This window comes from Trachypithecus francoisi, unplaced genomic scaffold, assembly GCF_009764315.1.
Source record: "Trachypithecus francoisi isolate TF-2019V2 unplaced genomic scaffold, Tfra_2.0 Contig01585, whole genome shotgun sequence".
In the NCBI taxonomy this organism is placed as follows: domain Eukaryota; kingdom Metazoa; phylum Chordata; class Mammalia; order Primates; family Cercopithecidae; genus Trachypithecus; species Trachypithecus francoisi.
In genome coordinates this window covers 8,906,006-9,192,149 of record NW_022681444.1, presented here as the reverse complement: position 1 = coordinate 9,192,149, position 286,144 = coordinate 8,906,006, and the positions used below count along the sequence as shown (strand labels likewise).

Here is a 286,144-nt window from a genome sequence, read left to right as displayed (position 1 = left end):
ACCCCATCTCTACTAAAAATACAAAATAAGCCAGGTATGGTGGCACACGCCTGTAATCCCAGCTACTAGGAAGAGTGAGGCAGGAGAATCGCTTGAACCTGGGAGGTGGAGGTTGCGCTGAGCTGAGATCGTGCCATTGCACTCCAGCCTGGGCAACAAGAGCCAAACTCCATCTCAAAAATAAAAAATAAAAAATAAAAAAAATAACTGTGGCCCACGCCTGTAGTTCCAGCTACTACTTAGGGAGCTGAGGAAGGAAGATCACTTGAGCCCAGTTCAAGGTTACAGTGAGCTATAATTGTGCCACTGCACTCCAGTCTGGGCAACAAAGAGACGTTGTCTCAAGAAAGAAAAAAGTCAGATAAAAAATACACATTGCATGATTTGATTTATAGAAAATGCTAGAAAATACAAACCAGCCAGGCACGGTGGCTCACGCCTGTAATCCCAGCACTTTGGGAGGCCGAGGCGGGCAGATCACGAGGTCAGGAGATGGAGACCATTCTGGTTGGCACGGTGAAACCCTATCTCTACTAAAAATACAAAAAATTAGCCAGGCGTGGTGGTGGGTGCCTGTAGTCCCAGCTACTCGGGAGGCTGAGACAGGAGAATGGCGTGAACCCAGGAGGCGGAGTTTGCAATGAGCTGAGATCATGCCACTGCACTCCAGCCAGGGGGACAGAGCGAGACTCCGTCTCAAAAAAAAGAAAATACTAACCAAAAGTGACAAATCAGTGATTTTCTGGGGTTGGGGGTAGGAGGAAGAAAAGATAGATTACAAAAGAGCGGGAAGAGGCCGGGCATGGTGGCTCACGCCTGTAATTCCAACACTTTGGGAGGCGGAGGCGGGTGGATCACCTGAGGTCAGAAGTTTGAGACCAGCCTGGCCAACATGGTGAAACCCCATCTCTACTAAAAATATGAAAATCAGCTGGGTGTGGTGGCAGGCGCCTGTAATCTCGGCTGCTGGGGAGGCTGAGGCAGTAGAATCACTTGAATGGGGGAGGCATAGGTTGCGGTGAGTCACGATCTTGCCACTACACTGCAGCCTGGGCAACAGAGTGAGACTCTGCCTCAAAAAAAAAAAAAAAAAAAAAAAAAAAAATCAGGAAGAACCAGTGAGGGTGAAAGAAATATCATCTTGGTCGTGTTAATCATTTCACATGTATAGACATATGTCAAAACACAAAGACACATCAGATTTTACACTTCATATATGTGCAGTTTATTGCACATTAATTATACCTCAGTAAAGCTGTAAAAGAATAATAAAGCCATCTTGAAAAAAGAAATGAATGAATGAGGGTAGTATTAGGCCAGGAGCCGTGGCTCATTCCTGTAATCTCAATACCTTAGGGGGCCAAGGCAGGGGGATCACTTGACCCCAGGAGTTCAAAATCAGCCTTGGCAACAAGATGAAACCCCATCTCTACAAAAAAACAAATACAAAAATTAGCCAGGCATGGTGGAACATGCCTGTAGTCCCAGCTACTTGGGACGCTGAAGAGGGAGCATCACCTGAGCTGGGGAGGTGTTGGTTGCAGTAAGCCGAGGTCTTGCCACTGCACTCAGTCTGATTGACAGAATGAGACCATGTCTGAAGAAAAAAACAAAACAGGCCCGGCGCGGTGGCTCAAGCCTGTAATCCCAGCACTTTGGGAGGCCGAGACGGGCGGATCACGAGGTCAGGAGATCGAGACCATCCTGGCTAACATGGTGAAACCCCGTCTCTACTAAAAATACAAAAAATTAGCCAGGTGTGGTGGCGGGTGCCTGTAGTCCCAGCTACTAGGGAGGCTGAGGCAGGAGAAAGGTGTAAACCCGGGAGGCGGAGCTTGTAGTGAGCTGATATGGCACCACTGCACTACAGCCTGGGCAACAGAGCGAAACTCCGTCTCAAAAAAAAAGAAAAAAAAAAAATTCTGCAGTAAAAACTGTAACAGAAATAAAAATAAATTCTGGCAAGGAACTGAAACATATTTCTTCATCAATCACATGTATCATTGGAAAGCCAGCAGAAAGCAAGGCTGAATTTCAACAAAGTATTCAGGGTCAGAGGGAGTTACAGATGTTACAGATGTTTTTAGCCTGTCTCTACTTATGGCAGAAAGACCATACTTCTTATTTCTTTAATTATTTTTGAGAGGGAGTCTTGCTCTGTTACCAGGCTGGAGTGCAGTGGCACGCTCCAGTGTTGGGATTACAGGCATGAGTCACTGCACCCAGCCCAATTTTTGTATTTTTTGTAGAGTTGTAGAGATGGGGCTTTGCCATGTCACCCAGGCTAGTCTCAAACTCTTGGGCTCAAGCAATTCTCCCACCTCAGTCTCCCAAGGATTCCAGGCATGAACCACCGTGCCTGCCCTACTTTTTTTTTTTTTTTTTTTTTTTTTTTTTTTTTTTTGAGACGGAGTCTCGCTCTGCCGCCCAGGCTGGAGTGCTGTGGCCGGATCTCAGCTCACTGCAAGCTCCGCCTCCCGGGTTCACGCCATTCTCCTGCCTCAGCCTCCCGAGTAGCTGGGACTACAGGCGCCCGCCACCTCGCCCGCTAATTTTTTGTATTTTTTAGTAGAGACGGGGTTTCACGTGTTAGCCAGGATGGTCTCGATCTGCTGACCTCGTGATCCGCCCGTCTCGGCCTCCCAAAGTGCTGGGATTACAGGCTTGAGCCACCGCGCCCAGCCTCTACTTTTTAAATTTATTTTTATTTTTAGTTTTTTAAGGGACGGGGTCTTGTTACAGTAGGTAGCTAGTCAGGCATGAGCACAGCAGGAGAGGGCCCCCCCACACCAGGAATGTCCGCAACCATCATGTAATGGTCAAGTGGTTGTTAACTGTCTCTGTAACATAATAATTGGTCAAAAAATAATGTGGGAGCCAGGCACTGTGACTCGGCACAGGCAGCAGGGAAAGCAGTCTCCCAATAAACAGGAACACCTGAGACTGGGGATCAGCGGCTTCCTGATAAGATCTCAGGAGCTGGGCAAGTATGCTCGAGCATGTGCATTGAGAGGCAAAATGGTCGCGTTTAACTGGGGTATGAACTTCTAGAGTCATTTGACTGGTAAGGGAAGAACGCATCAAGTGAGCACGTGCACAGCTCCAGGAAACACACTGAGCATGCTCCCCTCCCAAGTGCTGGCAGCCACTGCACATGCGGACAACCCACCCCAAGGGACGAATCAGGGGAGAAGGGACGCAAGACCCCGGAAGCATGCCAACATGTAAAACCCCAAGTCAAAAGGCCAGACTGCTTACTTGATCTCTCAAGTCACCCTCTTGGCCCTCTTCCAAGTGTACTTTACTTCTTTTAATTCCTACTCTAAAGCTTTTTTTTTTTTTTTGAGATGGAGTTTTGCTTTTGTCACTCAGACTGGAGTACAATGGCGCTATCTCGGCTCACTGCAGCCTCCACCTCCCAGGTTCAAGCGATTCTCATGCCTCAGCCTCCCAAGTAGCTGGGATTACAGATGCCCACCACCACGCCTGGCTAATTTTTGTATTTTTAGTAGAAACAGGATTTCACCATGTTGGCCAGGTTGGTCTGGAACTCCTGACCTTAGGTAATCCACCCACCTTGGCCTCCCAAAGTGCTGAGATTACAGCGCTCAGCCACCGTGCCAGGCCTCTTTTAGGGTTTTATATAAGATTATAAAATTATTTGTTTCAAGACCAGCCTGGCCAACATGACAAAACCCCATCTCTACTAAAAATACAAAAAATTAGCCGGGCGTGGTGTTGCATACCTGTAATCGTAGCTACTTGGGAGGCTAAGGCAGGGGAATCGCTTGAACCCAGGAGGCAGAGGTTGCAGTGAGCCGAGATAGTGCCACTGCACTCCATCCAGCCTGGGTGCCAGAGTGAGACTCTGTCTCAAAAAATAAACATTAAAAAATCAAACATTAAAAATAAATAAGTAAATAAAATAATAAAATTATTTGTGATGAAATGATGCAATGTTTGGAGTTTGTTTTAAAATAATGTGGGAGCCAGGCACTGTGACTCATGCCAGAAATCCCAACTGCTTGGGGCCAGGATTTTGAGGACAGTCTAGGCAACATAGTGAGACTCCTGTCTTTAAAACTATATATAAATAAATAAAATAATGTGGAAGTCAGGCAATAGATGAGGCAGCTTGGCTGAGGATTGATGGGGTTGGGTGTTGGATTACATGGAGGTTCATTATACTACTCTGTCTACTTTTGAATATGTTCAAAAGTGACATGATGCAGAGTTAGTAGGAAGAAAGTTAAGAAGCCAAATGTAACCAAGTAACCAAGAACTTTTGTGTAATTGGTAGATGGGATTGAAAAAATATGCTATCATGATTTGCTGGGCACAGCAAAGGAATTTTTTTTTTTTTTTTTTTTTTGAGACGGAGTTTTTGCTCTTTCACTCAGGCTAGAGTGAAGTGGCATGATCTCAGCTCATTGCAACCTCTGCCCCACCAGGTTCAAGCGATTCTCTTGCCTCAGCCTCTTGAGTAGCTGAGATTACAGGCGTGTGCCACCACGCTCAGCTAATTTTTGTATTTTTAGTAGAGATGGCGTTTCACCATGTCAACCAGGCTGGTCCTGAACTCTTGATCTCATGTAATCCACCCTCCTCGGCCTTCCAAAGTGCTAGGATTACAGGCGTGAGCCACCACACCTGGCCAGGATGCTCTTCTTTCTTTCTTTCTCTCTCTCTCTCTCTTTCTTTTTTTTTTTTTTTGACAGAGTTTCACTTTTGTTGCCCAGGCTGGAGTGCAATGGCGTGATCTTGGCTCACTGCAACCTCTGCGTCCCAGGTTCAAGCGATTCTCCTGCCTCAGCCTCCTGAGTAGCTGGGATTACAGGCATGCACTACCAAACCCGGCTAATTTGGTATTTTTAGTAGAGACAGAGTTTTGCCATGTTGGTCAGGCTGGTCTTCAACTCCTGACCTCAGGTGATCCATCCGTCTTGGCCTCCCAAAGTGCTGAGATTACAGGTGTGAGCCACCGTACCTGGCTGCTCTTCTTTCTTTTCTTTTCTTTTGAGAGGGAGTCTCGCTCTGTCGCCCAGGCTGGAGTGCAGTGGCGCGATCCCGGCTCACTGCAAGCTCCACCTCCCGGGTTCACACCATTCTCCTGCCTCAGCCTCCCGAGTAGCTCGGACTACAGGCGCCCGCCACCGCGGCTGGCTAATTTTTTGTATTTTTAGTAGAGACGGGGTTTCACTGTGGTCTCAATCTCCTGACCCTGTGATCCGCCTGCCTCGGCCTCCCAAAGTGCTGGGATTACAGGCGTGAGCCGCCGCGCCTGGCCTCTTCTTTCTTTTCTTTTCTTTTTTTTTTTGAGACAGAGCCTTGCTCTGTCATCCAGGCTGTAGTGCAGTGGTGCGATCTTGGTTCACTGTAACCTCTGCCTCCCAGGTTCAGGCGATTCTCCTGCTTCAGCCTCCCAAGTAGCTGGGATTACAGCCACCTGCCACTGTGCCCAGCTAATTTTTGTATTTTTGGTAGAGACAAGGTTTCACTATCTTGGCCAGGCTGGTCTTGAACTCCTGACCTCGTGATCCACCCGCCTCGGCCTCCCAAAGTGCTGGGATTACAGGCATGAGCCACCACGCCCAGCCTCTTCTTTCTTTTATAAAGCATTCTTTCCAGCTGTCACAGACATGGGGCCAAGCGAATAGCTCTTGGGAGTATTAAATCAAGGTGTATATCTGGGGTTTTTTTGTTTGTTTGTTTTTGAGATGGAGTTTCACTCTTGTTGCCCAGGCTGGAGTGCCATGGTGTGATCTCGGCTCACCACAACCTCCGCCTCCAGAGTCAAGCGATTCTCCTGCCTCAGTTTCTCAAGTAGCTGGGATTACAGGGCCACTATGCTCAGCTAATTTTTTTTTTTTTTTTTTGAGACGGAATTTCACTCTTGTTGCCTAGGCTGGAGTACAATGGCATGATCTCGGCTCACCGCAATCTCCGCCTCCCGGGTTCAAGTGATTCTTCTTCCTCACCCTCCTGAGTAGCTGGGATTATAGGCATGAGCCACCACGCCTCACTAATTTTGTATTTTTGGTAGAGATGGGGTTTCTCCATGTTGGTCAGGCTGGTCTCGAATTCCTGACCTCAGGTGATCCACCCGCCTCGGCCTCCCAAAGTGCTGGGATTACAGGCTTGAGACACCGTGCCCTGCCACAATTTTTGTATTTTTAGTAGAGATGGGGTTTCACCATGTTGGCCAGGCTGGTCTGGAACTCCTGACCTCAGGTGATCCACCCACCTCGGCCTCCCAAAGTGCTGCTATTAGGTGTGAGCCACCACTCCTGGCCCGTTTTGTTTTTTGAGACGGACTCACTCTGTTGCCCAGGCTGGAGCGCAGTGCTGTGATCATGGCTCACTGCAGCCTCGACCTCCCGGTTTCAAGTGATCCTCCCACCTCAAGTAGCTGAGACTACAGGTGTGCACCACCATGCCTGGCTAACTTTAAATTTTTTGTAGAGACAGGGTCTCTCCATGCTGCCCAGGCTGGTCTCAAACTCCTGGGCTCAAATGATCCTCCCACTTTGACGTCTGAAAGTGCTGGGATTGGCTGGGCGCGGTGGCTCAAGCCTGTAATCCCAGCACTTTGGGAGGCCGAGACGGGCGGATCACGAGTTCAGGAGATCGAGATAATCCTGGCTAACACTGTGAAACCCCGTCTCTACTAAAAAATACAAAAAAAACTAGCCGGGCGAGGTGGCAGGCGCCTGTAGTCCCAGCTACTGCGGAGGCTGAGGCAGGAGAATGGCGTGAACCCGGGAGGCGGAGCTTGCAGTGAGCTGAGATCCGGCCACTGCACTCCAGCCCCAGCGACAGAATGAGACTCCGTCTCAAAAAAAAAAAAAAAAAAAAAAAGAAAGTGCTGGGATTATAGGTGTGAGCCACAGTGCTCGGCTATATCAATTTATTTTATCCCACCCTTTCAAGTGTATTTTCTTGTGGGTTGTACAATATACGATACTAACATGGCCAAAGGTTTCCTCCAAGACCTGCCTCAGAAAGGGCAGGGTGGACTGTTAGAGGCAGAACCACTGCTTGGAAATGGCTCCCTGGGCTGGTCAGGTTGCCTGATCTTTCCCCATCGGTGGCTCAAGCTTCTTAAGTGTGAAGGCTTTGGGGCACCTGTACAAAGATAAACGTCTGTCTATAGCTGGGGCCAGTGCTGCCTGTCACGCCTCAATTTGGACCATTAAGCTGTAACTGAGTCCAGAGCTTGTACAGATTGCCACATGATGGCCAGTAAGTCAGGAGACAAGGTGTTGGGGTAAGGAAAGTGACTTGATTTGGAGAGCCAGCAAACCAAGAGGATGGCAGACTGGTGTTCTAAAGAACCAGCTTACGTTAACATCAATTTCTAGGCTCTTTTTCTGTTAGCAGAAGGGAGACAAGAGAAGAGAGAAGAGGCTGAGGTCACAAGGTAACCCATGACCACAGACATCTCATTGGCAATGAAAGGCTAGCAGGGTGTCGTGAAACTTCTTGTCCTTTGGTCGGGTCACAGTATGCATATGTTTTTTTTTTTTTTTTTTTTTTGAGACAAGGTCTCACTGTGTTGCCCAGGCTGGAGTGCAATGGCGTGGCACGATCTCGGCTCAGCCTCAGCCTCCCCTATAGCTGGGACCACAGGTGCATGCCACCACACTCAGCTAATTATTTTATTTTATTTATTTATTTTTGTTTTATTTATTTTTTTGAAACGGAGTCTTGCTCTGTCGCCAGGTCGGAGTGCAGCGGCACAATCTCGGCTCACTGCAACCTCCGCCTCCTGGGTTCAAGTGATTCTCCTGCCTCAGCCTCCCGAGTAGCTGGGACTACAGGTGCCCACTACCATGCCCCGCTAATTTTTGTATTTTAGTAGAGACGGGGTTTCACCATGTTGGCCAGGATGGTCTCGATCTCCTGACTTTGTGATCCACCCACCTCAGCCTCCCGAATTGCTGGGATTACAGGCGTGAGCCACTGCGCCTGGCAATTTTTTTTATGTTTTGTAGAGACAGAGTCTCCCTGTGTTGCCAAGGGTGGTCTCCAACCCCTGGGCTCAAGCAATCCTCCCGCTGACATAGGAGTTAAAAAGAAATTATTTAGGCAGTTAGTGAGGGCACAGGAGTCCTCAGTAAGGTTTTTATTATAATAATAAAGCAGCCCCCAATTCATTTCTTTTCTAACAAAAAGCAGCCTGAAAAATCAAGCTGCAAGCATAGATGAGCAAGCTGGAAACCTGCGTAGGTGAATGCCGGCAGCCGTGCCAATAGAAAAGGGATACCTGGGAGCCAGGGAGAGTCAACATGGAGTCTTTCTCTTCCCTCTTCTTTGTTGCCACTTGTGCAGGTGTCATGGCACCAGCCAGGTGGAGACTCCATCTGCATGATAAAAGATTAGGGTGGGATAGTGGGATGGTCAGCCTCTTCAAGTGCCAGGTAAACAACACACTTTGTCTAATGAATCCTCTGGACCCTATGTAAATCAGACACCACCTCTTCAAGCCCCTCTGTAAAACCAACCGCATCCCCGCCACAAACGGAACTCCCTCCCTCTGCCTGGGGGGTTTTTCTCTTGCTTCTTTTACCTATTAAACTTTCCACCTTTTTTTTTTTTTTTTTTTTTGAGACAGAGTCTCTGTTGCCCAGGCTGGAGCGCAATGGCACGACCTCGGCTCACTGCAACCTCCACCTCCCGGGTTCAAGCTATTCTCCTGCCTCAGCCTCCCGAGTAGCTGGGATTACAGGCACACGCCACCATGCCTGGCTAACTTTTTGTATTTTTAGTAGAAACGGGGTTTCGCCATGTTAGCCAGGCTGGTCTCAAACTCCTGACCTCAGGTGATCTGCCTGCCTCGGCCTCTCCCAAAGTGCTGGGATTACTGGCATGAGCCACGGCGCCCGGCCCAAACTTTCTGACTCCTTGTGCCTCTGCATCTTCATTTTCCTTAGGTCAAGACAACAATTCTTGGGTATTTCCCCAAACGATGCCACTTCACTGCCTCCGACTGCCAAAGTGCTAGGATTATAGACATACATGAGTCACTCATGCCAGTTTATGTAAATTTGCAACATAACATTGTTATTTGTGTGTACAACCTTCTCATCTTCTGTGGGGGAAGGGAGGGAGGATTAGTTTTAGGGAGGGACTATTAGCATCCTTGCTTCAGAGTTAAACTATAAACTAAATTTCTCCCATAATAAGTTTGGCCTACGTGCAGAGACAGGCAAAAGCAGTTAACCTAAAAGATATCACCCCCACAGCTGGTGGGGTGTGGGGGAAGGGGAGGGAAGTTATGAGCAAAATGGAGAAGGGAGTCATGCCAGGGCACCTTCTTACGGCTACAGGTGTGGACATAAGCAACCACCTGGGGGGGCTGCACCAAAGCCCATGTGGTCGCTAACTGGCTGGCTTTCCCCGTTTCCACCCGTGCCTTTGGCGTAGACACACAAACCGTAACCTCCAGCCCCAAAACCAAGAATCAGGACGACTCAGCAAAAAAAATCCATCATGCGGTTAAAAGTTCAGCCTCTGCAGAAACAACACAAGGATGGGTGCTTTGGCCACTTCTATCAACAGTGCACTGGAAGTTCTCACCAGAACAATTAGGCAAGAAATGGAAGTAAAAGGCATCCACACTGGGAAGGAAGTAAAACTGTCTCTATTTGCGGATGACACGATCTCGCTTTTTTTTTCTTCTTTTTTTTTTTTGAGACGGAGTTTCACTTTTATTGCCCAGGCTGGAGTGTAATGGCACGATCTTTGCTCACTGCAACTTCCACCTCCCGGGTTCAAGCGATTTTCCTGCCTCAGCCTCCCAAGTAGCTGGGATTACAGGCATGTGCCACCACACCCAGCTAATTTTGTACTTTTGATAGAGATGGGGTTTCACTATGTTGGTCAGGTTGGTCTCGAACTCTTGACCTCAGGTGATCCACCCACCTCGGCCTCCCAAAGTGCTGGGATTACAGGCGTAAGTCACTGCACCCGGACTTTTTTTTGAGATGGAGTCTCGCTCTGTCACCCAGGGTGGAGTGCAGTGGCGCGATCTTGGCTCGCTGCAGCCTCCGCCTCCCAAATTTAAGCAATTCTTCCTCAGCCTCCCAAGTAGCTTGGATTACAGGCGCCCACCACCACGCCTGGCTAATTCTTGTATTTTTAGTAGAGATGGGGTTTCACCATGTTGGCCAGGCTGATCTTGAACTCCTGACCTCATGATCCACCCGCCTCAGCCTCCCAAAGTTCTGGGATTACAGGCGTGAGTCACAACCCCCAGCCTGGTTTTGTTTGTTTTTGAGACAGAGTCTCACTCTGTTGCCCAGGCTGGAGTGCAATGGCACGAGCTTGGCTCACTGCAACCTCCGCCTCCCAGGTTCAAGTGATTTTCCTGCCTCAGTCTCCCAGGTAGCTGGGACTACAGGTAATTTTTGTATTTTGAGTTGAGATGGGGTTTCACCATGTTGGCCAGGCTAGTCTCAAACTCCTGGCCTCAAGTGATCCACCCACCTCAGCCTCCCAAAGTGTTAGGATTACAGGTATGAGCCACTGTGCCCGACCAACTTTCTTCTTACTAACTCTCCATTACGTCGATTTTGTACATATCAAAAAGTAGAGCCAACCTGGTCAGGCTCAGTGGCTCATGCCTGTAATCCCAGCACTTTGAGAGGCTGAGGCGGGCAGATCGCTAAATCTATCCTAAATTCATATGGAATTTAAAGGAAACTAGAGAGCCAAAAATGATCCTGAAGAATAATGATAAAGTTGGATGATTTAGACTTCCAGATTTCAAAATGTACTACAAAGCTACAATAATCAAAGCAGGTGATAGTGACATAAGGCTAGACACATAGACAATGGAATAAAAATGAGAACCCAGAAATAAGCCCGTACCTCTATGGTCAAGTGCTTTTCCACAAAGGTGCCAAGACCATTTAATGGGAGAAAGAAGCCTCTTCAATAAGTGGTGTTAGGCAAAGAGCATATCCACAGGCGGAAGAATGAAGTTGGATCCTTATCTTACACCATATACGAACATTTACTCAAAATGGATTGAACAACAAAACTTGAGGCAAAACTATAAAATTCTTAGAAGAAAATACATGGGAGGCTGGGCAAGGTGGCTCACGCCTCTAATCCCAGGACTTTGGGAGGCCTAGGTGAGTGGATCACTTGAGGTCAGGAGTTCGAGACCAGCCTGACCAACATAGTGAAACCCCTTCTCTACTAAAAATACGAAATTACCTGGGCATGGTGGTGTGCACCTGTAATCCCAGTTACTCAGGAGGCTGAGGCAGGAGAATCACTTGAACTGGGGAAGTGGAGGTTGCAGTGAGCCGAGATCCCGCCACTGCACTCCAGCCTGGGCAACAGAGCGAGACTCCGTCTCAAAAAAAAAAAAAAAAAGTATATATACACACACACACACACACACACACAACACGTATATATATATATACATGTATATACGCACATATATATACGTGTGTATATATATGTGTATATACGTGTGTATATATGTATATATATACGCTTGTATATGTGTATATATACGTGTGTGTATATATATATGGGAAAATTTGCATGCAGTCGGCTTTTTTTTTTTTTTGACAGAACCTCTCTCTGTTGCCCAGGCTGGAGTGCAGTGGCACTATCTCAGCTCACTGCAAGCTCCGCCTCCCGGGTTCACATCATTCTCCTGCCTCAGCCTCCCTAGTAGCTGGGACTACATGTGCCCGCACTACGCCCTGCTAATTTTTTTGTATTTTTTTTTAGTAGAGACGTGGTTTCACCGTGTTAGCCAGGATGATCTTGATCTCCTGACCTCATGATCTGCCCGCCTCAGCCTCCCAAAGTGCTGAGATTACAGGCATGAGCCACAGTGCCTGGCCATTTGACATTGGTTTTTTTTTTTTTTTTGAGACGGAGACTTGCTCTGTCACCAGGTTGGAGTGCAGTGGCGCCACAAGCTCTGCCTCCCGGGTTCACGCCATTCTCCTGCCTCAGCCTCCCGAATAGCTGGGACTACAGGCGCCTGCCACCACGCCCAGGTAATTTTTGGTATTTTTAGTAGAGACGGGGTTTCACTGTGTTAGCCAGGATGGTCTCGATCTCCTGACCTTGTGATCAGCCTGCCTCGGCCTCCCAAAGTCCTGGGATTACAGGCGTTGAGCCACTGTGCCCGGCCTGGCATTGGTTTTTGAAACAACACCAAAAGCACAGTCAACAAAAGAAAAAATGGATAAATCATACTTCATTAAAGACTTCTATACATCAAAGGACACTATCAAGTGTGAAAAAATCCACAGAATAGAAGAAAACATTTGCAAATCACATATTTGATGGGGGTTTAATTTCCAGATTATATAAATAACCCCTATAATTCAATTTTTTTTTTTTTTGAGATGGCGTCTCACTCTGTTGCCAGGCTGGAGTGCAGTGGTGTGATCTTAGCTCACTGCAACCTCTGCAGCCTCCAGGGTTGAAGCGATTCGATTCTCCTGCCTCAGTCTCCCAAGTAGCTGGGACTACAGGCGTGCACCACCACACCTGGCTAATTTTTTGTATTTTAGTAGAGACGGGGTTTCACCATGTTGGCCAGGATGGTCTTGATCTCCAGACCTCATGATCCGCCTGCCTTGTTCTCCTAAAGTGCTGGGATTAGAGGTGTGAGCCACCTCGCCTGGCCTTTTATTTTTCGAGACGGAGTCTCGCTCTGTCGCCCAGGCTGGAATGCAGTGGTGCGATCTTGGCTCACTGCAACTTAGACTTCCCGGGTTCAAGTGATTCTCCTTCCTTAACCTCCTGAGTAGCTGGGATTACAGGTGCATGCCACCACATCCGGCTAATTTTTGTATTTTTATTAGAGACGGAGTTTCACCATGTTGGCCAGGCTGGTCTGAAACTCCTGGCCTCATGTGATCTGCCTGCCTTGGCCTCCCAAAGTGCAGGGATTACAGGTGACAATTAAATTTTAAAATGAGGCCGGGCGCGGTGGCTCAAGCCTGTAATCCCAGCACTTTGGGAGGCCAAGGCGGGTGGATCACGAGGTCAGGAGATCGAGACCCTCCTGGCTAACACGGTGAAACCCCATCTCTACTAAAAATACGAAAAACTAGCCGGGCGTGGTGGCGGGCGCCTGTAGTCCCAGCTACTCGGAAGCTGAGGCAGGAGAATGGCGGGAACCCGGGAGGCGGAGCTTGCAGTGAGCCGAGATTGCACCACTGCACTCCAGCCTGGGTGACAGAGCAAGACTCTGTCTCAAAAAAAAAAAAAAAATTTTTTTTAAATGAGTAAAGGGGGCTGAGACAGGAAGATCGCTTGAGCCCAGGAGGTTGAGGCTGCAGTGAGCTGAGATCGCGCCACTGCATTCCAGCCTGGGTGACAGAATGAGACCTTTCCCAAACAAAGCAAAACCACTATGAAATACAACTTCATACCCACTGATTTTTTTTAGAGCTGGCTCTAATGAAAAAATGGAAAGTAACAAGTGTTGGCAAGAACGTGGAGAAACGGCTGCTGGGAATGTAAAATGGTGTCTCTACTTTGGAAATCGGTTTGGCTGTTCCTCAGAAAGTTCAACACAGAGTTACCATATGACGCAGCAATTCCATTCCCAGGTCTATACGCACAGGATCGAAAGCAGGGACTCAAACAGGAACTTGTTCACAAACATTCATAGCGAGGTTATTCACAACAGCCAAAAGGTGGGAGCAACCAAAATGTCTGTCAACGGAGGCGTGGACAAACACGACGTGGTACAGTCCCACACTACAATGTTTTGGTTAATGATGGGACATACGTATGTCTGTGGTCCCATGCAATTTTAATGGAGCGGAAAAATTCCTATTGCCTGGTCTATCGTAGCTGCCACAGTGTCTACGACAATGTGCTACTCATATGTTTGTGGTGATGCTGGTGTAAAAGAACAGCGGGTGCATGTGGTTATCTACAGAACCTAGTTTTTTTTTTTTTTTTTTTTGAGACGGAGTCTAGCTCTATTGCCCAGGCTGGAATGCAGTGGCATGATCTCGGCTCACTGCAACCTCTGCCTCCCGGGTTCAAGCAATTCTCTTGCCTCAGCCTCTCAAGTAACCTGGGATTACAGGCATACGCCACCATGCCCAGCTAATTTTTGTTTTAGTAGAGATGGGATTTCTCCATGTTGTCCAGGCTGGTCTTGAAGTCCTGACCTCAGGTATCCACCTGCCTCGGCTTCCCACAGTGCTGGAATTATAGGCGAGAGCCACCACACCCAGCCTTGTTTTGTTTTTTGGGACGGAGTCTTGCTCTGTCACCCAGGAGTGCAGTGGTGCGATCTCAGCTCACCGCAATCTCCGCCTTCTGGTCTCAGGTGATCCTCCCACCTCAGCCTCCCAAGTAGCTGAGACTACAGGTGCAAGCCACCACACCCGCCTAAGTTTTTGTATTTTTAGGTAGAGACGGGGTCTTGCCATGTTGCCCAGGCTGGTGTTGAACTCCTGGGCTCAAGTGATCTGCCCACCTTGGCCTCCCAAAGTGCTGGGATTATAGGCATGAGCCACCAAGCCCACTGGCATTGTTATCACATATCTCAACTTCATGCATGTTATTACCCCTAAAAACCTTCTAGGTGGTCAAGATGTGGAGGTGGACTGATGATTCTATCCCCGTGTAGGCCTAGGCTCAAGTGTGTGCTAATGTCTTTGTGTTGTTTTGTTTAAATAAGAGACAGGGTCTCACTATGTTGCCCAGACTGGGTTCAGGTCATCCTTTTGCCTCAGCCTCCCGTAGGTGGGACTGCAGGCATGTCTTCCCTCCTCACCTGGCTTGTGTTTCAGTTTTTTAAAAAAAAATTTTAAAAGTAAAAAAAATAGGCCAGGCGCGGTGGCTCACGCCTGTAATCCCAGCACTTTGGGAGGCTGAGGTGGTTGGATCACAAGGTCAGGAGATGGAGACCATCCTGGCCAACATGGTGAAACCCTGTCTCTAATAAAAATACAAAAATTAGCTTGGCATGGTGGTGCGTGCCTGTAATCCCAGCTACATAGGAGGCTGAGGCAGGAGAATCACTTGAACATGGGAGCTGGAGGTTGCAGTGAGCCGAGATCACACCATTGCACTCCAGCCTGGCGACAGAGCGAGACTCCATCTCAAAAATAAATAAATAAATAAATAAATAAATAAAATTAAAAAATAAAGTAAAAAAATAAAAAATAAGAAATTTTTAAAATAGAAAATGGGTTATAGAATAAGGATATAAAGAAAATATTTTTGTACAGCTATGCAACGTGTTTGTATTGTAAGATAAGCGTTATAAGAGTGAAAAAGTTAAAAAAGTTTATAAAGTAAAAATTTTAAAAGTTACATTAAGGGTTAATTTATTATTGAAGAAAGACCTTTTTTTTTTTTTTTTGCGACGGAGTCTCGCTCTGTCGCCCGGGCTGGAGTGCAGTGGCCAGATCTCAGCTCACTGCAAGCTCCACCTCCCGGGTTCACGCCATTCTCCTGCCTCAGCCTCCCGAGTAGCTGGGACTACAGGCGCCTGCCACCTCGCCCGGCTAGTTTTTTGTATTTTTTTTTTTTTAGTAGAGATGGGGTTTCACCGTGTTAGCCAGGATGGTCTCGATCTCCTGACCTCGTGATCCGCCCGTCTCGGCCTCCCAAAGTGCTGGGATTACAGGCTTGAGCCACCGCGCCCGGCCAGACCTTTTTTTTTTAATTTAAAAAATTTTTCACATAGAGACAAGGTCTTACTATGTCGTCCAGGCTGGTCTCAAAGCAATCCTCCCATCTTAGCCTCCCAAAGTCCTGGGATTACAGGCATGAGCCACCATGCCCGGCCAAGAAAGGGTTTTTTTGTTGTGTTTTTTTTTAAGACAGGATCTTGCCGGGCGCGGTGGCTCAAGCCTGTAATCCCAGCACTTTGGGAGGCCGAGATGGGCGGATCACGAGGTCAGGAGATCGAGACCATCCTGGCTAACATGGTGAAACCCCGTCTCTACTAAAATACAAAAAATTAGCCGGGCGAGGTGGCGGGCGCCTGTAGTCCCAGCTACTCGGGAGGCTGAGGCAGGAGAATGGCGTGAACCTGGGAGGCGGAGCTTGCAGTGAGCTGAGATCTGGCCACTGCACTCCAGCCTGGGCGACAGAGCGAGACTCCGTCTCAAAAAAAAAAAAAGACAGGATCTTGCTCTGTGGACCAGGCTGGAGTGCAGTGGCACAATCATGGCTCACTGCAGCCTCGACCTCCTGGGGTCAAGCAGTTCTCCCTCCTCCTGGGCCTCCTAAAGTGCTAGGATTACAGGCCTGAGCCACCAGGCCCGGCCAGCCACTGTTTATTATCAGCGGCAGTACACAGCTCTTCTCTCCTAAGGCTGGTGTGTCTAAGAACAGGCTTCCCTCATAGCCAAGCTTCAGGGCCACCCCAGCGCCAGGATAACCACATTCTGCAGGGGAGAAATCGGGACGTCCCCAGCCACAGTGGTGCCAGCCTCTGCCCACGCTCTTTGAGGCTGGGGGTGAAGCAGTCCATGAGGGCCAGCCCTGTCCCTGGCCGGAGTCATAGCGTGTTTCCTGGGCCTTTCCATGAAAGGCTCCACCATGACCCAAGCTTTCTCCACGCTGTGTTCAGGGATGGGGGATGCTGTCTTAGGCCTCCAAGGCTGCTCTCGGGGTGGCTCTGGGCCTCATGGCTACATGGGGAAGAGGGGTTGAGGTGCAGAGAGATTAGGAGCTGGGAAATGGAGCCCACAAGGAAAGACTGAGCCCACGGACTGGGGAGCGCCGGGTAGAATCGGAACATGTCCCCCCGGGCGGAAGGAGAGCAGGAACACCCCAAACGGAACAGCCAATAGTCCTCAGACTTCTTGCATCTCCCTGCAGGCGCCCCGGCCTTCCTGCTTCTCAGCCTTGCACTCGCAGCTCCCCCTGCCGGCCACACTCTTCCTCCCTCCTTTACGGCCGAGTCCCGCTCACGTCTGGGGGACTCTGTTTCACTGTCACCTCCCCAGGGAAGCCCTTCTTGGTGACCGCCGCTCCACATGCTGTCATAGCGCCCTGGGCTTCTCCTTCTGAGCCCTGACTACCATGGCTATGACTTGGCGAAGTGGCCACTTATGTGTTTCAACATGAGTCTCCTCTGCCAGACCGTGAGCTTGTCGGGGCGGGGAAGAGGTCTGTCCTGTCCATGGCTGATTTCCAGCTGGGTGCTCAGCGCGCAGTTCCTGTTCTCTGAGTGCAGGAAGGACCTCAGCCCTTTCCCCAGGGACCCGGGCACCCATGAACTGCGGTCCTGGTTTGGGGCGATTGCCACTTGTCCCCTCTCCATCCCATCCCTTCTGGGGAGGGGTTGCCTGTGCCATCAGGGGCTTTTGCATCTTTTCCTGGGGAGGGGAAGGTGCCACCCCTAACAGCCTGGCACCTCCAGGCTGGAAGAGCAGAAAGCCTCAGACACTAGGAGGAGTAGGTGGCGCCAGAAAGGCCGCACTGCCTCGCGGATGTAGACCGTGACCCAACCCTGGAGCCTGGACTTGGCTCAGGGCTCAGGCTTCTTATGTGAATGCAGTACACCCCACCCATGGGGTTGTCTCACCAAGAAAGTAAACCTGAGTCTGATCAACCCTCTAGAACTGCACTGTCCCATCCAGAAGCTGCTAGCTAATTAATTCTAATTAATAACAACTAAAATTGGGGACTCACTTCCTCTGTCACACTAGCCACCTTTTTGTTGTATGTGAGACAGGGTCTTGCTCTGTTGCCCAGGCTGGAGTGCAGTGGTGCGATTTTGGCTCACTGCAGCCTCAAACTCCCAGGCCTCAAGTTATCCTCCCACCTCAGCCCCCTGAGTAGCTGGGGCTACAGGTGTGCACCACCATGCCCGGCTCATTTAAAAATTTTTTGTAGAGATGGGATGGGGCTGAGGTCTCCCTATGTTGCCCAGGCTGGTCTCCATCTCCTGGGCTCAAACACTCCTCCCTCCTTGGCCTCCCAAAGCTCTGGGATGACAGACAAGAACCAGTGTGCCTGCCCCCCTCCCATTTTTCAGGGAGTCTGCTGCTGCCCAGGCTCCCTGGAGCTTGCTGTGCTGTTCGGGAGCAGGTGAAGAGGCAAAGAGGGTTGGGGGATGAGGGAGGCAGAGGGGCAAGTGCGAAGGGTTAGGGAGGGTTGAGAGAGGGGAAGGGAGAGCAAGGGCTGTGGGGAAGAGGACACCGAGTATGGCTGTTTGACCCGCAGTGCCCCCCGCCCCATCCCTCTGTAAGTCTCCAGCAAACACGTCCTTTCTTTCCACAGCCCTGGGAGTTGATGTGTCTGGAAGGCTCCATCTGAGGTTGGCCAGAAGGTGGTGGCCACAGGGTCTGGCTTTGTTCCAGTTTCACAAATCTGGGGCCTTCACGCCACCCCAAGGTCCTGGAGGGTTGGCTGCCTGGGTTCACTTGACATTCCTAGCCCCACAGGCAGAGCCAGCACAGATGGGAGCTCAGCAAATATTTGTTGAGTGAATTGATAAGATCCACGTGGGCCTGGTGTTGGGGGTTCCAGACAGCCTGGAAAGGTCGGGGGCAGACAGTGAAGGCAGGAGGGGAATGGCAGAAGCTGGGCTTTCTAGAGCCTGGAGTCTACTCTTCCTTTTGCTTCTGGAACAGGCATGTCTGAATTTCTTTCTTTCTTTTCTTTTTGATGGAGTTTCACCCTGTCATCCAGTCTGCAGTACAATGGCACCATCTCAGCTCACTGCAACCTCCACCTCCCGGGTTCAAGCAATTCTCCTGCCTGAGCCTCTGGAGTAGCTAGGATTACAGGTGCGCCCTACCACGCCTGGCTGATTTTTTGTATTTTTTTTTTTTTTTGAGATGGAGTCCTGCTCTGTTGCCCAGGCTGGAATGCAGTGGCATGATCTTGGCTCACTGCAACCTCTGCCTCCTGGGTTCAAGTGATTCTCCTGCCTCAGCCTCCTCAGTAGCTGGGATTACAGGCATGTGCCCCCAGGCCTGGCTAATTTTTGTATTTTCATTAGAGATGGGGTTTCGCCATGTTCACCAGGCTGCTGTCAAACTCCTGGCCTCAAGTGATCCGCCCGCCTCGGCCTCCCAAAGTGCTGGGATTACAGGCGTGAGCCACCGTGCCTGGTTCCGTCCATCCATTTTATAAATATTTATTGAATGCCAGGTATATCCCAGGTACTGTTCTGGGCACTGGGGACACAGCAGAGAAGAAATGGACAGCAACCACTGCCTGCACCGAGCTGACATTCTGGAAGGGGAAACGGTAAACAGAGACCTAAACAGAGATACCATGTTGGGCAATGTTGGGAATGTGATGAGCACAGTGGTCAGGGTAATAACGGGTGCTCAGGCCTCCTGCAGGGGTGACATTTGAGATGAGACTTGAGTCAAGGCAGCTTTGAGCTTTGTACAAATACGGGGGAAGAATAAATATAAAAGTCCTTAGATTGATTGGGATTTTGCTTTTTTTTTTTTTTTTTTTTTTTTGAGATGGAGTTTCGCTCTCGTGGCCCAGACTGAAGTGCAGTGGCACGATCTTGGCTCACTACAACCTCCCTCTCTCCCAGATTCAAGGGATTCTCCTGCCTCAGCCTCCCGAGTAGCTGGGATTACAGGCATACACCACCATGCCTGGCTAATTTTGTATTTTTAGTAGAGACGGGGTTTCTCCATGTTGGTCAGGCTGGTGTTGCACTCCTGACCTCAGGTGATCCACCTGCCTTGGCCTCCCAAAGTGCTGGGATTCTAAGTGTGAGCCACCACACCCAGCCCTGAGATTTTGCTTCTTTAAAGTTAATTTTGAGGTCAGGCACAGTGGCTCATGCCTATAATCCCAGCACTTTGCGAGGCCAAGGAGGGAAGATTGCTTGAGCTCAGGAGTTGACCAGCCCTGGCAACAAAGCAAGATCCTATCTCTACAACAAATTAAAATACTAGCTGGCCAGGGTGGGGTGCACCTGTGGTCTCAGCTAGTTGGGAGGCTGAGGCAGGAGGATCACCTGAGCCCAGGAGGTCAAGGTGGCAGTGAGCCAAGATTGCACCACTACACTCCAGCCTGGGTGACTGAATGAGACCTTGTCTCTAAGAAAACCCAAAATTAATCTTGAAACTATTTAATGTGTAGTGTAGGACAATGGAAATAAATATGTAGGAGAAAAGGGATGCAAATACAGAGGAAACAACTGTGAGTTTTGAATTTGAATTAGAAATATCAACATAGTCAGGTGCAGTGGCTCACGCCTGTTATCCCAGTACTTTGGGAGGCTGAGACAGGTGGATCATGAGGTCAGGAGATTGAGACCATCCTGGCCAACATGGTGAAATCCCTTCTCTAATAAAAATACAAAAATTAGCCAGATATGGTGGTGGGCGCCTGTAGTCTCAGCTACTCGGGAGGCTAAGGAAGGAGAATTACTTGAACCAGGGAGTCGGAGGTTTCAGTGAGCCAAGATCGTACCATTGCACTCTACTCTGGTGACAGAGTGAGACTCTGTCTCAAAAGAAAAAAAAAAAAGGATCGTTCCAAGATGACCAAATAGGAATGGCTCCAGTCTACAGCTCCCAGCATGATCGATGCAGAAGATGGGTGATTTCTGCATTTCCAACTGAGGTACCTGGTTCATCTCATTGGGACTGGTTGGATAGTGGGTGCAGTCCATGGAGTGTGAGCTGAAGCAGGGCAGGGCATCGCCTCACCTGGGAAGTGCAAGGGGTCGGGGGATTTCCCTTACCTAGCCAAGGGAAGCCGTGACAGACAGTACCTAGAAAATCGGAACACTCCTGCCCTAATACTGCACTTTTCCAACAGTCTTAGCAAATGGCACACCAGAAGATTATATCCCATGCCTGGCTTGGCAGGTCCCATGCCCACGGAGCCTTGCTCACTGCTAGCGCAGCAGTCGGAGCTCGAACTGTGAGGCAGAAGCCAGGCTGGGGGAGGGGTGTCCAACATTGCTGAGGCTTGACTAGGTAAACAAAGCGGCTGGGAAGCTGGAACTGGGTGGAGCCCACCACAGCTCAACAGAGGCCTATCTGCCTCTGGGAGGCCTGTCCCACCTCTGGGAGCAGGGCATAGCTGAACAAAAGGCAGCAGAAACTTCTGCAGACTTAAACATTCCTGCTGACAGTTTTGAAGAGAGCAGTGGTTCTCCCAGCATGGAGTTTGAGCTCTGAGAATGGACAGACTGCCTCTTCAAGTGGGTCCCTGACCCCTGAGTAGCCTAACTGGGAGACACCTCCCAGTAGGGGCCGACTGACACCTCATACAGCTGGGTGCCCCTCTGAGACGAAGTTTTCAGAGGAAGGATCAGGCAGCAACATTTGCTGTTCTGCAATATTTGCTGTTCTGCAGCCTCCGCTGATGATACCCAGGCAAACAGGGTCTGGAGTGGACCTCCAGCAAACTCCAGCAGACCTGCAGTTGAGGGTACTCACTGTTAGAAGGAAAACTATCAAACAGAAAAGAATAGCATCAACATCAACAAAAAGGACATCCACACCAAAACCTCATCTGTAGGTCACCATCATCAAAGACCAAAGGTAGATAAAACCACAAAGATGGGGAGAAACCAGAGCAGAAGAGCTGAAAATTCTAAAAACCAGAGTGCCTTTTCTCCTCCAAAGGATCGCAGCTCCTCGCCAGCAATGGAACAAAGCTGGATGGAGAATGACTTTGACGAGTTGACAGAAGTAGGCTTCAGAAGGTCAGTAATAGTAAACTTCTCCAAGATAAAGGAGGATGTTCGAACCCATTGCAAGGAAGCTAAAAACCTTGAAAAAAGATTAGATGAATGACTAACTAGAATAAACAGCATAGAGAAGACCTTAAATGACCTGATGGAGCTGAAAACCATGGCATGAGAACTTCGTGATACATGCACAAGCTTCTGTAACCAATTCGATCAAGTGGAAGAAAGGGTATCAGTGATTGAAGATCAGATGAATGAAATGAAGCAAGAAGAGAAGTTTAGAGAAAAAAGAGTAAAAAGAAATGAACAAAGCCTCCAAGAAATATGGGACTATGTGAAAAGACCAAATCTATGTTTGATTGCTGTACCTGAAAGTGACCGGGAGAATGGAACCAAGTTAGAAAACACTCTTCAGGATATTATCCAGGAGAACTTCCCCAACCTAGCAAGGCAGGCCAACATTCAAATTCAGGAAATACAGAGAACGCCACAAAGATACTCCTCAAGAAGAACAACCCCAAGACACATAATTGTCAGATTCACCAAGGTTGAAATGAAGGCAAAAATGTTAAGGGCAGCCAGAAAGAAAGGTCGGGTTACCCGCAAAGGGAAGCCCATCAGACTAACAGCAGATCTCTCAGCAGAAAGTCTACAAGCTAGAAGAGAGTGGGGGCCAATATTCAACATTCTTAAAGAAAAGAATTTTCAACCCAGAATTTCACATTCTGTCAAACTAAGCTTCATAAGTGAAGGAGAAATAAAATCGTTTACAGACAAGCAAATGCTGAGAGATTTTGTCACCACCAGGCCTGCCTTACAAGAGCTCCTGAAGGAAGCATGAAACATGGAAAGGAACAACCGGTACCAGCCACTGCAAAAACATGCCAAATTGTAAAGACCATCAATGCTAGGAAGAAACTGCATCAACTAATGGGCAAAATAACCAGCTAACATCATAATGACAGGATCAAATTCACACATAACAATATTAACCTTAAATGTAAATGGGCTAAATGCCCCAATTAAAAGACCCAGACTGGCAAATTGGATAAAGAGTCAAGACCTATCAGTGTGCTGTATTCAGGAGGCCCATCTCACATGCAAAGACACACATAGGCTCAAAATAAAGGGATGGAGAAAGATCTACCAAGCAAATGGAAAACAAAACAAAACAAAAAGCAGGGGTTGCAATCCTAGTCTCTGATAAAACAGACTTTAAACCAACAAAAATCAAAAGAGACAAAGAAGGCCATTACATAATGGCAAAGGGATCAATTCAACAAGAAGAGCTAACTATCCTAAATATATATGCACCCAATATAGGAACACCCAGATTCATAAAGCAAGTCCTTAGAGACCTACAAAGAGACTTAGATTCCCACACAATAATAATGGGAGACTTTAACATCCCACTGTCAACATTAGATAGATCAACAAGACAGAAAGTTAACAAGGATATCCAGGACTTGAACTCAGCTCTGTACCAAGCAGACCTAATAGACATCTACAGAACTCTCCACCCCAAATCAACAGAATATACATACTTCTCAGCACCACATCACACTTACTCCAAAATTGACCACATAGTTGGAAGTAAAGCACTCCTCAGCAAATGTAAAAGAACAGAAATTATAACAAACTGTCTGTCAGGCCACAGTGCCATCAAATTAGAACTCAGGATTAAGAAACTTACTCAAGGTCGGGCGCGGTGGCTCAAGCCTGTAATCCCAGCACTTTGGGAGGCCGAGACGGGCGGATCACGAGGTCAGGAGATCGAGACCATCCTGGCTAACACGGTGAAACCCCGTCTCTACTAAAAATACAAAAAAAACTAGCCGGGTGAGGCGGAGGGCGCCTGTAGTCCCAGCTACTCGGGAGGCTGAGGCAGGAGAATGGCGTAAACCCGGGAGGCGGAGCTTGCAGTGAGCTGAGATCCGGCCACTGCACTCCAGTCCGGGCGAAAGAGCGAGACTCTGCCTCAAAAAAAAAAAAAAAAAGAAACTTACTCAAAACCTCACAACTACATGGAAACTGAACAACCTGCTTCTGAATGACTACTGGGTAAATAACGAAATGAAGGCAGAAATAAAGATGTTCTTTGAGGCCGGGCGCGGTGGCTCAAGCCTGTAATCCCAGCACTTTGGGAGGCCGAGACGGGCGGATCACGAGGTCAGGAGATCGAGACCATCCTGGCTAATAAGGTGAAACCCCGTCTCTACTAAAAAAATACAAAAAACTAGCCGGGCGATGAGGCGGGCGCCTGTAGTCCCAGCTACTCGGGAGGCTGAGGCAGGAGAATGGCATGAACCCGGGAGGCGGAGCTTGCAGTGAGCTGAGAGCCGGCCACTGCACTCCAGCCTGGGCGGCAGAGCAAGACTCCGTCTCAAAAAAAAAAAAAAAAAAAAAAAAAAAAGATGTTCTTTGAAACCAATGAGAACAAAGACACAACATACCAGAATCTCTGGGACACATTTAAAGCAGTGTGTAGAGGGAAATTTATAGCACTAAATGCCCACAAAAGAAAGCAGGAAAATCTAAAATCAACACCCTAACATCACAATTAAAAGAACTAGAGAAGCAAGAGCAAACAAATTCAAAAGCTAGCAGAAGGCAAGAAATCACTAAGATCAGAGCAGAACTGAAGGAGATAGAGACACAAAAAAACCCTTCAAAAAATAAATGAATCCAGGAGCTGGTTTTTTGAAAAGGTCAACAAAATTGATAGACCACTATCTAGACTAATAAAGAAGAAAAGAGAGAGGAATCAAATGGACACAATAAAAAATAATAAAGGGGATATCACCATCGATCCCACAGAAATACAAACTACCATCAGAGAATACTATAAACACCTCTATGCAAATAAACTAGAAAATCTAGAAGAAATGGATAAATTCGTGGACACATACACCCCCCAAGACTAAATCAGGAGAAGTTGAATCCCTGAATAGAACAATAGCAGGCTCTGAAATTGAGGCAATAGTTAATAGCCTACCAACCGAAAAAAGTCCAGGCCCAGACAGATTCACAGCTGAATTTCACCAGAGGTACAAAGAGGAGCTGGTTCCATTCCTTCTGAAACTATTCCAATCAACAGAAAAAGAGGGAATCCTCCCTGACTCATTTTATGAGGCCAGCATCATCCTGATACCAAAGCCTGGCAGAGACACAACAGAAAAAGAGAATTTTAGACCAATATCCCTGATGAACATTGATGTGAAAATCCTCAGTAAAATACTAACAAACCAAATCCAGCAGCACATCAAAAAGCTTATCCACCACGAACGATCAAGTTGGCTTCATCCCTGGGATGCAAGGCTGGTTCAACATACACAAATCAATAAACGTAAGCCATCACATAAACAGAACCAAAGACAAAAACCACATGATTATCTCAATAGATGCAGAAAAGGCCTTCAACAAAATCCAACAGCCCTTCATGCTAAAAACTCTCAATAAACCAGGTATTGATGGGATGTATCTCAAAATAATAAGAGATATTTATGACAAATTCACAGCCAATATCGTACTGAATGGGCAAAAACTGGAAGCATTCCCTTTGAAAACTGGCACAAGTCAGGGATGCCCTCTCTCACCACTCCTATTCAACATAGTGTTGGAAGTTCTGGCCAGGGCAATCAGGCAGGAGAAAGAAATAAAGGGTATTCAATTAGGAAAAGAGGAAGTCAATTGTCCCTGTTTGCAGATGATATGATTGTATATTTAGAAAACCCCATCGTCTCAGCCCAAAATCTCCTTAAGCTGATAAGCAACTTCAGCAAAGTCTCAGGATACAAAATCAATGTGCAAAAATCACAAGCATTCTTATACACCAGTAACAGACAAATGGAGAGCCAAATCATGATTGAACTCCCATTCACAACTGCTTCAAAGAGAATAAAATACCTAGGAATCCAACTTACAAGGGATATGAAGGACCTCTTCAAGGAGAAACACAAACCACTGCTCAACGAAATAAAAGAGGACACAAACAAATGGAAGAACATTCTATACTCATGGATAGGAATAATCAATATCATGAAAACAGCCATACTGCCCAAGGTAGTTTATAGATTCAATGCCATCCCCATCAAGCTACCAATTACTTTCTTCACAGAATTGGAAAAAAAAACTACTTTAAAGTTCTTATGGAACCAAAAAAGAGCCTGTATTGCCAAGACAATCCTAAGCAAAAAGAACAAAGCTGGAGGTATCACGCTACTTGACTTCAAACTATACTACAAGGCTACAGTAACCAAAACAGCATGGTATTTGCACTAAAACAGATATAGACCAATGGAACAGAACAGAGCCGTCAGAAATAATACCACACATCTACAACCATCTGATCTTTGACAAACCTGACAAAAACAAGAAATGGGGAAAGGATTTCCTATTTAATAAAGGGTGCTGGGAAAACTGACTAGCCATATGTAGAAAGCTGAAACTGGATCCCTTCCTTACACCTTATACAAAAATTAATTCAAGGATGGATTAAAGACTTAAATGTTAGACCTAAAACCATAAAAATCCTAGAAGAAAACCTAGGCAATACCATTCAGGACATAGGCATGGGCAAGGACTTCATGACTAAAACACCAAAAGCAATGGCAACAAAAGCCAAAATAGACAAATAGGATCTAATTAAACTAAAGAGCTTCTGCACAGCAAAAGAAACTACTATCAGACTGAACAGGCAACCTACAGAATGGGAGAACATTTTTGCAATCTACCCATCTGACAAAGGGCTAATATCCAGAATCTACAAATAATTTAAACAAATTTACAAGAAAAAATAAAAGAACCCCATCAAAAAGTGGGTGAAGGATATTCATACACACTTCTCAAAAGAAGACATTTATGCAGCCAACAGATACATGAAAAATGCTCATCACTGGCCATCAGAGAAATGCAAATCAAAACCACAATGAGATACCATCTCACGCCAGTTAGAATGGTGATCATTAAAAAGTCAGGAAACAACAGGTACTGGAAAGGATGTGGAGAAATAGGAACACTTTTACACTGTTGGTGGAAGTATAAACTAGTTCAACCATTGTGGAAGACAATGTGGCGATTCCTCAAGAATCGAGAACTAGAAATACCATTTGACCCAGTGATCCCATTACTGGGTGTATACCTAAAGGATTGTAAATCATGCTACTATAAAGACACATGCACACGTATGTTTATTGAGGCAATATTCACAATAGCAAAGACGTGGAACCAACCCAAATGTCCATCAATGATAGACTGCATTAAGAAAATGTGGTACATATACACCATGGAATACTATGCAGCCATAAAAAGGATGAGTTAATGTCCTTTGCAGGGACATGGATGAAGCTGGAAACCATCATTCTGAGCAAACTATCGCAAGGACAGAAAACCAAACACCACATGTTCTCACTCATAAGTGGGAACTGAACAATGAGAACACTTGGACACAGGGAGGGGAACATCACATACTGGGGCCTGTCATGGGGTTGGCGGGGGAGGGATCGCATTAGGAGATACCTAATGTAAATGACGAGTTAATGGGCGCAGCAAACCAACATGGCACATGTATACCTATGTAACAAACCTGCACGTTGTGCACATATACCCTAGAACTTAAAGTATGATTAAAAAATAAAAATTAAAATAAATAAAGTGTTAAAAAAAAAAGAAAGAATATCAACATGAACTTATGACTTTTGGGGTATCTTTCCTGTCTTTGGCACACTGGAAGAACTGTGGCGTAATTTCTCAGGGCTGTGGTAACAAAATGTCACAAACTGGCGGCTTAGAACACAGAAATGTTCTGCCTCAAAGTTCTGGAGGCCTGAGGTCCAAAGTGAGGGTGTGGACAGGGCCACGCTGCATCTGATGGCGCTGGGAATCCTTCTGCCCAGGTCTCTCTCCAGCCTCCAGCATCCTCCAGTGTTCCTTGGCGTGTGGCGGAGTCACTCCTGTCCTCCCTCTTCACAGAGCCTATCTTCTCCCTGTGTCTTCTTTCTTTTCTTTTCTTTCCTTCTTTCTTTCCTTCTTCCTTCCTTCCTTCCTTCCTTCCTTCCTTCCTTCCTTCCTCCTCCCTCCCTCCCTCCCTTCCTCTCTTTTGAGACAGAGCTCTGTCACCCAGGCTGGAGTGCAGTGGTACAATCACAGCTCACTGTAACCTCCGCCTCCCAGGTTCAATCAATTCTCCTGCCTCAGCCTCCCAAGTAGCTGGGATTATGGGCATGCACCACCACGCCTGGCTAATTTTTGTATTTAGTAGAGATGGGGTTTCACCATGTTGCCCAGGCTGGTCTCGAACTCCTGGGCTCAGGTGATCCACCCGCCTTAGCCTCCCAAAGTGCTAGGATTACAGGTGTGAGCCACTGCACCTGGCTTTCTCTCTCTGTGTTCACGTTGCTTTTCCTCTTTCCCTCCGCATGTCTTCTGTGTGTGTCCATTTCTCCTTTCTATTTTATTTTATTTATTTATTTATTTTGAGACGGAGTCTTGCTCTGTTGCCCAAGCTGGAGTAAAGTGGCATGATCTCAGCTCACTGCAACCTCTGCCTCCCAGGTTCAAGTGATTCTTCTGCCTCAGCTTCCCAAGTAGCTGGGATTCCATTCCTGGGTAATTTTTATATTTTTAGTAGAGATGAGATTTCACCATGTTGGCCAGGCTGGTCTCGAACTCCTGACCTCAAGTGATCCACTTGCCTTGGCCTCCCAAAGCGCTGGGACGACAGGCATGAGCCAGTATTCCTGCCCCCCTCCTTTTGATTTTAATTTCATATTTTTGAGATAAGGTCTTACTCTGTCGCCCAGGCTGGAGTGCCATGGTGTGATCCTAGCTCACTGCAACCTCAAACTCCTGGGCTCAAGTGATCCTCCTGCCTCAGCCTTTGGAGTGTCTGGGACCATGGCATGTGGTGCCACCACACCTGGCTAATTTTTTGCTGTTATTGAGACAGAGTCTTCCTATGTTGCTCAGGCTGATCTCTAACTCCTGGGCTCCTCCCACTTCAGCCTCCTAAAATATTGGGATTACAGGTGTGAGCCACTGCAGTGGGTTAATCTACCCATCTGACAAAGGGCTAATATCCAGAATCTACAAATAATTTGAACAAATTTACAAGAAAAAATAAAAAATCCCCATCAAAAAGTGGGTAAAGGATATTAATAGACACTTCTCAAAAGAAGACATTTATGCAGCCAACAGACACATGAAAAAATGCTCATCACTGGCCATCAGAGAAATGCAAATCAAAACCACAATGAGATACCATCTCACACCAGTTAGAATGGTGATCATTAAAAAGTCAGGAAACAACAGGTACTGGAAAGGATGTGGAGAAATACAAACCACTCATCTTAACCCAGTTATCTCAGTAAAGACCACATGAGGTCACATTCTGAGGGACTGGAGGTTAGAACATCAACATAGTTTTCTGGGGAGACACAGTTTACCCCTTAACAGCCTATAAGCAAAGACAACTTGGTAGCAGCGAGCACAGCAAGCTTTCAGATCCTGGGGCCTTTGCCACAGGCCTTACTCAGGGCAAAAGATCTGATGCTGCCCCTACTCCACTCATGCACCCAGCTGAGGCCCAGGGGATGCAAAAGTCTGGACTGGAGGGGGTGAGGGCCTTTCATGAATGCCCCCTACCCTGAGCTAGCTGGGGGCCCCTGTGCATGACGCAGTCAGGCTGGAGCCCTGGCCCCAGAGGCAGGTGTCAGATTATAGAAAGAGGGACTGCAGCTAGGCCAGGTCCCTCATGTTGCAGATGAGGAAACTGAGCCCAGGGGATGTGGGCTGATCTTGGACCACAGAGGGCGTTAGTGTTGGAGTCACACTGGGATCAGGTCTTCTGAGCTCTCCCGCCCCTCTGCCATGCTGAAGCTTGGACACCCCTTGCACTGGGAGGCCTCCCTGGCCACCTGGGCTAGGGCCCCTCATTATGCGTCCTACCGCAATGATCGTGACACACAGCCCCTCTCCCCTCATCTCCTCCTGCCCCCATCGCTCCGCGCTGGCCCCACTGACCTCTCGCTCTTCCTTGAACTGGGACAGGCTTTCGCAGGCCTTCGCTGGCCTTCCAGATCTCTGCAAAGATCTCTCCCTCACTGCTTTGGGTATTTCCTCAAAGCTGGGTTCCCTGGCCACCGCATCTCAAACACAAGCCTCCTGCTAACTCTTCCTAGCTCCTCTCCGTAGCTCTTACCACCGGAAGGTTTTGTGATCCTGTCTACAGAGGAGGACTCTGGAACTCAGGGAGGGTGTGGCTTGTGCAGGTCGGAGAGGGAGAGGGCAGGACCAGGACCCAGACTTGACTGCTCTGTTGCCCAAGCTGGAGTGCAGTGGCATGATCTCGGCTCACTGCAACCTCTGCCTCCTGGGTTCAAGTGATTCTTCTGCCTCAGCTTCCTAAGTAGCTGGGATTACAGGCATACACCACCATGCCTGGCTAATTCTTTTTTTTTTTTTTTTTTTTTTTTGAGACGGAGTCTCTCTCTGTTGCCCAGGCTGGAGTGCAGTGGCCGGATCTCGGCTCACTGCAAGCTCCGCCTCCAGGGTTTACACCATTCTCCTGCCTCAGCCTCCCAAGTAGCTGGGAGTACAGGCGCCCACCACGTCACCCGGCTAGTTTTTCCTTTTTTTGGTATTTTTTAGTAGAGACGGGGTTTCACCGTGTTAGGCCTGGCTAATTTTTATATTTTTAGTAGAGACGAGATTTCACCATGTTGGCCAGGCTGGTCAACCAGGCATTGATGTCCAAACCAGGCAGTGCTGTCCTTTGAGCTTCCAAGGGGAAGGGAGTGGGTCTCCTTTCTCTTTATCCTCCTGCACCGTACCATGCTGGTGCATACGTAGTAAGGGTCACGAATTTAACTTGATCAGAAAGGCCACATTTTGGACTCCAATTTGGAACAGGAAAACTTCCTGGTCACCTGGGTTGGATGCCCCTGCAATGACCACCTTTTTCCACGAGAGAGCGCTGTAGGACAGAAACTCAGGTGAGAGTGGCCCTGACAGCCAGGTCCACTGAGACCAGCCTGGACAGCGAGGGCCCCCAAGGCTTGCGCTTCGGGACAACTGCCTCATTGGGTCCTCATAGCAAAACCAGAAGTGAAGTACCATTACTGTCCCCACTTTACACATTAAGAAGTCAAGGACCAGCCTGGCCAACATGGTGAAACCCCATCTCTACTAAAAATAGAGAGAAATCCCATCTTAGGCTGAGGCATAAGAATTGCTTGAATCTGGGAGGCAGACATTGCAGTGAACCGAGATCAAGCCACTACACTCCAGCCTGGGCAACAGAGCAAGACTCTGTCTCAAAAAAGAAAAAGAGAAAGAAAAGAAAAGAAAAGAAAAGAAACCAAGGCTCAGGCCGAGCAGCTTGTGGCTCACGCCTGTAGTCCCAGCACTTTGGGAGGCCAAGGCCAGAGGATAGCTTCAGTGCAGGCGTTGAGGCCAGCCTGGGTGACACAGTGAGACCCCCGTGTCTACAAAAACAAATACAAACATTAGCTGGGTGTGGTGGTACAGGCCTATAGTCGCAGCTACTCAGGAGGCTGATGCGGGAGGATTGCTTGAGCCTGGGAGGTCAAGGCTGCAGTGAGCTGTGATTATGCTACTGTATTCCAGCCTGGTGACAGAGTGAGACCTTGTTCCAAAAAAAGGGAAGGGAAGGGGAGGGGAGGGGAGGGGAGGGGAGGGGAGGGGAGGGGGGGAGGGGAGGGAAAAGAAAAGAAAAAAGAAAAGAAAAGAGAGACTGAGGGAGGGAGGAGAAAAGAGGAAGGAAGGAAGGAAGGAAGGAAGGAAGGAAGGAAGGAGAAAGAAAGAAACCAAACCTTAGTGTTGTTAGATTTGTCCCAAATGAGCACCTTAGAAATGGGAGAGCCAGGGCTGCAACTCAGTCCCAAAGCCCACACTGTTGGCTGCTCAAACCCCTCCCCTCTCCCAGGCTGCTTGGCTGTCGTTCCTCCTGGATCCCTTCTAGGAAGGCTCCCTTCAGCTCAGTGAGATTTGCCCAATACGCTCAGCAAGGGATTGGGGGGCTCCCCCACATTGGATGCTAGGGGGCACCTGGAGAAGGAGTAGGGCTGGGGCTGTGTTGCCATGGGGAGGGCGGATCCGGGTTGCGGGGCTGGGAGTCCTTCTGTTCCAGCCCCTGGCAGAGCCGGCCCCCTGGGAACCGGCCAGGCTTATTAATATCCTGCTGAGTCAGGGGGCTCTTGAGTTTCGGCATCACAAGACCCAGAGGCTGAGCACTGCCCGGATATTCTTAACTCCCCAGGCACCCTCTCCCTCCCACTGGCACTGCCCACCCCTGGCTAGGGCTTTGCAGGCCTGAGTTGCCACGTGGCCTGGGGTAAAGCACTTCCCCCCACTGTGAAATGGAGACAAGAACTGTCCTGCCCTGGCTGTAATTAGACAGTGTTCCTAAACGGTTTGATGTATGCGAAGAAGAAAGAGCTGCCCTTTTGAAAATGCTTTTTTTTTTTTTGAGATGGAATCTCACTCTGTTGCCCAGGCTGGAGTGCAGTGGCATGGTCTTGGCCCACTGTGACCTCCGTCTCCCGAGTTCAAGCAATTCTCCTGCCTCAGCTGGAATTACAGGTGCTCACCACACGCCTGGCTAATTTTTGTATTTTTAGTAAAGACAGGGCTTCACTATTTTGGCCAGGCTGTTCTCAAACTCCTGACCTCAGGTGATCCTCCTGCCTCAGCCTACAATTACAGGCATGAACCACTGTGCCTGGCCTAGGAAATGCTTTTCTTTCTTTCTTTTTTTTTTGAGACGGAGTCTCGCTCTGTCATCCAGGCTGGAGTGCAGTGGCACGATCTGGGCTCACTGCAAGCTCCGCCTCCCGGGTTCACCCCATTCTCCTGCCTCAGCCTCCCGACTAGCTGGGACTACAGGCGCCCGCCACGGTGCCTGGCTAATTTTTTTGTATTTTTAGTAGAGACGGGGTTTCACCGTGGTCTCGATCTCCTGACCTTGTGATCCACCCACCTTGGCCTCCCAAAGTGCTGGGATTACAGGCGTGAGCCACAGCGCCTGGCGGAAATGCGTTTTTGAAGGTCTGCTACACATGGGCCCAGTCCTGGACGCTGGGGTCCTACAGCAAGGGGTGGCCCGGCCCCCTCTCTTACAGAGCTCACTGCCTGCACCCACAGGCCCCCGCCAGCAGCCGCAGCTGAGTGGGCTTGGCCAGGGCTGGACACAAGCAAGGTCTGGGTTTCAGCTCTCCTGGCCATTTGGAGTTGGGTCCAGGAGATGCTGGTCACATGGGGTGGGCCCTGACTATCCAGAAGAGAAACTGGACTTGGGGTGAGGGATCCATGAGGGGCAGCCATGACAGCAGAGGGGACCGGTCTGCAGAGGACGGAATGAGGCACGTGCACAAAAGCCCGGGGACCCAGGAGAGAGGCTCCCCTACTCCCGGCTCTGCCCCTTGCACCTCCTTCCCAGCCCAGGTTCCAGGAAGCTGCCCTGTGTCCCCAGACACTGCCCTCATGGCTGCTCCCAACCCACACATAGCCCTGCAGAGGCAGGTGGAGGGGAGAGCACTTCTTCATCTCTGGGCCCTCGGGATTACAGCAGTCATAGTTTCTGTGTGTTTTTGTTTTTGTTTTTGTTTTTGAGACAGGGTCTTGCTGTGTTGCCCAGTCTTGTCTTGAACTCCTGGGCTCAAGGGATCCTTCCTCATTGGCCTCCCAAAGCACTGGGAGCCAGTGTCATGGTTTAAAAACCATTTACAGGGCTGGGCGCAGTGGCTCACACCTGTAATCCCAGCACTTTGGCAGGCCGAGGACGGTGGATCAAAAGGTCAGGAGATCGAGATCATCCTGGCTAACACGGTGAAACCCCGTCTCTACTAAAAATACAAAAAATTAGTCGGCCGTGGTGGTACGTGTGTGTAGTCCCAGCTACTTGGGAGGCTGAGGCAGGAGAATCACTTGAACCCGAGAGGCAGAGGTTGCAGTGAGCTGAGACTGCACCACTGCACTCCAGCCTGGGCAGAAGAGCGAGACTCTGTCTCAGGAAAAAAAAAAAAAAACATTTACAGGCCGGGCGCAGTGGCTTGTGCCTATAATCCCAGCACTTTGCAAGGCCAAGGTGGGTGGATCACTTGAGATCAGGAGTTCGAGACCAGCCTGGCCAACATGGTGAAACCCCGTCTTCACTAAAAATACAGAAATTAGTTGGGCATGCTGGTGGGGCTCTGTAATCTCAGCTACTTGGGAGGCTAAGGCAGGAGAATCACTTGAACCCAGCAGGCGGAAGTTGCAGTGAGCTGTCACACCACTGCACTCCAGCTTGGGTGACAGAGAAAGACACCATCTAAAAAAAAAACACAAAACATTTACTGAGGGCTTCCCATGCCCCAAGCCCATTTTGCCCAAGCCCATTTTGCATTCAATATGCATGCCATCCCCCCAAATCCTCATGAGGTGCCTCTGAGGTAGTTACTTGTTTCTCCTCTTTTTATTTTTTAGATAGTTTTGCTCTTGTCGCCCAGGCTGGAATTCAGTGGGCCCACTGCAACCTCCGCCTCCTGGGTTCAAGCGATTCTCCTGCCTCAGCCTCCCAAGTAACTGGGATTACAGGCGCCTGCCACCATGCCCGGCTAATTTTTGTAGTTTTAGTAGAGATGGGGTTTCACCATGTTGGCCAGGCTGGTCTCGAACTCCTGACCTCAGGTGATCTGCTCACCTCGGCCTCCCAAAGTGCTGGGATTACAGGCGTGAGTCACCGCGCCTGGCCAGCAGGTTCTTCTCATTTTACAAATGAGGAAATGGAGTCTCACATGGCAGGTCACCTGCCACTAAGGAATGGAGCCATGCCGCAGATCTGGGCCTGGCTGATACCTGAGTCCTGATTCTTTCACCTTCATTCTAGACTCATTCCTTCAGTGTGACATCTGTAGGATTTGTCGGAGCAATTAATGGGTGAGTGAAGTAACTTCAGGCCGGGCGCACTGGCTCATGCCTGTAATCCCAGGACTTTGAGAGGCTGAGGTGGGAGGATCACCTGAGCCCAGGAGTTTGAGACCAGCCTGGGTAGGTGAGACCCCCCTGTCTCTATAAAAAATTAATAAATTAGCCAGGCATGGTGGTGCATGCCTATAGCTCCAGCTACCCTGGAGGCTGAGGCAGGAGGATCGCTCGAGCCCAGGAAGTAGAGGCTGCAGTGAGCCATGATTGTGTCACTGCACTCCTGCCTGGTGACAGAGTGAGATCCTGTCTCAAAAACAAAACAAAAAAAAAAACTTTGTACCTAGCAAATTCCTCTTTTCAAGTCCTTGACCCCAGGGGTCTTTATGCTGTGAGCCCTTGGGGACAGTGACTGGGTCTCCCTCCCCTTACTCCCACCCCTACTCATGCACAGGGTCCGCCCAAGGCTGTGCTCGCTGCACATTTTTTTTTTTTGAGATGGAGTCTCGCTCTGTCACCAGGTTGGAGTGCAGTGGCATGATCTCAGCTCACTGCAACCTCGGCCTCCCGGGTTCAAGCAATTCTCCCACCTCAGCCTCCCGAGTAGCTGGGACTACAGGCGTGCACCACCACCACACCTGGCTAGTTTTTGTATTTTTAGTAGAGATGGGGGTTTCACCATGTTGGTTGGCAAGGCTGGTCTTGAACTCCTGACCTCAGGTGATCCAACCACCTTAGCTTCCCAAAGTGCTGGGATTACAGGCACGAGCCACTGCGCCCGGCCTGCTCCCTGCACATTTGATGGATTCCAGGGGACTCTGAACACTGACCCCTCTTCAAATCCTGCCCACAGCTTGTCAAGCGGGGCCTCAGCGCAGAAGGTCGGCAGGGCCCTTATCAGTCAGTCCCACATGTGTCTGAGAGCCCACAGCAGGCAGCCCATTCTATGCCAAGCCCCTCACGAGCCCCGTTATCAAGGGACACATTCCAGCCCAGGCCTCCCTTGTAAGGAGGGGAAGAGAAAGCCTGCCGCTTTCCGGCCAAGTGAGGAGGGGGCGCAGGGGCAGGAAGAGGATTATAACAGCAGGAAGGACATATGCTGGGCTTGTTTCTTCAGGCAGCTTGAGAAAAACACCACTGGGCTGGCCTGGCTGGCCTCAGGCCTAGAATATGACCCTTCTCAGGAGGGGACCCCCCACCTCCGCTGGGGTTGAGGGTAGGTGGGGACAGGGACAACTGGTTCTTAGGAAGCCAAGAGAGCTCATGTTTGCTGCCAGAAGCCAGGATGTGACTGGTGAAGGGGGCTGGGGGTTAAGCCAGAGGCTAGAGGATTCTTCTAGGGAGGGTCTCAAAGCACCGTCGTCCAGTGTGGCCTGGTCTCCCCAGGCTCAGCCAGCACCTGCCACAGGGGAGGGCTCCAGCTGGTGAAGGAATAAACGAGCCAGAATGCAGGCCTGAAGCCTTGGTTTTCTTTCTTTCTTTCTTCTTTTTTTTTTTTTTTGAGACGGAGTCTTGCTCTGTCGCCCGGGCCGGGTTCACGCCATTCTCCTGCCTCAGCCTCTGGAGTAGCTGGGACTACAGGTGCCCGCCACCTCGCCCAGCTAGATTTTTGTATTTTTTAGTAGAGACGGGGTTTCACTGTGTTAGCCAGGATGGTCTTGATCTCCTGACCTCGTGATCCGCCCGTCTCGGCCTCCCAAAGTGCTGGGATTACAGGCTTGAGCCACCGCACCCGGCCTTCTTTCTTTCTTTTTTTGAGACGGAGTCTTGCTCTGTCACCAGGCTGGAGTGCAGTGGCGCAGTCTCGGCTCACTGCAACCTCCACTTCCCAGGTTCAAGCCATTCTCCTGCCTCAGCCTCCCGAGTAGCTGAGACTACAGGCACACACCAACATGCTTGGCTAATTTTTGTATTTTTAGTAGAGACAGGGTTCCACCATGTTGGCTAGGATGGTCTCGATCTCCTGACCTCGTGATCTACCCTCCTTGGCCTCCCACAGTGCTGAGATTATAGGTGTGAGCTACTGCGCACCCTGCGTTTTCTTATTTTGTAGAAAATCCATTTCCCTCGTGCAATACTTGATGAGTCAGGCTTGGTAGCGGGTGGCTGAGGGTTTGGAGACACAAATCAGGTGGCTGGGTTGGATACTGGAAAAGTCAGTAAGCCTTGCTGAGTCTCAATTTTCTCATCCTTAATGATAGATAATGGAAGCTCTTTCTTCATGTGGCAGTGTGTGTAAAGGGCTTAGTGCAGAGCCTGGCCCTGCTGGGCACAGCTGAAACTCTCTGTGGGCCACATACACGCACACACACACTCACTCACACACACACAGTTAGCACGAATTAAACAGCAGGTGGCCAGGCGTGGTGCCTCACGCCTGTAATCCCAGCACTTTGGGAGGCCGAGGTGGGCGGATTGCTTGAGCTCAGGAGTTTGCGACCTGCCTGGGCAACATGGCAAAAACCCATCTTTACCAAAAATACAACAAATTAGCCGGCATGGTGGCGCATGTCTGTGGTCCCAGCTACTGGGGAGGCTGAGGTTGAAGGATCACTTGAGCTCAGGAAGCGGAGGTTGCAGTGAGCTGAGATTGTGTCACTGCACTCCAGCCTGGGTGACATAGTGAGACCCTATCTCAATATATAAATAAATAAACAAACAGCAGGCATAGCCAGTCTCTTTACATGGATAAGCACACTCAATCCTCATCAGCACTCGGGGAACAAGATACAGTTGTTATTCCCATGGTATAGCTGAAGAAATTGAGGCTTAGATGAATGTAATCGCTTGTCTAGGGTCACACCGGCCTAAGCAGAAGAACAGGGCTGGATCCCAGTTTGTTTGACCTCAACACTTGCATTATTAGGTGCCACATTTTCATGCCTTCAAATGGATTCATGAACCACCCATGGCCAAATCAAGATGCAAAGAGCAGCCTGTGCCTAGCAACATCAAAGCCAGTGGTCCAAGGTCCATGCTCTCCAAGGTCCACTTGATCACGGAGGAGTTTGCCAGGCCCTGTGTGGACTCCACTTCCCTTTGCACAAACCCTGGAGCCTGGGGCCTTACCTTTCCAGCCCTTGGTAAACCAGAAGCAGCGGACGGGGAAGGTGGTGCTGGCTCGGTCCAGTGAGGCACGCAGAGGCCACAGCACCATATACTCCTTAGGGCCTGGCAGCAAGGCTGGTGCAGGGAAGCTTTTGAGGGGGACCAGGAGGACTCTAGATACAAAGCCAGCCACGCCACTCAGCTTAGGGGGAAGCAGATCCCAACCCATCACCAGTCCCTGAGGTGTCACGGCAGAGTCACCCAACGATGAGAAGCCTGGGAAACAGCAGAGGAGCACAGGCTTCCAGTTGCACATGAGTGGTTCAGATTTCAGTGGTTGAGGGGCCTCAGCTTTTGAGTTATGACTGTGGGAGCCCGAAGGGACACGCCTGCTCCCTACACCTGACCCTAGATGAGCATAGTTTTTGAAGCATTGTTGGTCTTATGGAAAGGAGAGTTCATGGAAATGGCCCCCTCCCCGATTCAAACAAGAGATAAATCAAGAAATGTGAGCCACTCCACAGTGGCTGAAGAAGAAAGCGTGGGTGGTCAGGTGCTGAGCACAGAGATGGGATCTGGGCCCAGGGCAGTGGCCAACCAAAGGTCCCGAGAGGAGGAAACTGGTCTGGCCTGGCAGGTATCAGCGGGCTGGGAGGTCAGAGGCCAGGTTCCCACAGCAACAGCACCATAGGCGTGGTGGGCGTGATGGCGTGTGTCTGTGATCCCAGCTACTCAAGAGGCTGAGGTGGGAGAATCACCTGAGCCTGGGAAGTCGAGGCTTCAGTGAGCCAAGATTGTGCCACTGCACTCCAGCCTGGGTGACAGAGCGAGACCCTGTCTCAAAACAAAAACCAGGCTGGGTGCGGTGGCTCAAGCCTGTAATCCCAGCACTTTGGGAGGCCGAGACGGGCAGATCACGAGGTCAGGAGATCGAGACCATCCTGGCTAACACGGTGAAACCCCGTCTCTACTAAAAATACAAAAAAAACTAGCCGGGCGAGGTGGCGGGCGCCTGTAGTCCCAGCTACTCGGGAGGCTGAGACGGGAGAATGGTGTGAACCTGGCAGGCGGAGCTTGCAGTGAGCTGAGATCCGGCCACTGCACTCCAGCCTGGGCTACAGAGCAAGACTCCGTCTCAAAAAAAAAAAACAAAAAAACCCAAAAAACTGGCTGGGTACTGTGGCTGATGCCTATAATCCCAGCACTTTGGGAGGCTGAGGCAGGTTAATTGCTTGAGCTCACGAGTTTGAGACCAGCCTAGGCAACACAGCAAAATGCCATCTCTACAAAAATTGCAAAAATTAGCTGGGTGTGGTGGTGCATGCCTGTAGTCCCAGCTATGTGGGAGGCAAGACGGGAGGACTGCTCGAGCCCAGGAGGCAGAAGTTGCAGTGAAGCTGTGTCATGCCACTACACTCCAGCCTGAGTGACAGAACTAGACCCTGTCTCAAACAAAACAAAACAAAACAAAACAAACAGAAAACCCCAAAATTAGCCAGGCATGGTGGTGCATGCCTGTCGTCCCAGCCACTCAGGGGACTGAAGTGGGAGGTGGAGGCTGCAGTGAGCTGTGATTGCACCATTGCACTCCAGGCTGGGTGGCGGACTGAGACCCTGTCTGTAGATCAATAAATAAAGAGATTCTGAGACTGGATGAGAAAAAAATCCAGATTGATGAAGCTTAAAAGAGATCTGCACACACACAAAAGAGAGCTTACCAAAAATTTAGTGATCCAAAAAACTTAAAAATAATTTTCAGAGACATAGTTTTGCCATGTTGCCCAGGCTGGTCTCCAACTCCTGAGCTTAAGTGATCTGCCCATTTCAACCTCTCAAAGTGCTGGGATTACAGGTGTGTAATCCCACACCTAGTCTATCTGTTCATATATATATAAATCCCACACCTAGTCTATCTGTGTGTAATCCCACACCTAGTCTGTCTGTTCATATATATATATATATGTTTTGATATTAGGCAAAGTTGTCTTATACTTTAAAATCATTATCAATAATAGAAAGGGTGGGGCCAGGCATGGAGGTTCACACCAAGTAATCCCAGCACTTTGGGATGCTGAGGTGGGAGGATTGCTTGAGGCCAGGAGTTTGAGACCAGCCCGGGCAACACAGTGAAATCCCTGTCTCTAAAAAATGAAAAAAAAAAAAATTAGCCTGGAGTGGTGGTGTGCTCCTGTAACCCTAGCTACTTGGGAGGCTGAGGTGGGAGGAACATTTGAGTCAAGGAGTTTGAGGCTGCAGTGAGCTGTGATGGTGCAACTGCAGTACAGCCTGGGCGACAGAGCGAGACTCCGTCTCAAAAAAAAAAAAGAAAAGTCTATCAGTGTTACTTATCGTATTAACTGATGAAAGGAGAAAAAACTACAGGATCATTTTAATAGATGCTGAGGAAGTATTTTTAGAAGTTCAACTAAAATTTGTGATTAAGCGTCTTGGCAAGTCAGAAATGGGAGGACAAACATTAGCAGCATTCCCTCTGAGACTGGAAACAAGAATGTTCTGTTTGCTATTATCACTTCTGTTCAACAGAGAGTACTGGAGCTTCCACTCTAACATTTTTTTTTTTTTTTTGAGACAGAGTCTCACTCTGTTGCCCAGGCTGGAGTGCAGTGGCCGGATCTCAGCTCACTGCAAGCTCCGCCTCCTGGGTTTATGCCATTTTCCTGCCTCAGCCTCCCGAGTAGCTGGGACTACAGGCGCCCACCACCTCGCCCAGCTAGATTTTTGTATTTTTTAGTAGAGACGGGGTTTCACTGTGTTAGCCAGGATGGTCTTGATCTCCTGACCTCGTGATCCACCCGTCTCGGCCTCCCAAAGTGCTGGGATTACAGGCTTGAGCGACCGCGCCCGGCCTTTCACTCTAACATTAAGACTAGAAAAAATAAATTAGAAACATAAGGATTGGGAAAGAGAAAATAAAACACACTATTTTCAGATACCACCAGCTATATGGAACCCCAAAGGGAGAGTTTAGCAAGATACCTAGATATAAGAAAAATATACAAAAACTAATTGCATTTCTATATATACTGGGAAGAAACAACTGGAAAATGTCCTTGGGAAAAAAGGATAATGTTCACAAGAGTATGAAAATTATAATAAGTACTTAAGAATAAGTATAATGAAATATAGGCAAGAATTAGGCAGGCAATTATACCTCCGCCTCCTGGGTTCAATCAATTCTCTGCCTCAACCCCCTGAGTAGCTGGGATTACAGGTGCCTGCCACCATGCCTGGCTAATTTTTTTGTATTTTTAGTAGAGACGGGGTTTCACCATCTTGGTCAGGCTGGTCTTGAACTCCTGACCCCGTGATCCACCCACCTCGGCCTCCCACAGTGCTGGGATTATAGGCATGAGCCACCACGCCCGGCTGAGATAACCCATTCTTAAGAACAGGAAAGCCTGGTATTACAGAGATGTCAGTTCTTCATAAACTGAGCTAGAGACTCAGTGCAGTTCCAATCAAAGCCCCAATAAGAATTTTGTAGAATTTGACCAGCGATTCTAAAAGTTATACGACAGACCAAAGGACCAACATACTCCAGAAGACGACGACCAAAGAGGATCTGTCCCATCTGATATTAGGACTTTTGAAGCTATGGAATTAAAACAGTATGGCACTTGAGCAACAATAAATAGTGAATAGAATAGAACAGAGTCCAGAAACGCATCTTCACATGGCCGGGCGCAGTGGCTCAAGCCTGTAATTCCAGCACTTTGGGAGGCCAACGTAGATGGATCGCTTGAGGGCAGGAGTTCCAGACAAGCCTGGCCAATGTGGTGAAACCCCGTCTCTACTAAAAATACAAAAATTAGCCAGGCATGGTGGCAGGTGCCTGTAATCCTAGCTACTCGGGAGGCTGAGGCAGGAGAATCACTTGAACCCAGGAGGTAGAGCTTGCAGTGAGCCGAGATCACACCACTGCACTCCAGCCTGGGCGACAGAGTGAGACTCCGTCTCAGAAACAAAAACAAAACAACAACAACAACAACACAACAAAAGAACGGGCCGGCGCGGTGGCTCAAGCCTGTAATCCCAGCACTTTGAGGCCGAGACGGGCGGATCACGAGGTCAGAGATCGAGACCATCCTGGCGAACACGGTGAACCCCCGTCTCTACTAAAAAAATACAAAAACTAGCCGGCGAGGTGGCGGCGCCTGTAGTCCCAGCTACTCGGAGGCTGAGGCAGGAGAATGGCGTAAACCCGGAGGCGAGCTTGCAGTGAGCTGAGATCCGGCCACTGCACTCCAGCCCGGCGATAGAGCGAGACTCCGTCTCAAAAAAAAAAAAAAAAAAAAAAAAAAAAAAACAAAAAAAACGAACAGACCCTCACATGTATGACTTTGACATATAACAGAGGTGGCATGGTAGATCCGTAAGGAATATAAGGTGGTTATGTATATAGATGTATTAGCCCATTTTCACACTGCTATGAAGAACTGCCTGAGACTGGGTAATTTATAAAGAAAAAAGGTTTAATTCAGCTGATCTGCCTGCCTTGGCCTCACAAAGGGCTGGGATTACAGCATGAGCCACCTCGCCCAGCCTATCTATATTTTCCATACTAATTTCTTCTTTCATTTCCAAAAGAAACTGGATTTTTATTTCACAAAATACACAAAAGTCAACTCCTGATGGATTAATGACTCAATGTCAAAAGCAAAATGTTAAAAATTAGAAATATCTATGAGTTTCTTTCTGACTTTGGGTAAGAAATTTGTTACACAAGACCAAAAGAAAAAAGCACTAACCATGAAATAAAAATCACACATTTTATTATATTAAAATTAAGATTTTGTTTTAATCAAAAGACAAAATGAAGAAAGTAAAATGGCCTGGTGCAATGGCTCACGCCTATAACCCCAGCATTTGGGGAGGCTGAGGCAGGTGGATCGCTTGAGTCCAAGAGTTCAAGACTAGCCTGGGCAACATGGTGAAACCCCATCTCTACAAAAAATATAAAAATTAGCTGGGCATGGTGCACAGACCTACAGTCCCAGCTAGTAGAGAGGCTGAGGTGGGAGGATCACCTGTGCCTGGGAGGTCAAGGCTGCAGTGAGTCACGGTCATGGCTACAGCCTGGACAAGACAGCAAGATCCTATTTCAAACCAAAACAAACAAGAAAGTAAAATGACAAGCTGCTAAGCTGGAGAAGATATTTTCAATACATATAATTGACAAATAACATATATATATAAAGAACACCTTGAAATCAATAAGAAAAGGACAAAAAAAAAAGATGGGCAAGAGACATGAACAGGCATTTCATAAATGGTCAATGAACATGAAGAGATGCTCAACCTCGTTAATCAGAGAAATGCACATCAAGATCAAATGAGGCCGGGCGCGGTGGCTCAAGCCTGTAATCCCAGCACTTTGGGAGGCCGAGACGGGCGGATCACAAGGCCAGGATCGAGACCATCCTGGCTAACACAGGGAAACCCTGTCTCTACTAAAAAATACAAAAACTAGCCGGGCGAGGTGGCGGCGCCTGTAGTCCAGCTACTCGGGAGGCTGAGGCAGGAGAATGGCGTAAACCCGGAGGCGAGCTTGCAGTGAGCTGAGATCCGCCACTGCACTCCAGCCCGGCGATAGAGCGAGACTCCGTCTCAAAAAAAAAAAAAAAAAAAAAAAAAAAAAAAACAAAAAGAAAACGAACAGACCCTCACATGTATGACTTTGACATATAACAGAGGTGGCATGGTAGATCCGTAAGGAATATAAGGTGGTTATGTATATATAGATGTATTAGCCCATTTTCACACTGCTATGAAGAACTGCCTGAGACTGGGTAATTTATAAAGAAAAAAGGTTTAATTCAGCTGATCTGCCTGCCTTGGCCTCACAAAGGGCTGGGATTACAGCATGAGCCACCTCGCCCAGCCTATCTATATTTTCCATACTAATTTTCTTCATTTCCAAAAGGAAACTGGATTTTTATTTCACAAAATACACAAAAGTCAACTCCTGATGGATTAATGACTCAAATGTCAAAAGCAAAATGTTAAAAATTATAGAAAATATCTATGAGTTTCTTTCTGACTTTGGGTAAGAAAGGATTTGTTACACAAGACCAAAAAGAAAAAAGCACTAACCATGAAATAAAATAATCACACATTTTATTATATTAAAATTAAGATTTTGTTTTAATCAAAAGACAAAATGAAGAAAGTAAAATGGCCTGGGTGCAATGGCTCACGCCTATAACCCCAGCATTTGGGGAGGCTGAGGCAGGTGGATCGCTTGAGTCCAAGAGTTCAAGACTAGCCTGGGCAACATGGTGAAACCCCATCTCTACAAAAAATATAAAAATTAGCTGGGCATGGTGCACAGACCTACAGTCCCAGCTAGTAGAGAGGCTGAGGTGGGAGGATCACCTGTGCCTGGGAGGTCAAGGCTGCAGTGAGTCACGGTCATGGCTACAGCCTGGACAAGACAGCAAGATCCTATTTCAAAAACCAAAACAAAACAAGAAAGTAAAATGACAAGCTGCTAAGCTGGAGAAGATATTTTCAATACATATAATTGACAAATAACATATAATATATAAAGAACCCTTGAAATCAATAAGAAAAGGACAAAAAAAAAGATGGGCAAGAGACATGAACAGGCATTTCATAAATGGTCAATGAACATGAGAGATGCTCAACCTCGTTAATCAGAGAATGCACATCAAGATCAATGAGGCCGGGCGCGGTGGCTCAAGCCTGTAATCCCAGCACTTTGGGAGGCCGAGACGGGCGGATCACAAGGCCAGGAGATCGAGACCATCCTGGCTAACACAGGGAAACCCTGTCTCTACTAAAAAAATGCAAAAAAATTAGCCGGACGTGGCGGCGAGCGCTTGTAGTCCCAGCTGCTTGGGAGGCTGAGGCAGGAGAATGGCGTGAACCCGGGAGGCAGAGCTTTCAGTGAGCCGGGATCACGCCACTGCACTCCAGCCTGGGCGACTGAGCGAGACTCGGTCTCAAAAAAAAAAAAAAAAAAGATCAAATGAGAGGCCAGGTGTGGTGGCTCACCCCTGTAATCCCAGCATTTGGGAGGCCGAGACAGGCGGATCACCTGAGATCAGGAGTTCGAGACCAGCCTGGCCAATGTGGTGAAACCCCATCTCTACTAAAAATACAAAAATTAGCAGGTCGTGGTGGTAGTCACCTGCAATCCCAGATGCTCGGAAGGCTGAGACAGGAGAATTGCTTGAACCCGGGAGGTGGAGGTTGCAGTGAGCCAATATCACGTCATTGCACTGCAGCCTGGGCAGCAAGAGTGAAATTCCGTCTCAAAAAAAAAGTGGGGATACCATTATACCATTCATACCCATTTTATTGTAAAAATGAAGAACTTGGCCAATACTAACTGCTGGAAAGCATATAGATTAACCACATCACTCACAGATTTCTGGTATGATTATTAATTGGCCAATAGTTTTGGACTATGCTTTGGCAATATCTTTTGAAAAGTTTTTTTAATTTTAAAATTTTTATTATTTTCTTTTCTTTAGAGACAGGATGTCACTGTGTTGCCCAAGCTAGTTTTAAACTCTTGGGCTCAAGTGCTCCTCCTGCATCAGCATCCCAAAGTGCTGAGACTACAGGCGTGAACCACTCCACCTAGCCTTGACTTGGCAATATCTTGTAATGTTGATTATTCACATAGCCTTTGGCCCAGCAAGTTCATTTTCAGGTAGCCTCGAACTACATGATCCTGTACAAGAATGTTGGTAGTAGCACTAATTGTGACAGTAAAAAGCTGAATACAACCCGATGCCCACTGAAAAGAGAATGGAAAAATCAACTGTGGTTTATTCACACACTTGAATGTCATGTAGCGGTGAAAGCTAAATAAAATACAGCCACACGCAACCACCTGGATGACTCCTGTCATCAAAACACTGAATGTCATTTTCATAGAATACAAAAGCAATCAAATCTATAAATACATTGTTTAGACATATTTATAAGTAATATATAATTATTACTTATATGTATGTAATATATAAAACTATTATTTGGCCGGGCGCGGTGGCTCAAGCCTGTAATCCCAGCACTTTGGGAGGCCGAGACGGGCGGATCCCGAGGTCAGGAGATCGAGACCATCCTGGCTAACACGGTGAAACCCCGTCTCTACTAAAAAATACAAAAAACTAGCTGTGCGAGGTGGCGGGCGCCTGTAGTCCCAACTACTCAGGAGGCTGAGGCAGGAGAATGAAACCCAGGGGGCGGAGCTTGCAGTGAGCTGAGACCCGGCCACTGCACTCCAGCCTGGGCAACTCCGTCTCAAAAAAAAAAAAAAGAAGCAAAAACCTATTATTTTATTTGTTTTGGAGACAAGGTCTCACTATATTGTCCAGGCTGGTCTCGAACTCCTGGGCTCAAGCGGTCCTCCTCCCTTGGCGTCCCGAAGTGCTGGGATTACAGGTGTAAACCATGGTGCCTGACCTATGATGATTATTATTATTCTGAGACAGAATCTCTCTCTGTTACCCAGACTGGAGTGCAGTGGCAAGATCTCGGCCCACTGCAACCTCTGCCACCTGGTTTCAAGCGATTCTTCTGCCTCAGCCTCCTGAGTAGCTGGGATTATCGGCACACACCACCACGCCTGGCTAATTTTTGTTTTTTTAGTAGAGATGGGGTTTCACCATGTTGGCCAGGCTGGTCTCGAACTCCTGACCTCAGGGTGATCCACCTGCCTTGGCTTCCCAAAGGGCTGGGATTACACATGTGAGCCACCATGCCCAGCTTATTATTATTTTTTAAGCAAGGGAGTAATAAACACAAAATTTAGGAGTTGGGGAGAAACCCCTGAAAACAGGTATTGTCAGCATTCTACTAGATTTTTCTGGTGATTTCATGGGTATCCATTATTTTGTTAAAAATAGTAGGCTGGCAGCACTTTGGGAGGCTGAGGCAGGAGGATTGCTTGAGCCCAGGAGTTCAAGACCAGCCTGGGCAACATAGTGAGACCCCCATCTCTACAAAACTTAAAATAATTAGCTGAGTGTGGTGGTATACACCTGTAGTCCCAGCTCCTCAGGAGGCTGAGGTCAGGGGATTGCTTGAGTCCAGGAGTTTGAGATTGCAGTGAACTAGGATCATGTCACTGCACTCCAGCGGGGGTAACAGAGGGAGACCTCATCTCTTAAAAAAAAAAAAAAAAAAATCTTAAAAGCAAACACGTAAAGCAGCAAGGCTCAATAATGAGAACTGTGATGACCCAAAGATGATGATTAATCCATTTCTGGACCTCTGCGGTCTCTTAGCAAGAATTGCAGCTCAGCCACCTCCTGACTCTGCTTAGCATGTAGAGATCATAATAGCCCACTTGGAGAGTTTGGGGAAGCGTTAACAATGGCCTAGTGGGCTCCTGTCAATGGAAGCTATTCTTACTGTGCTATGTCCAGGGACTTGAAGCCAGAATGCAAGGGGTCACTGGGCTTTGCCCTTTCCTGGGTGTAGAGTGGGGAACAGCCCGGTACTGCAGGAGCCCTCTGAATCCCACCCTGGTTAAAGCTCACAAGCTTCATTTCCACAACCGTTTTCAGAGAGCGTCCCACCTGCACTCAGCTCTGCTGGTTACAAGTAACAGGAGCCCAGCTCCAACTCACTGCAGCCCAAAAGGGAAAGGATTCACCCACTTGAGATGTCCAAGGATTGAGTCCAGAAATTGAGATGCTGGCCTAGTTGGTTCCTCCCATTTCAGAGAGACTGCAAACTGAAGCTCAGAGAGGTCAAGAGAATTGCCCAAAGTCATACAGATGCCAGTGGGAGGCCGGTGTCCCAGCTGGCTCTGCTGAATCCAAAGCCTGCGTTTGGGTTCATCTGCAGGAGGAAACACAGCTGAGTCGAAAGCCCAGTGACTCGGTGGCGGTGCATGTCTTCCAGGAACAGAACACAAGCCCATGTCTGCGGGCGAGCCTTGCCTCGGCCCCCACAGCGGGAGTGATAGAGTTAGGCGCCCCGAGCCCCTGAACACCAGGATGCAGTCCCATGGTCCGTCTCTCCCAAGAAACAGAATCCTAAGTAGACCCCGTGCCTGCCTGCGTGGAGTGGAATGTTGCAGCTGCTGGGGTTTGGAGTGGGAAGGAAGGGGAGATGGAACAAGGTCGAGGGTCTTCTGTTCCTCCCGGAGTGCATGGAGGCTTCCTCCTTCTCCCCTTTGAGATCTCAACACAACGCCCCACGTAGATTTTGAATGTGATCATTGAAGAGTGAGGGGCTGCTGATCCCTCCCGTGAGAGACCTGAACTGACCCCTCTTGGCAAAGCTAGGCAGGAACCAGGCCAGAGGCAGAAGGACCTCTGCCCTACAAACTACCCCATCCTTTCCTGGACTCAGAGCCTTGGGCTGTACCCCGATGGATTCCCTTGGCCTTTCCAGTTGAGGGGCCTGGTTGATTCTTGTTTTTTTTTTTTTTGAGATAGAGTCTTGCTCTGTCACCCAGGCTGGAGTGCAGTGGTGCATTCATGGCTCACTGCAGCCTCAACTTCCTGGGTTCAAGCGATCCTCCTACCTCGGCCTCCCGAGTAGCTGGGACTATAGGTGCATGCCACCATGCCGAACTATTTTTTGATTTTTAGTGGAAATGGGGTCTCACCATGTTGCTCAGGCTGGGGTGCGGTGGCGCCATCATGGCTCACTGCAGCTGCATGATCTGACTATGAGTCTAATTAGGTTTCCCAGGCTGGTCTTGCACTCCTGGACTCAAGGGACCCTCCTGCTTGGCCCCCTAAAGTGCTGGGATCATAGGTGTGAGCTGGCTCACCTGGCCCAGGATCAATTCTTAACTTTGGCTCTACTCAGATCACCTGGGAAGCTTGGTAACCAATCCCCGCAAGGAGCCCACACCCCACACCAATTACACTCACACCTCTGCAGGTGGGACCTGGGCTTCTGTATTTAAAAATAAATAATTAAAGCCTTTGCTGTGTTCTACACATTCTGAGAGAGGCCACTTGCTTCCAGGGACCTTCTGTGCAGCATCAGGGTCCCACTGTCTACATGGCAGCTGCTGACAGGCACAGGTGTGGGGCTCTGCACATCTCAGATCCCTGACAAAGGAAGGGCGGACTGTGGGGCTGGGCATACTCGGGAAACACATCAGATGGTGAACAAGCTGAGAGAAGTGTTTTGTTTCCCAGGGCTGTCATACTACAATCCCACAGACTGCGTGGCTCATACAACAGAAATTTTCTGTTCTCACAGCTCTGGACGTTAGAAGTCCAAGATCAGGCCAGGCACGGTGGCTCAAGCCTGTAATCCCAGCACTTTGGGAGGCCGAGACGGGCGGATCACGAGGTCAGGAGATCGAGACCATCCTGGCTAACACGGTGAAACCCCGTCTCCACAAAAAAATACAAAAAACTAGCCGGGCGAGGTGGCGGGCACCTGTAGTCCCAACTACTTGGGAGGCTGAGGCAGGAGAATGGTGTGAACCCGGGAGGCGGAGCTTGCAGTGAGCTGAGATCCGGCCACTGCACTCCAGCCTGGGCAACAGAGCGAGACTCCGTCTCAAAAAAAAAAGAAGTCCAAGATCAAAGTTCAACAGGTTTGGTTTCTCCTGAGGCCTCTCTCCATGGCTTGCAGATTGCTGCCTGCTCGTCGTGTCCTCACAAGCTCTTTCCTCTGTGCTTGTGCATCCCTGGTATCTCTTTGTGTGTTCAAGTTTCCTCTACTTAGAAGGACACCAGTCAGATTGGATCAGGGCCCACCCCGACAGCCTCATTTTAACGTCATCAACTCTTTGAAGGCCCTGTCTCCAGCTGGGTGTGGTGGGTCACGCCTGTAATTCCAGCACTTTGTGAGGCTGAGGCAGGCGGATCACTGGAGGTCAGGAGTTCGAGACCAGCCTGGCCAACATAGTGAAATCCCCGTCTCTACTAAAAATACAAAAATTAGCCAGTCGTGGTGGCAGGTGCCTGTAAGCCCAGATACTCGGGAGGCTGAGGCAGAAGAATTGCTTGAACCGGGGAGGCGGAGGTTGCAGTGAGCCGAGATCATGCCATTGTACTCCAGCCTGGGTGGCAAGAGTGAAACTCTGTGTCAGAAAAAAAAAAAGAAAAAAAGTTAGCAAGAAGAGTTGGCAAGGATGTGGAGAAACTGGAGCCATTGTACTTTGTTGATGGGAATGGAATATGGTGCAGCTGCTATGGAAAACAGTTCAAGATTCCTCAAAATGTGACACATAGAGTTACCATAGGAACCAGAAATTCCGCTCCCAGGTATATACCAAGAGAACCCAAAACAGGCACTCAACATATGCTCGTACCTCAATGTTCACAGCAACTGTGTTCACAGCAACCAAAAGGTTCAAACCACACTCATGCCCATCAACAGATGACTGGATAAACAAAATATAGCATTATCAATACGGTGGAATATTATCGAGCCATAAAAAGGAATGAAGCACTGATGGATCCGTGTGCTCCCATGGAAGAATCTTGAAACATTACATGAAAGGAAAGAAGCCAGACACAAAAGGCCACATATTGTCTGATTCCATTTACATGAAGTATCTAGAAGAGGCAAATCCATAGAGACAGAAACCAGATTAGTGGTTTCCAGATTAGTGCTTTTCTCCTGATGGGAGGCAGGTTGGGGTTTCCTTTTGAGGCGATGAAAATATTCTGGAACTAAGTAGAGGTGGTAGTTGCACAGCATTGCGAATGTACTAAATACCACTGAATCATACACTCTCAAATAGTTCATTGGGCCAGGTGTGATGGCTCATGCCTGTAATCCCAGCACTTTGGGAGGGCAAGGCAGGCAGGTCACCTGAGGTCAGGAGTTGGAGATCAGCCTGGCCAACATGGTGAAGCCCCGTCTCTACTAAAAATACAAAATTAGCAGGTTTTGATGGTGCACACCTGTAATCCCAGCTACTCAGGAGGCTGAGGAAGAAGAATCACTTGAACTTGGGAGGCAGAGGTTGCAGCGAGCCGAGATCGCACCATTGCACTCTGGTCGGGGCAATAGAGCGAGACTCTGTCTCAAATAAATAAATAAAATTTTAAAAATGTTCATTGTATCATGTTAGTGCAAAAGTATCTGCAGTTTTAGCCATTGAAAGTAATGGCAAAAACTGCAATTACTTTTGCACCAACCTAACCTACTTTTTTTTTTTTTCTCTTGAGACAGTGTTTTACTCTTGTTGCCCAGGCTGGAGTGCAGTGGCATGATCTTGGCTCACTGCAACCTCTGCCTCCCGGGCTCAAGTGATTCTCCTGCCTCAGCTTTCCAAGTAGCTGGGACTACAGGTGCCCACCACCACACCCGGATAATTTTTTTGTATTTTTAGTTGAGATGGGGTTTCACCATGTTGACCAAGCTGGTCTCAAACTCCTGACCTCAGGTGATCCACCTGCCTCAGCCTCCCAAAGTGCTGGGATTACAGGCATCAGCCACTGTGCCTGGCTGCATCAACCTAATATTTTTATGTGAGTTTTACCTCAATTTAAACAAAACAAGGCCGGGCGCGGTGGCTCAAGCCTGTAATCCCAGCACTTTGGGAGGCCGAGACGGGTGGATCGCGAGGTCAGGAGATCGAGACCATCCTGGCTAACACGGCGAAACCCCGTCTCTACTAAAAAATAGAAAAAACTAGCCGGGCGAGTTGGCGGGCGCCTGTAGTCCCAGCTACTCGGGAGGCTGAGGCAGGAGAATGGCGTAAACCCGGGAGGCGGAGCTTGCAGTGAGCTGAGATCCGGCCACTGCACTCCAGCCTGGGCGACTGCGAGACACCGTCTCAAAAAAAACAAAACAAAACAAAACAAAACAAAATGAGGAGCAACATAAAAAAAACACACACACAAAAAAACAATGGCTCTTCCATACCAGGGACCACCGTGAGGCTGTGACAAGTCAAGATATAGGTGTTTTGTTTTTTGAGACAGGGTCTCACTTTGTCACTTAGGCTGGAATGCAGCGAGTGGCATGATCTTGGCTCACTGCAACCTCCACCTCCCAGGTTCAAGCGATCCTCCCACCTCAGCCTCCTGAATAGCTAGGATTATAGGAGCACACCACAACACCCAGATAATTTTTCTATTTTTAGTAGAGACAGGGTTTCGCCACGTTGGCCAGGCTAGTCTTGAACTCCTAGGTTCAAGCTATCTGCCTGCCTCCACCTCCCAAAGTGCTGGGATTACAGGTGTTAGCCACCATGCCTGGTGTTTAATTTTTTTGTTTTGTTTTGTTTTGCTTTTTTTTGAAACAGGGTCTCACTCTGTCACCCAGGCTGGAGTTCAGTGGCTCTATCTCTGCTCACTGCAACCTCTGCCTCCTGGGTTCAAGTGATTCTCCCACCTCAGCCTCCCGAATAGCTGGGATTACAGGCACGCATCACCACGCCCAGCTAATTTTTTGTATTTTTGGGTAGAGATGGAGTTTTGCCACGTTGGTCAGGCTGGTGTCGAGCTCCTGATCTCAAGTGATCTGCCTGCCTGGGCCTCCCAAAGTGCTGGGATTACAGGTGTGAGCCACTGCACCCAGCTGGTGTTTACTTTTTGATGCAGAAACATGTTCACAATATGTTAGTAAGTGAAAAAGAAGCAGGTCACAAAACTAGAGAATATAGTTGCTTTTTTTCCTTCCAAATATGTCTACATTTTTACAAACGTGTAGAAAAACATCTGAAAGGAATAACTAAAATAGCTTTGCTTTTGGTTTCCTTGTATGTTCTAATTTTTTTTTTTTTTTTTGAGACGGAGTCTCGGCTCTGTCACCCAGGCTGGAGTACAGTGGTGCGATCTTGGCTCACTGCAAGCTCTGCCTCCCGGGTTCACATCATTCTCCTGCCTCAGCCTTCCGAGTAGCTGGGAGGCGCCCGCCACCAGACCCGGCTAATGTTTTGTATTTTTTAGTAGAGACGGGATTTCACTGTGTTAGCCAGGATGGTCTCGATCTCCTGACTTCGTGATCTGCCCACCTCGGCCTCCCAAAGTGCTGGGATTACAGGCGTGAGCTACCGCACCCGGCCTCTAATTTTTTAAATAATAAAAAAGCATTCTTGTGTAACCAAAACACATACTAATCAGGGAAACAGATGATTGCTTAAAGAAATTCACCCTGTTCCCTGTGAGGCCCTTAAGAAACTCATCGCGCATCTGCCGGCCCAGGGCTCAGCATCAGAATTCCTCTTTCCTAAGGGAGGTGCGGGAGCGGAGCGGACAGGAGCGTCCGGGTCTCATGGCCGGGGTGCGGCTGTGTCCTGTGTTCTGTGAGTCCCTCTCTCCAAGCCAAGGTCCCCTGAGGACCTTGTTCCTTGCCATTCCCGCTGAAAGATTTGAGGGGAGGAAGCAGCTTTCACGGCATCCTTGTCCTGTCCTGACCTGTCTCCCACCAGCAGAAGCAGCTCCAGATGGAGAAGAGGCCAAGCCAGCCCTTGGGGGCTGAGATTGCATCCCTCACCCGAGCTGGACACCCCTCCTTGAGGCCAGGCCCCAGGCCTCGGCTCTACGGGTGGGGCCCCAGGGTTCCTAGAGCTCCCACTGCTGCCAGATTTCACAGCTGGGCTGCTGGCGAGAAAACTTTTTTTTTTTTTTGAGATGGAGTTTTGCTCCTGTTGCCCAGGCTGGAGTGCAAAGGAGAGATCTTGGCTCACTGCAACCTCGGCCTCCCGGGTTCAAGCGATTCTCTTGCCTCAGCCTCCTGAATAGCTGGGATTACAGGCATTAGCCACCACGCCGGTTAATTTATGTATTTTTAGTAGAGGTGGGGTTTCACCATGTTGGTCAGGCTGGTCTCAAACTCCTGACCTCAGGTGATCTGCCTGCTTCAGCCTCCCAAAGTGCTGGGATTACAGGTGTGAGCCACCATGCCCGGCTGACAGAAACTTTCTTTGGATCCCAGTAAACCCAAGGCTCTCTTGTTGGAAGCTGGCCCCTGCTCTCCAAGGGCTAGGTTATTAAATGCGGCAAATGGGGACCCGGAGCTGCACTGTGGCCAGGAGAGCATCTGTGGATTTAATTATCAGACAAAAAGAAAGGCTTGGACATTCTTCTGGCAAAACGGCACTTCCTGGGCTGGGCCCTGGGGACCCTGATGGCTTCATGAGTTTTCGTGTGTGAGCATGTTATATATCCATGTTAGATTGTTGGATAAAATATAGGACACTCCGTGAAACTCAATTTCAGATAAATGAAATAGTATTTTAGTATACATAGGTCCCAAATAATGCATCCTGCATATTGATTTGCTAAATCTGGCAGAATACATGTAAATTTGTGCATTCAAGAGAACATGCAGGCATATGAGTGTGTATAGCAGTGCAAGAACACACATATGGCTGGGCGCAGTGGTTCACGCCTGTAATCCCAGCACTTTGGGAGGCCGAGGTGGGTGGATCACGAGGTCAGGAGATCGAGACCATCCTGGTTAACACGGTGAAACCCCATCTCTACTAATAATAAAACAAAAAAATTTGCCGGGCATGGTCGTGGGCACCTGTAGTCTCAGCTACTCAGGAGGCTGAGGCAGGAGAATGGCATGAACCCAGGAGGCGGAGCTTGCTGTAAGCCGAGATCACGCCACTGCACTCCAGCCTGGGCGACAGAGTGAGACTGTCTCAAAAGAAAAAAAAAAACAAAAGAACACACATATGTATAAGCATCTGTGCACGGCCAGGCGCAGTGGCTCATGCCTGTAATCCCAGCACTTTGGGAGGCCGAGGCAGGCAGATCACCTGGGGTCAGGAGTTCGAGACCAGCCTGGCCGACATGGTGAAACCCCATCTCTACTAAAAATACAAAAATTAGCTGAGTGTGGTGGTGCACGCCTGTAATCCCAGCTACTTAGGAGGCTGAGGCATGAGAATCACTTGAACCCGAGAGGTGGAGGTTGCAGTGAGCCAACATCTGCACCACTGCACTCCAGCCTGGGCAACAGAGCAAGAACCTGTCTCAGAAAAAAAAAAAAAAGTATTTGTGCATGAATGTAGGTAAAACTAAGCGTGTACATATACACATGGATGTGTATGTACCAGAACACAGTGTGTGGACAGGCTTTTCTGTGTGTGTACCAGGAGGGTCAGGGAAGGGGATGGCAGGAGCTAGAAAAACCCAGAAACTCCCAGACCCATGGCCATCTGTCTCCAGGAAGAAACGGGACATCTGGCCCTGGCTTTTGGACAATGGTGAGAAGTACATTTTATATCTAGGTGCATGTATAAATGTAACTGTGTGCAAATACGGACACGTGTATTTTCATGTTTGCATCTGCAGGTGTGCATGCATGAAGTTTAGATATGGAAATACCTGTAGATAAGTATGGAGGGATTACTGAAGGACTATCGAAGCTGGAGGGACACTTGGAGATCTCACGTACATAATTTTACGTATGAGGAGAACGAGGCCAGTGGCTGAGACCGCATGTGTGAGTGAGTGTGGGCTCAGGCTCCTCTGGGGAGCAGCAGGGCTCTCTGAGCATCATCACATCCCCCGCCGACTGCCCCGTGATGATCACGCTTATTTCACACGTGAGGAAAAGTCAGGTGGGGCGAGGCCAGGGCACCAACCTGCGAGGGGCTGCCTGGGCCACATGGGGTCACATGTGGCTTACATAAACGGCATGGGCCAAAGCTGGTGCCAGATGTTCTGTTTCTTCCTAGAGACAGATGGCGGCGGATGTGGGAGTCGGAGGATTTTTCTAGCTCCTGCCATCCCCTTCCCTGACCCTCCTGGATTTTCCCCAGGCAGGGAAGGGCTGGGGAGTCGAGAGCTTTGTCCTGGTGAGAATTGCCTTGGCCTGGGAAGCTGCTTCCCTTGGACAGGGCCTCAGGAAGCCATGATGGGGTCTGTGCTGACGCATCTCCCCCAGGGTGGACTCCTTGCACAGTGCTCTTCCTACAGGGCCCAGAAGCAGAGTGGCCAGACCAGTGGCATAGTGTAAGTCATGCCCCAGAGCAGTGCTCTGCACTGTGGATCTGTCTCCAGGTTTGGCTGGAGTGCGTTCAATCTTGCCGCTGCCTCCCAGCCTTGCTATTCCTGTGCTTCCAGGGCTGCCATAACGAAGGACCACAGACTGGGGGCCTTAAACAAGACATTTACCTGCTGGAAGTTCTGAGGCTGGAAGTTTGAGATTGCGGTATCAGCAGAGTGACTTTCCCAGGAGGCCTCTCTTCTTGGCTTGCGCATGGCCGCCTTCTACTCAAATCTTCCTGTTGCCTTCCTTCTGTGTCTGTCCTGTCTTAATCTCCTTTCTTCTTCTTCTTCTTTTTTTTGGGCGGGGGGGGGACAGATTTTTTTTCCTTTCTGTTGCCTAGGCTGGAGTGCATGGCACAATCTTTTTTTTTTTTTTTTTGAGACAGAGTCTCTCTCTGTCGCCCAGGCTGGAGTGCAGTGGCCGATCTCAGCTCACTGCAAGCTCCGCCTCCCGGGTTTACGCCATTCTCCTGCCTCAGCCTCCCAAGTAGCTGGGACTACAGGCACCCGCCACCTCGCCTGGCTAGTTTTTTGTATTTTTTAGTAGAGACGGGTTTTCACCGTGTTAGCCAGGATGGTCTTGATCTCCTGACCTCGGGATCCGCCCGTCTCGGCCTCCCAAAGTGCTGGGATTACAGGCTTGAGCCACCGCGCCCGGCCTTGGTTGGGATTTCAATGTACAGACTGTGGGGGCCACAGACCGCAGCGGCCCCCACTCCACAGGCCGGGGCAGAGCATCAACACATCTTACAGATGAGAAAACCGCCCAGAGCCAGTCCTTGCCCCGCTGCCTCCCTGAGCCTTTTCGGATGGGGCGGGTGGGAGCCGCACACAGGATGAGTGGGTGCTAAGCCCTGTGGCCCTCCCACCCAGAGCTGCATCTCTGTCCCTCCGTCCTCCCTTCCCAGAATCCTCCTGACCAAAGCGGCAGAGAGCGGAGCTGTTTGCAGCCTGCCTGTCCCCGCCCTGCCCTCACCCCGCCCTCTTTGACCTTGAGATGGGTTCCTCGAGCCAACGTCTCTTTCCTGGGGCTGGATGGGGACAAACCCGGGGTCCCTCCCTCTCTTAGGAGTTGAACCACAGTGACCAGGAGCCCAGGAGCGCTGAAGCCCTGTGGTTGCTATGGAGATGGGAGCGGGTTTGCAGAGGGAGCTGTGTGATTAGGTGGCATTTGCGTCTGTAGAAGGAGGCAGCGCAACACCCTCGCCACCCCTGAGAGGTGCTTACGCCTTGGATGCTCTTATGAGAGCATCCTAGAAAAGCCAGGCTCATGGCGGCAGGAACGGAGATTCCTCCCCACACCTCCACCCTGTCTCTGCCACCCAAACACCCAGGTACCCAGGCAAACTGTGGCCAGGGGACAGGTGCCATCATGACATGGGTGAGCTGCCTGCCTGGAGGTTCTCCAGGTCCCTCCTGTCGCCCACCTGTCCAAGCCCCAGAGCGTCCCTAAATGCCCAGGGAACACTCAGAGTCCTTTCCAGGGGGCAGTAGCCTAAGCAGCTCCTTCTCCAGCAACCCTCTGCACCAGGCTGGGTGGTCCCATTGCCCTGTCTCCGACCCTCACAACTGTGCAAGCCAAGTATTAGCCCCATTTCACAGGCGGAGAAGCTGAGGCTCAGAAGGGTCAGCAACCTCTCAGGGCCAGAATCTGAACCCAGGTCTGCCCGACTCCCGTGCATATGCTCTTTCCCTCACACTAGCCAGCCCAGCCCAACTCCAGCCTGGCCCCCTCAGCCTACCCTGGGTTTCCAGCCAGTGACCCTCCCAAAGCACAGAGCTGAGGCTCAGAGAGACATGTGGCTGGACATGCAGAGAGTGAAGCTCTGTGGCCCACAGCTGGAGGAGGACCCTGCCTGCCACCTCAAGGGAGCTGTGTGTTCAGGGCTGTGTGCTCAAGGCTCTCCCTTGCTTCTCCCCACTACTCCATGAGCGGGTCTTTCTGCTTAAAAAGAGACCCCCGGCCAGGAGTGGGGCTCACGCCTGTAATCCCAGCACTTTGGGAGGACGAGACAGGCAGATTACTCGAGGTCAGGAGTTCAAGACCAGCCTGGCCCACGTGGTGCAACCTGGTCTCTACTAAAAATACAAAAATTAGCTGGGCGTGATGGCACATACAGGGAGTCCCAGCTACTCGGGAGGCTATGGCAGGAGAATCCCTTGAACCTGGGAGGCAGAGGTTGTAGGGAGCCAAGATCCCACCATTGCACTCTAGCCTGGGTGACAGAACGAGACTCTGTCTCAAAAAAAAAAAAAAAAAAACCCCAAAAACAAAAAGTTGAGGGATAGGCGCAGTGGTTTATGCCTGTAATCTCAGCACTTTGGGAGGCGGAGGCAGGTGATCACATGAGGTCAGGAGTTCGAGACCAGCCTGGCCAACATGGTGAAACCCCATCTCTACTAAAAATACAAAAAATTAGGCCAGGCGTGGTGGCTCACACCTGTAATCCCAGCGCTTTGGGAGGCCAAGGTGGGCGGATCACGAGGTCAGGAGATCGAGACCATCCTGGCTAACATGGTGAAACCCTGCCTCTACTAAAAATACAAAAAAATTAGCCGTGCATGGTAGCAGGCGCCTGTAGTCCCAGCTACTCGGGAGGCTGAGGCAGGAGAATGGCATGAACACGGGAGGCAGAGCTTGTAGTGAGCTGAGATTGCACCACTGCATTCTAGCCTGGGCGACAGAGTGAGACACTGTCCCAAAAAAGGAAAAAAAAAAAAAAAGAGACCCCCCCCCCACTGCACAGACCCTGCCCAACATGCTATGCTGCAGGTGTCCACCCCCCAGACCCAGACTCCTTGGCCAGATCAGAACTGAGGACAAGCCACGAATTTCCCGAGGTTTGCCACGCTCCTTAGACTTTCACGGCTCCTGCTTGGGAGCGAAATGACACATTGAAAACCACCCTTTCCATTTTCCATAGTCATGATTCCTGCAGGCCGTCTCCGGGCTCCCGTTCTGTATTCTGGGAAGTGTTTACATTGGCCATGACAGCTGAGGTGGTGAGGAGGTGATGCTGGGTGGGTGGGGTGGGAAGGAAGAAACTGGGGTGGCTGGAGGTCATGGGGCAAAATCAGGGTTAGCGCCAGGCTCCAGGGATTCCAGCTGGTGCAGAGAAGGCCGAAATCCACAGGGCTGGGTCTGTCTGATGGCAGGAGAGAGTGTGGGTGGGAACAAGCAGGGTGGAGGAGGTGTTACCTTTGTAGAGACCTCTCGGGGTCACGTAAGGACGGAGCAGGCACCGTTCCTGCCACACCCAACTTGCAGCCCAGGGTGAGGCCCACGGAGTCTGGCCAAAGGCCACTGGAGACAGCACAGGCAGCCGCCTGGCGTGGTGGGGTTTGGTTCTGTTTAAAAAATAGAAAAACAAGTCACCCCCACCCCGCCTCCCTGCGCCTGTCACTTCGCCAGCTCAGCCTCATTCCGAGGTTGGCGGGCGCCCTGCGTTTCTGTCTTCTGGAGGGCTTCTCTGCGCTGGGGCCACTCAGGCCCGGTTTCTGATCCCGGCTCCACCACATCCGAGCTGGGCAACCTTACGGAGATGGGTTTCCCTCTCTGAGCCTCAGTTTCCTCATCTGTAAAATAGGGATAAGGTCATCACAATGACGCATATGGAAGACGTAACACAAGCCAGGCCCGGAGGAGGTGTGAGCCCCGCTCTTCACTCCTCCCCTCAAATCACGGCTGAGAACGGAATGTCAACTCTAAGAAGAGGGCGCTTTCCAAGAGGCTAGGAACGAGAGGGAGAGCAGAGATCTGGGATCTGGGGGCTGGAGAAGGAGATGATACCAATTCTACACAGATTCTTTCAGAAGGGTAGAAGAGGCCAGCATGCCTCTGGTAACCAAATCAAGAAACAGACACCAGCATCCCTCATGGACATTGATGCCAGAATCCAAAACACATTCTTTGTCCAATCCAACCCAGCCATATTTAGAAGGGAAATGCCCCAGGGCCACTCGGGGTGTGTCTCAGGTATGCAGAAGTGGCTACCATTCAAAAATCATTTATAGGCCAAGCGCGGTGGCTCAAGCCTGTAATCCCAGCACTTTGGGAAGCCGAGACGGGCAGATGACAAGGTCAGGAGATTAAGACCATCCTGGCTAACACGGTGAAACCCCATCTCTACTAAAAAAAATACAAAGAACTAGCCGGGCGTGGTGGCGGGCACCAGGTAGGAGAATGGCGTAAACCCAGGAGGCGGAGCTTGCAGTGAGCCGAGATCCGGCCACTGCACTCCAGCCTGGGTGACAGAGCGAGACTCTGTCTCAAAAAAAAAAAAAAAATCATTTATAATTCACCATAAAAAACGGAATGGGCATGTCAATCACCAGGCGCGGTGGCTCACGTCTACAGTCCTAGCACTATGGGAGGCCAAGGCAGGAAGATTGCTTGAGGCTAGGAGACCAGCCTGGGCAACATAGTGAGACCCCATCCCTACAAAAATAAAAATAGGCTGGGTGTGGTGGCTCACGCCTGTAATCCCAACACTTTGGGAGGCCGGGGCAGGCAGATTACCTGAAGTCAGGAGTTCCAGACCAGCCTGGTCAACATGGCAAAACCTCATCTCTACTAAAAATACAAAAAAAATTAGCCGGGCCTCATGGTGCGTGCTTGTAGTCGCATCTACTCGGGAGGCTGAGGTATGAGAATGTATTGAACCTGGGTGGCAGAGGTTGCAGTGAGCTGTTGCACCACTGCACTCCAGCCTGGGTGACAGAGTAAGACTCTAGCTCCATTTAAAAAAAAGTAAAAAAAGAAAAACAAAAAGAAAAATATTAGCCGATGTGGTGGTGCACACCTGTAGCTACATGGGAGGCTGAGGCGGGAGGATCGTTTGAGCCCAGGAGTTTGACACTGCAGTGAGGTGTGATCGTGCCCCTGGACTGCAGTCTGCAGAGTGAGACCCCAACTCTTCTTCTTCTTCTTCTCCTTCTCCTTCTCCTTCTCCTTCTTCTTTTTTTTTTTTTTCCCTCAGGTGGCATCTTGCTCTGTCACCCAAGCTGGAGTACAGTGGCTCAATCTCAGCTCACTTCAACCTCCACCCCCTGGTTCAAGCAATTCTCGTGCCTCAGCCTCCCGAGTAGCTGGGACTACAGGCATGCGCCACCATGCCTGGCTAATTTTTGTATTTTTAGTAGAGATGGGGTTTCTCCATGTTGACCAGGCTGGTCTCGAACTCCTGACCTTAGGTAATCCACCCGCCTTGGACTCCCAAAGTGCTGGGATTACAGGCGTGAGGCCCTGTGCCTGGCCAAGAGACCTCAACTCTTGAAAAGAAAAAAAAAAAAAAAAAAAAGGAGCAGTTATTGGCTTTACTCAGCAAAGTGCATTCCCCATGCCGGAGCAGGTACACACCGTCTCTCTTGTTCCATGGTGGGAACCGGAAGCTGTCAACCAATGCATAGCCGCGTGGATCTCCCCACCCAGGCTCTGTCCAGCAACAAGGCAGGGTGGCAAGTCCTGAAGGAGTCACGGCCTGCTCCCTGTTCTCTCAGGCTCTGTTCTTGCAGGTGCCCCCAGAGGGGTCATCTGGGACCTGAGGGTGGCAGCTCTTCCCACGGCCCTTGGGTCTTCATGGAAAGGGGCTGCAGAACGTTGGTTCTAGAGACACGTCGGTGTCTGAGAGTGATGAAGTCCAGGGAAAGTCTTGGAAGAGTCAGAGCCCGGGTCTGCCTTGTGCTAACGGCCATGTCAGCACAGCGTGTCCCAGTTCCTTCCTTGCCACCGGGGCAACAACACCAGGAGCCCTGCGACCAACACTGAGCATGACCGGTGATGTGTCAGGTTCGCAGGTGGAGGGCACCCCGAGTCACACATCAACCCCTGGGGCCCCTGTCATCCCCGTTTGATAGACAACGACACCAACGCTCTGGGACGGGACGTCAACACTGCCAGGAAGTGCTGGCATTGTCCTGAGCCAGCACCGGCTGCCGCTGCCATCACACAGGATATGGTTCCCAGGCAGCACGTCGACTGCCTTCCAGGAGGCTCTCCCCTTCACGGTGTGCCAGGCGCTCTTGGGGCTCCACTGGCCCCTCCAAGCTTCAGAGGATTTGCCCAGAGCCCTCCATCCTTTAGAAACCCCTCCTGATCCTAAGGACTCCAGAGACCACCCAGCCACCACCTGTGGAGCCAGAAACCCTGGGTGTCTATGTCCCTGCTGGGGATACGGGCTCTGGACAGCAGAAGCTGTCCCCAGCCCACACCTGGAGCTGGATCTGTGGTGGATGACAGATTCCAGAGGGCAGGGGCAAAGGGAGAAAGAAGACACCCTTCCCCTTCTGCTCAGCACCTTGGAAAGGCACCGCCATGAGCACCGTGGGAATGGGCAGAAGCTACTTTAACCCGCCAGGGTTCAGGAGTGGATGCTGGGGTTTTTTTGTTGTTGTTTATTTCTTTGTTTTTCCTGAGACAGAGTCTCGCTCTGTCACCCAGGCTGGAGTGCAGGGGTGCAATCTCAGCTCACTGCAATCTCTGCCTCTTGGGTTCAAGTGATTCTCCTGCCTCAGCCTCCCAAGTAGCTGGGACTACAGGCGTGCACCACCATGCCTGGCTAATTATTTGTAATTTTAGTAGAGACGGGGCTTCACCATGTTGGCCAGGCTGGTCTCGAACTCCTGACCTCAAGTGATCTGCCCACCTTGGCCTTCCAAAGTGCTGTGATTACAGGTATGAGCCACTACACCCGGCCAAGATTAGATACTGGAGGTTTGCTTTGTGGTGACCAGGCTGGACCCAGTGCTCCTGAGCTCCCTCAGGGCAAAGACCAGGTGCAGATTCCCTGCACCCACAGTAGGCCTGGATGTGCAGGAGGCTTCAGACAGAAGCAGGGGCCTTGCGAGGACGGGCAGGGTCTTGGATCCTGTCTGCAGGGGCATTGGCCCTGAACAGACCACCACTGTCAAGGATGTGGAATCTCTGCAGCAGGGGGGCAGGGCCTGTAGACCTGCAGGCTGGACCTGGGACACCCAACTGCCTGTTGTCATTGACAGGCCGGCCCCTTTGTGGCAGCCCTACCCTCGGATGGCAGTGCAGCAGCTGTATCCCTGCCCTGTCCCGGTGAGGCCAGCTAGGAAGACATGTTTCTCCCGAAAAATGTCCTGTGGGTTATGTACTGAATTGGTCCTCCCAGAAAGAGATGCTGAAGCTCTAATTCCGAGTGTCTATGGATGTGATCTGCTTTGGAAATAGGGTCTTTGTAGGTGTGGCTAAGATGTGGGGCTGGGCGCAGTGGCTCACTCCTGTAATCCCAGCACTTTAGGAGGCTGAGGTGAGAGGATCACCTGAGGTCAGGAGATCGAGACCAGCCTGGCCAACATGATGAAACCCCATCTCTACTAAAAATACAAAAAAATTAGCTGGGCATGGTGGCGCATGCCTGTAATCCCAGCTACTTGGGAGGCTGAGGCAGGAGAATCCCTTGAATCCAGGAGGTGGAGGTTGTGGTGAACCAAGATCATATCACTGCACTCCAGCCTGGGCAACAAGAGCGAAACTCCATCTCAAAAAAAAAAAAAAAAAAGGTATGGCTTAAGATGAAGTTATACTAGAGTAGGATGGACCATAAGCCAGTAGGACTGTTATTCTTATAGGAAGGGGACCATAGACAGTGACAGGAAGACAGACGCAACACAGGGAGAAGGCCATGTGGGAACAGAGGCAGAGAGTGGCGGGATGCGGCTGAGAGCCAAGGAACACTGAGGCTGGCCGGCCACCGCCAGGCAGACTGGCTCCCACCCCACTGTGCTGCCTCCTGGCTGGGACAACCTTGGACAAGTCTCAGGGCCTCAGTTTTCCCATCTATGGAATAGGCATGTTGATCACCTCACATCAGAGGGCTACTGAGAGCCGCAGACGAGCGCTCACACTCAAAGCGAGGTTAGGGGAGCTCAGGGTGTCCCCAGGCCTCCTGCCGACCTGTAATAGGACCCGAGGGCTCTTGCCTCCTGGCCCTCACCCTTTTCCTCCCTCTGCCTAGAACATTCTTCCTCTCCTTCCTGGCTCCCTCCACCCATTCCCTCCATCTGGGCTCAGACTTCCCCTTCCGGGACCTATGCACTGACACCCCAAGGCTGGGCTCGAGGGCCTTTTCTCCGAGCCCTCACTGCCCTGCACATCCCTCGTGGCAGCTCTTGTAGGCTTTGCTGTGTTTGACTGGTCACTTGTCCACTTCCTGGGGGACGAGGATCAGGTTAGCCAGGTGTCAGGGCGGGGGGCTTTGGGAAGGCCTGAGGCTGAAGTGAGAGAGGGTCTCTGATCCATCAGCATCCCAGTGAGGGCTTCTCAAACAGTCCCTGCCCAGGCCCTAGGTAACAGCCAGCACAGGACCTGGGGACTGAGGGAGCACCAGGCGGCCACCACAGGGTGAAGGGACTGGCCAACCTGGCAAAGTCCAGGAGGAGGCCAGCTGTGCCGAGAGTCCCCGATCCCTGGCATCACGGCACTGTCTAGGGCCGAAGAATTACCCCACCCTTCCGCCCGTTCCATGTTAATAAGGTGAATGCATCCGGAGCAATTGAATTGCACAAGGAAAGAGCCACACGGGAGAGGGCCATTTGCATGTCATCTGTATTGTCACATGAAATGCACATCCGTAACGGGTGACTTGGAAACGACCTATTAGGTCACACGGAGTCCGGCCCCTGGGGGCCAAAGCCTCATCGATGCCCACGGGTGGTGGCCAGCGCTTTCCTCGGGCTGCGGTGGTGCACCCGGCCTCCCCAGCGGAGAGTCAGCTCACACCCCAGGCCCTTTAGCTCTCTGACAGCAGCTCCCAAAATGCGCTTGAGGAACCAGTGGTTCCTTGGGGGTTAATAGCTGTTCCCCAAGAAAAGGGTTCTGTGGTCAAATAAGTTTAGAAAACATGGATTAAAGAAGGTTTAGCAAGAAGCTTTTCTTTCTTTTTTTTGTTTTTTTTTTTTGAGACGGAGTCTCGCTCTGTCGCCCAGGCTGGAGTGCAGTGGCCGGATCTCAGCTCACTGCAAGCTCCGCCTCCCGGGTTTACGCCATTCTCCTGCCTCAGCCTCCCGAGTAGCTGGGACTACAGGCGCCCGCCACCTCACCCAGCTAGTTTTTTTTTTGTATTTTTTTAGTAGAGACGGGGTTTCACCATGTTAGCCAGGATGGTCTCGATCTCTTGACCTTGTGATCCGCCCATCTCGGCCTCCCAAAGTGCTGGGATTATAGGCTTGAGCCACCGTGCCCGGCCAGCAAGAAGTTTTTCTACAGGACTCGTCAGAGCCTTGACGGCAATAACGGCCTTTGTGAATGTCCAACTTGGGGACAGAGGATGCAGCACTTCCCAAAGTTATTGAACCACAAAATCCTTTTCCCCCAAAAGCATCTCACAGGCTGGTGTCCCAGGGGGCACCCGTTGGAAAGTGCTGCCCTAAGCTGTCAATGACTGCTCATGGCAATGGCACCTGCATCAGGCAGTAGGTTGGGGGCATTTTGGCAGGCGTCATGCTGTGGCGTGATGAGCACAGCCAAGAACTCAACAGTCATGACGATGAAAAGACGAGACTCGGCCCCTCCCACCATCCTGGTCTTTGCTGTGCCCAGAGCAGAAGCTAAATAGGGCTGTCCCCACGGGTGGGTCCAGGCCGCCTAGAGAGGAGACTTGGAGTCCAAGCAAAGGGGCAAGAGAGGCCTGGCACTGCCAAACACGCTTGTCACTGGGAGGGGCGGCCTGGGTTCGTTGGCCTCCAACCAGAAGGGGAAGATGGGGGTGGCCGCTCCAACTCCTGGTGGCTCTGTTCAACCCGCGCCTGCCACCTTGCCACCCCCTGCCCCTTCTGTAGGGCCAGCCCTGCCCCCAGAGCCTTGCATGGGCCGGTGGGTGCTTCACCAGGCGGAGATGAGCATCTGGCAGGTGCTGGAGGGCATCCAGACCAGCTCCACCAGGCGGAACTGGAGGTAGCCGATGACGAAGCCGGAGAGGACGTCCGTGACGTGGTGGCGGCCGATCATCACGCGGGACAGGCCCACGCAGAGGGCCCAGAGCACCAGCAGCACGCGCAGGGGCACTGCCAGCACCAGGTGACTGAGGAAGAACTTGGACACCATGGCGGCGCGGCTGGCGTGCCCGGCCGGGAAGGCGTAGACGTCCATGGTGAGGTAGTCCAGGAGGCTGGGGCTCGTCTCGTACGGGCCACGCCGCTTGATGAGCTTCTGCACGCCAGCCACTGTCATGATGTCCAAGAGCAGGGCTGTTCGGGGGAGACAGAGGCCCCCGGGCCATCAGGGCCACCAGCCAGGCCCAGGCCCCAGCCCCCCACATTTCCCCGACCTCATCTCCCCTCCCTGCCCCTCATTCCGGTCACTCAGCCACGCTGACCCCCAGGCACGGTCCCGCCTCAGGCCATTGCCCTTGCTGTCTCCTCTGCCTGGCACGCCCTGCCTTCCCGTAGCCACTCCCTTTAGCAGAGAAGCCTTCCCTGACCACGCTGTTTATAAAAGCCCTGGCCACGCTCTCTCCCCTCACCTTGTTTTTCTCATGCCCTGATTTAATATGCATTTTATTTCTTTGGTTTTTTTCTTTTTTCTTTTCCTTTTTTTTTTTTGAGACAGAGTCTCACTTCATCACTCAGGCTGGAGTGCAGAGGCGTGATCTCGGCTCACTGGAACCTCCGCCTCCCAGACTCAAGCGATTCTCCTGCCTCGGCCTCCTGAGTAGCTGGGATTACAGGCACCCGCCACCACATCCAGCTAATTTTTGTATTTTCAGTAGAGATGGGGTTTTGCCATGTTGGACAGACTAGTCTCAAAACCCCGGACCTCAGGTGATCCACCCTCCTTGGCCTCCCAATGTGCTGAGATTACAGGTATGAGCCAATGCGCCTGGCCTCTTTTTCTTTTTTTTTTGATACAGGGTCTTGCTCTATCGCCCAGGCTGGAGTACAGTGACCCGATCTTGGCTCACTGCAACCTCCACCTCCTGGGTTCAAGCAATTCTCACACTGCAGCCTCCCGAGTAGCTGGGATTACAGGCGCACACTACCATGCTTGGCTAATTTTTTGTATTTTTGGTAGAGATGGGGTTTCTCCATGTTGGCCAGGCTGGTCTCCAACTCCTGGCCTCAGGCAACCCGCCCGCCTCAGCCTCCCGAAGTATTCACCCATTACAGGCGTGACCCACTGTGCCCAGCCCCATTCCCATTTTTCAAAAGTTGAAGCAGAATTTACAGCACGTACAGCGAACCATTTTAGAGTACACGGTTCAGTGGCATTTAACACATCCCAGTGTCGGCAGCCACCTCCTCTCTCTAATTTCAAGACATTTCATCATCCCAAAAGAACGCCCTGTACCCACGAAGCAGCCACTCCCCATCCCCTTCTCTCCAGCCCCTGGAAACCGCCAATCTGCTTTCTGTCTTGGTGGATTTGCCTCCTCTAGACACTCCATGTAAATGGAATTAGACAGTATGTGACCTTTTGTGTCTGCCTGCCTTTCCTTAGCGTAACGTTTCCAGCATCCACCCATGTGGCAGCGTGTGTCAGCACGTCATTCCTTTTCATGGCCAAATAATATTCCATTTATGGATGGACCAGTATTTGTTCCTCTCCTCTTTCTTTTCTCCTTTCTTTTCTTTCTTTCCTTTCCTTCCTTTCTTCCTTCCTTCCTTCCTTTCTTTCTTTTTCTTTCTTTCTTTCCTCCTTCCTTCCCTTCCTCCCTCCCTTTTTTTTCTTTCTTTCTTTTTTCTTTCTTTCTTTCTTTTTCTTTCTTTCCTTCCTTCCTTCCTTCCTTTCCTTCTTTCCTTCTTTCCTTCTCTTTCTTTCTTTCTTTCTTTCTTTCCTTCCTTCCTTCCTTCCTTCCTTCCCTTCTTTCCTTCTTTCCTTTTCTTTCTTTCTTTCTTTCTTTCTTTCTTTCTTTCTCTCTCTCTCTCTCTCCCTCCCTCTCTCTCTTTCTCTCTCTCTCTTTTTCTTTCTTTCTTTCTCTCCCTCCCTCCCTCCCTCTCTCTCTTTCTCTCTCTCTCTCTTTCTTTCTTTCTTTCCATGGAGTCTCGTTCTGTTGCTCAGGCTGGAGTGCAGTGGCGTGAACTCGGCTCACTGCAACCTCTACCTCCTGGGTTCACGCGATTTTCGTGCATCAGCTTCCTGAGTAGCTGGGATTACAGGCGGGCGCTGCCGTGCCTGGCTAATTTTTGTGTTTTTAGTAGAGATGGGGTTTCGCCGTGTTGGCCAGGCTGGTCTCGAACTCGTGACCTCAGGTGATCCGCCTGCCTTGGCCTCCCAAAGTGCTGGGATTACAGGTGTGAGCGACCGTGCCCAGCCAGAGACATCCATCTTTAAAAAAAAAAAAAAGAGGCTGAGCGACCGTGCCCAGCCAGAGACATCCATCTTTAAAAAAAAAAAAGAGGCTGGGCACAGTGGCTCACGCCTGTAATCCCAGCACTTTGGGAGGCTGAGGTGAACATATCACTCGAGCTCAGGAGTCTGAGACTAGCCTGGACAACATGGCAAAACCCTGTCTGTACAAAAAATGCAAAAATTAGACATGTGTGATGGCACACGCCTGTAGTTCCAGCTCCTCAGGAGGCTGAGGTGGGAGGATTGCTTAAGCCCAGAAGTTTGAGACCAGCATGGGCAACATGGCAAAACCCCATCTCTACAAAAAAAAAAATACAAAAATTAGCTGAGTGTGGTGGTGCACGCCTCTCATCCCAGCTACCTGAGAGGCTAAGGTGACCGAGTGAGACCCCATCTTAAAAAAAAGAGAGAGACACTTTGGGAGGCCGAGGTGGGTGGATCACGAGGTCAGGAGATGGAGACCATCCTGGATAACACGGTGAAACCCCGTCTCTACTAAAAATACAAAAAATTAGCCGGGCGTGTGGCGGGCGCCTGTAGTCCCAGCTACTCGGGAGGCTGAGGCAGGAGAATGGCGTGAACCTGGGAGGCGGAGGTTGCAGTGAGCCAAGATCGCGCCACTGCACTCCAGCCTGGGCGACAGAGTGAGACTCTGTCTCAAAAAAAAAAAAAAAAGAGACAGAGAGAGAGAGAGAGCCTCTTTCTGTTGCCCAGGCTGGAGTGTAGTGGTGCAATCATAACTCACTGTAACTTTCAATTCCTGGGCTCAACAGCTCCTCCCTCCTCAGCCTCCTGAGTTACCAAGACTACAACTGTGCCACCATGCCCAGCTAATTAAAAAAAAAATTTTTTTTCTTTAACAGATGGGCATCCCACTTTGCTGCCCAAGATGGTCTCAAATTCCTGGCTTCAAGCTATCTTCCTACCTCAGCCTCCCAAAGGGCTGGGATTCCAGGTGTGAGCCACTGTGTCCGGATACAATTTGTTTATCCATTCATCTGTTGATGGCTATCGAGCTGTTTACGTTTTTTGGCTGCTGTGACTCACGCTGCTATGCAGGTGTGCACAAGTGTTTGCCGAGTGCCTGTTTTCAGTTCTTTCGGTAGATCCCTAGGAGTGGAGTCGCTGGTTGGCAATGACAGTAACTCTGTATGTGACTCTTTGAGGAACCCCACTGTTTTCCCCAGCAACTGCACTGTGGCATCCCCACTTTACAGAGGACAACATGAACCCTTGGAGCTCAGGACACTCATACCTGATGCTCTTGCTTTCTGGAATGTCCCACTGTTTCCCAACCCACCACCTCAGGAACCTGCCCCTGCCTTCCAGATAGCTCAGGCCCTGAAGGGTTCAGTCTCAACGTCTGGCCTGTTTCATGGCTTTCCCCCACCCGCCCCGCAGTCACTGAGGCATCTGTTGGGAGGTGAGGGTTCGCCATCTGTGGCATGAAGTCATCACTCCATGGAGGCAGAGCCCGTGCCTGTTTGTTCAGAGGTTTTTTTTTTTTTTTTTTTTGAGACGGAGTCTGGCTCTGTCGCCCAGGCTGGAGTGCAGTGGCCGGATCTCAGCTCACTGCAAGCTCCGCCTCCCGGGTTTACGCCATTCTCCTGCCTCAGCCTCCCAAGTAGCTGGGACTACAGGCGCCCGCCACCTCGCCCGGCTAGATTTTTTGTATTTTTTTAGTAGAGATGGGGTTTCACCGTGTTAGCCAGGATGGTCTCGATCTCCTGACCTCGTGATCCGCCCGTCTCGGCCTCCCAAAGTGCTGGGATTACAGGCTTGAGCCACCGCGCCCGGCCTGTTCAGAGGGTTTTTTTTCCCCTGGGGCTAGAAACAGAGCCACGGTCTCCAAACTTAGTTGAGTTACCGGCCTGAGGCTCATAACCAGCGAGGTGGGCTCTTTTCTTCCTTTTCTTTTTCTTTATTTTTTGAGGCAGAGTCTCACTCTATCGCCCAGGCTGGAGTGCTACAGCGTGATCTTGGCTCACTGCAACCTCCACCTCCTGGGTTCAAGCGATTCTCCTGCCTCAGCCTCCCGAGTAGCCGGGGACAACAGGTACCTGCCACCACGGCTGGCTAATTTTTATATTTTTAATAGAGATGGGGTTTCGCCATGTTGGCCAGCCTGATCTCGAACTCCTAACCTCAAGGGATCTGCCCACCTCTGCCTCCCAAAAAGTGCTGGGATTACAGGCGTGAGCCTTTCTTTCCCTATTTGGAAACACAGGGGAGACCTGGATCTCCATCATGTCTCTGCCCCCACCCTGCTGCGTGGCCTTGGGAGGTTGCTCTGCCTTTCTGTGCCATGAGAGGAAGGCACCATGCCAGAACTCCAGTTTCACCCAGCTGATCTGAGTGGCACCCACACAACCAATGTGGGGGTTCTGGGTCAACCCTCCCCACCATTAGAAAGGCCCTTGGTGGCCGGGCGCGGTGGCTCAACCCTGTAATCCCAGCACTTTGGGAGGCCGAGACGGGCAGATCACGAGGTCGGGAGATCGAGACCATCCTGGCTAACAGGGTGAAACCCCGTCTCTACTAAAAAATACAAAAAACTAGCTGGGCGAGGTGGTGGGCACCTGGAGTCCCAGCTACTTGGGAGGCTGAGGCAGGAGAATGGAGTAAACTCAGGAGGCGGAGCTTGCAGTGAGCTGAGATGGCCATTGCACTCCAGCCTGGGCGACAGAGCGAGACTCTCAAAAAAAAAAAGAAAAAAAGAAAGGCCCTTGGAACTCACACCCTCTGACCTGGGGGTGGGGGTGGCATCGGCAGGCCAGAGAGCACCCCCAGGGCAGGTGCAGAGTCAGCAGGGAGCCCGTGCCCCTGCCCCCTGTGCTTCCCCACCTCAGGTGAACTTGGGGACCCCAGTGAGTTCACAGCCCCTGCAAGCCCTGCTCCAGGGACAGTGAAGACAACACCCGCAGTGTAGCGTGGTGGCAAAGCTCACAGGCGTCACAGCCAGAGACCCGGAGTTCCAGCCCCGGAGCCTCCCAGCTGCGTGACCTCGGGGAAACCACCTAACTTTCCTCACCTGTGAGACGAAGCTCATGGACACCCACCTCCCAGAGTGGGGCCTGCACTGTGCCTGCAGGCTGACTGCAGGGTGAAAAGGTTTCGCTGGGACAGAGGGGTTTCCTAGGACACAAGACATACGGTGCTAAAGCAGGGAAGTCCCAGCAAACGATTGAGTTGGTCTCCCCAAGCGCCTGGCCCACCAGGAGGGCTGGATAAAGGTGGGGGTCATGACTCGGTGACAGTTCAGTACAGCTGGATGCTGGGAGCTTCCCTAGAAAACTTTTCATTGTTTACCAGAATAGTCAGCTCTTGGCAAAAATGGAAACAAAAACCTAAAAAAAAAAAAAAAAGATGCAGAAGATGCTGTTCACTGAAAAACATTTACAACACAGAAAACAAAAGTTAAAGTTGAAATCACCTGTAATCCTGCCCCTCAGAGGTAGCCATTGTTCCAGACCCTTCCATCCATCTATAGAGCATAGTTTTTTTTTGTTTGTTTGTTTTTTTTAAGACGGAGTTTCACTCTTGTTGCCCAGGCTGGAGTGCAATGGCGTGATCTCTGCTCACTGCAACCTCTGCCTCCCGGGTTCAAGCAATTCTCCTGCCTCAGCCTCCCGAGTAGCTGGGATTACAAGTGTGTGCCACCACTCCCGGCTAGTTTTTCTATTTTTAGTAGAGACAGAGTTTCTCCATGTTGGTCAGGCTGGTCTCGAACTCCCAACCTCAGGTGATCCACCCACCTCGGCCTCCCAAAGTGTTGGGATTACAGGCGCAAGCCACCACACCCGGCCTTTGGAGCATAGATTTAATAAAGCTTGCAACATGGTTTACATATGTTGTTCTGCTGCCTGCTTTTGAAAGTCTTGCCCCATCACATACCCCCGATCCCCATGCTGCAGGGGTGAGGCACTGTGGCGCACCTAACTGTCCGTGCCAGGCAGTTAGACTGTTCCATATCATACAGTTCTCCCTGGAGGACTAGAACTTCGGGGCTTCCCCTTTTCCTACCCACTTCAGGGTTGCTGCTTGTAGTCTGGGCTCTCTGTTTGGGGTTTGAACTGTGGCCTCTCCTGGCCCCTCTCATTAGCCACAGGGCTGGCTGAGAGCCTCACACCCTGGAAGTGCCTGGCCAGCACAGGAGGGGGCTGAGCAGGTGCACAGAGGAGCTGCCTGGCCCGAGGTGGGTAAGGCCTGAAGGCCTGGAGAAAACCTTGCTCTACCCTTGCCTGCCAATTTCACCGCAGCTGTCCCCATGGGCTGGGTCTTCCCAGGAGGTGTGTGGCTGGCCAGCTCGTGTGCTGGCCATGCTGTGGTTTGGTGCCATTTGAAGCCTGTGGGAGGTCACAGTTCCAGCAGGAGAGAGGGACTGGGGACTGCCAGGTCCCTAGGGCAGGTGGGAGCTGGAGGGAGGTGGCTGTGCTGACCTTGGCATGCCTCCGCCCCATGGAGCAGCTGAGGAAGCCAGCTCAGAGGGGCCAGCTGGTCCTCTCCAGCCCAGGGAGCCCTTCTCATCTGCAAGCCCCACTGCTTCCCCAAAAATGGCCTGACGACAGGCTCTCTCCACCTGGGGAGGGAAGGCAGTTCATGGGGAGGGGGTTAAATCTGAAGGTTCTGGAGTCACAGGCGGGGTTCAAGTCTCGCTGACTGGGGCTGTGAGGAGGGGTCCTGGTGCTTCTGGCCTGGGGGTTGACCCTGCTAATTAAGAACAAATTCTGGCCGGGTGCGGTGGCTCACGCCTGTAATCCCAGCACTTGGGGAGGCCAAGGTGGACGGATTGCCTGAGGTCAGGAGTTCGAGACCAGGCTGGCCAACATGGTGAAACCCCGTCTCTACTAAAAATACAAAAAATTCAGCTGGGCATGGTGGCGGGTGCCTGTAGTCCCAGCTACTTGGGAGGCTGAGGCAGGAGAATCACTTGAACCCAGGAGGCAGAGGTTGCAGTGAGCCAAGATTGCGCCACTGCACTCCAGCCTGGACGACAGGGTGAGACTCTGTCTCAAAAAAAAAAGAACAAGTTCCTTCCCCTTCCAGAGCCTTGGTCTACTCACCCGTAGCAAGGGTGGTCCCAGGAGGAAATAAGCCAATGAATTGGGGGAAGTGTGGTGGTTGACAGCATGCTGCTGCCATTACACTGCCTGCAAGTCCTGGCCCCACCTGGCCTGGGAAGCTGTGGGAGGCTCTGGTCCTCGAGGCTGGGACACCATGCAGGAGCATCAGCAAAGGGTTTTTCTCCTAAGGTCCCACCAGGGTCAAAATTGTCTGGCCCAGGTTCCAAGCCTTCCACCACCTCAAGGCAAGTAAGAGAGGCCAGGCCAGACAAGGCCAGGGCCTCCCTGGTGGTGGTGGCTGGTGACTGATGGCTAGCCAGGGTCTGGGTGCCCAAAGAGCTGCCAGAATCTGGGGTAGGAGGGAGGTGGTTAATGTAGACCGGGACTGGGTTCCATGGTAGGCTGAAATATGACACCAACCACTGGAAGGCATGGGCCATCTGTCCTACTGGCGACCAGGTCTTTAGGTTGAAAACCAGGGCTCGGCAGCTGATGGGTTCAAAATCTGCCTTTCGAGGCCAGCACAGTGGCTCACACCTGTAATCCCACCACTTTGGGAGGCCGAGGTGGGTGGATCTCCTGAGGTCAGGAGTTCGAGACCAGGCTGGCCAACATGGGAGAAAACCCATCTCTACTAAAAATACAAAAATTAGCCGGACGTAGTGGCAGGCACCTGTAGTCCCAGCTACTCGGGAGGCTGAGGCAGGACAGTTGCTTGAATCTGGAAGATGGAGGTTGCAGTGAGCTGAGATGGCACCACTGCACTCCAACCTGGGTGACAGAGTGGGACTCTGTCTCAAAATAAATAAATAAAATAAAATAAGATAAAATGAAACGAAACGAAATGAAATGAAATAAAATAAAATAAAATCTGCCTTTTGAGCACAGGGGCCCCCATGGACAGCTGCTGTGGTCAAGGAAAAAGGGAGGAGGAAAGAGTGACTTTACTAAGTCACCTGGGGGGTACACTGGGCCCAGTACCTCACTCCGATGGGGGTGGCCAAAGGCAAGGAGGGCTGGCTGCCTCAACTTCCCCACATGCCCCAGCTCTCTGCATAGGCTGTCAGGATCCATAGGCCAAAAACTAAACTAGACCCAAACCTTCCTTTTTTTTTTTTGAGACAGTGTCTCCCTCTGTTGCCCAGGCTGGAGTGCTATGGTGCAAACATGGTTCACTGCAGCCTTGATGAGGCTCAAATGATCCTCCTGCCTCAGTCTCCCATGTAGCTGGGACCACAGGCACAGGCCACAGCTGGCTAATGTTTTGATTTTTTTTTTGTAGAGACAGTGTCTCAGTTTGTTGCCCAAGCTGGTCTTGAACTCCTGAGCTCCAGTGATCCTCCTGCCTCAGCCTCCTAAAGTGCTGAGATTACAGGTGTGAGCCACTATCCCTGGCTCCTTTCAAATTTCTAGCAGCAAAACATTGTTTTTACCAATGAAAGCATACAGACTCGGTGTATGAAACAGATGTGGCTGAAGCTGGTGTGTTGTGGGGGTCATCTGGAGCTCCCCTGGCTGCCAGGGAGGCCTCTGTGGGTGCCCACGTCTCCTGATCTGGAAACTCCATCTATGGCTTGAACAAGTTCCATGAAGTTCGTGTGTTGGAAACTGAATCCCCAATGCAACAGTTCCGAGAGTTGATCAGGCCGGCTGCGGTGGCTCACTCCTGTAATCCTAGCACTTTGGGAGGCCAAGGCGCGTGGATCACCTGAGGTCAGGAGTTTGAGACCACCAGCCTGGCCAACATGGTGAAACCCTGTCTCCACTAGAAGTACAAAATTAGCCGGGCGTGGTAGCACATGCCGGTAATTCCAGCTACTCAGGAGGCTGAGGCAGGAGAATCGCTTGAACCCAGGAGGTGGAGGTTGTGGTGAGCTGAGACAGTGTCATTACACTCCAGCCTGGGCAACAAGAGTGAAACTCTGTCTCAAAAAATAATAAAATAAAACAAAATAAAATAAAATAAAATAGCGATAGGCCATGGGGACTCTCCCCTCATGAATGGATGAACGCAGGTATTGGGGGTGGTTCCTGATGAAAGGGTGAGTGTGGTCACCTCCTGCCCTCCCAGGCATGCACTCCCTTGCATGAGATGCAGAAGGCACAGGGAGCAAGGAGGCCCTCACCAGATGCGGCCCATCAACCTTGGACTTCCCAGCCTCCAGAACCATGAGCCAAATCCACTTCTATTCTTTATAAATCAGTGCGTGGTGTTCTGTTACAGCAGCATAAAATGGACTAAGACGCCCCACAGCTGGGCCTTTGGGAAGCTGTGGCTATTTTGGGCTGGTTCCCTCTCTTCAGGCCATAATGAGAGGGAGGCTCTGCCCCTTTTCTGCCCTGGGCCCTGCGGGGACCATAGGGGCCAGCCTGGCCGTCCAGCCGGGTTGACCCACCTAGCCTGTGCCTTGTTCACTCACTTTTCCACCTGCTCTTGGGCATCGCCGGTTCTTGGGTATTTCAGGCGTGTGTCAGGCCTGGCACTGTGAACCAGGCTGGCAGGGTCCCCTACGGCCAAGCAGGACGGTGGGCAGTGAGCACATAGTGACACAGAGCGTTACTCTATCACAGGTATGATGGGGTGTGTGGCTTTTCGCCCTCACCATGCTGCAGCCGTCTGGCAAGGAGGGTTGTGAATGGAAGAGGCAGTGGCCTGCCACCCTCAGACCACAGGGCGACTCTCCAACAGAGCCATGGCCTCCCCTGGGCCTCCCACCCCACTCTGCTCTCTCCTGCTGCCCCTGAAGGGCCTCTCTCCCTCCTCCCGTGCGGCCAGGCCTCCGTGTGACTGTGATTCTGACACTGTCAGCGCATCATCTGGTGCCCAGAAATAGAAGCAAATGGCGCCATCACTCAAGGCTGATTCCGTCCACATGGCTCTGTCCAGTCGACTGACCTACATTCCCTTCTTGACTCAAGGAGGGCAAGGGGTCCCCTGTAGGGGGAAAGGTCCGCCCAGCAGGAGGGTCAGGGCAAGAGCTGGGGAACTGGTGGGAGCTGCACTGCCCGGGACCTGCTATGCGAACGTCTCAGGGAGGCCCCTTAGCCTCCACTGGCCTCCACTCACTGAGATCACCCAGGGTGGTGGCTGCGCACTCAGGCTCCAGAACGAGACCAGCTTCAAGGTTGGCCACTTGTGGACAGCATAACCTCGGTGTGTCTGTCCCTCAGAGCTCCCTGCCATGGATATGCTGGGATGACAAGGGGCCTGCTCTGATGCTTGTGTGCAGCAGCCACTCGGTAAATGCACCCCCGGGACCCCGTCAGAGGACACCAGGGCTTGGCCCCACCACCCCTCACACTCTTCCATTCCAACCAGCTCCACTCTCAGCTCTTTTCACAGGGTTGGGGCCTGAGTGTCTGAAGCTCCCATGCAGGAAGCACAGCTGTCCCTGAGGCCCTGCTGTCCTAGAGGCTTCCTGGCCCTCAGAAGACGACAAGAACCCACCTCAAGGCCCGCCCTTCTCCCCTAGCCCAGGTCCCTCAGGGCTGGTGGTGGCCAGGGAACCAGAGAGCCGGAGGCTCCCAGAGGCCAGGCAGGAGCCAGGGCTTGCTTGGAAAAGAGCTGCTGTCATCCTGGAAGATTTGGAATCATCTCCTCCTGAGGCCTCTGAAAATCAGAACGTCACTTGTCTGCTGGCAGCTCTGTGCACGCGGGGAAGAGGGGCAGCTGGGGTGACCTCGTGTGGCCCTTTGTGGCGTTGGGCTGTTTTCCCCCTGAGGACGCATTCTGTGGGACCAGCTTAGAGCAGGGCAGGGTCTCTGGGGAGTTGGGGCTAGTGGGGTAGGGGTGGGAGGTGGAGGCTGTGGGCTCAGCTGTTCTAAAGCAAGGAGCAAAGACAGGGCTTCGGGACACCCTGCAGGCTGTGAAAGGCTGGGTTGGTGGGCAGATGTCTCTCTCTGGCTGGGTTGGGAGGAGGGGTCCCGGTGCTCCTGGGCTGGGAAGTCGATCCTGCTTCTCATCCCCCATTCTGGCTTCTGGAAAGCTGGGAGCCAGCCTCATGCTGCCCAAGGGGTGTGTAAATCGTTCTGAACTTCCTGAAGGGCATTTGGCTTCGGAATCAGAAGTCTCCTCCACGTGTCTCCCTTGGACTCAGCTCTTCCCTTTGCAGGACTATCTCCTTGGGAAATCGTTAGGGATGTGGGCCATGATTCATGGCCCGGGATGTTCACTGCAGCGTTGTTTATAACACCGAAAAACGTGAAACAACCCAGTGCCCTTCAAGAGACAGACGGGACAAACCGTGGCCTAATCTAGACACCAGAGCACGCTGTGGCCGCAGCAGATGATAAGGCCCATGTATATTTATAGACCCACTATATCGGAGAGCCGTGGGGTATGTTAAGTGGAAAAGGCCGCTTATAAAATAGGATTTCCAGTAGGATGCCATCTTCATAAAATAAGATATGTATGTAAACAAATGTGCTTATATGCAGAGGGAAAAATCTAGAAGGTACTGCTCTAAATGCTAACAATGCTTCTTGCTGGGTAGAAGGTTTAGGGGTGATTTTTCCCGTCTTTTTGTAATACTGCACTTTAAAATCTTTCTTGCCACAAGCACGTATTATTTGTGCACATTTTTAAAAAGTTATTTTTACAGGCCAGGCACAGTGGTTCACACCTGTAATCCCAGCACTTTGGGAGGCGGTGGCGGGATGATAGCTTGAGCTCAGGAGTTCGAGACCAGCCTGGCCAATACGGTGAAACCCTGTCTCTACTAAAAATACAAAAATTAGCCAGGAGTGGTGGTGGGCGCCTGTAATCCCAGCTACTCAGGAGGCTGAGGCAGGAGAATCACTTGAGCCTGGGAGGCAGAGGTTGCAGTGAGCTGAGGTTGTGCCACTGCACTCCAGCCTGGGTGACAGAGCGAGACTCTGTCTTAGGAAAAACACTAGCTGTGCTGGTGGGCAATGCTGAGCCAGACCCTGCCTACTGGCACCACAAACCATTGCATTTCTCTTGCACCTGCTGTGTGGATGGCTGCCAGGGCAGTGTATTAAGGGTTGACCTGGCCTGGGGGTGGCCAAAAGCCCCCCTGAGGGACTGTTGTACTGAGCCCACTGAGATGCTGAGAAAGGAGGCTGCGGACGGGACCCCTCTACTTCTGAGGAGGTAGTGTGTGCGGTCTCCCACAGAAGGGTATCTAAGTGAAGATTTGGAATCAGCCTAAATATCCCTCAGTTAGGAACAGGCTAGACAAGCCTCGTGGAGAGGCTGTCACCTCAATTGTCCCTGAGAGCAAGAGCCAGAGGGCAGGGGATGGGAGAGCTGCCAGAACAGATTATCTGGAGCATATGAACCCCTAATGCTTGGCGTGAGGGACATGGGGGGTCCAGACCGGGATTCCAGGTGGGAGGGCCACAGCTGTGAGAGTGAGCCCAAACCAGGCAAAACACAACCTGAGAAACACATTACACATATGTGTTAGCATATGCACAGGGAAAAATCCAGGGACACGTGACCAAGCTGCGGCAGAGGCTCTTCCTGGGAGAGGGTTTAAGGGAGAGGCTCACTTTCTTCTTGATCTAGCCTTGTAATGATTGCATTTTTTTCTTACTATAAGAATGTGTAGGCTGGGCACTGTGGCTCATGCCTGTAATCCCAGCACTTTGGGAGGCGGTGGCGGGATGATAGCTTGAGCTCAGGAGTTCGAGACCAGCCTGGCCAATACGGTGAAACCCTGTCTCTACTAAAAATACAAAAATTAGCCAGGAGTGGTGGTGGGCGCCTGTAATCCCAGCTACTCAGGAGGCTGAGGCAGGAGAATCACTTGAGCCTGGGAGGCAGAGGTTGCAGTGAGCTGAGGTTGTGCCACTGCACTCCAGCCTGGGTGACAGAGCGAGACTCTGTCTTAGGAAAAACACTAGCTGTGCTGGTGGGCAATGCTGAGCCAGACCCTGCCTACTGGCACCACAAACCATTGCATTTCTCTTGCACCTGCTGTGTGGATGGCTGCCAGGGCAGTGTATTAAGGGTTGACCTGGCCTGGGGGTGGCCAAAAGCCCCCCTGAGGGACTGTTGTACTGAGCCCACTGAGATGCTGAGAAAGGAGGCTGCGGACGGGACCCCTCTACTTCTGAGGAGGTAGTGTGTGCGGTCTCCCACAGAAGGGTATCTAAGTGAAGATTTGGAATCAGCCTAAATATCCCTCAGTTAGGAACAGGCTAGACAAGCCTCGTGGAGAGGCTGTCACCTCAATTGTCCCTGAGAGCAAGAGCCAGAGGGCAGGGGATGGGAGAGCTGCCAGAACAGATTATCTGGAGCATATGAACCCCTAATGCTTGGCGTGAGGGACATGGGGGGTCCAGACCGGGATTCCAGGTGGGAGGGCCACAGCTGTGAGAGTGAGCCCAAACCAGGCAAAACACAACCTGAGAAACACATTACACATATGTGTTAGCATATGCACAGGGAAAAATCCAGGGACACGTGACCCAAGCTGCGGCAGAGGCTCTTCCTGGGAGAGGGTTTAAGGGAGAGGCTCACTTTCTTCTTGATCTAGCCTTGTAATGATTGCATTTTTTTCTTACTATAAGAATGTGTAGGCTGGGCACTGTGGCTCATGCCTGTAATCCCAGCACTTTGGGAGGCCAAGGTGGGTGGATCATCTGAGGTCAGGAGTTTGAGACCAGCCTGACCAACAATGGTGAAACCTCATCTCTATTAAAAATACAAAAAATTAGCTAGGCATGGTGGTGCGCACCTGTAATCCCAGCTACACAGGAGGCTGAGGTAGGAGAATCACTTGAACTCAGGAGGCAGAGGTTGCAGTGAGCCGAGATGGTGACGCTGCACTCCAGCCTGGGCAACACAGTAAGACTCCATCTCAAAAAAAAAAAAAAAAGAATGTACAATGAAAAGGCGCCCAACATCACTGATGGTTAGGGAAATGCAAAGCAAACCACAAGAGCCGGGCGCAGTGGCTCACGCCTGTAATCCCAGCACTTTGGGAGGCCAAGGCAGGAGGATCACTTGAGGTCAACAGTTTGAGACCGGCCTGGCCAACATGGTGAAAGCTCATCTCTACAAAAAATTAGCCAGGCATGGTGGCAGGCACCTGTAGTCCCAGCTACTTGGGAGGCAGAGGCAGGAGAATTGCTTGAACCTGGGAGGCGGAGGTTGCAGTGAACCGAGATCGCACCACTGCACTCCAGCCTGGTGACAGAGCGAGACTCTGTCTCAAAAAACAAACAAACAAAAACACCCAAAATAAAACAAAAACCAAAAACAAACAAAAAATACCCAAAACCACAAGAGATACCACTTCACACCCATTAGGATGGCTCTGATTGAAAAACCAGATAATGAGTGTTGGCAAAGATGGGGACATATCGGAGTCCTTGGGCATTGCTGGGGGAATGTAAAATCACGCAGCCGCTATGGGCAACGGGAGGCCAGGTCCTCACACAAGTCGACATAAAATTACCCTGTGATCCAGAGGCCTGCTTCTGAGTATACAACCAAAATAACTGAAAGCAGGGGCTCAAGAAGATGCATATACATCTGTGTGCATGGCAGTGTTACTCAGAGCAGCTAAAAGGTAGAAGCAACTGAAGCATCCATGGGTGGACGAGTGGATACACAAGGTGTGGTCCATCCTGTAACTGAGCACTATTCAGCCTTAGAGAGGAAGCAAATGCCGGCCCCGGCTACAGCATGGATGGACCTCGAGGATATCATGCTAAATGAAATCAGCCAGTCACAAAAGACAAATACGGTACGATTCCACTTACGTGAGGTCCCTAGAACAGTCAAATCCACAGAGACACAGTGTAGAATGGAGGTTGCCAGGGGCTGGGGGAGGGGGAGTGGGGAGTCAGTGCTTAATGGGGACAGAGCTTCTGTTTTTTTTTTTTTTTTTTTTTTGAGACGGAGTCTGGCTGTGTCGCCCAGGCTGGAGTGCAGTGGCCGGATCTCAGCTCACTGCAAGCTCCGCTCCCAGGTTCACGCCGTTCTCCTGCCTCAACCTCCGGAGTAGCTGGGACTACAGGCGCCTGCCACCTCACCCGGCTAGTTTTTTGTTTTTTTTTTTTTTTTTTTTGAGACGGAGTCTCGCTCTGTCGCCCGGGCTGGAGTGCAGTGGCCGGATCTCAGCTCACTGCAAGCTCCGCCTCCCGGGTTTACGCCATTCTCCTGCTTCAGCCTCCGGAGTAGCTGGGACTACAGGCGCCCGCCACCTCGCCCGGCTAGATTTTTGTATTTTTTTAGTAGAGACGGGGTTTCACCGTGTTAGCCAGGATGGTCTCGATCTCCTGACCTCGGGATCCGCCCGTCTCGGCCTCCCAAAGTGCTGGGATTACAGGCTTGAGCCACCGCGCCCGGCTGAGCTTCTGTTTTTTTAAGATGAAAGATGGAAAGAGTTCGGAGATGGATGGTGGTGATGGCTGCAGAACGGTGTGAATGGACTCAGTGCCACTGAACTGTGTACTTAAAATGATTATAATGATCAATTTTATGTGATGGATAGCTTATCACAATAAAAAAAATGACATAAAAATGTAGTTTTCTTAGCCAGGAGTGGTGGATCACTCCTGTAATCCCAGTATTTTGGGAAGCAGATGCAGGCAGATCATGAGGTCAGTAGTTCAAGACCAGCCTGACCAACATGGTGAAACCCCATGTCTACTAGAAATACAAAAATTAGCCAGGTGTTGTGGCGGGCACCTGTAATCCCAGCTACTCGGGAGACTGAGGCAGGAGAATCACTTGAACCAGGGAGGAAGAGGTTGCTGTGAGCCGAGATCACAGCACTGCACTGCAGCCTGGGTGACAGAGTGAGACTTTGTCTCAAAAAGAAAAAAAAAAGTAGTTTTCATATTCAGGAAAATCTCAGTAAAGATACTTTTTCTTTGAGACAGAGTCTCACTCCGTCACCCAGGCTGGAGTGCAGTGGCACGATCTAGGCTCACTGCAAGCTCTGCCTCCCAGGTTCATGCCAGTGAGCCGAGATCGCGCCACTGCACTCCACCCTGGGGACAGAGCGAGACTCCGTCTCAAAGAAAAAAAAAGAAAAAGAAAAAGATACTTTTATAGGCCAGCGCAGTGGCTCAAGCCTGTAATCCCAGCACTTTGGGAGGCCGAGGTGGGTGGATCACCTGAGGTCAGGAGTTTGAGACCAGCCTGGCCAACATGGCGAAACCATGTTGGAGAATGGCTTGAACCAGGAGGTGGAGGTTGCAGTGAGCCAAGATCTTGCCACTGCACTTCAGCCTGGGCAACAGAGAGACAGACTCTGTCTCAAAAACAAACAAAAAGATACTTTCATAAAGGACACAGATCAGGGAACAAGACCATAGGCATTTCCTACTACAGGACAGGCCCATGAGGAAACAAGGATGGGCTGAGTGAACCAGGATGGGCCTGGTCACCTGTCACCTGGCTCCCTTCAGATCATCAAGCTGAGTGCTGCGCGGGAGGGAGAAGGAAGGGGGCAGGGTGGTCTCAAGGCCTCTAGAGCTTAGAAGGTACCTGGCAGGAGGCTAGTCCTGGACTTCTGACAATGATGATGGTGATAATGATGATGATAATCATAGCTACTTAAGCGTTAACCAACATCAGTAAGTGCCAAGCACTTTATGTGAGATTCATCAGGGAGCTTTCCCAACAACCCATTTGACAGATGAAGAAACTGAGGCTCAGAGAGGCAACGTCACTTGCCTGAGTTCCAACAGCAGGGCTGGGATTTGCACCCAGGTCCTGCTGCCTCTGGAGTCCAAGCTTTTGCCTGCTGCTAAGACCCCTTCTGGCTCTGAGCTTTCTGGAGTCTTGACAGTGTGTACTAGGGGAGGGGCAAGGAGGGAGGGCTTGGGACTGCCTGCCATGCAGAAGCATGCAGAGAACTTCCCTGGGCCCAGCAGGACCCTTCCTAGGCCTTGTAGCCGCAGCTCCCATTTCCCAAGCTCCCAAGTCTGCCTCTTCAGAGCCAAGTGGAACCCAGGTCCCAAACACAAGCTCGGAGGTCTTGCTCCCAGCCCAGAGACTGCCCCAGGAGTTGGTTCAGTGCCATGGGGCCAGAGTGTGGGCAGGGTTAGGCAGGGCTCCCTCTGCCTTCAGTACTGCAGTGATGTCAGCCATCGGCGGGACATGTGTGGCATGGCACCCACCGTGCCAAATGTTTTACCAGCTCCCTTCAGATCCCTGCCACAGTCCCCTCAGCCCCCAGATAGGGAAACTGAGGCTCAGAGACCGGAACTGACTTGAGCAGATGCATACAGCAAGTAAGGGTCAGAGCAGAGACCTGGACAAAAGCCAGTCTGACCCAGAGCCTGTGCTCCAGGGTTGAAGAATGCCCTCCAAAGACAAAAGGACAGATGGAACCCGCAGCCTGCGCTCAGCGGGTGGTCTGCTTTCCTGGGACAGGGGACCGTGGGACCGTCCCTCCTGGCAGGTCAGACCAGAGCAGCGGGATTAGAGCGTGCCTCGGCCGTTTGCTGCCGTTTACTCCCACCAAGCCGAGGGCTGAGCTGGCATCCCCACGGAATGACCTTGGGGTCCCCAGACCCATCCGGCCTGCTCTGGGCCTGTGCTGAGTGCCCGCCTTGTGCCAGGCCCTATGTCCCCATGATCTCAATACCTGGATAGAAGTCAGTCATCCTCCTCCCAGACCATTCCCCTCCTCAAAGCACACACGCTCCAGGAGTGCAGTGAACATGGGTGATATGCCCGACCTGCAGCCCCACAGTGAGCAGCAAGGAGTGGGGGGGTTTGCAGTCACGGGGCCTTGGATTTACTTCCTGAACCTACCACTTATAGCTGTGTGGTGGGCAAGTTGCTTGAGCTTTCTGAGCCTCAGTCTACTCATCTGTAAAATGGGCACATTAATGTTTACCTTGAAAGGTCATCAACAGCTTTTTTACATCATAAAATACAGGCCGTTCATGCCATTGTCTTTGGTACATAATAAAGCTCAATAAATGATGTTTTTAAAGTTTTTTTTTTTTTTTGAGATGGAGTCTCGCTCTGTCGCCCAGGCTGGAGTGCAGTGGCGTGATCTCGGATCACTGCAAGCTCTGCCTCCTGGGTTCATGCCATTCTCCTGCCTCAGCCTCCCGAGTACCTGGGACTACAGGCGCCTGCCACCATGCCCGGCTAATTTTTTGTATTTTCAGTAGAGACGGGGTTTCACCGTGTTAGCCAGGATGGTCTCGATCTCCTGACCTCATGATCCGCCCGCCTCGGCCTCCCAAAGTGCTGGGATTACAGGCGTGAGCCACTGCGCCCAGCCTGTTTTTAAAGTTTTAAAAAATGTCTATAACTTCTTTTCAAGGAGGAAGGCATCTCAAATCTTCATCTTTATCCTGTGGGGCATACACCTTTGTGCCCATGGCAGTTGGCTGCTGGAATGAGCCTGAAGCCTTATCTTAACAAGTAAGTTGCAAATTTTTCAATGTTTGGGGCAGGGGAAATGTTCTTAAAAGCAAACATTCCTGTAAAAAAACAAATCAAAGCAGAGCTATTTTACTTGGTGATGAGAGGCAGCTTGCTTGCATACCTCCTGCCTCAGGGAGCTCACCCCTTACTAGAGCATCCGCTGACTGTGGGTAAGTTGAGATGCACCTCCTTTCTTCTCTGATCCCCACCCCCGCCACTGAAAACTTCACACAGTCTGAGCTGGTTCCCTCTCCCTCTCCTCTGAAAATGCAAAGCAAAGCTAGAGTTGCTCCTAGTTCTGCTCTTGGCTCCATCACTGACTAGCTGCCCGATCTTGGAACCATCGTCACTCCATGCCTCAGTTTCCCCCTCTTTAAACGGGAAATAATAACAGCACCAAGCTCCATGCGTTATGGTGAAGAGCCGAAGTAATGATATGGTTTATGCAAAGCCCTGGAAAGCGGTAAGCACTCAACCAATGACAACTTCATCACCTCCCTCGTCAAATGGGGAAGGAAGATGGGAAGGAGGAGATACGATCAAGGGAGCAGGGCTGAGAGACAGACTCGGGCGTATGCCTTCCCACCCCATCTCTGACAGCAGGCAACCTACCTCTCTAACTCCCAACAGTCTTCTTAAGCCACGTGGCCCCATGTGAAACTGTTGATAATGAGAGCAGGTTCTGCCCCTGGAAGCGCCTGGCCTAGTTCCTCGGCCACTTTGCTCTGTCCCTCTCTCCCATGCCTGTGGCATGGCACCTGGTCTGTGTGTCAGCTGGAGCCGGTGCAAATCTCAAGCCTCGAGGCTGGGCCAGGTTGCTTTATTTATAGGAACCTCAGTTTCCTAATATGTAAAATGGGCATGATAATGGCACCAACCTCGTGAGACTGTTTATTCAGGAGTAAATCACAAGTTATTGTAATGTAAACAATTTAGTAATAAACAAGAAAACCGGCCAGGCGCGGTGGCTCATGCCTGTAATCCCAGTACTTTGGGAGGCCAAGGCAGGTGGATCACCTGAGGTCAGGAGTTTGAGACCAGCCTGGTCAACATGGTGAAACCCCATCTCTACTAAGAATACAAAAATTAGCTGGGTGTGGTGGTGGGCACCTGTAATCCCAGCTACTTGGGAGGCTGAGGTAGGAGAATTGCTTGAACCCGGGAGGCGGAGTTGTAGTGAGCCAAAGGTGGTAGTGAGCCGAGATCACGCCACTGCACTTCAACCTTACAGCCTGGGCAACAGCACGAGACTCTGTCTAAAAAAACAAAAGGAACAAGAAAACCTCGAAGGTGGCAGACCCAGCCATCTCCTGCATGAAGTATCCGATGGTTTCTGCCTCCCTGAGTCCCACCCACAGAGCAGGGAGCCTCCAGACTGAGACTAGAGTGAGGAGATACATGTTTTTATTGTGACTTCCTCTGGAACCCGTGTTCTCTGTGGTCCAACCCAACGCCCTTTTGGAACCGAGACCCCTTGTTAACGTTTATCTCTCCCGAGACCTCCACCTCACATGTCCCCCAAATGATGGCCACACTGGGAAAGCCAAGGAAATCGATGTGGGCCTGACACGGAGGATGGAAGTAGAGGTTCCTGGGGCACCTTGGGGACCTGGTGGTGCCTGAAGGGTGGGCCGGACGGGGGCTGGGTGTCACCTCTGGGTGGAGGGAATGGCTTGCCCCCATATGGATCCCACGTGGCACCTGGCACAAGGCGGTGCTAATCTGCAAGATGTTGGTGGCAAAGACTTTGGAAACAAACCAACTGGCCCCCCGACCCTTTCTCCAGTGACTCCTCCTGGGAAGGAGCAGGGAAGAACTCCAGGGGGCTGTAAGTGTGTGGCAGTACCAGCTGGACCCCCTGGATCCCCAGACCCTGCGAGAGAAGCCTGGGCAGCTTGCCGGGTTCCCGAACCGAGGCAGGAGGTGTTCATGGGCAGCTCACGGGCACTGCATAGCTGGGAGCTGTCAAGGAGCGAGGACCCCAGCCACGGGGCAGGAGTCAAACAGTGACACCCCATTCCAGGATGCCCACCAGAGCCCTGACCATCTCCCTTGAGGCCACCACCTCTGGCCCAGCCTCCCCTCAAGCCGCCTCTGGGCAGCGGTGCCTTCTGCTGAGCAGGCCCTCCTCACAGGGCCACACTGGCCTCTGCCTTCATTTGGCATGTGACTGGGGAGCCTCCTCTATGCATCCCTGGCTCTCGCTCCCCACACTGGAGCCTGCCCGTTTCTGGGGCACCCTTCCTGCCTAACCTCATTAGACCATCCCAGCCGGTTTCTGAGGGCTGTGCAGGTCCTGGCCAGGGCAGGGCTGGGCAGGCCGGTCTCCCTCCCGAGGGGCCTGACAGTGAGTGGCGGGTGGCAGGCACACTCACCCAGGAGCAGATTCATGAGCACCTCCTGTCCGGCCAGTGTGCTGCTCTTCACCAGGCAGAGGATGGTGCCTCCAATCCAGGGGATGCCGTGGCCCGTGATGCCGATGAGCTTGACCATGGAGCGAGCACTGGCCCAGGACGCCGCCCGGCCGGCACACACCCCCAGCCGCTTGGACATACAGATATCGATGGCCAGCAGGGAGTTGAAGGCGATGCCCTTGAAGGAGGGGTTCAGCTGCATGCAGTCCTCCTCTGGCAGCTGCTGTGACTGGCGTCGCTCTCGGGCCCCGTCACCAGCAGGTGGGGGCTGTGCCGAGGGGCCTGAGGCCTTTCTGCCGGAGCTGCGGGGCTCCGGGCCCCCTTTGGGTGGCTGGTTCAGGGACAGGAACTCAGCCCGGTTGAGGACATTGTTGCGGTCCCTGGCGCGGGCCCGGCTCTGGGAAGCTGGCATGGTGACCTCGCTCACCCCAAGAAGGCCGATGCCAGCCCGTCTCCAAGGGCCTTCTCCGCGAAGACAAGAGCTGCCCCCAGAGCCGCCACGGTGGCTGCCTCCCTGCCTTCTCCGCCGCAGCTGTTAAATATAGGGTGGAGAATTGCACATGGTTGTTTATCTCCGCTGCCACCCGGCTCCAAGGGGACGTCAGTGCCAGCCGGGCAGCCAATCGAGCCCTCCAATGCGGGGCCTGCACCAGGGGAGCCTCCGGGAGGTGAGGAGTCCACAGCTGCGGCCTGGCTGCCTCGGGCCTGGGCTATTTAAATCAGCCAATGGCTCATCCCTGGGCTTGGGGGACTCTGGGAAATGTAGTCCTCCGGCTGCTCTGGACTCTGCAGTGGCCTTGGCCTCTGACAGGGCAGAGGTGGGACCTGGGCTTACCTTGTTTTTACCAGCTTCCCTCTGAGCCGTCCAGACCCCTGCAAGCCAGGCCTGTCTGCCCCAGCGGCCTGGCAGCTTGGACCTGGTTCTGTAAACTGGATGGTGTTGCTCGGGCCGAGGCCTCTTTGGGCACCAGATAGAGTGAAAGACGTCATTGACAGCATCATCCTGGGTCCCTGGGGTCAGGTCCAGCTCCTCCCTCTGTGACAGCATTCATTAAGCTGGCAGGTCTTTTTTTTAAATCAGTCTTGAATTCAGCTTCAGCGCATCACAGTCCAATCAAATGACAATCCGTGAGCTCTGATTTCCATCAGAGGGAGGGGTAATGAGTCAGCTGGTAACGGATCGCCTCTTGGAGGTTGCCTCCACTACCTGGAACTTTGCAAAGGACAGGAGTGTGACAGCAGCTTCAGGCAACCTGTAAATAGTTACCGAGCGCCTGGCACTGTGTCAGTGCTGGGCACACTGCAAAAAGCTCACAGTTTGGTGGGGATGGAAAGAAGGACACGTGTAAGTGGTCACAAGTGTGCAAATGTGTGGCAGAATCCTAGGAGGAGGGCTCTGGGAGCTCTGGGTCTGGTCTGGGAGTCATGGACGGCTCCCCCCAGGAAGGAAGAAAAAAGGGGGACCCCCATTCAGGGACAGCCCGCCTTGCAGGAGGCCCAGGAGGCCTGTGTGGCTGCATGGGGCCCAAGGGTCGAGAGGCTGCAAACCCAGAACGCAGACCCAGAGGGCCCAGTCGAGGATTCGGGATGTGAGGTAGGTATCCCTGCTCCCACCTGGGCCACCTGGGGGAATCCAAAGTCTTCCCAGCCCTTTTAGGGCTGACTGGGCCTGGGCTCGATGGGGGAAGCTGCCAGTTTAAGCGGACCAGAAGAGTCAGAAGCGAGCTCCTCTGTCTCCCGATTCTGGGTGCCAGGGCCTGTCTGCTCAGCCCAGATGAAGGCAGGAGGCTGCAACTTCTCTTCCAACCATGGAGCCCGCCCATGGTGCCTCAGGCCCACCTAGAGCCTCCCAAGAACCGGAAGCTGCCCCGGGAGGGAGTGGGTGTTCCCTGGCTACGGGGAACAGGCACTCAGGCTCTGAGTCAGACAGATGGGGCTCTGCCCTGCCATCAACCAGCTGGGAGACCTTGAGCAAGTCACTTGGCCTCCCTGGACCTTGGTGTTTCCACCTGTCGCATGGGAATGACAGTGTTCACCTCCTAGGGCTCTTATGAGTCTGGGTGAGACCGTGTTTGGGAAATGCTGAGCTGGGTCCCTGCCGCAGAATGGGTTAGGCATCGATTTCAGCCCTGTGGGTTAGGAATTGATTTCATTTGACAAACGAGGCACAGCCCTCTCTTCCTTTTGAGTGCCCTCTTCAGAAGGGCCCAACCCTGTGGTCTGGCCTCCTCCCCACCCATGGCAGGGAAGAGGCCAGAGTCCAGGAGCCCTCAGTCTGGGGTTCCCTGCAGATGCCCTGGCTGGGTCGGGCTGGGCTGGAGCAGGCTAGACCCGCCTCATTCCCTCCTCTTCCTTTCCAGCGTGCTCCACTCGGACTGTGCGGCCATAGAGGGGATGTCATGGCTGCGAGATGTCCTGCCATCTTGGGTGTAGCAATGATGACATGCGCTGCTTCATCCCGGACTCCAGATGGCTGGAAACAGGCGCACGTGGAAGTGTGCACGCCAGGCACGGATATTGAGCGTGTACAAGCTCTCTGTGTGCTGAGCTCTCTACGTGTTCAGCTTACCGACAATGTCTAATGACAGTCCTGTAATGCAGCTGTGATATCCCCATTTACAGACGTGGAAGCTGAGGCTGAGGGGGTGAAGGCCTCCAGCCAGGAAGCTGAAAAGAGAAGGGGTCTGGCTCCTAAGTGGTCCCTATGGGACGTGGCACGAGGGCCGCTGGACTCAGATCCCTGGACCACAGGGATCTGATCTGCTCATCTCTCCACCAAGCACTCACCCCACTCTCCCTGGGTGGCCTCAGGAGGCGCACAGGAGCCCGGCCCAGACAGGGGCTATTAATAGCCAGAGACTGTGTCAGCATTTCATCTGGCTAGAGCTGCTGGCAGGTTCTGAGAGCCACGTTGGGCCTCGCACTGGCGGGGCCATGGGATCTGATTTGGCTCCTGCCCAGCAGTAGTTAAGACATAAAGTCTGGGGTAGGATGGCCCCAGGTGCAAACCCTGGCTCAGCCACCTCCAGGCAAGTCCTTTCACCATTCCAAGCCCATTTTCCCTTTTGAAGGCTGGCAAGAAGATTATGTGAAGGGCTCTTTCTGTCCGTGATGATTTTGGTGACTTCCTCCAGGACCCTGAGACCTGCTCCTCTCCTTTGTATGGTGGGGTGACTCTGTACACATTCTCAGGTAGCTGAGAATCAACATTGAGCAAGCAAGCTTGGTGGGCTAACCTGAACCACCTACTGTAGCACCCAGACACCAGGAGGCAGGATGGGACCACAGACACTCCTGGTTGCCTCAACCCACAAGTCTTTATTTTTACTTTTTTTTTTAGAGATGAGGTCTCCCTATATTGCCCAAGCAGGTCTCGAACTCCTGGGCTCAAGTGATCCTCCTGCCTCCTCCTCCCAAAGTGTTGGGATTACAGGCATGAGCCACTGTGCCTGCCCCCCACAAACCTGTATAAGCACCCCCCATGAGCTGCACAATCCCATTTCCCAAGAGACTGAGAATTCATTCATCCATTCATTCACTCATTCATTCAGTGCTTTTATTGATCTCGTCCTGTCACTGATCTCGCAGTCTAGTTGGGGATACAGGACACACATCCACAAAATAATTAGCCAATTTATAAAACAGTATAATTTTACCAATAGCCTTATTTTTTCTTACTCTCTCTCTATATTTTTAAAATTTTTCTTTTTCTTTTTATTTTATTTTATTATTATTATACTTTAAGTTCTAGGGTACATGTGCATAACGTGCAGGTTTGTTACATATGTATACTTGTGCCATGTTGGTGTGCTGCACCCATCAACTCGTCAGCACCCATCAACTTGTCATTTACATCAGGTATAACTCCCAATGCAATCCCTCCCCCCTCCCCCCTCCCCGTGATAGGCCCGGGTGTGTGATGTTCCCCTTCCCGAGTCCAAGTGATCTCAATGTTCAGTTTCTACCTATGAGTGAGAACATGCGGTGTTTGGTTTTCTGTTCTTGCGATAGTTTGCTGAGAATGATGGTTTCCAGCTGCATCCATGTCCAAAGGACACGAACTCATCCTTTTTTATGGCTGCATAGTATTCCATGGTGTATATGTGCCACATTTTCTTAATCCAGTCTGTCACTGATGGACATTTGGGTTGATTCCAAGTCTTTGCTATTGTGAATAGTGCCGCAATAAACATACGTGTGCATGTGTCTTTATAGCAGCATGATTTATAATTCTTTGGGTATATACCCAGTAATGGGATGGCTGGGTCATATGGTACTTCTAGTTCTAGATCCTTGAGGAATCGCCATACTGTTTTCTTACTATATATATTAAAGTGTTACATACTTACTGCAATAGATTCAGCAGACGTGGTTGATATAGGTTTCATCCTACCACCCAGTGTTAACATGAGGGTGATCAGGATATAAAGGGCATCTCACTTGTCTGATTTCCAGTTGCTAAAATATTTTGCATCAACCAAGCATTACTTTAATAATTAGAAAATAATATATACTAAATAAGCTATATCTCTATATATCATATATATGCAACGTACACAAAAATATGTATTTTAAAATTATTATTATTTTTTAGACAGGGTCTCACTCTGTTGCCCAGGCTGAAATATAGTGGCATGATCTTGGCTCACTGAAATCTCTGTCTCCTGGGTTCAAGTGATTCTCATGCCTCAGTCTCCCAAGCAGCTGGGACTACAGGTGTGCCACTACGCCCAGCTAATTTTTGTATTTTTGGGTAGAGATGAGGTTTCAACTATGTTGGCCAGGCTGGTCTTCAACTCCTGACTTCAAGTGGTCTGCTGCCACGGTCCTAAAATGCTGGGATTACAGATGCAAGCCGCTGCGCCTGGCACCAAAATATGCATTTTAAACATGTCATGACATTATACATTCTTCTGAAAAGCACCCTACCCTTTTCACTTAACAATATAAATCTTGCCATGTTTCCATGACACCCTATTCTTTTTCAAATGCTGCCTGGCATTTTGTCACATGAATGGGTCAGAATTTATGTAACCAATACCCTGTTATTGGACATTTCATTGTTTCCATTGTGTAACTATTCAAAAACTACTTTAGGGTGGCCGTCCTTCTACATATATCCTTGTGCCCTAAAGCAGGATAGAAACAAGTAGTCAAGGCCGGGCGCAGTGGCTCACGCCTGTAATCCCAGCACTTTGGGAGGCTGAGGCGGATGGATCATCTGAGGTCAGGAGTTCAGGACCAGCCTGGCCAACATGGTGAATCCTGTTCTCTACTAAAAATATAAAATTAGCCGGGCATGGTGGCTAACGCCTGTAATCCCAGCTCCTTGGGAGGCTGAGGCGTGAGAGTCGCTTGAACCCAGGAGGTGGAGGTTGCAGTGAGCCGAGATCATGCCAATGTACTCCAGCCTGGTAGACAAGAGCAAAACTCTGTCTCAAAAAAAAAAAAAAAAAAAAAAGGCCGGGTGCGGTGGCTCAAGCCTGCAATCCCAGCACTTTGGGAGGCCGAGACAGGCGGATCACGAGGTCAGGAGATCGAGACCATCCTGGCTAACAGGGTGAAACCGCGTCTCTACTAAAAAATACAAAAAACTAGCCGGGCGAGGTGGTGGGCGCCTGTAGTCCCAGCTACTCGGGAGGCTGAGGCAGGAGTATGGCGTAAACCCGGGAGGCGGAGCTTGCAGTGACCGAGATCGCGTCATTGCACTGCAGTCTGGGGTGATAAGAGCAAAACTCCGCCTCAAAAAAAAAAAAAAAAAAAAAAAAAAGAAGGGCCGGGTGCGGTGGCTAAAGCCTGTAATCCCAGCACGTTGAGAGGCTGCGGTGGGTGGATCACGAGGTCAGGAGATGGAGATCATCCTGGCTAACACGGTGAAACCCCATCTCTACTAAAAATACAAAAAAAAAATTAGCCGGGCATGGTGGCGGGCACCTGTAGTCCCAGCTACTCGAGAGGCTGAGGCAGGAGAATGGTGTGAACCCGGGAGGCAGAGCTTGCAGTGAGCCGAGATCGCGCCACTGCACTCCAGCCTGGGCAACACAGCAAGACTCCGTCTCAAAAAAAAAAAAAAAAAAAGAAAAGAAAAAGAAAAAAAAGAAAAAAGGAAAAGAAAAAAGAAAGAGGCCGGGCACGGTGGCTCCCCTGGAATTCCAGCACTTTGGGAGGCCAAGGCGGGTGGATCACGAGGTCAGGAGATTGAGACCATCCTGGCTAACCCCGTCTCTACTAAAAAAATACAAAAAACTAGCCGGGCGAGGTGGTGGGCGCCTGTAGTCCCAGCTACTCGGGAGGCTGAGGCAGGAGTATGGCGTAACCCGGGAGGCGGAGCTTGCAGTGAACCGAGATCGCGTCATTGCACTGCAGTCTGGGGTGATAAGAGCAAAACTCCGCCTCAAAAAAAAAAAAAAAAAAAAAAAAAGAAGGGCCGGTGCGGTGGCTAAAGCCTGTAATCCCAGCACGTTGAGAGGCTGCGGTGGGTGGATCACGAGGTCAGGAGATGGAGATCATCCTGGCTAACACGGTGAAACCCCATCTCTACTAAAAATACAAAAAAAAAATTAGCGGGCATGGTGGCGGGCACCTGTAGTCCCAGCTACTCGAGAGGCTGAGGCAGGAGAATGGTGTGAACCCGGGAGGCAGAGCTTGCAGTGAGCCGAGATCGCGCCACTGCACTCCAGCCTGGGCAACACAGCAAGACTCCGTCTCAAAAAAAAAAAAAAAAAAAGAAAAGAAAAAAGAAAAAAAAGAAAAAAGGAAAAGAAAAAAGAAAGAGGCCGGGCACGGTGGCTCCCCTGGAATTCCAGCACTTTGGGAGGCCAAGGCGGGTGGATCACGAGGTCAGGAGATTGAGACCATCCTGGCTAACCCCGTCTCTACTAAAAAAAATACAAAAAATTAGCTGGGCGTGGTGGTGGGCACCTGTAGTCCCAGCTACTTGGGAGGCTGAGGCAGGAGAATGGCTTGAACCCGGGAGACAAAGGTTGCAGTAAGCCAAGATTGCGTCATTGCTCTCCAGTCTGGGTGACAAGAGCAGAACTCCGACTCAAAAAAAAAAAAAAGAAAAGAAAAGAAAAAAGAAAAAAAAAAGGAACAAATAATCAAGGTGGGGTGACTGGGACCATACTGGGAAGGATCCCATGGGATCTGGTGGGCTAACCCAAACACTGTAGCGTCCAGACATGGGGAGGCAGGATGGGGCCACAGACACTCCTGGTTGACAAGGCAAGTCCAACCACCCTCTTCCCATGTTAGAGGAACAAGTGCAGGCCCAAGGTGGTGACATCACTTGTGAGGCCACACAACTGGCCAGGGCCAGAGTTGGGACTTAGGCAGGCCAGTCCCTCTGACTCTGAGCCTTCGAGCTATCCTCCTAGCCACGTGTCCCACGACTTCTCTGTTCCCTGCTTGCTCAGCCTCATCTGTCACTCATTCACTTACTCATTCAGTTTCACTCATTCACTCATCAACACTTTTTTTTTTTTTCTTTTTGAGACAGGGTCTTGCTCTGTTGCCCAGGCTGGAGTGCAGTGGCATGATCTTGGCTCACTGCAACCTCCACCTCCCAGGCTTAAGTGATCCTCCCATCTCAGCCTCCCAAGTAGCTGCAACTATAGATACATACCACCACGCCCGGTTAATTTTTCTATTTTTTGTAGAAATGGAGTTTCACCATGTTGCGCAGGCTGATCTTGCACTCATGAGCTCAAACAATCCGCCCACTTCGGCCTCCCAGAGTGCTGGGATTACAGACGTTGGTCACTGCACCCAGCCTTCACCAATACTTCTTGATGCCGCAGTGTGCCAGGCCCCATGGAAGGACCAATGAGAAGAGCAAAGATGACCTTGGCGGCCCTGTCCCCTTAGACCAGTAGACCTCCCAGGAGCATTGCTCTATCTGGGCCTTGTTCCAAATATTGATTGCTGAAAGCTGGGCTGGGAGTGAGGTGATTTGCCATAGCCCACAGCTAGTACAGGGATTCAGACCCAAAGCTCAACCTAAATCCCTAACCATCTGACAATACTACCTCTCTCTTACTTGACAGCAGGAGTTTTCTGGCAGCTTTTGGTACCTAGAGCAGTTTGGACACTGCAGACACTTGTTTTCTGTCTTTAAGAGTTTAAAATAGTTACCATAAATACAAACATGCATGTTTATCCCTGGCTTATACCTGACCCTTGCTATGCCTGTGCCAGGCTTGGAGTAAAGTGCACGCCCTACATCACCCAGTGTAGCCAGCAAAGAAACTTCACAGACAGGCTTTTCACGCCCTTCACACAAAGGGGAAAACCCGAGGCTCAGAGTTGAGGAGATCTAGCCAGGCCACTGCATGAGCCAGCAGGGATCCCCGAGTCAAATCTCACCCCCACCCCTTGCCTTTTTCCCTCTTCTGCTCTCTGCTTTTTTTTTCCTTTTTGTTTTTTTGAGACAGGGTCTCGTTCTGTCACCCAGGCTAGAGTTAAGTGGCTCGATCTCAGCTCACTGTAACCTCCGCCTCCTGAGTTCAAGCAATTCTCCTGCCTCAGCCTCCCGAATAGCTGAGACTACAGGTGTGCACCACCACGCCTGGCTAATTTTTTGTATTTTCAGTAGAGACGGAGTTTCGTCATGTTGCCCAGCCTGGTCTCAAACTCCTGAGCCCAGGCAATCTGCTCGCTTTGGCCTCCCAAAGTGCTGGGGTCACAGGTGTGAGCCACCACACCCAGCCTTTTAATTTTCTTTTCTTTTCTAAAGCCCATATCCCTTTTGGACTCAGCATAGCCTCACCTCTTTATTCTGTGAGTGTTTGGGGTTCTGTGTCCTGCTAGGAAAAGGCTAGTCCCCCGGGGCAGGGACTGTCCTCTATTTGTTCACTGGTGGGACCCAGGTGCTCAGGCAGTGCCTGGCTCATAGTAGAAACAACTTCCAAGCCGTGCTTGAACCTGCTACACACCTGGTCATCAAAGACGATTGCCAGTGGGACACTACCGGGGGACTGACGGCAGAAAGGAAGGGGAGGCAGTGGGTGAAAAGCTCCACTCTGGGTGGGGCCGGCGGCCTGGCAGCTGCAGGGGAGAGGAGGGAGGGTCCGCCGTGGGGTACACTGCCAGGAGGGCGAGGAAGCCCCGCGGAAAGCATTTTTCACCCCCGCCTCCCGCCCGGATCGCTTTCCCAGTTCGCATTTCTAAGGCCGCTCCTGGGTTATTTTGGTCGGGAAACCCGATCCTTCGCTGGGTTTATTTTAGCACCTTGGAGAACTCCCAGTCCCGCACCCGATCCCAGGCCGCCCCCTCCGTCCTTCCCGGGAGGCGGGGGGCGGGGGACCGCGGGGCTTGTTGGGGGGCGGCTCAGCCCGCGCCTGGCCGGGGTAACCCGCGGCCCCCCACTCGCATCTCCTGCACGTGGGCTTCTGACCTCTCGGACGGAGGCTGCTGGGTGGGACTGGTGGTGAGGGGGTGCAGAGGGGCGGCGTCGGGGTGGGCGGGGCGGTGCTGAGCGCGCTCCAGCTCCGCGGTGCCGGCCTTGGGCTGCCTGAGTCTCCGGGCCTGGGCTGGGAGACTGCGTTCAGACGCGCGCCCCGCGGGGAAGAAGTTACGTGCTCAGGGCGGTGGCTGGAGGCTCCCAGAAACTTCCAGGAGGATGAGGAAGCCGGACCACAGCAGGAGTGGAGGGTGTTGGGGGGCTTCACGGGGCGGAGTGCGAGGTCAGGAACCCTACCTGGGACCCTCGGTGGGCAGCGAGGGACAGTCCCTACCCGCCCCTTCCCGATCTCGATTCAGCCTCAGTGCCTCGGACTCAGCCCCAGACTCACACCCAACACGCCCGCACGTGCAGGCACACTTGCACACTCACACTCATGCACATACACAGACGTGCTCACCACACTCACACCAGTTCACACCCACACCCACGCAGACACACAGACACACATGGACCCACACACACAACCAGAACACACACTTAAACAGATCCTTACACCCCCCCCCTTTCATCCCCTCACACAATACACACGGGGTTATACACAACTTGCACACACTTGCCCATCGACACACACACCACATATGCTCATTCACACCATTACACACCCCAAACACACATGGACATGCACCCACATGGCATGCAGGCACATACACTTACATGATGGACACACTCATACACACCCACACAATCACACACAACTGTCAAATATAGCCTCACACACAGAGATGCACACTCACACCGTCACGCACAGATGCACATTCCCCCACAAACCCTAACCCACTGCACACACACCCCACAGCCTCACACCCCACAGCCCTGGTGCACCCACCCTTCCTCCAGCTCAGCAGCAGATACACTCACGTGGACACAACTGACATACCTCCTGAATTATAGCCATTGATGCCTACTCATAACCATTTTGAGTATCAATGTGTACCTATTTATTATTGATGATAATTAATATCCTCATTCATGGCTCCTGGCATTATCCCCAACATATTTGGCCCGGGGATGCCAGTGCTGTTGTCTGGGCCTGGCTGTGACCCCTCTGCTATATCTTCCCAGTGCCTGGCCCGGCGGATGTGTCCGGTCCACACTGGGGAAGGAATGAACTCGAACAGTGGGCAGGTGGGCTGAGAAGCCCCAAGCCTCACTTGCCCTAGAAGCCATGTGGTTCTGAGCTTCGGCTGGGAAGGCCTCAGCCTCCAGATTTGCAGCCAGCACAAGTGGTGGTCTTAAGCCCTTGCCGCGTGCCCTGCCATCCCCATGTGGCACCATGGCCCTCAGTGGAGTGATGCTCTCACTGAGTGCGGGGCCAGAAGACTTGAGTTCTAGTGAAGGAGGCCTCCCTGGAGGGCTTCACTGGGCCTTTGTTCCCCACCTGAAGGGGAGGCTGCTGGACCAGCTGTCTCTGAGATCTCGTCCCTACTCCCCTGGCCAGGCCCAATCTGCCCCCTGTCCTAGTGAGGCAGGTCAGGGCTGCAGACGTGCCCTGTGCCTCCATCTGCCACCGAGCCTCTCAATGTCCCCCACCTCCAGACACCTGTCTGGCTCTTTGGCCCCACCCACCTCCCCAGTGGACATTCCAAGCTTCGTCATTGGCTTTCGGTCTGATCTCCAACAGTTGAGGAGAGAACGCTGTCTCCCAGGGCAACAGAATTCCAGCACCGAACATTTCCATCTGCAGAACAAAAACTCTTGCCTCCCGTGAGCTGCCTTTTTGGCCTCTGATGACTCCATTCTTGAAGGTGGTGAGCCCTTGGAGGACCCGCTGTAACCCTGAGTGCAGAGTGGTCCATGAGAGAGAAAGAGCCTTAGGACTGTCTCTAGTGGTCACTGAAAACAAGGTCCCCATACTGCAGGGAATGCTGGTGAGAGCACCCACTATATCTGAGTCATCCAGCCTCTGGGTCTTACAGCCAGGCCACCTGGTTCCATCCACCCCTCCCTCTTCACCAGGCTTCAGTGTCCTCATCTGTAGAATGGGATGATGACAGGGTCGGGTCAACCCCTGATCACTGGGTTTCTCTGGATCGGGTCTGGGATCATTGTGGAAAGCCATGAAGATGCTGTGTGCAAAGCCCCAGCTCACGGTGATGCCTGCAAGGAGACACTGCAGCGGGCTCTTTCTGAAGACCTCCCAGGGCCCTGTAGCTGGGCGGGGTCAGTGTTGTTTCTATTTCTGACTTGCTGCGTGGCTTTGGGTTTTCATGACTTCTCTGGGCCAACGTACCAGGAATTGAGGACCTTGTCCTCCCACTGACAACACTTTGAGCTCCCAAGTTGCCATCCCACTGTTCACCATCCCGGGTGGGGGGTGGGGCTGTGTCTCCCCACCCCTCCTCTTTCTCATTTTTCAGAGTCCAGGGAGCCTGAGGCCTGGGGGAGGGGAAAGGGGCCTGGGAGCAATGGGAGTGCCCTGTGCTGTTGGGTAATGACTCAAACAGATGTCCCCTTCCTCTGCTCTCCAGACACCGGCACTTCACACGCGCGTGGATGCGTCATGAGTCTTCCACATATGCTGAGGCTGCCGTGGGTCTGTGCCCAACACCCACGGAGCTCCGGAAAATGACGAGCAGGAGGAAGGGCTGTGTAGGGAAGTGGCAGGGTCGGAGGGGCCGCGAGCAGGGGAAGCCGCCGGAACCCTGGTGGGCGCTTCAGAAGCCAGGGCAGGCAGTGCACACAGGAGCCCAGACCATTCACACCCCCTGCCTGGTAGAGCTGCCCCCTCACTCAAAGCCTGCAAACAGGCCCATGGACCGACGCTGACTGGTCTCTTCTCCTGCAGACTGAGATGACATCCTGGGCAGGGGCGATGTCAAGGGGGAGCAGGTTAAGGGAAAGGGGTCTTCTACTTTGCAAGCCCTCACCATGTGAACGTCCACACACCTCTGCTGGTAGGACTTCCTAGTGGTCAGTCCCATCCTAGTTCTGAGGGGCTGGCCCCGGCTAGCAAGTGGGGTGTGCTTGGTGAAGAAGCTGAATGTGGGCTTTGGAGCTGGTCAGATCTGAGCTGGCATCCAGCCTCTGAGAAGTCACTATCCTCTGATCCCTGGTTTTCTCTGTCTGTGGAGCCCACCGCTCAGGGTCAAAGTCAAGGATAGAAGAGACAGTGCCTGCTCAATGTAATGCCTGACACACAGTGGGTGCTTCACAAACTCAGGCAGAGCCCAAGACTGAGGGGGACACTGTCACTCCCAGCTGGCCTTGAGGGGAGCCCACTCCTGGGAAATCACCTCCAACAGCTTCACTGCTCATGAGGCGGTTCAGGGCTCTGACCCCTGTCCTTTCCACGAGAGGGACGTGCAACTCTGCCCCTGTTCACCTCATTTCCAGGACAGCCTTCCTACCCTCTCAGAGCGCCCCGGCCAGGCTGTCGGGGAGATGCGAGTCAAGAAATGAAACAGACACCTCAAAAGCGAATATCTTCCCTACATATAAACTGAGTAGTGCAGTAATTATCTGATGGCACAAGAGGTGTAGAAGGCCCTGTGAGTGCCAGAGGGACAGAATGTTTTGTGGGGGCCATTAGTTCATAGAAGGGAGAGGCCACTTCACATGGTGAAGAGGCCAGGGAAGACTTCTCCCTGGAAATGGACATTTATGTGGGGCCCTGATGTAATGTGTGCTGTCTGGGGTTCTACTGTGTCCAACAGGCCAAGGGACCTTCTCTGTGGCATTGGCTTGGCTCCCCTGCCTTGGCCTGAGTCAGTGGGACTAGGAATAAGTCACCTACTAGCTGAACTGGAAAGGGACCACCTCCTCACTAGCTGGGGACATGGGCCACAGCAGTGCTGGGGTGAGGGTGTGGCTGGGTGAGAGGCGGAGGCCACCCTAGCCAGCCACTTCCTGCTCCATGGCTGGGTCAGTGCTGCTGGGAGATGGTCTGGCTGTTCACCCTTCAAAGGAGAGACCCAAGAGTGGCCAGCCCCTCGGCCCCTCCAGCCCTGCCCTTATGCACTCAGCGTGCTCTGGCTCTGGGGCTGGCTGGAAGCACCTGCCCTGTGCCGGCTGTGGGCTCCTGTGGAAGTCAGAGTCATGGGAATGGGGTGGGGATGAAGAATGTGGCTTTAATGTAGCTGCCGGATGTCCTTATATCACAAATTGCTTGGGCTTTCCCTAGGGCTGGCTGCAAGGTAGGGGTGGGGTTCATAGCTCTCCCATGGCTGTACAGCCTCACGCTTCTTTTGAGCCCCTGCACTGGGACCACCAGGCTCCCAGTCTCAGCTGGGACACCTGCAGGGAGACGGGGAGAAGGACCTTGGGCAAATCCCCCAGCCTCTCAGCTCTGGGTGCCTGCTCTGTGAAGTGCACATCATCACAGTCTCCCTCCACAGGGAGGCCGATGTGGCTGAAACGATGCTCTGGTACAGCACTCATCACACAGCTGGGGTCCAACAGGCAGCCAGCAGACCTGCTCGAGGGGACCCACCTCTCCCCAAACTTCTCTCTCCTCCCCTCGACCTTCCCAGCCTTGGAGCCTACAAAGCCCCCGCGCTGTCTCCACCAAGCCACTGTCTCCCTGCAATCAGGAACCCCAGGGCAGGGCAGCCCTTCTGCGTGTGCTCGCAGCACCAGAAAACCTCTGGTCCGTAGAGTTCAAAGGGCACGGGGAGCAGCCCACCTGGCCCCGAGACAGCAGCGGAACTACACTACCCAGAATTCCCGGGGCTGGCCAAAAAGGAAATGTCGTTTGTTCAAGGAGAGGCTCAGCTCCCCGAGCAGCTGCAGAGAGAGGGAGCGAGGGGGAGCGAGGGATTACCAGGGGGAGGGCGGGCTGTGTGCAGGGAGCGAGGGTGGAGAGCCGGGCGGGCGGGGAGGAGGAGGCGGCGCCCGCCCGCCGCCGCCTGCGGACCTGCATCCCCGCGGGGCCGGCGAGCGGGCGGCGGTCCCTGCGTGCGCCGGCTGCGCTTGGCCGGCGGCGGAGAGCGGACGCGGGGGCCGGGCCGGCGCAGGGGCCGAGTTTCTGCAAAGTTTGACCCGGTTGCCTTTCCCATGCTGCAGCAGAGCGAGGCAGCGCGGGGCGCGCCAGGCGGCTGCGGCGCGGCGGCGGGGCTGAGCGGCGACAGCGCGCTCACAATGATCATAAAATAAAGGAGGCGCGCGGGGTGGGGGCGAGAGAGCCCCGAGCCTCAGCCCTCCGCCCCCGGCCGCCCCCCGAAGTCCCGAGCCGGGAGGAGGGTGGGGGCCGGGGGCACCCACGCCGGCCCCAGATTCCAGTAGAGCCAAGGGACAGTGCCCGGGGAAGGGGGTGGGGGCGCCCCAAGAACGTGCCCGCGGCTGGGTCAGGGGCGTTCGGAGGGCGGCGACCTGGGCCAGCGGAGCGGCCCCCGGGGCAGGTGAGTCGGCGGCGCTGTCCGGGTGGGGGCGTGCGCGCCAAAGTTCCCCGGCAGCGGCGAGCGCGCCCGACGCGCGGGGACCCGGGGCTGCTAGCGGCTGGAGAGGGGCGACAGAGGCGCTTGACGCGGCGGGGCAGGGGCACTACGCTCTCCGAGGGCCGGGGGACCCCATCAGGGAAAGGGGTGCCCGCCGGATCCGACGGCCCTGGTGGGTGGCGCTGTGCTCAAGGGGCCGGAGGAACGGGGTGGGGAAGGGGCACTTGGCGCTGGCGGCGCGGTGGTGGGGACAGCGCAGGGCAAGTGCTCGTCGCCCCCTGCAGCGACAGCCGCTCGTCCCCCACCCCGCCCCCGGCAGGGACCGTATCAGCGGAGATGTCACGGGCGGCTATTATTCGCTGGTGCGCGCGGTCGTGCGGCCGCCACTGACGGGGCGGGCGCAGGGGGCGGGGGCCGCCGCCTCCGGGGAGACCGCCCAGAGCTGCGCCGTCAGCTCCGCAGCCCGCGCCCAGCGCACACGCGTCGCCGCCCCCGCGCGCCCCCCGCAGCAAAGTTCGGCTCAACTTTGAGGCGGGCCTTGACGCGCTGTCCCTTCCACCTCCCACCAGGTCCTCGGCGGCCGTGGCGAAGCAGGCGGCGGCGGCTGGAGCGCAGCCCCGGGACCCTGCGCGGCGGCCGGCAGCGACAGCGGCGAGGGGACGCGGCGTGCCCGCGTGGGGACGTCCGGCCGGCGCCCACTCGTGGGCGCCGACGGGGCCCGCGCCGCGCTCCCCCGACACCGGCGAGCAGCCGGAGCCCTGAGCTCGCCTCCTGGAAGCCGCGGGTCGGCGCTTGCCCCGAGGGCGCCGGGACCTCGGCCGGCGGACAGAAACTGCTCTGCAATTGATTCAGCCGCGCCGGGCGGGTGCGGGTGAGGGGCCCGGAGGGAGCGCGTGCGGAAGACCGGAGGGCAGGAAGTCAGGCTTCTGCAGCGAGGGTGGCGCGACCGCACGGGGACGGAGCCTTCCTTATTTATGAGTCTGCCGTCGCTCGCCTGCTTCCTCCGAAGACTTGAGGGAGAGTCTGCGAGCTGCCATCCCCGCGTATGAGGCACAGAAGGGCCGGATGTCAGAACGACATAATTATTCATTAAACTACAAACTTTTCTTTTTTTAACCCAAAGAATATCGGTGATTTTTGTCCACTGCGAGGAGAAGAAGAGCGAGCCCAGAGCTCGTGAAATGCAGCAGAATCCTTATTTATAAACAGGCCGAGGTAGTGATATATGCGACCCCCCTCTACTCAGTGACTTTTCTATCCTATGGATATCGGTCTTGAGAGTTGAGATTGGAGAGCAGCGCCGTCTGCACTGGGTCCTGCAGCCTCCGTCCTTTCAATGCCTGGTTTTCTCTGTGACTGCTGGCCTTCCCTGGAGATCAGAGCGCTCCTGTGTGCCATGGGCTGTATTCAGAGCATCGGAGGTAAAGCCAGAGTCTTCCGGGAAGGGATCACGGTGATTGATGTGAAAGCCTCCATCGACCCCGTCCCCACCAGCATCGATGAGTCCTCCAGCGTGGTGCTCCGCTACCGGACACCCCACTTCCGGGCCTCAGCCCAGGTAGTCATGCCTCCTATCCCCAAGAAGGAGACTTGGATAGTTGGCTGGATCCAGGCGTGCAGCCACATGGAGTTCTACAACCAGTACGGCGAGCAGGGCATGTGAGTACGGCCGAGAGCCAGCTCTCGGAACTGCTAGGGATGGCCGAGCTTGGAGGCCTGGTGAGGGGCGGCCGATAGGGGGGAAGGTGGAGATACCATGTAGACAGGACCCAGGCCAGAGAGAAGCTTTAGGCAGGTATGCAGGTGGCCTCCTTGGCCCGGTGGCTCGCTGAAGAGTTTCCCTGTGGATCTAGATTGGAATCACAGTCCTGCACCCTACTCTGCCACCGTTTCCCCGGGGTTCCCGTCTCCTTCCTTGCAAGATGCCGAGAAAGCAGAGGAACATTCCTCCCAGTGTTTCCTGGCAGAGCAAGCGTGCCGTCCGCCTGAGGAGTGTTAGTGCCATCAGGGGTCACCAGAGAGGCTGGAGGGCTGCCCTCCAGGCCTCTGGCCCTGTGGGGGCCCATGGCAGACACTCAGGCACTCTGCAACTCCCAGACCCCTGTGTTCAGGGCTATGCGATTGGGCCTCAATTATCTTTCTGGCTTATACCAGTGCCTGCGAGGACCTGGGGGAGTGCTTCGCTGTTCCAAACGGCACTGTGTTTGAGAGCACAGTTAGTTTTAGAAGCCTGATTTCTTCACAGTGTAGCTAGCGCTTTCTGTCTCTAAGGCAGAAGACCACTTTATGCAGACAAGTCCAGTGTTCCCCCAGCGAGGCCCTGGCAGCAACAGCAAAGAGGAGCCTCTCCTGCAGCCCTGAAGCCCCGTCTCCAGAGTGTGCCTAGGGTATTGGGGGTCCCGGTGAGGACCCTGGGGCCCTGGAGCTCCTTTCCTGGCCTGCTTCCTGACCCCAGAGAAGGCCGTCCCCAGGGTGGAAAGAGCTGCATTTAGGCAGAGTTGGGAGAGTGACTTCACGTGAAGGTTCACCCTAAGACAGTGGTGGTGAAAATAGCTGTTTCTGAGCATGAGGAGGGCTAGGCAGGTCCCGGTGGGCAGCCCACCCATGCGGCCCTGTGACTGGCCGCAGACACTCCCAGAGCCCCTCTCAGCGTCTACCCTGTGCAGCTTCACTTCCCCGTTTTGCAAGTGAGGAAAAGAGGAGAATTTCCCCAGGAGTTGGAACTTATCACAGATTTAAGAACCTCGTGGGCCACCTGTAAATGAGAGGGGTGGAGGATGGCGAGACACCAAGTCTGGTGGCTTCTCTACTTAATGACTGCAAAGTTCTAAAGGAAACATGAGGATCACAGTAACCCTTAAATCCAGCGTGTGACTGTGACCATCCCAAAGAGGTGCACGGGGGGCACATGCAGAGGCTCTCACCGGCCGTCTCCACCAGCCTGGTATCTGTGCCAAGCCCTTTGCGTCTCAAGAGCAGCTAGTAATCCAGTTCAGGCTGGGGGCTGCCTTTCTATTCTAAGCAGGGAAACATGATTCTTAGTTATGCAGTGAGGACCTTTTCTGAGAACCCTTAAGCCCAGAAACCTCCTCGGGCTTTGAAGGCATCCGGGACAGTTGTAGAAACAAAAGTCTTCCTCCGGGTTTTGGGCTAAGCCTAGTTGATTCCCTAGAAGGGGTTGGGAAGCCAGTGTCTTCTTCTGAACTTGGAAAGACTTGAGCATTCGTCGGGACTGTATTCTAATGAGGTTGGTGCAACATGTGGTGGGGAGGCCACAGGCCTGACCCAAGGTACAGACTCCAAGCCTCAGCTTCCCCTTCTGTGCACGCGGGCTTCCGATGTCTTGACTAAGACTTCTTCTCCATCTGGTGACCCTGAGTAGGTGAGGGTGATGTGGCTGGAGCCAGGCCTGAGGCTGGGAACTGAGGTAGCCTTGCCCTCCCTGTCCCAGTCCTCACTTCCTGGTTGGAAGAGCCTCATGCCTTCTTAGGCAGATGTGGGCGGGGGGCCAGGCTCTGCCACTTTCCAGGATGTGACCCTAGGCAAGTCCCTTTACTGCTCTGAGCCTCAGTGTACACATCTGCAAAATGGGGCTGGCAATAAACCCTTCCCCATGACTTCTTGTGAGAATCACTCAAGCCAACCAAATTTGCCATGCAGTCAGCCCCGCGCCAAGCTCATGGTGAATATGTAACTGCAGGCAGTAATGGGATGGGGATCGTCCTTAGCGGTGTTGTCATTGTTACTGTTATTCTATCAGACATGAGTGGCTAAAACTACAGAATTAGGACAGATGTCAGCCACACTGTATAGTGAATCTTCTCCCCAGGCTGAGTCTTTGTCTGTCACGTAGGGCCCACTTCCTGAGTTTAAAACTTTTTAAAGCAGTGTAAGGCATGAAGAGCTTGCGTTTTAAAGTGGCTCCAGACCATTTTCCTTGCCCTCCCTCTGCCCCTGACGTTTCTCTCTGCTCCCTCTCGCTCTCAAGACTCCTCTTTTGCTTCAGGGAGCCTCTGTGTCCCACCCAGCTCATTCTCCCTGGGTGCACTGGCTGTGTAATCCCAGTTGGGATACACAGGGACCAGCCCCAGGGACAGGATGGAGTCGGAGGCTCCCTGGGAGGGGCGGCTTGGAGCAGTTGGGCAGAAGAGTCCACGTGTCCTGGCTCCTAAGGCCTTGGCCAGGCAGCCCCTGGGCTTCCATTCCGTGTCTGTCCATGAAAGTGAGAACTTCCCGTAGGCTGCTGTGAGGATTCAGCGAGAGGCCAGTATGGGTGACCGTCCTGTAGCTGAGACGTAGAGGAGGAGGCTGCCGAGTGCTTATTAATAATCAACAGAATCATCCTAATGGGCTGAGTGGCCAAAGAATAGAGTCCCAGATTCAACCTGCACCCTTGAAGGGCTCGTGGAGAAGGCTAGGATGTCGCCTTGCTTTAGCTCCTTGCTGAATGGAAATAGAGAAGCATTATAGGTGGGATTTAGTTATTTATTTTTTTTAATTTTAATTTTTATTTCTTTCTTTATTTTTTGAGACAGTCTTATTCTTGTCCCCCAGGCTGGAGTGCAATGGTGCCAATCTTGGCTCACTGCAACCTCTGCCTCCTGGATTCAAGTGATTCTCTTGCCCCAGCCTCCAGAGTAGCTGGGATTACAGGCACACACCATCATGCCCAGCTAATTTTTATATTTTTAGTAGAGACGGGGTTTCACCATGTTGGCCAGGATGGTCTCGAACTCCTGACCTCAGGTGATCTGCCTGCCTCAGCTCCCAAAGGGCTGAGATTACAGGCGTGAGCCTTAGGTGGGATTTAAAACTCCCTTCCTATCTCCCCTGCCCCAGGCCTTCCATTTTCCGAGTTTTTAAGCCTTGTGGCATGAAGGAAAGGGAACAGTGGTTGGGGTGACCAGGAACCCCAACCAGCCCAGAATTGTCCCTCTGCTCTGCCTGGCCCAGGGTCAGGTAATTCTTTGTGCTGGTGGGGGGTGTCCTGTGCATGGGTAGGGGGCTGGGCAGCATCCCTGGCCTCTACCCACTGCGTGCCAGGAGCACATCCCCGCAAGCTGTGACAGTCAGTAATGTCCCCAGGGAGGGCCCGATGTCCCCAGGAGGGGCTATGAAATCACACCTAGTGGAGGACCGCTGGACTTGACCCAGACAATTCACATCCTTAAAATGAAACCCAGGCCCTGTGTTTTCGTGGCCCGGGGAAGGGACAGCCAGGTAACGAGAGCTAGGTTAGGGCTTTCATTCTTTACAAATGGACTTGTATCCAAAATGTTAATTCCAGATACTTAACCGAAATCCATCATACCCCCAAACGTTATCCCTGCTTAAAATTAATCCCTAAACCAGGAGGATCACTTTTTAGAATGACATTCTGGGTTTGAAATATTTGAAATGGAACAATTATAAAAAAAAACAAAAAACAACAACAAAAAAACCACACCATCTCAATAATACCCTGACTTTTACAGACAGAGCTGGAAAAGAGTGAGTTTCTGTGTGCCAGCATCAGAGGATTCTATATGGCTTTGGGTCCAACCCACATCGCTTTAAAAGCCAACCCCCCCCCCCAAATTGTTGGAGACACCTGCCTCCACAGCCCGGCCCCCGCAATTCCTCAACTGCCACCTGTCAGCTGGCACAGAGTCTTCTAAGTGACAAGTCACAATTTCTCGCCTGTGTGGGAGAAGTTCCACGTTGTCCCTGGTTTGCCCTTCTCTGGAGCCCCCTGGGAACCTGGCCCACAGCCACGCCCATGGCCAAGGCCAAGGCCAGGGGCAGTTTATGGCTCTGGATTCTGCCAAGTGGCAGACTGGGTGGGGAGGAGGAGGAGCAGCTCAGATGGAAAGGGTTTCTTTGGGTTGATGGGGACACTGCTCCATGCCCGTGTGTAGCAAGGTGTGAACCCCAGCTCCCAACCCTTGGGCCAGCCTCTTAACCTTTCTAAGCCTCACCGTTCCTGTCTGTGAAATGGGAATATGAGTTCGCCCTCATAGGGTTGTGATGATAAGAGCTTAACCCAGCACCTCACATATACCAGGCACTCAATATATGGTAGCCGTCAATACCACAACTATGAATCATGATACTAACAATGTCTTATTCATTATGCGGTGCCTGTCAGAGTCAGCGGAAAGGTGGCTGTCTTGTTGCTGTTGTTGCATTATCCCTTCTCCTGGGTTTCAGATACCTGTCTATAGCATGAATGCTGTCACTGTGTTACAAAAGGCCAGCGGGGCCGGGCGTGGTGGCTCACACCTGTAATCCCAGCACTTTGGGAGGCCAAGGCTGGTGGATCACGAGGTCAGGAGATCGAGACCATCCTGGCTACAATGGTGAAACCCCGTCTCTACTAAAAATACAAAAAATTAGCCGGGCGTCGTGGCGGGTGCCTGTAGTCCCAACTACTCGGGAGGCTGAGGCAGGAGAACAGCGCAAACCTGGGAGGCAGAGCTTGCAGTGAGCCGAGATCGTACCACTGCACTCCAGCCTGGGCGACAGAATGAGACTTCATCTCAAAAAAAAAAAAGAAAGGCCAGTAGCCAGCCTGGACAACACAGTGAAACCCTGTGCCTACAAAAAATACAAAAAAATTAGCCAGACACGGTGGCGCATGCTTCTAGCCCCAGCTACTTGAGAGGCTGAGGTGGGAGGATCACCTGAGCGCGGGGAGGTCAGAGCTGCAAGTGAGCTGTGATCGCACCACTGCACTGCAGCCGGGGCTGCAGAGTGAGACCCCATCTCAAAAAAAAAAAAAAAAAAAAAAAGTCTGGTGGGAAGGGACAGGGCAGGGGTAGAGGGACTGCTGGGTGCCACCCATCCCTGCTGGGATGACCCTGAGAATGGCTACCTCAGGCGCCTTCCCACCTGCCATCTCCCAGCGTCCTCCCCAGGAACTCAGGAAGGCCTCGTTTTATGATGTGGTCACAGCTTCTAAGACCTGAAGCTGGTTGCCCGAGCAGTCTTGCTCAGTGCCAGCAGATCTGGGGACAGGCCATGGAGGAATGTCCCTGTTGACCACGTGGCCTCTTCCTGAAGCCGGGGCCTGAGCGTCAGTTGTGCAAAGAACAATTGAGGAGGAGGCTTCCTCTCTGTAACCGGAAGGCGGCCTCCCCCATCTGCTGGGCCCTGGCGGAGGCAAGGGCGGGGTGGGTGGGAGAGGAAAGTCCTTGTTGCAAGGCTTTGGGGTGGGAGGAAGTAAGGGGGATGACCCAGCCTAAAGAGAGCTCCCCCAGGACCAGCCCCGGCCAAGGGATCGCTGCAGCCCTCATCCACCGTCCAAGCACTGGAAACAAACATTGGAGACGTGCGAGGCGCCACTCAACAGCCGTAGTAATCAGGGAAATGACAAGTTACATGCTGACATCCTTTGTTTTGCTGATCAGAGTTGGGTGCAATGAAAAAGATCAGTGGTGCCCAGTGTTCAGGGGAGGGGAGCGTCTTCGCCTGTTGTTTGTGGGAGGACACTTGCGGCAGGTGAGGATGCTGAGAGGTGAGCCTGGCTGTGCCTGTTACCGTCCACACGTGCAAGCCCTTTAGCTCGGTGGCTGTACATTATTTGAGATGGAGTTTCACTCTTGTCGTCCAGGCTGGAGTGCGGTGGCATGATCTTGGCTCACTGCAACCTCCACCTCCCGGGTGCAAGCGATTCTCTTGTCTCTGCCTCCCGAGTAGCTGGGATTACAGGTGCCTGCCACCACACCCGGCTTTTTTTTCTTTTTTTCATATTTTTAGTAGAGACGGGATTTCACCATGCTGACCAGGCTAGTCTCGAATTCCTGACCTCAAGCGATCCACCTGCCTCAGCCTCCCAAAGTCCTGGGATTACAGACGTGAGCCACGGTGCCCAGCCTGTACTTTTAGAGCCTCTTACAGAAACTTTGTGCCCCTAGCTCAGGGCCTGCATATTGGAGGTGTCCAAAAAAATAATCTGCTGAACAAGTGAGTTAATGATCACGTGAACCGGGGAAGCAGCACATAAAGATGCACACGGGCCGGGTGCGGCGGCTCACGCCTATAATCCCAGCATTTTGGGAGGCTGAGGCAGGCGAATCATCTGAGGTCAGGAGTTCGAGACCAGCCTGACCAACATGGCGAAACCCTGTCTCTACTAAAAATACAAAACTTAGCGGGGTGTGGTGGTGCATGCCTGTAATCCCAGCTACTCAGAAGGCTGAGGTGCAAGAATTGCTTGAACCCAGGGGTGGAGGTTACAAGGAGCCGAGATCACTCCACTGCACTCTAGCCTGGGGAACAGAGCGAGACTGTCTTTAAAAAAAAAAAAAAAAAAAAGCACAAGTAAGGATGTTAACTCCAGCACGGCTCCTAATAGCAAAAACCCAGGAACAACTCAAGGGTCCCTTAAGAGGGAGTGAAATTATGGTCTGTCTGCAGTGCAGACTCTGAGGCAGGGCCACAGGCCCTGAAGACAAGGTAGAGCTATGGATACTCCCACGTGGGGAAATGGTACATTGTTGTTACATTTTTGTTTAAAGTTATCAAACAATATGTAGGAGGCCGGGCGCGGTGGCTCAAGCCTGTAATCCCAGCACTTTGGGAGGCCGAGACGGGCGGATCACGAGGTCAGGAGATCGAGACCATCCTGGCTAACACGGTGAAACCTCGTCTCTACTAAAAAATACAAAAATCTAGCTGGGCGAGGTGGCGGGTGCCTGTAGTCCCAGCTACTCCGGAGGCTGAGGCAGGAGAATGGCGTAAACCCGGGAGGCGGAGCTTGCAGTGAGCTGAGATCCGGCCACTGCACTCCAGCCCCAGCGACAGAGCAAGACTCCGTCTCAAAAAAACAAAACACACACACACAAAAAAATATGTAGGGTAGTAACCCATTTTTGTTAAAAAGAAAATACTGAAGTTGGGAACATGTCCTGTGTATATGCAGAGAGCAAGGTCCCAAAGGATGTTTACCGGAGTACAACACGGGGCACACGGGGAGGGGTACATGGGGAGGTAGGTTTCAGTTTTCACTTGATACACTTTTTTTTTTTTTTTTTTCTGCAACGCAGTTTCACTCCTGTTGCCCAGGCTGGAGTGCAGTGGTGCCATCTCGGCTCATTGCAACCTCCGCCTCCCGGGTTCAGGCGATTCTCCTGCCTCAACCTCCTGAGTAGCTGAGATTGCAGGCGGGCGCTACTGTCCTCAGCTAATTTTTGTATTTTTAGTAGAGACGGGGTTTCACCATGTTGGTCAGGCTGGTCTTGAACTCCTGACCTCAAGCAATCCGCCCTCCTCTGGCTTCCATAGTTCTGGAATTACAGGCGTGAGCCACCGCGCCTGGCCTAAAAGCACTTCTTTTATAACTAAATTTTTTTTTTTTTTTTTAAACGGAGTCTTGCTCTGTCGCCTGGGCTAGTGTACAGTGGCTGGATCTCAGCTCACTGCAAGCTCCGCCTCACGGGTTTACACCATTCTGCCTCAGCCTCCCGAGTAGCTGGGACTACAGGTGCCTGCCACCTCGCCCGGCTAGTTTCTTTTTTTTTTTGTATTTTTTAGTAGAGACGGGGTTTCACCAGGTTAGCCAGGATGGTCTCGATCTCCTGACCTCGTGATCCGCCCGTCTCGGCCTCCCAAAGTGCTGGGATTACAGGCTTGAGCCACTGCGCCCAGCCAAAGGTGTTTCTTAAGGTGCCCAATGTGAGCCGCTTGTAGGAGGTGGAATAATATTTGAGTCAATCATTTAAGGTTAAGGCTAAATTTTATTTTAATGCAACATATTTAATGCCTGTTAGAACATCTATCTGTATATATAGCATATCCAACCTGCTATTTCAAAGGTGTTTCTAAATTACGTTGACTTTTCTTTCTTTTAGTGACAGGGTCTTACTCTGTTGTCCAGGCTGGAGTGCTGTGGGGCAATCCTAGTTTACTGCAGCCTTGACCTCCTGGGCTCCAGCAATCCTCCCACCTTAGCTTCCCGAGTAGCTATGAGTATAGGGACGCACCACCACATCTGGCTAATTTTTAAGTTTTTTGTACAGATGAGAGTCTCTTGCTTTGCTGCCCTGGCTGGTCTTGACCTCCTGGGTTCAAGCGATACCCCACCCTCCAGCCTCAGACTCCCATAGTTGATTCTTTTAAAAGCTGATTAGGTCAGGCACGGTGGCTCATCTCAGTAGCTTGGGAGGCTGAGGTGGGAGAATTGCTTAGGTTCCATTAGAGGCTGGTGGGGTAAGAGCTGCGTCAGATTGGGGACCTTGGCCCAGTGACTTCCCCAGCTGTGTGACCTCGGACCCGGCCTCTAACTGCCCTAAGTCTTCTCCGTGAAATGCACCCCACAGCCCCAGCCCCAGGGAGGTGTGCCCGGCGCAGCCCGTGTGCTCAGGGAGTGGTACCTGCTGTCAGCACTTGCTAAGGAGACCGTCCAGCAAGAGGCTCTCGCAGCTGCAGCCCTGCAGGATAAGCAGAAGCTCAGAGCAACTTTAGGGGCTCAGGACTCCTCACAGAGATGCCCTATGGGCTTTGGGGGAGACCCAGTGTGCACTGACAGCCATTGATCCTGGCCACAGACATTGATGGTACCTGAAGCTGGGCCAGGTGCTGTGATACATCCCAGATATGTGGTGATGGGTGAGGCAGGCCTGGCCCTGCCCTCACAGTCTCGTGGTCTGTCTGGGAAAGAGACTGGCAGCAAATGAGTGCATCAGTATTTAATCACCGTCATGAACAGGCCACAGGGCAGTGGGATGAGATCCAGTGGCGTTGAATACCGGGAGGCACCTGGCCCATGTGGAGGGTCCAGGCAGGCTTCTTTGGGATGGTGGCTGCAGAGCTGAGTAATGAGCAGCTATGAGCGAGGAGAGGTGGAGTAAGAGGGGAGAGGAGGAGGAGGAAAAGGGGGTGGAGGAGGAGGAGGATGAAGATGAGGACAAGGATGACGCTTCTCCCGGTAGAAGGCTCTGAGAGGGAGGAGCATGGCCCACTGCAGCAGCTGAGAATGGCTGGGGCCCTGGAGCCCAGGGAGGACATGTGTGTACACGCACGTGTGTGTACATGTGCATGTGTGCATGCACGCGGGGCTCTAGTCTTCAATTGCGTCGGTTTTAAGGGCATAGGGGAGTCATGGCCGGTTTAACAGGGTTGGAGCCATGCCATCGGATTTGTGTTTTTAGAAGATCCCTCGCACTGCTTCTGGGAGGGGAACAGATTGCAGGAGGCTGGGAGACCAGGGAAGGGTAAGGCCAGGGTGGAGGCAGAGGAGGAGAAGGGGCACAGCCTGGAGGGGCGAGGGAGAGTCCAGGATGGTGCTGTGTCCCGGAGACACAAGCCTCACCATTGCTGGCCAGGCCAGTAGCTCTGTCCACCCCTTTCAGGGCTTCATGGCCTGTGGTGCCAAGCAGGTGCCCTGCAGATGTTTTTTGGGTAGGTGACGATGGGACTCAAGACAGGGACACTGTGGGAGGCTGAGGAAGCCACTTCAGCCCAGGAAGCATTCTGACGCCTGGGTTCCAGCCTGGACTTGCCTGCTGTCCTTTGGGGTCACTGGGCGGATGGGATTGTGACAGGTGGCCCTGCCTGCCTCTGCCCACAGCCATGGAGGTGAACGGCCTGCTGGGCTCCTGGACTGGACAGCTGCCCGGGGCCTGCACTCAGAAGGGCCCCGAGCGTGGTTCAAGGCTCTGCTGTCACTGCATTGAAAATCTCAGGTTGTTTACAGCCAGGCGTGGTGGCTCACGCCTGTAATCCCAGCACTTTGGGAGGCCGAGGTGGGCAATCACCTGAGGTCAGGGGTTTGAGACCAGCCTGGCCAACATGGTGAAATCCCGTCTCTACTAAAAATATAAAATTAGCTGGGCATGGTGGTGGGTGCCTGTGGTCCTACCTACTCAGGAGGCTGAGGCAGAAGAATCACTTGAACCTGGGAGGCCGAGGCTCTAGTGAGCAGAGATCACACCACTGCACTCCAGCCTGACAGAGTGAGACTCCGTCTCAAAAAAGAAAAAAATAGTAATGAAAGATCAGAAAAGGCTTCAGGTCAAATCAGGGCTACCTGGTCTGGGAGAGGCACACCTCTAACTGCTCATGCCACCCTCAGAGTGTCTCCAGAAGCGTCCATTGACTGCTGTTGGTTGCACCAGGCAGTGAGTATCAATACATTTCATCATCACAAAAACCTGGCAGGCAGATGTCGGTGGATTGTCCATGGGCTGCTGATGAGACGGTGGAGGCTCCGCGCGTCTGTGACTGGACCACAGTGCGAGCAGCTGGGGCTAACAGTAGACCCTGGGCTGCTGCAGGTGCCCCTGAGCTACACATCTCCCGTACCCCTAGCACCCGCCAGGTGGGGGGATCCCTGCAACCTGGTGACGATTTGGCCCTGGCCCTGAGCCATGCCCCACATGACGCAGTGTTGTCTGCCAGTCCAGGAGGCTCCTCACCTGTCTGTGTCTGAGCTAGGGCCTGGGAGTTTCAGGACTGCAGAAAGGAAAGGAAACCCCAAGGCTGGGGTCAGGAAGAGGAGAGCTGTTCTGCTGCCCAGCCCCTCCCCCAAACCAGGCCTTCAGCTCTTTGTAAATGAAAGGGGGCAAGGCCAAAGCAGGGTTCCTTATGCAAGTTTGCTTTCTGCCCTGAAAAACCAAAAAAACGGGAATCTGTTCCAAACAAGTGTAAGCTCTGGGTGAGGACAGAGCGGGCGTTTTCTTCTGAAATAGGAGACCAGGCCCCCAGTGGGCAAAGAGACTCTGACCCGCTTCTTCATCCGTGCCGGGGAATGAATGAGCAGGCTCACCCCGTTGTCATCCTGCCTGCTGCTGTGGACCTCCCCAGATCTTTGGAATTACTGGGTACTTCCAGACAGTGAGGTTGTCTGAGCTTCCTCCAGGTTCCCTGAGTCTGGGGTGCTCAGGGGCTGGGCAGGAGATGCCCATTAAGCAGGTGTTACTCTAATGAGTGAGCTTTTCAATGAGATGAACAGGAAAATTGGCAAAATCATGTTCCTAATCATTCCTCCTATAGCGGCCCCTATTTTGCTAACTGCTAACATTATATGATGTGTAAGTAGGGGAATGCATTTTTAAAATTATGGTAAAGCCTATGTAACATTTTATAAAATTTACCATTTTATTTTATTTTTATTATTTTTTAAAGACAGGATCTGGCTCTGTCACCCAGGCTGGAGTGCAGTGGCGCGATCTCAGCTCACTGCAACCTCCGCCTCCCAGGTTCAAGCGATTCTCCTGCCTCAGTCTCCCGAGTAGCTGGGATTACAGGTGCCCGCTACCACGCCCAGCTAATTTTTGTATTTTTAGTAGAGACGGGGTTTCATCATGTTAGCCAGGCTGGTCTCAAACTCCTGACCTCAAGTGATCCACCATGCCTGACAAAAATAGACCATTTTAATCATTCATAAGTGCACAACTCAGTGGCATTAGGTCCATTCAAGTTGTTTTGCAGCCTTTACCACCATCCATCTTCAGAACTCTTTTCTTTTTCTTTTTTTTTTTTGAGATGGAGTCTTGCTCTTATTGTCCAGGCTGGAGTGCAGTGACACGATCTCGGCTCACTGCAACCTCCGCCTCCTGGGTTCAAGCGATTCTCCTGCCTCAGCCTCCTGACTAGCTGGGATTACAGGCACCCACCACCACGCCCGGCTAATTTTTGTGCTTTTAGTAGAGATGGGGTTTCACCATGTTGTCCAGGCTGGTCTTGAACTCCTGACCTCAGGTGATCTGCCCACCTTGGCCTCCCAAAGTGCTGGGATTACAGGTGTGAGCCACAGCGCCCAGCCCAGAACTCTTTTCATCTTGCAAAACTGAAACTTTGTCCCCAAGAAACATCAACTTTCCGTTCCTCTTTCTCCCAGCCCCTGGCAACCTCCATTCTACTTTCTATCTCTATGAATTTGACAACACTAGGGACTTCACATAAGTGGAATCCCACAGTATGTGTCTTTTTGTGGCTGGCTTATTTCACTCAACATAATGTGTGTTGTAGCCTGTGTTGGAACATCCTTCCTTCTGAAGGCTGAAGAACATTCCATTGTACATATATAGCACATTTTGTTTATCCATTTATCTGTTGTTGGACACTTGGATCGATTCTACCTTTTGGCTATTGTGATTAATTCTAGGAACAGGAATGCATTTTTTTTTTGAGACGGAGTCTCGCTCTGTTGCCCGGGCTGGAGTGCAGTGGCCGGATCTCAGCTCACTGCAAGCTCCGCCTCCCGGGTTCACGCCATTCTCCTGCCTCAGCCTCCCGAGTAGCTGGGACTACAGGCGCCTGCCACCTCGCCCGGCTAGTTTTTTGTATTTTTTTTTTAGTAGAGACGGGGTTTCACCGTGTTAGCCAGGATGGTCTCGATCTCCTGACCTTGTGATCCGCCCGTCTCGGCCTCCCAAAGTGCTGGGATTACAGGCTTGAGCCACCGCACCTGGCCACATTTTTTTTTTTTTAAAGGTAGAGTCTCGCTGTGTTGGCCAGCCTCGGCCTCCCAAAGTGCTGGGGTTTCAGGTGTGAGCCACTGCGTCTAGTTGGGAATGCTTTTTTTTGAGACAGTCTCACTGTGTCACCCAGGCTGGAGTGCAGTGGCACAATCTCAGCTCACTGCAAACCCAGCCTCTCAGGTTCAAGCAATTCTCCTGCCTCAGCCTCCTGATTACAGGATTACAGGCGTCTACCACCGTGCCCCGCTAGTTTTTATTATTATTATTTTTTTGAGACAGACTCTCACTCTGTTGCCCAGGCTGGAGTGCATGGCATGATCTCGGCTCACTGCAACCTCTGCCTCCCGGGTTCAGGCGATTCTCCTGCCTCGCCTCCTGAGTAGTTGGGATTACAGGCATGTGCCACGATGCCTGATTAATTTTTTGTATTTTTTTTTTAGTAGAGACAGGGTTTCACCATTTTGGCCAGGTTGTTCTCAAACTTCTAACCTCATGATCTGCCCGCCTTGGCCTCCCAAAGTGAATTTTTGTATTTTTAGTAGAGAGGAGGTTTCACCATGTTGGCCAGGCTGGTCTTGAACTCCTAACCTTAAGTGATCCGCCTGCCTCAGCCTCCCAAAGTGCTGGGATTACAGGCGTGAGCCACCCCGCCTGGCCAGGAGTGCATTTTTAACAGTAGCTTGTTCCTGGGAGTACCCACTGTGCACGTAGGTGAGCAGAAGACACAGTGGGCACAGGCTGTCCTGAGTTTCCTTGTTACAGGTGCCTTGGTGGAAACGGGCACCTGGGTCCCAGGCTCCACCACTTGGCCAAATGTCCTTAGGAAAAGGTAGCCTCATTGTCCACCCCCAGCCTACCTCTTTGCTTTCTGTATCTGCAGGGTGGGGTTGCATGGAGAAGATTGTCTGTGAGCCTGTAATGTTAAATTAAGGGGCCCCTACAGCCTGGGACGGGCTCCCAGATGCTACTGTATCCACGGCCACATGGGAGTGTAGGATCTGTATGTCCCAGGAGCAACTTGGGCCAGGCCGGCCACCTTTTTCTGTCCGAGGGTTATGATTATAGCAGCGGTAGTGATGACAGTGACACTCCCAGCTATTGTCTGACCCCCTGCCCCCAGAATGTCAAAGGGGACCGGGTGGTCTGCTGGGTCTGTTCCATCCTCAGGGCCCAGGACAGCCCCTGGCCTACCAGGGAGACACAGAAAAGCCCTCCTTGAGTGACCGAGTGAGTGAACTGGCCTTCCTTGTCCTCAGGTCCAGCTGGGAGCTCCCCGACCTCCAGGAGGGCAAGATCCAAGCCATCAGCGACTCTGACGGGGTGAACTACCCCTGGTACGGCAACACCACGGAGACCTGCACCATCGTGGGCCCCACCAAGAGAGACTCCAAGTTCATCATCAGCATGAACGACAACTTTTACCCCAGCGTCACGTGGGCCGTGCCCGTCAGCGAGAGCAACGTAGCCAAGCTCACCAACATCTACCGGGACCAGAGCTTCACCACCTGGCTGGTGGCCACCAACACCTCCACCAACGACATGATCATCCTACAGACGCTCCACTGGCGCATGCAGCTCAGCATCGAGGTGAACCCCAACCGGCCCCTGGGCCAGCGCGCCCGGCTGCGGGAGCCCATCGCCCAGGACCAGCCCAAAATCCTAAGCAAGAACGAGCCCATCCCGCCCAGCGCCCTGGTCAAGCCCAATGCCAACGATGCCCAGGTCCTCATGTGGCGGCCCAAGTACGGGCAGCCGCTGGTGGTGATCCCGCCCAAGCACCGGTGACAGCCAGGGCCACCCACTAGGTTTCGCAAATAATAATACCGCTGAAAACAAAACTCAGACTCACTCTTCAGTCATTCAGCAACATACAACCGTTCTACCCTCTCCAGCGGGCGGATCTCACTGTGCTGAGGCCCCCCGGGAAGGCCTCCCCGGCACTCGGCACCTGCATCCTTTCAGGGAGGGGGGAGACCTAAGCAGGACAGACAGACCCCACGTGCGCCGTCAGGGTCACCTCTGGTCTCCTTGCCTCTCCTTTTGCTCACAGCTTCAGTCACGCACCTGTAACAGATTCCCTGAAATACTGCTTTTTCCGTTTTTTAATAACTCCTCTTATGGGGGTTTAGGGGCAGAAGGAGGAGGAGCCGATTAGGAGGGAAGCTCCGGCCCCGATCAAAGAGACAGATCTGCACTGCTGCCGATTTGTGGCGCTGGCCGGCCTTCCCCTCGGGTCCCTCTGCCCTCTGTCTTGCGGCCTTATGTACACTTGCTTTGCCAAACTTTTGCCTTAAGCTGAATTTAAAGGAAGAAAACCAATTGGAGAAAGAAAGCGGGATCTCTTTTCTACCGGACTTTTCCTCTTCTGCCAGAGGTGGAGGGAGGGGTGGGGTCGCCTGTGAGGGTCTCTTGAGCCCTTCTTCCCGGTTGTCTTGGGAGAAGAGGGAGGATGGGCGTTTAGACCTGAAACCAGCTGCTCACTCTTTCTTTTTGGCAGAAACAAAACCACAGGCAGATTCCGCCTGAACAGCCCCGTCTCTCCCTCCACCCCCAGGTCTCATCCCGGCACCTGCGGAGAGGGGCTGTGAGCCCTGGCCAGGGGGTGGCTCTGCCAGCAGCCTGGCCTCTTCTCCCGTCTCTTCCCAGCAGCCTTAACTTCCCTTGGGCGGCTCTAGGAGGAGAGAGGGAGGCTCCTGTGAGCCCAGGAAATTTTCACCCTCAGTCCTCAGGACCCTCCCAGGTTGAATCCCTGGCCCTTCCTCCAGCTGTGTGGTTTTTTTCCTTCTCCATCCACACTGGTCCCGAATGCCTGGGGGCCAGCGACCCGGACCGCCGACACACAGCCTCAGTGTTAGTCTCAAAGGTAAGGAGGGCAATCACATCCCTTCTTGCAGGGCATTTTAAGACTTGAATCAGGTGGGCCCCGGCCCCTGTGGCTGGCTGGCCCCTGGTGTACTGTAAAAGGGCCAAGACAGGGCTCGTTCTCAGGGGCGCCCCTCCCAGGCCTTCGGGGCAGCGGGATGGTGCAGTCAGGCTCTGGGTGCCACACTGATGGCGGTAGAAGGCACCTGAGCTCTAGGGAAGTCTTGGGAGGCAGTTGGCCGAGTCCCTGCTTCCTGTCCTCAAAGAAGTGAATCCAGGCCAAGGGCTGGGAGGGCTGGGTGGGCTCATGGTAGAGAGGGGTCAGAGCCACTCTGGAGGCTGGGCTGGCACAGTGGAGAGTGACAGGTGAGGACAGACGTCTGGAAGCCCATCCCTGGGACCTGCCCTCCCTCAGTCCCAGGTTACTGGAGCCCCAGGGCTTACTGAGTCCTGACCCATCGTGCCAGGGTTCTGGGCAGTGTCTGCCTTGTGGCCACTTGCAGGGGCGATTAGGGGACATCCCACTGAAGCCGTGTTCCTTCCAGCTTGCCAAACACACGGCTACCCGCCCACGGCCCACACTCAGCCTAATAATTATCAAGCACAGAAAACCGTCCATTTAGAAAAATAATCCATTTCTGCTGCAGATGAGCCACTTGTAGGAGTCTCCGTGACAGCGTGGGACGGTGTGGGCACTGAGGTCCCTGGCCCGCTCCTTTGTCCACGGGCTGTTGCGTTTATTCAAGGGGTGCTTAATGACCGTTCAGCCTCTGCCGTCTGTCTCCAGGCCCAGCTCGTGCCAGGAGGCTGTCCTGGGACACGCTGGGCTGGAGCTGCCGGCTGGCACGGTGCTCAGGGGGCCCCTGGTGGGGGCCAGGACCTCCCCACAGAAACTGCAGGTTCTCTTTTGTGAGGATGGAGGCCGTGCCACCCAGAAAGGCAGTAGCCTTGGGGGAACAGCGGGTCCCAGCTGCACGTCTGAGGACGGGTGGGGACGGGGCTGGGTCTCGGCCTTCATTCACTGGAGACTTCTCCACTCAGGTCTTTGTTGCACTAAAGCAGGGACAGGACCCTGGGGGTTCAGGAAGTGGGTCTCAGGCTGCCGGGTTCTTCCCAGAAGTGGGGCTGGAGAGCAGAATGGAAAGGGGCTTCCTGAGCTGCTGGGGGGTGAAGGACCCCCAAATCCCCATTTCTTGAGTGTAAGCAAACACTCAAGACAGGAGCCAGCACCCCTCCCACTGCATGCCCGGCCCCCGGCCCACCTTGCCCCCTGACCCACCTTCACCTGTGCCCCTTCTTTCCACCCTTCCTTCCTCACTGAAGAAGGTCTGGGAAGACCCTGGAGAGGCTGCAGGTCTGTCCTGACACTCAGCTAAGCCCCAGTCTGCCCCCTCAGCCTCCTTGCTCATGTTGGAGCACAGGCCCCAGGCTTCCTGCTGGGGCCCCGAGTCCTCTTATGTCCCCCAGCCCCGCCCTGGCGTGGACATCCACTCACTCCTTCCAGCAATAAGAACCATCCTTGGTCGTGAAGAGTACTGTGAAACAAACCAATGCACTTACCAGGAGGCACAAGACTCTTGAAGAAGATGTAAAATGAACCTTTTTTTTTTTTTTTTAATAAAAAACAAAAAACAAATATTCATAAAGAGAAATAAAATGTAATTTTAAAGTAGGCTTGGCTAGGTCCTGGATGTTTCTAAAGTGGCGATTCACTTTGGGGTGGGTGGCTCAGCGGTGCTGGCTACAGGGGTGAACCTATTTGGAGGGCAGGAGGATGGGCTGAGGCTGGGATCCCGGTGCTCAGGACCTGGGAAATGGGAGGAGGGAGCCAGCCTTGGAGGCCTGCTCCTTCCAGCTGCCTCTGTTCACAGCACCAGTTCCAGCAAGAGGAGCCCTGCGGTCTCAGCCTTGCACCCACAAGTACCCCTGCCACTGCCCTGCCTGGAGGGTGGTGGGCTTGGAGGTAGAGCTAGGAATTGGGGGCAGCTTGGCTTTTTGGCAAACAGGTTCTCTTTTGTGAGGATGGAGGCCGTGCCACCCAGAAAGGCAGTAGCCCTGTGTCAAGGGCAATTAATGTTTAGGTTGACCCTTAACTTGAGCCTGCAAAGCTGTCTTCCTGTGGACAGGCAGGACAGTATGTCTGGACAGGGGCCCCGTGCCCTGCCCTCGGTCAGCAACTGATGAGGGGTCGTGTGAGGCCTCAGCCTTGAATGGATACCATCTTATAAATGGCGCTTTCTTGTGTAAGCATGGGTGGGGGCCCCGGAGGTCCTGGAGTGGCTGTGGGCTCTCAAGGCAGACCACAGATTCAAGGCCGTTTACGTGAGCTTCAGCACGACACTCAGCCCCTCTGAGCCCTACTTACTTTGTATGGAAAAATGGAGATTTGGCCAGGTGTGGTAGCTCACACCTGTAATCTCAGTGCTCTGGGAAGCCAAGGTGGGTGGATCACTTGAGGTCAGGAGTTTGAGACCAGCCTCCCAACATGACAAAAACCCGTCTCTACTAAAAATACAAAAATCAGCCCGGTGTGGTGGCGGGCACCTGTAGTCCCAGCTACTTGGGAGGCTGAGGCAGGAGAACCACTGGAACCCGGGAGGCGCAGGCTGCCGTGAGCTGAGATTGCGCCACTGTGCTCCAGCCTGGGTGACAGAGCGAGACCCTGTCTCAAAAAAAAAAAAGAAAGAAAATGGAGCTTTTCAGAAGAGCTGCCTACTGGCGGATGCAGTGGAAACTCCCTGTTCTACTCTCTTTGTGGGTGCGAACTCATTGAATCCTCATGACAACCCCACAAGGGAGGTGTTACTGCCACCCCCATTTCACAGACGAAGGAACAGCGAGCGTGGACGCCAAGGAGCTGCCTGAGACCACGCAGCTAGGGCAAGGCAGAGCCAGGATTCGAACTCTGGCCACAGCACACCTCTCGCCATGGCACACTCTCAGTCTTGAGCCTGAGACTGTGGGGCCATGTGCAGTGTCCAATAACATTGGTGACTGTTACTGAGAAGGTCCCAGTCCTCTGCTCCCCAGTCCTGGGTGCCCCGGGCAGGAAGTGCCCCCCCTCCCCACCCCGGAAGTCTCAGGACAGTCAGTGTTTTCTGGCCCACAATGAGCCCATCTCATTCCCTTTGAGGAGGGGCCGGCTGCTGCACCCACTGCACGGGCTCATCATGCAGGGTGGGCAGTGGCTTCTCTGCACCCCCACGGGGACAGGGAGGCCCCATGCACTCTGGGCATCAGAATTCGGGTCTTCTGTGGGTTCTCCACGTTGCAGCAAACCAACAGCGCTCACATCCTGCCTCCTGGGGCTGAGACAGCAAAGCAGGAAATTGCATAACAGGCATTGCTGGCCGCGCTCCACGCAGATGGCTTCTGGGTGGTGCAGTTCACTGTCATGGTTTGGCTTCTCCGTGTGGAGTCGGCTCCTGAGCTCTGCCCATGAGAGACCATGGTGTGTGTGTGTGTGTGTGTGTGTGTGTGTGTGTACAGAGAATGGGGTGCAGGCCTAACCTGACTGCAGGGTTTCGGAAGCTCAGGGGCTCAGGAGAACAAAGCCTTCATGCAGAGGCACAGTGAGACAGGAGACGCAGCTGAATCTGTGAGTAACAGTTTCGAGAGGGAAATGTACAAGGATGGGGGTTGTGAGTAAAGTGGATTCCAAGTGGCATTTAGTCACACAGTGGAAGCCCTCTAGCCTTTCCAGCTGACAGCAGGTGAAATTTAGAAGTCCAGACTTTGAGAAGAGGCATAGATGGTAGACTCTGCCCAGCTGTCACGGGTTCCTCGCCAGGATCCGGGCCTGAGAAAGCCAGCTGTCTGGGCCAGGCCAGGCTCACCTGCCTGAGACATCCAGGGTCTGGGAGAAGCAGCTGCACAGTGACCCCATACACCTCCACCTCCCACCTTCGAGGTCACTTCTCAGGAGAGTCCCTTCTGCTCTGGAGCTGTTTTAAATGGGACAGAGACTTGCTGTAGGCTGGGCCATGAGGCCAACCAGGAAAGCCCCTTTTGGGGCCCTAAAGAAGACAGTCTCATCAGGAACTGCAAAAAAGGTGATGGCCTGGCCAGGTGTGGTGGCTCACGCCTGTAATCCCAGCACTTTGGGAGGCCAAGGCGGGTGGATCACGAGGTCAAGAGTTCGAGACCAGCCTGACCAACATGGTGAAACCCTGTCTCTACAAAAAATACAAAATTAGCCGGGCATGATGGTGGGTGCCTGTAATCCCAGCTACCCAGGAGGCTGAGGCAGGAGAATCGCTTGAACCCGGGAGGCAGAGGTTGCAGTGAGCTGAGACCATACCACTGCACTCCAGAGCCTGGGTGACACAGTGAGACTCCATCTAAAAAATAAATAAATAAATAAGAAGTGTGATGGCCTGTGGCGCTTGCAGGCCTTCGGAGGTTTCTAACCGCCCAGGTGATCTTCTCTCGCTTCTAGCTTGGTGGTTCTCTCCGTCATCCTCTATCCTGCTTGGGCGCTGCCACAGAAACGGCTTCCCACCTGGTTGGGGTCTGGGCATAGGATGAAAGCAAATATTTTACTGTGTGATAGTCCAAAAATTGCCCATCAAGATCACAGGGCACAACCAGCCACTCCGGTGCTGTCCAGGCCCCTTCCTGCCACTGCTAGTGGGAAGTATGCTCTTCCCTTTCAATCAATGAGGACGCTGCCCCACAGAAGAGACCAAGGAGCTTGCCAAAGGCCACTTTTCTGGGAAGCTGCAGAGCCAGGATGGTTTCAAACACCCAGCTTTTGACCCCATTCTTTGTCTCTGCTCCTTCTGTGACACCCCAGCCTTCTGGTACCCCAGTTCTACCAGGCTGCCCTCAGCCATCCTGTTGCTAACGTTCCCCAGCATGATGCTGAGTCCAAGTCCTTAGCTCTTGTCGCCCAGGCTGGAGTGGAATGGTACAATGTTGGCTCACTGCAACCTCCGCCTCCCAGATTCAAGCAATTCTGTCTCAGCCTCCTGAGTAGCTGGGATTACAGGTGCCCCCCCCCCCCACCACGCCCGGCTAATTTTTGTATTTTTAGTAGAGATGGGGTTTCACCATGTTGGCCAGGCTGGTCTTGAACTCCTGACCTCAGGTGATCTGCCTGCCTCGGCCTTCCAAAGTGCTGTGATTACAGGCGTGAGCCACCACACCCAACCGATGGCAACTGTTAAATGCAAGCAAACACATTGGAGCGAATGAACTCCATCTGTGTGCCTGTGTCCAGGGAGGTGAACCCGAAATCAACATGGGAATTGGCGAAGGTCAGCCCAGTTCCCTTTGGGCCCAGACGGCGCGACTTGGAATGCAGAGACAGGATTATTTCCTGCATCAGCCTAAGCCCTGGTTCTTAATTTCATGTTCCCTTTTTAATCAGACAGAAGAAGGGTGGCGCGGCTGGGTGTTTACGGCGGGCCAGATACAGCTGGGAGCCCTGCACTATTCCTGGCTGCCACTTGTCTTGCTGAGTGAGATCGGGCTTGTCGCTCAACCTCACATGCCTGAGCTTCCTAATCGTCAGGCCAGAGACATGCGAACTTATCCTGTCCTCCACCGTCCAGGGCCCAGCAAAGGTGTAGCAGTTGTGCTCCGTGTTAAACATGCAAATGGGGCCCCCAGAATAATCCCACTGAGCCCCAGGGCTTAGCTCAGCCACCAGGGACTCTTCTCACTAAATACGGCTCAGCTCTTCTGCAACATCTAGACCACAGGGGCCTGGCTTAGTGATGTGGGATGCTCAGCATCCATGACAAATGCAGACTGAGTGGTGGTCAGTCACACAAATGTATTTAAATGCTTTACCCCAGCTTTATTGGGATACAATTCACATACCACACAACTCACCCATTTAAAGGGTACAGTTCTGGCTGGATGTGGTGGCTCCTACCTGTAATCCCGGCACTTTGGAAGGCCAAGGTGGGCAGATCACCTGAGGTCAGGAGTTCAAGATCAGCCTGGCCAACATGGTGAAACCCTGTCTCTACTGAAAAAAATACAAAAATTAGCTGGGCCTGGTGGCGCACGCCTGTAATCCCAGCTACTCAAGAGGCTGAGGTAGGAGAATCACTTGAACTCGGGAGGCAGAGGTTGTGGTGAGATTGAACCACTGCACTCCAGCCTGGGCAACAAAGACTCCATCTAAAAAAAAAAAAAAAAAAGAACCATACAGGTTCTGGCCAGTGCAGTGGCTCCTGCCTGTAATCCCAGCACTTTGGGAGGCTGAATTGGGAGGATCTCAGGCTCAGGAGTTTGAGACCAGCCTGGGCAACATAGTGAGACCCCATCTCTACAAAAAAACTTAAAAATTAGCCAGGCATAGGGCAGACTCAGTGGCTCATCCCTGTAGTAACTCCAGCACTCTGAGAGCCTGAGGCAGGTGGATCACAAGGTCAGGAGCTCAAGACCAGCCTGGCCAAGATGAGAAACTCTGTCTCTAATAAAAATACAAAAATTAGCCGAGCGTGATGGCGGGCGCCTGTAATCCCAGCTACTTGAGAGGTTGAGTCAGAGAATTGCTTGAACCCTGGAGGCAGAGGTTGCAGTGAGCCGAGATTGTGCCACTGTGCTCTAGACTGGGCGACAGAGTGAGACTCCGTCTCAAAAAGCAAACAACAACAACAAAAAATGATCCGGGCACAGTGGCACATGCTCGTAGTCGTGAGCCGTGATCGTGCCTCCGCACTCCAGCTGGGGGACAGTGAGTCCCTGTCTCACAAAATAAACGCAAATAGAAAGTGTACGGTTCTACGGTTTTCGTATATTCACAGGTACGGACAATCGCCTTAGCCCAGTTTGGCTCTAGAATAAAGTAACCATAGACGGATGCCTCATCAACCACAGAAACCAATCCTTCACAATTCTGGAGGCTAGAAGTCCAAGATGAAGGCGCCCACAGCTTCTGCGTGGTGAGGGCCGCCTCCTGGTTCACAGAAGCGCCTCCTAACTGTGCTCCATCACCTCCGTGTGCTGGAGGCCGCAAGGCAGGTCCGACAGCCTCTGGGGAAGGAGCAGCTGAGAAGCCCAGAGTAGCTGAGGAGCTGGGAGGCCCACACCGGCCTGCTGGGGGCTTCAAATGTTCTTTTAGGAGTGACGAGGGAATCGGCCTGCCCAGTTCTGCAGCCCTGGGGGCCACAGAGGACCCGAGCACAGCTGGCGTCTCTGCTCAGGGCTCCAGCCTCCATCTCTGGGACTGAGCCCCTGTGGATGCCTCACTCCACCCGTGGTCACTGTCTCACAACGGCAGCTTTCCAGAAGGCAGCCGGCCATTGACGAGTGACCAGGCGGAGACGGTGAAGGCCAGAAGTTCCGCCAGAGGCCGCGTGCCAGCCCCTCGCCTGTGAGGGGGGCCTGGGTCTCTGGTCTCCCCAGGACGGTGCTTCCCCTTGCAGTTGGGCCTGGAGGCCAGAGAGGGTCATGTGAGCCCTCCTGGGCGAGGGGTCCCTCTATGGCTGTGACCTTGAGCAAGTCCCCCTCCTCTCAGGTCTCGGTTTCCTGGGACACAGACTGGGGATGGACGTGGTTCCTCACCTCACAAGACTGCAGAGGCATGTGAAGCCGATGGTCCTGAGCATCTGGAAAAGTGCCCAGCTCAGAGTAAGGGCTTAGCAAATCCGAGGGATTTGGCGGCACTGCTGAGCCTCAGTTTCCTAATCTGCAAGACAGGGTTACGCTCTGGTCACAGGGAGGAGGGTTCCTGGGGTCATCAGGCAAGGCCCTTGGCACAGAACCACCAGTAGGTCAATAACAGATGTTAGCTGTTATTGAGCTGGTAACGGGATGATAAAATGGTTTGCTTGACTGGGCGCCGCTGCTCATGCCTGTAATCCCACCACTTTGGGAGGCCGAGGCAGGAGGATTACTTGAGCCCAAGAGTGGAGACCAGCCTGGGCCACATAGTAAGACCCCCATCTCTACAAAAAATAGAGAAAATTAGCCCAGCGTGGTGGGGCATGCCTGTAATCCCAGCTCCTCTGGAGGCTGAGTCAGGAGGATTGCTTGAGCCTAGGAGTTCAAGGCTGCAGTGAGCTGTGCCTGCACCACTGCACTCCAGCCTGGGTCACACAGTGAGACGGAATCCCCGCTCCTCCCCCCAAGAAAGCTTTTATTTGCTGCCCCAATTTTAGCTGAGACTTTGAGGGGACAAAATAATCCAACGGGTGAGATCCCCCACCCCACAGGCCATCTTGCTGGACGTACTTGGGGCTGTCCAGCACCGTGGACGGCATCTGTCCAGTGCCCACTTGGTATAAATGAGGTAGATGGATGAGGTGGGTGGAAGAAAGGCCCCTGGCCGAGCTGCTCATGTGGATCACGTGTCCTTTGGAGGGTGGGCTGCCTCCTTCCTGGTTGCAGCCTGACCAAGGTGGGCAGCCAGTGCCTAAGGCTTGATCGGTGTTAACCACAATCACTGTCATTGGACCCATCATCAAAAGCATAGGTGCGGTTGGGTGCAGTGGCTCACACCTGTAATCCCAGCACTTTGAAAGGCCGAGGTGGGTGGATCACCTGAAGTCAGGAGTTCGAGACCAGCCTGGCCAACATGGTGAAACCCCATCTGTACTAAAAATTCAAAAATTAGCCAGGGTGGTGGCAGGCTCCTGTAATCTCAGCTACTCAGGAGGCTGAAGCAGGAGAATTGCTGGAACCCGGGAGGTGGAGGTTGCGGTGAGCCGAGATCGTGCCACTGTACTCCAGCCTGGGCAACAGCGAGACTCCATCTCAAAAAAAAAGCATAGGGACATGTGGCTCCTGGAGTCAGAACCGTGGCTGGCCGCCTGCCTCCTTGGCAGGCAGTCACCCTCCTGGAGCCGCAGAACTTTTTCATCCTATAAATCTGAAACTACATGCATTAAAGGGTAGTTCCCCTTTCTCCTCTCTCTCCAGCCCCTGGCAGCCAGCACTCTGCTTTAAGAGTTTGCCCTTTGGGCCAAGCACGGTGGCTCACGCCTGTAATCCCAGCACTTTGGGAGGCCGAGGTGGGCGGATCACGAGGTCAGGAGATCGAGATCATCCTGGCTAACACGGTGAAACCCCATCTCTACTAAAAATACAAAAAAAATTAGCTGGGCATGGTGGCGGGTGCCTGTAGTCCCAGCAGGCTGAGGCAGGAGAATGGCGTGAATCTGGGAGGCAGAGCTTGCAGTGAGCCAAGAATGTGCCACTGTATTCCAGCCCGGGCGACACAGTGAGACTCCATCTAAAAAAAAAAAGTTTGCCCTTTTTTTTTTTTTGAGAGGGAGTCTCGCTCTGTCGCCCGAGTTGGAATACAGTGGAGTTCAGTGGCGCATCTCAGCTCACTGCAACCTCTGCCTCCCTGGTTCAAGCAATTCTCCTAACTCAGTCTCCTGAGTAGCTGGGATTACAGGCGCCTGCCACCACGCCTGGCTAATTTTTGTACTTTTAGTAGAGACAGGGTTTCACTATGTTGGCCAGGCTGGTCTCGAACTCCTGACCTCAGGGGATCCACCCTCCTCGGCCTCACAAAGTGCTGGGATTACAGGCGTGAGCCACTGCGCCCAGCCTAAGTCTTAAGAGTAGGAGTAGGGGAGGTGATGTTGCTCAAACTCTTTAAAAAAAAAAAAAAAAAAACAGCTTTGTTTAGGTATAATTGACATATAATATGTAAAGTGAACAATTTTTTAATTTTTATTTTTAAGAGACAGGGTCTTGCTGTGTTGTCCTGGCTGGAGTACAGTGGTATGATCGTAACTCACTGTAGCCTCAACTTTCCGAGCTTAAGCCATTCTCCTGCCTCAGCCTCTGGAGTAGCTGGGACTATAAGCACAAGCTACCAAGCCTGCAATTTTTTTTTTCTTTTTTTTTTGAGACAAAGTCTTGCTCTGTTGCCCAGGCCAGAGTGCAGTGGTGTGGTCTCGACTCACTGCAACCTCCGCCTCCCAGGTTTAAGCGATTCTCCTGCCTCAGCCTCCAGAGTAGCTTAGATTATAGGCACCTGCCACCACGCCTGGCTAACTTTTTGTATTTTTAGTAGAGACGGGGTTTCACCGTGTTGGCCAGGCTAGTCTTGAACTCCTGACCTCATGATCTGCCCGCCTTGGCCTCCCAAAGCACTGGGATTACAGGTGTGAGCCACCGTGCCCAGCCTAATTTTTGTATTTTTAGTAGAGATGGGGTTTCGCCACATTGGCCAGGCTGGTCTCAAACACCTAAGTTCAGACAGTCTTCCCACCTTGGCCTCCCAAAGTGCTGGAATTATAGGCAAGAGCCACTGCACCCAGCTATTAATACTTTCTTTTATGGATTATGCTTTTGGTCTAAGAAATCTTTGTTTAATCCAAGATTACAAAGATTTTCTCCTATGTTTTCTTCAATAGTTTTAGATTTTACATTGACGTCTACGGTCCATTTTGAATCAGTTTTGTATGTGCAGGGCAGGAGTCAAAGTTCTCTTTTTGGCACTTGGAGACTTTATCGTCCCGGCAGCTTTTGTTGCAAAGCCTGTCCTTTCTCGCTGTGTCACCTTCCACCTTTGTTGAAAATCAAGTGACCAAATACATGTGGATGTATTTCTAGATGTTCTATTCTGTACAATTAACCTATGTTTCTTTAAATCTTGACACCACGACCACATGGTCTTGAATAATGTAGCTTTATGTCTTTTAAAATAATAGTTGTATATATTTTGGAAGTACATGTACTATTTTAATAAAATACATAATTTATTTGTATTTATTTATTTGTTTGTTTGTTTGTTTATTTATTTTGAGATGGAATCTCCATCCGTCTCCCAGGCTGGAGTGCAATGGCACGAACTCGGCTTACTGCAACCTTCGCTTCCCGGGTTCAAGTGATTCTCCTGTTTCAGCCTCCTGAGTAGCTGGGACTACAGGCGTGCACCATCATGCCTAGCTAATTTTTGTATTTTTAGCAGAGACAGGGTTTCACCATGTTGACCAGGCTGGTCTTGAACTCCTGACCTCAAGTGATTGGCTCCCCCTCCATCTTCCCAAAGTGTTGGAATTACAGGCATGAGCCACTGCACCTGGCCAAATTTTATAGTCTTAAAGAAAAGAAGTGTAAGTCCTCAAACTTTGTTCTTCTTTTCCAAAATTTTATGAAATATTTATAACTCCTTTGCATCTCCATATGAATTTTAGAATCAGCTACCAAAAAAAAAAAAAAAAAGTCTGTCGGGATTTTGATTTCGATTGGGACTACATTGAATCTATAGGTCAATTTGGAGAGAAGTGGCAACTTAACAATATGGAATGCTCTGATTCATGACTGTGTGTCCCCCATTTATTTAGGTGTTCTTTAATTTCAATCACCGATGTTTTGTAGTTTTTGGTGTACAGTCTACAGTCTTGCACATCTGTGTTTTTTTTTTTTTTTTTTGAGACGGAGTCTTGCTCTGTCGCCCAGGCTGGAGTGCAGTGGCTCAATCTGGGCTCACTGCAACCTCTGCTCCTGGGTTCATGCCTTTCTCCTGCCTCAGCCTCCTGAGTAGCTGGGACTACAGGTGCCCGCCACCACGCCTGGCCAATTTTTTTTGTATTTTTAGTAGAGACGGGGTTTCACCGTGTTAGCCAGGATGGTCTCGATCTCCTGACCTCGTGATCTGTCCACCTTGGCCTCCCCAAGTGCTGGGATTACAGGAGTGAACCACCGCGCCTGGCCGCACATCTTTTGTTAGATGTATACTTAGGCAAATCATATTTTTGTTGTTATTGTAAATAATACTGGAATTTTGAATTCCAATTTCTGATTATTTATTGTTAGTGTTTGGAAGGACAATTGTTTTCTGTTTATTGAGCTTGTATTGTGAAGCCTTCTTAAGTTACTTACTAGTTTTAATAGCTTTTTCTGGCCGAGTTTAGTGGCTTACGCCTGAAATTCCTATACTTTGGGAGGGAGAGGCAGATGAATCGCAATCACTTGAGGTCAGGAGTTCCAGAACAGCCTGGCCAACATGGTGAAACCCCATCTCTACTAAAAGTACAAAAATTAGCTGGGTGTGGTGACGCATGCCTGTAATCCCAGCCACTCTCGGGCTGAGGCCTGAGAATTGCTTGATCCCAGGAAGTGGAGGTTGCAGTTAGCCGAGATCACGCCATTGCACTCTAACCTGGGGGACAGACTGGGACTATGTCGAAAATAACTTTTTCCCTAGATTTCACAGGATTTTCTAAATAGATGATTATGTTATCTGCATGTAAAGCCTGTTTTACATCTTCTTTCTAATCTACATGCCTTTTCTTTCTTTTCCTTGCCTAAGGGCATTGGCTAGAATCTCACATGCAATGTGAATAGAAGTGGTGAGAACGGATATTCTTGCCTTGTTCCCTGTCTTGGTAACTCTATCTTCACCATTAAGTAGGATGTTAACAGTAGGTTTATCTTAGATGCCTTTTATAAGGTGGAGGAAGTTCCCTTCAATATCTAGTTTGCTGAGAGTTTTTATCAAGAATGGACATTGGGTTTTATCAAATGCTTTTCCTGTATTTATTGAGATAATCATTTAAAAAAAAATTTTTACTCTGTTAATATGGTGAATTGCATGGATTGATTTTCAAATGTTGAACCAACCTTGAATTTCTGGAATAAACCTCACTTGGTCATTAAGTGTTATCGATTTTATAAAGTATTGGATTTGATTGCTCAAAGCTTGTTAAGAATTTTTCTGTTTGGCATTTTGTAGGAAGAAAAAACTTCTTTAAATAAAATAAAATAAGAATTTTCCCATTAATCTTGATGGATATTTGTTTGTAGCTTTCTTTTCTTATATGTCTTTGTTAGGTTTTAGTGTCACAGTAATGCTAGTGGTCATAGAATGAATTGGGAAATATTCTCTTCTCTTGAATTTTCTGGAAGAGTTTGCATATAATTAATATTATTTCTTCCTTAAGGAAGAGTTCTAGGTTTGGTAGAATTCACCAGAGAAGACATCTGGGCCAAGAGTTTTCCTTATGAGTAAGTTTTTGACAATAAATTCAATTTCTTTTTTTTTTTTTGAGATGGAGTCTCGCTCTAGCCCGGGCTGGAGTGCTGTGGCTGGATCTCAGCTCACTGCAAGCTCCGCCTCCCGGGTTCACGCCATTCTCCTGCCTCAGCCTCCCGAGTAGCTGGGACTACAGGCGCCGCCACCTCGCCTGGCTAGTTTTTTGTAGTTTTTTTTTTTTTTAGTAGAGACGGGGTTTCACCATGTTAGCCAGGATGGTCTCGATCTCCTGACCTCGTGATCCGTCCATCTCGGCCTCCCAAAGTGCTGGGATTACAGGGTTGAGCCACCGCGCCCGGCCAATAAATTCAATTTCTTTAATAGGTATAGGGATACACAGGTTATCTCTTGCTGAGTGAACTTGGATAATTGTTGTTTTCGAGTCATTTGTCTATTTCATTGAAGTTGATTTTAATAGAAACATACATCATATTCCCTGATGTTCTTTTTTTGTTTGTATTTTTTTTTTTTTTTTTTTTTTGAGACGGAATCTCGCTCTGTTGCCCAGGCTGGAGTGCAGTGGCCAGATCTCAGCTCACTGCAAGCTCCGCCTCCCGGGTTTACGCCATCCTCCTGCCTCAGCCTCCCGAGTAGCTGGGACTACAGGCGCCCGCCACCTCGCCCGGCTCGTTTTTTGTATTTTTTAGTAGACAGGGTTTCACCGCGTTAGCCAGGATGGTCTCGATCTCCTGACCTTGTGATCCGCCCGTCTCGGCCTCCCAAAGTGCTGGGATTACAGGCTTGAGCCACCGCACCCGGCCAATGTTCTTTTTAATATCCAAAGAATCTGTAGTGACATTGCCCATCTCCTTCCTTGACATTGGTAATCTGTATCTTATCTCTTTTTTCCTGATCAGTCTGGCTAGAGTTTAATTAATTTTTTCAAAGAAACACTTTTTGATTTTATTTTTTTTCCTATTTTTGTCTTGTTTTGTTTACATCATTGATTTCTGCTCTGATCTTTAAGATTTCCTTTCTTGTTATTTATTATTTTTCTTTCTGTAGTTCCTAAGATAGCTTTTTTCTTTATTTTATTATTTGATTTTTCATCTTTGAGACAGAGTCTCACTCTGTCACCCAGGCTGGAGTGCAGTGGCGCAATCTCAGCTCGCTGCAACGTTTGCCTCCCGGGTTCAGTGAATCTCGTGCCTCAGCCTCCCTAGTAGCTGGGACTAGAGGTATGCACCACCATGCTCAGCTAGTTTTGTTTTTGTTTCTTTGTTTTGTTTTGTTTTAGACGGAGTCTCACTCTTGTCACCCAGGCTGGAGTGCAATGGCACAATCTTGGCTCACTGCAACCTCTGCCTCCCGGGTTCAAGCAATTCCCCTGCCTCAGCCTCCCAAGTAGTTGGGATTACAGGCGCCTGCCACCATGCCTGGCTAATTTTTGTATTTTTAGTGGAGACAGGGTTTCACTATGTTGGCCAGGCTGGCCTTGAACTCCTGACCTCAGGTGATCCACTTACCTCGGCCTTCCAACGTGCTGGATTTATAGGCATGAGCCACTGTACCCGGCACTTTTTCTTATTTTAATATAGGCATTTAGTGCTATGAATTTCCCTGCAAGTACTACTTTAGCACCTCAAATTGTGATGTTATGTTTTCATTTTTCATTAAAATATTTTCTAAGTTCCTTTTTTAAAATAATGTGTTATTTAGCCTCCAAATAGTTGGAGATTTTTCTGGTTGTCTTTCTGTTACTGATTTCTGATTTAATTCCATTGTGGTCAGAGAACATATTTTGTGTAAGTTGAATCCTTTTAAAGTCATTGAGACTTGTTTTATGATTTAGAATATGGCCTTCCTAATTGTGTGCACTTGAAAAGAACACATATTCTACTGACGCTGGGTGGAGTGTTCTACAAATGTTAGTTAGGTTCAAAGTGTGTTGAGGGCATTGTTCAAGTCTTCTACATTCTGATTTATTTTCTGTCTATTTGGGTTGTCAATTTTTGAGACAGGGTGGGGTTCAGTGACTCCTGCCTGTAATCCCAGCACTTTAGGAGGCTGAGGTGGGAGGGCTGCTTGAGTCTAGGAGTTTGAGACCAGCCTGGGCAAACACCCTTCTCTATAAAAAATACAAAAATTCGCCAGGCATGGTGGTGTGCTCCTGTAGTCCCAGCTACTGGGGATGCTGAGGTGGGAGGATTGCTTGAGCCCGGGAGGCGGACGTTATGGTGAGCTGAGAGTGCACGACTGCACTCCAGCCTGGGTGACAGAGTGAGACCCTGTCTCAAAAAAATAAATAAATAAATAAAAAGATTGAGACAGGGCTGTTGAAACCTCTGGATATATCTATTTCTCCTTGTAATTCTAATGGCTTCGCTTCATGTATTTTAAAACTCTGTTATTAGGTACAGAAACACTTAGGACTCCTGTTCTCTTCCTGAATTGATACATGATGAAATGACCGTGTTTATCCCTGACAATGTTCTTTGCTCTGAAATCTACTTTATCTGATATAAATACAGCTACTCCAGCTTTCAAAAATAGTTGGCATTAGCATAACTCTTTTCCCATTGTTTTCTTTTTAATCTATTTGTGTCATACTTGAAATTAGTTTCTTGTAGGCAGCATATAGCCGAGTCTTGCTTTTTTGGACCATTTCTATTTTATGTGATTATTGATATGGTTGACTTTAAATCAATCATCTCACTGTTTTCTCTTTCTCCTATCTGCTCTTTCTTCCTTTTTATCCCCCTCATTTTCTGCTTTCATTTGGATGAGTTTTTGTGATTTTATTATGTACCTTTGTTGGCTTATTAGCTATAACTCTTTGTTGTGTTATTTTAGTGCTTGCTTTAGGGTTTTTTATATCCTTTTTTTGGGGGGAGGGGATGGAGTTTCACTCTGTCACCCAGTCTGGAGTGCAATGGGGCAATCTTGGCTCACTGCAACCTCCTCAGCCTCCTGAGAGTAGCTAGATACAGGCACCTGCCACCATGCCTGGCTAATTTTTGTAGTTTTAGTAGAGATGAGGTTTCGCCATGTTGGCCAGGCTGGTCTCAAACTCCCAATCTCAGATGATCCACCTTCCTTGGCCTCCCAAAGTGCTGGGATTACAGGCGTGAGCCACCACGCCCAGCTGTTGTCATACTACATTTTCTGACATATATCATAAATCCACAGTACATTGTTATTATTTTTGCTTTAAACAGTTATCTTTTAAAGAGATTTAGAAAAGCCCCATACCCCAATCTTTACATTTACTCATGTAGTTACCATTTCTGATCTTTTGCATTTTTCTCTCCATCTTTTTTTCAGGGACTCCAATTACACATATATTAGGCCACTCAAAGTTGTCCCACCATTTACTGATGTTCTGTTCCAAATTTGTTCAGTCTTCTCTCTGTGGTGGTTCATTTTGGAGAGTTTCTATCACTATGCCTTCAAGTCAGGTTCACTCATCTTTTCCTCTGTCATGCATATTAGCCTATTAATCCCTCCCAGGTGTTTCTCAGATACCATCATTTTCATCTCTACAAGTTCAGTTGGGATCTTTTGTATCTCTTCTATGCTTCTATTCAACATGTTTAATCTTTCCTCTAGCTTCTTGGAAATACAGAGTACAGTTGTGATCATGGTTTTAATGTTTCTGACTGCTAATTTTTTAATCTGCATCATTTCTGGGCCCATCTCAGTTGTTTGAGTTTTCCCATTATAGATTATATTTCTTTGCTTCTTTGCACGCCCAGCTAATTATTTGTATTTTTAGTAGAAACGGAGTTTCACCATGTTAGCCAGGCTGGTCTTGAACTCCTGACCTCAAGTGATCTGATCGCCTTGGCCTCCCAAAGTGCTGGGATTACAGGCGTGAGCCACTGCACCTGGCCACTTTCTCACATTCTAACAGCTGCAGATATAGTATATGACTAAGTGGGAAGTTTATATTTATTATTATTATTTTTTGAGACAAGGTTTCCATCTGGTGTCCAGGCTGGAGTATAGTGGTGCCATCAGAGTTCACTGTAGCCTCAACCTCCTGGGCTCAAGCGATCCTCCTACCTCAGTCTCCTGAGTAGCTGGGACTACAGGCACATGCCACCATGCCCAGCTAATTTTTTTCTTTTCTTTTCTTTTTTTTTTTTTTTTTTGTAGTGACAGGGTTTCCCTATGTTGCCCAGGCTGGTCTTGAACTCCTGGACTCAAATGATCCTCCTGCCTCAGCCTCCCAAAGTGTGAGGATTACAGGGGTGAGCTATTGTACCCCGCCCAAGCAGGACTTTTTTTTTTTTTTTTTTTGAGACGGAGTCTGGCTCTGTCGCCCAGGCTGGAGTGCAGTGGCCAGATCTCAGCTCACTGCAAGCTCCGCCTCCCGGGTTTACGCCATTCTCCTGCCTCAGCCTCCTGAGTAGCTGGGACTACAGGCGCCCGCCACCTCGCCCGGCTAGTTTTTTTGTATTTTTTAGTAGAGACGGGGTTTCACCATATTAGCCAGGATGGTCTTGATCTCCTGACCTCGTGATCCGCCCGTCTCGGCCTCCCAAAGTGCTGGGATTACAGGCTTGAGCCACCGCGCCCGGCCTGTTTTTGTTTTTTTTTAGACACAGCCTCGTTCTGTGGCCCAGGCTGGAGTGCAGTGGTATGATCTTGGCTCACTGCAACCTCACACCTTCTGGGTTTAAGCGATTCTCCTGCCTTAGCCTCCCTAGTAGCTGGGACTACAGGTGCTTGCTACAACATCTAGGTAATTTTTGTATTTTTAGTAGAGGTGGGGTTTCACCATGTTGGTCAGACTGGTCTTAAACTCCTGACCTTAAGTGATCCGCCCACCTCAATCTCCCAAAGTGTGGGATTACAGGCATGAGCCACCGTGCCTGCCCTTAGTCTGTTTCTGTAGGCTCATGAGCTGTTTCTTCTTCTGGTAGTGGAGTTTGACCTTCTTCCTCTTCTCCAGGGTGGCTGTCACTACCTGGTACTTCCAGGCAACCTTGTGAGCCAGTCGCCCCAGGTGCACAGACCTTCTTAGAGGCTTGAAACACAGCCTTAAAGGCAGCGGGAACCACCCTCCGCTTTTTTTCTTTTTCTTTTTTTTTTTTTTGAGACGGAGTCCTGCTGTGTCCCCCAGGCTGGAGTGCAGTGGCCGGATCTCAGCTCACTGCAAGCTCCGCCTCCTGGGTTCACGTCATTCTCCTGCCTCAGCCTCCCTAGTAGCTGGGACTACAGGCGCCCGCCACCTCGCCTGGCTAATTTCTTTTTGTATTTTTGGTAGAGACGGGGTTTCATCGTGTTAGCCAGGATGGTCTCAATCTCCCAATCTTGTGATCCGCCCACCTCAGCCTCCCAAAGTGCTGGGATTACAGGCTTGAGCCACCACGCCCAGCCCCGCTTTTTCTTGTCATAGGGTGGTGAGATTCCATCAGACACGTGGAGGTGGTCTAGGGCAGCCTGGGCGCACTTAGTCTTTTTAAATTTAAATTTAATTTTTTTTTTTTGAGACGGAGTTTAGCTCTTGTTGCCCAGGCTGGAGTGCAGTGGCATGATCTTGGCGCACTGCAACCTCTGCCTCCCGGATTCAAGTGATTCTCCTGCCTCAGCCTCCCGAGTAGCTGGGATTACAGGTACCTGCCACCACGCCCGGCTAATTTTTGTATTTTTAGTAGAGACAGATTTTCACCATGTTGGCCAGGCTGGTCTCGAACTCCTGATCTTATAATCTGCCTGCCTTGGCCTCCCAAAGTGCTGGGATTACAGGTGTGAGCCACTGTGCCTGGCCAGTCTTTTTTTTTTGAGACAGCATCTTGCTCTGTCGCCCAGGCTGGAGTGGAGTGGTGAGATCTTGGCTCACTGCAACCTCCTCCTCCCGGGTTTAAGCAATTCTCCTGCCTCAGCCTCCTGAGTAGCTAGGATTACAGGCGCCCACTACCACGCCTGGCTAATTTTTGTATTTTTAGTAGAGATGAGGTTTCACCATCTTGGTTGGCTAAGGCTGGTCTTAAACACCTGACCTCAGGTGATTCACCCGCCTCAGGTTAAAAGTTCTGGGATTGGCCGGGCACGGTGGCTCAAGCCTGTAATCCCAGCACTTTGGGAGGCCGAGACGGGCGGATCACGAGGTCAGGAGATCGAGACTATCCTGGCTAACACGGTGAAACCCCGTCTCTACTAAAAATACAAAAAAAAAACTAGCTGGGCGAGGTGGCGGGCGCCTGTAGTCCCAGCTACTCAGGAGGCTGAGGCAGGAGAATGGCGTAAACCCGGGAGGCGGAGCTTGCAGTGAGCTGAGATCCGGCCACTGCACTCCAGCCCGGGCGACAGAGCAAGACTCCGTCTCAAAAAAAAAAAAAAAAAAAAAAAAAAAAAAAAAAAAAAATTCTGGGATTACAGGCATGAGCCACCATGCCCGGCAGGCCTCGCTTAGTCTTAAGGATAGCACGCCCCACACTGTCTGCCTAAAGACGTGGCTGGGGGCCTGGAAGTGGTAGGGGCTGCCAGAAAGGTTGGCATTCATCCACTTGCAGGGGAAGGATAGGCACTTTCACTTTTTTCTGTATAAACTGCTAGAAACATTGATGCCCTTGCCACCCAGAGCCACCACCTCTTGGTCCAGCGGTACCTGTTTGGCTGTGATGGCCAGGCAGCCCAGGCGATGGCCTCAGCCACTGCGCACCAGGGCCCGCCCTTTTGCTACCTTTGACAGCCGCCCATTACAGGGTGCTTTTGTATTCCTATGCGCTCCTCAGGCTTTGTTCTGGGCTCTTACTTGGAAATCGTTTGATTTGTTTGGGTCTTGCTTTTAAGCATTGTGAGATCCAAGCGGCATTCTGGGTGGGACTCATGCTCCCAGCACCAAGGCAAAACATTTCTGAGCACTGTATCCAGTGCGAAGTGATTTATGAGGCTTTCCACTTCGGCCGGCAGGAAGAGGCACTATTCTTCGCCCTAGAGTTCTGAAGAGTTTGCCTCTAATCCTTTCATGTTATTTTCCTTCTCCAGACTCAGGATTTCCTCACATGTATCAAACTGAGCAGTACTCAGTTGAATACTCGAGAGGACCCTCCGCAAGGGTCCAGAGTTCTCTCTGTGTGAGGCCCTTGTCCCCCCCAGTCATCTGCTTTGTAAACTCCGGGAGACTGCCGGGCTCCTCGTGGGCTCTCCTTCCATGCACTGTGATCTGGACACTTTCTCCGGGCGGTAACTGGGGCAATTATATGGCTCGTTCATTAGTTTCTTGAATCTTGGGGATCACTGTCCTTCCTTGTCTGATGTCTACTGTCATTTTTTTTTTGGCAGTCTCACTCTGTCACCCAGGCTGGACCTTTGCAGGTCCGTGAGCCCCATTCCTGAAGTGAGTGCTGCCGGTCAGCTGTGGGATCAGGGAAGACTTCGTGGAGCACTGGGGTCTGTCTGCTGGGGCCTGTGTCTCTCCCTGTAAAGGCAGAGAAGCCACCGTGAGCACCGCAGTGACTGTGCCAGGCTCTGCCCTGAGCCCCGTGCAAGCCCTGCCCTATGAGGCACACGGCACCTGCCCCATTTTCACTGGGGGCAGATGGGATGACTTGCTCCAGCTGGTGAGTCTCAGAGGATGGCCTCCTCCCCAGGGCCTCCTGCACCCAGTCTGCACTCTTCACCACTCACCTGGCTGCCCTGCTCTAGTGCATTCCTGGGATGAGACCCAGAGGACCCCTGGGCAGGGTGGGGGAGCCCTGGTCTTGCTGTGCAGCTCTGGTGCCATTAGCTGGCCCTGTGCCCTTGAGCTGTCTGAATACTCGCTACCCCTTGTCATCTCCTGTGGGGTTCTGGCTTTTGAACAAGTCTTGGCTTCTTTCTAGGAAGTCGTGCTGTGAGTCATTTATCAACAGTTCCTGACTCTTGCTCTGTCCTGGCACTGCCCTCACGGAGCTGCCCGTTGCTGGGACGGACTAGATAAATGAATGAAATCACGGACTACACGAGCAATTACAATTGCGATGGGGGCCTCAAAACCGCAGCGCAGCAGGGCAGGAGCACACAAAGGCAGCCGGTGCCTGTGAGTGGGTCAGCCCACCAGGAAGGCTCTGCAGGAGGGAGGTGGCGCTTAAATGGAGACCTGCAGGATGAGCAGGAAGGGACAGAGGATGGAGTGGTCCCGTGGCGAGGAGGAGAATGGGCCATTTGAGGAGCAGAGAAGTGCAGAGGGGCCTGGAGAACCGCGGGGAGATGAGACGTGGAGAGGGGCAGGAGACGGGAGAAGGGCCAGACAGGAGGGCCTGCAGGCGCTGTGAGGGCTGCATGGCAGCCAAGTCCCCTTCTAGCCTTCCAGATGGAAAGGCACTAGGCGAGGTGGAGAAAGCCAACATCCGATGGGCCACAAAGCAAAGCTGCTTCTGCACCCTCATGGGCCAAGATACCAGCAAGGTGAGGTCACCTCCAGCCAGGGCCGGGCTCGGCTCTTGTCTCATGTGCTGGGGCTCCCGCCTTCCATCCACAGCCCACTTGCTCCCCCCACCCCTGCCTGTGGCCTCTGCAGCTGGCAATCTAGGCCCGAAAACAATGCAGAGAATCTCCGGCCGGCAGGGGCTGCGGTATGGATGGGCTTCTATTTATAACAATGCAGCAACTGCCACCTCAGTGGGCCTGTGGCCTGACCTCTGGTGGGACTCTGGCAAGCCTCAAAGCCAGACCCTGGAGGAGACAGCAGAGGAAGGGCAGATGACCCAGCTGAAGGGTGTGGAGCCAGCTGCTCCCACCCTGGCGTCCTCATCAGGACCTGCAAACCCCCATCTGTGCGTGGTTCACACCAACATAAGCTCGACAGGCCCGGCCTCTGTCCAGCCCCCCTGGGCTGCCGTTTTAGACAGATCATGATCACAGATACAAACAGGCGAGAGGAAGCAGAGGGGACAGGTAACTTCATGGTGTCAGAGTATCTGCTGTGACTGATGTCAAGGCCAGCTTGTTTTCACAGGGTGGTCTGTTGGTCCGTAAGGGGTTCAGCAATGTTGCTGGCACCAGCAGGCAGGATTTCTTTGGAAATGAACAGGTATCTTGGAGAAGAATCAGGAGATCCAATGGTAGCCAGCCAGGGCCTGGCAGGAGTGGGAGGGAGGCACTGCCTGGGCCCCAGTGCCGGTTCCGCCCCTCATTCTCTTGTGAGACTTGGGCAAACCGCTTCCTGGCTCAGCCTCATTTTCTCCTCTGAAAGCTGTGGGTTATAGTATGTGGCTCACAGGGTGAAATGTGAAAATGTCAGTGAAGTGCTTAGCATAGTCAGTGCCTGGCATGCTGTAAACATCCAGTGAATTGTTACTATTACAAAGCAATTTTAAAAAAGGAATGTGTGTTAGAAACACAACCAGCAGGAAGTGAGCTGTGCTTCCGTCCAGCAACATCCACGAGGCAGCGGTTCCCAGCCTGAGTGCCAATGACCCCGACTCCAAGGAGAAAGGTTCTGAGGCACACGTATTTGGGAAATGGCAGACTGTTTCCTCTTACTGATTCACAAAACACATTGCATATTAAAGGCTCAAAAAGGTATTTTTTATAATAAAAAGATGTTAAATTTTGTTCCATCCACTCTTCCTCAACTTATTTGGCCACAGAGCCCTCACCCTTTTTTTTTTTTTTTTTTTTAGAATACTAACTTCCCATAGCAGACATTTTGAAAACGGCAGAAGTTTGGGGGTTGACACACTCTCCATCCAATTGCTCCTCCTTCTTTCCCCAGGAGAAAAGTAGAGAGTGATGTTGAGGCAGAGCAATGGGGATGCACACACAGGAATTCGACCGGCTGGCAGCCCATGATGGGAGATCCACTGTTCCTGCCTTCCAGCCAGGGTGCTCCACGGCCTTCCTCAGAGGAAGTACGGGCATGAAGCCCCATCTCTGGCATGAAACTTGGTCAGTTTTGTTGGCTAAATATCAAATGTCGAGAAGTACTGGACAGGTCTTCTAAGAGAAATTACAAATGGGGCCAGGTGCGCTGGCTCACGCCTGTAATCCCAGCACTTTGGGAGCCAAGGAGGGCGGATGGCTTGAGCCCAGGAGTTCAGGACCATCCTGGCTAACATGGTAAAACCCCGTCTCTACTAAAAATACAAAAATTAGCCAGGCGTGGTGGCGGGCGCCTGTAGTCCCAGCTACTCGGGAGGCTGAGGCAGGAGAATCACTTGAATCTGGGAGGCGGAGGTTGCAGTGAGCCCAGATTGCACCACTGCACTCCAGCCTGGTGACAGAGCAAGACTCCGTCTAAAAAAAATTAAATAGAATAAAACTAAGTGGCAGTCCAGAAGCTAAGTAGGGTGAGCTGCTGCCAGGAGGGATGAGGGCAAGGAAGGTCTTTCCTCCTGTTAGGGGGACTCACAGAGGAGGGCTCAAAGTGTTTGACTGGCAAGGAGGTGACTTGGCCCACTTGTACTTTCCGAGTTTTTCTTTTTTGAGCAGGTGCCAGAGAGCAGCTTAAATGTGCACTTGTGTTTCTTATCAACCATTTCAGATAAAATCCCTTAGCCTGGATTAACGGCAAAATCAACATGTTCATGGGAGCTGGGTTCTGTGTTTCAGATGCCCCCTGGGTGGGTATTTATGGCTACTGTCCTTAGATTAAAGCAGAAGGCCCATGGCGTTCGTGGATCACCTGTACGAGAGTCACTCGCTTTAGGAAATCACTGTTTTAGGAAAAATAGATTCCAGGGCCTAGCCCAGCCCTGATGAAGAATCTCCAACGAAAGCCTGCGCGCTGCACTAGAGCCGCACCACTCCCCAGCGGCGGGGTCCTGTGTTTGATAAGGGGGCTGAAGGCCAGGCGGGAGATGTCCCCACCCCACAAACCAGATGAAGTCGAAGTGGGAACCAACTTGGGACCATTTAACCCGGATGTCAGGCCAGAGCCTGTGGGTGAGCGTAACAGCATCACCAAGACTGGGAAGCAGGTTTGTGCCTGGTACACCTCATGTAGTCCGAACCACCACCCTGCCAGCCAGGTATTCAAATTCTACTTTACAACTGAGGGGAAAAACTCTCAAGACACAGAGGCCACGCACCTCGATCTGGTTACAGAGCTGGTGCGGGTTAGAGTGAGGGCAGCCTGCACAGTCCACTCCCTCTGTAATGCCAGAGACCTGACCTAGAAGCCTCTCTAGAGGCTGCCACAGAGAACTCAAAGCTGAAAGCAGGCACCAGGACACTCACAGGTAGGCAGGGCCATGTGGCGGGGACCACTGGCTTAGCCACGTCACCGTGCCACAGGACTCACACTTTTGCCCCAACGAGAGGCCGGGATGGTGTCATTGTGTAGCCGGGGTTCTTTCTACCTGTCCCTGAGGAGCTTAATTTGGCCTCTATCCCTGTGTTGCCATCTGAAGCACCAATTACCAGTGGGATATGTGTGTCCGGAAAAGCCAAGCAAAACACGACCTAGTGCAGTCTGCCTTCCCCCTTTCCTGAGTTAAGCAGAACAGAAACATACATGAAACTGCCTGTGCCTGCCACTGCAGCACATGCCCCAGAAGGGCTGCGTGGGCATCCTTGGGGCCCCTTCTTGTCATCATCCAGACTCTTTGCCTGTCCTGATTTGGAGGCGGCTCAAGCCCCGCCATCTCCTCCCTGGGCAGGCGGGAGCGACTGTGCATTCCAGCCGGACATCCTGACAGCTCGGGTGTCAGGGGATGCAGGCTGAGCTGACCCCTGCCATCCACCACTGTAATCGAACCCAAAAAAGAAACTTGGAGGAGCTCACATGCCTGTAGCACATTCTTCCGGGGCTGCTGCCTGACAGGGAGTGGGGGTGTTATCTGCCTGAGCACAGCTGATAGTGCCTTATGGAGAGATGTCACATGCCACCTCAATGGAGGATCAACGCAGAGAATTTGAGGTCAAGGGTTTAGGCCGAACCATTTCTATTTATAAAAAGGAGTGTCCAGGGGGAAGCAGAAGGGTAGGAGAAGACTGGCTCGGCCTGGGTGCCAGTCAGCAGGATGACAGCCAACGGCAGAATGGAGTCTGCAGCGCCTCTGAGTACATCTCTCCCTTTAAAGCGAAGCCCTCTGCCATGAGCCTCTCCTGTCAGAGCTTGAGTCCCTTTGTCTCTAGATGGCCTCTGTATACAAACTAGCACGAGCCCACGTGGGAGAAACATGCCTTGTGACTGGCTGTGAATGTCACTGGGGACTGTCCCCCCACTTCATGGCTGAGAGGGCCTCCTGTGAACACAGGGTGGAGAAGGTGTCAGGCTCTTCAATTCTACAAGGACCAAAAAGGGCACACATTAAATTTTTGGAGACCCCAGCTCTTTGCGAGAGGCAGGGCCCCTAGATAACGGACCGTACAGACAGCCCCTCCCTCTCCTAACTGCACAGAGTGCAGGGTGACAGTCATCCAGAGACACCACGGATCTAATTTCAGCTCTTGGCTCTGCTGGCATCTGGTTGAGGGAGGGATTTCTGAAACCCAACAGTGCTATACAATGAGATTCCTCTTCTAGCGAGCTTAAGAAATCACCAAAAACAAAGCCAGGTGGGTGTCCAGCCTCTATCTGAGTCCTCTGGAGCCACAGTCCCCAGGATGGAGGCTGGGAATGTGTACTTGACAAAGAACTCTGCAGGTGATGCTGGGGCACAGGCAAGATGGGGACCATCAGACCAGGTGGTGACACAGTGGAGACCTCACCATGGTCTACTATCCCCACTTAAGCCATCAGAACCAAGGAGGTCACACTCTCTGCAACATGATGAATTAATGTCATGTCAAACTTTTATTAAAACATGAAAAAAAACAACCTGCCAATATGTAAAACTCAAAAAAAAAAAAAAAAAATCCCTTCCCAACTCGCCCCTGCTCATGACCCAAGCCAAAGCGCTGTCAGATTCTGGGTCTGAAAGAGAAAGTCTTACATCTGTTTTCAATGTGAGACGGTCCCTGTTTGATGGCAACTATCTAGGATGTTACAGGCCTCAAAGATAATGCATTAAAGATAAAGAAGCACTGTAACAGAACTGCAGTGATGAACTCTGGGCCGTGCTAGCAAACACTGTTGTCAAATCCACTACCGTTCTGCTAGTGTTGTCTGGCAACAGCAGTGTCTTCCCACTTCCTGGGTCTACCCGAGGACTATCTGCATTGTGGTTAGCAGACACTGGGTAGGTGTGGCTACCAATGTCACTGCCACATACAGAATATAAAGGCGGTCTTCTCAAGCAACTGGTCCCTCCTCTCTGGAGTAGGACACACGGCACCCAAGAGCCACACGGAGATGAGCGGACAGGCTGGCTAAGGGGTAGCACTGTCCTGCCTCACGCTGGCTACTATTGTACTGAAGAGCGCTATGGCTGCTTCTGAAACTCAACTGCTGCTGGCATGAGTGGCTTCCTATGCCTCTTCTCAGTCTCAGAGTGTGTCCTTGGATGGTCCTGATACACAATGGCAAAAAGAACATGGAGAGGAGATAACCAAGTTTTGGCCTCAAAAAGACGACCCACCAGCCTTCAACCTCTTCCCTATGTGAAGGGCGCTAGGTCCAAGTGAGACCATGGCACATTTGATGCTGTTTACCAACACCCGACGCTGGTGACTTTGGATGCCATCCTTGAAGACATAGTGCTGGCTGATGGAGGCTCTGCTGGCTTCTCAGAGCCACAGAAATGGGGCTATCTCCTTGGCTGTGATCTGAAAAAATGCACATACATTCTGTACAGAAACAGACAGTTTAATAGTGGCAGGGAAAACCCAACATGAAATATAAAACAAGTAATCACGCGTCTCGTGAGTTTTGGTTTCTATTGTTTCTTTCTGGGTGTATGTGTTCTGATGGCAGCGTCGGTCTGAGAAGCCTGCTCCAGCATTTCTCGGTGAAGCAGCTGAGGATGCAGTTGATCCCAGGGACTGAAGGGCCTGCTGACACCCCCTCAGCTTCGCCAGCCACCAAAACCCTGCACAGACCTGCAAGGAAGCACAGGAGAGTGGTGGAGTCAGCTGCTCTGTCACAGAGCAGTCACAGGCTCTGCTGCTCTGCCTGTGTGCAAAGGTCAGAACTCCGATTTTTTATTATTATTTTTTGGATAGAGTCTCACTCTGTTGCGCAGGCTGGAGTGCAGTGGCGTGATCTCAGCTCATTGCAACCTCCGCCTCTCGGGCTCAAGCACTTCTTCTGCCTCAGTCTCCCAAGTAGCTGGGATTACAGGCATGCACCACCATGCCTGGCTAATTTGTGTGTATGTATCTATATATGTATATATATTTTTAGTAGAGATAGGGTTTCACCATGTTGGCCAGGCTGGTCTCAAACTCCTGACCTCAAGTGATCTGCCCACCTTGGCCTGCCAAAGTGCTAGGATGACAGGTGTGAGCCACCGTGCCTGTCCAGTTTTGTTTTGTTTTTTCCTTTTGAGATAGGGACTGGCTGTCACCCAGGCTGGAGTGTAGCAGTACCATTTTGGCTCACTGCAGCCTCGACCTCCCAGGCTCAAGTGATCCTCCCACCTCAGCTTCTGGAGTAGCTGGGACCACAGGCATGAACCAGCATGCACAGCTAATTTTTAAAATTTTTAGTAGAGATGGGGTCTCACTATGTTGCCCAGGCTGGTCTTGACTCCTGGGCTCAAGCAATCCTCCTACCTCAGCCTGCCAAAGTGCTGGGATTATAGGCATGAACCAACCCACCTGGCTAAGACTGAATTTTAATGCCATGAAATTCTACACAGGAGCAAAGAGGGTGGATCAACACATGAGACCTGGTGATGGCCCAGAGCCCAGGGGTTAGCACATGGCTTCCGAGAAACCCCCAAGGAAGTCAGGAGCAGCATCTCCTCAGCGCCGCCCTCAGGCCCAGCTCACTGGTAGGCTGCTCTTTTTCTCTTTGAACCATGTCTCTTAAGAAGGCGAGGCCTGGCACCTTCTGTCATATTGCTACAGAGAAGAGCAAGTCCACAAAACCCAAACCCTGCTGCTGAACCCCCACACTTGGAGGACAAACTCTAAAAACAGGAAAAAATGAAAAGAAAATGTACAAATCCAGCAAGATCCACACACTTCCAACCTTATTTAATGCTTTTAATTAAGGTCAGACTCAAAAAGGGGGATACTTACGAGTTATTTGATCCAAAGCTGAAGCCTGAAAAGCAGAAGAAGAGTGAAGTTAAAGCACGCATCCACTCAAAAGACGAAGGTGGTCCCCATGCTAAGTGCCTGCCCTCCTGTGCTTCTCATTCATGGGAAGCCCTCCGTGCCTCCCCCACCTACAGGAAGGCAGGAAAGGTACAGGCAGAAGCCCCTTTATTCTGAGTTTGTCCTCTGGAGCTGCTCAGATCCCCCAGAAGGCAGAAGAAATCCTTTACTTTTCATGAGTTTTCTTCTTGGTGTTTTAGGTTCTTCCTCCCTCCCCGGCCCCAGCTGTAGGCAGAGGGTCTCTAGTTTGGCCTCTCTCTCAACTGCGCTGGACCACACAGATTCATTTCATTAAGAAAACTTTTTTTTTTTTTTTTTTGCTGTGGTTGTTTTCCCATCCATTTGCTTTCTCTTCTTTTTGAGGGCCAGAGAAGCAAGATGGCTGGATTCTAGGCCTGGTTCTGCTGCTAACTGACTCTAGGCAAATCACTTAGTTCCTTGGAGTTTCTGTTTCTTCATTGGTACGACTGTAATGATACCTAAATTCTGTGCCTCGTCAGTTTATTGCAAGAACAAAATGGAAGACACATATTCTGCCATCTGAAGAAGCAGAGTGTTACACAAATGCGAGATGTTTTGTGAAGTTTCTACGTCTTTCTTTTCTTTTTTTTTGAGTCTGTTGGCTTAGATTTTTAAACCAAGGCCTAGTAAGACCATTATTATGTTGGGCCTCTCAAATCCTGAGAGGAAATAAACACAGTAATTTCTTTGGTAAGAAATGACACAATGTTCTAAGTCTAACTAAAACCTAAAAAACATATATATTTCTTCATCAGTACGATATATACATATATATATATATATATATATATATATTTTTTTTTTTTTTCAGCTGGGCGCGGTGGCTCACGCCTGTAATCCCAGCACTTTGGGAGGTTGAGGTGGGTGGATCATGAGGTCAGGAGATAGAGACCACCCTGGCTAACCCAGTGAAACTCCGTCTCTACTAAAAATACAAAACATTAGCCAGGCGTGGTGGCGGGCGCCTGTAGTCCCAGCTACTCAGAAGGCTGAGGCAGGAGAATGGCATGAACCCGGGAGGTGGAGTTTACAGTGAGCCGAGATGGCGCCACTGCACTCCAGCCTGGGCAACAGAGCGAGAGTCCGTCTCAAAAAAAAAAAAAATTTTTTTTCAACCACTTTCAGTATGTTATGTATTTATTTATTTTGAGACAGGGTCTCATTCTGTCACCCAGGCTGGAGTGCAGCAGTGCAATCACAGTTCACTGCAGTCTCGACCTCTCGGGCTCCAGTGATCCTCCTGCTTCAGCCTCCTGAGTAGCTGGGACCACAGGTGTGTGCTACCATGTCTGGCCAATTTTAAAATTTTTTGTAGAGAATGGGGTCTTGCCATGTTGCCCAAGCTAGTCTCAAACTCCTGGGCTCAAGTGATCCTCCCGCCTTGCCAAAGTGCTGGGATTACAGGCGTGAGCCATGTGCCTGGTCAGCTTTTAAAATACTAAACAGACTGGTCAGGTAAAACATACTCATTTCTTTGCGGGGAGAAGGCAAGAGGGACCCATTGTGCTTGTGCAGGGAGAACTTGTGGCAGCTTACCTCCTGTGCCTGATCCAAAACCAGAGAATCCGCTACTCTGGGTCCCAAAACCAGAAGTCTGTTGGGACAGTGATCCGAAAGTGGGGGCATTCTGACTCGCGAGTGTGCCGAAGGATGTGGTGTTGCTGCTGCTCCCAAACCTGCGCTCCAGTGAGAAACAGACTGAGGTCAGTGGGGCCTCTCACCACTCGGCCATCTGCAAGCCTCAGCCCCCTGCCGTAAATCTCAATATACATGATACACATGATCCAGGGTGACAGGCTGGGCCTAACTAGCAGCCTTTTAGAGAGAACGAACTATCGTCCAGGGCCAACTTTTCTCTCTGCTCTGGGAAGAAAAACAGCAGGACTACAGTACGAATCCAACCTGGCCAGTGTTTCGGTTTCCATCCCCTATCAGAACACCAGGGCATTTGGGAACTATGTAGTACACATTTCCTGCTCTACCTCCAACAATCCTGAAGCTGTATTCTATCATCTTATTAGCATTTCTCACTTACCGACCATTCCCCCACACCCTGCTCCCATTTATTTATCTTCAGCTCCTCTTGGGATCTTGATTCTATTTACTTTTTCCAAGTCGTTTCATTCAGGATTTTGTATTTGTTTCCTGAATCAGTAATTACTATCCAAAACAATGTAAAAGTGGCTACCATTTTCTTTCTCCTGCTGGCTCCACCTGGAGACAATCCCCTGTGCACCCTCGCTCAGTCCTCCCTCCAGATACGGTCCAGCACAGAAGGTGGCACTGTGTGGCCTACCAGAGCCCCTTGAATCATTTGCAGAGGAATTCAGCTGGGTTGGCGAGAGCTTCTGGGGTCTGGAGGTGACTAGGTGAGGGAAATAGATCAGTGGTTTCTCGGAGAAGGGGCAGCACCTGGGGCAAGAGTCAACCTCAAAGCAAGAAAAAGTATCTAAAACTCCCCCTTCCCACCATTCTATTCACTTTTAATGGTGAGGTCAAGGCTCTTTCCATACAAAGGTGGCCAAGGGATCTGCTCTCATTGGACTTTCTCCCAGGAGCATCTGCTCCCTTCCTCCTCCTGCCTTGGGCCTCATCAGCAACAGCCTGCCCTTCTCAGAAGCCTGCCCTTCAGGGTAGGAGACAGGCTCATGGCCAGGGACCTGGAAGAAGGTAATGGGCTTTTATGGAGATTTAATAACTGACCTGGTATTAACCCTTTTTAGGACTGACTAACCAGCCAATCAGGATTTGTGTGAGAGCTGCCCCAAGGCAGAATATGATACTTTTCTACTAGTAAAGAAAACAGCTGGTTCCAAATAAATAAATCAATTCTCAAGATACCCAGTCAACCCAAACCTTCCACCAACTCTGTGGTACTATGTGCTAGGTCATCACTGCAGAGAACAGCGTCCATTAAGACCTCTGAGAATACCAGCCTAAGTGGGTCTCTAACTGTCCTTTCCAAGCTTTCCTTAACTTTAATTCTTGGGGTTTCCTGAGGGCAAACCTAAGGCATTAGACTCCCTGTGAAACAGGAGAAGCAGCAGGCCAACCCTCACTCTTGCTGCTGTGCTCCAGCATCTTGCATGGAGGGAAAGGGTGTGAGTAAGAACATACTATAGTTTATTTTCAAGATAAAGATGCTGTTAGCTTGCCAAGACTCAGATCCCAAGTATCTCTACAATTCCCCTAGACAAAATCATCTCCCCTCCCCCAAGTCTTCAGCTCATGTTGAGCCCAGTACCGTGGTGAGAGGCATTTTAGAACTTTCAGGCATCAACACCTCCTTTGAACGACAGACTTGGTAGTCACCCCATGTATAATTTTTAAATTACGATGTTGTGGTGTGGTGAAGATTTTTTTTCCCTTGGGGTTTTGGCAACCAGACTGAAATTCTGCCCTTAAAAGCAACTCCCTAACATGGCCTTTTCCAGTGCAGACGCACACGAGGCAATGGGAGCAGCTTCGAAATCCCTGATCATCCAGGATCTTCCCATGGGGGCACCTGTGGAACTGAACACTCCCTGTGGGGGCTGCAGGGGAGTAGGGGACACAGGGAATTGTTTGTTCAAGGACAATGGGTCTAACACAGAATAATCCCAAGATGAAAGAATCTGGTGGAAACCATTCATTGAAGACTTCCTAACAGAAGCTCCACAAGGGGGTACCTCTCGGCTACAAAGCAGTAGTTAAGGCAGGGCTGGTGCCTTCCTTTAGCCCCAGCAGGAGAACACGGGCTCTGATGACCAGCATTTCTCATACCAGGGAACAGCAACACAGCTGAGGTCCACCCATGAATTCAACAAAGCCTGGCTTAAAAGAAATGAGTCTTACCCTGGAGAGGAACAGGTATCCTTGAGGGAGTTGTTCACCAATTTCAAGGGAGGGGCCTTCAGCTCATGGTCAAATTTCTTTTCAGAGCACGAGTATAGGCCCCTAGTGCTTTTTGGCTGGCATGTGGGTTCCCAAGGGCCCTCCCCAGGGGGCTTACCCGAATCCTCCTGCGCTGGCAGCCGCAGTACCCTCTCCGAACACTTTGCCTCCCGTCGAGCCCAGAGGGCTTGTAAAGGCTGGGGCTGAACCGAATGCTGGCACCCCTCCAAACCCAGGGGATCCCCCAAAAGTAGGAGGGCTGCCAAACACTGGAGCAGCACCGAAGCCACCTGAGCAAAACAGAGGCAAACAAACAGAAATAGGGAGAAAGAAAGGAGGAGACAGGAAGAGAAGACATTGAGCAATGAGAAACCAAATCAAAATAGTTAGAAAAAAAGGGAAAAGAGGATGTCAGCAATTCAAATGCAAGAACTAAAGAGCAACACCCCCCTGCCCTTCTATCAAGAAAATAGTAATGAAAACAACAAAACAAAAGCCCTCAAAGCAAACCACCCCCCTCCATTTCTATCAGAGGGCTCTGGGGTCCACTCGGGAGAGCTCCTGCAAACCCTGTGAAGTCAGTGTGAAGCCGTGTGAGCAGACCTCCGAGAGCCCACTCGGTGCACCTCCCACCCTCGCAGGTCCTCTGAGCTGTTTGGAGTGAAAAACCACTCTCGAAAACTCCAATCCCTACCCAGCTGTCAAAAAGATGACAGACTATATTACTTATCAGTACGCAGGCAAGACATCTAGCTTCACAGAAACCCAAATTATAAAATCAGAGGCTCAAAATCTCCTCTCAGGGAGAATTCCTGAATTGGGTCATAGCAGAGACAGACGTGCACATGGCGCCCAGCCAGGTGCCTTTTATTTATTTACAGCCTGATGGCTCCTACGTCTCTCGTCGGAGTCTCCCTTTCTCTCGCTCAGTGGAGAAGGTTTTTTTTTTTTTAATGCTTTTTTCCTGCAGTTTGGAATTACTTCTCAATGAAAAAACACACCAAATTTCTTCTTTGGAGGTAGGCTGCTGTATAAATCTAATAAAATAGTAAGTCAACAGTGAGGACAGCCCTAGAGTTCAGATGCCTTCTGCAAGTTGCCAACACTGCTGCCCAGGGAGCTCAGGCTGCCAGAGGGCAGCACCACACAGGTGGCCACACAGACAAGGGTGAGGTCACACATGGGGCACCCTACTCTGATTGCTGGTGATGCCTGTCCGGCGGGAAGACAAAACATCCTCCCCTGAGCTATTCCTGATGCCGGTTCCCAAACTTCCAAGACACTGCTGAAATCATTCGAAAGTATTAGAACAGACACTCAGTGAGTGTCTTCTGGAATGAACGGAATAGAATGGCATAAGAAATGTGCTCTAACTGGGAGCACTCTCTAAAGGGTAGTACTTCTTACAGTGAGTGCTGGCCTATGAACTGCGTGCTGGCGAGAGTAATGGTGGCTTAGCGACAAGCCTTTTCTCCCCTTTCAGAAAGTGAATCTATTGTTAGAGGGATGAAATCTAGACTTCTTATTGTTCATGTAATCACAACACAAGATTCTGCTGTCTCAATCAGGAAAGATCAAATCCTGGGTATGAAAAGTTGTCAGCTGAATTTCTCAGTTAATGGTTATTTTGTGATTCACTCATGTGCCTATTTGCCATTAATAGTGGTAGGCGGCACAACTGAGAAGATACTTTTTTGCTAAGGCTCATGTTTGGGTTAACATTCCGCATTTTAAAACCTTGAGTGAAATTCCAAGCCATGATAATAGAGACTGTTGGGTTATAAATATAACAGACTGGAAAAAAAAAAAAAGTGCTAAAAAACCCTTACAGTTGAATTATTTAAGACTGATCACAGATCTAGTTACACTTTCTTCCTAGACATGCAGGGCTTTATCTGGTGCCTTGTATTCAATATTGCTTAGACTTCTTGGTGGAAGGTGAGTGAAAAATAGGAAGTCATGATGACACAGAAAATACACAGGACAGGGGAGGGGTGGCGGTTAAATATACACAGAGAGAAAAAGCCCCCAAACAACACACCTGGGTCACAGCCAAATTACACAGGAAGAAAACAGGCACTCTGGCTAAAACAGGCAACTCCCTCCTGATGGCAGGAGGGGTTCGATTTTATCAGTCGCCGTATTTTCATAAATTTCTTCTCCAGAAGAAATATAAATTTTCTAATAATCAATGATGATAAACTTTCTGATTTATTGAGGGCCCACTCTATGCCAGGTGCTTCACAGCAGTTCTCTTAAATCCTCCCAATAAACCTGGGATCCTTACATCACAGGGTAGGAAACTGAGACTTAGAGAATATGCCACTTGTCCAAACTTTAGCCAGCTGGTGGGTGCTAGAGCTGGGACTGGAACAAGGTCTGTGCGACTCAAACGCCCACCTGTCATCTTCCCATCGTTCATCCCCTGCCTGCCTCCCTCCAAATCTAACACTTGAGCGAGAGAGCAGGGTGTAGACCACTGACCATGGTGGGCAGGGCAGCAAGGCCATCTTCAGTGCATCCCACCTTCCTCCTGTCCTCTCCCTGGATGACCTCCAGCAGGATTATTTTCTAATGCAATTTTACAGAAGGGAGGATAGACACTTTTGGAATTTTTCAAAGACCCATCCAAATCATCAACTTAAAATCTCTCTTACAGCAAAAAGTGACTGCCCCGATGCCTGCGCAGGAAGGCAGTTCCTCCATTCACAGCAGCCCTTCCTTCTACTAGGGACTTCCAGTCCCCTCTTTCGACAGAAAAAGCTCTCCCAGAACCAATATGAGTTCGGCTGCAGAGAGATGAAGTCCCTGAAACATGAGGGGGAGTGGTCTTTCCCCTGCCCTCACTCTGATGTTTATGGTTACTAGTTCATTCATCTTATGTATCTGAAACATAATTTTTCTCTATTTGAGTCCTCAATCTAAGTATTACAGTTTCATGGGGCAAGTAAATAAATACTATGAAAAGTTGGGGGATATATTTTCTCTAAGACCGGACAAATAAAAGGGTCAGATTTTCTTTCTTTTATTGAGACAGAGTCTTGCTCTGTTGCCCAGGATGAAGTGCAGTGGCATAACCTTGGCTCACTATAATCTCTGCCTCCCAGGATCAACTGATCCTCCCACCTCAGTCTCCTGAGGAGCTGGGACTACAGGCATGCACCACTGTGTCTGGCTTATTTTTGCTTTTTTTTTTTTTTTTTGTAGAGAGGGTTTTTGCCATGTTACCCAGGCTGGTTTCAAACTCCTGGACTCAAGTGATCTGTCTTCCTTGGCCTCCCAAAGTGCTGGGATTACAGGTGTGAGCCACTGCACCCAGTGTCTGAATTAGGTGTGATTTTCCTTTTTTCTTTTAGAGATAAGGGTCTCACTATGCTGCCCAGGTTGGTCTTGAACTTCTGGGCTCAAGTGATCCTCCCACCTCAGCCTCCCAAACTGCTGGGATTACAGGTGCAATTTCAAAGGTCAGATTTCCAAATCAATGGGTACATAATCCCAGGATAAAGAACCATATATAGGAAAACCATAAGAGTCAAAGAAAACATTATCAGTCTCCTAAAAACATAAAAAGTCTTGATGATCGATGAACTAATATTCCCCAGTTGAAATGTTCACGATGTGCCTTTCTAACTGGGATAAAAGCCTTGTGGCCCTTTCATTTTTAAATAATGCACTGTGTGTGTGGCAAAAAGAAAGCTGCGAAGCCCATTTCAGAATATTCTGTTTTAATTTCTAGGAGCAGTATTAACAACTAGCAACCAAGGACTAAGCTACCTGAGTCACAGTCTGAGGTAAGGTGCACAGTGGATTTGGAAACTACAGCACTTTAGGCTTTACACATGAGACTCCATGTATTAATTTGGGGCAGCCTTACTCCCAAGTCAGAGCCACCGATGCATCTAGTCCTGAGGTTGGATCCTTCCTCTGGAATTAGCATATTTCAGAGCATCCTATACATACGAGGGCCAAGTATCCTGCCCACTTACCCACGGGGAGTTTGCTTTCAAAAGCTGCTTGCTCAAGCAGCCTACCCTGGACCCCCCGTCTTAAAAAAAATTCTTTTCACACAACTTTCCATCAACAAGGACAGAAGTGCAGACTCTCTGCAGATCTCAGAGACAGAAACAGAATGGAGAGGTAGATGACAGAAATGAAGTACATGTTTTCAGATCTAAACATATATTGTTCTTTAAAAATTTTTAGTTATAAATACATCATACATGATTATAAAAAGGCATATAGTTTATACAAATGTATACTTTAATAGTAATGCTGGGATACAAAGTAGTGCAAATAATGTTCCTTTTCCTTGTTTACATGGGTGTCAACTATGAAAATGAATTCAGCTATGTACTTATGCTATGTGGATTGTGGATACATATATACTTCAATTAAAAATAAAGGGATCTGGGGGCCAGGAGTGGTGGCTCACACCTGTAATCCCAGCACTTTGGGAGGCCAAGGTGGGGGGATCACGAGATCAGGAGATTGGGACCATCCTGGCTAACATGGTGAAACACCATCTCTATTAAAAATACAAAAAATTAGCCGGGCGTGGTGGCGGGCGCCCGTAGTCCCAGCTACTTGGGAGGCTGAGGCAGGAGAATGGCATGAAGCTGGGAGGCAGAGGTTGCAGTGAGCCGAGATCGCGCCACTGCACTCCAGCCTGGGCGACAGAGCGAGACTCCATCTCAAAAAACAAACAAACAACAAAAAAAACTGATTTGTGAAAGAGGGGAAAGTAATATGAAGATGAGAAATTAAACAGATAATCTGCTTTGACCCTTACAAATAATGGGCACCCCAACAAATCCATGACTCAGGATGCTTTCCTGTTGATACTTTAATTATCATTTCCTTATGTGTTCCTTTACTTTGGTTATTCTGCAGCTGTAAAATATTTACAATGTTTTCTTCCCAAGAAGACTCTGTGTTCTCTAAAGAGTTGCCTTACGGCTGGGCGCGGTGGCTCACCCTGTGATCCCAGCACTTTGGGAGGCCGAGGTGGGCAGATCACGAGGTCAAGAGAAGGAGACCAGCCTGGCCAACATGGTGAAGCCTCGTCTCTACTAAAAATACAAAAATTAGCTGGGTATGGTGGCACATGCCTGTAATCCCAGCTACTAGGGAGGCTGAGGCAGAAGAATTGCTTGAACCAGGGAGTCGGAGGTTGCTGTGAGCCGAGATTGCACCATTGCACTCCAGCCTGGCGACAGATTTAGACCCCATCTCACACACACACAAAAAAAACCAGGTTGCATTACTTGCGTTCTTTGCTTTTAAACATGTTTTGGAAGACCTGGAATGATGTTAGGAATGTAGCAGATACTCAGTAAATACGAAGTGGAGGAAACAGTTAACTTCTTTACTCCAATCCTATTCTCTTGAGATAACCACCCTAGAGATATCTCCTTCCAGATATCTACGCATAAACAAATATACATATAAAGATAACCATAACAAATAGACATAGGAGTACCTGTTTTGTTTGGAGAGGAAAACCCAAAGCCTTGGGATGCCACACTTCCTCCTCCAGAGCTGAAAGTGCCAGTGGGTTTCTGCTCTCCAAACGACGAGCTGGCAAATCCACCAAATGTCTTGGCCCCACTGTTTCCAAATAGGTTAGAGGTATCTGAAGAGACGAAGAGATGAAGATGTGAGGGAGGTCAGAGGGAGAGAAATGTCTTTACCTGCTTCTCAGAACAAAGAAAAAAACATCAGTTGGGTGTTTGGGAAGATGGGAGTGACAAGCTGCCTTGAACCCAAGGGAGCAGAGCGACAGAGCGACAGGCACTTTCTCTGATTTTCACGCACCTTGCTGGGAAGTTTTTAATCATTCTGGCACCCAGGCTCAGGATTTCCTGGCATGATTCTACAGGCACAAAATAAAGGAGCAGTGAGAGGCCCCACTGAAGAGGCTCCTTTGCAGAAGCTCACGGCGTGCTCCCGCAGGTGTTAGGACTGTCCAGCAATGGAGGCCACGGCTCAACCCCACAGGCTGCTTTCTTCTGAAGAAAGGGTTTGCTTTGATTGGTTTCTTCACACCAAGACCAACTTCAAATTTTGTCAAACTAGGGAAATTAAAGTTAGAACAAATCCAAACCAGGCATAAGGGCTTCTAGCACTTACTTAGTGCTTTTATAGTCAAGTTCAGCATGCTTATGGCTGCCCGAGCTGCTCAGAGAATGGCAGTGAAATGAGAAAAATCATGGTGCTCCTATCTTTGATCCAAGGGGATATAGGGATGGTTTGAAGAATGTGAAAGAGGCTAGCAAGACTTCCAGTCAGATTTCCTCTAAGAGGTTTAATGAAGCCCTTGACCTTTTAGATACTTATCTAGGGGGTCATTCGCCCTCTCTCAACTATGCACTGAATTCACTCCAAGAATTAAAGGAAAAAAGGAAACTACTAAAAACCAAGATGGCTGAGAATTTTTTTTCACTTGTTACAAGAAATGCAAACCTGACAGACAATAAATAGCCAAAGTCTACATACACAGAAGGTGTCACTCAAATACAGCATAGGATATGTCAGAGTTTTCAGACTTTTTTTGGGGGGGGAGGGGGATTGGTGGGAAGGGAAGGAATAACTCACATTTCCTACCACGTCTGGATGGGTGTTTTATTAAATATATGCCCACAAGGCAGGGAGAAACTATCCTGAAGTGGAGTGGATGCCCAAAGACACAAGGCATAAATGGGATGCACAGCGTATGCTCTGGGTAATCACTGGGTGGGTAATAAAGGACCAGTCTCTCCCTAAGCCAGTCAGGTGTTCATAGGGAAGGTGAAAGGAGAGGACTGGAGGAGGGGGAGCACTTAACATCATTTTCAAAGTTGAGCTGTTGGAAGGGGTGCCCCTCCCATTAACCTGTCACCTCCTCAGGTCTCTCAACTTGTGCTCCTACAAACCGACCCTAACAGGAGGAGAGCCTACAAACAGGAGAGCCAACACGGTTAATACATCCAGATGCAATGCTCTTAATCCATAATCCAGGAAGTGAGTGGCCTCACTTTGGGACCCAGTCACCTCAAATTTCCAGGCACCAGTAATACGATATGACTTGGCCCATCACATTATGGTCACTGCCCTAGAAAAACACAGCTGACAATTTGAGAGCTTGGCTAAGGACCCACATGTTGGGTATGTCAGGCATTGGCAGCTGGGTGGTTAAGAAATCCCTTTGTATCACCCTCATAACTCGGTACCACAGGATAATTTATCCCTTGATGGAGTCCCACAAAACGGCCTCCTGAGCAGTTTGACCTTCCCCTTATTGAGCTAGCCCAAAGTTACGTTTGATTCCTTCAATGGCAGTACATTTGACACTGGAGATGAAAAACAGGCTTCTCAGCCACTCCGTTTACTTCGTATTTCAAGAACAGAGGGCTGCAATTTTGCACTTTGTTAGTGCTAGCAATGCAAAATTCAAATAGCAAACAAATTCAAAGGCAAGATTGGGGTTGAATCCTCTTGGAGAAATTTGGTACAATCATATGAAATGAGAAGTGAAATGATTTTACTGGGATAGTGGTGGGAAGTCAGAGATCACTTAGAAATCTTTGGGCTTTTTTATCTTTTTCTCTATTTAAAACTCTTTGACTTTAAAATCTTTATGGCATATCACAGTGGAACAAGCAGTGAAGTTTGCAGTCAGACCCGGGTGAGATTACCTAATAGCTGTATGACCCTGGGCAAGAACTTAACTAACTAAGTTCCAGTTTCCCCACACATAGAACAGGACAGCAATTCTGACTCTGCAAGGGATGCTGGGAAGATCACCTGATGCACACAGGGCACTAGTGTGATATGTTGTGGACCCTCAGAAAAGGCTGCCGCCCTTCTCTGTTCCTTCAACCTCCTCCTTCCACATCTCAATCACACTTCAGCTAGTAAGACACTCAGCAGGTCAGCAGGAGATAATGAAATCCTTTTCATTTTTAAAAGATCCCAAGAATGACACCATTAAAGCTGTAATCACTCTCATTTAGTCTCTCCAGGAGCTCTGCATGTTGAGACATTTTACCATTGATCTAAACTGTTCTTAAACATAGCAGCATAAAATAATGACTGCGACTCTGTTTCTAATGTCAACAATGTGTTTCTTGGTTTTCTCCTAATGGTTCCAAAATAACACAATCTCTAGCTTTTGAAAATACGTTACCATATTCTCATATTACCAAAAGAGAATATCTTGGCGAACAGAACACTATTTCACTATAGAAGATTCTTTTTGATTTGTAAATAAACTATCCAGTAAAAAAAACAAGTTTGTCTTTGCATAGCCATCTGTGACTGACACTTTAGGGGTGCCAAGTACAGGTAAGACTGGCATCTGCTCTGGGCTTCTGCCCTGTGGCAAAACATGGATCCTCTTTGGTCTTTTATTTGGCAAAAACACTAGCATAATCCAATATGCGTGCCTGAGCCAATCTGATTTAAATTATACTTAATATAAACTGGATAGTAATTAAATTTGACACAAAGAGAACCAGACCAGGCCCCATATCATCCCGCAGGTCTAAAGTCACTGAACAAGAATGCAATGCACACTCCGAAGGGGTCTCTCAAGAAGCTCTTGCCCAGGATACTTTCCAAGATGTTTTCTTCAAGAACAGTTGTAGAGGGACCCGTGAACCCACATGATCATCATCAAATGGTTTCTTCATCTCCTGACAAGACAAATATGTCTTTCAGGACCCTAAACAGAAAGAATGTGCTGGGAATGGCCCTACAGAGTGTCCTCAGGACAATACTCAAGGAGGCAACAGGTCCTTATGGGTAATAATCCACAGTGGTGGTGACTTTTAGAAGACCCCATGGGTTCACAGGTTTTCTTTAGTAGAGTCTATGGGAATGACAGAGAGAAGCCCTTCTTGCAAGCTTTGAGCTTCTGGATACAGAACATGCCAACTCCAAGCACTGGTGTTCTCAGCTTGTCTCTCCTGGTCATTGTTATAGTTCTCATGATGTCTCAGGGGTACAGTGGGCAGTTTCAGGGCTAAGCAGCCCAGGGCATAAATGTCACAAAGAGAACTGCTCAAATAATTCTCTATAATGGGGTCTTTTCCACGCATAAGTGTTGCCCAAAAAGGCATACCTGGGAGACGTTATGTAAACATGGCCCATCAGAGCTCGGGAAAAGCATCTGGCTAAATCCTGGCTATGCCACTGAATAGCTGTGCAGCTTCTGCAGTCTATATCTCCTCTTGGACCTGATTTTCCTATCAGTGAAATGGGGACAGCCACATCTAAAAGCACCGTTGTAAGAAGTGGTTAGTTCACGTGCATTGAGCTTCTGGCACACAGTGGGTGATTTATAAAGGCTGGTTTCTTTCTGCTTGATGGTTTGTGTAGTGATGAAATCCAAGGGCCGCAGGATTTCCAGAGAGGGAGCAATCATGATGGGCCTGAATGACCCTCAGGCAAAGGTGCACTGCACACAGAAACAGCCTCGCATTCATCCTTAAAAGAAGGACAGGCTCAGAAGGTGGGTGCAGGGTGCCATGTGAACCTGGAGGAAGTGAGGGAGGGATGCTGTGTGGACAGCAAGCAGACAAACTGGCCAAACCAGAAGGAACATGCTGGGGAACTGAGTACAGTCAGAAAGGTACTTTGGGGCCAGCTCAAGGAGGGCCCTGAATTCCAGTTTCAAGTTTGTTTGGACTTTATCCTATAGTCAGTGGGAAGCTGTCCAAGGGTTTTGAGTAGGAAAAGGGGCAAAATAAACGCAGTCTTAAGACTCAGTTTGGCATGGATTTTTAGATCACAATGGAAGAGCCAGGGGGAAGGGAGAAGAAGATTGTGATGAACCAGAGGACCATGGGGAATGCCCCATAGCAAAATGGGGCGGGGAGTGAGGGGGTTGGTGGGGGGGAAGGAGAGAATGTAGAGAAAAGAAGAGGAGCAGAGGAAGAATTGTTTGTAAGGCAGAAGGAACCAAGAGAATCAGTTCATACAGTCCAGGAAAGAAGTGGTGCTCAAAGCATCAAATGATGCAGAGCCACCTAAGGAGAAAGAGGCTGTCACTGATAATTCTGCAGAAAGTATCCTGAGTACTGTGGTGAGGACAATGACTTTCCCAGGACGACTCCCAGCTCTTCCTTCTCCACTGTTCCTTCCTCTTATCCTGTACTTGGTGGCTCTCAGGGTTAACAAAATTCCTGTCCCTTTCATTATCGAATCATACACTTAGTACCCCCAAAAACTGTTGAAATAAAATCATATACTTAGTTTTTAAAAATAATATAATGTTAAGTGTTTCCTCGACTCCTTAAAATCACTTAAACTTCCCTTAGGCACACATGTAAATTGTTGGTTTATAGTTAACAGCCAACATTTAGAAGATGAAGACTAATGGGTTATCTGGTATCAAGAATAGTTATGTGTTTATTTTAAACCAGAATTAAAAGAATTAGCCAGTAATGTTTGACAGGCTGGGGAGTCCTGGTTTGTAGGGTTTTCTGATTTCCATGATATCAATACTCTACAATGGCTAATTTCAGGCTACCCCACACGATGTCACCAAACGAGCAATTGGGAAGATGTGCATGGCTGGCTCTCCTGTGTCCGTGCAAACCAGCTGCAGCCAGCCACTGACAAAAGGCAACTCCTTGACCGTCAAGAGCCATGGCATTAGAGATGAGTAAATGAATGTTTATAGGGATATGACACATTTCACTTTCAACAAACTTGGCCAGTAACACAACCTCACATATGATACCTTAGCTCTGGGATAAACCCACATTTCTAACTGTAGTGGAGCATGTTAGTAAGTGTCTATTCTGTGCCAGATTCTGTGTTTGGCATGTGACATACAGTCTAGCTGAGCTCTGCATCTGTGACTTTCTCGCTCTGTGACCTCAGCATTCTGGGCTTGTTTCCTCAATGGAAAATGAAGAGCCATAAAAGGACGATGTTTTCAAAGTATGTGCTATGGAGCCTCACAGTCGTGTGGTGCCAGCCAGCTGTGTGTCTTGGAGTTCTTGACCCCTGCTTCAGCATGAACCTACTTTTGTTTTTCCTTGTCAGGATGCTACTTAAGAATTCATTGGCAAAAATGGTTTTTGAAAACTACTAGACTTGATTTCTAAGATTCAGGATTCTAAATCCCTCCTGGCCAACTGAATCCTAAAGAACAAAAACTTCTGATTATACAATTTCACGAATTAAAAGGTATGTGTCTCTTGACAAGTAATCTTTCCTTATGTATTAGTGGAGTGGACAGTGACAACAAAATAACTAGGTTTTTGTTTGTTTGGTTTTTGAGATGGGGTCTTGCTGTGTTGCCCAGGCTGAACTAAAAAAATGACTAGTTTTTGATTTAGGAATTTAGAAGGGCAAATCAGGATAGAAAGTTTTGCTAACTGCATAGGCCTTAATATTAAGGAAACATCCGTCATGACTGCAGAACACTAGCTCATGATTCATGGAGATCTCACACAGCACAACAGATGAGAGAAACTTCATGTAGAGCATATTAAATGAGAGAAGCTGAGACAAACAGGACAGGCTCCCAACTTCTAATCTCAGCCTCTGTCTGAACAGCAGGATAATAGATCTACACAAACAGATTTCTTTCATTTCCAACCATGAATACACAGCTCAACAAAGAATTTTTAAGGCCGAGCACGGTGGCTCACACCTGGAATCCCAGCACTTTGGGAGGCTGAGGTGGGCAGATCACCTGAGGTCAGGATTCAAGACCAGCCTGGCCAACATGGTAAAACCCCATCTCTACTAAAAATACAAACACTAGCCAGGCTTGGTCGCCAGCGCCTGTAATCCCAGCTACTCAGGAGGCTACGCTGGGAGAATTGCTTGAATCCGGGAGGTTGCAGTGAGCTGAGATTGTGCCACTGCACTCCAGCCTGGGCGACAGAGCAATGCTCTGTCTCAAAAAAAAAAAAAAAAAAAAAAAGGTTTGGACACGGTGGCTCACGCCTGTAATCCCAGCACTTCGGGAGGCCAAGGCAGGTGGATCACACGGTCAGGAGATCAAGACCTCCTGGTTAACACTGTGAAACCCCGTCTCTACTATAAAAAATACAAAAAATTAGCCAGGCGTGGTGGCAGCTGCCTGTAATCCCAGTTACTCGGGAGGCTGAGGCAGGAGAATGGCGTGAACCTGGGAAGCGGAGCTTGCAGTGAGCCAAGATCGCGCCACTGCACTCCAGCCTTGGTGACAGAGCAAAACTCTTGTCTCAAAAAAAAAAAAGAAAAAAAAAATTTTTAAATTAGCTAAAGAAGGCTGGGCATGGTGGCTCATCCTATAATCCCAGCACTTTGGGAGGCCGAAGCGGGCAGAGGAGTTTGAGACCAGATTGGTCAACATAGCTAAACCCTGTCTCTACCAAAAATATAAAAATCAGCTGGGCATGGTGGCACATGCCTGTAATCCCAGCTACTTGGGAGGCTAAGCCGGGAGAATCATTTGAACCCGGGAGGCGGAGGTTGTAGTGAGCTGAGATTGCACCATTGCACTCCAGCCTGGGCAACAAGAGTGAAACTCTGTCTCAAAAAAAAAAAAAAAAAAAAAATTTTTAAATTAGCTAAAGAAGGCTGGGCATGGTGGCTCATCCTATAATCCCAGCACTTTGGGAGGCCGAAGCGGGCAGAGGAGTTTGAGACCAGATTGGTCAACATAGCTAAACCCTGTCTCTACCAAAAATATAAAAATCAGCTGGGCATGGTGGCACATGCCTGTAATCCCAGCTACTTGGGAGGCTAAGCCGGGAGAATCATTTGAACCCGGAGGCGGAGGTTGTAGTGAGCTGAGATTGCACCATTGCACTCCAGCCTGGGCAACAAGAGTGAAACTCTGTCTCAAAAAAAAAAAAAAAAAAAAATTAGCTCAAGAAAGTAGCAGCAGATACAGCTTCAGATGAAAATAATACAAAATGTAAGAGGTGAGAAACAGTAAGGCTTCCACTTTTGGATGACATCTCCCCACAGGAGCTGCATTTTAAGGAAACTTCAGAGAGTACTACCCAAACGAAAGTCTACACGCTCTCCTCCCAGCATCCTCGGCTTGCTCTGCTGCCGCTCATTTATGCTTGTCTGCTTGCCTTCACTTCAAGTCACTCCAATACTAAGAAACAGAACGATTTGGGCCTTGGGAGAGAAGAGGGGAGCAGCTCAATACACAGATCCTCTCCCTGCAGATCTGATGTCTTTTCATGATTATGTAGCACATCTCATTAAAAAACCAAAAATAAAAAACCAAAACAGATCACATTGCTTTGGGGAAGACATTTTAAATGGGCCTTCTAGATTTTTTTTTTTCTTTGTATACTTGTCACTGAAGCTTTGATAACTCCTTAAGAATGAAAATGGCATTAGGGTACCAAGGGACTGGGAAAAGTCTTCTCAACTTACTTGCAGTAGCTGTAGATCCAAAGCCCCCACTGGCCGAGCTGAATGGGTTTTTGTTGGCTGCATCCTGACTGGGTTTTCCTCCAAGGCCACTGAAGAAACCTCCCCCTCTTCCAGTGTTTCCAGACCCAAACACGCCACCACTGGAAGAGGATGATTGCTAAAAAACAAAAGGGTCAGGAAGCAAGATAGGATGAGAGGTCATCGTGAAATGGCAGGCTGCATCCGTGGGCAGGAGGTACTCACAGCTGGTACAAATGGAAAAAGCAAGAGAACTCTGATTAGTTCTGGTACAAATGCTCTAACAACCACAAAAGAAGCTAGACTCTGGACAGGGACTTCCTACCTATGAGAAATTCTCAAGCTATTCCATGTTCACAGTTCTCTGAAAACATGACTTATGGTAGGTGGGAACTTTTGATGTTTATCTGCCACGCTGCCCACACTGTGTGTGACACAATCCCAGGGTCAGGAAAACCAAACCCACAGGAGATCCACCAAATAAAAAGTCTGAAAACATTTACAAGCTATTATGAACACCACTTATTCTGATTCCTCCAGTGTTTGGCTGAACTCATCAGCAATGGAGAAGAGTAAGTGATTTTCACTGTCTTTCTCTCGATTTGTGCGCTTTTATTTCATGATGACTTTCCCAGTGCTGCAGAAGTAAGCTTAAATTAGCTTCATTGTTGAAATGATGACCAAAGCTGAATTCGGCCCAAGTTCGCAAATCTCGTGCTCAGAAGATGCTGCTAGCGCAGGGACAAATGCTGACTCGAGGCTGTGTCAGGTCCCAGACACTTAACTTCTCTGGAAGCTGGTTCTTAAAGAACAACTGGGTTACATCTGAGGGGCCATTCACATTAGTTAAGTGTCATCTCTCCGTGGCTGAGAATGCAGAATAAGATGGACTTTAGAAAGGGGCCACTGTGCACAGAAACTTGCAAGAGCAGAGCGGTGTTATCGATTCCCTCCTGTAAAATGGGGGTAATAAACTACCCACCTCAACATGGTGGCGAGTGAATTCCATGAGCCAAGAAATGTAACATACTTTAGAACAGAGCCTGAAACAGACTTATATGCTCAAAAAATGGTTGTTCAGTGTTTTAACCACAATGAACCAAAGATCAAGCACTCTGTATGTGCTAGACACATTTCTAAGTATTTTCTAAGTAATCATTTAATCTCTACTCGTTGAACCTCCAGGGGCCACTTCTGAAACACCCCCCACCCCCAGGGTATCCCCTCCTTTCTACTCTGGTCTGAGCCACCTAACCCCAAGCTTTTGCCCAGACTATGCAACAACTTAGCGGGTCTTTTGCTCCCACTACGGTCTATGTCTACACAGCAGCTGGAGCACTACTTGCAATGCAGTCACATCATTTCGCTCCTGTCTACCAATTCCAGAAGGCCCTACATGATCTGTCCCTCGTCCACCGCTCTGACATCATCTTTTATCACCCTCCTCCTCACTCAGGACAGTCACACATATCTTCTGTGCCTCAAATACAACAAGCTAATTTCTGTCTTAGGGCAACATACTTAATGTACTTCCTAGTCTCTTTTATTTCCCCTTTAAATTTCTTAACAACAACAACGACGACGACGACGACGACGACAACAAAACAGTACCAATTCACTACAACCATTTAAAAACTAGGAATCCAATCCAGTCCTAACAAAAAATGGCTCTGATAACTAGTAAACTGCCACAGAAAGGTAGAAAACCTAAAAATGAATGCATGCACGTGGAAGGTATCTGACTGCTTAGCTGACATCCATGCATCAGGCTGAAACACAGAAAACTGCCAGTATATGAGCATTTTGCCTGACAAGGCTCAGAAACCTCAAATGGTTCAGCTTAATTTTTAAAATGTGATTTGATAGGTTGGGGGCAGTGGCTCACACCTATAATCCCAGCACTTTGGGAGGCCAAGGCAGATGGATCACCTGAGGTCAGGAGTTCGAGACTAGATTAGCCAACATGGAGAAACCCTGTCTCTACTAAAAATACAAAATTAGCTGGGTGTGGTGGTGCATTCCTGTAATCCCAGCTACCTGGGAGGCTGAGGCAGGAGAATCACTTGAACCTGGGAGGCGGAGGTTGCAGTGAGGCAGTATCACGCCACTGCACTTCAGTCTGGTCAACAAGAGCGAAACTCCGTCCAAAAAAAAAGTGATTTGATAAATAATGGCTTCCCATAAAAATGAAGTTGATCACTAACATACTTTACTGAAGTCAACATGAATTGATAGTTATTGCATCCTTATAAATGGGTGAGGGAGAATTTCATTCATTTTGAGATAAATAATAGGCTTTAAAACATAAAAATTATGGACAATCTAAAAACTGTACAAAAAGCAGACAGAAGAGTATAATGAACCCTCCAGACACCCAACAGCCAGATTCAACAATGCTCAACTCATGGCCTGTCAGATTTTGTCTTTACCCCCAAGTACTTCTTATCCTTTATTACAGTGGAGCAAATCTCAGACATATCATTTCATCCACTAATTTTCCTGTATAAATCTATAAAACAAACCATCACCACATGACCATTATATCTGAAAATTTTAACAATAATGCCTTAATATAGTGTAAGAAGTAAGGAGTGTTTAAGATCTAGACTTAACAATATTGCCAAAAAAAATCAACTTGACTCTCCTCAAGTCTCTAGACCCAACCACCACTGCAGAGGAAGTAACAGAGGGTCGAGGATGGTTATCGGGGAACCAGACCCCATTATTTCAGTGTAGGTTCTTTTCTATTTTCCCTAAGTGTCGGCTGGTCTGAGAAATAAAGGGAAAGAGTACTAAAGAGAGAAATTTTAAAGCTGGGTGTCTGGGGGAGACATCACATGTTAGCAGGTTCCGTGATGTCCCCTGAGCCGTAAAACCAGCAAGTTTTACTTATGGATTTCAAAAGGGGAGGGGTGTACGAATAGGGTCATGCTTCAAGGGCAATAAAATATCACAAGGCAAATGGGGGCAGAGCGAGATCACAGGACCAGGGTGAAATCAGAATTGCTGATGAAGTTTCATGTCCCACTGGGCATGCATTATCATTGATAATATCTTATCAGGAGACAGGGTTTGAGAGCAGACAACGGGTCTAAAATTTACTAGGCAGGAATTTCCTAATCCTAATAAGCCTGGGGACACTACAGGAGACCAGGGCTTATTTCATCCCTTGTCTACAACTGTATAAGAGAGACACTCCTAGAGTGGCCATTTTGGAGACCTCCCCCTAGGAATGCATTCTCCTTCTCAGGGCTGTTCCTTGCTGAGAAAAAGAATTCAGTGATATTTCTCCTATTCGCTTTTGTAAGAAGAGAAACATGACTCTGTTCTGTCCAGCCCCTCAGGTCAGTGGTTATCTCCCTTGTTCCCTGAAAATCGCAGCCATCCTGTTCCTTTTGGATGCCCAGATTTTATATTGTTCAAACACAGATGCTCTACAAATAATTTGTGCAGATAATGCAATCATCACAGGGTCCTGGGGCAACATACATCCTCAGCTTATGAAGATGATGGGATTAAGAAATTAAAGACAGGCATAGGAAATCACAAGAGTATTGATTGGGGAAGTGATAAATGTCCATGAAATTTTCACGATTTATGTTCAGAGACTGTAGTAAAGACAGACGTAAGAAATTATAAAAGCATTAATTTGGGGAACTAATAAATGTCCATAAAATCTTCACAATTTATGTTCTTCTGTCACGGCTTCAGCAGGTCCCTCTGTTCGGGGTCCCTGACTTCCTGCAACAGATGGCACTCACTTGGAAGCTGTGCAGTCAGCAACCAGATCATGGGAAACGCCACAGGACAAATGACCAGCTTTGTTCAACAACTGAATTACCAGGAAAAATTCAAAAAGGAGACATGAAAGGGGAACCTATAGATAAAGAGACTTAAGAGACATAGCAAGCAATCTCAATGTGTGCCCTTTATTTGGTCCTAATTCAAGAAAACAAAATGTAAGAAGAAAAAGAGACATTTATGAGACTTTCAGAGAGGCATTTCCTGACCATCTAACCTAAACCATCTTCCCCAATTATTATCACATCATGCTTTATTTCTTCATAGTACTTAACACTATTTGAAATTATACTGTTTTATTAAAGGATGACTCCCTCCATCTAATGGAAGCTCCATGAACACAGCCATTTTCACCTGTCCTACCCACCACGAATTCCTATATGAATGATTAAATTAATCTGAATAGACTTTGGTTTCAGCACTGGTTCTACAATTCACTAGCTAAGTATTCCATCTTAACAAAATGTTGAGTCTTCTGATCCATGAATATGGTATGTATTTTCATTTATTTAGGTTGTCATTAATTTCAACAATGTTTTATAGTATTCATTGTATAAGTTTTGCACTTCTTTTGTGAATTTATCCTACCCATTCTGTCTCTTACCCTTCCAGGATTCTGATTACACCTATGTTGGACTGCCTGATATTGTTGCATAGATAGCAGAAATGCTCTATCCATTTTTTTTTCCATCTCTCTGACCTTCATTTTAGATAATTTCTATTGATATGTCTTCGAGTTCACTGTTCTTTTGTAGTATTCATTCTGCTGTTAAGCCTAATTTTTTTTAATTTCACATACTAGATTTAAACTTCAAATACAGATAAAGACTTCTGTTTTTCTTTTTTTCTTTCTTTTTTTTTGAGACAGAGTTTCGCTCTGTCACCCAGGCTGGAGTGCAGTGGCTGGATCTCAGCTCACTGCAAGCTCCGCCTCCCGGGTTTACGCCATTCTCCTGCCTTGGCCTCCTGAGTAGCTGGGACTACAGGCGCCCGCCACCTCGCCTGGCTAGTTTTTTGTATTTTTTAGTAGAGACGGGGTTTCACTGGGTTAGCCAGGATGGTCTCGATCTCCTGACCTCGTGATCCGCCCGCCTTGGCCTCCCAAAGTGCTGGGATTACAGGCGTGAGCCACCGCGCCCGGTCAAGAACTTCACTCCTTTTTATGGCTGAAAAACACTCCAGTGAATGTACAGACCACATTTGTTTGTCCATTCATCTGCTGTTTGACACTTGGGTTGTTTCCCCCTTTTGGCTACTGTGAATAATGCTGCAGTGAACACTGATGTACAAATATTTGTTCGAGTCCCGTTTTTCAACTGCTTTGGGCATTCTACCCCAGTGTAGAACTGCTGGGTCATATGCTAGAAGTACTATATTTAGCTTTTTCAGAAACCACCAAACTATAGTAGCTGCACAATTCTGCATTCTCACCAGCAATGTATGAGGGTTCTAATTTCTCCGTATTCTTGCTAACACTGGTTATTTTTATTTTTCACTTTTTAAAGGATAGCCATCCTAGTGGATGTGAAGTGGTATCTTAACTAATTGTGGTTTTGATTTTCATTTCCCTCATTAGTTTAATGCTACTTGATCACCTTTTCATGTAATTACTGGTCATTTATTTTGCTTGCCCCCATCACTGCCAACAGCTCCTTCTCCAGCCAGTACATTTTCTCAGTCTTTGGCAAGGCCTCTCTACTACCTGCTCAAACCCAGACCTGGCATCTGCCCCTAGCAGCAGCTGTGCCACAGTGCTCACACCTATGATGGGCTCCACTCTCTGGAAATCAGTTCAGCAAGGCTTTCTGCCACTCTTCAATAGTCCCATTATGACAGATTTTCCAAAGATGATCACAGCATTGCTTCTAGTCCCATATGCTCTTCTAGAGCAAGAGGTGGCCTCTGTATCTCCTCTTGAACCTGGATGGGAATTTGTGAGTGCCTTGATGAAGAGGATGCAACCTAAGTGATGTTCTGTGACTTCTGAGGATAGGTCATAAAAGGTTACACAGCTTCAGCATGGCTCTTCCTCTTTCTTGGAATGTTCATCCTTGGAACCTAGCCACCATGTTGTGAGGGAGCCCAGGCTACACAGGCCAAATGTAGGTGTTCAGCTAACAGCTCCAGTTAAGGTCTGAGCCAACAGCCAAGCCAGCCACTGACAGACTGAGCCTTCAGATGACTCCCGCCTCAAGTCTTCCCTTCTTCCAGCTGAGACCACAGATACTGTGAAGACAAGCCATCCCCACTAAGTACATCCGAAGTTATGACCCACAGAATCCAAGACTATAATAAATAAGTAGCTGTTGCAGGCTACTAGGTTTTGAGGCAATTTGTTATACAGTAGTAAATAATTCCAATACTGCCAGAGTAAGTGTGATTTCTATATTATCTGATTTTTTCTTGGTGTTATTATGGCAGTGAAGGTTTTCTATATCCTTTTACATCCTAGCCAGAATCTGTCTAGCATCTTTAGAGTTTTCTGAGGATAATTCTGCTACCTGAAAGGTCATTCATTTCCACAATGCCTATCATGTGCTAGACAGAGTCTTTAAGCATTGGAGATGCAGCAATAAATAAAAACAATAAGGCCTCTGCCATCATAGAAAAAAACCTTGATTTCAATCTTTGGCCCTTCCAACTGCAAACATAATTTCTGTGGAGGAAGAATATGGAGTGGAAGGGGAAGTAACAATATGGAGTTTATCACAGTGATGTTTTCTATTTCTTTGGTTCAACATTGTGCTTGTCAGTTATACATGTAGCTGAATTTCCTAGCTGGATAATATTCTACTATGGGACCAGATATGGTGTCTCACGCCTGTTATCTCATCAGCACTTTGGGAGGTCCAGGTGGGAGGATCACTTGGGCCAGGAGTTCCAGACCAGCCTAGGCAACATGGTGAGACCCCTTCTCTACAACAAATTGAAAAAATTAGCCGCGTGCGGTGGCTCACGCCTGTAATCCCAGCACTTTGGGAGGCCGAGGTGGGCGGATCACGAGGTCAGGAGATCGAGACCATCCTGGCTAACACGGTGAAACCCCGTCTCTACTAAAAATGCAAAAAATTAGCTGGGCGTGGCGGTGGGCGCCTGTAGTCCCAGCTAGTCGGGAGGCTGAGGCAGGAGAATGGCGTGAACCCAGGAGGCGGAGCTTGTAGTGAGCCGAGATCGCGCCACTGCACTCCAGCCTGGGCGACTGAGCGAGACTTCATCTCAAAAAAAAAAAAAAAAAAAAAGAAAAAGAAAAAATTAGTTGGGCGTGGTGGTGTATCTGTGGACCTAGTTATTCTGGAGACTGAAATAGGAAGACTGCTTGAGCCCAGGAGATCAAGGCTGCAATTACCTGTGACTGTGCCACTGCACTCCACCCTGGGTGACAGAGTGAGAGCCTGTCTCAAAAAAAAAGAAGAGGGCTGGGTATAGTGTCTCATGTCTGTAATCTCAGCACTGTGGGAGGCTGAGGCAGGCAGACTGCTTAAGCCCAGGAGTTCAAGACCAGCCTTGGCAACATGTGAAACCCCGTCTCTACAAAAAAATAGAAAAAATTAGCCAGGCACAGTGTGTGCACCTGTAGTCTCAGGTACTTGGGTAGCTAAGGCAGGAGAACCACTTGAGCCTGGGAGGCGAGGGTTGCAGTGAATAGAGAGATCACATCATTGCACTCCAGCCTTGATAACAGGAGTAAAACCCCGTCTCAAAAAAAATAAAAAAAGAAAAAAAAATTTTATTGTGGAATAATATAAATTTACCTACCCATATGAATGTTGATAAACATTTGGGTTGCTTCTAGTTGTAAGCCATTATAACAATGTTGCTATGAATATACTTGTATCCTGATACATACCTGCACAACTTTCTTTAAAGAACAAATTTAGGCTGGGCATGGTGGCTCATGCCTGTAATCCCAGCACTTTGGGAAGTCCAGGTGGGCAGACCACCTGAGGTCAGGAGTTCAAGGTCAGCCTGGTCAACATGGCGAAACCCCGTCTCTACTAAAAATTAAAAAATTAGCTGGGCGTGGTGGTGGGTGCCTGTAATCCCAGCTACTTAGGAGGCTGAGGCAAGAGAATTGCTTGAATCTGGCAGGCAGAGGTTGCAGTGAGCCAAGACCATGCCACCGCACTCCAGCCTAGGCAATAGAGTAAGACTCTGTCTCAAAACAAAAACAAAAACAAAAAAACAAACATAGGCCAGTTATAGGAGCAGTACATTTTATTTAATTTCTCTGTGGCATTTGGCTGTATAAATATACCACAATTTATTTATCCATTCTTTAGCTCATAAGCATTTGGACTGTTTCCTGTGTTTAGCTATTAAGAATATTCTGCTGTGAACATTCTTACCCATATCTTTTGGTGAACAAAGGCACTCATTTCTGTTGGTTACATATTAAGGGTAGATTTGCTGGGCCAGCAGGGATTTTGTATATAGTTTTGATACTGCCAAATGGTTTTCCAAAGTGGTTAATATGAATTTACACTCTCACTAGCAATATATGAGTTCCCAGTTGCTCTTCTTCCTCACCAATACTTGGTACTGTCAGCCTTTTAATTTAATTTGGGTATAGTTGTCTTTTTGAACTATAGGAAATCTTTACATATTCTGAATATAATTACACTGTTGGTTACATAGGCTACAATTTTCCTATTTAATGGCTTGTTTTACCCTAAAATTAAGAAGGCCATAATTTTAGTGAGGTCAAATTTTCCTTCTTTCCAAATAATATCTCTTAGAATTTCTTTTGTTTTCTGAGATGGAGTCTCGCTCTGTCGTCCAGGCTGGAGTCAGGTCTGCTAGATGTAAATTCTTTCAGTACTGGCTTATCGGAAAAAAAGTCTTGATTTCTACTCATTCTTTAGATATTTTTTGGTGGATTTAGAAATGCTAGGTGGTCAGTTCTGGCTTTCATGGTCATTGCTGAAAAGTCTGCTGTCAGTCTGCCTGTGGCTTCCTAGAAAGATAATCTGTCTTTTCTCCAGTTGCTGTTAATATTTTATCTTTGGTGTTCTGCAGTATCACTAGGACAGGTCTCAGAATCAGTTTCCTTTTATGCATTCTCGTTTGGCACTTGCTGGGCTTCTGAATCTGTGGGTTACTATTATCAAATAGTTTCGGAAGTTTCTTTCTCTCTTCTCCTTCTGGAATTCTGATTAAATGTATGTTGCATTTTCTCCCACAGGATTTTTTTCTTCTGTGTCTTTCATTTTGCTTTCTGTGATGCATTCCAGATAACTCACCTTAACCTACCTTCTAGTTAGGTCAGCAAACTACAGCTCAGGGGCCAAATCCAGCTCACTGCCTGTTTTTGTAAACAAAGCTTTACTGAACACAATCAAGCGCATTCGTTTACATATTGTCTACAGCTGCTTTTGCACTACAATGGCAGCATTGAGTGCTTCTGACAGAGGCTACGCATAGCCCTCAAAGCTGGAAACGTTGACTACCACATTCTGTTCTAGTGTGCCACTACTCCTTTCAGAAGGTCTCATCTGCTCCAAATATAGCCACTGAGTTTAAACGTGAGTTTAATCATTACATTTTCTTAGAAATTCTATTTGGTTCTTCTTCAAATCTGCTATGACACTTCCTATGATTTTCTATTCCTTACTGGTATTTTCAAGTTTGTCTTTGATTTCTTCTAAACTCTGTAAGCCCCAGCTGCTTGATAGTTTAGGTAGTCTGTGCAAAGGTAATGTCTGATGCTTATTCTGGCTCTTGCTCATAGTTCCTGGTTTCCTTGTGTGTCTCATTTAGGGACAGAAATTACTTGTAAGAGTAATTCGAAGGCTAGGTAAAGTTCCTCTCCTTCAGGGTGGGCCTGCGCTGCCTCTGCCAGACACCTGGAGGCAGCATCACCCTGGAACCATATCAGTCTAGTCACAGGCTGAGACCTGTCAACATGGAGTCCCAGCTGATTGTGGGAGGGTCTCTTTTAGACTCCCCACTTTGTGCGTATCTTAGTTGGTGATTTTTATCCCTTCACCTTAGGGGTTATTAAATAGAAAATTCACATTTTCTCAGATTAGTAAATGCTGTGAGGGCACAACTGACTTGTGGGCTCCACTTTACTTCTCTAGGTTCCCATTTTCCTTTTGGCTTGGTAAAATACATTGTTAGTTTATTGGTGCTTTTAAAAATGGGGTTTTTATGTTTTATCTAGCATTTTTTAGCAGTTTTCAGTAGGGAACATGGTTCCCCTGAATGACTTAGTCCTCTACTACCAGAAAATGGAAATCAGAAGTTCTACTTCTCTCTTAAGAAAGATCACAGACTAGGGCAGAGCCTATCTTCAAAGGAAAACAGAGATGATAAAGAAAATTTCTTTCTGAACATGTATAAGAAACATATATTATGCCTACCACTTTATTAACTCCTTGACTAATACAAATTCTACCTTCAGAAAGTCACAATCCTTTCTGATAAATCAGGGTATCTTTCTTCATAAGGGTTCCTTAGGAGGTTACTATGATCTAAAATGATCTCAATGTAGCTGGTGTCTGATGTAACAGTTAATTTAACCTCTCTGGGCCTTCAGTGTGCTCATCTCTTAAATGGCGATAATAATCTCACCTATCTTATGGAGGTGCTGCGATGCTTACATGAATTAATTTGTATAAAAGACTTAAAATTATGCCTGGCACATAGATAACTGCTAGCTATATAACATCAAATAGCTCAGTTCACCAAAAGGAGTCTCCGGGCTACATATAGCTTTAGCAGAGGGGACATATATGTTGCCAAACCTTCTTCCTCTTTTTTCTTTTTAAACAACCACTTAAAAATATAAAAACTGGCCAGGCACAGTGGCTCACGCCTGTAATCCCAGCACTTTGGGAGGCCATGGTGGGCGGATCACCCTGAGCTCAGGAGTTAAGAGACCAGACCAGCCTGGGCAATATGGGAAAACCCTGTCTCAACTAAAAATACAAAAAGAAAAAAAAAAATAGCTGGGTGTGGTGGCACAAGCCTGTAGTCCCAGCTACTTGGGAGACTGAGGTGGGAGGATGACTTGAGCCTGGGAGGTGGAGGCTGCAGTCAGCCAAGACTGCACCATTGTCCTCCAGCTTGGGCAACAGAGTTAGACCCTGCCTCCAAAAAAAAAAAAACAGATATATACACACACACACACGCATACATATAGATATACACACACACACAAACACTATTCTTAAAGAAGTTAAACAATGAACCCCAAAAAAGCCAAATAGTATATTTAGCCCTCAGACTGTAGTTTGTCAACCCTTGGCCTAACATGCAGGAGACTGATAGAAATCATGCGATGTGGCCAGGCGTGTCAGTTCACGCCTGTAATCCCCTTGCAGGAGGATCGTTTGAGGCTAGGAGTTTGAGACCAGCCTGGCCAACACAGTGAGACTGTGTCTCTACAAAAATAAAAAATTAGCTGGGTGTTATGGCACATGCACATAATCCTAGCTACTGGGGATGCTGAGGCAGGAGGATTGCTTGAGCCCAGGAGTTTATGACTAGAGTGAGCTGTGACTGTGCCACTGTACTACAGCCTGGGCAACAGAGCAAGATCCTGTATCTAAAGAAAAAAGGAATCAGGCAATGTGCTTTCAAAATACTTTCCCAGAAGACTGTGGAAGGAGGATCAAAATTCTAGTGGTCCTCCTTAATCAGAGGCTGAGACTCCTGCATCTCCAAGGCAGTTGAAGGGAGCATAGCTTAAGAACCACACATGGCTATTGGCTGGATTTAGATATACAACATGAACTGATTATTTAACAGTGAAGAAAACTGAATGGGTATGATACATGTTGACATGAATGAAGACAAGTGCATATTTACCTGGCCAAAGACTGTTCCACCAGTACTGGCTGCTTGACCAAACACAGAACCAGTATTACTAGACCCAAAACCTGTAAAATACAAAGAAAACAAAAATTCAATTTGGATTGGATGAGTCTTTTAAAACATTAAATTTTTTTTTTTTTTTGAGGCAGAGTCTCGCTCTGTTGCCAGGCCGCAGTGCAATGGTGCGATCTTGGCTCGCTGCAACTTCTGCATCCCGGGTTCAAGCGATTCTTCTGCCTCAGCCTCCTGAGTAGCTGGGACTACAGGTGTGTGCCACCATGCCCAGCTAATTTTTGTATTTTTAGTAGAGACGGGGTTTCTCCATGTTGGCCAGGATGGTCTTGATCGCTTGTCCTCATGATCTACCCGTAGCCTTGGCCTCCCAAAGTGCTGGGATTACAGGTGTGAGCCACCACACCCAGCCTAAGTTTGTTTCTTTTTAAATGACATTCAGGTGTGCTAAGACAGCCCATAATAAATCAACTTATGAATAAAATGTTTCCCCATCTGGTCTGGAGAAAATTCTGAGCAAATACTTTAAAGACCCTTTTTCATTGCTAACATTTTAAAGTAGTGTAAGTTCAAAGCCTGGGGAATGAATCCTCTCCTACCAAACTCCAAGTGGATGGGGGCTAAGAAAAGCTTATGCTCAGACTTTCAGTGACCAGAAATTCTTTCTAATGACTGACTTAATATTATGAATATTTCTGCTCCTCGGTTTCTTCTGAATCTCAAATACCACATTCTTTCAGGGTAGCTTATCTTTCTTCCAGATGGCATAACACGGTTGAAGTGCTGAGCTGAACAGGGCCTGGGAAGATGAGGCAGAACTATTCAACAAAAGAGCTCCAGACAAGGAGTGAGAAGGCAGGAGTTTTATTCTCATTTCTTTTGGAGGCAGAGTCTCGCTCTATTGCCCAGGCTGGAGTGCGGTGGTGCGATCTCGGTTCACTGCAACCTCCACCTCCCAGGTTTAAGCGATTCTCCTGCCTCAGCCTCCCAAGTAGCTGGGACTATAGGCACCTGCCACCACGCCCAGCTAATTTTGTATTTTTAGTAGAGAAGGGGCTTCTCCATGTTGGTCAGGCTGGTCTCAAACTCCTGACCTCAAGTGATCCCCCTGCCTCGGCCTTCCAAAGTACTGGGATTACAGGCGTGAGCCACCATGCCTGGCCTCTTTTCTTATTTCTGTCACTGATTGGGTAGGTGAGCTTGGACAAGACTCAATTCCTCAACTAGGGCTGAAGTAGACAGCTCAGATACCTTTCCACACAGATACTAAATGAAAGAAGATTCCTCCTTGGGTTCTGAATTTGTTGAAATAGTATGACCATGCCTGTGCATGAGGTCTTCTCAAGTTCTGACTGCAGAGCAAATGAAGCAGTAGTGATACAGACTGTGTTACACGTCCTTCTCTCTTTTAAGACTCATAGGGCCTTCTCCTTGCCCATTTTTTGGACGAAGTCAGCACATTTCCCATCATTCAGTGGCCCTCTGGCCTCTTCACAGGGCACTGGGTGGGTCTCAAAACTGTGTCTGTCTTTTCAACACCATGTCCTTATACCTGAATTTAGGAGGAGTGTAACAAACATTTGTTGAAGAAAGGAAAATGTTTCCTTTCTAATAAATTATGAGCCATTTTCAAGTTATCATCGAATAATGAATTAGCAGTTACTAGTAATCTTGCCCACAACGAAATCATTGATCCTTGCTTTTCTCCTAGAGTCTACTGCTGAAGAATTACCTTTCACAAGATAACTATCAGAAAGCAAATCTCAGGACAGATTTTCAAATTGCCTTGCTTATTGATAACTTTTAGAAACAAAAGCAGCTGCTAAAACGGAAAATGCAATAGTGAAGAATTAGGTTTCACTGTCAAAAACAATAAACTGTAGTTTTTACAAAAAAGTCACAACATTGAAAATAGAAAAAAACCCAAATTAAATGTCAGTGACTGCGATTACAGCAAGAAAGATGGTGTCGGAGGGGACAGAAAACACTGGCAGGGTGGTGGACTATGATGACACTTGGATTCTCCTGCTGGTTCCACCGGCACTATCCTATCTGACATTAGAGCAGTCTCCTTGAGGCTTGACAGCTTTGGGTATAATGATCTCTAAAGTGCCTTCCAAATTTGAAATTTCCTATTTATTGGTCATTAAATTACTTGCCAGGACCTCAGCTAAAGATGCTTGTTTTTCCCCCATGAAACTGGCACTCCGGTGGCTTGCAGAGTGGACAATTTGCTAAGAAGCAAAACTGGAGCTGCATTAAGCTGTAATGGATCCAGCCAATTAGGCCAAACAAGTTCCTGAGACCACATGTGCTCCAAACTGTCTTCTTTCACCTACAGATTATTTTTGGGTTTCAAGTCTCCCCTTTCTTTTAATTACAAAAGTAATAGGGGTCTGTTGCTAATGTTTCAAACAGTAGAGAGGGAAACAAAGTAAAAAGCTTCCACAAATTCTTACCTGAAGCTTGACAAAAGCTGAACCCAGAGGATGCCGCTGTTGTGGTGGCAGCTGAGGTACCACCAAATACAGAGCCTCCCTGTCCAAAGCCAGGACTCTGCCCAAAAGCAGGAGGGTTGCTTTGGCCAAACAGCCCCCCTCCTGTGTTGGCAGAAGACTGTCCAAATGAGAAGGAACTGGAGCTACTGGTACTTGAGGCGGCACCAAAGACACTTCCACTGGTGGATGTGGGGGTGGAGGAAGCAGGCTGACCGAAGGCAGGCACAGAAGTGAACCCAGGCTGACTGAAGGAAAAGCCACTTGCAGCACTGCTCGCTGACTGCCCAAAGACTGAGGCCTGCCCAAAGGCTGTCTGTCCAAAGACCCCTGGGGCTGTGGTGCCAAAAGCTGGGCTGCTAAACCCTGAGCTGCTGACCTGTGGTGTGGCAGCTGCTGTGCTGGCTGTGCTACCAGTCTGCTGCCCAAACAGGCTTGGTGCAGTGCTGGCTACCACCTGCCCAAACACGGGTGTGGCAGAGGGAGCAGTGGCTGTGTTGTTGGTGAGCTGGCTGAAAGCTGAGCTAGAACTGGCAGCAGGGGGCTGAGCAAAGACTGATGAGCCAGAAGTGACGGTACCAAACGCTGCTGCCTCTGCAGATGTGCTGGGAGCAACAATGGATGTGGTGCTGGGGGCTGTGGGGGCGCCTGATGTTTCGACGGCCACAGGGCCTGCACTTGAGATAGCAGCTGCTGTGACAGCGGTCTGCCCAGGGACAGAAAAGGAGGAAGCAGGTGGTACTGCCTCCGTCCTGACATCAGGGACCCCAGTGGTGGCTGGGGTAGCCTCTGCAGAGAGTGCTACAAGACCAGTACTAGATGCTGCAGTGCCAGAGTTGCTGACGGCAGGCTGGGCAAGAACAGGTTCTTTTTTAACAGAGTCAGGAGTTTGCGGAGGAGCCTGGGGAAGCTGGGCTGAGTGTTGTTCCTCTAGAAGTGAGGTTGCTGATGCTGAGACCTCACTGTCGCCTGGCTTCTCAGGCAAAGCTGATGAAGTGGCCTCTTCTGTGCTTCTGCCAGAGGACATAGGCAGGGAGGGAGTAGTTGCTGAACTCAGGAGGCTACCGAATGACAATGTGGGGAATGATGTTGGAAGGGGAGTGGCAGCTGTAGTTGGTGGTGGGGCAGATGGGGGCACTGTGCTATTGGTCTGTTGGCTTCCAAATGAAAAACTAGTCTTGCCACCACTTAGAGATGTCCCACCAAAACTGATGACCCCAGAGGATCCTGCACTGGTGACTGGCAGACTGCCAAAAACGCCAGCTGAGGAAGTGCTGGTGGCTGCTGGTGGTGCTACTATGGTGGTGGTTGCAGAGGAGGTCACAGGGGGTTCCGTGTGCTTCCCTAACACTGAGGGGGCAGTAAAATTAAACCCTGAGGGCACGCCTGACGTCTTGGTTGGCTGGGTACTAGTTAGGCTTGTGGATGAAGCCTTATTGGTTGGCTTTGTAGAATCATCTGCTTGGCCAACCCGCAGTCCTGAAAAACTTCCCAGAGTCTCTCCAGCCAAAGAACTTGGAAACAGAAGCTCTCCCAACTTGGACGGTGGGGTTTCCAGCTTACTAGAGGTGGTGGAAAGAGCAGTTCCAGAAGGTGCCACAGGTCTGCTGCTAGATGCGGCAGGTTCTCCTGGGGTGGTGTTTGATGCGGATGTGATTCCTGAGGGAGGTGAGCTTTCAGGAATGACCTCATAAGAAGGTTTGCTTCCCCCACCAAATGAGAATGCGTCCGGCTGGCTTGACTCTTTAGTGGAGGGTGTTGTCCCTAGCAAGAAAAAGAAATTAGAAAATGGGTTGGATTTAGCAAAGATGACCCATTACATTTCCATTGATTGTGTTTCTAAGCCAAAGTTTCTCTCCTCCTTCTACAGAGTCAGGGTGCCTTGTTTTCACAGCAGCTTTCTCTAAGGAGGTGGAATGCATGCTTCTCCACACAAACATCAGCTCTGAGTTGTCTGAGGTGAAAAGGAAAAAATATCTTTTTATGACCATTAAATCACAACAAATACAGAATATCTAGAATATGTGAAATTAACATATTATCCCAAAGAGAAATAAAAAGGCCTCTTCCCTTAATTTACCCTAGCTGTGTGCTTTCCTTAGTAACATCCTCGGCACAGCACTAGCCTGTGGACCTCCTGATAGACCAGGACTTGATTTGAAATGGAAGTTCTTCCTTCATTTTTATGGGCAAATAAAGTGTCAGTCCATAGAAAATAACTTTTATGTACAATTAATGGCCACTTATTAGTGCTCTACTAAGTCAGCTATTTGACAGAGGCAGCACAGGCTGGTGGTCAAGGACATGGGCTCTGGAGCTACGCACTCTGCCACTTGCTGGTTGTGTGAATCTGGAAAGGTTGCTTTACCTCTCTGAGCCTCAATTCCCCCATTTGGAAAATCCAGATCATTACAGTACCTACCCTCAGAGAGCTGTTACAAAGATCGCATGAAATATGGGTAGGCCGGGCGCGGTGGCTCAAGCCTGTAATCCCAGCACTTTGGGAGGCCGAGACGGGCGGATCACGAGGTCAGGAGATCGAGACCATCCTGGCGAACACGGTGAAACCCCGTCTCTACTAAAAATACAAAAAAACTAGCCGGGCGAGGCGGCGGGCGCCTGTAGTCCCAGCTACTCGGGAGGCTGAGGCAGGAGAATGGCGTAAACCCGGGAGGTGGAGCTTGCAGTGAGCTGAGATCCGGCCACTGCACTCCAGTCCGGGAGACAAAGCGAGACTCCGCCTCAAAAAAAAAAAAAAAAAAAAAAAAAAAGAAATATGGGTAAAGCACCCATAAGGCCTGGTCAAACAACAGTGGTTAATAAATAAAAGAGTAACGATGTCGGGCGTGGTGGCTCACACCTGTAATCCCAGCACTTTGGGAGGCCAAGGCAGGTGGATCACAAGGTCAGGAGTTCGAGAACAGCCTGATCAACATGGTGAAACCCTGTCTCTACTAAAAATACAAAAATTAGCCGGGTGTGGTGGCGGGCACCTGTAATCCCAGCTACTCAGGAGGCTGAGGCAGGAGAATAGCTGGAACCTGGGAGGTGGAGGTGGCAGTGAATTGTGATCGCAGCATTACACTCCAGCCTGGATGACAAGAGTGAAACTCCATCTCAAAATACATAAATAAAATAAAAGACTTAATTATAAATGGATAACTGAAAGGCATTTAACAAATAGATCTGGTTTCTTTACAGGTCTTCAAATTCTTTTAAATGTTAAAAACATGCTATTGATGGATTTTTTTTTTTTTTTTTTTTGGGGACGGTTTCACTCTTGTTGCCCAGACTGGAGTGCAATGGCACAATCTTGGCTCACTGCAACCTCGCCTCTCTCAAGTGAATCTCCTGTCTCAGCCTCCTGAGTAGCTGGGATTATAGGTATGCGCCACCACGGCCAGTTAATTTTGTATTTTTAGTAGAGATGGAGTTTCTCCATGTTGGTCAGGCTGGTCTTGAACTCCTGACCTCAGGTGATCCGCTCGCCTTGGTCTCCCCAAATGTTGGGGTTACAGGCGTGAGCCACCGTGCCCGGCCTATTGACAGATTTTTAACAACATGCATGGGATCAGTGCATTTGCTGGTATGTTATCAAGGAAAAAAATGAGTTTGGTCTTTCATTTCTACAGTCTATCTATTACTATGTCTATCTTGCCCTACAGAATCACCCTATAAATTGATGAAATTTTAAATTACAGATAAAAAAATGGAGAAATTTTAATTCACATACTAGCATTTAAATGTTAAAGTACAGCCCTGATTTTCCAGAAGCAAATCCTTTCCTTGTCATTAATTATAAAAACAGAAATCGTTCACATCAGTTTCTTAAATTAAGCATATTTCTTTTTTTTTTTTTTTGAGACGGAGTCTCGCTCTGTCACCCAGGCTGGAGTGCAGTGGCCGGATATCAGCTCACTGCAAGCTCCGCCTCCCGGGTTTACGCCATTCTCCTGCCTCAGCCTCCCGAGTAGCTGGGACTATAGGCACCTGCCACCTCGCCCGGCTAGTTTTTTGTATTTTTTAGTAGAGACGGGGTTTCACCGTGTTAGCCAGGATGGTCTCGATCTCCTGACCTCGTGATCCGCCCGTCTCGGCCTCCCAAAGTGCTGGGATTACAGGCTTGAGCCACCGCGCCCGGCCAATTAAGCATATTTCTAATGCACATTATCAACACTGAACTTATTGCAGATACTGTAAGTAAGACTCAGGAACAAGTCAAATACTAACATCTGGGCAAAAATAACCTGTAACTTGTTTAGAGAAAACACATGAGTAATGCTACTGAACACAGTCTGTACCTTGTGCAGCAGTGAAATTAGAAGACGGTGTTGGTGTGATTATCCCAAAATTAAAGCCAGTCCTAACAAGTAGAAAAAGAGAAATTAAAAAGGAACAAACCAAGGCACAATATTACCCTCTTAATATTCCATTTTATCATTCATTCATACAAACCGCCCTCAGGAATTTACAATCTAGAAGATCAACGACAAGAGTCAAAGCACCTATCTTAGAAGCAGTAAGGCGACTCTATGATCTCTAAGCAGAGAGAAGCAGTTTGTGGGTGAGATACGATACAGATAGCAGTTGAGAGCCCGTTGGGGGATGGCTGGGCTTTCTGTAGCAGAAGTTTGTGTGGGGACTTCTCGCAAGATGAGCAAAGCTGCAGCACATAACAAATGTGCATGTGGGAATGGTGGCCGGAGCAGATGTCTGTTAAGTGAGAGGACAGAAGGAAGGTCTGGCGAGACAAAAACACTTAGACTAGGAAGAGCCTCTCAGAACCCCTCCAAAACCAACAAGCATGTCAGAGAGTCCCACACTGCTAGGGAAAACAATGGATACAATGAAACAGAAGCCCTATCTCAGTCATTTTGACAGAACTGAGTTTTAGGGCTAGGAAAATCTGGTTCAAAAACTTTCTGACTCCTTTCACCATTTCCTCTCTCCTTCTGTACGTTTTCTTTACACTGTAAGTGAAGACACCATAGATAAGGAAGAACATCCCACGGCAGTGTGAATCAGAACAGATTATTCACTGTGATAAAATCTCAGGCCAGGCATGGTGGCTCACATCTGTAATCCCAGCATTTTGAGAGGCTGAGGCAGGTGAATCCTTTGAGCCCAGGAGTTTGAGACCAGCCTGGGCAACATGGTAAAACCCTGTTTCTCCAAAAAAAAAAAAAACCCAAAACCAAACAAAAACAACAAAACCCCCAAAAACTAAAACCCAAAAATTAAAAAACAAAAATCAGCCAGCTGTGGTCCCAGTAGTCCCAGTTATCAGGGCGGCTAATCAATCCTTGAGGTGGAGGTTGTAGTGAGCCACGATTGTGCCACCGCACCTTTTTTTTTGGGGGGGGGGACAGAATCTTGCTCTGTCACACACACACACACATACACACTTCAAATCGCAGATTTTAAACTAGCTTTAAAATGTAAGAGACCAAGCACATCAAATATACTAAATAATGTATTAACTTAGACACTTCTGCCCATCATATTAAAAATAAAACAAAACACAACATTTCTTTGTGAAGAAATTTTATCTAACAGTGTCAAGCCATTGATTCAATGACCCCACCTTTTCTGGGTTATTTTAAAAATGGGAAGAGGGCCAGGCGCAGTGGCTCATGCCTACAATCCCAGCACTTTGGGAGGCTGCGGAGGGTGGATCACTTGAGGCCAGGAGTTCAAGACCAGTCTGGCCAACATGAAAAAACCCCATCTCTACTAAAATACAAAAATTAGCTGGGCGTGGTGGTACACATCTGTAATCCCAGCTACTTGGGAGGGTGGGGCAAGAGAATCACTTGAACCCGGGAGGTGAAGACTGCAGTGAGCCAAGATCTCACCACTGTGCTCCAACTAGGGTGACGGAGTAAGACTGCCCCAAAATCAAAAAAAGAAAAAAAAAAAAAGAAGGAAGAAGAATATCATTTCACGGAAGTAAAGACTGATTATTAGCCATCTGTAAAGGATGTAATAATTCTTGGCATTGACCTACTCTTTAAAATTTGCTTCAAATTACCTTTGGGAAATATAAAACATAATGATTTATAATAAAGAAAAAATATACATATTACTTTCCCCCTCAAATAATATTCTAATACCCTCTTTTCTCCTTAGGCTGAAGGACACCCAATATATTAAAATCAGGAAAAAGACCCCAGTTACAAACGCATAAACTGAAGAACTTAAGAGGCTTTTCTAATGGAACTGAATGCACAATGCTTCAATGGCAAAAAATCATTTTGACACATTTTGATCTCAGTTCCACAGAGTCTAACCCCATCACTGCAGGGAAGAGAATGCTTCAGCAGCTCACACAGGTTTCAACATGAGTGCTCGTAGCACAGAGAACAGGCACCTTAACAAAGGCTCATCTTGAGATGAGGTTTAGAAGATTCTTTCATTTTTTAAAAACAATTCAACTTTACAAGTTCAGCCATCATTGTTTTTTTAAAATTAGAAATGGAAACAGATTCCTCCACATCTGTATAAAACCTCAAATTTCAAATGCCTATTATCTATTATCTTTCATTACATTCTCTAATAAGTTCAGTGTGTGTGTGTGTGTATATATATATATATATGTATTTTTTTTTTTTTTTGAGACGGAGTCTCGCTCTGTCACTCAGGCTGGAGTACAGTGGCGCGATCTCAGCTCACTGCAAGCTCCGCCTCCCGGGTTCACCATTCTTCTGCCTCAGCCTTCCCAGTAGCTGGGACTATAGCCCGGCTAATTTTTTGTATTTTTAGTAGAGACGGGGTTTCACCGTGTTAGCCAGGATGGTCTCCATCTGCTGACCTTGTGATCCTCCTGCTCTGCCTCCCAAAGTGCTGGGATTACAGGCGTGAGTCACTGCGCTTTTTTTTTTTTTTTTTTTGAAGATGGGGTTCACTCTGTTGTAACCTCGAACTCCTGGGCTCAAGGGATCCTCCCACCTCAGCCTCCCAAGTGGCTGGGACTATAGGAGTGAACCACCGCACTTGGTTAATTTTTCAATTTTTTTGTAGAGATGAGGTCTCGCATTTTGCCCAGGTCAGTCTCCAATTTCTGGCCTCAAGCAATTCCCCCACCTTGGCCTCCCAAAGCACTAGGATTATAGGCATGTGCCACCATGTTTGTCCAGAAAAGCCAATTTGAATGCCACATCTAGCCCCCAAAATGGTGTCAGAATGGAAACATCTCAGTGTGACAAACTAAATGAACTACAGAATTTAGCAGACTCACTACCCAAAGAAAATGAGGTTTAGGCTAAAAAACAAAACAGATACACAAATATGTAACAAATATGTATCAACTTGAATTGCAAAGGGAAAACTGATTTACATGAGAACATTAAGCTACTGCCACTATCATCAGATGTATTACTGCCGTGGTAAGAACTCTAGGTTCATACACATTTAATAAGTATATAAATATATCTACAATTGTAAGATTTGGGGAAGCTAATTGTTAGTAATCTGCCATAAAACTTAAGTTCATTACTGACCCTGATGAAGAAAATGAGAAAGGCTTGTTGAACTGCCCAGAAGCAGATGGAGTCGAAGTCACAGCTGTTTCTATCTTGGCTGTCCCTGAAATTATGGGGAAAAAAAAAAAAGAATATTACAAAAAGACAGAAGCACTGTTCCAGGGTATAATTTCCTGTAGCTCAGCCTGTGTGGTGCTGCTTAGCACCGCATGTGCCTTCGGTGACACGTCAGTGGCCATGGGGAGTGAGCACGTTGCCTCACTTGTGCTTGAGGTCTCTGAAATTGCTCTGTGGCTCTGTCAATATTAATTCCAGTCTAAGGTGTGCCATCTCTCATTTACAGAAAATATATCAAAATAATTCTAGTACAGTTTAAATGTACAGTTTTAAAAGTACATTCTTATATATTTCAATGGTAGGAGAAAATGCTTATAATGTGAGGCTAAGCCCCCTCTCCACAAAAGTAAATAAAACTACATATAATGTAGCCTTATAATTATTTGAAATTAATCTATGCTGAAGGACAAAAATCCAAAAGAGAAACAGGTTCATAAGCTAAATATTTGTGAGTAGTGACTTTAAGGCTGTTTACTTCTATATACATTTCTGCATTTTCCATAGATTTTGTTGGTATTTAGCAAATAATCGTGCTCTTTTTTAAAAATTACAGATGTAAGACATGATTGCTATAATATAGAAACATGCAAGAAGGTTAAAAGTGCAATCCATCATTCTACCCATGTTCAATTTCACTCTAACTACTTACTTAGAGTTTGGGGACAATCTTCAGTCTTTTCCCTACTGCTCTACTTTATTTATTTATTTATTTATTTAGAGACAGAGTCTCGCTCTGTTTCCCAGGCTGGAGTGCAGTGGCGCAATCTTGGCTCACTGCAATCTCCGCCTCCCAGGTTCAAGCGATTCTTCTGCCTCAGCCTCCCAAGCAGCTGGAACTATAGGCATGTACCACCATGACCAGCTAATTTTTGTATTTTTTTTTTTTAGTAGAGACAGGGTTTCATCATGTTGGCCAGGCTGGTCTTGAATTCCTGACCTCAGGTGATCCGCCCGCCTTGGCATCCCAAAGTGCTAGGATTACAGGCATAAGCCACCACGCCCAGCCTTGCTCCACTTTAAAAGGGGGAAAGGGGAGAGGAAAACTGTATTTTAAAAGCCCAAATCAAATGAAACTAAACCAAACAACAAGAAAAAAAAAAAAACCCCTTCTAAAATAAACAAACACAGGGTAGACAGTAGTACAAATATTTTTAAAACTACTGGTATACGATGTAAAGTGTATGGGATGAAAAATCACAATCTAAATCATCAGAGTACTAATTAAATTTAATAGGGTGTAACTACACAGTGAGGTTGTGGACAGCTCTTAAAATGAGTAAGGTGGATCTGTATCATACCTGGAGAGACAAAGACATTTATTGTAAGAGGGGGCAGAGAAGGGGAAATAAGTTACAAAATCAATATATATAGGATATGCAGTATATAGGATATTTTTCTTTAAAAAACAATGAAGTAACCTCAACAGATATACATGAAATCATGATCTCTGGAATACAGAATCTATAGGGCAGCTTTCACACTCTGCATTATATATCCCTACACCATAGACTTTTTCTGGACATGTAATAGTTTTACAACCAGAAAAACAATGAAGGCATTTCCATTATTAATTAATAAGAGAACTGTTCTCTAGAGGTTTTAGAAATGATCTTTTTCAAAAAGAAACTTCTTGCAAACTCTTAAATAGCACCTTTCAGGGAAGTTTTCCTACCACAAGAAAAAAGTTCTTTTCTAAACCTTGATTACCTGGCAAGTGAAAACAGAAGTGAACACCTCATAATGACAGAAGGACTTCATGAGCAGCACTGAATGGTGAATCTTGGAAATTTCTTGCAAGTCACACTACTTGCCTAGACATGCATAAAGCAAAGTTCCTTAGGTTTCTTGGATTCTAACTCCAAGAGTGACAAAAACCTCTCCAATGAAGCCCTTGAAAAAAGAGTATATGATCTTTCAAAACTTTTTTGTAAAATATTCAAGTCTTTGACAATTCCACTATAAAATTTTCCTTTTAACATAAAGCTTTAGGCCCCAGTCGAGAAGTGCTAGATACCTCCTTCTCATGTGAGGTGTACAGGATACTAACTGTGGTTCCATATCAATCCAAATTCTAGAATACAACTCTGGCTTATGCAATAATGGCTTTCTTCTGCAAGGAAAATCTACTAAAGATAAACCCAGTATCCAATCAGAAAGTTTGGGATTATAGAGAAAGTCAGAATGATTGTATGACTGAGATTATGAGAGGCAGACTGCTAATGTATGAAGTTCAATTTCTAACAGAATTTGCTTGAAGGCCCACTTAAGAGCATGACTGAAATAAACGCCAGAATCCATCCAGAGTGTTGTAAAAATTCAGTACTGCAGACAGCACAAGACCCTTGCAGCAGGAAGTAATACATGCCAAATTAGGTAGGCTATAATAAAGGAGCCAACAAAAGGGGACACTGAGGAAGACCCACATTCTGCATCGAGTTGGTTTGGGCAATGATACTTGGACAAAGTGTCTGGTCAAAACACTCATGGTTACTGTGAAAACCAAATTAAGAATAATTATGCTTGAGTGAGTGTAAGGAGAAGTTATGTGAAGCCATAAAATCTCATAATAGGGACTCATTATATACACTGAGATCTTACAAATCTGTTTTACTTTCTCTACCTTACAGGTTTTTGAATTGGCACTGTGGACCAACAGAATTTTTAATTCCTTTGAGTGGAAGAAATAGCGTTTAGCATTCTGATCCATTCCACTCTCAACTGTGATCATCCAGCAAGGAAGAAAAAGATAATACTATTGCTCCATTTTAGGAAAAGAATTTAAAGGGAGGTTTTTCTCCTACTGCTCTATCATCTTTCAAACTAACCTCAAAATTTCAGAAGTCTACGTAGCCACTGAAGGGCATACTAATTTTCTAGAAATTCTTCATTAGCTGAATGAAGCCTTTCAAATATGATCTCTTGTCTATAGCCATACTACCCTAAATGCTCCCGATCTCGTCAAAGGTGACTCCTGTTTCCTATGGCAACTGTTTCAGTGATCTAGAACAATAACCCCTATTGTGAAGTGCTTCTTTCACCTTTATTTTCAAGAAAACAAAAATGTAAACTGACCTGAAGCTTTGTCACCAGATGATAACTGACCGGATGCTGGTGTAGGCCCAGATGGCTTAAGGGAATTTATTAGAGACCCCTATAACAGAATACAAGCAAAATGTTTATGTTAAACCACTAACCATCCTTTGTAACAAAGAAATATGCAAAATGTAAACATAAAAATGTAATTTGAAATAAGCAAGCACAAACACTTTTAGTTAAATTACCAAAAAGAAAAAGAAAGGAAACAAAAAAAAAAGGTCTCAATTTAAGTTAACCATGTGTAAGATCATATTAAAGGATGAAAACAGGCTGGGCGTGGTGGCTCACGCCTGTAATCCCAGCACTTTGGGAAGCCAAGGCAGGCAGATCACAAGGTCAGGAGATTGAGACCATCCTGGCTAACATGGTGAAACAACGTCTCTACTAAAAATACAAAAAATTAGCCGGGAGTGGTGGTGGGCGCCTGTAGTCCCAGCTACTCAGGAGGCTGAGGCAGGAGAATGGCATGAACTGGGGAGGCGGAGCTTGCAGTGAGCCAAGATCATGCCACTGCACTCCAGCCTGGGTGACAGAGCGAGCCTCCGTCTCTAAATAAATAAATAAATAAATAAATAAAATAAATAAATAAAGGATGAAAACAGAAATACTCTGCAAGCCCCAAGAAGGCAGTCACACTGGCCTAGTTCACGGCTATCTTCCCAGTGCCTAGCACAGTGCTTAGCACATCAAAAGCACTTGAATATTAGGCAGACAAATTAACGAAGGAGTAAATGAATAAAATTGTTCTAGCTCTTAAAGCATGTACAATAAGGTTAAAAGCAAAACTGTTTGACTTATCCATCTCCAGTCAATGTTCCTTCGCTCATCATGATTTATGCCTTATCATGTGTTTTCCATGGTGAACACAAATACCTCCAGAAGAAAGATCAAATGCTAAATGCTTAAATGCCATTTTAAGTTATGGTAAACTAAGGAATAGAGGCAAGTTTGAGAACTTACAATAGGCAAGCTCTGATATCCAGTTTCAAATTCTGATCCCTAACACAAACTACTCATCTCAGAGACAGATGTAACAGTAGCAGAGAAACCAGAATTTCCTAGGAAGAGTTTCAGCACTAGCCTGACTGACCTTCTAATCATCCTCTATCACTTTTTTCTGGATTGTTTAACTGTTTGCAATATCACCTATTTTTCTAAGGGACAATGTTTATCAGGCAAAAGCTTGAAGCTAGACAAGCTAGACATAATATCACTAAAAATATATAAACTCTGACAAACAGGGATTGCAGGAGAAAACCAGATAACCTACACCCCAGACACTGATACTGTGTAGTGAAACAAGCAATGGACAGGAGGAAGTCAGAAGCCTTGGGACCCAGCTCTGGTTCCACCATTTACTAATCATGAGAGTTTGCGTTAGTCACTCAATCCTAAGCTGTGTCACCAGTGAGATATATCTAAACACCTATCCTCCCACTGTACATGGTTGTTGTATGGATTAACTGAGATAATGTGAAAGTAAACTGCAAAGCAAAATACCTCATATAAAAATGTATGGTATTAGAATTATGACCCCAAACTACTAGGTGCAGAATGTTAAATGGCCTATGAAGACAATATCAGGTTCTGACTGACCTATTCTGATTAACAGCCATGTTAAGACTGGCATAAATTGTGGGGAAAGGATTATGGGCCTTTATCAGACTTACGGTTCATTTAAACAAAGTCAAGACTTAAAAACAGTACGGTCTTCACTTACAAAGGCAGACGCAGCATGAATGTTAAAAGTAAAACTCAGGCTGAGTACGGTGGCTCACACCTGTAATCCCAGCACTTTGGGAGGCCGAGGCAGATGGATCACCTGAGATCAGGAGTTAGAGACTAGCCTGGCCAACGTGGTGAAACCCCGTCTCTACTAAAAATACAAAAATTGGCTGTGCGTGGTGGTGGGTGCCTGTAATCCCAGCTACTCAGGAGGCTGAGCCACGAGAATCACTTAAGCCAGGGAGGCAGAGGTTGTGGTGAGCCAAGATCACACCACCGCACCCAAGCCTGGGCGACAGAGCGAGACTCTGTCTCAGGAAAAAAAAAAAAAAAAAAAAAAAGGTAAAAATCAGTAAGTTACCTGCTTGGTTTGGTTAGCGGCCACTGGGGTCAACACTGGGTGAGGTGTTTTGGCTGTGGAGTAGGGCACTGAAGAACTGAAAAACACACAAAGCATATACTCAGAGAAAGGCATGACTAGGTAAAAATCACATTCATTCTCAAGCCAACCTTCTGTCCAATATACGATACCAGTTTTGGGTAGGATACAGCTGTGTGGGACGCCAATCCAACTGATTTGACATTTTTTTTGAAGAATAAATTTTAAAAATGAACTTTGGGTTTTTAGCATGAAAGTCAAAGCAGTGGCCTTAAAACTTATTTCCTTTCTGCAATTCTAAGAAAAAAATTAGTAACCATTCAGAACCAGATCTTTTCATTATCCAGAGTATAAGCCCTCCTCCCTGGCCCTTCCCCGTACTGCAGATCACACGAGGAATTCCTGATTCTCCAACCCAAGCAGGCTCTATGGGAAGCATTCTCACTGCCACCTATGCATCCAATTCGCTGCTACCCCAAAGGTGCTATCCAGAAAGATCTTAGCTTCTCACAGCAGCTATCCCCAGGGCTCACCAGGTCAGCATTCAAGGGATTCAAATGTACCACCGTTCCATTCCCAACCTGTATCTTTGCCACAGCATGAAAAGTATACCCCTATTCACAAAAAGAGCTCTCATCATCTTTTGTTAACTCTGAAGTAGGTGAACACTGTATGTGAGGAACTGTTATTTCAATAACTAGTGTTCGCATATTGGAAAACTACCTGTTAGTGCAAACATACACAAAAGTTCTTGGCTCCTAGGGGTAATTTTTTCAATCAATTTATCTGTTGTCAGCCCAGCGCTACTCTGACTGGTATACATAGTAGTAGTTGCAGGACTTGGTTATTTTTCAGAACGCCCCTAGATTTAGGGAGGATTCATATTTTCCATCAAAAAATTAACTTGGAAGATAAAAGCCAGTGCCTTACAGAAGAAAATTATCAAACTTAACAAACCTTACAAGCACACTGAGATTCTCCACTGGAATAACACGGGAACCTTCCTAAACAGACTTTGATTTAGAGAGAAGGAAAAAATGAACTTATGTTCAATGAAACAAAACCCGTTTCATGCTTCTGCTGAAGCCAGAAGCAGCTATAAATATGCATCTCTGGAGAAACACATCCCTGTTCCCCTGAGATAGTTTACCAACCAGGCAATACAGGTACAGCATTCCCCGCTCACCTCTGCTGAATCTATACCAGAGGAAAAGAATGTGTGAGTGAGACTGTGGGCCCTGAGCAATACCTGGGCAGACACGGGAGACTTGCCTGGAGAAGAGGTTGGAGCTCACAAGGATCACAAGGGAAAGGAAACTCTTGTATGCTTTCTCAAAGACAAACAAATCAGAAATAAAAATAAAAGCAGCAATTTATCCAAATTTTAGAAACTTTTTTATAGCCAAAATTCAGTTGTGACATGATAGTAAATTATGCACAAATAAGACTGAGTGTAATTATTGTTCTATTTACTTGTGATAATGCTATGTATCTCCTGGGTATCCTAAATCCCCAAATACACAAAATTAGGATTCACAGTACCTACACACCATGTGACACCCCTGCAGAGAAATGCTGTTCAGTGCAATCAGCCAGTAAACCAACTAACAAATCAGATCCAAGAAATCTCTATCAAGATCCAAGACAGCAAACAGAAAAAAACAGTATACTCTCAAACAAATATGTTCAACCGTTTGTGTATGATCATGAAACAAAACAATGGAAATCAATAGCCAGAAATGATCCAGGGACAGAAAAGCCAAATTCAGAAGTACCCATATTTTAGATGACTTTATTCTACTTTTTAGCAATATGGAGCTGAAAAATACCAGAAATTCATCTTGATATTCTTTGTTCTACACATGAAAAGCAAAATCAGAGGACTATAAGAAGAAAATGGTGCCGTAACAGAGCCCCAAAGAGACATCTCTTTACTGAGGAGGTCTACAAACACTGACATTTCCCGCAACACTAAAGCTCCTGCTTCAGAAATGAGGGACAGAGGCACAGGTCACTAAGAGTTTGGAAACTTGGGTTCTTGGAGAAAAATAAAACACAGAAGAGTCTTTTTTTTCTGATTTTGGCCACATATTACCAGCACTACATGCCAACACAGGCAGACAAATGCACACACGTTCTATGGATGTGTACTCTACACACAATTATAAAGTTGGGTTGTGAAGCATTAAAATGTCACCCAGGACCTTTGCTATTGGCCCCTTCAACTTTAATGAACTTCAACAAGGTAAATACTCATCCCATTGTTGTGAAAAGCCTCAACTCCTTGTAACTTATTTCAGGATTTTAAAAAGCATAAAAAACGAGAGACCTGGTTATGTTTTATTTTGGTAAATCTTAATCACTATCACATGTATCTTTTCATATATACTCATGTATGAGAGAGTGGAACTTATCAAGAGTAACTGAAGAAACAAAAGAAATCAACAGGAAAAAAGAATGAAAATGATAGAAGATACTGAAAACAAACACTCCATATTCAATTCTTGGGAGTTTTTGACATCTGTCGATGGGAATATAACTGCCAACTATTTTCTCCATTGGTAAATTTAATGTCTTCATAGACACATTCTTTAAAATAGTATCCAAAAGTTTGTTAAAGCAAATTATATGTCCTGCATGAATGTTTAGATGCTAAGTAACTTAAATAATGTAAGATGCAACTGCATTAGAGCTTTGAAAAAACCCACATTAAATATGAAAAAACAGGCCAGGCGCAGTGGCTCATGCCTGCAATTCCAGCACTTTGGGTGGCCGAGGTGGGTGGATCACTTGAGGTCAGGAGTTCGAGACCAGGCTGGCCAAAAAGGTGAAACTCCGTCTCTACTAAAAATACAGAAAAATTAGCCAGGTGTGGTGGCAGGCACCTGTAGTCCCAGCTACTTGGGAGGCTAAGGCATGAGAATTGCTTGAACCGGGGAGGCAGAGGTTGCAGTGAGCCAAGACTGTGCCACTGCACTCCAGCCTGAGTGATAGAGCGAGACTCCACCTCAAAAAAAAAAAAAAAAAAAAAAAAGAGGCCCGGGTGCTGTGTCTCACACCTGTAATCCCAGCACTTTGGGAAGCGGAGGTGGGTGGATCATCTGAGGTCAGGAATTCGAAACCAGCCAGGCCAACATGGTTAAACCCCGTCTCTACTAAAAATACAAAAATTGGCCGGGCGCGGTGGCTCAAGCCTGTAATCCCAGCACTTTGGGAGGCCGAGACGGGTGGATCGCGAGGTCAGGAGATCGAGACCATCCTGGCTAACACGGCGAAACCCCGTCTCTACTAAAAAATAGAAAAACTAGCCGGGCGAGTTGGCGGGCGCCTGTAGTCCCAGCTACTCGGGAGGCTGAGGCAGGAGAATGGCGTAAACCCGGGAGGCGGAGCTTGCAGTGAGCTGAGATCCGGCCACTGCACTCCAGCCTGGGCGACTGCGAGACTCCGTCTCAAAAAAAAAAATAAAAAAAAAAAAAAAAATAAAAAAATAAAAATAAAAATACAAAAATTAGCCAGGCGTGGTGGTGCACACCTGTTAATCCCAGCTACTCAGGCGGCTGAGGCAGGAGAATCGCTTGAACTCGAGAGGCGGAGGTTGCAGTGAGCTGAGATTGCGTCACTGCACTCCAGCCTGGGCGACAGAGCGAGACTCCTGTCTCAAAAAAAAATAAATAAATAAAAATAAGAATAGTGTAAGAAGAATTCTTTATGACATGGAAAATGTAAATAATTAGATTTCATGATTAAGCTGAAAAGGTTACACATTTATAAAGCAGCATGCATCCAAATTTTTCTCTAACAAGAAACATTTTCATAAAATAAAGATAAAAAATGTGTAAATAACAATCGTACATTTGTGGTGGGAATAAAGGTGATTTTAATTTTGTTCTTTTTAACTATCTTTTTTATATCTATAACAAACATTTGTAATAAGAAAAACAAAAGGATTAAAGTTCCTTTCAAGTTTCTGGTCGATTACTAGAGTTATTATTTTTAAAGTAGAGGAACATCTTTAAATTGGTGAAAGAAAAAAACTATCAATCTAGAATTCTTTACCCTGTGAAAATATCTTTCAAAAACAACGGTGAAATAAAGACTTTTGCAGACATACAAAAGCTACAAGAATTCAGATGTGAACCTCAAGAAACATTAAAGGAAGTCCTTTGAGCAGAAGAAAAATTATTCCAGATGGCAAGCTGGGACCAGACACAGGAATGAAGAACCTGGAAATGATAACTATATGTATAAACATGAAAACATTATTCTTCTTATTTAAATGTATTTAAAAGATAGTCGGCCGGCTGCGGTGGCTCACGCCTGTAATCCCAGCACTTTGGGAGGCCGAGGCAGGCAGATCACCTGAGGTCAGGAGTTCCAAGACCAGCCTGGCCAACATGGCGAAACCCTGTCTCTACCAAAAATACAAAATTTGGCTGGGTGTGATGGTGGGCGCCTGTAATCCCAGCTGAGGCAGGAAAATCACTTGAACCCGGGAGGCAGAGGTTGCAGTGAGCTGAAATCGCACCACTGCACTCCGGCCTTGGCGACAGAACAAGAATCCGTCTGAGGGGCAGAGGGGAGGAAAGAGAGTCAACTGTTTATAACAATGTATCATGAGGTTTACAGTACAAGTGGAAGTAAAATGTACAATAGCATAAAGGTGGTGAAGGGAGAAAACAGAATACTGCTGTCAGATTCTTACACTATTCTTTAGTAATGTAACATCACCTGAAGACAGTCTGTGATAAGTTGAGGATGTATACTATAAACCCTAATGTAAGCACTTAACACCAAGTTATAGCCAATAAGTCAACAAAAAAGTTAAAATAGAGTCATAAAGATATTTAACCCAAAAGAACCCAGAAAAACAAAAACTGAACAATAAACAGATGGGATAAATAGAAACAAATAGCTATATAACAGATTTAAACCCAAACATGTCAATAATTACACTTAAGGTAAATGATCTAATCACTCCAATTAAAAGTCATAGATGGTCAAGGTTAAAAAAAAAGCAAGCTAGGGCCACTATATACTGTCTACAACCATGGTCCCCAACCTTTTTGGTACCAGGGACCAGTTTTGTGAAAGACAAATTTTTCCATAGATGGACAGCGGAGGGGGATGGTTTCAGGATGAAATTGTTTCACCTCAGATCATCAGGCTATAATTTTATATTTTATTCAGTTAGATTATCATAAGGAGCATGCAATCTAGATCCTTCGCATGTGCAATTCACAATAGGGTTCATGTTCTTACAAGAATCCAAAGCTGCCGCTGATCTGACAGGAGGTGGAGCTCAGGTGGCAATGCTCGCTCGCCTGCCGCTCACCTTCTGCTGTGTGGCCGGATTCCTAAGAGGCCACAGACCGGTATTGGTCTGCAGCCCTGGGCTGGGGACCCCTAGTCTATAAGAAATCCATTTTATTTTTTAAAATTATTTTTGTTTATTGTGGTAAAATACACAACAAAATTTGCCATCTTAAAAGTAACCATTTTTAAGTGTACATGTAGCTCAGTGGTATTAAGTACATTCACACTGTTGTGCTACAAGAAACCTATTTTAAATATAAAGACAAAATAAATTGAAATAAAAGGATGGAAAAGATACGTGGTAGTGCTGGGACAACTGGATACCACATTCAAAACAATGAAGTTGGATCTCTACTTCACACCATTTACAAAAATTAACTCCAAATGGATCAGAGACCTAGATATAAGAGCTAAAACCACACAACTCTTCAAAGAAAACATCAGTGTAAATCTTTATGACCTTGGATTAGGCAACGGTTTCTTACATGTGACACCTAAAGCACAAGCAACAAGAGAAAAAATAAACTGGACTAAATTTTTGTGTCAAAGGACACATCAAGAAAGTGAAAAAGAACTCAAAGAACGGGAGAAAATATTTGCAAATCATATGCCTGATGAGAGACTTGAATACAGATTATACAAAGAAACTTATAGCTCAAAAATAAAAAGACAACCTAATTTTAAAACGGGGCAAAGGAGCTAAATAGATATTTCTCCAAAGAAGATACAACTGGCCAATAAGCACATGAAAAGATGCCATTAGGGAAATGCTGTCTCACACCGAGAGTGTGAGATACCATTTTACACCACTAGGATGGCTATAATAAAAAAGATAGTCAATAATGAGTGTTGGTGAGGATGTGGAGAAACTGCAACCCCCAAACATTACTGTTGGGAATGAAAAATGGTGCGGCACCTCTGTAAACCAGTTTGAGCTATGTGATCCAGCGATTCCACTCCTACATACATACCCAATAGAACTGAAAGCAGGGACTCAGACAGACACTGTCCACCAACAGTCTTCCCTGACCTCCTCCCCCAGCATTCTTCCTCTTGCTTCCTCTACTCTTGTCACCAGAGCTCCCTCCTGACTCCCTCTTCAACTTGTAGACACGCTCCTGCCAAAGGCCCTGTGCTTGGAGCTTTCTTCGGAGATATTAATGAGACCTGCTGTCTGGACTTGCTCTCTTCATTCAAAGGTCACCTTCTCGAGGAGGCCTTCCCTGGCCACCCTATTTAAAATTATAACCCATGTTCAGACAATACTCTCTAACCCTTTTCCCTGCTTTAATTTTCTGCATCACACCATATCACCATCTAATATATTATATATTTTACTTATTTATTTTGATTATTGTTTGTCTCTTCAAACAATCATCAGTCTGTTAGTTTTTTCGGTCTATTTTGTTAACAACAAAACAGGTAGTTTATCTCCAGCACCTAAGAATAGTGTGTGGCATACAACAAATGCTCATTAAGTATTTGTTGAAAGAATGAATAAATGAATGAATGCACACAAAATAAGTGTTTGTGTAACTGGCAGTTTCCCGGCTGTCTTCTTGGTTGCTATGTCTTACTCAACTACCCTATTTCTAGTAGCCAGGGCAGTATCATGCTCACAGCAGATGCTGTGTAAGAATCTGCTGAATCAAGCGATGGAGCACTGCAAAGGAATCTGAATAGCTGTGGGTTGGCGCCAGATAAACACTCTTCCAACGAACTGAATGGATGAGGCCAGTGAACATAAAATACACCAACGGCAGAAATATGTAAGCTCATCCTATGATAAATTTTCTGTAAGATACCATTGAGAAAAAGCTAACTGCAAAATTAAATACTTAAAATACACTTAGGAAACTGTTTAAAAGAATCTGTTCCATGAGAGCTGGTTGAAAATAATTTTAAAAATAAAACATAAAAGAATCTCAAAGCAAGTCATTTTACAATGAACATATTGTCTCAATCTTTCCTGGGGAGGGGTGGCAGTAAATACCAATTTTCACTTTTCAATTTATGTTTGAGTAGAGTTTACCTATTATTGAATAAATGATTATTGAAAACGAATGCTTCTACATTTCAGGCACCATGCTGGGCACACACATGAAATAATTATACCAGAGTCCAATTCTGTGGAGAATGGAACAGAAAGTTTCTTCAAGATTTCTTAAGTCGTCTGAGATTTTTTCTTGTCAGAAAGAGTAGACTCAAAATTACTCCTTGAGGCCGGGCGCGGTGGCTCAAGCCTGTAATCCCAGCACTTTGGGAGGCTGAGACGGGCGGATCACGAGGTCAGGAGATCGAGACCATCCTGGCTAACACGGTGAAACCCCGTCTCTACTAAAAATACAAAAACTAGCCGGGCGAGGTGGCGGGCGCCTGTAGTCCCAGCTACTCGGGAGGCTGAGGCAGGAGAATGGCATAAACCCGGGAGGCGGAGCTTGCAGTGAGCTGAGATTTGGCCACTGCACTCCAGTCCGGGCGACAGAGCGAGACTCCGCCTCAAAAAAAAAAAAAAAAAAATTACTCCTTGAACAAAGCCTTCATCAAAGATCAGCCCATATGAACCATTTAGGGAAATGAAGCTTGAGAAAAGGAGAAGTGGAATCTCCAAAAGGTGCTTCTCATACACGGTTAGCACCTAATATATCTCGGAAATACCAGACAATACTTCCTGTACCATATGCTGAATTTTCCCATCTTACGTAACATTCTGCCTTTCAGTGGCTTTTCCTTGCCTTCCCTATGCTGGGAATCTGGCTACAATTCCCAAACGCTAACACATAGTTCTTTCCCTTGAAAAGTTTGCAACAACCACAAATACCATCTTGGTCTAAACAGCATACCAAGGCTCCGAGGTCACTACAAAATAGTAATAGAGAAGGCTTGTTTTTTAGCTGTTAGTATGGCCCTGAGATAACTAAAAATGCCTCAAACAAGCAGTGTTGATAAACAGAACAACATGGAAAAAAAGAGGCCAGCGGACCAGTGAGACAGGGCCACTTGAGAGAAGGAAAACAAAGCCGTGGACAGATCTGCTCCGTGGGATGGCAGAAGGTGGGCACACTGTGGTGCTGCTAGACTAATCGTGGGTACCAGACACTAACTCCCTGAAATGTGATACTAGTCAAGATCCCCGTGTTCCAAGCGAGGAAATATCCCTCAACTCTTCCCTTTGCCACAGGGGATGGTGGCTGGTCTAAAGGGATCACAGTTACAAAATATGCAGGGCAAAGCAGGGCACAGGCATGTTCTGTGAACCTGCCCAGGGCAGCGGGAGGCAGTCAGCACCCTGAATTCTGAACACAGATGAGGACTAAAGACAAGTGAGCTAGGCTGGGCACAGTGAGCTAGGCTGAGCACAGTGGTTCCTGCCTGTAATCACAGCACTTTGCGAGGATGAGGTGAGAAGATCACTTGAGCCCAGAAGTTTGAGACCAGCCTGGGGTGACACAGCAAAAACTCCATCTCTACAAAAAATAAATTAGCTGGATGTGGTGGCATGTGCCTGTAGTCCCAGCAGCTACTTGGGAGGCAGATATGGGAGCACGGCTTGGGCCCAGGAGGTTAAGGCTATAGCAAGCCATGATCGTACTGCACTCCAGTCTGTGTGACAGAGTGAGATCCTGTCAGAAAAAGAAAAAATAAAAATAAAAAAACCCCCGCCAGCACCACTAAAAAAGCAAGTGAGCTCCACCAGCAACAATCTAGCCCTTAAACATGGCATGATAAAGAAGCTAAAGTCTCCAAACAGAGCTGCTATCTTCTAAAAGACTACTTTTTCATACAAAAGCAAAAGAAATGGGAAGAACAGAAATGCCCAGAGAAGGGAAGTGAGGGAGAAGAGTATCACCCTTGAGATTATAGTTTCCAGAATCAAGTCTGCATCAGACCCAAAGCATCAACTCTGGAACCCCGAGGGCATTAAAAGAAACAAAAAACAAAAAACCTGCACACCTAATGTATACCACACAGAGACTTACATGTGGCAAACAGAAACTGAGCATACAGTATCAAGACAAACTTTAAAAGTTTGTGAGGCAACTGTCACTGGCCAGTTAAAAAGGACAATCTCCTGAAAATGCATTGCGTAGGCAGCCTTAGCCGTCACCCCCCTTATAACCTAAGGCGGTGCAGGAAAACCAGACTGTGACAGTGGCACTGCTGCTCCCTGCAGGCAGTCCGCCGCTACTACAGAAGCAGCCAGGGGCTGAAACACACTGCAGTCAGAACATACCCCATGGCTGTAGAAGGGGTTGCAGGGTTATTCTTCAATTCCTGCACATTTACCACTTGAGGGACATTCTTCAACGTTGATTCAGTCAAAGTGCTTACAGCTATTTAAACAGAGAAGAGAGAACACCATATTAATTCCAGTAAAGGATAAAAAGTTCTAGTCATATATAAATGAAAAACCAAGACACGAGCCCAAGCAGAGTAGAGCCTTATCATGTGAAGGAAATCTACTTTAGATAGTTCTGCAGCACTGTGTTCAAAGGAACACCTGGCCTACTCCATTAACACAGGTGATGGAACAAGGCTTCCTGCAACTGAATCAAATGTCCTGGAGTAGGGGAAAAGAATTCTCTGGCCAGCTTTTCTACAATAGAGCTGGAAAAGCGCAGCTTGAGCTAGAGGATTAACAGCATCTGGACTCAGGATTTCTGCCACTCATTCACTCTGTCTTTAACATGGGCTTATTATGTGCCAGCCCCTAGGCTGAGAATACAAAACGTATCTGTAGTTTCTTCTCTAAAGAAATTCATGGCCTAGCGAGACAGACAGGCATAATGGATAAAATGTGGAAAATGGAGCTTGGACAATAATGGGGGAAGAGGCTAAGAGGCGTATATTTGACACCTACTTATCAGATTTTACTTTGTCTTATAATTTTAAATTGTATCCAAAAGACTTAATGACATTCTATAATTAGCAATTAAGGAAGCCTGAGCAAAGCTTGTGGCTCATTTCTAACTGCATCACTGACCAAGGTGAAAGCGGTACCACAAGCAGAACGATAGACTTCTGGTTTATTCTCCTTTATTCTCTCTTTCAGAGAAGTGACCTGGTGTAGTGGTGCATGCCTATAGTCCTAGCTATCCAGGAGGCGGAGGTGGGAAGGTGACCTGGATTCGGGAGATCATGGAGGCTGCAGTGAGCCATGATCGCACCACTGCCCTCCAGCCTAGGCAACATAGCTAGACCCTATCTCAAAAGAAAAAAAAAAGCTTCATGCAACATCTTGCCTACGACTGCACATCTTTCATATTTCATATTCAAAGGTGCCTATACCTTAGAAATGTTTGCATCCAAGATGATAATGCAGATCACACCACCTCCTGCTAAGTGGAACAATCCTAAATCCTAGCAGATTTTAACTTTTTACAAATCATTGACTCGATCAGCTCGATTTCAGCCCTGTTCAGCACAATGGCAAGATTCTGCCTGGTCCAAGTAATATTTAAAGAGATCAAAGAATTCTATTTTTAGAAAGCTCAAAGGTACCTTAAAAGTTATCTTTGTTTTGTTCTTCAATATATATGTTAGATGCCTTAACAAAGGTTTTAATATTTAAATTTTTCTTTACAATTTTTTGACTTATCACTGTTTAATGTTAGTTCTTTTTTCCTAAATCAAACCATTATGTCTTTCTAGTCTTTTAAAAAGGACTATAAGTTGATAAGTGTTCCAAGTAGTGATACATCTAAAAAATAATTCTACTCAGCTAAAACAAAAATATTTGGCTTACATCTGTTTCTTGACCCTGGCACTACTGACATTTTGGGGCTAGATAACCCTTTGTCGTGGGGGTGTCTTACGCATTTTAAAGATTTTTTTTCTTTTTTTGCAGCATTCCTGGCCTCTACCCACTAAATGCCAGCAACACTGCCAATTGTTTCAGGGGAGGAGGATAGGGAAGTGGGGGCAGCCTCTAGTTGAGAACTACTAGCTTATAAAACTGATAACTAGTGATAACTGAAGTCCTTGAGACCAACTACGCAGACTGAAAAATCCTAATGTAGAACGTTTGGGATAATGACAAGTCACTGATGAAATGTTAAGTGCTAACTGGCTTATTAGAGCTTCCATCTGTAAAAGTTAAATTTTATAATGTTAAAAAAAAAAAAAGCTTTGGTCAAGCGCAGTGGCTTATGCCTATAATCCCAGCACTTTGGGAGACAGAGGCGGGTGGATCACTTGAGCCCAGGAGTTTGAGACCAGCTTGGGTAACATGGCAAAATCCCGTCTCTACAAAAATTTTTCCAATATCTGCCTGGTGTAGTGGTGCATGCCTCTAGTCCTAGCTATCCAGGAGCCTGAGGTGGGAAGGTGACCTGGGTTCGGGAGATCACAGAGGCTGCAGTAAGCCGTGATCGCACCAAGGCCCTCCAGCCTAGGCAACATAGTTAGACCCCATCTAAAAAGAAAAAAAAAGCTTCATGCAAGATATAGTTGGAGAAGAAAAAATGCTGAACTGAGAAAGAGCAGAGGGTTAGAGTCTGAGTTCTGCTACTTACTGGTGGGATAACCTTCACCTCTCTGAACTTTAGATTACTCAAACACGAAATGGTCATTCTTTTTGTTTGTGTTTGTTTTGTTATAGAGATGAGGTCTCACTATGTTGCCTAGGGTGGTCTCAAACTCCTGGCCTCAAGTGATCCTCCCACTCAGCCTCCCAAAGTGCTGGGATTACAGGCATGAGTCACTATGCCCAGTCAAAATAGGTATTTGAATGGCTATTTTGCATTCAATGTAGTTGCAATCTGTAAGATACTAAGAGATGATGCTAATGTTATTAGATTATCAAATTTCAAAGGTTATAATTTTAGGGCTCGAAGCAGACATTATTCAAAAGTAGGATTAGAAACTTTGTTTAAAAAAAAAAAAAAAACCCCACTGATTTCCACCTTAACTAAATGTGGCAGTTCTAATCCCTCCCCTTAAAAGCAAAGACTTTCAGACCTAGTCTCTGCCTTCTTAGAACTCTCTCCACAAAGGCAAGGGGGCTGTCACGTCAATCTTCTCTTCTGAAGGGCACCAAAGAGAGCCCACTGTTTCTTGCCACCTGCTGTCCTGGCCTGTGACTCAGACATGTCATAATCAGCCTCTGTACAGGTATGGGGCTACAGCTTTTACCTGGTGCCTGACTGGCCATCTGCCGTCTGAGTGCTGCTGCGGCAGCTGCCTGCGGGGCTGAGATGGGGTGGGAAGGACTAGGTGCACCATGTTTCACGGTTTTCGTGGCAAGCATTGTGCTATCAGCCCCTTGAGGAATAATTTTGCTAGCAGATGTAGCCACTAAGAGAAAAAGAAAAATTAAGTGTGAGTGGGTGAGAGAACAGGAACATACAAAAGGTTAAAATGGTAAATTCTTTACATTCGACTGCAGGGAAAATGCTAAAATCAGCGTTAACATAGAAAAGAACCAGTAAATTAACAGGCTGGCATCTGTGTCTTTCAGTTACCACATGCAATTTGCCTACCCACGTCTACTAAGATACTTTACATTATCATTTCCTGATACTGACTGAGATATAACTTTTATACCAATATAGACCAATTCCCTGATCCCCTCTCACAAATTCTCTTCATTCTAGTACCTAACACTGGTATTTTTCTCTGCTGGAAGTCACTTTGATGCAAAGCCCTGACACCGCACTGAAAGTGTGGGGGCACACCACCAGTCAGTACAGTGAGCCAATACTGACCACAAGCATCGGAGCTGATGAGTTCTGAGGCAGAATATGCCACAAGTCAGGCTGAAATGAGCCAGGATTTGAAAGACATGAGAGAGGATGTTGCTTTATAACTGAAGCAAACAGCCCCCTTTTACTTACTTCTGAAAAAGACCGTTTTAAAAAACAAGCTGGCTCAGCAGAAAAGCTGTTACAGTGCATAACCTTGGAGAGCCATCTCCTTCCTCACAATGGCCTAGCAACTGCTTTCAAGGGGAACACACATCTTTTCAATTAGTCTTCTAATTTCTAGAATATTAGCAGAAGTGAGTTGAGCAGCCAGGTGCAGTGGCTCATGCCTGTAATCCTAGCACTTTGGGAGGCCAAGGCAGGTGGATCACCTGAGGTCAGGAATTTAACAGCCTAGTCAACACAACATGGTGAAACCTCGTCTCCACTAGGAGACATGCCTTGGGAGGGTGAGGCAGGAGAATCGTTTGAACCAGAAGGTGGAGGTTGCAGTGAGCCAAGATCGCGCCACTGCACTCCAGCATTGCACTCCAGCCTGGGCAACAGAGCGAGACTCCATCTCAAAAAAAAAAAAAAAAAAAAAGTGGGCTGGAGCCAACCACCATTTTGGTGTGACAGTATAAAACCCAGTTATAATTCCTTCATTAGTTAGAAACATCATAGGGAAAAAACAGTTTGCTTTCCCACTGTTTACTTACCTGAAGTTCCCATCACACCAGATGAAGAACCATGAACCAGGTGAGATTTAGCAAAAGGTGCTGTATGAGGCAAGAGACTGGGCTGGATGGAAGGAGTGCGAACCACGGGGGCATGCCGAGGGGCCTGAACCGCCGCCTCCTCATCTTTACAGGACGTCCGTGCATCTTCACTCTCCAGAGACTGGGAGACAGATGATGTTGAGCTGACTTCATCCAAGTCTTCATAATATCTCTGAGATAGAAAGGCTGATCGAGACAGGCTGGCTACAAAAGCCCCAAACAAAACACAATTTAGACAACTCAAAGCAAGCCCAAAAGCTAAGTAATTTTCACTGTTGATAAAACAAAACTTCAACTTGTAAAATGATTTGATTATTACTTAAGTGGAAGCAGGTATTGTCAAATGTGAACAAAAATGGTTTTCGGTTTTTGCTCAGATGGGAATTTGAGAAACTGAGCTGTGTGAACAAGAACATCTTGGGGCTGTTAAATAAAAGAATGTGAAAACATAAGAGACAGAATTAATACTGGTGTCAAAGTAGAAGACCTGGAGCCCTCACTAGTATAATAATAATATACTAGAAATGTAACAGGCAAGTTTCCATGGTGGGGTGAACAATCACACCATTACTGTCACCTTCCAATAAGCTGCTAAGAACAGGTCCAATGCAAAACGGAATAGACAGAATGTCCTCAGTCTTGAGTGTCTCGAACATTTCCAGGTAAATCTAATGATTCTTCTGATTTAGACAATTAGATTTTTAAAAAATATACAAGAGATTCGGTGCAGTGGCTCAGGCCTATAATCGCAGCACTTTGGGAGACTGAGGTAGGAGGACTGCTTGAAGCCAGGAGTTCAAGACTAGCTTAAGCAACATAATGAGACCCTGTCTCTACAAAAAATAGGGCAACAGAGTGAAACCCTCTCTCAAAAAAAAAAAAAAAAGAAAGAAAGAAAGAAAGAAAATGGCTGGACATAGTGGCTCACGCCTGTAATCCCAGCAATTCGGGAGGCCAAGGTAGGCAGATTACCAGGTCAGGAGTTCGAAACCAGCCTGGCAAATATGGTGAAACCCCATCTCTACATTTTTTTTTTTTTTTTTTGAGACGGAGTCTCGCTCTGTTGCCCAGGCTGGAGTGCAGTGGCCGGATCTCGGCTCACTGCAAGCTCCGCCTCCCGGGTTTACGCCATTCTCCCGCCTCAGCCTCCCGAGTAGCTGGGACTACAGGCGCCCACCACCTCGCCCGGCTAGTTTTTTGTATTTTTTTAGTAGAGACAGGGTTTCACCGTGTTCGCCAGGATGGTCTCCATCTCCTGACTTCGTGATCTGCCCGTCTCGGCCTCCCAAAGTGCTGGGATTACAGGCTTGAGCCACTGCGCCCGGCCCCCATCTCTACTTAAAAATACAAAAATCAGCAGGGTGTGGTGGCGCACACCTGTACTCCCAGCTACTCAGGAGGCTGAGGTAGGAGAATCGCTTGAACCTGGGAGCAAAGGTTGTAGTGAGCCCAGATTGTGCCACTGCACTGCAGCCTGGGTGACAGAGTGAGACCCCTTCTCAAACAACAACAACAACAACAACAACAAAAACCCAAAAGAGAAAACAGAATTGAACTGAACTGAATCCTGGCCTTCTGTTTAGATTATGAAGAGTAAGGCTTTATGTCATGTTACTTTCTATCATAAATTTCAGAATGCAAGTGAATACTTCCTGTATATTGGAAAAAACAAAAACCAAACAAAATAATCTAGCCCTTTTTCTTCCCTCCCCAAGTTATTTAAAATGGCTCTGCAAATATTATTGACTTTGTGTCCTATGTGCACATGGCTCTGCAAGATTTTATTGTCATAATGTAAGTATAACATAACAAACACCACTAAAAACCAACGCTATGTGCTACGGCTGTCTTATCCAATTTGGTAGCCAGTAGCCATATGTGGTTATTTAAATTTAAACTAATTAAAAGCAAATTAATGAAAAATCAGTTCCTCAATTGCACTAGCCACATTTCATGTACTCCATAGCCACATGTAGCTAGTAGCTACTCTGCTGGACAGCAAAGATACAGAATATTTCCATCATCACAGAAAATATTCCTGTGAGATAACAACTAGATACCATTTTAAGCCACTAAGTTTGTGATAATTTGTTACGGCATCCATAGGAAACTAATACAAACCCATGTTCTCTTGGGCCTAATTGCTCTCCGTAATGTCTCTAAAATCCTATTGCAGTTCCTGATAGTAACAATAATAGATGACTCAAATAATCACATCACCTTCAAGAACTAGACAGAAAGAGACACTGGATTAGCTATGTAACCTCCAAGGTCCTATGTAACATGGGGGTACTCTTAGTTCCTTCCTTCACCTTTCTGAGGCCATTTACCTGCCTTTGGTGGAGGGAGCCCATCCAACTGAAGGATGCAGTGGGCATGCTCGCTCACAGAAGCATGGAGCATGGACTGCTCACTATGCCGACGGTGCTGCCTCCACTGTGATCAAGGATGCAGCTAACTGCCTGCATTAGAAAGAGGGTCCTACTGAAATTTAAAGAATCTTATTCTGTTTACACTCTAGTTCAGGTAAGGAAAGACAGAAAGCTACATGACGGGGGGCAGGGAGGGTGGGGAGACAAAAGGATAGAAGTCATATGATCATCTCAGTAGATGCAGCAAACCTCACATCTTAAGATGAACTATAGAAAGTGCTCCTTTTGAGATCAAGGATAGCTACATGACACTTTTATGCTGCACTGGAGGTTCTAGCCAGTGAAGTAAGGTAAAACAATAATAATAATAGGACTGGAAAGGCAGAAACATCACCATTAGTATCCATGGAGGGTATCATTGTTCCCATAGTTACAAAGCCAAGAAACAGCTACAGACATGTTAGAATAAATGAGTTCTGCCAGGTTGTTGGGTGTAAGTAAATATACATAAATCAACTGTATTTCTCTATACTACATCCAACATAAACCATAAAATTTAAGGGAAAAAAAATCTACCATTATAAGAGCATCAAATTTTTAGCAATCTAACAAAAGATGTGCACGTCTGTCATGCAGAAAACATTAAGAGAAATTAAAGAATACCCGAATACGCAAATATGTACCCAGTTCAGAAACTGAGTTCACTACTGCACATATGTCAATTCTCAGGTAGATCTAGAAACTCAATACAATTCCAGTCAAAATCTCAACTTTCCTTTGAAGGCTGAGGAAGGCAAAATTCCTCCCCCGAAACTTTTTTTCTTTTCTGAGATGGAGGTTTGCTCTTGTTGCCCAAGCTGGAGTGCAATGACGTGATCTCGGCTCACTGCGACCTCTGCCTCCCGGGTTCAAGCGATTCTCCAGCCTCCTTTTTTTTTTTTTTTTTTTATTGTGGTAAAATATAACATAAAATGACACCACAGTCACCATTTTAAAGTGTACAGTTCCATGGTATAAATACATTTCTAATGTTGTATAACCGTGACTACCATCTATCTCCAGAATGTTTTCATCTTCCCAAACTGAAACTTCATCCCCATGAAACACAAACTCCCCATTCTCCCTCTTCCAGCTTCTGGCAGTTTCTAGTTCTGTCTCCATGGTTTTGACTACTGTAGGTACAGGGAGGTAGAATTTAACAAGACAATTTTAATGTTAATACGAAAATGTAAAACACCAAGAATGCCAACATTCTAGAGCAGGGGTCAGAAAACTACAACCACAGGCCAGCTGTCTCTTTGTAGAAATACAAAGTTTTGCTGAAACACAGACATGCCCCTCTCATCACATGGTCTGTGGCTGCTTTCCCATTACAACAGCAGAGTTAGGTAGGTGCAGTGGAAACCACAGCGCCTGCAAACCTCAACTATTCTCCAGCTGGCCCCTTGTGGAAAAATCTACCAACCCCTACTCTGAATTGTAGAACTTTCTGCAATGATGAAATGTTCTTTATATGTTTTTGCCATTACAGTAGCCATTAGTCACACGTGCCTACTGAGCACCTGAAATGTGGCTACTAGGATTGCAAAACTAAATTTTAAATGTTACTTTTATTTTTAAAATTTATATATTTATTTGAGACAAGGTCTCACCGCTCCTTTCCCAGGCTGGTCTCGAACTCCTGGGCTCAAGTGATCCTCCTGCCTCAGCCTCAAGCAGCTGGGGTTACAGGCATGCACCACCTTGCCTTGCAATTTCATTTAATTTAAATGTAAGCAGAGGCCAGGCGTGGTGGCTCACACCTATAATCTGAGAGCACTTTGGCATTTTTTTTGTGTGACAGTCTCACTCTGTCGCCAGGCTGGAGTGCAGTGGCGTGATCTCGGCTCACTGCAACCTCCACCTCCCGGGTTCAAGCGATTCTCCTGCCTCAGCCTCCTAAGTAGCTGGGACTACAGCTGTGTGCCACCATGCCCAGCTAATTTTTTTGTACTTTTAGTAGAGATGAGTTTTCACCATGTTGACCCAGATGGTCTCGATCTCCTGAGCTCGTGATCTGCCTCCAGATCCAATTGTGAAAGGCAAACTTTAATGTTTCCAGAAGATAATAAAGGTACATACCTACTTTCATTACCTAGAGATAGAAGATTTCTTAAACAGAACACAAAAAGTACTAACTATGAAAGAAAAGGCTGATAAATCTCACTATTTCACAATTAAGAACCTCTGACCGACAGGCTGGGCACAGTTGCTCACACCTGTAATCCCAGCGCTTTGGGAAGCTGAGGCAGGAAGATCACGTAAGGCCAGATGTTCCAGATCAGCCTGAGCAACATAGCGAGATAATGTCTCTACAAAAAAATAAAAAACTAGCTGGGCATGGTGGCCTGGCCTGTGCCTATAGTCCCAGCAACTCAGGAGGCTGAGGCAGGAGGATTGCTTCAGCCAGGGAGGTTGGGGCTGCAGTGAGCTATGACTGCACCACTGCACTCCAGCCTGGGCAACAGAGCAAGACTCTGTTTCTAAAAACAAAAACAAAAAAAGAACTTCTGTTCACCAAGACATAAGAGGGCAAAAAGGCAAAGTGAGTATCTACAACTCATAAAACCAACAAAGACTGGTCTCCAGAATTTATAAAAACATTTACAAATCAATAACAAAGAGTATTTAATAATGAATGAACGAAAGATTTAACTCGGTACTCCACAAAAGAAGGTATCTGAACAGTTAAAACATTTTACAAGAGTTCTACCAGAATAGTTAAAAGAAAAAACACTGACACTATCAGGCTTGGCAAAGATGTGGAACAACTGTAACACTCATCTACTGATGATAAAGTACAACCACTTGGTAAAACTGCTTGGCAGAATCTATGAAAGCTGGGCATATGGACAGACTATGAACCAACAATGCCACTCCTAGCTATGTAACCAAATGAAGAGTACATATGTGCTCCGAGAGACACACACAGGAATATTCAGAACCACCTTTTCTGTAACAGCTATAAACTGAAAGCAGTACATGTTCAACAAGAGAATGACTAAACACATGCAGCATACTCATACAATAGAATCCTATATAGAGCAACTAAAATAACAGCTAGAGGCAACAACATGGATGGATCTTACAAGCCTGATGTGGAACACAAGAAGCCCATTTAGAGACTAAGTGAATGGATTTATGTGGTATGCAAAACCAAAACACAGGCAAAACCAAATTATAGTGTTTTGGGAGGTATGCTTACATAGTAAAGCTCTGAAGGAAAACAAAGAAAAGGAGACTAAAGAGAATGACAACTTATGCAATGCAGAATCCTGCATTGGATCCTAGATCCAATCAACGTGTAGGGAGTGGACAGCTGGCAAAATTTGAGTACCAACTATATATGAGATAACTGTATATGTTAAATTTCCTGAACCTGCGAACTGTATTATGACGTGTAAGAGAGCACCTTTGTTCTTGGAGGACACATGTTGAAATATTTAGGAGTAAGGGGCGTTGTCTTTAACGTATTCTCAGATAGTTCAGCAATAATTGTAGCAAACATATGAGTGAGGGGTAAGCGGGTGCTTACTGTACTCGCAATTGGAAATTGGAATTTTTTCAAAATAATAAATTTAAAATAACAAAAAATGTCAAAAAAAAAAAAAAGGCAAAGGCGAAACTCTCACATAAGCCCATATAATGGTGCCTTAGGGGAGGAAGGAAAACCGGGGTATACAAGAGGGCTTCTAAAAAATGGCAATATTCTGTTTCTTGGCCTGAGTAGAGGCTACAGGGGTATACGTTTTAGTTTTGCGCCCTTTATGTGTGTTTTTCCCAATTTAAAAAATTAAGTGTTTACATGCTGAGTTACTCTTCCTAGCATGCACACTAATATTAAATGAGTATCATGTGCGGTTATCTGCTTAATGTCTGAATTCCTCCTCTTAAATGAAAAGCTTCATGTGGGCAGAGACAATGCTTCTCTTACCACTGACTGGAACAAACTAGGCAATCATATTTATTGAATGAATGAATAAGTAAATTCCATAAATCTCACTTCTAAGGATTTTTATCTAAATATATAATCTGATGTGGGTTAAAGATTTGTGAATAAAGACGTTCTGAGTAAAATTTTGGCAACAAGATTAGTAATAGGCATTATGGCCTTCTAATACAAGGAAATATTGTAATGCCTTTATAAGGCATGTGTTCAAAGAACATTTAAACACAGAAGGCAGAGGAAAAGCTTACGATTTTAACTTTAAATTTTTTTCCAAGTTTTAAAATTTGGTAAAATATAACATAAAATTTACCATCTTAAGTGTTTTAAAGTGCACAGTTCACAGGTATTAAGTACATTCACATTGTTGTGTAATCATCACCACCATCCACCTCCAGAAGTATTTTCACTGTGCAAAACTGAAACTCTATACCCATTAAACAGTAACTCCCCATGATCCCCACCTCAGTCAGGGCAACCCCTATTCTCGTTTCCATCTTTATGAATTTGATATCTCTAGATACTTCATATAAGTGGAATCACATAGTATTTGTCTATTTGTAGCTTATTACACTTAGCACAATGTCCTCAAGGTTCATTTATATTGTAGCATGTGTCAAAAATTCCTTTTTACGGTGGCTCAAGCCTGTAATCCCAGCACTTTGGGAGGCCGAGACGGGCGGATCACGAGGTCAGGAGATCGAGACCATCCTGGCCAACACGGTGAAACCCCCGTCTCTACTAAAAAATACAAAAAAACTAGCCAGGCGAGGTGGCGGGCGCCTGTAGTCCCAGCTACTTGGGAGGCTGAGGCAGGAGAATGGCGTAAACCCGGGAGGCGGAGCTTGCAGTGAGCCGAGATCCGGCCATTGCACTCCAGCCTGGGCGACAGAGTGAGACTCCCTCTCAAAAAAACAAACAAACAAACAAACAAACAAAAAACCTCCTTTTTAAAGGTTGAATAATATTGCTTTGTATAGACAGACATTTTGTTTATCTATTCATTCATTAACAGACATTGTTTCTACCTCTTGGCTATTATCAATAATGCTGTCATGAGCATGGATACAAAGGTATCTCTTTGAAACCTTGTTTTCAATTATTTGGGGTATATACCCAGGAGTGAAACTGCTGGATCATCCAGTAATTGCATTTTTAATTTTTTGAGGAACCACGAAACTGTTTTCTACAGTAGCTTTACCATTTCACATTCCCACCAATAGTGCACAAAGGTTCCACTTTTTCCATATCTTCACCAGCACTTATTTTCTTTCTTTTTTTTTTAATGTAAGTGCTAATGAATTTTAAATCAGAAAAAAATCAAGACACAAAACTGTTATAATCTCAATTTCATTTTAAAATAAATCAGATTTACATATGCAAAGAAAAAAGTTTGGAACTAAACCAAAATAACTAAGTGAGGCCATATCTGGGTTGAGAGAGTGATTTTTTAACTTTTTAATTTTTTTTAAAGATTCTGTTGCTCAGGCTGGAGTGCAGTGGCATGACCATAGCTCACTGCAGCCGCAGGCTCAAGCAATCCTCCTGCCTCAGCCACCCAAAGAGCTAAGATTACAGGTGCATCCCACCACACTCAGCTAATATATTTTATTCTCCTTTACACTTTCCATATTTTCCCCAATTACCTACCAAGAGAATGTATTCTTTAGATAAAAAAAAATTGTTTAAAAATTCACTTGTGGCCGGGCGCGGTGGCTCAAGCCTGTAATCGCAGCACTTTGGGAGGCCGAGACGGGCGGATCACGAGGTCAGGAGATCGAGACCATCCTGGCTAACCCAGTGAAACCCCATCTCTACTAAAAAATCCAAAAAACTAGCCGGGGGAGGTGGCGGGCGCCGGTAGTCCCAGCTACTCAGGAGGCTGAGGCAGGAGAATGGCATAAACCCGGGAGGCGGAGCTTGCAGTGAGCCGAGATCCAGCCACTGCACTCCAGCCTGGGCGACAGAGCGAGACTCCGTCTCAAAAAAAAAAAAAAAAAAAAAAAAAAAAATTCACTTGTTTGAGTACAAAAAAAAATCAGTAAGATTAAATTTGTTTCAGTTATTCTGATTACAAAAAGCATTTGTTTTTGGCATTAAAAAATTTTAACTGAAAACAGAATCTCAAAGAAAAATTTGGATACGGGTACTAAAACAAAGCAGTTATGCCTAAAGTTGTCACAAATTTTTCTTTAAATTCAAGTTATTATCTAGATAATGTAATGGGAAAAAAATCTTATTTCATCAGTTATATGGCTTCTTTACAGCAAGTATTTTTTGGTTTTTTTGAGATGGAGTCTGGCTCTGTAGCCCAGGATGGAGTGCAGTGGCGCCATCTCGGCTCACTGCAAGCTCCGCCTCCCGGGTTCACACCATTCTCCTGCCTCAGCCTCCCGAGTACCTGGGACTACAGGTGCCGGCCACCACGCCCGGCTAATTTTTTTGTATTTTTAGTAGAGATGGGGTTTCACCGTGTTAGCCAGGATAGTCTCGATCTCCTGACCCCGTGATCCGCCCGTCTCGGCCTCCCAAAGTGCTGGGATTACGAGCCTACCATGCCCGGCCTACAGCAAGTATTTTTAACCAACATTGCTTAATTATATTTTTTTCTTCTTTTTTCATAAAAGAATCCTTTTTCGGCAAGGCACAGTGGCTCACACCTGTAATCCCAGCACTCTGGGAGGCTGAGGTAGGAGGATAACTTGAACTTAGGAGTCTGAAAACAGCCTGGGCAATATGGGGAGACTGTCTTTTTTTTTTTCTATTATTTATTTTCTATTCTATTTATTTATTTTCTATTATTTATTTGTTTTTTAAAAAGCCTTTTTCCCAAATGCAAACTTACTCAAAACCCAAAATCAGAAAAGTAAACCTTCTCTGGCTAAAGCAGAGGCTAGAATCTAGCTCAGGCTACCTCAAACCCTTATGAATCAGTGCCATATAACTTGAGGACTGCAGAAAACGGTGTAAAAGCCAAAACAACTACTTTGCTGCTTCATCAAGTATATATAAGCTGCTTTTTATTCCAATATTCAGATTAACAACAGATTCTGGGGACATCTTCTCTATCCCCTATTAAGAACCAACACACACACACTTACACACACATACACAGCACCCTAGCTCGCTCTCTCTCTCTCACACACACACACCCCACTGCACCCAATCAGTATGTACAGGCCCAATTACCAGTTCTCTTTACCTGGAGCAGTGGATCTCACTGGTGGGGTCTTCCTCTTGGCCAAGAAGTTTCTCAATTGTGCCTGTTTCATGGGGGACAGTTTAGCTGCAAGAAACCCATAAACCCATAAATGATTAAAACTCAGTTTTTAAGATATCAGTAGCTAGAAGAGAACAAAGGGAGTTAAAACACTGGGAAGGATGCAATTACCTGGTACTTTGGGCAAGGATTTGGTGTGCGATTCTATGGTGGTTTTTAACAAAGCATTGCGCAGGCTTTCAAGGTCACTGTCAAAACTGAAACAGGACAGTGTTACATACAGACCAACTAGGAGCAGAAAGATCTGAGGCTGTCGGGTGTACACTACCCTCCTAAATATAAATGCAAGACATAAGAATATCCCCTATATATAAACATGCCATCTGACCAACTGATAGAATTAATTTAAAAGAAGTGAGATCACAACCATATTATATACCATCTCCACCCCAAACACAACATGATGGTGCCTCAGTAGAAAAAGTAGGCAGGCGCGGTGGCTCAAGCCTGTAATCCCAGCACTTTGGGAGGCCGAGACGGGCGGATCACGAGGTCAGGAGATCGAGACCATCCTGGCTAACACAGTGAAACCCCGTCTCTACTAAAAAATACAAAAAACTAGCCGGGCGAGGTGGCGGGCGAATGTAGTCCCAGCTACTCGGGAGGCTGAGGCAGGAGAATGGCGAGAACCCAGGAGACAGAGCTTGCAGTGAGCCGAGATGGCGCCACTGCACTCCAGCCTGGGCAACAGAGCGAGACTCAATCTCAAAACAACAACAACAACAACAACAAAACCATTTTGGTAAACTCAAGGTAAACTGTCCATCTGCCAGGGTCTGAAAGTCCCCACATTCAAGCAGAATGACAAATCTGGGCTTCAGAAACAAGTCAGTCAACTTAATCCTATCAGCTGACTTTCAATCAACCATGACACTATTACTATGGTGTATCACTTGCTGTGATACATTCAACACCCATTTCATCAGTGTAATACTTTACAGACTTAATTTAACTCCCAAACGATCCCAGGAACCAGGTTTGTCATCCCCATTTTTTAAGCAAAGAAACAAAGGATCAGAGAGGGTGGGACCCTGACCAGGATCACAAAGGTGAGAGACAACAGAGTCACCTGCACACCCACATCTGAACCACTCTAAGACTACCCCACATTACTCCCTAAATGTTTGTTCATGCATTCATTCACCCATATTTATTGAGTACAAGTCCTCTCTACACCTGTGAATGCTGCTCTGGGAAGGAACAGCCGAGGGCAGGCTCCATGGGGAAGTCTGGTTGTAAAGGCGGAGCTGCTGAAGACTGTCCACCAGGTGATTCAGCCTCTTCCTCTGTTGGTTGATGATTTCCCGGTTATTGGCTAGGGTGTTAAACAGTGTCTCTCGCTCTGGCACAAGCAGGTGCCTGTTGACAACAATGAGAAAAGAATTTATGAATGGTTCAAGTAAAGGAATCTCCCAGTAAAAAACAAACAAATAAGACTACAATGGTAACAGTAAAAAGGATAAAATGGAGAACCAGCACTGGACAAGAACCATCAAGAAATTACTAGAAAATAAAAAGGAGATGAAAGCCTAATGAAAATAACATGGTATGTGGAGAAAACAGCTAGAAACAGGCAGGCCAGGCCTGTAGCAAAGGATAGCATAAATTAGGTGACACCTGAGAGAGGCCCTAGGAAGAAAAGGGCGGGAGTGAGGTGCGAGTCAGGAACAGGGTCAGCTTTCTACTTAGAATTTATCTGTTTTTCTGAATGTAAATTATATCCAATTAAAAACAAAAACAAAAAACAGGTTCACTGGAAGTCTATGGGAGTCAGTTAATTCTTCAGACTATCGTCAAAAAATAGTGGGAGAGCATAAGGTTTAGTATCAGGGAGGTAACCTGCCCAAAGAACTAAAACAAAACAGGGACAACAGTAGCTGCCTCTGGGAAGTAGGTCTGACTGCAGAGGGGGACACGTCTATTTGCTTCTGCTTTTCAGTAGAACTCTTTAAGTTGCTCTGAAATTTTTTTCTGACTGCTTTAATTTGCAGAGGGAATAGGAAAAACCATACAAATAAAAACAAAAGGAATAATCCCACATCAGTTACAAACCAAATTTTCTTTGCTATGGTATGTCAATATAGTCATGTGCCACATAATGACGTTTTGGTCAATGATGGACAGCATATACGATGATCCAATAAGATTACAGTAGAGCTGAATTCCTATTGCCTAGTGATTTGTGTTACAATTGTCTATAGTACAATTGTACAAAACCATGCTATACAGCAGGGGTGTCTAATCTTTTGCTTCCCTGGGCCACACTGGAGGAAGAATTGTCTTGGGCCACACATAAAATATACTAATGCTAGCTGATAAGCTTAAAAAAAAAAAAAATAAAAATCTCATAATGTTTTAAGAAAGTTTATGAATTTGTGTTGAGCTGCATTCAAAGCTGTCCTGGGCCACATGAAGCCTGCAGGCCAAGGGTTGGACAAGCTTGCTGTATGGTACTGTACTCTAGGAGCAACAGGCTATACACCATAAGAGCCTAGGTATGTAATAAGCTATGTCATCTAGGTAATAAGTATACACAGTGTAAGTACATTCTATGATGATCATACAATGACAAAATGGCCTAACAATGAACTTCTCAGAACACGTTAAGCAACAAGTGACTCTATGTATATTTTGCCTCTTAACACAAATCACGGAATGAAAAATGCTTGCTAAACAGAAACCTCTGGATTTATTTCCTCTTTTCCCATGATCTCTTTGAGTTCAGGGCTGACTGAACGACTGCCTCTGGTAACAAGGTAGTTCAACACACAATTTTTTTTTTTTTTTTTTTTTTTGAGACGGAGTCTTGCTCTGCCACCCAGGCTGGAGTGCAGTGGCCGGCTCTCAGCTCACTGCAAGCTCCGCCTCCCGGGTTCACGCCATTCTCCTGTCTCAGCCTCCCGAGTAGCTGGGACTACAGGCGCCCGCCTCGTCGCCCGGCTAGTTTTTTGTATTTTTTAGTAGAGACGGGGTTTCACCGTATTAGCCAGGATGGTCTCGATCTCCTGACCTCGTGATCCGCCCGTCTCGGCCTCCCAAAGTGCTGGGATTACAGGCTTGAGCCACCGCGCCCGGCCCAACACACAATTTTTAAAAGGCATTTCAGGCCAGGCACGGTGGTTCACGCTTGTAATCACAGCACCTTCGGAGGATGAGGTGGGCTGATCACGAGGTCAGGAGTTGGAGACTGGCCTAACCAACATGGTGAAACCCCATTTCTATTAAAAATACAAAAATTAGCCGGGTGTGGTGGTGCACGCCTATAATTCCAGCTACTCAAGGAGGCTGAGGCAGGAGAATTGCTTGAACCCCGGAGGCAGAGGTTGCAATGAGCTGAGATCAGGCCACTGCACTCCAGTGTGGGCGACAGAGCAAGACTTGGTCTCAAAAAATAAAATAAAATAAAATAAAAAAGGCATTTCAATAGGGTACATACAAGGTAACATTCAGGGATGGCCCTAAAACAGAGAAGTGCTATCAAAATAGAAAATTTAAGAATTTGAACTCTGCAGAAAGAGAACTCAGAAAAGCATAAGTAGTAAATCCACAGAATTGGTATAAAGGGAAAAAAAAGCCTGGCTTCTCTTTAAGCATCATGCACTTTCTTACAAGGCTAACTTGTTAATGACCAAAGAGAAATAAAACCATTGAACAGAGCAGAATGTACCCACTGCCAGGTTAGACCATTGTTTCCCTTGTGGGAAAGCAAACCATATGGCTGAACATGAATCAGAACCAGGCGTGTGCGCTGGCTCTCTACTGGGACCCCACTGCCCATGGAGACAAGTGCTCCAGTCCACGGGCCACAGGAATCCTTCAAGTAGACAGTGGGGTAGGAGAGCTTCTCACTTCTATCTCCCTATACCTACAAATGCTACAAGCTGAGGGTTCTCCAGTTGGGATTTTTAGCCTTTCTCCACATAACACAATGTAATTTATTGAATTCTGCTTACTAAATTATAAGTGTATTATAGTCCTGTCCCTGATATCACACCCAGGTTGTCCCACTGAAAAGTACATCAAATAGACCATTTCTTGGTTTGTTTTCATACAGGGCTAGCTAATCTATTAATCAAGTGTAGGTGTTTCAGAAATCTAACATTTCAGGGCTGATTTGTTTTTCAAATTTCTAATGGGCGCTTCACGCTCTCATTCTATTCCTTGTGGAAAATATGTGGCTTAAAACCAAATATCTAAGGATAAAAAACTACACTAAAAGGTTTTCCCATTACTTTGCTATCATTCCTCTCATCCTTTTAATTATCCACACTAATTACAAATGTTTTCTCAAAAAGAAAATTTGAAATATGGCCGGGTGCGGTGGCTCAAGCCTGTAATCCCAGCACTTTGGGAGGCCGAGGCGGGTGGATCACGAGGTCAGGAGATCGAGACCCTCCTGGCTAACACGGTGAAACCCCGTCTCTACTAAAAATACAAAAAAAAAACTAGCCGGGCGAGGTGGCGGGCGCCTGTAGTCCCAGCTACTCGGAGGCTGAGGCGGGAGAATGGCGGGAACCCAGGAGGCGGAGCTTGCAGTGAGCCGAGATCGCGCCACTGCACTCCAGCCTGGGTGACACAGCGAAACGCCGTCTCAAAAAAAAAAAAGAAAATTTGAAATATACAGAAGAGTATTAAGGAAAATTCTCCTTAATCCTGTTTTGCAGATATAACTATGAATATTTTGATACATCTATATACTTTTGTACCTCCACATTGTTATTAGCCAATATGCTTTTGTCTTTTTACTTATTAAATTTTTATATTACATTTAATAATTATAGCGAGTTATATATTCTATACATTTTGTAGAACATAGAATACATATTCAATATATTAAATAATTTATTGGAGAACACACTAGTCAATGGTTGCAGGGTATTCTGTAGTTAAGAAAAAAAGTGACCATATTTATTTAGCTACTCCTGTACCTTTAGATAATTAGGTTGAATACAATTTTTCACTATCATAAATTATATTGCAATATAAACTGTTTTATGTAAATTACTGTATCGTTTCTGTAGAAAAACATTTCAAGTAGAACGACTGTTAAAAAGAATGAACATTTTGTAGAGATTTTCTTTTTCCTTTCTTTTTTTTTTTTTTGAGACACAGCTTTGCTCTTGTTGCCCAGGCTGGAGTGCAGTGGCACACAATCTCAGCTCACTGCAACCTCTGCCTCCTGGGTTCAAGCAATTCTCCTGCCTCAGGCTCCCGAGTAGCTGGGATTACAGGCATGTGCCACCATGCATGGCTAATTTTGTATTTTTAGTAGAGACAGGGTTTCTCCATGTTGGTCAGGCTCGTCTCCAACTCCTAACCTCAGGTGATCCACCTGCCTCAGCCTCCCAAAGTGCTGGGATTACAGGCATGAGCCACTGTACCTGGCTGGGGATTTTCATAGGTTCCTAAATCACCTTTTTAAAATGGCAATAGCAATATCTATTCCAACACATTGCAGATGAGAGATCTCACTCACCTTTGTTTTTTCTTTTGTTCCAGATGCCGATCCCACTCCAAGTCTAGAACATCATTCACATCTTGGACAGCAAATTTCACATACTGATGAAGGCGCCGAATTTCCTATAAGAAAAAAATTAAAAGGCAAACGACTTGTTTTTCTGATAGTTTGGGGGAAAATGTATCAAAACAGTCAAAAGAATTCTAAAATACTTCTATATTAAGAACCATAATGAACAAGGAAATCAGAATAGGTTTTAATACGATTATTAAAATTATATAATTAAAATGAGGCCAGGTGCAGTGGCTCAGGCCTACAATCCCAACACTCTGGGAGGCCAAGGCAGAGGACTGCTTGAAGCCAGGAGTTAAAGATCAGCCTGGGCAGCAAAGCGAGAATCTGTCTCTAATAATGCATAAAAATAAAAAAAATTACATTAAAAAACTTTAAAATTAAAAACAAAATCGGCTGGGCATGGTGGCTGTCCACTTTGGGAGGCCAAGGCAGGAGGATCACTTGATGTCAGTTCGAGACCAGCCTGGCCAACATGGTGAAACCCCGTCTCTACTAAAAAGACAAAAGTTAGCTAGGCAGGGTGGCAGGTGCCTATAATCCCAGCTACTCAGGAGGCTGAGGCAGGAGAATCGCTTGAACCCAGGAGGCAGAAGTGGCAGAGATCTGGTACAATGAAAAGGGAAACAGAATGCGTGTGTCTGCCTAGGCCTCCGGGGAACAAATGTTCTTAATTCTCATTTCTCAGTTCACCATGGTTCTGGGAATTTTCCATTCCATTCTGGTACTCAGACAGTGCATCCATTTAGATTTTGCTCCCCCACCCATAAAATTAACTGTAATGGAGACAAACAGTGCTGAAAATAATTCTAAGCCTATCTATTCACAGCATAGAACCTGTAAGTCATCTTCCCAGTTGAGAAATACTTATTTGTTCACAAAAGCAAAGAACAGTATTAGCACTAAAAACTGAACCTGCTATTATTTAAAATTTTAGCTATTTAACTTATTATAGGCCTGCAATAATTTTATTTAAATTTTGGGCGACTGTTAACCTTCATGGGTATGCAACTTGATTCTCAAAAATTAAAAACAGGCCACGTGGCTGGGTGCTGTGGCTCACACCTGTAATCCCAGCACTTTGGGAAGCTGAGGTGGGCGGATCACCTGAGGTCAGGAGTTCCAGACCAGCCTGGCCAACATGGTGAAACCCCGCTTTGACTAAAAATACAAAAATTAGCTGGGCATGGTGATGCACGCCTATAATCCCAAGTACTTAGGAGACTGAGGCACAAAAACCACTTGAACACAGGAGGCAGAGGCTGCAGTGAGCTGAGATCGCGCCACTGCACTCCAGCCTGGGTAACAGAGCAAGACTCTGTCTCTCAACAAAAAAAACAGGCTGGGCATGGTGGCTTACGCGTGTAATCTCAGCACTTTGGGAGGCCAGAATGGGTGGATCACTCGAGGTCAGGAGCTTGAGACCAGCCTGGCCAACATGTTGAAACCCTGTCTCTACTAAAAATACAAAAATTAGAGCTGGGTGCAGTGGCTCATGCCTGTAATCCCAGTACTTTGGGAGGCCAAGGCAGGTGGAGCACTTGAGGCCAGGAGTTCAAAACTAGCCTGGTCAACACGGTGAAACCCCATCTCTACTAAAAATACAAAAAATACACCACACCCGGGTGTGGTGGTGCGCACCTGTAATCCCAGCTACTCCAGAGGCTGAGACAGGAGAATCACTTGAACCTGGAAGGTGGAGGTTGCAGTGAGCTGAGATCACGCCACTGCACTCCAACCTGGGCGACAGAGTGAGACCTTGTCTCCAAAACAAAACAGAAAAAACAAAAATTAGCTGGGCGTGGTGGTGCATGCCTGTAATCCCAGCTACTCAGGAGGCTGAGGCAGGAGAACTGCATGAACCCAGGAGGCAGAGGTTGCAGTGAGCTGAGATCGTACCACTGCACTCCAGCCTGGGCAACAGAGTGAGACTGTTTCAAAAAAAACAGAAGGCCAGACACAGTGGCTCACACTTGTAATCTCAGCACTTTGGAAGGCCAAACCAGGAGAAGTGCTAGGGCCCAGGAGTTCAAGACCTGCCTGGGCAACAGAGCAAGGCCCCATCTCTACAAAAATTTTAAAAATTAGCCAGGCAAGTCCGGGTGCGGTGGCTTATGCCTATAATCCCAGCACTTTGGGAGGCCGAGGTGGGCGGATCACGAGGTCAGGAGATTGAGACCATTCTGGCTAATACAGTGAAACCCCGTCTCTACTAAAAACACAAAAAAATTAGCCGGACATGGTGGTGGGTGCCTGTAGTTCCAGCTGCTTGGGAGGCTGAGGCAGGAGAATGGCGTGAACCCGGGAAGCAGAGCTTGCAGTGAGCCAAGATCATGCCACTGTGCCACTGCACTCCAGCCTGGGCCACAGAGAGAGACTTCGACTCAAAAAAAAAAAAAAAAAAATTAGCCAGGCATGGTGGTATGTGCCTCTAGTCCTGGCTACTTGGGAAGTTGAAGCAGGAGGATCACTTGAGCCCGAGTTTGAGACTGCAGTGAGCTAGGATCAAGCCACCACACCACACACCCTGGCCCAAGCAACAGAGAAAGACCCTGTCTAAAATAAAAAACAAAAATAAAAACAAAACAGAGCTAGACATGGTGAGGTACACCTATAGTCCCAGCTACTCAGGAGGTTGAATTAGGAGGATCCTGGGTCCAGGAATTCAAGGCTTTTGTGTACCATAATCACGCCTGTGAATAGTCACTGCACTCCTGGGCTACATAGTAAAACTCTGTCTCTTAAAAAAAAACAAATAAATAAAACTGAGGCAATCAATTAAGTATGTCTACAAATGGAGATAATGTGCTATATACTAGGAAAAGCAGTTTACATCTATAGAGAGATCTTATGTTTAAATGTATTTTCAAAATTATTTGTGTAGCCAGAGAAATTAGACAAGAGAAAAAATAAAGGGTATCCAAATTGGTAAAGAGAAAGTCAAACTGTTGCTGTTTGACAATGTTATGATCGTGTACTAAAAAACCCTAAAGACTCATCCAAAAAGGTCCTAGATCTGATAAATGAATTCAGTAAACTTTCAGGATACAAAATCAATGTACACAAATCAGTAGCACTGCTATACAATAAGAGCAACCAAGCTGAGAATCAAATAAACAACAGCCCCTTTTACAGCAGCTGCAAAAAATAAAAACCAAAAACCAAAAACAAACACAAAACCCCAAACTTAGGAATATACCTAACCAAGGAGGCGAAAGACCTCTACAAGGAAAACTACAAAACACTGCTGAAAGAAATAACAGACGACACAAACAAATGGAAACAACACAAACAAATAGAAATACATCCTATGCTCATGGATGGGTAGAATCAATATTGTGAAAATGACCATACTACCAAAAACAATTTATAAATTCAAGGCAATTCTCATCAAAATACCATCATCATTCTTCACAGAACTAGAAAAAAAAATCCTAAAATTCATGTAAAACTAAAAAGAGCCCACACAGTCAAAGCAAGAATAAGCAAAAAGAACAAATCTGGAGTTATCACACTGTCTGACTTCAAACTATACTACAAGGCTATAGTCACCAAAACACCATGGTACTGGTACAAAAAGACGCAGACAGACCAACGGAAAAGAATAGAGAACCCAGAAATAAAGCCAAATTCTTAGAGCCAACTGATCTTCAACAAAGCAAACAAAAAACATACAGTGGGGGAAGGACACCCTATTCAACAAATAGTGCTGGGATAATTGGCAAGCCACATGTAAAAGAATGAAACTGGATCCTCATCTCTCACCTTATACAAAAATCAACTCAAGATGGATCAAAGACTTAAATCTAAGTCTTGAAACCATAAAAATTCTAGAAGATAACATCAGAAAAACTCTTATAGAGGTTGACTTAGGCAAGGAGTTCATGAACAAGAATCCAAAAGCGAATGCAACAAAAAGGTAAATAGATGGGACTTAATTAAGCTTCTGCACAGCAAAAGAAATAATCAGCAGAGTAAACAGACAACTCACAGATAGGGAGAAAATTTTCACAAACTATGCATCTGACAATGGACTAATATCCAGAATCTATAAGGAACTCAAATGTATCAGCAAGAACAAAACAAACAATTCCATCAAAAAGTGGGCTATGGACATGAACAATTCTTAAAAGATACACAAATGGCTGACAAACATACGAAAAAACGCTCAATATCACTAATTATCAGGGAAAAGCAAATCAAAACCACAATGCAATACCATCTTACTTCTGCAAGAATGGCCATAATTAAAAAATCAAAAAATGACAGATGTTGGCGTGCATGTGGTAAAAAGGGAATACTTTTACACTGCTGGTGGGAATGTAAACTAGTACAACCACTACAGAAAACAGTATGGAGATTCCTTAAACAACTAAAAGTATGTACCATTTGATCCAGCAGTCCTACTACTGTGTATCTACCAAGAGAAAAAGAAGTCATTACATGAAAAAGACACTTGCACATGCATGTTTACAGCAGCACAATTCGCAATTGCAAAAATATGGAACCAATCCAAATGCCCATCAATCAACGAGTGGATAAGGAAAATGTGACACACATATATAGACTACTACTCAGTCATAAAAAGGAATGAAATAATGGCATTTGCAGCAACCTGGGAGGAGCTGGAGACCATATTCTAAGTGAAGTAACTCAGGAATTGAAAACCAAACACCATTTGTTCTCATTCATAAGCAGGAGCTAAACTATGAGGATGCAAAGGGATAAGAATGATACAATGGAACGGGTGCAGTGGCTCACACCTATAATCCTAGCATTCCGGGAGACCAAGACGGGCAGATCACTTGAAGTCAGGAGTTCAAGACCAGCCTGACCAAAACAGTGAAAGAGGATGCAGTGAGCCAAGATCACATCACTGCACTCCAGCCTAGGTGACAGAATGAGACTGTCTCTAAATAAATAAATAAACAGAATGATACAATGGACTCTGGAGACTTGGGGGGAAGGGGGGGCAGTAAGGGCTAAAAGACTACACATTGGGTACAGTGTACACTGCTTGGGTGACGGGAGATCAAAATCTCAGAAATCACCACTAAAGAACTTATCCACGTAACCAAACACCACTTGTTCCTCAAAAATTATTGAAATTAAAAAAAAAAAAAAAAAAAATTGTGGATAAGGGTCTATGTCCCATCTGAAAAAGAGAAAATGTAATTTAAAAAGAGCCAAGCTGATTCAAGAGAAGTAGAAATAACCTTAGTAGCAAATGTAACTTTCAACTCAATACTTGATGACTACAGAAGGCTCTTTCCTTTGATCTCTTCAGATATAACCACACCTCTGTGTTAGCTGCTGCTGTTTCTTTGGAATGCCTTCCCAATTGTGTCCACCAACCAAAAACAATTATTCTTTTAAAGCCTAACACAAATACTTCTTTTCTCTGGCTCAGCTGCTCCCTCACCTGTGGTCCCCTGTGGTCCCATAGCAACATATCCCACACTACATTTACATGTTCATCTTTCTGTCACTTACCCGACTGCAAGAATTGTAAACCTGCATGAACTGTAAACCAGACTCTTGAGTACGAGCAGAGGCTCTTGAGTCAGACTGCCCAGGTTCAAGGTTTCAAGGTTTATTAGTGGTAAAACCTGGGCAGTTTCAGTTATCTTGGTTTCATCATCTGTGCATTGCCCACAGTAAACACTCAATACATGCTAACTAGTATTACCTACTTAGCACCATGAAAAAAGAAAATTATTCCCTTCTGAATAAGCGTCCCCCTAAAGCTGTATGCTTTCCTCTTAGTTTGTTAATAGAGAAATAGGTGGAAAGGCACGTAGGAAGAACATGTAGCTAGGACGCAGAGTGGATGCCTGTAATTTGATGAGCAGTAGGCAGGCAGCACTCTCTCGCTGAGAGGTAATAGGTAGAAGGAGGATGCATCAGGAATACCAGAGGGCTGCAGACCACAGTAAGGGCTCTGCAATCTTCGTTGAAGAAGGAATCTTTCTTTTTTTTTAATTTTCAGTAAGTTGACCAGGTGTGGGACAGAAACACTGAGGAACAATAAAGCTTGCAGCCTCAAATTATCTGAGGCAAGAACGATTCATCACACCCGCAAACCCCACAGATGTTATGAGGAAGACCAGAAATGCCAGTGAACCCTTCCTGCTGGAATTCCAGACAAATGTGAGATAGCAGAAGAGAAACCCCACACTAAGGCCACTGACACAATGATTCGGTGTAAACTAAAAGATGGAAAGCAAAACCCAATTAGCGAAAGCAGAGATTAAGAATAATTAAGCTTTGGGAGGCCGAGACGGGCGGATCACGAGGTCAGGAGATCGAGACCATCCTGGCTAACACGGTGAAACCCCGTCTCTACTAAAAAAATACAAAAAAAAATTAGCCGGGCGAGATGGCGGGCGCCTGTAGTCCCAGCTACTCGGGAGGCTGAGGCGAGAGAATGGCGTAAACCCAGGAGGCGGAGCTTGCAGTGAGCTGAGATCCGGCCACTGCACTCCAGCCTGGGCGACAGAGGGAGACTCCGTCTCAAAAAAAAAAAAAAAAAAAAAAAAAAAAAAAAAAAAAAAAAAAAAAGAATAATTAAGAATGGTGGCTCACACCTGTAACCCCCGAACTTTGGGATTACAAAGGCAGGAGGATGACTTGAGCTTAGGAGTTCGAGACCAGCCTGGATAAGGTAGTGAGACCCGATTTCTACAAAAAAATTTAAAAATCAGCTGGGTGTGGTGGCACACATCTGTAGTCCCAACTATGTGGGAGGCTGAGGTGGGAGGATCACTTGAGCTCAGGAGGCTGAGGCTGCAGTGAGCTGTGATGGTGCCACTGCACTTCAGCCTGGGCAACAGTGCGAGACTCCATCTCAAAAAAAAAAAAAAAAGAATTCAAGAGAAAAGCTAAAGTGTGGCATACACAAAAGAGCTCAGGCAAATGGAGGTTTCAATTCTGGTTCCCCTTTTCCTAGCCAGCATGACCTTGGACAACCTACTTAGCCTATGAAATTTAATTTCCAGTTAGCTGTATAACGGGGCTACAGGAACCAGTAACTCTTACCTTGCAGAGCAGCTGGCTTTGAAGGCTAGAAATAATGCGTAAGAAACACCTAGAAGATTAAATGGCACTCAAGAAATAGTTGCCACTTTAATAACTACTATCTATAATTCAACGTATAAATATATGTTTCAACAGAGTACTCTATATTAAGCTTAAGGTTTAATAAAGAATTTTGGCCAATCACACCTATAATTCCAGCACTTTGGGAGGCCAAGGCAGGAGGACTGCTTGAACCCAGGAGTTCCAAGATCAGCCTGGGCTGGGCAGCATAGAAACACCTTGTCTCTCCAAATAAAATATTAAAAATTAGCCAAGTGCGGTGGCACATGCCTGTGGTCCTGGTACTCAGGAGGCTGAGGCAGAAGGATCATGTAAGCCCAGGAGGTCAAGGCTGCAGGGAGCTGTGATCACACCATTGCACACTAGCCTGGGCAACAGAGTGAGTAGACCCTGCCTCAAGAAAAAAAAAAAAAATTTTAAATCTATTTTTTAAATGAAAAAAATTATATAATTACATGAAGTGCACTTTTTTTTTTTTTTTTTTTGCCACAGTTAAGGAAGTTTATGGGAAGTATGACAAATTATAAGCAGAAAATCAACAACTTCAAAAAGAGCCATCATCCAAATCTATATGCAAAAAGAGGTAGCAATTGTTACATGAGTTTTTAAATCTTTTAAATAGATTTACACAGATCTCCTACCTGAAGCTGAGCTTCACTCTTGGGATCCAGTGGTCTTCTATAAAGCAAATGCAGATAACCAGAGTCACGATTTCTTTCATTTTGTTCTCTGGCTTCCTCAATACCAGCAAAGCCCTCAAGTAAAGTTGTTTTCAGGCTACTTATATCTCCATGAAGCGACTAGAAAAAGTACAATAATGTGTTGATACAAAAAGTTGTTAAGTCCAAACCTTTCTGTTTGGATCAAGGAAGGTGGTGTTTCTCAAACACTGAACACAATGAACATATGAATATACTTAACTCATGTAAAAAAAAGAATTTAACTGTTTAGAAAGACACTAATGTTCTTTTTTGACATTTATTTTTCATCTCCATTAAAAAAATACATTCTAACGATTGAAAATGCAGAAAATACAAAAAGCATGGGCAGCAGCTCTAATACTACTATGTGAAGATAATTACTGCTAACACTCTAAAGAACTTTCCTCTTTCCAAACATGCTATTTAAGACCCGAACTCTGCAATCAGACAGTCTAAAGCAGAATCCTGGCACCACGACTTGCTAAGTGGGTGACTTTTGACAAATTTACCTAAGCCTCAGTTTCCTGACTTGCAAAATAGAGACAGTAACAGTATGTATGACACAGCAAAGTTGTGGAGGATTCAGTGAGATAATACAAGTGATGTGTTTGGCACTAGTTCCTGGCACACAGTAATAAGTAGTAATAACAGTAACAATAATTAACACTATTAACACCAAACATTTAATATTTTCATACTGCATATGTCCTAAAATATCCTTTTTAAAAAATCTAACACTTTAAGATAGTAAAATTTCAAATATACCTAAATTAAATTAACAACTATAATAAACTTTATGGAGTGCACAGCATGTGTCAAAGGAGTAGAAACTCACTCCACCTTATGGATGAGAAAACCAAAAAAATAGAGTAACTAGGTTAACTTGCCCAAAGTCACATAATTTATTAAGTGCTGAAGGTAGGATCTGAACTCAGGGATTCTAGGCAAGCTACTCAGTCATGTTAAAAAAAACAACAACATTGGTGGTCCTTGAAGAAATAAAAGTAAATACACCCATGGAGTATTAGGAGAAAAAAAAATTGTTAAATGCAATTCAACTCAGGAAAAGTATCCATAAACACACACCTCTGTGGTCTCTTTAATCTCCAAAAGAAAGGTATGCAAGTCATCTGATTCTGTTCGCAGCATCTTCATTTCCTCAGAAGTGCCCACTTGGAAACAGGCTTTGGAAGTTCGGGCTTTTAACTCTTCCAACTCCTTCTGAAAGTGTGCAATCTGTAGAAGCCACAAGTGAGGAACTACTCAGTCTGAAGGACAAACAGTAATGTCACTGCTACTGTGCTTACTAACTGCTCAGACTGCTGGGATGGGTCATGCTTCAGTGCTAGAATGAACTAGTCATATAGGGCTTGGCACTCTGACCCATTCAAGTCTGTCAGCTACTTCCAGAAAAACATCCTCAGGAAGCAAATTTACCTCCTCCCCAATTCCAGCCATCACAGGATCTGAATCTTTCCACTGATGTCCCTGCTTTTCTGCAACAGCAGGCTGAAGTGACTTTGCCTGAAATGGAAGGCAAAAGGTTTAAAAATTGATCCTATACAAGCCATAGCTGCTTTTTTTTTTTTTTTTTTGGTGGAGTCTGGCTCTGTCGCCCAGGCTGGAGTGCAGTGGCGCAATCTCGGCTCACTGCAAGCTCCGCCTCCTGGGTTCACACCATTCTCCTGCCTCAGCCTCCCAAGTAGCTGGGACTACAGGCACCCGCCACCATGCCCGGCTAACTTTTTGTATTTTTTTTTTTTTTTAGTAGAGATGGGGTTTCACTGCATTGGCCAGGATGGTCTCAATCTCCTGACCTCGTGATCCACCAGCCTCAGCCTCCCAAAGTGCTGGGATTACAGGCGTGAGCCCCCGCGCCCGGCCCAAGCCATAGCTTCTACACGCAATTATATCAGTGCCTATTATAGGGAGTGGTGCTCCTGTAACACAGCATTGTTTCTTCACTCATTCTAACGAACCCTTATTTATAGGATCTCTACTTTGTGTAAGGCAGGTTCTAGACAGCACAGATAGAGGTGAACAAGTAGATGAGGGCCCAGTTCTCATGGAACTTACCTCCTACTGGGACACGCTAAATAATAAAATATAAACACATCTGATCATTTCAGTTGGAGAACAAACAGGAAAACATAAAGAGAATAAAAGAGGGCACTACTTCAGATGAGATGGCCAAGAAAGCCCTCACTGCGGGCTGCCATCTGAACTGAGGCTGCAAGCAGAAAGCAAGCTATGGGATCTGCAGGAAGCACCTGCCAGGCAGCAAGAAAGGGAAGTGCAGAGGTCTCAAGGCAGGAGAAACCTTGGCAAAGAAAAAAAGTAAACATGGGCTCTGTGAAGTCAGGGCAGACGCTGGAGAGGGCAGGGGTGGGGTAAGGAAGGCAGGCCAGGATAGATCATGTAAGGTCACTACAAGGAGTCTGGGTTCTATTCTAAAGGTGCTGGAAAGCTACTACTGGTGTTTTAGGAGAGTTTAAATCTCCTTTATGATTTAAAAGATCTCTCTTGCTGCTATCTAGAGTGGGGATAGCAGAGAGAGTAGTCGAGAGGTTAACAAGGTGAGAAGTGGCAACAGCTTGACACAGGATGCTAGCAGGGGGACAGAGCTGTGGCCTTATGACATGTGACACAGCAGAGGGTGGAGCTGACAAGACCTCCTGCCAGCCTGGACTGGGGACAGGTACCATTGAAGAGAGGGATCTAGGATGCTTTGGGGCTTGGGGCTTGTGCAAACATCTGGTTTGTTAGTGCTACTTATTCATTGGAAAAGGACTAGCCTCTAGAGGAGACAGAAATCAAGAGTTCTGCTTTAAAGATGCTATAATTTGAAATGCCCTTTAGACTATTTGATACTTACAACGATTAACACTAAAGAGGTCTTAGACTGCATCAGCATTCATTAACAGCAAACATTTATCTGACAAACACTGTGTGTCATGCATCATGCCACAAGCGTGAACTGTGACCTGGGCACTTACTATGTACCCAGTACAGGTGTGTGTTAGGGTAGGAGAAGGGTTGGTTAGGGGGACACAGAAAGGAAAAGACATAACTCTTGTTCTCAGGGCACTCAAGTAATCACATGGGAAACGGACATACAATTCTCTTTACATTACACCATAAAAATAAACTGAGATGACGGACTACAAATCTAAATATGAAAGATAAAATAATAAAGCTTTTAGAAAAACATCTTTTTGACCTTGAAATAGAAAATGATTTCTAAAATAAAACATGAAAAACATTAATCATAAAAGAAGAAAAAACTGATATACTCGCCGGGCACGGAGGCTCACGCCTGTAATCCCAGCACTTTGGGAGGCCGAGGCAGGTGGATCACGAGGTCAGGAGATGGAGATCATCCTGGCTAACACCGTGAAGCCCCGTCTCTACTAAAAATACAAAAAATATTAGCCGAGCGTGGTAGCGGGTGCCTGTAGTCCCAGCTGCTCGGGAGGCTGAGGCAGGAGAATGGCATGAACCTGGGAGGCGGAGCTTGCAGTGAGCCGAGATGGCGCCACTGCACTCCAGCCTGGGCAACAGAGCCAGACTCCATCTCAAAAATAAAAAAAAATAAAATAAAATGATATACTCAACTGTATTAAAATGAAGAACGTGTATTCATCGAAGAGACCAAAAAGACAATGAATAGACAATTCACAGTGAGAACATATTTGCATTGTATGTGCATGTATGCGTGTGTATTCAAGGAACTAATTCTTAAAAATCAGAAGGAAAAAGCCAGGCAATCCAATAGAAAAATAGAATAAAGACATGAACAGATACAACATAAAAGAAAATATTCAAATGGCCAATAATCATATTTCAAAAAGCTCAATTTTGCTAATCATTAGAGAAATACAAATTAAAACCACAAAACAATACAACAAAAGATGAAAAATACCAAGAGTGGCAAGTATGTGGAGCAGCCAGAAATCTCATACACTCTTGGTGGGAATCTACTAATGAGGAATACATGCAGAGTCTATGATACAGCAATCTCACTCATAGGGATACACCCAAGAGAAACCTGTACATATGTTCACTGAAGACATCACTGGAACAGTCAGAGCAGTACTACATACAATGGTTTAAACCTGGAAACTACTCAAGTCCCATCAGAGTGGAACAAATACTTGTAATATAATCACACAATAAATTCCATACAACAATGACATGGATAAATCTCACAAACATAATGTTGAACAAAGCAGCCAGATAGAATACATAATGTACAATTCCACGTGATAGGAGGTACAGGCAGGCTAACCTCATCTATGCTATTGGTAATCAGGAAACCAGCTACTCTGGCAAGAGTAGTGATTAGAAGGGGACAGGTGAAAAAGAACTCTGGGGTTCTGGCCTCCGCCTCCCAGGTTCAAGTGATTCTCATGCCTCAGCCTCCCCAGGAGCTGGGACTACAAGTGCGCCCCACCACGCCCAGCTAATTTTTGCATTTTTAGTAGAAACGGGGTTTCACCATGTTGACCAGGCTGGTCTCAAACTCCTGGCCTTAGGTGATCTGCCCGCCTTGGCCTCCCAAAGTGCTGGGATTACAATCGTGAGCCACCGTGCCTAGCCAGGTTCTTGTAAAATTCTGTTTCTTGATCTGGATGCTCGTTACCAAGGTATGTTCAGTTGGTGACAATTCACTGAGCTGTACAAGTATCATGTGTACTTTTTTCTATGTGTATTGTATACGAATAAAAAATTAAAATAGCTAAATGGCTTTTATGACTATACAAGTATTCAAACCTCGCACTTTGGTATTTACTATCACATAGTCCCAACTACTACGTCCAAGGTCTGAATTCTAAAACATGAAAATTTATTTTATTCAAATGTATGCTTTGGGCAGTAAATTAATAAACACAAACATCACAAGCTGAATTTAAACACACCTGGGGAGAACCTGGCTTTGCTGCTGGAGGGGTTATCCTGGGCGACTTCTGTACCATTGAGGGCATAGGGCTTGGACTGCCCTGAGCAGGTCGTCCTGCTTGAAGAAGAACTCAGTTAAAATATACAGCATTTATTACCTTTATTTCTCCTATCATAAATGTCCTTTCTCCAAATCTAAGAAATCAAGTTACACATTGCCCCTGGGCCCACTTTCATGATTTACTTTAAAGAGTGATGACCACCAGCTGTGCTAGCCTTTGTTCTAAGACAATGAAAAAAAAAATTAAAATTTTAGGAGCCAGGTATGGTGGCTCAAACCTGTCATCCTAGCCTTTTGGGAGACTGAGGCAGGAGGACTGCTTGAGCCCAGGAGTTTGAGATCAGCCTGAGCAAGATGGCAAGACCCTGTCTCTATAAAAAATTTTAAATATTAGCCGACGTTGGTGGTACATGCCTGAGTTACTCGGGAGGCTGAGGTGGGAAGATCACTTGAGCCCGGGAGGTAGAGGCTGCAGTGATGTGCCTGGGTGACAGAGTGAGAGTGTCTCAATAAAAATACAGTCACTGCAGGTACTCTCTCTTCTGTGCTTCTTTTTTTTTTTTTTCTCGCAACAGAGTCTCGCTCTGTAGCCCAAGCTGGAATGCAGTGGCACATCTCAGCTCACTGCAATCTCCGCCTCCTAGTTTCAAGTGATTCTCCTGTCTCAGCCTCCCGAGTAGCTGGGATTACAGGCACCTGCCACCACACCTGGCTAATTTTTGTATTTTTAGTAGAGATGGGGTTTTGCCATGTTGGCCAGGCTGGTCTTGAACTCCTAACCTCTGGTGATTCACCTGCCTCGGCCTCCCAAAGTGCTGGTATTACAGGTGTGAGCCACTGCACCCCACCAAACAATTCTTTTGCCTGTGTTTCTTAAAGAACTGTTCTGTAACTGCTCTTCATGGAGGGCAGACTCCACATGAAAATAAATGCCCAAGAGCAAGACATGTTCTTTGAATCATTAAGTACACATAGCTCCATAAGAAGTGTCAGAGAGAAGCATGGCAGCATTTAAGCCAGAGCAAATCTCCCAATTCAGAGTATGAAAATCACAGCACATTAATCATTAATGCATGATACAGGAAGCAAGAAAAAATAACCTTGTCCAACTATGTTAGTAGGACTCTTAACACTTAAAACTGTTAATCTGAGAAGGCAGGGCTGAGGTCTAAAGTTGTCTGCTTAAAATCATACCTGATAGTGAGGGCAAGACTGAGGACTTCAATGGCACGGAATTAGGTGATGCTGAGAGAGGCGTGGGATGGCTTAGTGGTCCAGAAGCAGCTGGCTTGGAGGCAGAAGAGAATGGCGGCATCGAGGGTGCGCTCTGGGAGCTACTAACAGGAGCAGAGGTAGCCGTGACAGTAAACCTGAAAAATGGCAGCCCCAAGGTCTCAGAAGAGCCTGCTAGAAGATTCTTTTACACTAGCATGAGCAATGTCATAAAAAGATAACTTATTATCTTTTATGTTAACTTACAAAGATAACATACATTCTGCCTTCAGGAAACATAAATGTTTAGCTATTTCTTATAAAAGGTGAAAGCTGCAAGGAAATATTTCTCTTATTGTCTGTTTATTTAGGAATTAATTATTCAGGGGAAATATCAAGTACCTAACTTGAAGACAAAACTAAGTTTATCACAATATGAAATACCAAGTTGATCATGATATGAAATGCTATTGTTTCCAGCTGAGTTTTAAACTTGAGGTGGGACACAATTATGCTCAGGACAGTTAGTACTTTCTCTTACCAAGGAAATTACTGAGAACTCCTTTTGAGAGTGAGCACCTTCTCTGGGGAGTGAAAAAGGAAGAGGAATGCAGGTCACTGTCTTTGGGATACTTATGGCCTAAAAGAAATGTAAAGTCGGCTCCACCTAAAGAGCAAAAGTCTGTAGACAATCTAAACATCCAGCATTAGACGACTGGTCAGATAAACTGTGGTGCAGCCAGCAAAATGGAACACTATGTAACCCTTAGCATGAAGTGGATATGTGCCAGTTCAGTACTAACAGTAACTGTGGCGGTGGCACCACCACTACAGCAACAACAGATAGGACAGGCAAGCAGGGAAAAAGCTGGTAGTACTTATATTTGGTGGTTATCTTGGGAGGGGTTACAAGATATAAGGGACTGCTTCCCTCAAAAAGCTTACATTCTAGTGGGGAGAAAAGAACAAGCAGATAAAAAAGTAAATAAATAAGAATGAGTGAGCTGCAGGACCCAGATCTGGAGGAAACTGGATACCAACCTAAGAATTAGCAGTGAGCAGCCACGGGACTTCATAGGGACTGTCAAGCAGAAGAATCACCTAACGATTTACAGTGTCACAAGATGACTTTGTGGCTGTGTAGACAGCAGCTCAGAGTGAGTTAAGGGTAGACACGGGAGGAAAAAAGACAACAAGGGATTCATTTCCCTTCCAGGATGCATATTCTGGATTGCTTCTTTTTTTAAAATAATATTTCCAACATTTGTAATGTAAAAAAGCAAAACAAATTATCTGAATATAAATCCCTAGTAGTCAAAAAAAATAAAACAAAATAAAATGCTAGCTAAGAGACACTTCTGGACTCTATCCACTGATGAAATGTCAGCTTTTTATGTTGGCTGAATTTCTGTCATTTGCAAGTATTACTCTGGGTAAAAAATTCTACTCAGTAACTCCTCTCACAGCGACTCTACTTCTAGCAAATAACATCTAATATTTCTACTCAACCCACAGAAGAATCAAACTTTAGAAGTGACTTACTTTTCACTCAGGTTGACTTTGACAGCAGAGGTTGAGGGTGGGAAGGAGGGCTTCACTGCTATATTTGGAGCAGACACACTTGGCACTGGTGTACTTTCTAGGGTAGGCTTAAAACCAGATGATCCAAAGGAGAATGAGGCAGCTGATGGACCTGTGGGAGACGCTGCAGGGGTGAGGGCTAGGGAGGCTTTAGAAGGGGGAACAAAAGAGAAGGTTGATGGGCCAGGGCTCGGGGCTGCTTTGGAGCTGTCAGAGCCACTGGAATATGAAGACAGCTCCCCAGTGACAGTAGCAGATGACTTCAAGGATGAAGAACCAAAGGAGAACACAGTGGGGGCTCCACCAGCAGGAAGCAAAGAAAAAGTGGCAATGGGAGCAGCAGGTGATGAAGGTGGCAGAGAGGCAGGGGCTGCAGCTGCAGAAGCATCCAGTTTCTGTGGGGCTTGAGAGGAGGTCGGGGTAGTGGGAGTACTTCCTGCAGTGACAAAAAAGGAAGGAAAATGTTAATACCGTAACAGTGAGGTTGACATAATAGAAAGAAAGTGGAAAAGAATTTGTGGTAGAATGAAGTCAGGAATGTTACCAGTTTAAGAAGCAAAAAGAACAGATGGGAACACAGTTAATACTGGAGTTTTCAGGTGGCATGAGATAAATGAAACTGAAGGAAAACTAAGAAAAGACATTAGAATAATTGGACTTCACGGACTTCTCAGTGCTACTACGGCACACAAAACAATTTAGTCACTGCAACATTTCATTAACAACTGGGAAAAAGTTTTAATTCAGACTTCCACCTTATTTCACTAAAAGTAATTCCAAATAAATACACATAGAAAGTCACACAAATACATGTATCTCAAAACAAAGGAGACAAATTGACAGATGTTAGGTCTCAGAATCTGACACCTTGATAAATTTAGAAGTGACCAAAAAAAAAAAAAAAAAAATCACAAAGGGAGAAGGTTAAGATTTGTGTAAAAAATAGCTACTCAGGTATCATAACTAAATGGTAATGAACTAAAAAGATCCACAGCAAATGACAAATAAGATGTTTTCTATTTTTTAAAAAGCTCATACAAATTGAGATTTTAAAATTTCAGAACTAATAAACAGGGAATCTAATTCACATAAACACATTTAATCTCTCTCATCAAAGAAACATAAACAAGGTACATTTCTAATTTGTCCTCTAAATTATAAGAATTTAAATACATATAACCCCTTATGTTTGGATGGGTAAAACAAGCCTGAACCTTTTTATCACTGGTAGGTGACTTGTAAATAAGTTTTTTAAAGAAAACATTTTGGCATTGTATAAAAAACCATAAAAAATAGACCCAGTAATTCCTCTTCTAAGAATAAAGCTTACAATAATAATGCAAAAAATGAAAAAGAAATTTAATGCAATCCAAATGGTTAGGGGGAAAAAAAAAAGTCAATGGAAGGCTGGGTGCAATGGCTCATGCCTGTGATCCCAGAGCTTTGGGAGGGCAAAGCAGGAGGACCCTTTGAGTCCAGGAGTTTGAGCCCAGCCTGGGGAACAAAGTGAGACCCTGTTGCTACAAAAAAATACAAAAAAATCAGCCAGGTGTGATGGCTTGTGCCTATAGTCCCAGCTATCTGGGAGGCTGAGGTGGGAGATCACTTGGACTTGGGAGGCAGAGGCTGCAGTGAGCCAAGATCCTGCCACTACACTCCAGCCTGTGCAACAGAGTGAGACCCCTGTCTCAAAAATGAATAAATTTTTTTTCTATTTTCCAAACTTTCCATAAGGTAAAAATATTACTCTTTAAATTAAATAACCAACTAAATAAATAACAAAGGAATACTTTGTGTCAATATTTTCTATTTACATTAATAGTTAATAGAGCTTGGCTGTTCCAAATTAGCTAAGATGGCAATTTATCTTCATGGAAGACACTATGTCTAAAGCAATGTAATAATACTTAGGATACAAGTATGAAAATACCACTTTCTGAAAACAAAAATCCAAGTAAACTGTCACTTTGATGAAAGTATAATAATGCAAGCAAATCTATTAACACTTCTTTATACAACAGATACAGAACCAGCAACAACTAACTTCTGTAAAGACACACATAGATGTTAAACACTTCCACGCATATTAGGTAAACTGACATGAAAAATATATACCAGACCCTAAAGAAATCATTAGCATTTTTTCCACTGAAAACGAACTGATTATTGGAAAACCATCATGCTACTACTACTTCTGATCAATACTGCATTCTTGGAACTGCAGTGTAGAAACAGGTGGAACCATAATGTCTTCTGAACCCATGGAGTAGGTGTTGGCTACACTTAGCTGACAGGACAGACACTCCCCCTGCAGGGGCTCTATTACACTCATCTGAACACAACTACTACCTCTGGACAAACTGTGAAGGAAGAGGGGAGTTTCTCTAGGAAAGGCTAACAGTAAAACTGGCCTCTGATTGTGCTCCAGTGTTGAATGCGCTAGTAGCAAACACTCAGAAACAAACCTCGTCCTACAGGCTCCTAATCTCACAGGCTGCTCTGCTTATTACAGACACACCAGGCAGCTGGGTATAGGTAGTTCATGGTACCCTTATTCATGGCTGAATAAAGAGGAAAAAAAAACCCAACACAAAGAGTACACACTATGAATAACGGACTATCCTGATACAACACTCTGCAAGCCATCTGGTGTATCACTTGGGGTAGTGCTGCCAGTTGTTAGGGCCTAAGTATCTGAGTGGCTCTATTTGGGATATACAACTCACTGTGCACTGCGATGCAGTGAGAGAATATACCCCTAAGTATTGTTAACCTTATCCAAACCAACTGGTCATACATTTTTGCTTAGATAGGAAACTGGTCATAATAGAAGAAAAAAAATGTATTAGTTATGTACTCACAGAATTAAAAAAGAGAAATATTAGTCAAATTTGAATATATGAAACAATGATCTTTTTAAAAGTTTTATATTTTCTGGTCAGGCACAATGTATCATGTCTATAATCCCAGCACTTTGGGAGGCTGAGGCAGGAGGAACACTTGAGTCCAGGTGTTTGAGACCAGCCTGGGCAACATAGTAAGATCCTATCTCTGGCCGGGCGCGGTGGCTCAAGCCTGTAATCCCAGCACTTTGGGAGGCCGAGACGGGCGGATCACGAGGTCAGGAGATCGAGACCATCCTGGCTAATACGGTGAAACCCCGTCTCTACTAAAAATACAAAAACTAGCCGGGCGAGGTGGCGGGCGCCTGTAGTCCCAGCTACTCGGGAGGCTGAGGCAGGAGAATGGCGGAAACCCGGGAGGCGGAGCTTGCAGTGAGCTGAGATCTGGCCACTGCACTCCAGTCCGGGCGACAGAGCGAGACTCCGCCTCAAAAAAAAAAAAAAAAAGATCCTATCTCTATAAAACATTTAAAAAACAGCGGCATATGGTGGCACATGCTTGTAGTTCCAGCTGCTTGGGAGGCTTAGGTGGGACTGCCTGAGCCTGGGAGAGCAAGGCTACAGTGTGAGCTGTCATCATGCCACTGCACTGCAACCTAGGCAACAGAGTAAGACCCTGTCTCCACAAAAAAAAAGTTTCTTTTCACAAGTGATACAAATGTCACTGTAAACATTTTTAAAATACAGACTAGTATTTATATGTGTGCACTCATTTTCATGGAGGATAGGTACCAAAGTGTTGACTGTGGCCATTGCTTGATGACTGATGGGCTTTAAGTGATTATGATTTTGTATGCTCTCATTTTCCTCCAATAAATATCTATTACTTAAGTAATGTTTCCAAAAGGAGAAAAAAAACCTCAAGAAAATATAAACAACAAAAATATCCATGTTCCCTTCACCTAGAAATAACCACCATTTAGATTTTAAATTCATCTCCAAGTTTTTTTTCTATGTATGTTTTTTTCTCATACAAAAAGGAACACAGAATATAGGGTTTTTTTTTTCTTTTTGTGATGTATTCCACTCACTCCTTCCCAGTCAATAAATATAACATTTATAATTGTTACATGGTATTTCACTGTAAGACTAGACAATCATTTCTTTAACCAACCCCCATGATTAAGCACAATGTCTTTTGGATGCACATCACATAACACAGGGTCTTAGAATACTGTTGGTAAACGACTGGATGCAAACCATCTGGTTGACCTTCCCTCATCTCTGAAGTCAAGTAATGGCTGCAGAATAAAGCTTGAGGGTAGGGAAAGGCAAACATGTGCATGCACGTTCAAAAAAAAGATGAGCGTGTGCCTTCCTAAGACAGCCGAGCCTGGTAAAGATAATCACTACGTGTCTTCACACCATGTTGGTTCTTGGAAATACTCTTGTGCAAGTCCCATGGTATTCCCTTATTGATAAAGCACGCAGAGGCACATACCTGGTGACTTGGGCTGTCGCTCTCCTTCCAATGAAAGTCGCTCCGGTGTTTTGATGAGAGACTTAACCCCAGGATTTTGATTAATCATATAAAATGGACAAAGCACACCATCTGTTGAAAGTAACATGAGAACTGGAGTAGGAGGAAGAGTCTTTTCATCATCTGTTAAAAAAGAAAACAAAAGCAATAAAAGAACCAAGTCAATTTAAGGGCCTGAGGCCGGAAGGCAAAGACTGCCCTCAACACGAAGAGGGTTTAAGGGACTCATCTGAATAGCAGCTCAAGTTAGTTTGTTCTGATTTTAGACCTGAACAGTCTTCCATGCACCAGCTAAAGAGAGCTCCTGCCACTATCAGATCACCACCATCCTGCTGGGCCCTGCCTAGAAGCTCCATCAGTCCCCCAGTAGCTCTGACTCTCCCAAAGGTCCCTCAGTTTTTACGAGTGTCTCAGTGTTCAGGAAGTAGGCTTGGCATTCCCCTGACCAAGACAAGAGTATCTAGGAAGTACTTGGGTCATTAGGAAAATGAGACTAGACTCTTTGGAATGGACAGGACACAGAAAGATGAGTCAAACTACTTAATCCTCATTCACAGTTGAATGACAAGTATGTATTTTATCAATTAAGGTTTCAAGAGAATCAGAGCAAATGAGCTAATCAGAACAAATACTCCTGCCTAACCAGGGAAAGAACAAGCAACTTAACGGTGCCTGATGGGGACACCTCTCTAAACTTAAGTACCAGATGGCAAAGACTGTTTCTTTTGTGGCACTTTTACATTTCAATGACTACAGCATAGCCAAGCTACTGCAGGGAAGATCTATTCAAAACACATATCCAGGCCCTGTTTGGAAACCATGGGCCTGAGGTCTCTATTTTCTAATCCTTGCCTTCAAACCAAGTACTTTGGTATGTGCAGTACCAGATTCGGGTATTGCTTCTTTGGGAGGTCACCAGGGAATTGGACTGGACAAAGAAACCAAGCCATAAAATCCTGGCTTGTTCTATATTTCAACCAGGTTCTAAGTACACCCAGACATGTGCAAGTGTGCAAACATACACCCACACATACACACAGTGTCTGGCCTTGGTCTCATCAATGAATATCCATTCAAATCAGTTCAGTGTTGTCACAATACAGCCTGTATCACTCTTCAGGTAGAAATGTGCTGCCAGAAGCTACAAGTGCCCAGCAGAGTAGACTCTGTCAGTAACATTTAACTGGTGTTTCAATATTAACCCTAACTAGAAAGAAGACTATTTCTGCACTAATTACCAGGCTACACTTACTGATGGTGATTTCCACTTGGTTCGTATAGTCTACGGCAACTCCCATGGGCAAGGAGTCATCACTCTTGTCTGTCACGGGCAATTCGGCTCGACTAGAATCCTCCAGTAGCCAAGATTCCCAATTAATCTAAAAAAAAAAAAAAAAAAAGAAGAAAATGCCACGGTGGTTAGAGCTTTGCATTGGGTCCTCCTAGCATTGTTCAAATAGGAGAGAACAGAGATGCCTCACTTGGTTTAGATGTATGTGTTGACTAGGAAGGAGGCTATGAAATCTGGGAAGATGGTCTAAAAGCCAGAAGTACCCCCAACAAATGGGAAGTTAATTTTCCAAATCGACCCCCTCTCTATCTGTTCCTGGTGTACCAAGCCCCTGCCTTGTGAATAATCACTATCATGAACACTTTCTGAGGTGCGTTCCATGACAACTAGGTAGACTGCTGACCATGAGGGATAAATCCAACAGCTGCAGTCAGCCAGTCAATACCTGCTCCTAGACATTTTGGATTGGGACCAGGAACTCCAGCTCATCTCTACTGGAGTCTTTCACAGAGATGCATCTAAGGCTGGCCTGTGCTCAGATGTCCTGTGTGCAATCGTCTATAGAGATAGAGATAACCTTAGTTCTTCTCTTTCCAGTTCTTGGTGCCAGTTCCTCAGATTGGTCAGCTTTCCTGTCCCTACAGTCCTTGAGAAACTACTAAGTCTTTCTAGTAAACTCCCTTTTTGCTTAAGTTTGCTTGGATAGGCTCTGTCCCTTCCAACAAATGACTCTTGGTTTTTAAAATCACTAACAGTTTGCCTAACTTTCAGTGTTGACCAGACTGGGAAGCATGAATCACAGGGGAAGAGTGCTTAATGACTAACAAAGAAAAACAGGCTGGATGCAGTGGCTCACGCCTGTAATCCCAGCACTTTGGGAGGCTGAGGCAGGTGGATCACCTGGGGTCAGGAGTTTGATTTTTTGTTTTGTTTTGTTTTGTTTTTGGAGGAGGGACGGAGTCTCGCTCTGTCACCCAGACTGGAGTGTACTGGCGCAATCTCGGCTCACTGCAAGCTCCGCCTCCTGGGTTCACGCCATTCTCCTGCCTCAGCCTCCCGAGTAGCTGGGACTACAGGCACCCGCCACCATGCCCGGCTAATTTTTTGTATTTTTAGTAGAGACGGGGTTTCACCGTGTTAGCCAGGGTGGTCTCGATCTCCTGACCTCATGATCCGCCCGCCTCGGCCTCCCAAAGTGCTGGGATTACAGGCGTGAGCCACTGCGCCTGGCCTGGGTCAGGGGTTTGAAAGCAGCCTGGCCAACATGGTGAAACTCCATCTCTAGTAAAAATATAAAATTAGCTGGGCATGGTGGTGCGCAACTGTGGTCCTAGCTACTTGGGAGGCTGAGGCAGAAGCATCACTTGAACCCAGGAAGCAGAGGTTGCAGTGGGCTGAGATCACACCACTGCACTCCAGCCTGCGTTACAGAGTGAGAAAAGAGAAGAAAAGAGAAGAGAAGAGAAGAGAGGAGAGGAGAGAGAAGAGAGGAGAGAGGAGAGAGGAGAGAGGAGAGGAGAAGAGAAGAGAGGAAAAGAGAGGAGAGGAGAGGAGAGAGAGAAAGGAAAAGGAAGGAAAGAGAAAGAAAAGAGAGAGAGAGTGAAAGCAAGAAAGAAAGAAAGAGAAAGAAAGAAAGGGAAAGCAAGCAAGCAGTTCAGGAAAGAGAATGAAATCACACTACGTGACTTAGCTATGGAGCAGGTAACAGACACATTCACATTAAACAAAACAATCTCAACTTTTAAAAACAATCTACAGTTAAGATAAAGACGACTTAATCATTGTAGGGCAGAATGAGACGACTTAATCATTGTAGGGCAGAATGCAGTTTTACAAAAGAGAAGACACAGATGACAAATGGAAGGATACTAAGGGAAAGGGTGGGAGTGCTAAGACAACTCCTCTCACAAAGTGGAATATCAAGAGTTACCACCAGGCCGGGTGCCGTGGCTCACGCCTGTAATCCCAGCACTTTGGGAGGCCAAGACGGGCAGTTCACTTGAGGTTAGGAGCTTGAGACCAGCCTGGTCAAAAAAGCAAAATTCCATCTCTACTAAAAAATACAAAAATTAGCCAGGCATGTTGACGCAGGCCTGCAGTCCCAGCAACTTAGGAGGCTGAGGCATGAGAATCACTTGAACCAGGGAGGAGGAGGTTGCAGTGGCACCACTGCACTGGGTGACAAAGTGAGACTTGGCCTCAAAAAATAAAAATAAATAAATAAATAAATAAATAATGATACCACCAGAAAGAAAGGTAAAAAACACCAATTAAAGTTACAAAGGTTCACCAAGATAAGAAATTAAAACAATGCTGTAACTCTTGAGAGGAAGGAGGGGACTGGGGGCCATATGTGAGCTAGATCATCATTTGCCATACAGCCAGTAAGGTCTAAAACTAATAACCAATTACTAGTCATAAAGCAGATTCTTCTTTAGGGGTGAGGTGGCAGCATTATAAGAAAATGTTTACAAACTAAAAACGGTCCCCTCCAGAAAGCAAACAGGTAGGGCAGGGGTGATTCTTTTCTTATAAGCCCTTCTCCACAATTTACTTTTAAAAAACATGAACATAAATCATTTTGATAGAAAGTAAAAATAAAACTGTATTTTTAATGTGTGAACATATGAAATACTTGTGCTAACAGGAAATTCTTACTGAAGTCAATCTAAGACAGTTCTAGAGCAGCAAATCAGACGGCTGAACTCTGGCCTCATCCAAAGGCAGCCACCCCTAGACAATGAGAGCCATGCCCCTCCTAATGGGCCACCTGGCCACCCAGAAAGTGACAGATAAATACCAATGGTTGAAGAGGCACAAAGTACCTATGCATGGGTGGAGCACAAAGTCACATGGGGAGGAGAAGCACTTGTTTCTTATTTACAAGGGTGCACTAAAGATTTTTAAGCTCAAGGCAGTTTTAAAAAGAAGATTCCCCTTCTTTTGTTGTGCCCTTTCTGTAGTCAGTCATTCTGCATAATCTACAAGTGGATAGCGCACCACCACTACCTGGGCCCACCGTGTCCCTGCAAGAAAGACAACGTGAAAGAAGGTTCTTTTTTTTTTTTTTTTTTTTGGGACAGAGTCTCGCTTTATTGCCCAGGCTGGAGTGCAGGGGCCGGATCTCAGCTCACTGCAAGCTCCGCCCTCCGCGTTTACGCCATTCTCCTGCCTCAGCCTCCGAGTAGCTGGGACTACAGGCGCCCGCCACCTCGCCCGGCTAGTTTTTTTTTTTTTTTTTTTAAGTAGAGATGGGGTTTCACCGTGTTAGCCAGGATGGTCTCGATCTCCTGACCTCGTGATCTGCCCGTCTCGGCCTCCCAAAGTGCTGGGATTACAGGCTTGAGCCACCGCGCCCGGCCGAAAGAAGGTTCTTATATGCAAAGGTGCTTTGCTCTTTCTGACAGTTTTTCAAAGTCAAACAGAAAGTATTTCTGGTGAGTCATCTGCATGTTTTTCTTTCATAATTGAGGATGGATTATTGTTAAATTGTATAGAAGGAGTAGGTTCAAGTAACAGGAAGAAAACAAAGATGACAAAACAGGACAAGGCAGAAAAAGCCTCCTATGCATCGGGCATACACCAGTTGGAGGTTAACTGCATAGCATGTTTCCACAGACCAGGGATGGATCCTAAAAGAACAGAAGTGAAGGAAGTACTAAGTCTGACACCCGTGTTTCTCCATGCAATAGCCAAGCCATTTGGCCGAGGCACTCAGTCACTGAAGCTTTGCTGTCATGCAGAAACTTGATAAAACAGATGTGAGACAATGTACACCTTAACCACACACACACAAAAAGTACCACAAAAGTGACAAAAAAGATTTACCTGATCACTTTGTCGAGCAAGGATACTAACTTCTGTTGAAGCCGCAGATGCTGCCAGCACTAAATCCCTTAAAGAATAAAACCAGAGACCATTACATTCAAATATAGCAATAGTTCTCTAACTTGGGTCTGCAGGTAACATCTGTGAGGGCTGCCTCCACATGTCGAGGAGAGAGTAAGGTTTTCTATCTAGTTGAACAAAGGTGGGAAGATTCTAGATATAAAGCTGAACTTTCTAGTTTCTGTGAGAAAGCCCTGTGGAATCAGCTCACTGCCCACCTACAGGAAGACAAAGGAAAGACACAACAGAATCAAGTCAGAGTTCACAATAAATATGCCACCCAAAGGCAGAATAATGTAGCTAGAGGGATGGAAGCTTTGCTTTGAGTAATCTCCATTCCAATGGGCAACTCTGCTCTCAGAAGGAAACTTTTAATATATTCCTTGAGTATCAGTATTTTCATAAATCATCACTAGGGGTTAATGAGAAAATTAGATTTTTGAAATTAGTATGTATTTAATATAAATAACTCAAGATTGGGGAAAAAGAAATAATAGACATTATCAAGAATAAGCTGAAAATACATTCAAGGTATCTCAGCCTCCATTTTCCTCTATAACAGAAAAGATTTCAGGCTGGGTGCTCACACCTGTAATCTCAGTACTTTAGGAAGCCAGCCTGAGTAACCTAACAAGATCCCATCTCTACCAAAAAACAAACAAACAAACAAACAAACAAAAACTTTAAAATTAAGCCAGGTGTGGTGGCATGTGCCTGTAGTCCCATCTGGGAGGCTGAGGTGGAAGGATCACTTGAGCCTGGGAGTTCCAGGCTTCTGTGAGCTACAATCGTGCCACTGTACTCCAGCCTGGGTAATGCAGTGAGACCCTGCCAATCCATCAATCCATCCATCAATCAATCAATCAGAAAAGATTTCAACATGGGACAAGGTGACTCAGGTGTGATCTTCCAGTGAGAGCAGGAATGCCCTGTCCAGACTCTCTGCTCACCATTCCTCAATGTAACTGAGGTAGTAATGATGCTGTCTCTCCGTGCAGCTGCCATAACAGGGCTCCATAAAGTTCACAAATATCTCTGGGTGTTTTTCTTCTTTTTTCTACAATGAACAAAGCAAGAAAAAAATTATGTGCAATTTTTCTCGGATCCTACAGTAAAAGAATCTCAAATGATAAATCATTTAAAGTTGTATGAGAGTATTCACTCAAAGTCTAAGTCCAGATATACGGACATGGTATAAAGTCTAAGTCCAGATATACAGCACTTAGTACAAGGAGTACAAACATTGGCCATCAAGCGAACTGCATTTAAACTCTGTTCTGCCACTTTCTGTCCATGACAGATGCAGATTTTTCAACATTCCTGATACTTAGTGTTCTCATGTGTATACCAGATCTCCTAAGCCTACTTCAGAGGCTACTGTAAGTGTAAAATGAAATGATACATATAAAACTTCCAGCCCAGTGCGTGAAACATAAGTAGCAGTTAACAAATACTAGTGTTAATATTATCCCCTAGAATAGAAAAAACCTCTAATCTTAAAAGAAGGCATCTAGATAAACATTTTAAAAATTCAACCTTATTAGAAACCCAAGAGTTAAAAATAAGACATCTTTTTCAAATATCAAATTGGCCTCCCTTGACACCCAATCTCAAACACATACCAGTCATCATCTATCCCTAACACAGCTTTATTTTCTCCATCACTCTTATCAGTCCTTGATCTCACACTTAGTATTGACTATCCCATTAGAATGTAAGACCAGCCAGGTGTAGTGGCTCAGACCTATAATCCTAGCACTTTGAGAGATCGAGGTGGGAGAACTGCTTAAAGCCAGGAGTTTGAGACCAGTGTGGGCAACAAAGCAAGACCCCACCTCTACGAAAAATTTAAAAACAGCTGAGTGTGTTGGTTTGCATGCCTGTGGTCCCAGCTACTCAGGAGGCTGAGGCAGGAGGATGAGTTAAGCCCAAGAATTTGAGGCTGCAGTGAGCTGTGATCCCACCACTACACTCCAGCCTGGGCAACAGAGTGAGACTCTGTCTCTAAAAAATAAGTAAAAATTATCAACAACAACAAATTTAAAACCATTAAAAGCAAGGCCATCACCTTGATCACTGCTATATACTCAGCTTTAAAGCAGTGCCTAGCATACTGTTGGCATTAAAAATTCGAGAGCGGCCGGGCGCGGTGGCTCAAGCCTGTAATCCCAGCACTTTGGGAGGCCGAGACGGGCAGATCACAAGGTCAGGAGATCGAGAACATCCTGGCTAACACGGTGAAACCCCGTCTCTACTAAAAAATACAAAAAATTAGCCGGGCGAGGTGGCGGGCGCCTGTAGTCCCAGCTACTCAGGAGGCTGAGGCAGGAGAATGGCGTGAACCCGGGAGACGGAGCTTGCAGTGAGCCAGGATCCGGCCACTGTACTCCAGCCCGGGCGACAGAGCGAGACTCCGTCTCAAAAAAAAAAAAAAAAAAAATTCGAGAGCAAATGAAATAATTTTAAAAATCAAGATACTGTCTTGCTCTTCTAAAATTTCTTTATCGAGTTAACCAAGACCCACAGTTTATAACTTAAGCAAAATCATTTTTTTTTTTAACTTCATACCAAAACAATAGAACACGCTGTGGACACTCCAATTTTGGACTCCAGGCCCATGGTACAGCATGGAAACCTTATACCTGAAGCTGCATAATCACTGCCAGTAAGTAAAAGAACCTGAAATCAGGCCAGGTGCGGTGATGCACACCTGTAATCCCAGCACTTTGGGAGGCCTGGGTGGGCAGATCACTTGAGCTCAGGAGTTCAAGACCAGCCTGGGCAACATGGCGAAACCCCATCTCCACCAAAAAAAACAAAACAAAACAAAACAAAAATTAGCCAGGCATAGTGGTGTGCACCTGTAGTACCAGCTACACAGAAGGCTAAGGTGGGAGGATCACCTGAGTCCAGGAGGTCCAGGCTTCAGTGCGGTGAGATCACATCACTGCACTCCAGTCTGGGTGACACAGTGAGATCTTGTCTCAAAAAAAAAAAAAAGTTTCTTCAGATTGTGGTATATTTTATTGTGCACCTATGTAAGATGAAGAATTAACTATTAAAATTACATTTTCAACATACAAAAAAAAAAACCAACACACCCACAAACACAAAAAAATCCTTGAAATCAAAGCCTCCAGCTTTATTAGAAGACTTCTCTAATTCTCAAACAATGAAATTTCTTTCACATGCATACCGGCAGGAGAGCCATCACCACATCCGGAGACGTTTCCAGGGTCCCATCTGCAGCAGCATACACTATTGTGAAGACATATGTACCGATCCACAGCACATCCAGAACTGAAAGACACATCTTAATCAGTAGGTCATAAAAGTGACAGCAACCAGATACAACCAAAAGTAGCTTCTGTTTGGATTAGCCACTGCATGCTATTATAATACACACTATGGATAAAAAAAATCAAAGGCCCAGATTTCATTGACTAAATATAATTCACAGGTACAAAGATCCAAGAAGCCCACACTCATCCCCAAATGATAATTTTTCTGCTGGATTATAATCAGGGCAAATTATGAAGAATTGTAATAAAAACTGGGGATCCATTTCATGTCATTTACCATGAAACACAGACGTCACCCAGAGGGCCATAATTTACACTGACTTAATTAGCTGTTTGAAATAGTGACATTATTCATAAAGCAAACACCAACACCTCACTGAGCAGGTACATTACATGATTTCGAATTTCTGTAATATACATAACATGTCATTAGAGGTCAGCCCAATAAGAAAAGCAGTTGTTACCTCTGACAGGATGATCTGACTCATAAAACGGAGGACAAGGAATGACTTTTTTTTCCTGCAAAGTCTGAAAGAGATTTGGAGGGGAAAATAAAGTATCAAATGAAACAATCCCTAAACCAATCAAACTATCAAATCTAATCTATTCCTTAGATGCCACCTGTTCCATCTCCTTGGCCAGGTGAGACTGAAGACACAGAACAGCGCTATCTACTTCCAGGACTTCATCCTACAGAAATGCATGAACGTGGCCGGGTGTGGTGACTCACACCTGTAATCCCAACACTTTGGGAGGCCGAGGCAGGTGGATCACCTGAGGTCAGAAGTTCGAGAATAGCCTGGCCAACATGGCAAAACCTTGTCTCTACTAAAAATACATAGCCAGGCATTGTGGCGGGCACCTGCAATCCCAGCTACTGGGGAGGCTGAGGCAGAAGAACTGCTTGAACCCAGGAGGCGTAGGTTGCAGTGAGCTGAGATCGTGCCACTGCACTCCAGCCTGGGCAACAAGAGCAAAACTCAGTCTCAAAAAAAAAAAACAAAAAACGCATGAACATGTTCAGATATAGGTAATGAGAGTAGTCAGTGCAACACCATTCGCAGCAGCAACAGCACTAGCACTGATGCAGATAATCATCAATAGTGGAATAAGGCTGGGCGAGGTGGCTCATGTCTGTAATCTCAGCACTTTGGAAGGCCAAGGTGGGCACACCGCTTGAGCCCAGGAGTTTGAGACTAACCTGGGAAACATGGCAAAACCCTGTCTCTACAAAAAATACAAAAATTAGCTGTGCATGGTGGCAAGTGCCTGTAGTCCCAGCTACCTAGGAGGCTGAGACAGAAGAATCACCTGAGTCCACGAGGCTGAGGCTGCAGTAAGCCATTACCTTATCACACCATTGCACCCCAGCCTGGGCACAGAGCAAGACCATCTCTCAAAAAAAAAAAAAAAAAAAAAAAAAAAATTTAAGGCAAACAGCAAAGCAAGAAAATTAAATAAACTGCATTATCTTTTTACAGGTTAGTGCCCTAAATAAGAAACATAACCTTAAACCTACACCGCCTACATTCAGCACTCTGCTCCCCTCCTCGCAAGAGAACAGTCTTGAGGAAGAAGGCACAACAAAGGCCTTAGCACCACCTGTGAATCCCTCCTTCGTGTCCAGGTTCAATAGATACATGTGGGTTCCTTGCAACTCAATTGATATTGAAGGATATTTGTGAACATTATCTCAAGAAATTCACAGGGAGGATGACAGAGTGCACATGCAACAACAAGTGTACCCATTTTCTTTGGTGCCCATAGTTAGAGAAACAGACCATCAAAGACGGGCTCAGTGAAAAGACAAATACTGTGCTTTAACCCAGAGTGATTCTGTATTATCAATATAGCTTTTTCACTAACTCTTTTCCCTTAAGCTCTGTTTTTATGGAATGGACTGAAAAAGTTGGGGAACAGTGCATAGCGTATTATCACATTTTACATGAAAAACAAAACAAAACAAAAATGCAGCTACACATAGACTATTTGTATAACATCCAGAAAGTCTGGAAGGCTACCTACTCAACACAACACGGTGGGTGCCTCTGGAAGGAGGACTATGGGAAGGAAGGGAAGAGCTCCACTCTTCACTCACTGATGGATTTGTTACAATGAGTATAAATTACTTTTTAATAGGAAAAACAAGAAAGATACTCCCAAACCACCCCCCAAAAAAGTGAGCAACTTAAAAATTCTGAAGTTCAAGATAAGAACTTACAGGAAGATACTGGACCACAGTTCCATTCTGTTTTCCCACTGCCAGCTGCTTTCCTTTGGGGCTCCAGCACACTGAGCAAAGACGGTATTACCAAATAAAAACAAGAAAACGGAGCAAACCAATGAGATCTATCACACACAGCTAATTATCAATTCTCATTCCTCTGTCAGTCCCTGGAAGATTGTAGGATCATCCCTATCCGGCAAAGTGGAAAAAAGTAAAATCATTTTAACGACATAAGCCAATTGATTTATCACTGGGCTTATTGAATTGAAAGCTAAAAATGCTTTTTCAATAGATTACTGTCCAGAAAGCTGCAAAATACAGAAAACTCTGTAGTCTTTAGATAAGACAAGCAGAATAGAGAAGGTTTCCAAATACCAAGAAATCACTGGCTGGGCACAGTGGCTCACGCCTATAATCCCAACACTTTGGGAGGTCAAGGTAGACAGATCACTTGAGGTCAGAAGTTTGAGACCAGCCTAGCCAACATGGTGAAACCCCGTCTCTACTAAAACATACAAGAATTAGCTGGGCATGGTGGCACGCGCCTGTAACCCTAGCTACTCTGGAGTCTGAGGCAAGAGAACTGCTTGAACCCAGAAGGTGGAGGTTGCAGTGAGCCGAGATCGCACCACTGCACTCCAGCCCGGGTGACAGAGCAAGACTCTGTCTCAAAAAAAAAAAACAAAAGAAATCATTCTCCTGCTCCCATTTAACATTTCAAATGCTTTTCCCCATGAAGTTACAAGTGACGTTCAGAGTACCACCATTACAGATTCAGAAACAATTATTCTCAAAAAACACTTCTAAATCAGCTGTACCAAAATATTTCTCCAGAAAACCCAAGTACATTCAGGTTAAATTATGTATGCTGCTTAGCTTCAAGGACATTAACTATGGGTATAAAGAATACTCTCAGCCGGGCGCGGTGGCTCAAGCCTGTAATCCCAGCACTTTGGGAGGCCGAGACGGGTGGATCACGAGGTCAGGAGATCGAGACCATCCTGGTGAACACGGTGAAACCCCGTCTCTACTAAAAATACAAAAAACTAGCCGGCGAGGTGGCGGGCGCCTGTAGTCCCAGCTACTCTGGAGGCTGAGGCAGGAGAATGGCGTGAACCCGGGAGGCGGAGCTTGCAGTGAGCTGAGATCCGGCCACTGCACTCCAGCCCGGGCGACAGAGCAAGACTCCGTCTCAAAAAAAAAAAAAAAGAATACTCTCAGGCCGGGCGCGGTGGCTCAAGCCTGTAATCCCAGCACTTTGGGAGGCCGAGACGGGTGGATCACGAGGTCAGGAGATCGAGACCATCCTGGCTAACACGGTGAAACCCCGTCTCTACTAAAAAAATACAAAAAACTAGCCGGGCGAGGTGGCGGGCGCCTGTAGTCCCAGCTACTCGGGAGGCTGAGGCAGGAGAATGGTGTAAACCTGGGAGGCGGAGCTTGCAGTGAGCCTGAGATCCGGCCACTGCACTCCAGCCCGGGAAACAGAGTGAGACTCCGTCTCAAAAAAAAAAAAAAAAAAGAATACTCTCAGCCGGGCACAGTGACCCACACCTGTAATCCTAGCATATGTGGGTGGAGGAGGGCAGATCACTTGAGGTCAGGAGTTCAAGACCAGCCTGGTCAACATGTAGAAACCTTGTCTCTACAAAAAATACAAAAATTAGCTGGACAAGGTGTGCATGCCTATAATCCCAGCTATTTGGATGGCCGAGGCACGAGAATTGCTTGAACCCAGGAGGTAGAGGTTGTAGTGAGCTGTGATGATGCCACTGTACTCCAGTGTGGGTGACAGAGTGAGACTGTCTCAAAAAAAAAGAAAAAAAGAACTCTTCCATTCTTAACCTCCCTCACCATGTTAAAAAACAAAACAAAACAAAACAAAACAAAACCAGCTATCCGCTTTTACTTCTAGAAATCAATTCTTAAGTAGATGACCATGATTGTATGTTACAGTGTGAAAGCCTTTATTACTCACCAGAGGTTACTGCTACAGTGGAAGGAAGAGTTGCACATACTTTCACTGTTTCCGTGACTTGCAGGACAGCAATACTACCATCAGCCAGACAAACTGCCACCATGGAGGGGACAGTGGGGTTCCACTTCATATCAATCACCATGCCTCCTGCATCTTTCAAGAGCTTATGATAGGCAAATGGACGTTTTTGCTGTTTAGCCTTTCAAAACAAATATGCAAAAGTGAAATAAGTTAAAAAATTAGTAAATGCACAAACATTTAATATTCAATGGAAATTACTGAATATACAAGTTATCTCAAAATCAGTTTATTTTTCTCCATAACCATAAAAAAAGATTTAGCTTTATACATCAATCTATTTGCTATAGACAATTTCAACACAACTTTGAAAATGGCAATCAATCATTCTAACATGCTTAGGGGGACTCTCAGCAGGGGAATGCACAATTGCAAAATAACCAATAAATAGCAGACACTAGATTAAAATCTTGGCTCTGCTTCTTAATAGTGCTGGGACCTTGGACAGCTAAACTCTGAGCCTGTTTCTCTACCTATAAAATGAAGATAACAGTACCTACTACATAAGGCTGTGGTAGGCATGAACGAGGCACAAGGCATATAAAGCACTTAGTACAGAGTCTGACACACAGTCAGTATAAACACTCGCTATTATTATCTTTTTTTTTTAATTATTATCTTTCTTAAACTGCTTGAAATGGAAGAACATTGCATTATGAGGCGAAAGACCCAAAATGCAGGAACTTTTGACATTGTCTATTAATCTATCACTTTGGGCAAGTCACCTAAGCCTCCTGATAACAACTTAGGGCAGATGGCGTTATGAAAGAATTTCTTTTTTTTTTGGAGGCGGAGTCTCACTCTGTCGCCCGGACTAGAGTGCCGTGGCCGGATCTCAGCTCACTGCAAGCTCCGCCTCCTGGGTTCACGCCATTCTCCTGCCTCAGCCTCCCGAGTAGCTGGGACTACAGGCGCCCGCCACCTCACCCGGCTAGTTTTTTTTTGTATTTTTAGTAGAGACGGGGTTTCACCGTGTTAGCCAGGATGGTCTCAATCTCCTGACCTCGTGATCCGCCCATCTCGGCCTCCCAAAGTGCTGGGATTACAGGCTTGAGCCACCGCGCCCGGCCATGAAAGAATTTCTTGAAGTCCCTTCTGTCTCAAAGAGCTATGATTCTATAATTAAGGATTTTTTTTAACCCACATTTTAATCTAGAGAGAGACTTCAAGGGTGAACCTATGAAGCTTCCGAGTTACAGTTCAACACAAGGAAATCTGCTTAGGGTTCTCATGTTGACATCACAGTGTAACAGTAGCTTACCTCATTTGAGAATGTGCGAACATCAAAAAAAGCAATAATGGAACCATATTCACTGGACATCATGCACACAGAGAGTGTGAGATTATCACAGCTCAAGGCCAGGTGATGGATTGGGAATTTCATAGGAACTAGTAAGCCTTGGACTTTATCAACTATGAAAACAAAGAAATACAAAGCAGAAAACAGTATGTTCTAAGCATAAAGCCACAACCTCTACCCAGTTCAACATGAAAAAATTTTTGCATCTACATAAACACACATACACCCCAATACCTAGTTATACAGATAAATCTTTACTTTCTTAAGATATATAATCATGCATTAAGTATCCCAGGAATTCTTCCTCATACTATCTGGGGAAACTAACTGTGGCTGTTGCCCTTGTTGAAAATATTTTTGCAACAATGCAAAAAGTACACATTGCCAATAGTTTGGATCGTACTGTTGTGCCAACTGAAAACCCATACCAATAAAACCCTTCACCCAGAGAGCCAGAGCCCAAGTTCAACTGAGCAAAAATAAAAGCATGGCGTAATGGTTAAGTGCTTCCCTCTTGAACTGAGAAGAACAACTCATGTAAGGAAAAGTACAAAGGACCAAGGAGAAAACCTAGAAAGGCTTCCATTAATCTTCTTGGGAGTCAACCTTCAAATTCACAGCAGTGTTCATTTTAGTATCAGAATGACTTCTTGGGAAGGAAACACAAGAGCATGCCACCACACTCCTCTCTCTACTTTGCAACATAAACCAGGGAACTTACCTATTTTATTGGGATCATCTCCGGGTTTATTTTGAATAAGAAGATTTTTAGTAGGAAAAATCTGCAAGCCACTGGCTCCACCAGCAAAGACCAGACCATATTTGTTGGACACAGCAAGCAGACTCGAGCGTTCCTTGGGCAGTTCCTCAGGGGAGTCAAAGATTCTCACCTTCTTTAGCGCCCTAAACTGAAAATCCTGTTGTGAAGAATCAAAACAAGATCAATTCAATAAATAAAGAAATTAAAACAAGTTATATTCAGTAGACCCAATTTCAGTACAACAAAAATATATATTACTGAGAACAAGGTCTGTCTCAGTTGTCTTTTTTTCTGAGACGGAGTCTCGCTTTGTCGCCCAGGCTGGAGTGCAGTGGGCGATCTTGGTTCACTGCAACCTCTGCCTTCCAGGTTCAAGCAATTCTCCTGCCTCAGCCTCCCAAGTAGCTGGGACTACAGACGCCCACCACCATGCCTGGCTAATTTTTGTATTTTTAGTAGAGACAGGGTTTCATTATGTTGGCCAGGCTGGTCTCGAACTCCGGACCTCAAGTCATCCATCCGCGTCAGCCTCCCAAAGTGCAGGCTCACAGGCGTGAGCCACTCCGCTCCGCCCTCAATGTTTTCTGACATGGAACACTTCACGAATTTGTGTGTCATCCATGTAAAGGGGCCATGCTAGTTTTCTCTGCATGATCCCAATTTTATATGTGCTGCCAAAGGAGTGTGAGATTACCATCTTCTAAGTCTGTGATTCTATTAATAAACCCTTTTTTTCTTCTACCCCAGCATATCTGAGGAATATGACACAATCTCATTAGGTGGCTCACCACAGGTGGTGATTCTCAAAAAATAATCACTATTCTAGGCCGGCACGGTGGCTCACACCTGTAATCCCAGCACTTTGGGAGCCAGAGGAGGGCAGATCACTTGAGGTCAGGAGTTCGAGACCAGCCTGGCCAACATGGTGAAACCCCGTCTCTACCAAAGAATATAAAAAATTAGTCAGGCATGGTGGCAGGTGCCTGTAATCCCAGTTACTCGGGAGGCTGAGGCAGGTGAATTGCTTGAGCTGGGGAGGTGGAGGTTGTAGTGAGCCGAGATCATGGCACTGCACTCCAGCTTGGGTGACAGAGCGAGACTATGTCTTTAAAAAAAAAAAAAAAATCACTATTCTAAACATGGCACGTATTACTATACCCTACATGCATGTTAGTGATTTACTGTTCACACAGATGACTAAAATCTTCCTGCATCTTACTTCCTTTCACTATTTAAAACAGATGTAGCCCGTCTGCTGCACCCTCATTCTGTCAGAACACATATAAGAACTGGTAAACACACCATGCTGAAGTTATCCCTGCGGGACTCTCACGTTGCCATCACTGGAAACACTTGGCCCTCCCTTTAGGTTCCTGGCTTGAGGCTGATACACCCATGTCAAAACAGTCTTCCTAGTCCAGTCAACTAAAGGTTCTGCAGGATGGATGACCTCCCCTGACTCTACGTTAGGCAAGCCCGTACCACCTTACAGAAGTACTGGGAGAGCAAAGGTCTTCAATGATGCTGACGTTCAGCCCCGCTGTCAAATGTGACTTTAGGGAAATCACTTTCCGAGCCTCGACTTAATTCTCTACATTAATAACCACTTCGTAGGGCTGTTGCGATGACTACACAGCGACTGGCACACAGTCAACGCTCAATAAACAGCAGTTATTGCCACTACTGTGACCGCCACATGAAAGTAGCTAGGGTAACTCAAGAGCCGTGCACGAGACCAGGATGGGACTGGGAAACTGCATTCGGTGGGGCTATCATGCCAGCGGCGCGGCAGACGCGCAGCTGAGCGCGGTGAACGCGGTAGTCTGTTCAAGCAGGAGGCGGGACAGCCGGCACCGCCCTTAGCCTTTCAGCTGGGCTCCAAGGCAATGCCAGGACTAAAGAAGAAAGGGAGGCCCCAGTTAGTCTCTGACCTTCATCTCCCGCTCGGGAATCATGGCATCCATTTCGTCTCCCATCGCGCCGCCCTCGGTGTGTCGAAGCAGCCACCGCTGCCTCCCACGGCCTTGCCGACAGAACCTAGGCCGCTCGACTGCAAACTTCCTTCCCTCAGCGCCAGCGGCGCGCAGTTGATCCCGCATTTCCGGCGCGCGTTGGTGACGTCAAGCTTGGCCAGGGAGGCCGCGGAACCCAGAGAAGCCGCGCGTTCTCCCGGCCGCCGCTCCCCATTGGCCAGCTCGTGCTGAATAGGGGCGTGGCCGTGGGGCCCCTGCGCCTGCGCCCTGGGTCGTCCTGGTGCCGCTCCCGCCTTCGCAGCCAGCACGGGTTCGCTTAGTGTCAATCTCTCTTCTTGGGTGGCCCACGCCTAAGCGACCTATGCTCCTTGTTCCTCTGACACCTTACAGTTCCTCTTAGATGTAGGTTGGCTATTAGTAGCTTCCGATTCAGATAAGTTAGGAACTTGACAGATGTTTTCGGTGCGCTACTTTAGAGAGAGGCTTTGGGCTATGCAAGGGGCGGGAGGAAGGGAGGTTCAGAAAAACGGGGTCGGGGGGTCGCCAGTGTGGAAGGTGGAAGGCTGGGAGGGGAGATTAAAGGGCACCGAAGACCAGCTTTGTTTGCTCCTATCAAGGTGGTCATTTCCAGAGCAAGAGCCATATGCACCTCTAGCTGCACGAGTTTGTGCCATGTCCTTTGCAAAAACCTTCAGATGTGGGATCTCATGTAATCTTGAAGACTTCTAGTCATCCTAGGGGTTATTATTTAGTTGATGAGGTAGACCAGGCGCCGGTGGCTCACGCCTATAATCCCAGCACTTGGGAGGCCGAGACAGGAGGATTGCTTGAGCCCAGGAGTTTGAGACCAGCCTGGGCAACATGGCGAGACCCCGTCTCTACAAAAAACAAAACCACCACAAAAATTAACCAGCAGTGATGGCATGCGCATGTAGTCTCAGCACACTCAGGAGGCTGAGGTGGGAGGATTGCTTGAGCCCAGGAGGTCGAGGCTGCAGTAAGCTGTGATTGTACCACTGCACTCCAGCCTGGGTAACAGAGCCACACCCTGCCTCAAAAAATAAAAATGGGCTGGGTGCGGTGGCTCACGCCTGTACGCAGCACTTTGGGAGGCTGAGGTGGGTGGAACACCTGTCAGGAGCTGGACAGCCTGGCCAACACAGTGAAACCCCACCTCTCCTAAAAATACAATTAGCTGGGCGTGGTGGCGGACGCCTGTGGTCCCAGCTACACAGGAGGCTGAGGCAGGAGAAGGGCATGAACCCGAGAGGTGGAGGTTGCAGTGAGCTAAGATTGCGCCACTGCACTCCAGCCTGGGTGACAGAGTGAGACTGTCTCAGGAAAAAAAAAAAAAGATATATATGTATATATACACATAAACATACATAATAATAATTGTTGAGGTAAGGGAAGCACAGGGGAAGTTGAGAAATTTCTCCGGTGGCCCTCAGTCAGAAAGTGGTAGTGACAGGATTAGAACTGAGATTGTCTGGATAAGGCTGACTGATGATATTACAGTCCTTCATACAATAAATTTCTGTAGTGAATTATAAATGCTCTAGGACGGAGGTTCTTAACTTGGATCTTACGGGTTGGCTCCAGTGGGGTCGGATCGTGCCATTTACTGTTTGGCTTTCAGCACGTTGCTTATCCAAGCCTGCTTTTCGGTTGTGAAACAAGGATGACATAATAGAACCTGTCTCTTGCAGGGAGGTAGTTAGGATAAATGAACTTCAGCTGTCTCAGACCAAATGCACAGGATGCGCTCATTTAATCTCTTACTGTATTAGCTAGTTCGCAATTTGCTGAGCCCAGAACCATCCCCAAAATACACCAATCAAGACATTGGTAAGTTTGTCTGGTTTATTTGCAATCTGTAGAGATGATATCCCACGCACACTCCCATGCACACGCACACACATACTTCATCCACCTGAATTTGCCCGACAAACTCTCCTCTGAGTCATAGGGACAAAGCCATACTTGGCAGTCCTCACGTTACTGGTTACATTAGATTTGGTCTTTCAGAAGGAAGACAGTTGAAGTCCCAAGAAGCTGAGCCCTTAGCCAGAGAAGTAAGAGTCCTAGAACCAAGAGCCACAACCTGAAATATGTGCAGACAGCCCCCTCCCTCCTTCCAGGGACCCCTCTTGAGACCCTCTCCTCCCAGGAGTTGAGTTCTAAGAAATGAAGGGACTGATGGGGTTTCCCAGGACACACAAGCCCCCACCCCCATTCAATGAGAAAACCCTCTCTTCAGCCATTTCCAGAAGCTGGGGCCGAATCTCCTTGCTCTCCTCCCTTAAGGAGACTTCCTGCAGTCTTGTAGAATTGTGGAACTTACTGAAAGAAGCCTGATTGGTTCTGCCTTCCTCTCTGAATGAGGAACAGGAACACTGAATATGATGGGTAGTCAAGGAAGGCTTTATCTTCCTCAAAGGTCCCAGCCTGTCCCAGAGAGGAGAGGCGGTGAGGACAGGCAGTTGCTAATCTAATGATCTTGTGGGGGAAAAAAAAAACAGGGCAGGGGAGGGGGTAGCAGTAGGATTTTCCATTTACAGGGAGGAATGTTTTGCTGGGGTTTAAACTTCAACTAGGCCCGTGTGCATTTGAAGCAGATCCTTGAGCTCAAGATCAGCCAGTCGTGGCCAAATAACCTCATTCCTGAACTGGTTGAAACCAGTGGGTTAACCCAACCTGGCCATTTCCTCATGCCTTACCTGCTTTCCTCCCTCAATCTGCTATCAGAGGTGACTAAGGAGCCGCAGGGAACCCACGTTGGTTCCAATCACCAAGAGCTCCCAGTCCTGTCCACTTAAGGTGTTGCAAAGGCTCTGCCAAGACTCTCACCCCGTTCTGGGCCCAGCTAGGCCACCCAGGACTGCAGGGAAGTCACCCCATAACTCCCCCTCCCTAACATTTATCTCATTGTCATTGTCTGGGTCTCACTTTCCTGTTGGACTCTAAGTTCCATGAATCTGTCCATTTCATTATTGGATTCTTAACTGTTGGCCTACAGCAAGTGCTTAATAAATATGTTCAGTGAATAACTGTGTCTAAGTCCTGAGCAGGTAGGGTAAGAGACTTCAGAACACAGGTGGGGTTAAGGCTGAACTCCCTGATCAGCCAGGATTGGCCTGACTTTGACACCTTCCTGCATGAATTACAAGAGGCAGATTCAGAGGCCTGGTCTTTGCCAAAGCTTGATGCTGACTTGGAGGTACGGGGGAGGGCGAATCCTGGACCAGGGTCTTCAGAGCAAGTGAAACCCTCTCCAAGTGCTGACCTAGGAGGTTGCCCCTTCCCAGCCCTTCCCTGTTCTCATAACTAACTAGGCAGCCCACACTGGAGACGAGGTGTAGGCAGGGTCCCTGAACATCTGGGCCCCAGTCCAGGGCACCTCCCTCTGGAGATAAGCCTGACCTTGGGCAAGGCACTTAATCCTGTGGGGCACCAGTCTCCTCACCTGTGAAGTGAGAAGACTGGCCCAGCTACCCTCCAGGGTGCATTAGGGCTCTAAAATCCTGTGAGTCCATAAGAAAGGACACCGATGACCCCATTCCAGTTCCCAAACTCAAGGTTCTGAGCGGTCTGGGGAGAGATGAATCAGACAGTGGATACTGCACATGTCAGGACAACATGGGAGGACGTAAAGCTTATAATAGGAGGTCAATAAATATCTGGTGAATGAGTAAATGAATGAATGATGTGAGTAGGGTAGGAAGACAAATGAAGGAAGTAGAGTCAGGTTTCAAGCAGATTGGGGTCAGAAAAGCAACCTTGTATTGCTCAGTCTTGGCTTACCAGTGCTATTGACTTTCCCGTGACCATTTTACTCCTCATTCTCCCATCCTGGTCCCCTCAGTATCCTCCCTAAAAGGTGGAATGGCACTGAGCTGATCTTTCCCCGCAAAACCCCTGGCCTCACTTCTACCTCCGAAGCCCTTTGCTGCCCCAGTAAGGGACAGTAGGGCTGCACACTGCTTCTCAGCCACCTGCAAAGGTGTGGCCAGAGAGCAAGACCAGAGGGTTCCTTCTGGTACCTTCTTGAAGGGCTCACATTGCCAAGCTCCTTTCCTTCCCACCTTCTGTCACATCATTAAGGATGAGAAGATGTATGAAATGAGTGGGGATCAGCTGGGGCAGCTGGGCCATGAGTGGCTGTGTCCTGGGTGACCCCAGAGCCCTGGAACCATGGCACTGTCCAAGGAAACCCGAAAGAGGCCCTGCAATCTTGTCCCTACTCCAAGATCTTCTCAAAGTGGCCTGGGGTCCTCATCAGATCCAGGTCAGTGAGCCTGAACTTGGCTTGGAGACTTCCTGGAAGGATGGACAGTGCCGGTTCCAAGAGTGGGGAACACAGGCTAGCAGGCTCCCTGCCCCCTCTAGTTTTTGGTTTAATGTCAGCCCTTCTGCACAGGGAGTGGGGAAGGAGGGAAGAAGAGAGGGAGGGGACCCAAGGCTCAGGATTTCCTGACCCAGAGCCCCTTTAAGGCAGATAATTTGTGCTTTACAAAGACATCAATGAAAACACAAACAAACCCTCAATGACCAAACAAATGAGAGAGAGAGAGATCACAGTGTGTCAAGAAGGGCAGCTAGATCAGGAGGGAGGAGTGGGGCGGGAAGGCTGGGGAGTCCAGGCGGGGTCCTCAGGGCAGGCTAGCAATGTCTCTCTCTGGAGGGGGGCCAACTGGCTTGGGGCTGCTCTCGTTGGCTTTTCCTTCAAACATCATGACTCTGGTTTGGAGACGGAGAAAATAAAAAAAGAAAGAAAAACAAGATTAGGATCCTTCCCTCATCCAGGGAAAGATCATCCCAGCCTCATGTCAGCAGAGTCCTCGACAGAATTTAAATCTGTTCTCCGGTGGGATCCTTGCAGAAGCCCAAGACAGCAGCTCCAAGGAAGGGGCCGCTGGTCCCATTTTACAGAGGAGAAAATGGAGGCGCGAAGTGGTGATGTGACTCCTCAGAACCACACAGGCAGTCCAGGACGGAGGCTGGGTGCGACTCCAGGCTTCTGACTTCTAGGCCATGTCCTTCCCTTAACCACACTGCCTGGAGGAGGCTGAGCCAGGCTGGGCCACGCCACTGTGCAAAGATCTTCCAAAACCTGCCCACTGCTCTGAGAGTGGTGTCTGGGGAGTAGAGGGTAGGGGCTCAGAGTATAACCTCCAGGGCAACCGCCTGGATTCAAATGCCAGCCCTGCTATTTCCCAGCTGGGTGGTTCAACCAAGACACTTGACCTCTCTGATCCTCGGCGTTTCTCCCTGGAAGTGGGGGTGCTAGAAGATCTGGCCAGATTGGACCGTGGGCCAGGTACTCAGTCTCCTTGGGCCTCAACAAGCTCCTTTGTAAAATGGGACAGGTATATTTTACATTCGTACTTTTAAAAAAGTGAATCTTATTTCATAAAAGCCAAGTGAGTGTTATTTTCTGTTTTCTTTTTTTTTTTTTGAGACAGAGTTTCGCTTTTGTCGCTCAGGCTGGAGTACAATGGTGTGATCTCTGCTCACTGCAACCTCCGCCTCCTAGGTTCAAGAGATTCTCCTGCCTCAGCCTCCTGAGTAGCTGGGATTACAGGCGTGTGCCACCACACCCAGCTAATTTTTGTATTTTCAGTAGAGACAGGGTTTCACCATGTTGACCAGGCTGGTCTCGAACTCCTGACCTCATGTGATCCACCTGCCTCAGCCTCCCAAAGTGTTGGGATTAAAGGCGTGAGAAACCACGCACGGCAGAGTGTTATTTTCAGCTGTGACAAATGACGATGAGACTGTGCAAGGCAATGCTCTAACGCTCTTCGCTGGGGCAACACCCACAGTGTGCTACCATGTAGTAGGTGTTTGCCATCAGCCACACACTAGGCTGGACTCTTCATAAGTGTCATTTCATTAGCCCTTGGGACATCACAGAAGACATGATTATCACCCCTATTTTATAGACGAAGAAACTGAGACTTGTAGACCTAAGGTAACTTGCCCAGGGTCATTTTGGTAGCAAGTAATAGCATCAAGATGCAAACCCTACCTCCCTTTGGGGCCAATTTTTGACTCTATTTTATGCTTACAACAACTCTGTGGGGTAGTGGAGGTGCTTTACCAATGGGGAAACTGCCAGGTGTGGTGGCTCACGCCTGTAATCCTGGCACTTTGGGAGGCCAAGGCGGGGCTGATCACTTGAAGTCAGGAGTTTGAGACCAACCTGGCCAACATGGTGAAACCCCATTTCTACTAAAAATACAAAAATTAGTTGGGTGTGGTGGAGCACACCTGTAAGACATTCAGGAGGCTGAGGCGGAAGAATCGCTTGAGCCCAGGAGGTGGAGGTTGCAGTGAGCTGAGATCATGTCACTGCACTCCAGCCTGGGTGACAGAGCGAGATCTAAAAAAAAAAAAAAAAAAAGAGGAAACTGAGACTCGGAAAGTTTCGACAGATTTATCACCATTATCACCATCACCACCACCACCACCATCATCATCATCATCATCACAGTTGCCACTTACTGAGTGCTGATTCTGCCTGACTCTGCTACAACCTAATTTCCCCTGCAGGGTACATATTAATATGACCATTTGGGCCGGGCGTGGTGGCTCACGCCTATAATCCTAACATTTTGGGAGGCTGAGACTGGCAGATCACCTGAGGTCAGGGGTTCGAGACCAGCCTGGCCAACATGGCAAAATGCTGTCTCTACTAAAAATACAAAAATTAGCCAAGCATAGCTTGGCTGTAATCTCAGCCAAGATTGCATGCCTGTAATCTCAGCTACTAGAGAGGCTGAGGCAGAAGAATAGCTCGAACCCAGGAGGCGGAGGTTGCAGTGAGCCAAGATCACGCCACTACACTCCAACCTGGGCGACAGAGTGAGACTCCATCTCAAAAAAAAAAAAAAAAAAAAAATTGACAGATAAGGAAATAAGGATCAGGGAAAGTAAGTACCTTGTCCAGCAGGTCACATAATGAGTCACCTACTAGCTGGGGAATGGCCGGGGTGCCCAAAGCCACAGGCCTCTCTGCACAGAATGATTTTACCTTCAGAGGTCCCGGGGAAGGATGAGGTACTCACAGCTTGAGGACAGCCGACCGTTTCCCCAGCATCATGTTCACAAAGTCTCGGTAGGAGATGGTGTCACTGACCCCTCCTGTCACCTCCGAGATCATCTTCTTCATCTCCAGGTGGGTCTTGGGGACACCAAGCTTCTCCATCATCCTCTTTAAAGACATCAGGTCTGCCAGAAGAAAAGCATATCTGTTAAGTGGAGATGGGCCTCTGGGGCTTAGCGGGGAAGCTGGGAAAGCTCCACCAGGTACCCCATGCCTAGAAGCTTGGTGTCTGCACTCCTCCTCTAGGGAGGAGGAGCCCATCACACCCTCCCTGCTCTCTTCCGAGGCAGTATAGACTAGTGGTTAGCGACCTGGGCCTCTAGAGTCAGATGGGCTTACATTGGAATTGAGCTCTGCTATTCCTGTCTCTGGGATCTGGGGCACGCTACTTAACCTCTCTGAACTCCTGCTCCCACCAATGGTGGAACGGGTGGATGCCACCATTCAGGGATAGCCATGAGGGAAGCACCGGCCCAGAGCACTTTCTTCACACCATGACTGTAGGCTTGCTATTTCCTGCAGTTAGGGCAGGCTGGGTGCCCACTCTCCTGCTGCCTGGGGAGTTACGCCCAGTGTGGCAGGGTCAGGGAGTCAGGCATTGAAAGTCACTCTGCTGGGTGCTGAGTGGCAGGTGGCTTCTCCCCACCTGCCACTCCTGTCCTGCTGTCCTAGGGCTCCGCCCCAGCTGGAAGGGAGAGGACGCCGAAAATATCCCACAGAGCAGGAAAACCAACAAAAAGAACAAAATTCAAGAAAAACAAGGGAGGCCCCAGAATGTCACTCCAGTCCAAGGCGGTGCCGTCTCTGACCGCCCAGCTCCCACCAAAATCTGAGGCAATTTCCTTTGGATTGTTCTTCAGTGAACAATGGGTCAGCAAAGGATGGCAGGAGAGGGCTGTGGTGGGGGCCGTGGGCCGTGGTGCGGCCAATGCTCCTCCTGGCAGGGCGGGCGGGACTGGGGCCAGGCCCAAAGGTGCCAGGATGTCCAGGCATTCAGAGACATCTGGACAGCCTTCTCCAGGAAAGGGGAAAGGGGCTGCACACGCACTGTCAGACTCTGAAGTTGGCAGGACCTTTCTCGAGCAGTTCGGCAAGATGCTTCAAAAGCCTTTGACCCAGTGTCCCCTTCCTGAGATTTCCTCTACAGAAATAACCAGGGAGGTGAACAAGCACTCATGTACAAAGAGGTTCTTTACAGGATTATCAATAATAGTTAAAATTGGAAGGCATCCAAATGGTCCACACAAAGGCATCGGCTAAACAAATTAGAATCCATTCCTACAATGCAGCCATTAACTATATTTCAAAAGAAAATCAGCTGGCGCCGTGGCTCACGCCTGTAATCCCAGCACTTTGGGAGGCCAAGGCAGGCAGATCACTTGATGCCAGGAGTATGAGACCAGCTTGGCCAGCATGGTGAAACCCCGTCTCTACTAAAAGTGCAAAAATTAGCCGGGCGTGGTGGCACGTGCCTGTAATCTCAGCTACTTGGGAGGTTGAGGCATGAGAATCACTTGAACCTGGGAGGCAGAGGTTGCAGTGAGCCAAGATTGCGCCACTGCACTCCAGCCTGGGCAACAGAATGAGACTGCCTCAAAAAAAAAAAAAAAAGAAAGAAAAGAAAAATCAATAATAAATCAAAACACTCACCATTGTTTTATTTTACTTATTTTTTCTGGCCAGGCTGACCAATAGAAAGTTATTATTTTTGAGGAGGCTCAAAATGGTATAAAACAGCTTTTGTGATTAGAATAAAAAGTAGAAGGCTAGAAACGGAAATGTCTGTAGCAGCTACGTTTGGAAGGTGGGGTTGTGGGTGATGTGATGTATTTTTGTCTTTGTGCTTTGCTGTGTTTCCCCAATTATTTTTATGATGAAACTGTGTTTATTTGATAAGCCAAAACCTTTTTTTTTTTTTTTTTGAGATGAAGTCTTGCTCTTGTCCCCTAGGCTGGAGTGCAATGGTGCAATCTTGGCTCACTGCAACCTCCACCTCCTGGGTTGAAGCGATTCTCCTGTCTCAGCCTCCCGAGTAGCTGGGACTACAAGTGTCTACCACCACGCCCAGTTCATTTTTGTATTTTTAGTAGAGATGGGGTTTCACCATGTTGCCCAGGCTGGTCTCGAACCCCTGATCTCAGGTGATCCGCCCGCCTCAGCCTCCCAAAGTGCTGGGATTATAGGCACGAGTCACCATGCCCAGCCAAATTTTCTTTCTAAAGAAAAAAAAAATGATCAACATATTCCAAAGGGAGAAGGAAAGAGAGAGGACAGAGGAAGAGGAATAGAAATGCCAGTGGCAGCATCAATCCGAGGTGCAGGGTGAAATGGAAAAGGGGGAAACTGTTCAGAAACCAAAGGCTGGGCCCTGGTTCACTGCCAGTGTCCCACGCAAGCAAGTCATTTCACCCTTTTTTTTTTTTTTGAGATGGAGTCTCACTCTGTCACCCAGGCTGGAGTGCAGTGGCACGATCTTGGCTCATTGCAACCTCTACCTCCTGGGTTCAAGCAATTCTCCTGCCTCAGCCTCCCGAGTAGCTGGGATTACAGGCACCCGCCACCACGCCCAGATTATTTCTGTATTTTTAGTAGAAATAGGGTTTCATCACATTGGCCAGGCTGGTCTCGAACTCCTGACCTCAGGCGATCCCCATGCCTCGGCCTCCCAAAGTGCTGGGATTACAGGCGTGAGCCACCGTGTCCGGCCCATTTCACCTGAGTCTTGCTTTCCTCATCTGTAAAATGGGGATAATTAAACCAGCCTTAACCACTTCTTTGCTGGTAAGGGCCAGGTATGGTCTCCTACCAGAACGTAAGTGCCAGTACCTGCACAGCAGGATGCAATAAGGAGAGAATCAACGTGTATAAAAGCACCTTGCCAACTGCCGAATGACATACAATGGAAGGACAGACTTTGGGGCCACTGAAAGGCCAGCCAGGGGGCCCAGGGCCTGTCCACCCTGAGTGTCTCCAGGCCTGGGCAGGTGTGGCACCCTCTGTCCTGAGTCCCCACAGCACCTGGGGTGGGAGGCTGAGGTGTGGGTGGGGAGGGAAGCAGTAGGGGATGAAAGGGTCTGCAGGAGTCTGAGGGCGGCGGCAACAGGGCAGAAGGCAAGGGGCTGGGGCTGGCTCAGCTGCAGCATATTCACCAGCCTTCCGGACTGCCCCGTGCCTCTTACCCGCATAGAGGGTCCCTCAAGCCCTCTACCCACCTAACGCCCTCCTCCCTAAACACACTCCAGGCCTCACTCACCAATCTCGCCTTCATTATTCAGGTCAAACTCCATGTACTTCTCTGGAAATCACAGAGCAAAAACTAGCATTAGTTTGGAAGGAGCATCTCCCTGCGGGGACCCAGTAGCTCCCTTGTGGGCAAATGACCGTGTCCTGAGGAGTCCAAACCACCTCCCGCACCCTACCAAGGGTCTTGACCTGAGTTCCCCATCTGCTGAGCCATGGCCTCTGGAGAAAGAGCTCATCCTGCTTGGACCACTCTCCTAGAGGTGCCACAAGGGAAAGATGGCTGGGAGCCACTCTGACCCTCTTACCAGGAGGGCAGCTACTTCCTCCCAGGTCCCCAGTAGCGTGGACCAGCTACATCTGAGTTAGTAGCAAAGTGACTAGATCTGATTCCCTGCCAGGATTCTGGCTCATGGGTGTGGAAGGACAGGGTGAGGGCAGGCATGGGTGTGCTTTTCAGTGTCCCAGGCAGTTCTGATGGGCAACCAGGTGCGGGAACCTGTGCTTCTGAAACCAGAAGAAAGGCCTGGCCTAGCCCACAAAGTAGACATATGGTTTCCTGGGGTACACAGACCGTCACCCCAAACCTCATGCACAGACTGAGTTACGCTTCCCTGATCAAGGAGTCCAGGAAAACTTCCGGCAGTGAGGGAGGATGCGCGGAGCAGTGGGCTTGGTACCTTCTGACGGGGGCAGTGCGCCAAATGAGCGTGGGGCCTCTGCGGGTCACCCCGGCCCCGGCAGAGTGGGGCCCTCACGGTCCATCCTGCCCCACAATCAGCCAACAGAGAAAGCAGAGGCTCTTCCGCAGGCTGTGCTGCCCCCACCCACTCCCTGCCTGCTCCAGCCCGCTACCCCTCTGCCTGGAATGTTCTCCCAAGTATTCTCACCCTCTCTCATGGCTTCAGGGCTCCCCACCCTTTCTTTTTCTTCTTTCTCTCTCCCTTCCTTCCTTCCTTCCTTCCTTCCTTCCTTCAGGGCTCCCCACCCTTTCTTTTTCTTCTTTCTCCTTCCTTCCTTCCTTTCTTCCTTCCTTCCTTCCTTCCTTCCTTCCTTCCTTCCTTCCTTCCTTCCTTCCTTCCCTCCCTCCCTTCTTCCCTCCTTCCTTCCTTCTTCCTTCCTTCCTTCCTCTTTCTTTCATTTTTGAGAAGGAGTCTTGCTCCGTCTCACTTCCTCACCCAAGGTGAAGTGCAGTGGCATGATCTCAGGGGGATACACAGCTACACAGCTCACCTAGAGCAGAGTTGGGACTTGAACCCATGTTAGTCTGGCTCTAAAGCCCCTGTTCTTAACCATTCTGTTCTTAACCATTATGCCCTTTTTTTTTTTTTTTTTTTTTTTGAGATGGAGTCTCACTCTGTCACCAAGGCTGGAGGGCAGTGGCTCAATCTCAGCTCACTGCAACCTCCGCCTCTTGGGTTCAAGCAATCCTCCTGCTTCAGCCTCCCGAGTAGCTGGGATTACAGGCAGCCACCACCACACACAGTTAATTTTTGTATTTTTTTTTTTTAATTTTTGTATTTTTAATAGAGATATGGTTTCACCGTGCTGGCCAGGCTGGTCTTGGACCCCTGACCTCAGGTGATCCACCCACCTCAGCCTCCCAAAGTGCTGGCATTACAGGTGTGAGCCAGCGTGCTTGGCCTCCCCACCCTTTCTAAATTGTACTCCCTCCCCACCTCTTAGCACTCCTGTCCTCCCTCACTCATTTCTCACCAAAGCACCTACCACAATCTGCCCACCTTGTATTTCCCAGCTCTCTGTTTAGCCTCCCACCACCTCTCTCACACCGCCCCCTGGCTAGAACACAGGCTCCCGGGGTGCAGGCTGCCTTGTACATTCACCATGGTGCCCCCAGCCTGGAATGGTCCTGGCACATGTACAGGTGCTCATTTGGAGAGCAAATGAGTGAATGATGTAACTTCCTGTCTGGCCCAACATCCCAGTGAAGACAAGTAGAAAGGACGCCAGAGCCCTGAGATCCCTCCCTCCTCCCAGAGCCACCCCTGGGGGTGGCCACACTGGTATGCAGAGAAGGGACTAGACTGCTCTCTTTTCACAGCTCTGCTACAGGTGGCTGGGACGGGGTGGGGTCAGGAGTGTCTTTTACTATTTCCCTTTTCTCTTCTTAATGTAAAAAGCATCATGGCATAACGGTTAAGGGCAGGGGCTTTAGAGCCAGACCGACCTGAGTTCAAGTCCCAACTCTGCCCTAGGCGAGCTGTGTGTTCCCATGCCAACAACCCCGCCCTCTGAGCCCGAGTTTCTCCATCTGTACATTAACAAGCGAACCATCCCCCCCAAGTTGATTGGGGTGATGTCGGGGGGCTCGCCACGCCGCATGAGAAGTGCTTCACACAGGCCGACAGCCAACAAATGCCAGCTGTTATTAATATGAGGAGCCCTAGACGCCTAGCCTAAGGACAACTGGAAGCGATTGGAGGAGCACTTGGCCAAGTTCTTTGCCCCGGAGCCAGGAGGATGCTCACACTGCAAACACTTTGGAGGGGAATGCAACCTCCAGGATATTTTCCACGACAGCCCAGGGCTCCTGCGCCTAAGTGCCTCCCCTGGCAGGGAAGGTGGGTCTGCGCCACCCCCTATGTGCCCGGCTCCTCTCCTTTCGAGGTGCTGGCTGGAAACCAAACGCCAGGGCCCCAAACAGAGGGACCTTTATGCTGCCCCTCTCCCCGCACTGGCTCCCAGGCCCTGCTTTCTTTTCATCCCGTGCTGCCGGGTTTCAATGGGCAGAAACTCTGCCCCCCTGCCCCACTGCTGCGACACAAACGTCCATTCTCCATGGGGGCTCCTGAGACACTCTGCTGGGGAGGGGGAGAGGCAAGGCTTGCTCACAAAGAGCTGATTGTGTGCGGGGCCCGGGAGTGACGGGGCCTGGGCAGCGGCGGAGGGGAACCAGCCTGAGCCCCGTGGGCAGGGAGGGGAGAGAGAGGAGCAGGGCCAAGACCGGGCTGCAGGCGAGGGGTGACGGGGCCCACAGAGGCAGAGAGGCAGGTGGAGGGGCCTCCCCCCACCTCTCAGGGGGTCCCTGTCTCCAAGCCTGCCAGGAAGAAGGGCATTCTGGATGAAACAGGGCCATAGGCTAGTCCTGTGGGGCTAAGGGGTCCTGTGTGCAAGGGCGAGGGGCCAGCCCACCTCCCCCAGGAACGAATGCACGGCAGCCAGCCCCAGCTTACCTTTGAAGGCTGTGAGCTTTTCTGGAAGGTTCTCTTCATCGCTGTACTTCTGGTCACAGAGAAACTCCTACAGAGGTGAGAGGACAGTGCTGAACAAGGGGTGGGGGACAGAAGTCACCTACATGTGGGCCCACTGTCCAGGTGCCTTCCCTCCAGTCGGGGAGCCAGGTACAACCAGGCCCAGTTTGTCCCATGCTCACCCCGGCTTCCTGTCACCCCTTGGAGGCAGATCTGCACCGTCCGCCCTGTGGACAGGAAGTTTGCCCAGCAGCCTGGAGAGGCCCCACAGGGTTCGCTCCGGGTGACTAAGCCCTCCAGCCAGCGGCTCCATTACCAATGCTGGGACCCGTGCCCCTTTCCCAAGGACACCCCAGATTCAGATCCATGAAGCTGTGAGCTCCAAAGACAAGCCCCTGGTTCCATCATTAACTTCTTAGGAATGTGATCCTGAGCTCATTCATTCCTCCCTGCACTTTTTTTTTTTTTTAAGAAGAAGTCTTGCTCTTGCCCCCAGGCTGGAGTGCAATGGCGCAATCTCGGCTCACTGCAACCTCCACCTCCTGGGCTCAAGTGATTTTCCTGCCTCAGCCTCCCCAGTAGCTGGGATGACAGGCACGCGCCACCATGCCCAGTATTTTTAGTAGAGACGGGGTTTCACCACGTTGGCCAGGCTGGTCTCGAACTCCTGACCTCAGCTGATCCACCCGCCTCAGACTCCCAAAGTGCTGGGATTATAGGTGTGAACAACCGCACCCGGCCCTCCCTGCACTTCTATTGCCTTATCTACCAAATGAGAATCATGATCCTGACTGCTTCTTGAGTTTGTATAGAAATCCAGTGAGGCCAGGCCAGGCGGTTCATGCCTGTAATCCCAGCATTTTTGGAGGCCGAGGTGTGCTGATCACCTGAGGTCAGGAACTTAAGACCAGCCTGGCCAACATAGTGAAACCCCATCTCTACAAAAATACAAAAATTAGCTGGGCGTGGTGGTGGGCGCCTGTAATCCCAGCTACTTGGGAGGCTGAGGCAGGAGAATAGCTTAAACCTGGGAGGTGGAGGTTGCAGTGAGCTGAGATCACCCCACTGTACTCTAGTTTGGGTGACAGAGGGAGACTCCGTCTAAAAAAAAAAAACAAAGAAAAAAGAAATCCAGTGAGTGTGTTTATTCATCATCTCTGCTCTAACGGGAAAATGACTGTACATTTACCTCTCACCTGTTTCCTTGTCCGTAAAATGGGGGTTTTGATCTCTGGCCTGCCTTCCCTTCAGATGCTTGGAGAGACTCAAATGAGTCCTTTCCGAACCAGATGGGCAGGGTGGGGAGGACTGGACACTAACACTGACCTCCAGGGTGAAGCCCTTACCTATGTGATCTCTTCACAGCTCCTAGGAGTCCCAAGAGGGAGCTATTATGATTATTATTTTGAAACAGGGTCTTGCTCTGTCATCCAGGCTGGAATGCAGCGATAAGATCTCAGCTCACTGCAACCTCCGCCTCCCGAGCTCAAGTGATCCTCCCACCTCAGCCTCCTGAGTAGCTGGGACTACAGATGCCTGCCACTACGCCTGGCTTATTTTGCATTTTTTTGCAGAGACAGAGTTTCACTATGTTGCCCAGCCTTATCCCAAACTCCTGGACTCAAGTGATCTGCCCGCCTCGGCCTCCCAAAGTGCTGGGATTACAGGCTTGAGCCACCGCACCTGGCCAGTGGACATTCCATTCTTCATCACTGAGCTGACCAGACATGGACATTGCTCCTCCATCCATTCATTCACTCATTCATTCACTCATTCAACATTCTTGGGGGACACAGTGCATACTGCACTGTGCTAGGCATCAAGGGAGCAGAGGAGACCATGGTGAATATGATAAGGTCCTTAACCTGAAATTACAGAAAGCTGGTGTTTCAAATGATGTGCAATGTCACCCACTTTAATCACGTGATCTATTTCCTACTACATGATGGCCAAGTCTGTTCTTACATATCTCTTAGGACAGAGAACTCACCACCTTCCTAGTCTATTGTTGCAAACCCCTAAGAGGCTTCAAGTAGAATAGAGGATGACAAGAACTGACTGACTATAAAGCAATCTGGATTTGGATCTCAGTCTCCCTTTTTACTAGCTATGAAATAGGCCCAATGGTACCCACTCCTTGGGCACTGGGCTCACAGGTCAGCTCTCAATGAGCAACAGATAAGATTATGAGTATGAAGCAGAACATGGCCTCTTCTATGGCTCAAATTTCTCCACATTAACTCAGCACCCCTTGACCACAGGAGAAACATACCTGAAAACAGGGCTTCCCTCACTGGGTTGGGAAGGGGTCTGGCTGTTCTCTAGCTTTTGGTAAAACATTGGCTGTGGCAGACACTATCTCACTAAATCCTCACAGCCACTATTATTCCCATTTTACAAGTTAAAACATCAGGACTAGAGAGGTTAAATACCACGTCTAAAGTCCATAGACAGGCCGGGCGCGGTCACTCACACCTGTAATCCCAACACTTTGGGAGACCGAGGTGGGCGAATCACTTGAGGTCAGGAGTTTGAGACCAGCCTGGCCAACACAGTGAAACCCTATCTCTACTAAAAATACAAAAATTAGGTGGGCGTGGTGGTGCACGCCTGTAATCCCAGCTACTTGGGAGGCTGAGGCAAGAGAATCACTTGAACCTGGGAAGTGTAGGTTGCAGGGAGCCAAGATTGTGCCACTGCACGCCAGCCTGGGCCAGACTCCATCTCAAAAAAAAAAAAAAAAAGGTTCATGGACAGCTAGGGTAGGTTGGTTTCGAACCTGGGTCTACCTGACTCCAGGACCTGTGTCCTCCTGCACCTGGGCAGAGGGCAGTCCCAGGGCCTATGGGGTCTTGCTGGCTTGGCCACAACCTCACTTCAGGTCTCACTGCCATGCACTGGCTGCAGCCCTGCCTCCACTTAGCTGATGCTGGATCCTTCTTGAGGCCGCCCTCCTCCTAGTTGGCTCTGTCGCGGACTTCCTTTCCTCTTGGCTCCCTCTCGTAGCTCTTCAGCACTGCTCCCTCACCCCATCCTCTGCCCAAAAGGAGGACAATTAACTTTTGTCTGTGACCGTGAGCAAACCAGGCACCTCCCAGGGTCCCAGATCCTGTATCTGTCCAGTGGAAGGACATATTAGATCAGTGATTCCTAGGCTTTGGGGTCATGCAGACAAGAAACATTTTTAAAGGAGGGGCACACTAATATAGGAGTGCCAAGTTTTTATTTTGCCAAGTAAAGACTTTTTACACAATGACCATTGACTGTTGCCATGAGTTCAGAAAAGAACGTTTCATAAAAGTAGGAAGTTCTCCATCTCTGAATGTTTAAATGGAATCCATTTAGCCTAGGTCCAACTCACCACAGTGACCGTGCATTCCCTTCACTTTACCAAGAACTAGAGAAACTTCCTGGGGAGGCACAAGAGCACCAACATCTGGGAACCTCTGGGGAGAGATTTGGAGGGCCTGTCCCAGTTCCTGGGCTCTGGTTGACCAGAAATCCTGCCTCAGCCTGGACCGACCAGCCCTAGAGATCCAGTTTTACTTGGGCCCCTCTGTAGGTGGACGGGTTCAAGTCAAGGACACGGTCCCTGGCCTTAGAGACAAACTACACACAGTCAGACACAGACCAACCAGGCAGGGATGAAGAGCAAGGCCACGTGCACAGCATGAATGGGAAGACTGCCCTGGGCTGCACCCTGCACTAGCTGTGCCTCCTTCCTGGAGCCCACAGATCTGCGTGGTTCCCTCCCTCACCTCCTTCAAGGAGCCCACAGATCTGGGTGGTTCTCTCCCTCACCTCCTTCAAGCCTTTGCTCAATGTCACCTTCTCTTTTTTCTACTTTGTTTTTGTTTTTTGAGACGGAGTCGCACTCTGTCGCCAGGCTGGAGTGCAGTGGCGCGATCTCGGCTCACTGCAACTTCTGCCTTCCGAGTTCAAGCAATTCTCCTGCCTCAGCCTCCTGACTACGTGCGCACTGACACGTCCAGGTAATTTTTTTTTTTTTTTGAGACAGAGTCTTGCTCTGTCTCCCAGACTGGAGTGCAGTGGCCGGATCTCAGCTCACTGCAAGCTCCGCCTCCCGGGTTTACACCATTCTCCGGCCTCAGCCTCCCGAGTATCTGGGACTACAGGCGCCGGCCACCTCGCCCAGTTAGTTTTTTGTATTTTTTAGTAGAGACGGGGTTTCACCATATTAGCCAGGATGGTCTCCATCTCCTGACCTCGTGATCCACCCGTCTCGGCCTCCCAAAGTGCTGGGATTACAGGCTTGAGCCACTGTGCCCAGCCGGTAATTTTTGTTTTAATAGAGATGTGGTTTCACCATATTGGGCAGACCGGTCTCAAATTCCTGACCTCAGGTGATCCGACTGCCTCAGTCTCCCAAAGTCCTGGGGTCACAGGTGTGAGCCACCACACCCAGCCTCAATGTCACCTTCTCAATGCGGCCAACCCTACTCATTCTTTTTTGTTAGCATGATCACGGTTCACTGCAGCCTCGACTTGCCTGGGCTCAAACGATCCTCCCACCTCAGCCCTCCAGAGTAGCTGGGACTACAGGTGTACGCCACCACACCTGGCTAATTTTTGTATTTTTTGTAGAGATGGGGTCTCCCTCTGTTGCCCAGGCTGGTCTTAAACTTCTGGGCTCAAGCGACCTGCCTGCCTCGGCCTCCCAAAGTGCTGGGATTATAGGCATAAGCCACCATGTCCAGCTCTGTCCACCCTGTTTTATACTGCTCCCTGCCCACTGTAGCTGCCCCGACTTCCAGTCCACCTTATCCTGCTCTGTGGAATGGACCACCTCTAAACATGATTTCCACTGCCACTGCTCACTGAGGTTACTACACACTCTCTGCCTCCCCTGCTAGAATGTAGGTTCCGCATAGCAGATGCTCAATAAACCTGTGCAGGATGAGTGAAGGAGTTGAAACTCAGATTAACTAACTTGCCCAGAACAGCAGAGCCAGCAAGTGGCTGCACTGGGAATGAAATCCTCTGTAGTTGGGGCTCCCTCCCTGCACAGTACTGAGGAGGAAGTGGCTATCAGGAGGCAGCTGGGAGGAGGCAGGGCCCCAGCCACAGGTTTAGCGTCGAAGTGCCCAGCATATAGTAGACACTCAATAAATATCTGTTGAGGAGCCCAAGGAGGGAGGATCACTTGAGGCCAGAAGTTTGAAATCAGCCTGGGCAACGTAGGGAGATCCCATCTCTACAAAAAATAAAACATTAGCTGGGCGTGGTGGCGCATGCCTGCAGTCCCAGTTACTTGGGAGGCTGAGGCTGGAAGAGCACTTGAACCCAGGAGGTGAAGGCTGCAATGAGCTTTGATTGCACCGCTGCACTCCAGCCAGACTCCGTCTCTAAAACAAAACAAACAACAACAACAACAACAACAACAAAAAACATCTCTTGAATGAATGGAAAGGACTGCCATTCAGTCCAGAGTTACTTTCTCCATCCTTACCCCTGCAACAATCAGGCAGCTTTGCAAAAGTGTGTGCCCATGTGTGATAGAGACTGGAGGGGCTTTGGGTCTGGACTCCTATTTTTCCTTAGAGCCAGAAATGACAAATGCAGCATGGCATGGTGGTTCACACCTGTAATCCCAGCACTTTGGGAGGCACAGGCAGGCAGATCATCTGAGGTGAGGGGTTCGAGACCAGCCTAGCCAACATGGAGAAGCCCTGTCTCTACTAAAAACCACACCTGTAATCCCAGCTATACTCGGGAGGCTGAGGCAGGAGAATTGTTTGAACCCGGAAGGTGCAGGTTGCAGTGAGCTGAGATCACGCCACTGTACTCCAGCCTGGGCCACACAGTGAGACTTCGTCTCAAAAAACAAAACAAAACAGAAAATGACAAATGCTTGGGCCACAAGTGACCAGGGTAGGAGAAGCAGCTGAGCTGCTCATGTGTGGGCAGCCCTCACTGGCCCTGGGATTAGGGCAGCTGTGCTGACCATGCCTGGGCACGGGGTGGGAGAGCCCAGTGGGCAGTGGCAGGAACAGGACTCCACCAGCCAGGCTGCCATGCCCGCTCCACCTCTGAGCTCTGGATTCTTGGTTCCTGCTCATGTGCCACCCACAGCTCCCTCCCTGCAGGCATCCTCCCCCAGTCCCTGCCTAATGCACAGATACCCTGTCTTTCCAGGACCCCTGGCTGCCCTGACCTGGGTCCATAGGCAGAGGAAACAGATAGAAGCCACCCCAGGTGTTTGGAAGAAAAGCAAAATAAAGAAAAAAAAAGGGCAAACCGGAGCCAGAATGCCTGGGTTGAATCCACTTTGTGGCTGCGTGAATTTTTTTTTTTTTTTTTTTTTTGAGACAAAGTCTTGCTCTGTTGCCCAGGCTGGAGTGCAGTGGCACAATCACAGCTCACTGCAACCTCTACCTCCTGGGCCCAAGCAGTCCACCCATCTCAGCATCCCAAAGTGCTGGGATTATAGGCATGAGCCACCGCACCCAGCCAGCAAATATTAAATAAATGTTAGCTATTTGGTTTTTTTTTTCTAACACTTATGCCCATACAATTAGCTTATAACCACCATAGACTCTCATAGACTATTTAACAGATTAGGAAGGAGACCCCCTCCCTGGGTAGCAGGCCAGTTATGATTTCTCTCTCCTCTCTCCAGGTATCCCCATTTGACAGATGGGACAACTGAGGCTCAGAGAGGTTGCTCAACTTGCTCAGGATTGCCAAGTTTTAGCAATTCAAGGTCTAAGCCTGCCCCAAACAAGAAGGTAGCCTGGCTGCAGATTTCTGGGCAAAGAAAGTCAATACTGGGAGTTACCTTTCCTCTTCGGCTACCGCAGGAGGTTATTCCGGAGGCCAGGGAACCACTCTATAGCCCTCCAGGGAGATGGGGGTGGGGGGTAGGCGGTTTATTCTATCCCCTATCCTCCTCACACAATCTAACCCACTGTCCCCAAAGACAAGTTTTCCCGGCTGCAGAAAGTGCTGGGGTGGGAGAGCCGGTGTGAGAGGCACAGGGGGCCTCTGGGCCCTGAAAGTGGCTATTGACATGCAGAGAGGCAGGCCTGGAGGCCACAGTGGCCTGATCAGTCCCTAGCAAAGGGCCAGGAAATGCAAGCAGGCAGGAGCTAGGCTTGACACACAGGCAGCTGAGCCGACTTCTCAGTCCCCGGGGACCAGAGTGTCCAAGGGTGGGGCCTGGGAGGTGGCAGAGCTGTTAAAATATCCACCCAGCCACAGAACCAGAAGGGACTCCTCACAGCATTCGGCTTGCCCTCCTTGTTCAATAGCTGGGGAAACCGAGGTACCAGAAGGGACAGGCCCTGCCGGAGGTCACAACAGTTGAAAGCATCACATCATCTCTCTGAGCACAGGGTGTGCAGGACACAGTGGACAGCTTGCCAGGGTTGCAATTCCAGCTGTAGCACTTACTAGCTCTGTGGCTCTGGGCAGGGCAACTTGCTTTGCCACTCTAGGCCTCAGTCTCTTCATCTATAAAGTGGGCTTATCTACCAAATGGGATCATAATGATATGTAGAACCTCCTCACTGAGTTGCTGTAAGGAATTTTGTTTGTTTGTTTGAGTCAGGGTCTTGCTCCGTTTCCAAGCCTAAAGTGCAGTGGCACGATCTGCAGGGTCACTGCAGCCTCGACCTCTCACACTCAAGCTATCCTCCTGCCTTCGCGCCTGGCCTGCGGTAAGGATTAAACGAGCTAATTACACAGAAGGAGCCTGGCTCCTATGCACTTGTTAAGTGTTCAAAATTATTATTATGTCTTAGGATCATCCAAACTCAAGCCACATCGAGGGGCAGGTGTGTGAGGGGGAAGGGCAGGGAAAACACCGCCCACCGACCATTCTGTGATCCTTCGTGATCCCCTGAAGTCCTCCCGGCGAGCCTTGGCCCACTGGCCATCCCTCAAGGCCAAGTTTTGCTTTGTCCTCAGCGCCCGGCTGACCTGGCAGTGATGGGCCATCCACCTGCCTGAATCCTCTCATCTCCGTCCCCGATGGCATCTGTTCACTGCTGCCTTTCCTGGTCACCTACAGCCTCTGATGCTCGCAGAGTCCCCCAAGCCCATCCCTGCCCCCAGCGAGGCCCCCAAGTGCTATGTCCAGGAGGGATGGTTTCCAAACCCATCTGAAGCTGGCAGCCCCTGCTGTGCCTGGCCTCAGAAGCCCTCCCGCCTGCCTGCTCCTCGCCGACTTAACTCTCTTTCTGGGCTGGTACCTCTAGCACCTTCTGGCGAACCCTTGCTCCGGGCCCTCCAGGTTTGTCTTTCTGTATCAGCCGCAGCAGAATTTTGGGGTGGGCGGATATCACCATCTTGGAGGCCATCCAAGGGGCTGGTGTCTCAGCCCTTGGACAAAAACTCCAAGGACAGGAAGCACCATGCCGGGGCGTGGGGCCTCTGACGCAGCCCACAGGCTCTTAAAGGGCCAGGGCCAGGCCACAAGTGGTGCTGGCACCTGGCAAGTAGCAGGAGCCTGTAATGTGCACCCACAAGGACAGCAGGTTCACATTCCCCACTGTAGCCCTGGGCCTCATTCAGATGCCGCATCCTTGCCAACAGATGGGGCAGCTAAAGAAAAACACCCAAGCAGCTACACAATAAAGCACACCCTGCAGAAATTCCATCTCCAGCTTCCTGTGACACGGCCACACCAAGGTCATAACTGGTTGGACCTGCAGGGGACACTGAATCCTCAGAGGCTCACGTGGCCACTTATCACCATCTCCCTTATAATATATTAAGGAAGAGCAAGAGCCATGTGTGCCCAGCAATGCCAGCTGGGTACATTCACCTGGGCAGGGACAGAGTGGCACTGCCGGGTACACAGGAAAAAAGACACACCTGTGTACTTGCCTGGGTCAGGTCTCAGAGACCCCCCCATTGCTGGGGGAGGGGCAGGGCATATATACACCCCCAGGCAGAGATACCCAGCCTGCCCTGCCCAGCTGCCTTCCCAATGCCGATGACATATGGCTTCTGAAAAAACCATCAGGGGCCAGGCGCAGTGGCTCATGCCTGCAATCCCAGCACTTTGGGAGGCCAAGGTGGGTGGATCACTTGAGGTCAGGAGTTCGAGACCAGCCTGGCCAACATGGTGAAACCCTGTCTCTACTAAAAATACAAAAACTAGCCGGGAGTGGTGGTGGGCACCTGTAATCCCAGCTACTTGGGAGGCTGAGGCAGGAGAATCGCTTGAACTCGGGTGGTCAAGGTTGCAGTGAGCCGAGATCATGCCACTGCACTCCAGCCTGGGCGACAGAGTGAGACTCTGACTCAAAACGAAAAACAAAACAAAACAAAAAACCATCAGGTACCTAAACGTGACAGGGAATGCTGAGTGCCTTTCATTCAACCCAGGAGTGCTAGACCATTGGGACAGTAGCCAGAGAGCCTTATTGACATAAGCAAGAGAGGCCTGTGTCCATAGCTAGGCTGCAGCCACCTGATGACAGGGGCCAGGGTGACTGGGTTTGAATCCCAGATCTGCCACTTCCTGGCTAGGTGACCTTGCAGGTGACTTCATCCAGCCGAGCCTCTGTTTCCTCATCTCCAGAATGGGAGTCATGGCTGGACACAGTGATGCATGCCTGTCATCTCAGCACTCTGGGAGGCCAAGGTGGGCAGATTGCTTAAGCTCAGGAGTTTGAGACCAGCCTGGGCAACATGGTGAAACCTTGTCTCCACACACACACACATAGACACACACACACACACACACACACAAAATTAGCTTGGCATGTTGGTGCATGCCTGTAGTCCCAGCTACTCAAGAGGCTGAGGTGCAAGGATCACCTAAGCCCAGGAGGTCAAGACTGTAGTAAGCTGAGATCATACCACTGCACTTCAGCCTGGGCAACCCAGTGAGACCCTGTCCCAAAACAAATAAACAAAACAAAACATAGGAGTCATGATAATAATCCTCATCCCATGGGGCTGTCTGCAGATTCTCACTGTGCATCTACGTGCAGGGGTGCCCTGTTGCGGGGTCAGCAAGATGATGAATGTCAATCTGTGGGCACGGAGCACAGCCACAGCTCGTTACTGTGTTGAAGATCTCCCCTGCTGGCCGGATGCAGTGGCTCACGCCTGCAATCCCAGCACTTTGGGAGGCCGAGGAGGGCAGATCACAAGGTCAGGAGTTTGAGACCAGCCTGACCAATATGGTGAAACCCCGTCTCTACTAAAAATACAAAAATTAGCCGGGCATGGTGGTGCGCGCCTATAGTTCCAGCTACTTGGGAGGCTGAGGCAGGAGAATCGCTTAAACTCGGGAAGTAGAGGTTGCAGTGAGCCGAGATCACGCCACTGCACTCCAGCCTGGATGACAGAGCGATACTCCATCTCAAACAAACAAACAAACAAACAAAAAACCACCTCGCTTGCTAGTCAGCTCATGTGGCAGTGCTCGCTGTCCCCTGAGCGCCTCCTGCTAAGTCCCAGGGCACAGCCACCCTGAGGGGCAGCCCCCCCAGCCCCACTGCTTCTCTCTGTCCCTGTGGGAAGCTGGAGAAAATCTCTCCCGTTGCCATATAAGGCCATGCCTGGCTGGCCTGGGGTCACCAACCATGCCATCAGGGCTTGGGGAATGCCAGCTATGTAGGGGGAGTAGGAGGTGCTGGCCAGTTCTGCCCACTCTGGTAGTGCTGCTACGTACACACGTGCGTGCACACACAAACACATAGCGCATGGAGCTGGGGGCGGGCACCCAGCAGGAGGCCCAGCCAAGCTGAGCAACTGAGAAAATAGGCTGGGTTCAAGTTGAGGCTGTTTAAACCCAGGCAATTCACCCAGCCTCTCTGAGTCTCGTTTTCTCGAAAATGGGAACCACAATACTCCCTGGGTTAGAGTGGGCATTCGCAAGATAATGCCCCCAGTGCACCTGGCACAAGACGGGCACATGCCAAGTGTTCCGAAAACAACAGCAAAAACTAAAATGAAACCAAAACGAGGCGCACTTTCATACGGCTTCCTCTACCAGGATCTCTAGGCCCATTAGAGTCTTCTATTTTCACTCTTGAATCCCTTATAATAACAATAGCTAAGGCAGGGTATCGGGGCACATGCCTGTAGTCCCAGCTACTTGGGAGGATGAGATGGGAGGATTGCTTGAGCTGGGGAGAGATGGAGGTTGCAATGAGCCAAGATTGGGCCACTGCACCTCAGCCTGGGCAACAGAGTGAGACCCTGTCACTGTTAACAACAACAAAAAGCTAAAGTTGGGCAGGGCGTGGTGACTCACGCCTGTAATCCCAGCACTTTGAGAGGCCGAGGCAGGTGGATCACCTGAGGTCAGGAGTTCGAGACCAGTCTGACCAACATGGTGAAACCCTGTCTCTACTAAAAACACAAAAATAAGCTGGGCGTGGCGGCAAGCGCCTGTAGTCCCAGCTACTCGGAAGGCTGAGGCAGGAGAATCACTTGACCTGGGAGGCGGAAGTTACAGTGAACCAAGATCACGCCACTGCACTCCAGCCTAGGTGACAGAGTGAGACCCTGAAAAAAAAAAAAAAAGGCTAAGGCTGACCTACCCTGCCCCTCTGGAAGCTGGCCTACACCAAGGGAGGAGAAAGGCCCCAAAGAGAACTAGGTATTGGCCCAGAGAAGCCCCTAGATCTGCCAGCCAAGCTGGGCTGTGCCCCAGGCAGCAGCCATGGCGGTGTCCAAGCTGCCTGGCACAGAAGCAGGGACTCTTTGGCAGTGAATCCTGGGCTTAGCCCAGGCCCCCAGAATCCACACTCCAGTGGGGCAGTGAAGCCGCACCCTCAAGGAAGGCAGTCCGAGCTGCCAGCACAATTCTGCCTAAAATCTACCTAGCTCGAGGTCTCTCCACTGCAGCCATGGCCATGGGTGAACCAATTCACTCTCACACGGAGCGACTCCCCTACAGTATGCAAAGAGCTTCCATCCACTTCCATTGGCTAATGGTTGCAGGGACTCCAGAGACAGCAGAGATCCCCGCTCCCATTTCAGGCTGGGGAAGATGAGGTTCTGCTGGGCTGGACGACCAGCATGAGCCACGGCGGCGTATCTTCCACTCCCTGCACCTTGAGGCCACGGACCAAGAAACTGTCCTGATAACTATCAGGTCCGCAGCCAGCTCTCCTGGGTGCTTTACATAGATTGTCTCACTGAAAAAAATCACAACCATTATCTTTTTGGAGAAGGAGGCTCAGAGAGGTGAAGTGGCAGTCACAGATCAGTGCTTGCAGGTACCTCATGACTAAACTGGTGGGGCCACCCTGCTCCACTGTGGTGAAGCAGCTCAAGCTTCCCGTGTGATCCTGGCGCCTCCTTCCTACAGGGCCCCAGTTCCTGGGCCTCAGCAGCCCTACAGCGGCTGGGCTCACGTGCTGGGTCTCAGTACAGCTTCTCAGCAGGGGAAGGACGCTGGGGTGTAAGCTTTGTCACTGGCTTCTATGTGGTCCTGGGTCGGCTGCTTGCCCTCTCTAGGCACTGTCCTGAGATGGTTAGACCACAGCTCCTTCCTGCTCACTTTCCCTGGTCCCAGTGCTGCCCACATCAGCCCCTGGTAGCTGTAAGTCCCTCCTCTTTCTAAGCCAAGCCAGTCAGCTTCCCAAAACTACCCTGGAGCCGCCCCCCACCCTTTACCCGCCTCCCCAAGGGCGAGGTTGGCCCTGCCCTCTCAGCTCTTCTGACTTGTCCAACCACGGTCACCTCACCCCCATCTCCAGCTGTCTGTGGCTCCGGATCCCGCCGGCTGTGGGTGGATCCAGCCACCTCAGAACCCGCCTGGCCGGGTGACCCAGGGGACTATATGAGGTCAGGGTCTCAGGCTTCTGTCCAGAGGGCTAGAGTAGCCAAGCCCCAGGCTGGGCAGGCACACAGTGAACTGGGAAGGAGCGCAGCAGGGACCCTAGACCCCTAAGCACCCCAGCCAGATGTCCAGGCAACCTTCCAGCTGTGCTCAAGATGCCCCCAGGAAGCAGAGTGAGGGTGGTGGTAAGGCAGCTGGAGCTTACCTGGAGGGGGACCGTGAGGTCCCCAGAGCCCGGTAGCTGGGGACTGAATGGGAGTCCTGTAGCCAGTGGATGGAAAACCGACAGGCTGCCTACATCCAAGCAGTCCAAGAAAACCAAGGGGGAATCAAGGCTGCACACTGCTGGCAAGAGGCAATACCACAACCGGGCCGCAGGTTCGGACCCGCCTCCCACAGCCTTCGCAGGCTCTGCTGACCTCACCAGCTGCCCACTTCCAGACTCTCAGCTGGGCTTAGACCCTGGGTGTCCAGGGGACCAGAGGAGCCCACGGGGGGAATGCCGAGCCTTGTTTCAGCAGGCATGCCTCTGCCACCAGTTAAGAAGGAAACTGGAAGACGTCCACCTCAGGAAATAATGCCAGTTCTGTGACAGCTTCCTGAATGCTGGGTGCTGGGCCACGCAGGCCATATGCCTTCCCTCTCTGAGCCGGCACAATGCCCTGCTTGGAGATGAGAGGCCCTCTGCTGAGGACCACAGAGCTGGCACACTGTGGAGGCCAGATCAGAGCCCAGGTCTTGCAGAACTTTAAAGCCACTGGCTGTGCTGCCTTTGAGCTTTGGCCAACCTAGACTGGTCCTGATATCCTTTCTTATCTTCTAGAATCTACGCAAATTTATGGAGCTGGGTCCCTGGCAACAGTAGGCAGGATTTCTTCCGAGAAATCCACCAGGACTAGCAAGAAAAGCATGGAGTCCCTTAAGGCAACCATTCCTGAAAGTTGGAGTGCAGAGGAGTGGTGTGCTTGGAGGAGCCGCCAGGCGGGAGACCACGGGGAACTGCCAGGATCTCTAGGCCCATCAGTCTTCTATTTGTACTTTTGAATCCCTTATAACAACAATAGCTAAGGCCAGGCGTGGGGGCACAGGCCTGTAGTCCTAGCTACTCGGGAGGATGAGGAGAGAGGACCGTTTCAATCCCAAAGGTGGAGGCTGCAATGAGCTGAGATTGAGCCACTGCACTCCAGCCTGGGCGACAGACCAGCAAATGACCCGGAGCCTGTGTTCTGAGCTAGAGAGATCACTGGCCTGGGGCGCTTCCCGCGCCAAATCCTTGGGCTGCTCCCAAGCGGGCTTGCGGGGAGCCACGAGCCGGCTGGCATCCGAGCTCCTGACCCGGCCCCACCTCCCCAGTCCCCAGTTGCAAAAGAAACAACTTGCAACCCGAGACGCCGGGACCGGAGGCGGGAGGCGGAGGCGGATCTACCTGGAGTTGGAGGCGAAGGGGCTGGGGGCGGAGGGAGGCACCTGAGGGAAGCCCGGGGGAAGGAGAGGAAGAGGGTAGATCTGGAGGACCGCATGGCCTCGCGGACGGAGGCGGCACCCGCGCAGCGCGCGGCTCGGGACTCGCTTGCTGCTTCTGGGCGCGGGGCTTACCCGGTTGATCTCGGCCAGCCTCCTCTCCTGCCGGGCTTTGAGCAAGCCGAACGCCTTCCCTCCTGGAGGAGACAAAGAGGCCGCCTTGGAAGCAGGGTCCTCTCCGGGCCACGCGCCCCCGTCCCCGCCCGCTTCCCGCGCGCGGTGGACCCCGCGGTCCGCCCGGCGCACACAGGTGGCGGCCCGGGGACGGCGGCGCCTACCTTGGAACCTGTTGCTGAGCGCGCCCGACATGGCGAGCGCGGGGCTCCCGCCGGCTCCAGGCTTCGCGGACGCAGCGAGGGTCGAGGTGGAGGCACAGGCGCCTGGTCCGAGCTCCGGCTGGCTGCGTGTGGGCCGGGGGACCGAGGGGCGGAGGGACGGCTCGGCGGCCGACACACCCCTCCCTCCGCTGCCGGCCCCTCCCTCCCTCCCGCCTCTCCCCTCCCCTCCCGCCTCCCGCTCCGCGGGCATCAAAGCGGCTATTATGCGGGACGCGGAGCCCGCCTGCCGACCCCTCTGCTGGAGGACGCGGAAAGTGCACAGCGCGGGGCGGCCGCACCCCTCCTCTCTGCCCCTTCCCGGACCTCAGCAAGTCCCTGCCACAGAAATGAAATGCGAGGATCTCAGCATGAATTCCATGGGGTGGTTGTGAGGACCAAGTGCCGTCGGGGAGTCTGCGCTCAAACATGACTGCTGCCTTTGGGACGGTGTGGCTGCTGTGACAACAGTGGCCCGTCAAATCAACTGGAATGAACTCGTGTCTTGTTAATAAAACCGATTTCTTGGACACTTACAGGCACTTTGCACCGTACATCAGTCATTTCATTCTCAAAATTCCATGAAATAGGACTTGGCATTCCCATTTCCAGAAGAGAAAAGTCAGGAAGCTGGAGCTGGGGCGCAAGACCACCAGCAGGAGAGCCCATGACTCCAGGAAAAGCGGGGATCAGGGAGCAGGATAGGGTACCTGTGGCCAGAGTGACCGTGAAGTCTAGTGTCCAAATCAGGACAGCCAGAGTCAAGGGAGCACACCTCATAATGGTGGTGGGCCACAGGCATAGACAGGCGCTGTCTGGGGCAGACAGCACTCGGAATGGCCCCACCGTGCACACTGAGGGTGCCTCCATCTGACTCCTAGGGTTGGGACGCTGAGATCTTTTTTTTTTTTTTTTTTTTTTGAGGCAGAGTCTTGCTCTGTGGCCGGAGCTGGAGTGGAGTGGCTTGATGTCGGCTCACTGCAACCTTCGCCTCCAGGTTCAAGTGATTCTCCTGCCTCAGCCTCCCAAGTAGCTGGGACTACAGGCACACGCCACCACGCCCCGCTAATGTTTGTATTTTTTTTTTGAGACGGAGTCTCGCTCTGTCGCCCAGGCTGGAGTGCAGTGGCCGGATCTCAGCTCACTGCAAGCTCCGCCTCCCGGGTTTACGCCATTCTCCTGCCTCAGCCTCCCTAGTAGCTGGGACTACAGGCGCCCGCCACCTCGCCCGGCTAGTTTTTTGTATT

At 48.4% G+C, this 286,144-nt stretch overlaps 4 protein-coding genes, 1 long non-coding RNA gene and 1 pseudogene across 13 annotated transcripts; 2 read left to right on the top strand and 4 right to left on the bottom strand.

Moving 5' to 3' along the window:
* Nucleotides 1–64,646: 64,646 nt before the first annotated feature.
* PLPP7 (phospholipid phosphatase 7 (inactive)) lies at nucleotides 64,647–87,883 on the bottom strand. Its single transcript, XM_033194256.1, has 2 exons — nucleotides 86,677–87,883; nucleotides 64,647–65,766 (listed from the first exon to the last, which is right to left on the bottom strand). Exons 1-2 carry the CDS (start codon nucleotides 87,125–87,127, stop codon nucleotides 65,402–65,404), a joined length of 816 nt encoding a protein of 271 aa, XP_033050147.1. The 5' UTR covers nucleotides 87,128–87,883; the 3' UTR covers nucleotides 64,647–65,401.
* Nucleotides 87,884–100,976: 13,093 nt separating this feature from the next.
* FAM78A (family with sequence similarity 78 member A) lies at nucleotides 100,977–120,487 on the top strand. 2 transcript variants are annotated; one of them, XM_033194239.1, is made up of 3 exons: nucleotides 100,977–101,514; nucleotides 102,120–103,209; nucleotides 117,209–120,487. In XM_033194239.1, exons 2-3 carry the CDS (start codon nucleotides 102,887–102,889, stop codon nucleotides 117,735–117,737), a joined length of 852 nt encoding a protein of 283 aa, XP_033050130.1. In that variant the 5' UTR covers nucleotides 100,977–101,514; nucleotides 102,120–102,886; the 3' UTR covers nucleotides 117,738–120,487. The 2 variants fall into 2 exon arrangements, with proteins under 2 accessions (XP_033050130.1, XP_033050136.1); XM_033194245.1 differs by lacking the exon at nucleotides 100,977–101,514 and having other exon boundaries at nucleotides 102,095–103,209; nucleotides 117,209–120,486.
* A 1,010-nt stretch (nucleotides 120,488–121,497) lies between these two features.
* Nucleotides 121,498–141,785, top strand: LOC117073398. Of its 3 annotated transcripts, none has more exons than XR_004433226.1 (5): nucleotides 121,498–122,412; nucleotides 126,289–126,401; nucleotides 138,703–138,900; nucleotides 139,000–139,277; nucleotides 139,539–141,785. It is a non-coding gene; the product is annotated as an uncharacterized LOC117073398 (long non-coding RNA). The 3 variants fall into 3 exon arrangements; XR_004433227.1 differs by having other exon boundaries at nucleotides 121,499–122,412; nucleotides 139,000–140,103; nucleotides 141,413–141,785; XR_004433225.1 differs by having other exon boundaries at nucleotides 121,501–122,412; nucleotides 139,000–141,785.
* A 2,632-nt stretch (nucleotides 141,786–144,417) lies between these two features.
* NUP214 (nucleoporin 214) lies at nucleotides 144,418–256,872 on the bottom strand. Of its 5 annotated transcripts, none has more exons than XM_033194190.1 (36): nucleotides 256,689–256,872; nucleotides 254,719–254,914; nucleotides 253,959–254,110; nucleotides 252,620–252,818; nucleotides 250,636–250,706; nucleotides 248,879–248,942; nucleotides 248,309–248,412; nucleotides 246,063–246,169; nucleotides 245,053–245,119; nucleotides 241,186–241,312; nucleotides 239,895–240,056; nucleotides 235,512–235,986; nucleotides 233,952–234,127; nucleotides 232,717–232,814; nucleotides 229,235–229,321; nucleotides 228,884–229,033; nucleotides 227,738–227,896; nucleotides 219,945–220,048; nucleotides 215,645–215,827; nucleotides 214,580–214,665; nucleotides 214,391–214,474; nucleotides 204,772–205,035; nucleotides 203,505–203,666; nucleotides 200,605–200,704; nucleotides 191,040–191,115; nucleotides 188,930–189,008; nucleotides 185,759–185,843; nucleotides 182,561–182,622; nucleotides 178,224–180,023; nucleotides 175,747–175,817; nucleotides 164,116–164,272; nucleotides 156,218–156,370; nucleotides 150,857–151,028; nucleotides 148,402–148,541; nucleotides 146,767–146,791; nucleotides 144,418–145,620 (listed from the first exon to the last, which is right to left on the bottom strand). In XM_033194190.1, the coding sequence occupies exons 1-36, from the start codon at nucleotides 256,854–256,856 to the stop codon at nucleotides 145,587–145,589; spliced, it is 6,399 nt and encodes a 2,132-aa protein (XP_033050081.1). In that variant the 5' UTR covers nucleotides 256,857–256,872; the 3' UTR covers nucleotides 144,418–145,586. The 5 variants fall into 5 exon arrangements, with proteins under 5 accessions (XP_033050081.1, XP_033050099.1, XP_033050103.1 ...); XM_033194208.1 differs by having other exon boundaries at nucleotides 233,952–234,094; XM_033194212.1 differs by having other exon boundaries at nucleotides 232,717–232,811; nucleotides 233,952–234,094.
* LOC117073969 lies at nucleotides 255,341–255,441 on the bottom strand (annotated as a pseudogene).
* A 1,707-nt stretch (nucleotides 256,873–258,579) lies between the features above and the next one.
* On the bottom strand, nucleotides 258,580–285,172 carry AIF1L (allograft inflammatory factor 1 like). Of its 2 annotated transcripts, none has more exons than XM_033194176.1 (6): nucleotides 284,862–285,172; nucleotides 284,659–284,720; nucleotides 270,273–270,339; nucleotides 267,092–267,133; nucleotides 263,801–263,963; nucleotides 258,580–261,470 (listed from the first exon to the last, which is right to left on the bottom strand). In XM_033194176.1, exons 1-6 carry the CDS (start codon nucleotides 285,109–285,111, stop codon nucleotides 261,383–261,385), a joined length of 672 nt encoding a protein of 223 aa, XP_033050067.1. In that variant the 5' UTR covers nucleotides 285,112–285,172; the 3' UTR covers nucleotides 258,580–261,382. The 2 variants fall into 2 exon arrangements, with proteins under 2 accessions (XP_033050067.1, XP_033050063.1); XM_033194172.1 differs by lacking the exon at nucleotides 258,580–261,470 and adding an exon at nucleotides 261,477–262,081.
* Between the last annotated feature and the right edge of the window lie 972 nt (nucleotides 285,173–286,144).

Bases quoted from the DNA above. Each gene is read 5' to 3' on its own strand.
- NUP214 (XM_033194190.1), bottom strand. From the start codon at position 256,856: ATGCGGGATCAACTGCGCGCCGCTGGCGCTGAGGGAAGGAAGTTTGCA. The intron at 245,120-246,062 runs GTGAGCAGAGAG...TTATTCTTTAAG, and splicing joins CTCAGTTACATTGAGGAATG to GGATTTAGTGCTGGCAGCAT. The intron at 205,036-214,390 runs GTAAAGAGAACT...GGGCTTTTGTAG, and splicing joins AGTGAGATCCACTGCTCCAG to CCAGCCTGTCTCGATCAGCC.
- PLPP7 (XM_033194256.1), bottom strand. From the start codon at position 87,127: ATGCCAGCTTCCCAGAGCCGGGCCCGCGCCAGGGACCGCAACAATGTC. The intron at 65,767-86,676 runs GTGAGTGTGCCT...TCCCCCGAACAG, and splicing joins GCTCATGAATCTGCTCCTGG to CCCTGCTCTTGGACATCATG.
- AIF1L (XM_033194172.1), bottom strand. From the start codon at position 285,111: ATGCCCGCGGAGCGGGAGGCGGGAGGGGAGGGGAGAGGCGGGAGGGAG. The intron at 284,721-284,861 runs GTAGGCGCCGCC...TGTCTCCTCCAG, and splicing joins GCTCAGCAACAGGTTCCAAG to GAGGGAAGGCGTTCGGCTTG. The intron at 263,964-267,091 runs GTGAGTGAGGCC...TTCTTCTGGCAG, and splicing joins GAATAATGAAGGCGAGATTG to ACCTGATGTCTTTAAAGAGG.
- FAM78A (XM_033194239.1), top strand. From the start codon at position 102,887: ATGCCTGGTTTTCTCTGTGACTGCTGGCCTTCCCTGGAGATCAGAGCG. The intron at 103,210-117,208 runs GTGAGTACGGCC...CCTTGTCCTCAG, and splicing joins CAGTACGGCGAGCAGGGCAT to GTCCAGCTGGGAGCTCCCCG.